Below are 261,963 nucleotides of genomic sequence, written 5' to 3'. Positions count from 1 at the left end.
TGTAGACTGTATTTAATGAACTGTCTCTCATAAATGGGGCCTCAGTTATGTTGCTTCCATGTTAAGAGTTTATCATTGTGGTTGAGAAGGCCTCATCTAGAGTTTGGTTGGTTCTTCCAATAAGTGCTTAAAACAGGGCAGGACATGAGTTCTGTATACAGCGATGGTTTGATTTGATTTGATCCAAAGTGTAATCATCAGGTGAAAATGTTAATGTTGGTTTAACACTGAGAAAACGAGGACATTCCCATCAGCCTCAGCTGTATTTTGTGTTTGGTGGTAATCAGCAAAGGTTAGCATGCTAACACGTTAAACTAAGAGGGTGAACATGGTGAAATAATATTGAAATATTCTAAGTACTAAATATCAGCGTGTAATATTGTTCATTTGACCCAATCTGCATGATGACATTAGCGATTAGCTCAAAGTACTGCTGTGCATAAGGACAGCCTCACAGGGCCACTAGCATGATCCTGCTTAAGGAAAATAGAAATAATCAGTGAGTTTAGTTATTCCAGATCAGTAAAAAGTCTGAAATATTTCAACTCCTCAATTACAGACTTTGCCTGATGAAAGAAAGCTATACTTTATGACCTGCCTCTGAAAATGAGGTCTCGACACTGAGACGTCTTCTGAGGGCAGCATTTGTTGAGGTTGGTCTGACCAGTTATCCAGTAAAAACGAGATCTCTGCATTGCCTCAGAATGCATTAACGCCACTGTTTCCTCTGTGAGCGATGCTTTCATCTCTGATAGATAACAACAGAAAGACAGGCCTCTCTTGGACAGGAAGCTTCTCCCTTTAAATTCATGCACAGCAACACACGTGCACACTCACACGTCCATGTCCACGCCTGTGGACAGGACTCTTCAGTCTGCAGTAATGATGTTGCATATGCAGAGGCTAAAGGTCAGCCTTCGTCCTTTGTCTCTGCTGCAGGACATGTCCATGTTTACCACTGCACGTGAAGCCGACAGTCGCCGGCTCCGCACAGCCTAACTTCTCTGTTCATTGTTGTGTCTGTTTTACCATACTAAACCAAATTTGTTTTGTTCTGACTTAACAGATGGTGCCATTCTGAGAAAAGTAACATAAATGTATGTGGACTCGCCTGAGACAAAAACTGAAAGCAGGGTCAGTGAGCTTGACTTTCTGGAGGGGCTCTAAATTTTCCCTCGGGCCATTTTATTCTAAGGATGAAATCAGAACAACTTTCTAAAGCTCTCAGCAACACTCAGCTTATAGAAGTGTCTATTTTTATTTAAGAAAAACTCCCAAAGCAGCTTAATAGGAACAGCCTCCCGCTGCCCTGTGGTAATAGATGTTCTCTTCTCAAACGCTCTTGGAATTTCATGGCCACATGCTGTGCAGGTTGAAGAACTTTTAGCAGGTGTGACTGTGGAGAGATTATTGCATTGTGAAGCCGATTTGCTGCCTATAGATGGGATGAGGATTAGAATATTATCTGAAGTTGATCATTTGTTGTTATTACCTAAAGCTTTTGCTGCCAGGTTAACTGAAGTGATTTCTAACTTGTACTGAGCAGATACTGAGCAGTAAGTCTGTTACAACAAAACATGAAGAGTTTCACTCTTTACCCTCCTAAATAAAAATAGTTAAAGGTTCTGTCTTGTCCTGATATTATAAAAAGTGACTTATTTAAACCAAAATGTCAGCTGGAACCTTCTTATTCAAAGGTCGGTGTTTACAACCAAGCACAATGCAGTGACTCAGTGCTGTGACCTTATAATGGTATGTTATCTGTGACAGCAAATGATAAGAATGTAGTAGAGAGCTGGCTGCTTTGGCACCGAGTTTGTAATTGTCCTGCTAGTTCACTTGAGATAATTAGCTGTGGGGAAGTGGAGTGTCTCGTCCCTTTCAGACCTGTTTGTTGATCAAAGGCGTTTGTCGGGCTCACTAATCCTCTGACTGGCCTGAGAGGAACAGCAGCATCAGAGTGCAGAGTGGCAACTGACACACACAAGGACTTTAAACGACAGCAAGCTCGGAGGCGTCGCTTGAGCTCGTGTCTTAAGATTTCTCTTGTAAATCAGACAACTTATCAAGCTGTGCTCTTTTAGCTTTCTGACTTCCCTGCCCTGTCTGCAGTTCTCAGTACCAAACCAACTGCTTCCTATTTAAGGTGCACATTTCTAAAGAGGGGTGACTAAATCCAACAATGATTCTAAAAAACTTGGCACAGAATAAGCATACATTTGGCTTGACAGACAGTACTGAAACACTTACATGGGATACTGCCAGCCTCATCATTTTTAGTGCTCTGGGGAAGCAGCAGCAACCTGTAAACACAGCATTGACATGTTATCACCTTACACACTTTATATGGTGAATGCGTTAGCAAACAGAGTCCTGTCTACACATCACGGAGCCACGCGAGCATTCATTTGGACCAGCTGACAAATCCAAGTCCAAAATTTCCTTTTTAGCTCTGAACACACTCAACCCGCAAAAATGTAATCAGCGATCTTTTATTAACGCTGACAAGAGCAACGTGTTTCCCTCAATGCTTCATCAGGCTCATGAAAATGCAACAGGCCAAAGGCTTAAGTACACACACAGTTTGTGCAGTGATAAGCATGCAGGCGTGCTAAATAAGCCTCACCGTCTCTCAGAATCAATATTAGTGCAAGACGTCACCACAGACAACATGCCAAACACGCACTGGATCTGTTTTTTAGAAACAGTTAATATATAAATATATTGTTCATCTCATAGTTATCAGAACCTCCAGCCTGGTAATACATACTGTGTGCAAAGCTCTTTTTTGACCAACTCTGGTTTGGTTGAAATAAATTCTTAATTTGCTGAATCAAGAGGGCGGACATCAGAGAAGTGTGTGTATTTTCACATCAACCTCGGTGAACATTTTCAACAGATATTGTGACCAGAAAGACAACATATTTAATGTTGGACTTTAACAGATTTTCCAGTAATGAAATGGCAATAATTATCAGCAGACACTCAGTGCAGCCATGGCGGCAGTGCTGCTTTTTTCCACAATCGAACATTAATCCTTACAATCGAATGTCTGGATTTTTGTTACAGTTCAAATATTTGATTATATTTGTTGACAGTCCTTGCAGAGATGAGAGCAGCTGCAGGGTGGGGTGATTTCAGTGATAAAAACGTCATGACTGGTGCAGCATTTCTTGAGACAGCCATCAATTGTATTTTAGAATGATGGTTAAAAATGACCTTTTATCTAAATAGAGGAGGTGGTGGGCACTGTTTCTCCTTTTGTTCTCTCCTGCAATTCAAATTCAAATTCTGAAGACATAAATCCTCGACACAGTACAATAGCCAGTGTCTACACTGAAGCTTTTTGCACTGCTTTGGTCTCTGTCTTAATTCATCACCTTCCTCCTTTTGTGCTTTCAGCAGAGGCTCTTGAGCCGACAACTTAAATGGGTCTTATGAAGGACAACAAATAGCATTTAAAATGGCAGCCTCAGTCACCGGGGAGTTTCGCTCCATCTCTGCCCTTAAAGCCATTTGGGAAATTAACTGAGCAGCCAGACTTTCCTAAGAACACCCCGTGGACAGCAGGGAGGAAGTTAAAGGCTTCTGTATTTCCAGTGACACCCGTCTCTGACAAATATATGTTGTTATTATTATTATTATAACTTTGGATGTTTTGGGTCAGTTTTAAAAGGCTGTCTTAGATTGATTGGCATGATTAAAAGTGGGGGTGGGAAAAAGGGCTGATCTGGCCCACGAAGCAATTTCTAAATACAAAAAAGCAACTCAGGAGTACAGAAAAATCCTCTGAACAGTAATTTCTTTTTTCTTTTTCTTTTTAAAGAGTAAAAAAAAAAAAAAAAAACAGGTCATTCCACGTGGTTCCTGAACACATCTTGCCCATAGCGGTTAATGATGTCATGACAATGCATCAGGCCGGCTGTCAAGAAAACATAAGTATCATAGATGTGGAGAGAAAAAAAGCAGCTCAAAAATACAAATGAAAAAAATCCCTAGACAGCAATTACTTTTTATTCTGCAGTAAAAGGAAATAACAGAAAATAGCAGATTAACCTGTCCTTCCAGGTGGTCCCTGAGCCCAACATGCACTTGGAGGTTATGTGTCATTGATCACATACATCACAGTGACTGTGAAGAAAAGTAGATGAGGAGCATATTTGATTTTTTTTTTTTTTTTGCTGAAAAACAAGCCAGTGTGTCTACGTTAGTCTGCAGGGATGCAGTGATGGAAAGTCGAATCTTGAGCATCATTACAGCTCAAAAGATGCTAAACTGGATAAGCGGCAGGGACAGATGTGCTTGGATAAAGGCACAAATCAGCTGAGTTTGGGTACCCAGTAAGCAAGCAAGCAGGCAGGCAGGCAGGCAGGCAGGCAGGCAGGCAGGCAGGCAGGCAGGCAGACAGGCAGGCAGGCAGGCAGGCAGGCAGGCAGGCAGGCAGGCAGGCAGGCAGGCAGGCAGGCAGGCAGGCAGGCAGGCAGGCAGGCAGGCAGGCAGGCAGGCAGGCAGACAGACAGACAGACAGATAGTTTTATACAGGCAAGTTTTGTAGTGAGCGAGCTAATAAGTAAGGAGCTGAAACCTGATTTAGAAGGAGAATCTGTAAAGGATGGCCTTGTTGCCGCTGTGGAGCTGCCAGCACCAGACAAAATAAAATCGAGTGTCTCTTTGGAATAATTCTTAGAGATGAAGGTAAAACATGATGTGTGCCAAGCATCTGTGTGCTTGGGCCTTCATGGTGGACATTACCAAGTACCTCTCAGTGCTGAACCTCAAGCTCCAGCAGCTTTTCAGCTCTCTGCTTTCAAATGTGAAATCATCTGAAGCTAAATTAAATCTGCTTAAGACTGACTGGCCTGAACCTGGAAAACCAGCTGCGAGTATCATCATCATCATCATCACTACCATCTGACATCAGACAACTCACCGAAGAGAAGCAGTTCCAGCCATCGCATTGGAGGTTAGTGTGATTAGGTGCTCAATAATTTAGTATGTTCCTCAAAGGATGTTATAAAAATTGAAATGGCTCTTGATAGGAAAAAAGGTTCCCCACTCCTGATTTAAAGTGTCAGGTTCCCTTGAGGCTAAAGCTTTGCTCTGTGAAGCAAAAGATTAATTTTTGTGACTGGATTTTAAAATATAAATTAGTACCCGCACAATTAGACCTGACAAAGAGTCCATTTGCACTTAACCACTTCATGCACCCTGGACAGATCTTAAAAAAGTTAAGTGTAAATTCATCCGAGAAGCATCTAAGACTGATGCCAACCCAGAGCTGTTTGATTGGAGCCAGATGTTGAAAAGGTGTGAGTGCATCCCTGAAGTTAGACTGAAATTAGTCGTAGTTGTGTCTCATTAAGGTCCAGCAATTTCTACACATACGATCAAACACGAGGCACTTTTATTCATGTGTCTGTGTTATGGATCGTGGTTTGCTAACTTTTGCTTTGTTTCAGGGAATCACTGCAATTTAACAGTTTCCCCTCAGGGTGTGGATTTATTACTGAAAGTTGATGGTGATGTTTTTCTGCTGCTTTATGGCTTCATAAATCATGAGTATTATTTACAGACATTTTCATAGACAACTGAAGAGAAAATGTGTGGAGATAATGATGCTTCTGTGCTCTTTTCTCTGACGCAGAATTGGACTTAAGATGCAGTGAATGGGATCTAAAGCCCGGAGAAATCACAGATACACAGACACAGCGTCAGCTAGCTAATGAGGCCTGTTCGTGAATGACAGAGCTAAACCTGTGGACTGGCAGTGAGTCCTTCCAAGCTGCATCAGCGTCATGTCAGGGCCAGCATCTGGCAGCAGAAACGCCGCTCAGCTCTGTGGCACAGCTGCACTAATTGTTTTGTCAGCCAGGATTCCCAGCAAAGTAAATTGAATCTGGGTGTCAGAAATGTTCCTGTTGCGCTTCTAGCAAGGCAGTTAAACAAGAGCACTAAGACATGGTAATTTAGAAGTCGGCCTTTCTGTGACTGGATGGTTTTTAAAATCCATGCTCTGGGAGGACTTCAGCAACAAGCTGCTGCTGCTGCATTATTTTATCTAATCTTTATGTAAAAACAAGATGAGTATTGGATAAAAATATGGCACCAGCATATCTTCTTAAAAAATATATAGACCACAAATACCCTTTAATACACTTAATGGTCAGCTCGATTTTAGAACAAATGCTTGCTGGAATTTCAGTACGCTGCTATTTACAAGAAGCTACCCCACAACACATGTCAGCCATGGAGGCTATAATACCCCAGTCCTATAACACAGACAGCTCAAAACAGTGAAATTTCACTCTTTCGTCACAATAAATCAGATCGTCTCTGTTGTGAAAATCTGACTGTTTAATGTTCAGTATAGGCTACCTACACAGAGAGCTCTGCTGGAGACTTGTGTGGGAGGAAATACGTTCTGATGATGTTGATGTAGAGGTCAAAAAAGACCATACGTTACATAATGCCCCTCCAGGTCAAAGTATATTAAATTAAAAAGGCTGGAAACTTGTTTTTCATGCCTGGGTGTGTTTGGTCTAAACTTCACACCAGCGTGCACATTAAACATTGTGGTGTAATGAAATTGTCTCAGCCGTTGGAGCGGTGTTCAAACTCCATATCTGCCAAAGCACACAAGGGAGATCATTAAAAGTGAGAAGAGATGGAGTCCCATTGGCCAGCCATCTCACCAAACTGTGAGAGCGTTTATTAGTTCGGCACAGCAGCCCTATCTCTGTTTATTGCTCTGTCTAAACATGAATGTCAGTAACAGAACTCTCAGTGGCCTGAGCTGCCATTTTTTTCATGCCGTGGCTGGTGAGAAAGGCGCCTCAGTGCGGGATTACGCAGACTAATGAATTTGCTTATTAACTGGTATTTCAACAACATGTCTGTTCCCAGAAATGTGAGCACATTTAAGATCATAGTAGGTTCATGGAGGAGAATGAAAAACAAAGACAGCGTGTGGATATGGCATCGTTAAAAATGTCTGATTCACACGCTGCTCGGCCAATATCATGTGAAGGTAACATTCAATGAAACTTTCCTCACTCTTGATGACTGCAGCCACCTGAGTTCGGTCCACTGATTTGAGCCCCCTGAGCTTGAGTCACAGCTCGCCTTCTGGAGTGAATGCACTGAGAGAGTGGAAGTTGACCTTTGAGTCATTCAAATCATTTACAGGTGTCGACTCTTTGCAGGACGAGCAGCCGTCTGTGCTGCTAATGTCTAAATCACAAAGCTCAAACCAGAGCTTCAGACCAAATCATCCTGTATTAACTCTATTCAGCTGTGCAGCCGCTAGGAAGACCTTGCAGTCTGCTGACCTGACTGAAAGGAACGGAGGCCTGGTGGTACTGTTCAAAGTCAGAACTCACTTAATATCGCTGTGAATGTCTTCACAAAAAAGGTCACTTTAACCCTGCATGGAAATAAAAACATCCCACACTGTATTATGATCGAGCCTACACTGCCTGTCTGCTTGTTTCAGGAATCGTTGACACATTCTCATGCTTATTTACACTGTAATATTCAAGATGCAGGGTTTGTGTTTGTGGTTGCATAATTGCACAGTATGATATGAAAAATTCTCTGTCTCAGACATAATTCTTAGCCGGTTACAGACCTCTAAATCACTGCTCAAATCTCAGATTGTTCAATGTTTGAAAGAGGTCTGGTGTGCTCACTGATGGCTGTTTCAGGTCAACAAATAAGATCTTAACAGGTAGGATTAAGAAAAGGGACGCCGTCTGCCTCTGTAGCTAGCTAAAGTAGTGACAGAAAAATACCATCAAGTGTGGATGAGATCAGTGTGATCGACTCATAAGAACAGGAATTAAATGGACGTATTTCAGATTTCTTATTTGGACTAGCCTTAGAAGTCTCCCTTAGGAGAAATTTGTCTTAGGCTTTCACGACACAGAGTCAACGCAGCTTCATACATACATACATGCACAAAAGCAGTGCATTGCAAAACAAAATATGTTTTCTCGCAATTCAGAATGAAATGTGTCTCATGTTTCTATTATTGATTTATTTATGATTTCTGGGTACATTAACATTTTAACACACCTTATCATATAGCATGGGGTCACCAGCAGGACTCTGGTTCCCTGCTGCACACACTGGAGAAGACTGATGGGCATCGTGAATCTGAGGACACAGGGGAAAAAAATCAAACACAATTAAGTCCTGAATGTGGATCAATGAAGTCTGTGCGGGGTCCCGTGAGCACTACTATTGTTTGCCAGTGTGCTCTTCTGTATCCAGAGTCAGGATGATAATGTTGCTAGCAATTATAATGACGTTGTCAAATAGTGTAAAGACTGCTGAAAGGATTGTTCCCCTGTCTATGCTCATATTGATCTTGTTGTTAAAGTGGGCACTTCATAGGACCATTGTTTTGGTTATGTCGGATGATAAATATCCACCATAAGGTATATATTGTACTTTATAATGGCTGTTCACATTCGGGTCTACACAGATTTTCATCAACACAGATGAATTTTATCCTCTGGATGTATTTTGTGTTCCAAAACACCCTGCCAGCAGATATATGTGGTGTTCGATTCCAGTAGCCTGTTTTCCGTTCTTGGATCTGGTTCCCGCTTAGCAGAATCCTTCGTTTCAGTGAAGCTCTGACCCAAACAAATCTCTTATCTAACCTTTTATCTCTCCTCGCTGGTTCTTAGTGGCAAAAAAGCAATAAAGACAACATCCAGGCGTCTCATCATTAGCAGGCGCTGATCGTCACTTAGGCCAATGAAAATGACAAACATCACTGCTGTTAGATTATATCAGCTGAAACTAAAGGACTTCATGTTTTCTAAGAGCTAAAAAGAAACTTTCTGTTTGCCCTCTGCAGCTGCTTTGGTTCTGTTTTTTAGGAGTTCAGAGTTACTTGCAGATGTTGACAGCTAAGCCTAAATAGGGATTTGAAAGGAAGATGGATAAATGGATTCAATACCTAATTTGCATACCTATATTATTAAACAGTGACTACACTATACAAAATATTGACTTCCCACCATTAAAGCGCCGTGCCTACCAGAAACAAGTGATTATTTAAAGGAACATTTCTGCAAACTGTCTTAATTTACTTTACAAATAAATAAACTAGGATTCCAAGATCCATCATACAACACAAGTTTTTAATGTTGTCATCTGGTAATGTGCAAGTTGTGACACTGAAACAGTTCAGGAGTTTAGAGATGTTTAATCATATTTATTGTTAATTTATTAAAATGTATTTATGTAGCACATTTCACACACAGTAATGTGCCCACCCACCAACAGAAACATACCCACCCACACGTGCCCAAAGAGAGAGAGACACCAGTTAGACAGGTCTTAAGATAAGATAAGATAAGATAAGATAAGATAAGATAAGATAAGATAAGATAAGATAAGATAAGATAAAATAAGATAAGATAAGATAAGATAAGATAAGATAAGATAAGATAAGATAAGATAAGATAAGATAAGATAAGATAAGATATACCTTTATTAGTCCCACAGTGGGGAAATTTCAGGTATTTCAGGTTAAGCTTGCTTTTAAAAGACACAGTTGTGGTACATGTTTTATCGTCAGGCAGTTTGCTCCAAAGAATGGGCCCGTAGTAACTGAATGCACCTTCACCATCATGGGTTCATTTAGGAGACCAGTGTCTGATGGTCTGGGGGTTCTGGAGGGTTTGGAAGCAGCCAGAAGGCCAGAGATTGCTGAGCAGCAATATTTTGAAATCAATTCTGTATTTTATCAGACGCCAGTGATGTGACGTAAGTATAAGAGTAATACGTCCGGTTTGTCTTGTCCCTGTGAGCGCTGTGGCTGCAGCATTTTGAACAAGCTGGAGCGTCCCACATCCTCCAAGAAGGGCATTAAGGTAATCTAGCCTAGTGGAGATGAATGCACGAACCAGTTTTTCAGCATCCGACTGAGAGAGGACAGTTTTCACTTTGGAAATATTTTTTAGGTGGTAAAATTTGGTTTTACTTGAAATGGAGCTTGTGAAGTTGAGTTTCAAATTCAGGATAACACCTAGATTTCTAACCTGCTCACGGGGTTTCAGAGACAGCGAGGTCAGCTCGGAGCGGCCTCTGACCTCCGTCGCCTACAGCAAGAATCTCCTTGTTGTCATTGCTGAACTGCAGAAAGTTTTGGGTCATCCAGTGTCTTCATCGCTGACACGGTTCAAAAGGTTGTTTTAGCCAAACATCTGATGATTATATGAATAGTAAATACCCTTTTTTGCATACTCCCACATCACAGCAGTATTATTGGTCACAGTAATTTCACACCACAGGTTTACACAGCAGTGTATTACTGGGGGCTTTTGGTGCTCCCCTGGATCAAAGGGCAATCGACATTAAACAAGTTTCTGAAATTAGGCCAGCTTGACATTGTTGGCAGGTTGTCACCAAAGGTCAAGCTATTCCTTTCTTAAATGTGAAGCAGGGAACAATTGACAGGTATTAACATATTAATAATGTGCCGTTCTGCATATAAATAGGCCCGGTGGATTGTTAAATTCTCTCCCCAGCTAAAGGTCAGTCACAGTGCAACTTGTCCGGGTAACATGAAACAAAAAGAATAACAGATACTGAATAATTGCAATGCTTCGACATCCTGTGAAGTTTTTTACTCTAATATTGTAGTAGATTTCCAAAGTGCATCAAGAGTACTTGGTGAAATAGTGTGGTATGCTATAGAATTTTTTAAAGAATTGCTTATTATGCTCAGATATACTCTTGCATAACATTCAAGCGATCCCAAGTGTTGTTTCTTTGCATGCCTGTGGCACATTCGTTGGTCTGAGTGGTTCTTCATGCCTCGCTTCCATGGAAGCTGAAGCATGAAATAAATTTTACATGAGCTGAAGCTAATCCGTGGCAGGCTGATTAGGTGCTAAAAAGGGAGTAATTCACCAGATAATGAATACAGCTCGATAAAAATGTTCTGCAAATGTCAATGATGACGCATAATCCCTCAATAATTGTCACTTTTTGTTCCCTTTTTCACCCCATGGCTTTCAAGGCTCCTCCCTGTCATTCAGAAAAAACTAAACATGCTAAATGATGCCAGTTATGTAGATACAAATATGTGTGAGAAACACGTTTATTGTTCAACAAACAGCCTTTAGACATCAGCAGCAATCTCCCAACAATCAGTCTCCTCACAATCCGTGCAGCCATGCAGTTGCAGGTTTCAACTCACAAACAGCTTAACACCTGTCCTTCAGAGTAAGGAAGCAGTTTGAGCATTTCCCACTTTCTCGTGCTAGTTCTCCTTTCTCTACCAGAAATAATGAAGAAACAGAGACAGGGTGTCGCAACATATAGTCCTCTGAACAAAAAGCCTGGGTACCGAACTTCAATACTTTTATGGCAGCGACCAAGTTGCTTTGATACTAACAAGTATTGAAAAATGCATTAGCATTTAGTACCAAATGATTACACCTGAGGAGTATTTCTTATCAGGGTCAGTGGGCTAATGAGCATGCAGCATGCTTGTTATTCACATTGAGTAAAGTCTGCAGAGTAAAAACATTTTCTCTGTAACATGTAGTTTTCTTTTTATCAAAATTGATTTTTTTTTTTTTTTTTTTTTTTAAATTAGTATCAAAAAAGGAATTAATTAGTATCAAAAAAGTCCTGGTTCCTGTCATGTCTTCAGCTGTCTCTGTCACAATAAAGGCAAAAAGCCCCCAAAACAATCTTTTTTTAAAAAAAAGTACTGGTTCAGGAATGAGCATTGAGGTCAAGATATTTGGCATTGAATATTCTTGAACGATGCCAGGCCCGACTGAACAAAGAGGGATTGCTAGCATCATAAAAGAAAGGGACAAAGAGGAGAAAAGCTCAGCTGGGAGAAGGAGGTTCTCAGGCTGGCTGAGAAGAGGTTCAGGTTGCACTCTATTATCTTTCCAAACACACTTGGACACACACTCTCATCCAAGCTGCAGTGATGGTGCCCATTGTCTGCTGGAGGCGAGGCGCTCTGCTGACATTATGACAGCAGCTATTGTGTGCCAGTACCAAGATGGGCACTTTATAATGGACTGGCAAAGCAGCAGCAGCCTGTGGCTTCGCAGGGCTGTCGGCGCGCTCCGTCAGCATGCCTGGCAGGACAGATGTGACATTTAGCTTGCCACTGGTCCCTCCTTAGAGCTGGAAGACGAGATAATGACACGGCTCAATCTCCTAGCTGGAGAGGTGCACCGTGCATCCAGTGTCACACATGACCTTTAACACTTCCGTCACAACATTTGTCACTCTCATTTATCACACACTAACCTTGATGAATTCCCCTGCGCTCCTGTGACCACAATCCCTCATCTCACTGCTGAAACCTGGAATCAATATTGAAATGCCAGCATCTGCATTGTTGTCTGTATCTGTGCTCCAGGATTGTGATGCAGGCTGCACACGATGAGTGGAATTTTAATCAGCGGTTCATAATTAAGCAAGGAATACCACAACAAAGGCAGACAAGGTGTTTTCACCGAGAATGAGAGAGAAGGCGAAAACATCCTCAGATATTCTTCAGTGTGGTACATCTGCAGCTACATGTTAAAAATGACTGAATGTAATAAGTGCTTGTCGCTCTGGTTGTTATGTCAGTTAACTGACATGAGTCATTTAATGAGGAAATTAGTGGCCTAATTCACTTAATTTAGACTTTATGATGAAGCGATATGGCGGTTTAAACTGGCTGTCCATTTAAGTGCAGGTGTTCGTGCTGCTGTGCACCACAATGTGGATTTTGTATATGGTTACATCACCGCTGATCTATCAGATCTATCTATCAAGTCAACATTAAATCGTATCGTAAGGATCCCACAGTTTGTACCACTAGTGACTTTGAAACAGACTATGTTGCTACTTGATGTTACTTTCACTGTGTGCGGCAAAAGATGTTGTGGCCCACTTCATTTGTTTTTCACGGTAAACGATGCCTCGTGCCCCCTCAGTCATCAGTTGGAGCCTGCCCAGATCAGAGAGCCAGGAGATGAGTAGCAGGTTCTCCATATGAGATGTGTGCTGGCTTGGCAGGCAGTGAAAGACAGAGAGGAGGTGGAGGGGTGGTGGTGGTGGTGGTGGTGGAGAGGGTTATACACAAAATAGCGGAACAAAGTTTAGTTGGTGAGGCAGAGAAGGAGCTCTAGAAGCCATGGGGCGGCTTTGAATCAGATTCAAGCTGTGCTATCAGAGAAGTCAAGCAGCTCATTATTACATGAAGTGCATATTAAAGGGGGATTATAGACGTGAAAGTGAGCTCAAATGCTAATCCTCTTCAACAGGTGCAGGGGTGTTGATTACAGGAATGCTGTGAGTGGTTCAATGAGTGTTTCCTCACTGCTGCTGCAGATAGTAATGAAAATCTTAATGTGCTTTTTATTTAAATATTCAGTCTTTGAGTGTGATGTGACTGTGATGTGTTTGCACATTGGCTTTGCTATAATATCTATAAACAGATTTCTGCATGTGAATGCCGAATCTGTAGGCAAGGGACAAGATGCAGTGTCCTGGTGTTCCTTGTCTGTTTGCAGTCTGAGTGGTATTGACCAATCACGTTTGAGGAGGCCTTAGTTGCATGCAGGTAAACAGTCCATGTGGAAAGCAAAAGAGGTGGAACACATTGACCAAAATGCAATCAGGGAACCCATCGGCCATTGTCTGTTGATGATTTAGCTTGTTTTCAACTTATCCACATTCATATGCAGATATCTGTTCGTAGAGATTACTCGAAATGTCATCTTCACGTCTGAAGCTGCTCACGGGACTGTAAACAATACACGCAGGAGGAAGTCTTGGCCTGGATCTTCATAAGCCGGATATAATCTGGCAGCACCGGAAGCCTGGAAGCATTGGCTGTTGCCCCTGGAGGCTAAACGGTCTTCAGATGACAGCCAATGAGCTCTGAGATTGAGCTCATTGGCTCAAAACCCCAAAATCTCAGAAACTCCCATCTCAAAAAACAGCTTTTGAGAAAGCAAAAAAAAAAAAAGGACTAGTGCTATATTTACATAGAACAGGAGGAGAACATGTCCATGTTTATTGTGTTAAAAAAAAAAAAAAAAAATACGGTCCAGCTTCTGATGCAGCAGTTTTACAGAGTGAACGCTGAGTCAGTGTGGATGGTTTTCAAATGGATTTTGGCGTCTTTCTGTCCTTTTCTCTGTTTGCTTTATTCGTTCTCATGGGAACATATTCTTTCCGTAGAGATTATGCATCATTATCCTGAGGTGATTATGGCGAACCGCAGGAGAAAAAGGGGAACCTTTCCAACAAAAGGCAGCTGGAGTGCAACAAGGGCAGTCCTCTCCACCCTCTGGTTGTCATGGTAACTTATTAGACACTGGAGGGATGCACACTTCAGTCCTGTTGGCCTTTTTGTTCAATTACATGCTATACTTCACATTCGTATCTGTGTACATTCACACATTTCCAAGGATCTGCGTCTTTTGATATATGCGCCACATCAAGTCCTTCACGCAAAATTAGAGATTTCAGCTCAGCCTGCCCGGCGGCTTCTGCCTTTGGAGGCAGGCATGTAAATAAGGCTTGTATGTCTCAGACAAGCTGTTTCTACATTACCAACGCTGGCATTTTGGCAGGGGCACTTGCAGAGCACAGCAGGACAAATATTGCACAAGCTGCCAGATGGTGGCCTAACTGATGCAGTCACGCCACAGGACGTGCACATGCACAGTACAGTTGTATTTGTCAGGGAGAGTACATGGGAAACTTTTGGGAACAATCATGCTAAGGAGTGCGAATGACTTATGTGTGATGTATCAAAGTTTGATTGTTCTGTAACTGCAACAAAACTACATAAATAAATAAATATCACTCCATTTATGTTATACTGTGCGTTGTTATCATGTTGCTTATGTTTTTTTCCGGTGTAGACGGCAGACGGCGCACCTGAGGCTGATTCCACTGATCTCTCTTGCTATTTAAGCGGCGCGGTGGTGATGCCTCCCACCAGATTGTTCATGCTTCATGCTAGACTTTCCAGCCACTTCCTTGTCGCTTGTTATTATAGTATTGTGGTCTTGTTCCTTGTCGCCTGTGTGCGTATTTCATCTCTGTTTAGTTCGTTAGCCATAGTGGGTTTTCCTAGTTTTTGTTATTCTTGCTGTAGAGTTCATTAGTTCCTACCCGCCTACCACGGAGTAGCAGATTATTTTGTTTAGGGCTGAGTTCAAGAGATTTCATTTGTTGTTTGTTCCCAGTGTTACTTTTGTATTTTTTCATTCTTGAAAATAAACCGTTTGGGCTTAAGCAGCTCCCTTCGTTCCCGTGCTGATTTGTCTGCCTCTTGGGTCCTACAAAAACCTAAGTGATTAGTAAATCATATCAATTTAAATAAAACCCAGCTTTTACCAAGTCTGCTCTGTAAAGTCTACCAGTAGCAGACTGAAGTATCTTCCCCTGTGGTCAGATCAGCTAACAGGAAGCAGTGTCAAGCTATTGACTGAGGCCCAGGTGACGAGAGCCAGGAGCGATGACACAACAGCTTTAACTAATCTATGGGATCACACTGGGAATTTATAGGACTCCCTCTCAACTCTGCCCGCTACTTCATCTTCATCTCACTTTGGACCGCTGGCTAACAGTAGTGTGGTTGCCATGGAAACATGCTCAATTTCTGACTTGGAGAAATAAGACAGAACTGTTTTATCATATGAAATCTCAGATTTAAGGGAAACAATGGGGGGAAAATCTGGATGCTCCTATGAAGGGCAGTTTTCCTCTGTCACACGTCTGAACATGCAGAATCATGGACGGCTCTTTACTGGCAGGAATGTGGAGCGGCTGTAAACGACGTGTGACCTCTGTGAAACGAATGCGTTTCTGAGCAGCGTAACTGTTCTACACTGTATGTTTTAACCACTGACTAATTGCGTCACTGTTTGTTTGCCCGTAGACTCTGTAGTCTGTGCCTGAAAACAGCCACAAGGCACGCTGCCCGGTTATTAGAAATAAAAATATACAAAAATGTTTTTTACAACCAAGAAATTAGGCCCTGCACAGATGGTTCATATTTCCTCTTGCCTTTGAACTCCCACTAAACCTTCAGCTCTTTTTCTCTCTCCTTCCTTTTCTTCCTCTGTCTGAATGGCATCCATTTCCAAACTAGAGATGATTTGCTGTTTGCAGACTGGATAAAATCGCCTCAGCGCACTCAAATCCTCGTTATCCCACATAGTGTTGTTAAAATGTTTGAATGAAACCGAGGCACATTGTCACAGTATGTCTATAAAGCACACTGCAGGCATACTGTCCATTCAGGAGCTGATTAATACTCTCTGTCAGGGAAGTGACGTCACTGCTTTATCTAATGCTGTTATTTTTGACCATTTCCACTTCAGACCAGTCGATACCGCATTTTTCTAAGCTGCCATGTTTTGAGCTTCAGATGTTTTTGTGTTGTTAATGAAGAGAGGAAGCTGTCGTGACAGCTACATTTACAACAGATCTGTTTCAAGTTCACATATAACCCGACCCCAGATTATTAGACTCTTTATTCCTCCTTACAAATATAGCGGACGGTAAATTGACTGCATTTATACAGCACTTTTCAAAGCACTTAACACATCCATCATGTAAATTGGGGTTTCGTATATTGCTCAAGGGCGCCTCAAAATGCAGACTGGAGGAGCTGGGGATCAAACCAACAACCTTCTAATTAGTAGATGATCACTCTACACACCCCCTGAGCCACAGTGATCTGAGAAATGTGTAGCTGGTGTGGGAGCAATGGGATCATGGTGATGGGTGGGTGTAGTAGCACCATGAGTGGCAGCGTGTCCACAGCGAACGTGAAGACTGCTGCCAGTGAAAGCTGAGCCAGGCTGTCTGTCTGCTGTAAGATGCTAATCTCTCCTGGAGCAGAGCCATTAGTGATTAAAAGTCATGGCAGGAAGAGCTTTTAACCATTACAGACTTTAATGTCGAAAAGTCCTGCAGTACATGACCAAAAGACAGCCAGCTTCCAGTTTATTAGGTACACGGAGCTAAAACTAACAGTAGTGCAATAAATCCAACCTCTGTGAAGGTTATAATGTTCATTTTTTTGTTGAAACAGAGATGTTGATTCAACTTTATGATCATTTTGGATGACGTTGTTGGCGCTGCTGAACTGCACTGCTTTATAAAAAGAGGTGTTTCTGTTATTTGGCCTAGCCTCATTGATATAGATGAGTTGCACAGAATAGTAAAGCACTTGTCAGACATTAACACAATAATCTGATCACGAGTCTAAAGAGAGACGAGAATAAGAAGAATTCCTTAAATAACAATCAGGTGTGATGCAGAAACAACCAGTTTATGGGACGCAGTGCCTGCATCCTGTGGCATCCAGTGTAAATGATGAATTAGCAGCTATTTTGAATTTTTCAAGCAAAACTGCCAAACATTTGGTGGTTTCAGATTTTTCGGAGAAAGCATTGCTTTTCTTGCTTTTACAGTATTTTTTGGCTGTTGGTCAGACAAAACAAGACATTTAATGACATCACCTTGTGCTGTAGGATACTTGTGATGGGTATTTTTCACTGTGTTCTGATGTTTTATAGACTACAGTTAGAGAAACTAATTGTCAGATAAGTGGATCAAGAAAACAGTCCGCCCTGTTTTGGGAAATGTGGGCCTGAGCTCGGGAACTCAGGGCAGTGCACTTCCAGCTTTAGTTTGAGAATCCGGCTGAGAGACTGCTTTAAAACAGCAATTGTAAAGCAAATCGTATAACTTCAACCTAAATATAATCATTTACAACACTCTACGTAAGAATAGCTAGTCAAGAAGGAATAATAAGAAACGAACAGAAAGAAGAAAATGATTGGTTCAAACAGGCTTTCAGATCAAATCACATGTAAGCTTCTCTGCCTTCACCCAAATGTTCATGACAGCTGCCTGAGATCTTCTATTAGAAACATCGTGGCGCAGGTGTCTGCCTCCTCTCGGATTCATCCTGGTAATAATCTCTCTGACTTGCTGCTATTTCCAGGCTAATTGATGTCTGAAAAGCAAACCCATCCAGGTCCAAGAATAGATCTGACTCCCACCCACTCATCTCACAAGGAATCCAAAGTGGCATTTGTCCAGCGCTGCTGCTCTCCTGTCGGCGCGGGTACAATGTACGGCGACAGCATAGTACACTTCAATGAGTCACCAACAGCGAAGGTCCCCGGTGTGTTCAGCAACATGAAAAAACCAACACATGTTGTCAACAATTTTGTGCAATTGTCCAGATTCTGTGATTGCAAAAGAAGCATAACAATTTGAAGTTGTTTTCGACAGAAGCACATCAGAGACAAAACTTTGCCTCACGCTGTGAAAATGTTTTTGAGACTACAATCGACAGGAAGTTTGAGAGGATGTCTGTCTCCACGAGGGCTTTCTCTGTGAAAGCAGATGAAAGAGAGGGGAGGGGGCAAAGGTGGGCGGGATAACAAGTGGCGGTCCTGACCCTGCCTCCTGGCACTTTGGACTGTGTTCCCATTATACCCTCACCGACTAGTCACACACCAACCTCAGCCTCCACCCCTTGTCAGCCTCTGACCCCCTTTCTTTCCCATCTGCACCAGAAGCAACAATGGTCAAAAAAGGAGCACTCAAATTACAGACTTGTGCAGCTTAAAATAGCCATCAACTGTGTGTGTGTGTGTGCGTGTGTGTGTGTGTGTGAGTGAGGAGGGAGAGCGGCTGAACCCGTTTTTGCGTCAGCCGTGCCATGGCAACCAGGCTTTGCTGTTGAGTGTCTCCCCTTCTTCTTCAAAGGTACCTTTTCATTAACATCAAAGAAAACTGTCCACACCAATACGACTAACAGCATCCTGTTTGTCTCGTGCTACGTAATAACTGAGCGTCCTAACATACAGATTGAAGAAGTAAAGGTGTGAATGTACAGCACACAAGGGACAGCAGAGACTGACTCAAGTGTTACATTCAGGCTTTATTTGTTCCGGCTCACCCCTCTTCTCTTCCTCTACATGTACAACGTGCATATTGCCTCTATTTATAAACCGCTGTGTGTCAGTTATTACAGACGAGAGCTAATTGAGGTCGCATGAAATTGAAATTAAAGCAGACTGTTGCAGCGGCAAAGCAGAGAGGCGAACGTGGTGCTTTTAATTATGACAAAACCACGAGGAGCATTACTTTAAAATGGTAATGTGCTAACAGAATGTAATTTTCTGTCTCATGCTGGATTTCTGCAGATGCACTTCTGCTTCATCAGCCTGGCGAGACGCTCAGTGTGTTGCTGCACATCTGTCGGTTATTTTCTGATGGATGTTTGTCTGCCATCAGAGGCATACTTAGACTTGATTTGTTGCACAGTGCACCAAGACAAGCCCACTGGATCCCATTCTTAATCTGCCGTCTCTGTATGTTAAACCTGCAAGAACCGATTGTTTTGGCCACTTGGGTGCAACATAACATTGACATTTCATCTTTCAAGTAGATATGGCGAACTTGTTAGCAAACGGCTGCCTACACACCAAGCAGATACGGAGCAATATTAGTATTCATGTGGAGTTCTCTCTCTGGCCATCTTATGAATTTACGTGCAATATTTTCTCCTCTTTTAGCTCTGTTTTGTTTCCAACAGCTCCTGAGGGAACATACGTGGTGCTTCGTAAGGTATTGAACACTATTTGAGCAGTGAAAGGGAACCCGAACAATAAGTTTCAGGCTCTAAAATCAGCAGATTTGGGTGGTACTTCATGGTGTCATCGCTCCTAACGACCCCTTTCACATTACTTTTTTTTTTTTGATTCACTGTTTTTGTGAAAAAATCAATTACAGCTGCTGGAAAGGAACTTTTGTTCATGTTTGTTTCTCTTTGTAGGATGTGATTTACAGCCGGAGACTTTGGAGTATCCCCAGCTGACCCTCTCCCAACTCACCATGGAGAGAGTGTTCAGACCCAACTGTGGAGATTTGTTGCAGAGCCGGCGCTGTGCCCAGAGGTAAGCTCAAGTCTGTGTGCATCGTTGGCACTGCTCAGCCTCCTGCACAAGCTCTGGTTCCCTGACATTCCTCAGACCCAGCTTGAGAGGGGGACCCTGTCGTCAATCATCTGTCCTCTTTTGGCCACTTCATTAGAGACTCATTTCTCATGTGGCCTCTTGCCTGGGTCCAATTTGACATGGGAGATGCAACCAGTTGCTTCTGACCCCAGGAACAAAACTTCCAAGGTCATGGAGACATGGAGACCCCTGTGTTATGACAAAGTTTCTGATTCCCAAAGTGGATTTGGTTTCTTATGGCCTCAAGCTCATAAACTAAACGCTGGATTAGATTTAATACCATACTTGAAATTCTTAGGTTAGAGACTTTGATTCTAATAAAATAAAGTAAAGCCCTTGTCTAAATTTAGACTTTTCTCATCCCCACAGTTCTGCCAAACCAGAGTAAGTCAATGAACACTCCACCAAACTCTCAGCACAGTTGGCACAATTTCATCCATACTCTGAAATCATTCTTCTTGATCCATGTGGAGGCAGCTGCTGGATTCGATCCATCCACTCTGCAGCTCCCATTTACTTCTGTTGATATCACTCTTGATTTCACTCGGTTAATCATCATCCGTCCATTCAAGTCAGGCAGAATGATTTTAGTGAGGTTCACTGAAATGTGCTGGATTTCTCAGAAAATGATTAAATGATGATTGGGACGGTGGAGAGAAAATTACACTGAGTAGGCCGGTGCACCATATGGCAGCAGCGATATTGGCCACCTCAACAAGCCTAATGGACAGCACTTGAGACTGCGCAATTTACTGCTACAAAAGAAGGGTGTTTTTCACTGAGTAAAATGCTTTTAAATTGAATAAGTTTGGATTTGTGAATTTCCACCTGGCTGCTTGTAATCTGCGAAGCCGAAGGCAGCTGCCTGTCTTTACCTGGATGCTGTCAACATTCATCTGCCTTCAGCCTTTCAGTGAGCAGTCAAATTGCACTCGTTTTCTTCCACCATTCAGGTGCATCTGTGCATGTGTGTGCTGTGTGTTTACCCATCAGTACATCCAGGAATTGGGGCAGCAGCCAAGTCTTCCTACTGATAAGTAAATGTTGTTATTGTTCTTTTAAAAATCTAAATTTGTAATGGTTTTAAATGAATACTCACAAGGAAGTAAAGTTAAAAATGTGGCCCTTATTCAAATTAAATACATACATAAACAATATTTGCACTGGAACTACATACAGTAAACAATGAAGTAACATTGACATTGCATCAAAAAATAAAATTACTACTCAAAACATTAAATCAATTAGAACAATTTACTGATTCATCTTTAGCTGCTTCATAAAACCTTTTGGTGTAGATTCTTGATGTAAAGCAACTGTTCCAGTGAGACCCAGTGTCTTGAATTTATTGACCAGCAGTCCTTAAATAATAATCAGCCATCAAAATATATGACTGATATGTCCATTTGTCGCTCTAACCCACGAAAGCGACGGTCAACATTAGCTAACAACGAGAAGCTGCTGGCAGAATGTTTGATTCTCTGCTTTTTGCTAAGAAGAAAGGTAGAGAGATAACACATTGTTGGAGTTGAGAAAATCTGTATATTTTTGCCAACCTCTGTGTTTGAACTCAGAGTCACTCACACTAGTGCAGCCAAATCATTTTTCACACTCACACACTCTAAATGTCTCTCACATATGCAGTGAAAAGCTGCAGTGCAGAGCCAGCTGCCATAAAGGAGCCGCAACACGAGCAGGCTGAGGTGGATAAAACACAGCAGAGTGCAGAAATGAAAGGATCTGATTGGCTTTATTTTAGCTGACGCCAAACATTAAAACCGCGGATGGGCCCTGATGCCGAACCTCCGTGTCGGCTCAGGACATGTTAACACCAAAAAGCATTATTTGATGTTTCAGCTGATCAGTATGCTGTTCGAATCCTGACATCTTGGTAATGAAAGGTTAAACTGAAAGAACAGAAGAACCTGAAAAGCACTGAGCGTTGTCAGCAGGCAGTGGATGCTGCTCCGCATGCAGGCAACTTCCAAGCGTTCGGTCACAGCGTGTGTGTAGTGTCTGTCTTGTGTCATGTTGAGGTAATGTTTTGTGATTCATGACAAATCAAATGGAAATCACCTTGTCTGCTTTTTCCAAGGCTTTAGAGAGGGCAAGAGTCTGTCTCTGTCTGTCTCTCTCTTCTTCTTCCCACCCGTCTCAACGGGACGCACACACACACAGAAAGCCAAAACACAGACCCTGAGGTGCATTAAGTCTGAGGAATTGACAGATGGAATCAAACAGTGGGAACAGATGAAAGACAAGGCACAATATGTCTGTTCGTGCATGTGCGTGTGTCTGTGCGCGTGTGCGCGATCAAAGCTAATCTCGTCTTTCCTCAAGGCGATCCCAAAAAACAGTGTCACTGTTCGCTCAGCAGAGGTTTGAGTGTGAATACATTGCTATGATTAGATTTGCAGTATTCTTCAGATCCCAGTGAAACGAAAACACAAGCACAATGCACAGCGCTCCCAATCCAAAATAGAAAAGGATGTATCTCAAGCTCAGAGTGATCAGTATGTCAAGTCATCAATATGATGAACAGGAGGACGGTACAGAAAAGTCAAACACCTTCACAAGCCAGATTTTGGCAAGCCGTGTCATAAAACCATAATTCCTGCCTCATCTGAGGAGTCTTGCTGGAAGTCTTGGGGTTGTGAAATTTCATAATCTCACAGCGTTCACAAAGCATTTCGGGCATATATAATGAACAGAATAATATATTTGCAAATCAGATTCTGGTTTATCACCCTCTCAGCCGTGTAGAGTAATCTCAGGATGACCTGTGGGTGATTGAGGGCTGAGGTTGAGGACTTCTGAGGTCTGTGGTGTTCACATAAATGATAATTCAAATATTATCATACCACAAAATGGCAGAAAAAAAAGATGATTGATATTGGCTGAGATTTTACACAGGGTTTATATCAAGTCTCCGTTTCGCAATAAATGACGTGTTGCAGGTCTGCTGGGGGCTGTGAGGTCTGTGCTGCTAGTAAATCTCTCGCCCATCTGTCTTCCTCATTGGGGGTCTCAGAAATGCTGGATTCTTGGCCGTAATTTAGGGCGATTCTCTGAAAAGCAGTAAAGTGAAGGAAAGACATAGATTAGCAGTATGTGACCAGCATACGAGAGGATTTTACCACAGGATTGCTGGAAAGGGCCGTGCAACATCTGTTATTGCACTAAAATCTGTTCTAAGTGCAAAGTGTTCACTTTTTGCAGTAACTCTCTTTGTTATGTTGAATTATCATCACGCCGTTTGCACACCCTTGAATTGCTTTTCCTTGTACTCTGTGTTCCCTGGTCTTTCTTGTGAGCTATTATAATTATATTGTTGGTTTCACAAATGATGTTGGAGTTGATGATTCATTCTTGGATGATTTGACAGCTTTGTCTTGGGTAGCCAAACCCAAACACTGGATGGAATAACAAAGGGTTTATACATATGAGAGGAGCCTGCTTCTTTTTACTGCAGGATTTTAGGCCGACTACCAAGGACACCATTTTAAAGTAATCCAGGAAATGAGCTGGCAGGACAAATGTAGGGAGTCAGCGCAGGTCCTCAGCACGTTTTTCCTTCTATCCAGTGGTAGTTAATGTTTTTTGTGATAGTGTATTGATCCCACAGAATGAAATCCCCTTGTTTTTTTGTTTCTCTCCTCTGGGAGAGAGAGACTCTGGACTGGTCAGAGTTTAGTGTGTTCCAGTACTTATTTACTGCACTTTACAGATATAAGTAGTAAGAGTAAATCTTCTTACTGTAAGTCAATGAAACACATTTATAAACATAAAACTATAAAAAATAAATAAAATACTATAAACCTGCCCAAAAGAAAAAAAATTAACTCAAATCTTTCAGTCACGCCACACAAGTCTTCCTCAGCAGACGGAGTTTATACCACAACAACAGTGGAAAATAACAAGGTATTTTATTCAAGTACTGTACTTTTTACTACAGTTTTGAGGTACTTTCAACTATTTTCTGTCCACTACATTTAGGAAGCAAGCATTTTGGTTTTTACTTTACAATTATATTTATTTTATAATTGTATTGTAGACTTTGAAAACATGTTCCTCATAAAATATGACACATCAGATTAAACTTCACTGTTTATTTATTGTTTATTTAAAAAGCTCCACCTCTGCGAGCTTCAATATTAAAATACTGCTTATGTGTTAAGATGCACGATAAAATATTATAACATTTAGAAAGGCTCTTTTACTTTTCATACATACATTTTAAAGGGCATTTATAGAAGACTATGTACTTTTAGTATTTAGAATATTTAGAGTGCAGTATTTTTACATTATGTGGTATTTTTACCTCATTCAAATCATCTGCGTACGTCCTCCACCACCGTGCCAAGGTCACTTTGCCACAGGCAGAAAGAGAAACTCAGTTCAGCCTATAGATCATATACAAGTTTCACCAGTGAGAATTAAGTGGTAATGTAGCATGAAGTGCTGTTGCTATGGTTACCTGCAGTTTAATATACCCCATGCACTGAATTAGAGCAAGTGGTTAAACTGCTGACTGAAACTATGTTTGAGGGTTTCCTGTTACACAGTTTGGAGAGACACCTGCCATCCAAACTAAACACACATTTTCTGCAGCTGATGCACATTTTTTAAGAAGAATAAGTGCTTTCCATTTTATTAATTCGGCTAAAAGGAGTGATTTGAGATTGTGACGGCGTGCCTGTGTAAATGTTTGACGGGTTTCAACTTATCAGAAACTGTAATTGGACAGTAATTACATGAGCTTATATTTCAATAATTCAAGGTCCTGTCAGATTCAGCATTACATGACCTTCCATGAGTCAGCCAGCAAATGATATGTGACTCTAATCGGGCTGCGTACGATTGTCAGTCAGGCGGGAGAAGACCTGACGTTGATACACACACACACATATACACACACACACACACACACACACACACACACACACACACACACACACACACACACACACACACACACACACACACACACAGGCTCATCATGTACACAACACGCATCTGTTCATACAGACCAGCAGAGATTAGATATACATACAGATGTACAGTGTGCACGCTTGAAACAAGTCAATAGGACAGAGAAGGTCCACTGAATCAATAGCTATGAATTATTCTGATTCTGATAATTATTCTGATATCTGATAGTTTTGCTGTTCGCTGCTGCTGTTCACCACACACACTTCAAGCTATCAAGTTGCACTCACCTCCAGTCCCTGCAGCTGCTTCCTGTATACCAGATAACTACATGTCACTGTAATGGGATATTATTTTTAAGGGCAACGTCACACACTCATAGCATTCTTATAGTATAAAGCTTTTTTTCTGAAAATTAGGAAAGCAGAGCAAGGAGTGTATGTTCATAGACAAGCCTGAGCAATTCCAGCAACTTTCTACTGCTCTGCCAATCCACTTTTTACCTTGTATAAATAGAGCAGAACCATCTTTCAACAACCAGAACGTACAACAATTTATCTAATTGGGGGGAAAGACCTGGGTTTCAGATTTACTGGATCAAGTTTAAAACCAAATATTCTTAAGCAAGTTTTCCATCAGTGTGTCTGCATTTCTTAGCCTCTCCTAACTCACGTTTCAGTGCATGAGCAGAGAGTTCTTGCCATGCTGTCACACACACTGAGGTCAGAGGTCAGCTCATCAGTCATGAGGAGCGTGCTCCAAAGAGCCCCACTCACACTCTCAGGTCGTCCTGATTTTATGCAGCTAGAGACACACACACACACACACACACACACACACACACACAAGGGCGCTCTTGAATGCGACTCAATTGCTGTCTAACGACCTTCTGCAATCACTCATATGCTGATTGGCTCTTATGCTCTTAAGCAATTAAAGTGCTGATCATTATTCCATCTCTAATCCATCCTTTCTGAACTCTTCCACAGATGTCGACTCCTTGGTTGTCTGCTCTCATAATGTAACTCGTACTGAGCTGTAGATTGTTTATTTTAGTATCTATTTGGTATCTAATTGTCTTACAGCTTAGTTTGAGCAGCATCTCGCACGCAGTTTACAGTGGCACACTTACCAAAGTTAAGCAATTTGGTCATTTTTGAAACAATGACAATCATTCTGATTTAACTCAGAAGAAGTAAACAAAAGCAGATTTCTCATTGCTAGCTGAGGGCTGTGCATTGTGTCAGCTGTTTTGACAGCTGTTGCTAGCAGATTTTATCAGCTGTAGCTAGCTAGTGTAAGCTGTTGCCAACAATAAAGATGTTACTTGTGCCAATGGAAAATGTAATGTTGTCTAAGGCAGGTTTCAGTTGCTCGAGCGTAAACTTCCCCAGGACACAGCTTCAAATGTTTCTCAATACTCTGACGCAGTAGCATTTGGAGTGTTTCAGTCCTGAACAGGTGTTTGTCTAAAGTAACCTGTAACCCCATAGACTAATGTTGTTAGCCTTTATCCACTATTGGAAATAACGCTAGGTTTTCTCCTATAGGCTTGTAAGCTACTTAGCCGGACATGCTAGCATTTGTAGCATACGTTAGAGGCGATAAACAGAGAGGCAACTCTTGTGTTTTTGTTTTTGTAAAGCCTTAAAAAAAGACAACACCCTCCAAACTCTTTAAATGAAGAGAGTTGTTTCCACTAAAGTCACACACACGCTTCAGCATACAGAGAAATCCAAAGCTCGACAGGCCCGATGAGCCTGGTGATGATTGCTATGCTATGATTGGGGGTTTAGCACATGGACAATACACAGAACATTTTGAATCATGATATTATTTGTACAAATGTCAAATATATGATGCTCACAGCTTCACAAATAGGATGGTATGCTGCTTTTCTCACCACTCCCTTGGAAGGCTTCACAGTGTAATGAAGTTGGTGACAATGTTGTGTTTAAAAGTTACTGTTTTCTATAAATCTGTCCAGGAAAGACCGCAGTGTGGTGACAGTGTTGTGGTTACGGAGGAAGTTTTAGAGTCAATCACCACAACAACAGTGCATCATGTGGCCCTGACCCAGAGCGATTATATACTGACTCGTGTTTAGTTCCTCTGGGTCAGTACTTCTCTAAAAGCCTCAAACATAAACATCATATAAATAGTCATTTGCAGTGCTGACAGTTTTTGTGAGGCCTTCCTGTCGAAGGCTTTGTGGAGGGCTTCCCTTAAAGCCTCATTGGACGTTAATGTGTCAGTGAACTAAATACAGCAACTACAGCAGTTACTTTTATGGAAATCAAAATAGGGCTCTGAGAGTGTAAAACTTTCACTATTTCCAGAAACAGGTATGCAGTTGTTGGTGTATAATTTATTTAGCCCTTTAGTAAATACTACCTGAGGTTTTCAGGGAATTTTAAGTTATCATGTTTGTATAGACTTCAGGTGTATTTCAGTAAATTGCAACTCGTGTTCAGGGCTGTCTAAGCATGATTAGTGGTGGTAGCCTTTTTAGCCATATTAGTGGAATGGCTCCATGGACAAGGATGGTGGTCTGTTGGTCCACCAAAATTTCACTTTGACCAGCACTTTGACTAAATACATGCAAAAAGAAATTACTTTTCCATCAGCCTCACCTGTACTTTCTGTTTAGTGCTAATTAGGAAATGTTAGCATGCTAAACGAAGATGGTGAACATGGTGAAAAATATACCTGCTATCATCATATTAGCATTATGTTCAAAGCACTGCAGTGCCTTTACAGAGTAGGTATTTTGTGGGTCTAGGTGTAAATACATCATGCATGATGGACTTGTCAGTTAGCATTCAGTTAATGATTTTTGAACAAAAAAAGTTGTTGTTTTTTGTGTTTGCCATATAACTGTTTCACACATATTCCATTTAGTTTTATCTGTAGACAGCTGTTATGGTTGTTACTTTTTTAAAATAAATTTGTTCAGTGATTAGTTACCATTGCTTTTAACTCTTGGGTCACTGGATTGGTTTTTGTTCCAGCTGCACACAACTCCCTCACAAAGTGCTTCTGTGAAAAAGCTGTCTCATTGTGGTATTTTTTAGGACTGTGGCAGTTATTATAGGCAATTAAATTCTGAGTAAGATGGTGTTCAGCTACTGAACAGGGTGGCCACAACTTAAAACTGTAAAAACATGTTTATTTCAATTTATACTGAAGCCTATATGGGAAGTCTGAAAAGCACTGAGGCTTAGAGCTGATGAGATAGAGCAAGGTTGGAAAAGCTTAATTGGATTTCTTGGAAGTGGACAAAAAATGTTCAGGTCAGGAGGTCAGTTCGTGTCTTTGCCCTCCACACTCCTTTCAGAAAGCCCCTTTCAGACGTGGAAAACATAACACTGAAGGCTTCATCTGCCTGTGAAAGTGATGGCAACTTGGAGCTCTTGTTTGAGTCCTATTTGCTCACAAGCTCTGTGTAACACGCTTTGTGAATTAATTAATTCATCCACACAGTTGGGTTGAAAAAACATAGGAAAAACACAGTTTGTCAGATTGTTATTGTAACACAGATTTTGTGCATGAGAGATAATTATTGATTGATGGTTTACTCAACAAAAGGCAGACTATCAAGGCAGAGACCACTTTAATTTCATTTCCAGGGATCTAAAAGTAAAAATGACTCTAAATGACAAGAGAAAATCATATTAGGAGACATGAATGAGCATGATGAGATCCTCATTGCTGCCACTCACAGCTGAACTTGGCAGTGCACCATCTGTGTCTGCTCCAGAATGCCTCTCTGTGGTCAAAATCTGATAAAGGAGGTCAATTCGTCAAATGTTAGACCTATTTTCCCTCTCAGAGAGCACACCGGGTCGACAAGTCAGAGAGCTGTGAATCACTGCCTGAGACGCAAGGAGCCAGACTTCCAGGTGTGTTAGATTTGACTCGGTCAGACATAACAAAAGCCTCTTGCCACAAAGATTTGCAGCTTAATGTTGCTGTTAAACATTTTTGCGTTAATGCCAGAATGAGTTGTATTCCAACAGATTGTCTTGGATGGTCTCTCCCACACTGCTTCTCTGCTTTTAATTTGTAGCACCACATTTCTGAAGCTATCAGTAGGGTTGGCATGGCAAAGAAGCCTGAGCTATGAAAAGCTTATTAGAGGTGAAGCAGAAAGTTCTTGAAGTACTACTCTGTGTAAAAGACGGCGGCACCTGAATGAGTTTGACTTTATTTCCTTTCTTAAACCTTTGAGTTTAAAAAAAGAAAAAAAAAAGAAAAACACACAAGCTAAAAAAGCACATAAAAACTAAGCAGTTTGTTACAGTAAGCTTTGAAGGGAGCACACGGTTGCTTTTCTTAAGTGATCTTTGCTTTGATGAGTGACCATTCACGTGGCTTCTTTGAAGTTTTTATCTTTATTGGTGGCAGCAGAAGGTACTGTCAGTTACTAATAATATGTCTGAACTTAAACACTACCCTTTTCTTTTTATGCGCTAATTCTTTCCATTTATCTCCCTTTTTGTCCCATTCTTTGTTATTGCATGACTATTATCATCGAGTTAAAACTTGTCACAGGAACCTTAAAAGCTGCTAATTTACATCCCTGCTGCTCACAAGTCATACGACAGTCGCTGCCATTTTTACAGCCTGTCCTGAAGCACTGTTCTACTTTATTAGCAATGCTGCAAAGAAGAAAAGACCACAAAATCTCAGCGCTGAGAATCCCTGCATAGCTTTCTCACTCATTATCATGCACCAAATCAACAGTGAAGGCATCAATCACAGTGTAAGACACGGTTCCTCTTGAGGTGAAAAGCTATTAAACTTTGCAGCAAAAAACAACTTAATCTCAGGGGAGGACTGTTGTAATAATGAATCATCTTTATTCACCAAATGTAAAAGTAATTCTAGAGCTTTACGACAGCGTGTCGGCCATGATGGCGATCACGACCATGACGAGAGAAGCTTTATTTTGTTTTAGCCAAAAGTGGGCTGTCACATGAGGGGCATGGCAGATATTCAGGTAAATTCATTGTGAAAGCTTTTCCACAAAACCTCATACAAAATTTACATGGCTTTCCAGTTTCATCAGTCTCTATCACTTTGACTGACACTGGCTCTCTCCACTGAGGCATCAGAGTGAAGTATCATGATAGGTGACGGCGCTCTGAGGCTTTCTTGTTTCCACGCCGGCGAGGATGAAAAGAGCAGATATGCTATTGACAGCTGGTAAATATTATGGAGCTGTTCTGTGTCTTCTGACTTTACTCTTGGCCTCTTCATGTTTTGAATATGTTGTAGCAGAAAGATTCGAAGAGCTCTGCTCCAAAATGAAGGACTGTCCCCAGATGGCTGCTGGCACTGCTGGAAGACACATCATGATTTAGGAGGGAACTTTAATGCATTTACAAATTAAGAGTATTTTCACATAAAAGTGGCTGTTTTGAGGACAAAGTCATTTGGGTTGTTTACATTTTGTGGGATTTTGTCCTTTAGAAATGATATCTATATACCTCTTTTAATTAAATCCCCTCGTGCAGCACTTGGTCGATGTCCAAACCTGTGTCACCTCTGTAACTCTGGCACATTACAGACCATTTAGAGGGAACTTTTCTCTGATGTTTCTCAATCAAGATCCATAAAGTTAATACTTTACAAATAAGGACAAAGAAAATTTGTCATGGACACTCATTTTATTTTACTTCATCTTGGGTCTAGTCTGTAAAAGCCTGATAATCAGTGTATTTAGTGTACATTCTTTACTCTAATGAATATAAAAATATATAATTTTGTCGTTTCGAAGTCCAGCATTTGTCTGTGAAGTCAAGTATTTTATTCAGTATCTTGGCTGCAGCTTATTTTCATTATCAATTAATCTGTTGATTATTTTTACAATTAATTGATTAATCATTTAGCATTTAAAATGTCAGACAGTTGTGAAAAATACCCATTCCTCTGAGCCCAAGTGCAGTTTTTTTGTTCATAATCCAAAGATATTCAGTTTACAGTGATATAAAACAGAGAAAGGCAGCAAATCTTCACATTTGTGAACAAGTCACGAGTGAATGATGTTTTTACTGGAAAAAAGGACATTTTTCAGTTGACTGGCTAATGTGTTCATCAGCTAATTGTTTCCATCCTATCAAGTATCCTTCTTTCCCTAATGAACAATATCCCATTTCTAAATGGCACTCAGCTTGAAGTACGCTCGCAGACATGGTGCTTAGATGAAGAGGAACAGTGAATGTCGTTGTTGTTTTGACAGTACAAATGTCAGTAATTGTACGATGATGGTGAAATGATGGTGGAATAGGAAAAGTAACACCATAGCTGACCTGAGTCTTTGGCAACATGATGACAGTAACAAAAGTTTGAAGTTTGGACAGGGTGACTCTGAGAGAGCAAAGCTATTTCAGTGTGATGCCAAGACGGATTTGTCACTTCACATGCAGTCGATGTACGACTGATTCAGAGAAAACAAAACACAGCAGAGGTATGACTCAAAACCTGTCAGAGAGCCTTCCCACTTCTTCTGCAGAGCAAAGTAGAAAAAGCTCAAAGCAGGAAAAGTTGACTTAGATATTTTTATCCTGACTCCAACAGAATCTCATAAAGTCCATCCACCAAACAATCTGATCTAAAAACGCCATTTAAAGTTTATATTCTGTAACAATGAAAGCTAATTTTGATGTGTGTAAATACGCATATAATCTCACTTTTTAATTCCCTCCAGACGTTGATTCTGGTGAGAAATGGAGCTGCTCAGCTCAGAAAAAGAGTAGTCAACGAGAAAAAAGCCATAAAAGCTATCGCCTGCTCAGCAGCATATTAGTGTGTTCACAGGGTTTGTTTGTTTTTGGAGGAGGGGAAAATGATTATCCTAATATTTTTCAGATGGCTGAGCAGTTTATGATTGAATCTTGTAATTGCTGATGTTAAGTGACACCCCATTGCTTTCAAGATGGGATTTACAGCTTCTCAACAAGCAACACTACCTTCGAGGCAATTAGGAGGACACACTTCCCTGAATGAGGGAAAGCATGCGGACAGCCACTCGTCAGGGGATTGGCTAACAGAGAGCTGGTGCTGTTTCTGTACCAGCGTTGGGCTGAGCGATATGCAAAGAAAATATTGCGTTTGAGAGATGAGTGACAATTTTAGTGGGTATGGTTATGCATTTTAGTTTTATAAAAAAAAAATTAAAAAAAAAAGATGTAGAGAATATGATGTTTTAGGCCAGTGCATTCCTATAGCACCATCATGCTTCATTTATAATGCATGTTGTGGCACATTTTACCTTTATCCAAAAATTACAGTACCTGCAGTTTCGATATTGCACATACTTTGATGTACTGTTCAGCACCACCACGTGATGATCACATGAAAGGGTGGAGGTGGGGTGACCATACCGCCTCTCCCTAATGGAGGCTCACTATTCAGGCTTATACTTCACCAACAGCAATAAACTGTAACAGGTAGCAGCTCATTCTGGGAATTAAATGGCAAAATTAACTTTTCTTCCTCCTTTCTGACCTTTTGAATTAAGCCAAAGCAAAAGCAAAAACTGCACCTAAATGTCCAAAAGCAGCATTTGGTGATTGGTCAAGTCATTAGAGAGCAGCAAGATGCAAGATGCACGTTTCTATTAGCAGCATCCATCTCAAGACCAGGGGATGAGCAATGACTTGCAGGGATTTGCACAATTCCCCACGCCTCCTCTGACCTCTATCTAGTGCGCTTAAGCAGGGCCCCTGAGAAAAGCTTGACAACAACATTCACTCACTTTATTGTCATGGGACTGTACAGCATCAGCTGCAGGACACTAATTCATAGCTGGGCTACATTTTGCATAAGAACCGAAATTCATTTTAAAACCATCACTATAATGGAAGGTAAGCCAGCTCCAGAGGGCTGTGCTGCAGGGGGAAAGTGGTGTCAGACAGGAAAAAGAAAAAAAAATTCCGGACAAGCCTTTTCATTTCATTGCACTTGGACCATATAATACAAAGCTAAGCCGAAATCTCATTTTTTGAAGATTGAGAGTCACATCTGTATCAAATAGCCTGCAGGTTTAATGGTGGACCGTGTAAGCCGATCCTCTACATTTATGGAGCCTCCTAAAAAGATTCAAAGAAATCTCCCGGAGCTTGAAGAGGAGGAAAGGCCACGCTAGACAGAATAATTTCTATCATCTGAGTCTCACAGCGGAGGGAGGGACATTTAAGAGAAACAGAGAGGGGAACCAGAAACGATCATTCTGATTCCATCTGTTAGGAGGTACAGGTATGACAGAGGTGAGGAACACCTCCGTGCCCACAGCCATGTGCATTATTAATGAGCCCTGCTGTGTGGAAGACAATTCAAGCAAGGAGCTTATCATGAATACAACCTGCAACCCAGCAAGGCCACTGACACACTCTCCAGCCCATAGAGAGGGCACACACCTGGATGCAAAACTCTCACCTTTGTCTCTACTGGAAAACATGACTGATGGATTTACAGTATGAAAGACATCACTATACTCAGTGTGTGCTGTACAGTCATCTGAGGCATTATGTTGTGCTACCAGCTAACAATCCACACAGCTTCCCTGCTTTGCATTCATTTATGATGACCTCATTTCCTGAGTACATTTCAAGCCACTCAATATTTCATAAGAGTTGTAAGGAAAATGTGTAATATTTACTATCTGGCATTGTGGGCTAGCGATTCACATAAAAACAGAAATTCTGGCAAGAATTGCATCAGAGCTTTTCTGTGACAAATAATTATATCTTTTTATGGTTTCATTATGGGCTCGTGCTTATTTTCACCTTCGTCGCTTTCAGTTCACATGCAGTACAAATGCAGTATGGTTTTAAAAACGGATTCAGGCAGGCGATTGTTGGTGGTCACACGGGGAGAACAGCACAAAAGACAGCATGTGGATGATTGTGTTGGGTTGGAAATGACTAGCTATGAGTAGTTTCAGTTATTTCCTCCAAACACTCACAAGACCATATGCAGACACACGAACACACGCTCTGAGGATACATTAAATCGCTCCTGTGCATACCTCCTGCTGGCTGAACATCATACAGCCCAATCCCCAAACAGCCTGCCTGAGGCCTCCCTGTCAGCTCATCCTCCCTTTCACAGAAACTGTCCCCTATCACAGCTCCCTCCGCCTGCTGCATGTGGCCACGTGTCCTAGAGCATCACCCGCCGGTCGGGACGCCACAACACCCACAGTGCTCCATGGGATCACTTCTCGCTTGTGAGGTCAGCGGGCGAACGCGCAGCGCGGAGATGACATGCCCATATGTTCATACCCCTCATTTCCCCGCAGCACAGAGATTCTCCATCACTTCATTTGTGGTGTGACTGAGGATTTCTGTCACTTTGCCCGTCGTGTGAGTGTCTGTGTGTGTGTGATTCATGACATTCTGACACTTTATCAACATAATTGAGGAAGCTGTCAGGTTGGCCCCTGAATCACCTTCCACTGATGTGCATGACCCAATTGATCCACTGCTTCACGTGCATATTGACCCAAGTATGCACCGTACTCAGGGGAGACACTTAGGCTCTCTGGCTGCCATGTCACATCAGGAATCAGCAGAGCAGAGAAGAAAGGCAGAGTATCACAGATACGCCGTGTTCCATACACACAGGCTGTGATGACACTTGCAAGACCAAGTCACCAGTGACGATCCTTGTTTGTCTTTACGCCTGTAAATGCTACAAAACCAACAGTCCCCACTTGTTTTCTGTTCAGTGACTTAAGTTTTCAGTTGAGTTTAAGCAATACTTTGGATGGTTTTAATTTAATTCTGTCCCACTGAAAGCACTGAAAGCTGGGAGGTGGCCGTAAGGAGCGACAATTCCCAGAGTGTCCTTGAGCAAGCCAATCTGGCAAACTCAATCAAGCTGCAATGGGGATTTTCTTAATCAGTTAATCTGTTATTTTAATTAATTGGTTTATTGTTTAGTCTCTAATTTGTCAGAACATAGTGAAAAATGCAAATTACATCACGTCTCTTAATTTGTTCTGTCAGATAACTCGTCAAAACTACAAGCTGTTCAATTTGGTGCTGCGACATACATCCAACCAACCGTCCAGTCCTAACCAAGCAACGAACACTAGCCAACCATCGAATCATTCAATTTTCTGGAAATATTTTGTTGTATTAAAAAAGGGCCCTTCAATTAACCTTGTGATCACTTTCTCTATTAATTGACTAATTGTGCTCAACCCCCACACTCGTTTCATTTTCCTTCCGTGGAGCAAATACCCAGAGCAGAGCAGTATGAGATGGTGTTTGTGTGAGACATGTTGCATGAATGCATGTTATTTTTCCCCATGTGTGCAAACCGTGCAGTCTTCTCCTTATACAGTGTTCATACAAACACATTTGTATTCCTCATGCTTGTAAACTGCAGGTGTTTCTCGACCTCTGTTTGTTTGTTTGTATGTCTGCAGTGTTTATCCAAAATTAAACTGCAGCATAGCCGGGGGGTGGTTAACCTCTGGACAGGCAGTGTTGGGAGAGAAGAGATTATCCGAACTGTCACCAGGATGTTAATAAATTAAGAGACAGGAAGGGAGAGCGAGACTGTGTTTGCAATAGAGAGAGAGAGAAAGAGAGAGCAGGGGAGAGAGGGTGGATTAAAAAAAGCATAAAAAGCAGGGTGATTTCACTCATAAGGGAAGTTGAGCGGAGAACTAACAGGAAGTCTTTTTCCCTCAAGAGGAAACCAAGTCTTGTTACTGTAAAAGCAACTGACCTTGTGGCTTCTGTCGGGAAGGAATGCATTCAGAGGAGACAGACAGGGAGATAAACAGGAGCTCATACAGTATAGAGGATCACCCTCCAGTGCATCCACACAAGCTCTCTCTCCCTCCCTCTCTCACTTTCTCTCTCACTCGCCCACTTACTCAGTATCGTTTCATCTCTCCCTCTCTTTCACACACACTCTCAGTCGCCGTGCACTGACGGATGGGGATACACTGCCAAGGAGGACTTGGGGGCGAGAAGAGTGTGTTTCTTTTCTTCTCTGGTCTCTTTTCTTTCTCTTCCGCCTGGCTTCCCTCACAAGCTGTTAATACCAGCCCCGGTCCCGAGGATGAGGAGGATCTATTTGTGAGGAAGGCGCAACAAAGGAAGAGGAAACAAGGAGCAACAGGGTGGTAAATTCTGCAAGCGGGAGTGGGCGAAAAAGAGCTTCTCTTTTTCTACAGGCTCGAGCAAGGTTGGTGAAGAAAGCTGCTTATCATTAAAACAAACACTGCCTGCTGTTATTGTTTTACCCTCTGCTCTTTACTTTGTTATCTTTAACAAGACATTTCCTATTCAGAGCGTTCCATATTCATGTGCTTCCCATCCCTTAGTGTCTATTAAGGCTCAAATTAAATGTCCTCACAGAGCTGTTTTCTAAATTGAACAGTGTCTCTCTCAGAATTAAAAGTCCCCTCGTTACATTTTAGAGAGATTTCTTTTTCGTACAGTAAGCCTTCAGCTTGGTTACTGAAGTTTCATTCTAGGTCACACAACTGTGTAATTTCCCAAAGGTATACAGTATGGTTCTCAGGTGGAGTCTCTCCTTTGGCGAGGAAGCAGTGAGTGAGCTGCAGCAAAAGGCGAGGACAGCTCGCTCTCATCGGCGCTTCTCAGCCGTCACTTTACACAGGAGGCAATTAAGCGAGATTGACAGCCAACGCTGCCGGTAACTTGGAAACAGGCGTGTGGGAGACGAATGGTGGCACATGATAGGATTTAGGGGAAAGAGGAGCAGAGGAGGAAGGAGATTCCCTTTGTTCACTGACACAAAAGCCTGCTCCTCTGTGAAAAACCCTGCTCTCGCCCGTGTGTCTGCGAGAAAACTGGCCCAGGGGCAGCAGTTGAGAGCTTTTATGATTTTGCATGACAGTGAACATTGTTCGAGTGTGTGTACTGCAAGCGCATGTGCACTGAAAGGTGTGTTTGTGTGCGGCTGCATGTGTGTTCATGCACGCGCAAGGATGACACGTCTCTGATGAATATTGGAGGTAGCGAGTCTCCAAGGTGAGCCCTCGTGTTTAATCGCCACAAGTGGAAGAAATTCACACCTTAAACAAGTCAGACAATGGAAGAATAGGAAAATTTAATAAAACCAACCTGGATGAACCATTGCGCAATTTCTGTAATGAACGGTTGAACAGTTGTGTAATTTACACATAAATGAGCTCCCCAAGGACTCTGCCTTTGTTCGGGCTGTATTTATTAACAGTATACGATCGAAAAATGTCCTTGAAACCTGTAAAGACCTACTCACTATTTTTCACAAAGGCTTCTCACAGCCATTTTTCAGCACGGATAAGATAAGTGTGCTAGGAGACGCTGGGGTTGGCCTCTGGCTCCTGGTAACAAAGGCCTCTGACGCAGGCTGGAGAACGGTGAAGTTTTTTAAAGACTCACTGATGGGGTGGGGATGGAGGGGCAGTTGGGTTAAAAATGCATTCAAGAACAGGACCGGGAACAGAGAGTTCTTAGTGTAAACACAGGTGGAGGCACGCGGGACAATGACTATGAACTGTGTGTGTTTTGACACGAATGGAGAGATATTGCATAAGGCTAAGCCTGACTGCCCATTCATTACAGTGACAGCGGAGTGTTGGTCCACGTTCAGCAGGATGTGTTTATACAGGTTGCTTTTAACAAAGGGTCGCCCAGCAGCAGATCAGTGAGCTGACCTTCCTCGCTTTGTATGTGTCTGGGTTGTATGTGTTTTTGTCACATGATCACCTCCACAGGAGTGACAGAACATGATAGAGGTCGGGACAGCTGGGCCTGGCCATCAGTCATCAGCAGAGGACTGTTTCCTGTGTCACCTTGTCTCAGGCACACACACACAGTCACAGAGCTGCCTCACAGGGACAGCTTTAGTGAGTCCATCAGTGGCTCGCTGACTTTCCCAACTAGAAGGAGTCATTGACATTGAGAGGATATTAATGTCTGCTTGCTGCACACGTTAACTTGCATGTACACTATTCACTCTCACACCCCCCCAATCATATGCACACACATAATCACACTCCCACCAGGGGAGGTGGAGCAGGGAAAGGCATCGTGACCGGTGGCTTGGCAGACGCCCTCAAGGTGAACACTTTGAGTGAGGGGCATTTCAAATTCAGAACAGATGATCAAACTGGTGTCAAAACTGCAAAGTAGCTGGCGGCACCAGATGCAGACAGTCTTTTGGCAGAGGAAGAGTTTTTGGTGCCTGAATCTCAAATATAAAAGTCAGAGGCGTGGAGCTGAAATTAATACAACTGCGGTATCGTCATCTCATGGACGGTGGGTCTTATCACGGTCCAGATGAGGCAAGAAAACTCGCGGCTATACCGAGCAGCGCTTTCTGCTCGGCTATCATCACTGCACAACTAATCCACTCATATATCTGCACGTATCAGAGTGCAGACAGAGCAGGTTATTTAGGAGTGAGCACAAACTGGAACTGTGTTTTCGTGGGGGACTGAAGTGTGTCCTCTGTTTATCACAAACGGGAGCCAATTTTTGACTGGCAACTGAACATTTTGTCAGCAAAGTAACTGCATATACCTAAATGTCTCCAATGTATACACTAACTATACATCCTAATAAATCCATAAGAAAGAATAGAAATCTACCAGAACCTATTTAACAGCTTTTTACCAGTCAGTTTAATTATGCATCTGTTATTTCTTACTCAGTAATAACTCTTGTATAAACCTCTTTTTGCCTCACACCCATTGAGAAATCTAAAACAGACGCATGTAGTCGGAGTCTGCACACAAAAATAAAAAGTGCCCATAAAAACTCCTCAAAGGGCAAAAAGCAGCTCTGGTTTAGTGTGTCACCTCTGCTCTACCTCTTAATGGCCACAAGGGGCAGACAGGCTAGTTTGTTTGAGTCAGAAATTGTGGATTTGGTCGTCTCCCTTCCCTCCGACACTTTGCAAAGCTTGTTTTGTTTAGACTTTTACTGCTGTTCTGACCTGCAGTTCGTTATCGTATCACTAGGGCTGCAATGCATGATAACTTTCATTATCGATGAACTTGTTATTATTATTTTCTCCATTAAATACATTTTTTAATTCAAAACATTAAAAAAGGGTGGAAAATGTCGATAACAAATTTCTATTGTTGGTTTGGTTCAGTCAACAGTCATAAACCTAAAGATATTTAGTTATCCAACATATATAAGAGAGAAAACCTACAAATCAAAACATTTTAGAAAACATTTTAGAAGGTGGGACAAACAAATGTTTGATATTTTTAATTAATAAATGCCAGTCAATGAGGTGATTCATACACTTTAAGATGGCATATGGCATTTAGTTGAGTTTGAGCACATTTATTAATTAATTAAAGACTGTGGAGCACCTCGGTAGCCGAATGGTAACAGCACATGGCCACACGGTGCGACCATGTTGCCGGATTGATTGCAGCTGGTGACCTTTGTAGCATGTCACAGGTTCCTGTCTGCCTCTTCATCTGCCATCTGCCAAATTAAGTTACTGTGATATGAAGAGATTTCTTCCATTAAGAGTCTGGATTGTGTTTTGACTGCAGCGCAACCACACTGCAGCTAAACTAAGACTCACCTCAAACCACCTGGTTCAGGTGGACTTGGGTACAGTGTCTGTGAGCTGAGTTCATAACATGTAAAAATCTTTATGCTCCAAAATTCTGAATAAACTGCCAGTAAAGACACTGAAACATTTCTTCTGATGCTCATTGAAGTTTTGCACGCTCTTTGGAGTATTATCCTTTTGCTGTATTTTAAAACAGATCACACAGTTCTGAGAAATCAGCTGAAAAGCTAAAAGCAAAGCACAGAGATACCTCTGTTTGCACATCTGAACAGGACCGAGGCTTTTATCTGACTTGGTGAGTGCTCATCCCAGATTTATAGTGCACAAAAAACACACTGAAAAGTTACCAACTGATTAATAACAGCAACAGCAGCAATGGCAGCCAAATAATTACATTCTCCAAACCAAAATAAACAGCAGCATGTAGTCACTCAGTGTGCGCAGAAATGTCTTGTTTTCCAATCTGCAGTGCAGAAAACTGAATCCATTTTCATTTGGTCTGTCTGTCATCATGACATCTCTCTCCTGAGGGTTCACACTGAGTTCCCCTGCCCTGGGCTTGGCTCTGCGTGTGTGTACAGTGTGTGTGTTTTTTATGTGTGTGCGTTAATTAGCATTCATCACAGAATTAGAAAGATGGTAAGGGTGTGTACAGTATGCACATGTTTACAGCTATATGCTTGACAATATGTGTGTGCATGTTAGTGTATGCATGTCCATATTTATGTGTGTGTGTGTGTGTGTGTGTGTGTGTGTGTGTGTGTGTGTGTGTGTGTGTGTGTGTGTGTGTGTGTGTGTGTGTGTGAGCGAGGAAGAGAGAAAGAGAGAGAGGCTGATAGAAGCAGGTTCCTTGATGAAGCGTTGACGGGTTGCCTTTGATGCTGGCTTCCCCTCCATATCAGATTTCCACCGAACAGATGATAACCTAGCAGAGCGAATCTCTCACACACACACACACACACACACACACACACACACACACACACACACACACACACACACACACAGAGTCACTATTCATCAGCTGTAAGCGCTTGCTCTCCCTCCAAGTGGCCCCCATGTACTTCAATGATGTAACCATTAGACGCCAGAGGCAGAAAGGCAGCTAGCACTTTGTCCCATTATACTGTCAATGCTAATAAGAGTCGCCTGCTCCACATGGTAACTCTATGCATCCTGACCCCTTCGAGCGTACTGTAACACTTCTGTTCTCTACGGTCACACAAGTCAAAACACAAACAAACCGGCACTTTATGCTCTCTGCTTCTGCAGCTGATAAAGTAGCCCATAAAATGTTTCCATTACATCTAAATGCCAGTATATCAAGGTGCATTCATTGTGTTGCGTTTTTTTTTTGTTTTTCCTCGGGGGGGGGGGGTTATTAGCATCAAGAAGGCATTTCCTCCTTTTGTTTGAAATTTGAGGCTAAAGGAATAATCAAATAACAAAGAAGCTGTTAAAATTCAAGCACAGGTTCACCCAGTGGCTGTTTGGAATATTAATGCGTCGTTTGCTCTGTGTGTGTGTGTGTCTGGTCAACACAAACAGCAAGAAAAATTGCATCGATTGAGACTCCTCTGAGGCCCTTGTAGTATTGACCCAGCTGAAACAGTTAAATCACGCATGACTGATTATTCACAAGAGGGAAAAAATGAATACTTAAGGGAAATCAGAAGTTGGGCAAATATGTACTGGAGTGGACCCATTATGCAAATTAGTATTTATGCTTATTGTTCATTTCCATGCATGAATATTAAGCTTTATATCTGTATACTGTTCCCTTTCGATATAATCAGTTCCACAATAGTTCTCAAAAACCTTAATTGAGGGACGAAGGTCAGGGGTCTCATCTCGAGGGTGATTTTGAAAAACAGAAAACACTCAGAGAATAAACATATTATTGACTTATTGACATTTAGATCTTCATGCATGACCCTGCTCTTTCTCACTGACAACACCCAATTCTCATTATTCGGTGTACTAGAGTCTGACCTGTGACCAGAGCAGCTATTCACGCCGCCTCCGCTTTGACTTTTGTTAACCTCCACTTAACTTGTTCCACTAGATCACCTCATAGATCAGTGTTATGTGTGACTTGCAATGAGTGGATACTTGTAATTATCATTATCATGCTCATTTGTTCGTCAGAGTATAAATATAAATATAAAGCTTTGTTGTAACTAATGTAACTAATTGGCTATGTTTAATGTACATGACAGTAGTTTCACCTTCATAAAAATCACATGACTGTAACAAGTAATATGGCCTGCTGCTCATGGTGACAATATACTGAACTTTTGTACACATACTTTACATTTTTATTTACTTATTTACTTTTATTTACAGCTATTTCTCCTCACTTAGAGAGTTTTACCAGAAGGCATAGGTGCTTCATCTCACAAGTATGATATGTATATAGCATAGTACTGTATGTTGGGACATTGAAGAAGATATCTCATGTATTTAATGTCAATCTAGTGTTTAAGTAAAATCACAACAAAATCCATACACCTCTTAATGTTATGCTCCCAACAACTTCCATATAAAGCTATACATCTGACTGACCTCCCTCACTAAGGTGTTGCAGGGAGGGAGCAAGCAGATGTGAGAGACCGCAGAGGAGTGGATGAAGGGTTAAATGTCGATGTCAGACTCTGGCTGTTGATTACAGAGCCGGAGGTGCAGCAGAGCCTCTGTCACTTTAGCTCAGCCCGGAAATGTAGCGCAAAAAGCTTTTATCACCAGATAAAAGAAGCATGTCGAGGTAACGGCTTAAATGCATCTACAGGGTCAACAAGATGTGGCAGGTGAGAGGACTGAAGGCACAGCTGAACACGCAACCCCTGGATGAGCATTTAAGATGCTTCCTTTATTCTTGTAATAACTTGATTTCCTTATTTCATGTCAAACTCAGACATCATCAGATTTGTGTGATTGGCAGTTTTCCTGGATGGAACATCAACAAAAAATGCTTTCTGAGCATGGAAATAGCCTAGATTGTCAGGAACAATATAGCCTAACAGCAAAGTATTCCCAGCAAGTTATTGGCCTACTCCTTAACTCCTGACATATCTGGATCTTTAGCAGCTAAAAGCTCCACTGTGTTCCCCACCTAGTTACTAATTGTGTCTGTCTGCTGAGCAGGTAGTGTACAGTGGTTTTTGCAGTGTTTTCACTGGAAACAACTGCCTGCTGCAGCGAGGCAACTATGTTATAGTGGTGAGTGCGAATCAAAACAGTAAAACTGCAGGCCTGACAGCTAAATGATGAGCTGAAAGCCGTTACGAAGCTCTGTAAATCCGAGGGGAGCAGCAGATTTGGGCGATAATATAATATGATCGACATTGTTATTTAAAAAATATCTTTTATGCTGCTTTAAGAGTGGAAGCTCGTATTTGACAACTCAAACTGTGAGATACTGTTGAAAGCTCAAAGAACAGGTCAGTAGACACTTTTAGGCATATTCACATTATGTCTTGACAGCCTTTTACTGCTTTAAACCCTGTGTCTGTTCATCAGTTCTTGTTTTTCTTGTAAAAGCTTAAACAATACATCCTCCTCTGAAAGGGTCTAATGGCATAAGTACAGATTCAGCACAGTACAGAAGTAGTCATAAGCAAATCTCTGGTGTGTGTTTTCCTCACTCAAAACAATCTTTTCACTGGTGATAGACCTCACCATTAACACAGAATACACCATGTTTGTGGTTGCATAAATATGGATAAAAGCTGCGAGTGTCTGTGGGAGATTGGAGCTTTTGTTTCCTAAATGAGATACCGCATCAGAAAATCCACACCACAGGATACGTAAACTCCACTGCTGTGCGCGTGTGTGTGTGTGTGTGTGTGTGTGTGTGTGTGTGTGTGTGTGTGAACATTTGTCTATACTGCAGCACCAAACATATATGTGCTCACTATGCTGAGAAATTCACTACTATCCGAGGGTCATTATGGACTCAAAAGGCTGTCATTTTTGATTCACCATGTAATATAATGGCTCACTATAATCCCTCCATTTGATAATGGCTAATAATTTAAATAGACACGATAATCACAACCACATATTATCAGTGAATAACAGCAGGTAACTCTGCTATTGTTCATTCCACAGTCACAGAAAGAAAAGCTCAATAGAATTTTTCTTAGTAGAGACTTCAGAGCATTTAGCACAAAGTTAGAATATTAGAGCTTAGAGTTGAACTCACTGGCATTCAGGGAGCATCTAAGGACATAATAGGAAGTTATTATTCACAGACAATCAGCCAAACTTATGCAAGCCGAGGTGACTTCACTCTCTGTGGGTCAAAAGCAGGACAGCCTCATTAATGAGGTGCAATCCCAGTCCGATGGCCAGTCAACCAACACTTCCAATAATGATTGCTGGAATGGCCCACAAACGGTTCCTTGCATTTTAAGGTTTTTCTAACAGGCCATATAAACTGGCTGCCAAAACACCATTAGCATTTGGATGTGGAGCAGTGTGGAGTATTATCCGTTCTCATCTGAGGTATTCTTGGCAGTACAGTGTGAGCCTGACCGCCGCCCTCTGTGACCTCTGTGACCTCTGAGACCTCAAGGTGTACAAGAGCTCTCCAGGTCTCTGCAGTGTATCTGTGGCTATTTCTAGGCTAAGTTGCAAGAGGTCTGGTCAGAAGTGTTAAACATCTTAAAACAGGGTATTGTTCAGCAGGGTTATCTGAGGGTAAACTCGCACCCTTCTCTGCGTTCAGTGTGCTACTTTTGGATCTGACACACTCGTAAAAGTCAGTGCAGAGTAGGATTTTTCCCCTCAACTTTATGTCTAGTGATGTTTTCAGGCAGTGTCGGTAACACAATACTTGTAAAGGAACAGGGTTTCCAATGACACACGTGAAAGGTTACATCTTATAGGTGCAGTTTTTTTTTTTTATGTTTACATATGATCAGATCGTAGTTGAATGTCTGTGTCTGTACAGATCTTATTTCATATATAATTGCAGGCGAGTTGTCCTTTGTTGGAGGGTTTGCTTGCTGCTATTCCATTCTTTCTTGCCCAGGTAAAATGTGGCAAAATTTTTCATCATGTCTTAAGCAATCATTTGCCAATATGAAAAAATTAAACAGCGAATGCCTTATATAAATAAAAATTTTGGAATAATGAGGAGAAGGAATTCTTATAGTACATTTCCGTGCAAGACAAAGTGTGTAACTATAAATCAGATGAATATTTCTCCTATTTCAGGCTTGTTTATTGCTGATTTATTCAAATTAAATACAGTGAGATAATAGTTGGATCACTCAGAATATTATATTTTTGAGAGCCAGCTGGTGTAATGTTGCCTTACGACCATGGTGGTGTGTGTAAACCTAGAATATTAATGCAGGCCATAGGGGATCCAACAAAGATTATCAAGCTGCTGTGTTTCAGCTGCAGTTCTGTCATGCATTACTGTCCCATGTCATGATTTTTTCTTTCTTCATTTTTGAAATTCCCACTGGGCCGTTTGTCTGCGGGTGAAATCTATTTTAAATCCAGGGTCAGGCGTACGATGATGGGGAACATTTCCAAGAGAAACCAACTGAGCCCAGAGTGGGGTGTTAAAGCAAAACCAAACAAACAATGCTGGCTTGTGTCTGGGAGATACTGTCATGTCTGTCTACATCACAGACACCAAATAGTCCACAGGATATGTCTCCCAAACCCCAGAGCCAAAACAAGTCCAGTTATTTGGCATGAGTCACAGTCCCACTACCAAAGAAGACAGAATGTGAGTGCCAAAGTGCTGATGTGTCGACAGATGAGGCCTCTGCGTAGCCTGCAGGCAGCTCAAACCTTGATGGAGCTGCAAGTGTTGGGAGCTGCTGTGGAACAATTCCTGGAAGGCTTTCTGTTGCCTTGAAAGTGACTTAACTGTGAGAGCTAATGTATCTCTGTGACACTTAGCAGTCAAACCCAACAACACCCAATCCTCTGAGCCACTTGATCAAAGCAGAACTCTGAAGTTGCAGAGATGCTGCTCAGGGACTGCAAACTCGAAACAGAAAAGAGCTGCAAGTAAAGCTTTTTTTCCATTATCAATTAATCTGTGGGTTACTTTTTGGATTAATTGATGAGTGGTTTAGTCTATGAGATGTCAGAAAACTGTTTCAAAAGCCCATTGCCAAGTGAAATCTTCAGATTGCTTGTTCTTTTTGACTAGCAGCCTAACAACTAAACATATTTGGAAACATCTAGAACAGTTAAAGTAAATGACCTTGTGGTCAAGAGTCAACTTTGAGTCTCAATTTCTATGTCAACATGGGAGAGAAGTGCTTACCTGAAAATCTATCACAGTGGTTCCCATCCTTGTTTTTTGCTTGTGTACCCTTCATTTGAAGCAACTGTGCCCCCTTGTCACATTATTTTCAAAGGAGGCCAAAGAGGCAAAACTACAGAGTAGGTCACAAAAAAACAAGTAAAAATTTGAAAGGTACAAGTAAAGTCTGGAGAACTAAAATAAATAGTGTACCAGATTTTATTACCTCTGTCAAGGAGATTATGTTTTCGGTTCCGTTTGTTTGTATACTGATTTGGTTTTATGTCCGTTAACAGGATTACAGAAACACTGCTGGCCTGATTTTATGTTGGAAGGGTGTAACATTGGCCAAGGAAGACCCTGTTAAACTTTGTAGCAGATCCAAATAACGGGACAGAAACACAAATTATTTTTCACTTTTTTTGACATTGCGAGACTGGACATTTGACCCTGTAAGTGACAAACATCTTAAAATCCACTAAGTGGAAGTAAATTTCAATGAAACAGCAAATTGTAGAAATACGCTGTCTCCATAGTCCACATTCACAGGTACCAGTAATCCTCTGGGTTGTTCAGACTTCATACAGAAAGCAGTCGTTGTGGAGCACTCATGGACGGTGGTTTCATGGGAGAACCAGCACAACTGTAACACTGCCACAATGGTAACAACACTTTTTTCTCAAACTAAGATGTGGCTATGGAAACATAAATAAACAAATATCATGCAACTAATTATACTCTTACTCACATCCAAATGTGAAAGTCTAGTAGTTTTGGAAATAAACAGTGGTAGGGCTGGCAGGCTATTGGCCTTGGCAGAGGTCCGCGCTCTCGGAGAGCGCTTCTAGTTTCTTGTTTTATACCCTGGAAATGATCTTGTGAACCCTTGTGTGGGTACAACCCTTTGGTCGGGAAGCATTGATCTCCAATGCCGTCAAAGGAGGGCAAAGTTAATGTGCTGAGGAAAGTCATGTGACGCATTTGAAGTTCTACAATGGCTACTAAATGGACCTTGTGGTGAGACTGTTTTAGCAACTGAACATATTAAATTTACAATGATATTAATCAAAGAAAAACAGCAAATCTTTACATTGAGTAAATCATTGATTAATTTCACTAATTAAATAATCAAAAGAATAGTTTCAGTGTAAGTCAAAAGAGGTGGGTGCTAAGCACTTAAGCTTCTTTCTCTTTTGTCTAATCAAGCTTTTATCAATAACCATAAGAATCCAGTCTCTCACAAAGGCACATGTGGCATCAAGAGAGCTGGATTCATTCACACAGCATCACATGGAAACACATCTTTGTAGATCTGCATCATATTAAAAATGTTCATCCCCCAACTGACTCTTAGACCTTGATTGTATAATGAATTCAACTTATTAGACTCCAGTAGCTGTCTCATTAGCCGCCTCTCTCTCGCTGCATGCATATATTTACTGCCAAGCAAAAATTACTGAAGAAAGAATTACCCCGTTAAATTCTCATTTGGTCAAGAATAGACTTTCTCCTGTCAGCTACTGGGTGATACTAATCACTGCCGAGTTTTCACGTGTTACAATTACCCTTGTCACGGTTTCTCTGTGTGATTAAAACTTAAAGAAAGGTATTTGATTTCTTTTCTTGTCACCTCCTTAGCGTTAATATCAGTTGCTTATTCAAGTTGAAATGAGGCTGGAGCAGTGTAACGAGATGAAATGAGCAATGCTCAGATCTGCTTGGAGCCTCTGCTGGGGTGCTTCATTTCCAGATGGATGCTGCTGATATTGCCCTCTGCAGTAATATCAACTAAAAGCCTTACTTCAGTAGATTGTTTTTAACAATGTGATGCTGTGCTGCCATTTAAACCGGGTATTACCAAAGCTATCAATATATATAAAACAGACAATTATCTTTATTGTATTCCAATATGCCTTTGTGATCCAAACTGATGATGAATTAAGGGTGTGAGACAAAGTGAATAGGAGGCAGAATGGTTTCCATCAACATGACAGCACTCAGCAGGTAGAGCTTGAAGCACGTTAAGTTTGATTATCGCCTTTCTCTCATCTTCTCCTTGTGTGAGGCTAACAAACCATTCCCAAGTCAAAAACAGAAACAGACCACCCATGCAGGAAGGTGGCTGCACTGCACAATAGCTGAGTCTAATATGTTTCCATATTGGAAACGCAACAAGCTCTATGGCAACCCTGCTGTGTTATTCTCCCTTGGGTTTTTTTTTTATAGACTGGCTGTATTCATTTCCTGCACACTACATTGTGGATGCTAATTATTAATGAATTAATATGTTACATTCTTCCTCATATCTTCTGTGATGTAAACGTCTCCTGAGTGACATCGCGCCACCAGACCAAAACACATCGCTGTCTCTGGATTTTATTTAGAATATTTGTTCAGGAAAATTTATTCAGGTGACTGATCACATAAACCAAAGCCGAACCTCCATTCATCAGTCAAATTTATGTTGCCTTCTGCAGGTCTGAGCTCTCAGTGATACAACACTAATGAATACACAGTTATTACTCTGACAGTGCTTCATCAGTCTGTAATGGAAAGATGCCCGCACTGTGCCTCCTCTGTAAGTCACAGGAAAAGAGAAAATACAGGTTTCATCTTGACTTTTTTATGGGGAGCTGTGTAATATGTTACCTGAATCATGTATTGAGATTTGTCTTGTTTTTACTTTCCTTGAGTAACATTTTGTGTATCTATAATTTTGACGATTTAGAACATTTAAAATACCTGAAAAGGTGGACCTGTGAATCAGCCTTTCCTTTTATCTTGACCCACCAGCTTTTGTTATAAAATCAGACACATTGCAAAGCTTCAGTAAAAGTTTTCAGGGCAACAAAACAGACTTTGACGTTCACGGGATAGTGTTTCCTTCTTTCTTGTCAGTTTAAATACAGCAAATCAAATTTAAATCTGCATCATTCAGCCCAACATTAAATCTGGTCAGAGCCTGAGGTTATGGCTGGCACTGAAGGCTTGTAAAGGTCTCCACATAAAGCAAACTCATTATGAGAGTGGTTTATTTACTGGCTCTTAACAGTACATAATATTCCAGTGATATTTACAGTAAGTTAAACTGTTTTTTGACCTAAAGTCAACTTCTTTGGTGAATTCTTATCAGTTCCAGCTGTAGACAAACATGATCCTGTCGGTGCTGGTCACTGGTGGTGTAGGGAAAATCCTGATTCATTAAGACATTTTGCAGAATTCATTCTGTCAGCTTCTGCTCTTCTCTTTTAATTTCAATCCTCAGTCCAGGTTTAGTTTCCCATATGTGTGCATGATTTATATTTGTCTGCATACATAAGTGTTATTCCTGGGACAGACTGGCAACCTGCCAGCCAGGTATGTAGAAGTTTCACTATGTGGAATGAGTATTGGTTGGTATTGGGTTGGTCCTCAGTATGGGCAGATAGGTATCAAAAATGTATTGGGAGAGAAAAACTGTTTCAGCTTAGTATATCCCCTTCAGTAGGTAGCCTGCCTTCACCCAGTGCTAGCTGGAACAGGTTTCAGACCCAGCTGTGCTGAACAGGAAAAGCATAGAAAATGATTGGAAAGCTGTTAATATTTCTAAATTTTAATTTCATGCAGTTCACCATTTTTTTATGTTGCAATGAAAGCTGTTGGCGGTGGCCCCTCTGAAGGTGTGGCCTGACTGTCTTCACATTTGGTCTTGTGATATCCACAACTCCACCTGTAGTTCTTATGTTGTGCTACACCAGCCATCCTCTTCACTGACTCAGGCTGCCCTCTTTACTCATTGACAATTGCACTACACACAACTCCACACAAGTCCTCTGCGCCAGTGATGATCATGAGATCATCACTCCAAGTCTGCCATCATAGGCCCATACTCTAATGGATTGCTGAGGGGCTTCTGAGTGAAGCGCTAATGTCATCAAAAGTGAATGAAACCCAATTTATTATGATGGCAGTCAAAGGGAGCATCAATTAGGCACAGGGCTTGTTGCAGCAGAATACTGATCAGTATTTGGATGCAAGCCCATCAGCAGACCCAGATAAGAGATGCAGTCGCTCATCCTCCATGTAAAGTCTCATATCTAAACTGTACTTCACTCCAAATGCTGTGTTTTAGGATGATTTATAACACATGTTTACATGGATGCAGGGCCAGCTTGAACAGCGAGTGCATTTGTGTGTTCTGATGAAAACACATATCTAATAACACTGCACAGAGGATGCATAAATATCCAACTACCATCCAGAGGAGAAAAAAGGCTATGTGAGTACTCATTGCGACAGGCTAAAAAGTTAAGGTGTCGAGAGAGATATCTGCAGTGTCGAGTTCATGCCTTTACAAACTTGAAAGCTTCTCGGATAAAAGACATACCAGTCCAAAATAAATAAATAATGATTTTTAGAAAGCGTATTAACGTGTCGCAGACTTTGAAGTTAATGTTTGAACAAAAATAAGAGTTGAATGTTCATGAGATAGGGCCAGGGTATCGCTGTGTGTAATCTCCAAATAGCTCGGAATCTTCCACTGCACTTTCCCTCATCAAACCTCTGACAGATTGGGGTCTCCCGCTGTGTTGTGATGAAAAGTGTGCTGCTACATTCACAGTGGTTGCTGCAGTAATTGGTCACTTAATATCTCCTCCTTCTCTCAGGCAACAACAGTGAATAACATGGAGACAAATAAACGAGCTCTGTGTGCTTTTGGTTACCCAAGAAGTCTCTTAATTTTTTAGATATTTCCTCTCATAACAGCCTTTACGTTTACTCTGAGAGTCCTAAGACTGGGTTGTCATGGCCCTTATGTATATTTTAGTGTGATCTCAGACATAAACAGCAAGTAGCTAGACCCTCCATCTGTGTTGCATGCCTGTTCAGCTGGGCGGTATGTTCTATTTTCAGTCCCAGGGAGCTATGCACTATATACTATGCTGTGTGTGCCTGTGTGCATGCACGCCTGTGTATTTACAGTACATGTTCTGCTTCACTACCATCAGGCTCATTACACAAACCCTTCACTTCTTTGCAAACAAGCCCAGTGCTGTGATGAAGTGAACCTTGCCCTTTTATTGCCTGTGCAGCTCAGGGAGTATTGTGACAATGATGTGATACCATGTGAAAAAACTTAGAAGACAATATAATGTATATAATGCCCTTGTTCAAGACAGAGTCCGTTTATAGGGGGGTTTGAGAGGATGGGAATCCCTCACCGTACTGCACGTTGTCATCTGGCAGTACACTGAAGCTCTCACCAGGAGTAAAAAGATGGGAAAAAAGCATATAAAACGCCACTCTAACAAGCCTCCTGGGACAATAGCTGCCTGCTTTCTGAGGAGGGAACAGCTTGTCTGATCTAAAATGCTTTAAAAGACTCCAACAGAAACAGCCTGCGGTGCTCCACGTACATATTCTGTCAGTGTCCACGTGGTCCTCAGCAACAGCTTTGTATATTGTTTTGGTCATGTGCAACCAAACATGGCAACAAGTAGGAGCTGGAACAGGTAGAATGACAGTAGCTAACACAGTAACTGACAGGGATCCAGGTTCTTAAAGGTGTTTACACAAGTTTAGTTTCCTACAGTACATCTGTTTATCCACGGAGGCTCAGGCACATGTTTTTTTCAGTAGTGCTTGATGTCACACTCGTGGCTACATACCATATTTATAAGTAACTAGAGGCTGCATCTCACCCAGAGTGAAGGCGAATATGTATATTTGTAGGGTTGTTGTTCGGGTAGTCTGAAAATGTCTTCTGCGTCCTCTCAGTTTAAAGGAACAGGGTTCAAAATGGGTTCAGTTCTAATCTGTTCAAAGTCACATTGTATTGCAGCAGGTCTAAGGTCTGCATTGTGTTTCTTGACATGAGGCAGAGCACCATGATCTGTCAACTGCTGAGAAAAATAATAAAGCATCCTAAAGTCAGCAGTAATTATTCTTGGGCTTGGTCGGATCAGCTTGTGTGTCCCTTGAAGGTTGGTAATCTTTTTAAAGTAAAATGCATTTATGTATGTTGGGTTTAGGTGGGTTTCCTATGAATGCACTTTGGATTGGATCTTACATTTTGGACCTGGGAAAACCTCTAATTCGGAGGTCTGCGCCACCCAACTTTCACAACTTTCTGAAACTGACCAGCCATCTGCCATGCCTGCTTTCTGCATGGATTAACCAGGTGAGCACAGGTGTGGAAGCTGTGAAAATTGTCAAGGGCTTCTTTCTCCACACCCTACATGAACAAACTCTTTTTTTGGCAACAATCAAGGCAGTGTTCTTTCAAATAGGGTTGCAGCATTCTGAATTAATCTACAGGTTGTGTTCTAAATTAAATGTTTGTTCTATAAAACATCAAAAAAAGGTGGAAAGTGCCATCATTATAAGGTGACTTATACTGTCTAACCAACAGTCCAAACCTGAAAAATATTCATGTCTGCACTGTGAAAAATATTGTTTTGGTCTTTTGCACCGATGTAAGATCAAAACAAAACAGCAGTGAATTCTCACATCTGAGAACCTTTAACCATAAAATGTTTGGTATTTTTACTTGAAAAATGATTAATTGATTAATGAAAGAGGTGATTTACTAATTTATTTTATTTTTTAATCAATCAATTCTTCATTCTTTAAGGGATCCCCATTAGTTTCCACATAGTAGTCAATAGTCTTTCTGGGGGGTCCTCATTAAAGCAACAACAAAAAATACAAATTACAATTGCCCTAATCAGTTAATCAACTAACTGTTGCAACTTTACTTATAAAGATTAGATTGCAACCAAAATTGTGATCAAGTTCTGAACAACATTCGTCAAACAAACATGTCCCAGACTTCACAGCTGGTGGTGAACACACAGCGGGAATGTGGCGACCTGTGTGCAAGCCGTAAACACAATGCTTTTTCTATGATGTAGCTCTCTGCTGGTCTCTTTATCATTTCCTCCTCACTATGACGACCACATTACCACCTCAGCTTCAAAGGCTGCTGAGCTATAAAAGTAGGTACAACTTGGCTTTTCTGACCAGATGAACGACGTATTGTCTGAACCTTTTCCTGAGAAAGTATATGGTTTTAGGCTGTGGTCCTCTGCACTCTTGGCCTTAACCTTCTGATTGTGTGTTCATGTGAAACAAAGTGGTGACAGTTAAAACGAAAAGACAAACAGTAGACGTTGTGATGCAACATTAAACTGGATGGGATCCACCATTGCATTCTTTTTCATCACTGATGGCCTTCTATACACCCTTGTTGTTGCTCCTTATATGTGGTTTCTATCGTGCTGTCAGCTGCAGTCAGCTTCTCAATAATTCAAGACTGGAGATTTGTATACTTTCCGTGCAGCTTCTACAAAGAGGATGTTTAACTTTCTTTGCACAAACTTGAAGCTGAAGCCCTTGGTGTTTGTGAGGGGTCATTTCCAAGACAGATTATGGTACTTTGGTTGAAAATGAATTTATGTCATAAATATGGGAGGTGTAGATTTTCTGGTCTTGAGGAGAAAATACATTTTCCAAACCATTTTAACAACCTATTTGGTAGAACACTTGTGTGGACAGCAAGCTTTGGTGTCTTCCACATCAACCTCCCTTAAACTTTAACATTATTATGCATATTTTCAGCTCATGCTGCTTTCCTCTATCATATGTGGCTTAATGCTGATAAGAGCTTCAAAGTCACATTCAACTGCCAGGTGTTTCTCACATCAACTCTGTAAAACTGCCAAATGCAAATGGTTCCTTGACAGACTTTGTAATAAATTACCATAAATATCACCTTTAACTAATTCAGGGGAAGGGACAGTTTATATAATTTCCTCTGGTATTATTAAAGGAATCAACTTGCCAAAAAATAGAGACAATCATGGCTTAGCAGAATGTGCCACCACCATATTAATCTGACCTAGTATCAGTGGACGATGCCTGTGATGCAGCTTAGAATAGTAACTGTACAGTGGTACTAAGGTGGAAGAAGAAGAATTCATGAACTCCCACGATGCATCATTTACAAGCAAACTGCTCTTCAGCAGTTCTGCAATCACAACTCTGTACACTGTGCTGAAGGAGCAAGTTCTGCGTAATTCATTAAATATTTGGTAAAAACAACACTTTCTCTAACACCATACTTTTAGTGCACTTGTAGCATTTTTCTTGACTAGCAAGCATGGTTATGTAATCACAAATCTATTGCAAGCAGATCTGAGTTCTTAGTGGGACAAACTGATAAATTAGATGGATTTCAGATCAAAACACTCAGCAAAGAAAAATATTTATTATGTGTACTGAGCTCTTTCTTTAACATTTTGCTGTTATAACATATCACAACACATTATGTGTTCTCATAAGAAAGTGCAGTCAAAGGGCAGAATTAGTGCATAATAAGGGCTGCAACTAACCCTAACACTTAAGTTTATGAGTCTGTAATTTTGGATTAAAAAAAAAAAAAAGTATAGAACGCTTTCCCTTTAATTAATGCCTAATTGCATTCTAAAAAAATATGGAACAGGAAATTAAAATGCTATTCACGGTTATCTTTATTGTCAATTATTCTTGTGAGCATTTTCTCATTTAACCAAGTAATTGTCCGGTCTCTGTCTGTAATACCTGTATCACCAACACTTGTCCTGTCAAAAGCAGAAAAACTGTTATCTCTGTTGGTATTTCTGCAAGAATAGAACAAATTAGAGTCCCCATCTGGCTAGAGTGCAGATTCAATTAATATTAATGTCCAAGTCTATATGTAAACCTGAGGACCAATTTCAGAAGTCATCATGGGTGCTTGCCACTAGACAAGCTGTCCACACAGTAGGGCGGCAATTCCAGAAATCCAAATCAAATATCTTAATCTTTTCTCTCTCTGCGTGTCTCTTTCCCATCAGGAGTCCTGACTCCCGGCAGCGGCAGCAGCCATGTGAGAGGAGCTGTCAACAAGCAGAGGATGCCAATGTCCAGCTAAAGCAGAGCAGCCCCCCTCCTCCCCTCCCTCCTGCTCCCTCCCTTCCTCCCACATGAGGACGAGAAGATGACTATCACCAGCCGGCAGTCCTTCAATGTCCTGACGGTCATCTTCCTCCTGCTGTCCACCGCAGGTCTGTAAAGTTGACTGTGTTCTTATCAGTGAGTCTGCCTGCCTGGCCCTCAAAAGTTCAATTTTTTTTTTTAAATTACAGGAGCCACTAGACACTCATATAAGAGTTTCAGGGTGTGCTCATAATAGGCATGCAAGGAACAGTTTCTATAAACTCTGGATGCTCCAAAATGAGGGTCTCTACTGAGTGAGTTCTTTACTGAGTGAGCCACCAGTGCCATGAAGCAAATACAGGAAACAACCCCAAAAGACACAGTTTTCTGGATAGAAGTTGGCATCTAGTGGCCAGAAGTTAAATCAGAGACACAACAAGGGACAATTGCCAAAAAAAAAGTCTACCTTGAACCGTAGGGCGCTCTCTAAATGAGGCCATGCAGTATAAAACTGCAAAGAGAGCACATTACAACCCCTAAGGGTACAAAGAGAAGAACTCCCACACCTCTGAGATATGGAATATATATTATGCACAAGGGAAAAGATGCCAACTCTGTTTAAAAAAAATGACAAAATAGGGCAAGTTTTGGAGGGAGAAGTCATTTAGAGTAAAAGTTAAATCCAAAATAATCAGCAGAGTGAATGTGCATGAAAGATGGTATCAACTTTTAAATTTGAACACATAAACAAAAAAAGGATTCGGCGCCAGAGACAGGGTGGAATCCCTTGATTTCCACCATTTTGGCAGTCAGGAAGACTGAGTTATAGAATAAGTTAAAACTTTCCACACAGATTAACTGCAGCTTTTCTTTGAGGGCATTTCACAGATTTTTCAGGAATTTATTACTCAGAATGACTCAGTTTGGTTTTTTTTTTCTCAGAAATAATGAGAAGAACTGTTACTGTGATGAACACTGCAGACTTTAAAACTAAATCAACTGACTGATACAATAAAATGACTGGACAGCTTGCCTGCAAACTTAAAAAGTGGATTTATTTTTATAAAAATGTATTATATTCTCAGTAACTGACCTTAAATTTACTTGTAAAATTGTTGAAATTAATCGCCCTATCACAGACAGGTGATACTGACAGTAGGGCTGCATCTAACAACTATTTAAAATCAATTAATCTTCCATTTTTTTAAATTAATATAGCAATTCTTTGTGTATAAAAATAGAAAATTTGCCATTAAAATTGGCATAAACCTTTCCAGACATTGTGGTGATCTTGTCAAATTTGTTTTATTTGACCAACAATCCAAAACCCAAAATTCAATTAACAATAATAGAATAATAGAAAAAAAAACACATATTCATCCATCCATCCATCCATCCATCCATTTTCTATACCGCCTATCCCTTTTGGGGTTGTGGGGGGGCTGGAGCCTATCCCAGCTGTCAACGGGCGAGAGGCGGGGTACACCCTGGACCGGTCATATTCATAGATGAAAAGCTAAAAAGCAGTGCGTGTTTGGCATTTTTGACTTGATAAATGATTGGCACATTGCCAAATTTGTTGATGTTCTAGAAGTTGATGGCATGCAGTATGGTGGTATGCATTGTTGGGACTGTTTTCATATTTAGCTCTTTTCTCAGGTATTAATGAAACCAAAAGGGTCAAGCATACTTATCTTAAGATAAGGGAATTTGAAATGCATTTAACAGCTTATGTAAACTCCAAAAGAATGAGTCACTTTAGTCAATATCACTAATTGAAATACAATTACAACAACGTCAACGTTTTGTCCAAAGACAACAAACTGAGAGCGTGATTGTAGCCATAAATAAACAATATGTGTGAGCACTGACTGATGTTCAGATGTTGCTCGTTGTTGGGGGACTGGGAGAGAGCCACAGCAGTTTTCAGACCGCAGGTTGTAAACATACTGCAATGCAAGAGCCAAGCTGTTAACTGTATCCTAAATTTCAAGAGGTGTTAATGCAATTAAGCAGGTGGGCTTGTTTATAACTGTATGGTTTCCAGAAGCAGCTGTTGTTCATTTGAGAAGCCAGAGCGCTTCTCTTTCCAAACCTTTAAGTCTTGCATCGTTACAGGACTTTATGGTCCTCTTCCGATGGGGAGGGCGTGCGTTTCCTTATTGCCAGTTCATGTACAACTGTTGACCCATTGAGTACGTGGATTTATGCGTTATAAATAACACAAGTTGACTGCAGAACAGTTTCACTGATTCGCCAAATTGTGCAGTTGATGCAAAGGTCAAATGAAGAGTTTTCTCTCGCTGCAGAAACCGCTCTTGACTTCTAATCCTACTGCCCTTCAGTACCGCTTCATTTTATTCCCTCTTCTCCTAGAATTAGGGTTGTCGAAAGAAAGATGGCTGGCCACACCAAGCTCATTATAACCTGAAAGAGCTCTCTCCTTTCAAATGCTGATCTGTCCCTGCCTGAGATTACTGAAAGACTTCTATCACCCCGCAACATAAGTGGACCTTGAACTAAACCACAGCAACACTTTTACTAACAACAGTGCCAGATTTTCAGGCTCCACTGATGAAAGGACACACGCAAGACAAAGACATATCCGTTACAATAAGATGAATCTGCTTACACTTCACATGAAGTTGTATAATATCTGCTTAGACTGAGAGTGATCAAGTAAAAAAGAAAATCACAGAGGTTCATTTATTACAGAATCAGCAAATGACGCACATGGCTGATATCATTGCCTGATTGGGCAGGTTATGAGCTCTATACATTATTTTATTTTACCAGTTCAGGACTAATAATCTGAGAGCTAAGATACAACTATATCAGAATTTATAGTAATGATAGCAGCTCAGTCCTGTTATGTTTGTTTTGGGGATGTTCACACTCCAGCAACTCCAGCCAAACTTGCGTTAGATACCACTATATTTGCCAAATTCATGGCTTATTCCTCACATCCTCAGATCTAAATCTAACCACAGCAACATTTTACTAAGCCTATTTTTTATTATTTCTTATTTTCAATACCATGCTGTTGGGCGAAGTGACTCTACACTGAAATACACAAACAATGCTGCTCCCTTGTATACATTACATGTATGAACAGCTGGTCAAGATGCTGATGTTCTGCCTGAGATGTAGCTTTAGCCTCAGTCTTTTAGCATTGTATCAGGTACGCATCCATCAAGTACATATTTAAGGCCCATTTACGGGGTTCTCTTTTATAATGTGTCACATGGAAATTAAATCTGGAGTTTAAGCATTAGCATTAGCTTATATCAGCTAGCTACACATGCAGGGTGAGAATGGAAAGCTTGGCAGGCATAGCAACAGTAACCAAGGAGGGCAGTTTTGTGAAAGGTCAGTTTCAGTAAAGAAATGCCAAAGATACATTTATGGTAATTCAGAAACAGTTTCAGCATTACACACACTGCCCATCACAGAGAGCAGACTAGTTTATTTTTCAAATGCTAAATGTCTACATACATTTATTGGTCACAATTCTGACTGCCAATATTTATGGGTATTTTAGGATGCTGATGTGTTAGTCTAAGTTCTTATTTTAGGTTGTTCTTATTTCTAAGCAACTTATAAGGTCTGATTCTAGGAAAATTGGACCATTAATTCTTAGTCTTTTATGAGTAATGGAAAGTGAAAGGATGCTACAAGGCTGACACTGATTAGTTATGAAGGAGGTGCACGGGTGGATATGTCCTGGTTCATTGTGATGTGCATTAAGTATCACCTGCCCTGTAATCTGACACTCGCTATATCAAGTTCACTTCTCTGACAGACTGGTAATTTGTTATGATCAGGTGGTGTCTCAGCTCCTGACGAAGTACATTCCTGTGATATCCTTTTCAAGCAAAAGTTTATTGGTTTGCCAGATTTTATAACAAAAACAACAATGTTTCCCCTTGTGGCAGCAACGATGCACAGATTTATCTTCTCCTGAGGCTGCAGGGACTTGAATGCACAGCTACAGATGAATGCAAATAAGGCAGACTACTATTTGTACCACATATCTTTGCAGTGCTCGACAATAAACTCTATGACTCTGTCAGCCTGTGTGACTTCAGCTGCCAAAAAAGAAACAGGAGAATTTTTAGGGTCATTTAAGCCTGATGAACAGATAAAGAGACTGGTGCAGCCCTGCCTCATTCATTTGAGTTCAGTTCATGTAGTAATGTGGAAAGAAAAAGAAATATTCCAAACTTTAATCTCTCTGTGTAACTCTTTATTCTGACATCAACAAAAGACACCATCTAGGGATTCAAATCCAATTCTGACAAAACAAATTCTACATCTGGTCTGAAGAGCATATTTGGTGTTTCTATTAAGTTGCAGCGACACCCTTATGTTTACATAATGACCTAAAAACTTAGATGCACTTCACTTTATGCCTGTTGTTTGGGTTATTATGCTCCTTCAAGAATAAAGGGAACAGAGTTTTTGCCATCAGGGCCTGTATGCCTAATGTGATGTCTCCTACCTGATTATTATTGCTGCTTCACAGTTTTCTGTTCCTTGTCCTACACCATTATTATTACACACACTCTCTCCAATCATGTCTTTTTGGAGGCCTCCAAAGAAAACAAACTTTGCAGATTGCTTGCTGCATGTTGAAAAGTGTTTGTGTGAGAGCTGCTTTCTGTCAACAATTCTACAATACTGTTTCCAAAAACAATTGGATGCTGTGCAAAACACAAATGACACAGAATGTGTTAATTTGCTAATCCTTTTTGACATATACTCATTGGATAACAGTACAAAGACAAAATATTTAATGTTTCGGTTCATCAACTTCACTGAGTTTTGTAAATATATGCCTATTCTGAATTTGATGCAGCAAGATGTTTCACAAAGAGCAACTAAAGACTGGGAAAGATGTGGAACACTCCATAAACACCTGTTTGGATCATTCCACAGGTAAACAGGTTGATTGGTAACAGGTGATAGTATCATGATTGGGTGTGAAAGGGAGATCCTGGAAAGGCTCAGTCGTTCACAAGAGAGGATGGAGCGAGGTTCACCACTTTGTGAACACATGATTGAATAAAGGATGTCACTACATGGGCTCAGGAACACTTTGTAAAACTGTTGTCCTAAACACAGTTTGTTTGCAATGATTGCTTTCTGTTTTTATTCACATTTTACACAGCATCTCAACATTTTTGAAATGGGGGATGTAATAAGGGGTTGTCATTTTTCAGAGTAGGGAGAAACGCAAACTCTGCTCAGAGAGTCCTTCTTGTTTCCTGTGGTACTAAAATGCTTCCTTCCTGAAAATTTCTGCATAACTTTATCTCAAAATCTTTATCTTTCCCAAAATTGCAGCCCTCTCTGCTCATTACCGAGTTTGTGAACCCTACTCCGACCACAAGGGGCGTTACCACTTTGGCTTTCACTGCCCACGCCTGTCGGACAACAAGACGTACATGTTCTGTTGCCACCACAACAACACCGCCTTCAAATACTGCTGCAACGAGACTGAGTTCCAGATGGTCATGCAGATCAACCTCACCACCACCTCAGATGGTTATGCACACAAGTAAGTAAGACTATAAAAACAGCCTGCTATTTGACCCCTTTACACTGCATCTGCCTTTGCCAAAAGCATGCAAAAAAGCCATCATCAATAAGAAAGCATCATTTATATGCAAGGTATGTGGTCCATTGGTACTGTTTCAGCAGACGGTTTTCAGGTTAAAGACAGAACTGCAGTCTCAATATAAAATTGAAATGGCATTACAGTCTCAATATATGTGTGTGTGTATTTTTTGCATAGATAGATAGATAGATAGATAGATAGATAGATAGATAGATAGATAGATAGATAGATAGATAGATAGATAGATAGATAGATAGCACAGTTGTATGACACCACATGTGAAAATATAGACTACACTGACGGGTAAGACCAGCATGCAAACAAAATTATAATGAAGAAATTCAGATTCTGGTAAGCTTGAACAACGTCCAATACTTTTTTCTTGAACCAGCTGCAGTAATTAGGCCTATATTTTAATATCCAACAGTAATTACATCCTTATTTTACTCAGTATGACTAGATGCGGGGATAACATGCACCCCCACTGAGGATAAAATGAATGACTAGAGGGGAGGATATCAAAAGCAGACATGGCGAAATCTCCCCCATCTCCCCCCGCAAATTGCAACTAGGTTAAGGCATTCCTTCTGGCCATAGACTTAAAGGATATACAACACAAAGTACGTGTTAGTTCAAACCTGACTTTGTGAAAAAGGGGCCGTCATACACTGTCATTTCACTCAGACCTCAAAAGCCCTCAGAGAGTCCATATCTCTGCCAAGGCTGCCAATTCTGAATTCAGTACTTAAACAACAGAGCATATTCAAAAATTTTCACTCTACATCTGGATTTGGGTCAAACATACATGATGATGGACAGTGGGTCTTGTTGATTATGGAGAAAAAACTAAATCCATGGAATCCACAGGGACAGTAGGCCCTTTGCCTGACCCTCTGCTTTAAATAACTGGAAAAAGACAAGGCCTGGTGAGAAGTAGGGATGCGCCAATTACATTTTTTTTTGCTACTGATCTGATCAAAATCCTTTAATAATGAATGCCACGGTTGGATAAGTCCAATCCATTTTTTTTCTATACTTTATTTTTTCCCATATAATACTGCTGCTCACAGCATACTTTAAGTGCCTTAACATTAAAAAGTAACTGCTCCCAGTTTAATAAGTCTGCTTGCCTTGCCAGCTAGTGATGACTACATGCTTTTTTGCACGCTGTGTGAGAAAATTCTGACTTTGCACAAGGATGAATTGTTTTCTGATTAAATTAACCTTGAAATTAGCAATGCAGGCCTGCAAGTAATCGTTTTCATGATCGATTAATCTGGTGATTTTTTTAATTAATTGTTGTGTTACACCGGTCACAATAAACTGGACCCCGACGCAGACGCAGAGACAAAAGGGTTTGCAAAAAAGTAACAAAGTTTATTAATTCAACTGAAACACAAAGACTATGGAGTAGGCCGGCTCTCTGACAGCACGATGAGGCAACCAAGGTGCTGTGAAAGAAACAAGAGAGGAAAAAACCAGGTTAACAAAGTAAGAAAGGAAATCTCTTACGTGCAGCGAAAGAGAAAGTCTCGAGGAATGATCTCACAAAGAATACCAAACAGCTAGGAAGCTCTACCAAAACGTGTCAGAATAATCTGGCACTGGAGTAGTGAAAATGCCGGGTTTTTATGGAGAAGATGAATGAATGGGAGTCAGGTGTGCCTCATCAACTGCCAGAGAGCCAGGACCAGCCACGCCCCCTTGCCACACACATGCACTGCAGAGAGGGGAGAACAGAAAGAGGGAGGGAGAACAACAAAACAACAACCCAGAACCCAAAACACAACAGAACCTAACATGTTGGGCTATAACATACCCATCACAACTTCTCAGAGCCAGATGCAACACTAAAAATGGTTTATTTGTTCCCAAAATATTCAGTTTACAATCAATATATAATATATGACAAAGAAAAGCAGCTAATCTTCACATTTGTGAGGCTCAAACTGGAGAATGTTAGCATTATCCACAATTTTTTTTTTTTTTTTGAAAATGATCGATCATCAAAACAGTAATTATTTTTCTGGAGTTTGACTAACTAATTCAAATCTAAAGTAATAATATGAATAATAATAATATAATAACAAGAAGTATATTTACTTCTATGCCTCTGTATAGGCATAATGAGCCCAAAATGTAAAGTGTTATATTAATGGCCATGGCATTGTGCTGTCCTTGGCAGAACTTTCCACCAAATTAAATTAAAATCTGCGATGTGGTTTTTTTTTTTTTCTTTAAATACTAACACAAACAGGACAAAAGCGTAACCTCCTCGACTTGGCAGAGGTAATTAGGGAAAAACTAAATCTTGAGTAGAGTTTTCTGGGAGCAGCTATGGTGGAACAAACAGTCTCAGAGGTGACATTTTCTCAGATCAGATGAAAACAGCCGGTTACAGTCTGCTTGCTCACAAGCGTTTCGCTCCCCTGACAGCATCGCACTCATTGACACAGTTTGCCTCTAACTTGGAGGGTTCGCTGACATTGATCCACACCCACAGAGGCATTGAAAACCACCACAGAGAAGAGCAGATGCTGAAAGCAGTTGTGTTTATGAGTGTCACGCCTCCACATGATCCCTCACAAAGCAGGTGTTAAGTGCTGGCTATTCTATCAAGTACCACTATGGTATCCTAATACATATCACGTAGGAATGATACTTTGGGGTATCATTGATAGTAAACCACACTACACTACATTACACTACACTACACTACACTACACACACTGCACATGATATAACAGTATAGTTTCACAGAGGACACAAACACCTGAAGACACTTATTTCTTTGCAGGATAAGCCGATTTAAGCCGAGTGAAGGACAGAAAAATGAGCGTCTTGTTCTGTGGGAGCGCTTGGTGGGAGGTTTGGGTGACAAAACCGCAGCTCTCTTGTACTAATGCCCTCCCAGCATGCCTGTCTTGGACAGTTCACACTGCCCTGCAGCAGGTCATGATATTTCATTTTCGTGTCAGATGGCGTGTTGGGCCATTCTTTCATCCTGGCTCACTGGGCCATGGGACTGCAGGCTTGATATTTACCACTGGCCAAGCGAATTTAACCAGCCATAATTCTGCTCTCTACTCACACTGCATGGTGAAAATGGTATTATAGAGATTTACTGCAGTTCAAGGTAAAACCAAAGGCGTTTCTCCACCGAGGGTTTAAGAGCAGCTGAAATGCTGCAGAATTGAAGTGGATTCAGAGTGGAAACGTCATCTGAGAATAAAAATTTGAAAACACAACACCGAAAGCTACACACCTTTGACAGATAATCAATTGAATCTGCTTTCCCTCTCTGAGGAAGCTGTGTTAAATATTGAATAACATTTGTTTTCACTGTGTGGTCATGATGGATGCCTCCAAGGACTGTGCACATACTGTAGTGTGCTTAACCTCAAGTTGACTCAAATACAGAAAGCCTGCTGCACCCTCAAATTACCTTAGTAGACATTCAAACTAAATTATAGGTAAACGTCTCCGACATAGAGGTGAGGAAAGGTAAATGCAGTTAAGTATACATTTAGATTTGAGTGCAGCGGTGGCATTCGTGTGCCTTAGTGCTCATTTGAGGTGCTCTGATGTTCACTGTGAAGCCATTTATTCAGATAAATATCCTCAAGGCCACATCATTTTCAGACACAAGTGGATTTCCTTGATTAACTGAAGCACTTGGACATCACTTTTTTTTTGGCTTAAATCCATGCAGCCAAACAAACTGCAGTGTTGCAAGTGTGTCGGAGTGACATAAAAGATGGGTTTCCCATCAAAATAAATCTCTATTTCGAAGTAATATCCTGTGTCAGCTCTGTCTCTCAGAGTTTTTGTTCTGTCTAATCGAAGTGTCCTAATAGGACTGAATCACTTTCAATTTGTGTCATATTTCCCAATTGAATGTCCTCAGGCTGCCATCACAGACATCACACCCAGATATTTATTTCCCTGTTTGGCAAATACTGCTTCTCAAAATTCTGAGGAAGCTATTTCTGCACATTTACCTTGATGTGCTTTATGGATGTGGGTGGACTGAAAGAAAGTTCAAATGTTCCCCACTTAAATCCAGTTGGATCATGTAACACAGAACACAGAAAATTTATGAGAGGTGAAAACTAGGAGCACAGATTTTTGGAGGCACTACAGAGAAGCCAATATGAGATGGATTAAAAAGTCTCTTGTGCTAATGAAATTCTTTGTCCAATTTGAGAAGCAGTATTTAAGAAGCAGCAAATGGAACAGATGGAGGGTTTTTTTTTAATATATTTAACTAGTTTTTATCAAGGGAGGATTTGAAGATCATCTTGGTCTTGCCACATGGATGAACAGCAAACATTCACACCTGGCAGCTCTATCATAGTTTTGGGATTTAAGGGCCCAGCTTAAGGGTGACTGGATGGTATTGCTGCGCATGTGAGGAGTGTTTATCATCATCTTTCCCAGACTGTGCTAATACTCCCAGTCTGTCTCTCCCGCAGTAATTATACAGCCCTGGTCGGCGTGTGGATCTACGGCTTCTTTGTCATGGTGCTGCTGGCGCTGGACTTTCTCTACTACTCAGCCATAAACTACGAGCTGTGCCGCGTCTACCTGGAGAAATGGGGTCTGGGAGGACGCTGGCTGAAGAAGGCTCGGAGTCAGTGGAACAGGTCCATGCCAGAGGAGAGCGAAGCCCAGGCTCAAGCCCAACCCATGGTCTCCAGCCACTACCAGCCCAGACACAGCCTCAGAGGGGAGAGCCACAGCCCCACGCTCCTGCCCTACAACACGTCCACCGCATGGTGAGTCACTGTCTGTCACATGATGACTGCCTGCACTTTGGTATGCATGTGTACTTTACAGGTGCAAAAATCAGCAAATAGTGAACTAAGATTTGCATTACAAACCCCTTGGGTAATCACAGCTGGTGTCTTCATGGTAGAGTTGGCAACGTGCAAATAATAATTTATAAATAACAGACAGGTAGCTGGGAAAGACTGTTGGGATTTGGTGTAGATCAGATCATTAAACTATCTGATAATACAGCAATGTTTTGGATGATTATAGTTAAGTCTGTTTTATTTAGAAACCCTAAAACCACACATTTTTCTCAGAGGGCTTTACAATCTGAACACAAGACATGCGCTAACCTTATACCCTCAATTCAGACATGGAGAAACTCCAGATAAAACCTCAGGAGGAGCAATGGAGGTGGGATTCCTTTTCTAGGACCAACAGACATGCAATAGATGCCATATGTGCACAGCAGACAAGAAGCAGAATTACAGTATGGACAAATTTAAGATTAAATGAAGTATATAAGATACATAGGGTTTAATACTGAGCAAATAATAAGTGTGTTAAGGTGTTTTGGTTTTTTTGTTTTCTCTGCCACCTAACAAACCATGTGACCAATCTAGCAATTTCAAATGCACACACAGTCAGGTGCAGACCAGTGTGAGCTTCAGTGCAAGTCTATTAGCAAAGAAGCCACTGAAGTCTCTTTTAGAGCACTGAGACAGACATTAAGAAAAACTGGATATATTTGCGCAGGTGTGTGCAGCCGTTGCATCCCAATTGGATGCTTGTTGAATGAGAGTCTGACACTGAGCAGTGGCTCACTTGTTCCTTGGTGGCAGACCATTAAATTAGCAAGAATAAGAATGACCAATCACCAATATATTCACCCAATGGCCCAACCGTAGTGACTACTACAAATATGATTTGTTCCACTTTGGTAAGCATATTACAGTGCAGAGACCCTTGTTGTTATTTGGAAAAGCAATGAGTCTAATAGATGCTTACAAAGAAATTCAAGGAAAGGGATTTCAGAGATTCTTCATTTCTTTTTTGAGTGTGTCTCGTTTTCTTTGTACTCTGTGTTTTGTTAGGCAGAGAGAAACATGGCAGGGAAACTGAATATCTTGCAGGACAAATTAGAGCATTTCTAGCATACTTTTCCCAAGCCAACAGGGAGGAAGCTGAAACATCAGGCTCCCCTTTTACTAGAATTCCTTATTAAGAGTGCAGTGCACACACAAACACACTCGCACATGATTGCTGCCTACCAATGGTCTCGCTAACTCTGCTTGTTTCAAAATCAGAGGAACTAAGTGGTTAAGAAGTCATTTCAGTATATGGTTTGCCTCTGACTAAGGAATACAGTATTTATCAATATTTTAAGAATTCTGCCCTTCTACCCACTAATGGATAATTTTCTGCAAAGCATCTGATCTGTATTTGTCTTTCATCTCAAAATAACTGCACACTGTCTCAAAATCAACTTCCTTTTAAAAAGAGAATTTTGGTTTTAAGTCTGACCAGCTCATTAGGGAGCTGTTATTATTAATGAATAGAAAAGAACTGAATAATGTGAAAGCTTTGCTCCTCGCCAGGGGCCCCCAACTCATATTTAACGTGAATGATTCAACTCTGAGTCACATTAGAAACCTTTCATGGAGTTTCTGTGGCAAAACACCATCTGGTGTCCTTTCAGTTTATCTTTTTATTACCATTGAGAGCAGTCATGGGAGTCTCAAGGTGTGCTGGGCTGCATGTGACTATTATTAAAACATACGAGATGATTTACGATGCCAGGAGTGATCTACAACACACAGCAGCCACAGGGAACTTTTCTTTTTTTGTCAGGCATTGTTCATACTTTGATAATACAGCTGCACAATCAGAGCACAGTGTGAACAAACCTAGATTTTTGCGCAGTCCATTTTTCATTCAGTTCTCTGTCTCAGACACTGTACACCCTATCTGTCTGACTGGGGCTCAGAGTCTCTTCCTAGGGGTAGACATCTCTCTTGGGTCATGATAATTTAATGTGGGCAGAGGTTTGACAAATGGCTTTGAAAAGCAGTGTGGACTGCGTGAGCCATAGATAGGAGGAGCTGGGATGCTGCAAAGGGATCCTGGGGCTGCTCTGCTGGTGGAAACGTGGTTAACTTAGACTGGATATATCCATGGAGGCTCCTCATTAGACATGAAGTCAGTTCAGTATGATAGGATTCATCAATCCCAGACTTATGAGGCTGACCTGTTCTGGTAACTCTCCAGCTTGAAGCCAGTGAATGTCTATAAAAAGGTGTTTGAAAGTACAACAAAACGCTCCTTGATAAAGTGGGCTTCGAAAACAAGAGCACACTAAGTTAATGGTAATTCATGCTGATGATGACTGATGGGAACTGCTTCAGGATGCCTACACAGAAGTGTGGGATAATCATATCTTTTTTTAGAAAAAGTGTAACCACTTTGTAATAGACAGGACAGCATTTACATAGCTAAGAATATAATCATTCACATCAGTTAAACAAAAGTGACAGATGCTGGTAGCTAAATTCAGTCACAAGGCGTTTCTGGGGCAAAATTAGAATAGCCTGTTTGCAGTTTCACACCATGGAGAACTGTAATGCTTGGTGTTAAGCAACCACAATGGCTGATTCTGCATGTATATCACAGATGATGCTGCCCCCACAGTGCGTCATCAGATGGCCTATGGCTTATTTGCGGGGGTACAGATCTTTATCCCCAGAGAGGATGCAGGGTAAATGGCTCAGAAAACTGGGTCCACATAGTTGAACATCTGTGGGCCAACTGTAAACAAACAGAGATGGGGTCAAGGCACAACTGGCACAGCAGCTTCTAAAAACAACCCAGTCGCACAGCCTCTTAGGAATCCAGCACAAATGGTTACCAGTGCAGCAGAGCAATCCCGTCAGCAAGTCGCTGTATCAAATAATTTTTCCCCATGTACAGATCTATTTCTTAAGAGGAAGTGCAGCTTCACGTTCAGCATGTGGGAATACTGTTTACCATACCGCTACGTGAACGTGCCAGTATATAGTGCTGCAGATCTGCTGGGGGTTCAGTGTGGGTGGACTGGGAAACTGTTATTACTTTTCTCTCGATGGATACCCTTTATTAAAATCTCCTATTCATGTATTCAGACCAGTTTGAGCAAATAAAAGAAACTTAACTGGTGTCATTCTTTGCCAAATGGTGTGCCATCCAGCTGAGAGAAAAACAACAGGTCTGTCAGGCTACGTAGATAATATAGTTTATCTTCACTTAATAGGAAGAATGCATTGTTTCTTTATGAGCAGGGAATTGACAGCAGATGGGAGTTTATTTGCAGGGTAATGTCGCACTTAACGGCAGCAACAACCCAGTCATTTGCACATATCTGAAGGTCAGTCTTTTTCTGTAATAGCACATCAGTGCTGGGAATGTTTAATCCCTGCAGTCACTGCTGCTAGTTTGACTGATCTACACAGGCCCATAAACAAGGTGTAAGGTCAGAAAATAAAGACCTCCAGATAAAGGTACCTCAGAGGGCGCCTCTGCTTTGAAAGATTATAGAGTAGCACAGCTAATGTGGAAAAACTGAAAAAAAAAAAAAAAAACTATATCCTTATTTTTGTTTAAGAGGAAAATAAGCTGACAAATGTAGGATTACAATTTGGTTTAAGGCTTATTTTTAGTAGATTTATTGTCACAACAACCAATTAACTACTGCTGCTACCCCATCACTACAGCTTTAATAGGGCAGCTGCACAGAACACACATCTAACCAAACTAAGTCAGTCAAGACACCTGAACGCCACATGCTGCAATTGAGAGAACATTAAAAAAAGTTTGGAAGTGAGCTAACGGGTTAAAACAGATCTGGCACTGAAAGTGGCAGAGCAAAGGCAAATTTGAAACTCAATTCCAGATCACTGTGTGTTGTATGAATAAAATTACTGTAACAGTTATACAACATGTTAATGAATTAACTTTAATTGTGTTGGCAGGTGGATTTTGTTACCTTTAGGCAAAGTCAAGCTAGCAGTTTCCGCCTGTTTGTGGTCTTCAAGCCAAAATAAACTAATGATTGATATTTCCTCAAATGTCAAACTATTCCTTTGAATAACATGCACTTTAAAATGTATTCAAATAAACACATTTGCAACATGACAGGAAGTCATGTTTCTATTCTCTACTGCTGCGCTAAACTATCATATTGCCACCAGGGAGAGAAAAACATTTTGGTATCAAAAATCCAAGCAAGGCTTTCATGCAACCCTTAAACGGCAATAAACTGAGCTGTTCCTGCTCTATCACCATTAAGTGGTCAGCAACATGATCGGTTGTCTGCTCATGGCTATTAGAACATAAAAAGTTTGGCCTGGATCCCAGTTTGTGCTAACCTCCTTGGCCCAGAAGTCCACCTCTAGCAATTAGCGGCACTGGGAGCAGCAGCATCATCTGGATATCTTAACACCAGAAGGAAAATTTAATGGAGCTGGCAGTGAAAATCTCCTATACTATCACTTATTTTACATTCCTTTTGTAGTGCGCCCACTCCGACACTCTACCCGTTCAGAACTGCAAGATACCTGATCTGGGGCTGTCATTTCAGTCTGGCTGTACTGCATATTTTAAATACATTTGGTTTTTCTTTAGTCAGCGCTGATCAAAACTTACTGCGCAAAAATAGCTGTGCAGTCAAGATAAAAATTAAGCCGTTACTTTGCTCATGTTTGGTGGGAGAAATGAGATGTTGGGCAACATCAAATGGCACCACAGCATATCAACCGAACACGTCAAAGAGTCTCTTGGTGATTCATAAATCACTTGGCACCAAGTTACAGCAGCTCCTCCTGCCAGTAACCACCCACTCACTCAAGGCTGGGAGCTTATTGGGCCAGCTGAGAGGAGCCATGGATAGAGCAGTCTATGTGAGGGGGCATCTGTCACCACATTCAGCATATACCTGACTCACCAACAATCGTAACACTGACTCTTACAGTCAGACCTCGATGACTCAGCATTATCGCCCAGTCTAGTAAATGGAGTCTCCATCACTCACTCAGCATGTGTGCTACATCACTTTAGTCACAGGTAACCATCTCTAACACCAACACTTAAACATCTGCCAGTCTGTCTGCTGGGGAAATGACACTCAGCTACACTCTGCTCTACTCAGGAAGCTAAAACAGCATCTCTGTTTTTTCCGAGCGTGATCAAAGCCTAACTGTGACTCCTGCATATTCACATCCATCTTTGAACTCACTGGTTGGCGTCTGAGGTAATAATAGAATTGTACATTATGAAATTATTCCTGGCCTGTCTGTCCACAGAGCGGCATGCCAAGACCTTGTCCAATTAAAGCAACACTCTCCATGTGGTGTGAGTTAATTAACATCATAGATGCTACAAAGGCAGCCAGGAACAGAGTTCTGCTGCAGGCAAACGGGAATGAGCTGGAGAAAAGGTTTAGCTCTTTGCAAGTTGTAGAAGGACTTTTGGCATTGCCATGAGCAAGTGGGGTAGCTGCATTTTTTATTTTTGGGCTGTGTTTGTGATCTTTTATTAGATCTGTTGTCACCCATTTACTTTGCATTTTAGTCATTTTCTCTAGAGTGCATTAGAACAACCTTCAAGTCCTAAAAGCATTAATGAGCACAAGCATCAATTTCATGTCACCCTGTTGATAAATATTCCTGTGTCCTTACAAGAATTCAAGGTAAATCAATAAGGTAAGGAGGTGGAAACTTTTATTTTCCCATTAAAAATGTAGTTACATTAGTCTGGGCAGCAGAAATCGGTGCAGTGGATGTGATTCATAGAAGTGGGGTGGGCTGAAAGTCTTTACAAGAATTACAGACTTGTAAAATATTCCTTTAAATCTGATTGCCTTTTGAAAAGCAAAGCTGCCCTGTTTTATTAGTCTTTGTGTTTTCGGGCCTTGAGCTGGTTTTCAAGCCAATATGTTGCTATATAAAGATCAATGTGGACCATTAAGCACACACATTGCGATCTGAGACTATTTCCAGCCATGCAGCTAAAAGCCAGGTTGTTCAATAGGATCCCGGAGATGTTTTCCAAACAACTTGTGGCCATTCAGTGGAATTTGAACTATCATGTTAAGGGATGGTCGCACAAAAGTAGGAGATGGGTCTATCGTTCAAAGATATAGTCCTTGAGGTTGGAGGTGAATGGTTTCCTTGATCTTTCTCCATACATCCACTGATTCTCAGAAGATGATCTTTGACCTCTTCCCACAATGACTGGTTTTGGCCACTGTAGAGATTTTCACAGGCCCACTTGGGTTTGAGGAACCAAGACCTGACCCAGAATATAGTCCAAGTTATATTTAGTCGAATCAGGCTGGGTAGGGAGTAGTTTTACTAGAAGAAGAAGAAGAAGAAGTAGAAGAAGAAGAAGAAGAAGAAGAAGAAGAAGAAGAAGAAGAAGAAGAAGACAATCTTTATTAGTCACATTAACACACAACATGCAGAGTTAGGGAGGGAAACTGCACACGCCATGCTTCTTGTGAAATTCTTCTCCGCATTTGACCCATCCTTGGTCCGTCCTTCCACCGCGGCAGACCAGGAGTGGTGGGCTGCCAACTGACCGGTGCCTAGGGACCCAGTTTCTTTTGTCACCATTGGTCAGGTGGTAATCTTCCCGGGTCTCTGGCCTTTGCAAATGGGTATTAGCCCACTCAGCTTTAACCAAATGGGATGCAATATTCAAAGCTGGAGAAAATCAGTTGCCTATAGTAAACTTTTATGCTATTAATAATTAATAACTGTAACTACTATCTTCTGTCTACTGCACAGTTGGCTACATAATGTCTTACTGTGAAAGGTGAGGTGAAAATAGGACTTTTAACATGAATTCTTAAGAATACTATTATTATAATGCTGCTGTTCTTGAAACATTTCAGACTGGAGAGGACCTCTAATTTACAGGCAGGTGGTGGTGGATGCTTCCTGTGTTCATTCAATCTCTTGTCTAACTGGGCAACTCCATCCTCTGAGAGATGTGGTTGAAAGCTTCAACGAGAAACAAGAATGTGGACCTTGTTATGAGAATATTTTGTCAAGAATTTACATTCATATTCAATTTCTGTATTTCTTTTTGGGCAGAATGATGCTGCGAGTGGACAGACTGAAGAGTAGCAACACCTTGTTTCCTTACGTGGTACAGAGGAGATGCCCCACAGATGCCCCTCTCTGGACCACAGACACAAACACCAGTGGTGGGCTAGCCATACTTTAGTAGTTAGAAGAGACTACTGCCCCTTTCTAATGAGCACAAAACACCCATGGACTGACAGGCGCAGGCTGAAATGGCATTTAGAAACCAAGCTGAACAAAGGCTGCAAGAAACACAGAGGACTGTACTGCTGCTGCCACAACAGAGAAGCAACAGACACATTTGGCTGCTCACAGGTGTTCAGTGACCCCTTGAAATGGCTGCAAAGGCCTGAAATATCCCTGACAAATCTGAGCTGAACTGGACAAACTGTACTCGCAAGTCAGGAGGCTTGCCTGTTTTTAAAAAAAGCTCATCTTTCTAGATATAAAATGTTTATTACACTGCTGTGTCAGTTTGTGTTCAGTAGCAGTTAGACACAGTTGTGGGTTATCTATTTGGTGATTTATTTATGTGAACTAGTCAGAGAAATATATGAGTGGTTAACATTCGGAACATGTAACAGCTTAGGTTGATGCTGAGCATCTTACTTAGAGTAGAATGTTTTTGTTACTTACTGAAAGCAGACACAAAAATGTCTGCAGCCATGTTGAGAAACAATATCTTGTATGGAATTTCTTAGGTCTCCTTTCCGCAAAACAAGTGATTTCTCTACATTGTAACGTGTCAGACGAGGACACACCGGCGCACAGCTAAACTGCTGTAGATCTAAAGGTTTTGCATTAGGTCATCAAGATTTCTCTTTGCTTTAGTGATGATGAGGAAAGGGATCTTGACTCTCAAGTTATTCACCCAAAACATTAATGATGATCAGGGATGCTTTCACAACAGCAAAAGAGCTTTATGCTATGTTAAACACAACCTTAACCCTTGGCTATGAGCCCACAAGCCCATGTAATACCATTAGTTATGAACTTGGTGGGAGGCAGTTGCCTGGGTAACCTCATCCACAGACTTGTTTGCCCTTCCTCATTACCGGAGATGCCTGAAAAACAGCTCCATTAGCAATATGATGCAAATGAATATCCATTTGGTTCCTTTATAAGGAGCACTCTACATCCCACATTGGTAACAGACAATTGTAAGCGATTAGCCATAATAAAAAAATGTAAAAACCCATTAAAACCCCCTTCACTGTCAGCAATAATGTACAGTTGCTTGATCAGAAGGATGTCACGGTAAGTTAAAGTCAGAGATGGCAGCCAAATGAGCACTGGGTAAGCACTGAGGTGCATCATAGAGGTTTCAGCTCGGTTTACATTTAATAAGAAGGTGAAGTCGATTAAATGTGTTTCTGGATATGAACTCATATCAAAAAGGTCTCCAATCATTTCTATGTCAGCTTTGTGAAGAGAAAAAACAATTATCACTTTTCAAAAGAAAATCTTTTACTGTAACTACTGATTACTTTCATTACTGATTAATCTGCCAGTTACTTTTGCAATTAGTCAATTAATCATTTGGTCTATAAAATGTCAGAAAATAGTGATAATTGCTTAGTCTAATTTCCGACAGCCCGAGATCATGTCATTTTCAGCTTACTGTCATATATGACAAAGAAAAAGCATAAAATCCTTACATTTGGTTCCAGTGAAATCTTGAAAATTACTAAAACATTTAATTATCAAATTACAATCATCTAGGGCTGCAACTGAAGATCCATTTCATTATTGATTGATCTGCCACCTATTTTCTCAGTTAATGTATGAATCGTTTTGTCTGTGAAGTGTCAGGGAGGAGAGAAAATGCCCTTGGTGATGTCTTCAGATTATCTGTTTTGTCTAAACATCAGTCCAAAATCCAAAGATATTTCATTTGAGAGGCATTTATTCAGCATTTTTGCTTGGAAAATGACAGGCAAAAACAACAAACAATAAACTGCTAAACATAATTTTCTGTCATGAACTAACACATACATTAACTAATCATTTCAGATCTATAGTCATCACATGTTAAGGAAAAGTTATTACTTCGTGCCCAAACTTGAATTAACTACTGAGATAAAATCTGTGTAATCCATAAAATGCTGTCCTTTCTATCTGAGAACAAATGAAGCAGCTGTTGGCGCCAGACTGCATGTGAGCGACAGCGTGTGAAGACCAGGTGGACAGACAGTAGATACAGTAGGAGAGGGGGTATCTACTCAATCTTCCATCTGCAGCTGGTAATCTGGCAGCTGCTGAGCCTGTTTGTGTACAGAATCTCTGGTCTGGGCACACATTGCAATGTCCTCGCAGAAAGCTTACACAAGATAGCATCTGACTCGACACAAAAAAAGTGCAGACAGAAACGAGGCAGCCATGACACTCGGGTCTTGCCATCATGTTTACCCTCTCTATTTCATCAAGGTTGAGTCGACCCGCTGAGCAGAACTCTGGGCAACTGCTGTAAGTGGGACCTTATCAGCAATAATATTCACATTTGCTGAGTTGTGAGAGCAAATTAATTCCCATTCCAATGCTTAAAGTTTAATTGCATGTGCGCCCCAGCAGGCTCGTGCCATCCTTTCAGGGGTAGAGGAACAGGATGTGTCCAAGGGAATAATTGGCCCAGAGACAAGCAGTGGTTCTAAATTACACTCTCTTACTCTCCCTGTAGCTGCCTTCATATTCCCAGAGAGTGAACAGCAGCAGCAAACAGGGAGAAGTTTTTAAACAGCTGCAGCAGCAGCAGCAGCACAAAGGGGATTTAATTAGTCACCAATGCTGGATAAGTAAGAAAAATCTGTTTGAGAACATGCCTCTTTTCAGGGCGCCATGTTGTGTGGTCTGACCCGTAATAAGGCAAAGGAGGTCTGCTCTTATCACCATTAAAGTAATAATCACTCTGGGGGGGTCATTTTGCCTCTGACAAGCAGTAGCAGGGTCACAAATAGATTCCTTCAAGATACATATAGGAGGAATCTTTCCCCCATTTCTTAAAATGTTACAACTTGGTTTTGTGATGTTTTCTGTTTTGTTAAAAAAACAGTCTTGACTCTGGCCCGATGTGATGTGGTACTGTAAATTGTATCAGCTCAACTCTCTTCCCAAATAAAGAACAAAACATAAAAAAAAAAGAAAAAAGGATGGGAAGAAGGGAGCACACATCTGTTTCAGTCTCTCCAGGTTGTCATGTTAACAGTTGCCTTACAGTTGAATCCCACCTGTACACAGAAGCTTTGTAGTGGTTGATACCTCACTTTTTGGGTGTGGTGGTGAAGATAATGTGCACCACGTTCTGTCTATGTATTTACTACTAGATAGAATGTACAGTACCGTTTTCAGTTGGATTGTTATTGCACTTGTTGACTTTGTATTGTCACGACAGGGAGAAATAAAGTTTTATCTTTTCCAGTGTGTTTAAATCCCTGTGTCAAGTGCTCTTTGGAAGACAAAAAAGGAAAAAAGGCGGCTAGAAAGAGATAACCATTTAATTTTCATCCTTTACCTCCACATCAATGAAAACAATTTTATTTATTTGACTTCATGTTGTCTTTTCCCCAGCTCCTTTGTTTTGAGTATCAGCACACATTCAATCATTTATCTATTTTCTATTTTCCTCACCACTTTTCCAGTTTTTCTGATGATGTCCAGAGCATATGTGTGTTTATAACATCATTTGACTTTGATAAACCCTGTCCCCTTAGTTAGTGTTGCTACACCAATGCACATGTGCACATGCACATAATGGCTACATACATGACAGGATGCTAAAAGCCGGAGGCCATAGCCATATGTTCCAGGCAGAAAATCATCATCCTCACCAGTGGATCCACGTAGAAGAAAAACGCACTGGACTACACATTTTTTGGGGCAGGGTAAAGATAATTAACCATAATATTTATTGTATGATGAAGATAAATGTGCAATAAAGCTATTACTTATATAACAATATGTTTGGCAAACATAATGGTGGTATAAAAGGTTGGGAAACTGGTTGGCTGGGGTTCATTAGAGGTTAAAGAAAAAAAATCTTTAATGTTATTGATGTATTCAGTTGTTTGGTTGTTTTTTTTTAACTCAACCTTTTCCTGTCTTTTGTCATTTTAAGGGCTCCATAAGCTTCTGAATGCACTGTGTGTGTCTGTTTTCTCTTTAAATGTCAATCAATACACCATGAGGTGATTCATCCAGCCTCAAAGCAGTGACCCTCTCAAGCTGGCTGAGCCACATCCAAAGCTTCATAACATGGAAACATCATTAAAACTAGAAGCTGATGGCAAAAAACAGACAGTGACAGGCCGTGTCAGACCTCAACACCTCGCTTCAAATCATGGACCAGCTGCTGCTCACTTCAGTCAACCAACCAAGAAGTTTGTTACCACGTTGTCAAGGTCCCTTTGAGCTTCCCTAATAAGCTCTGTCTTATACTTTTACCCAATTCTCATCCACCTCTGTCGATCATCCTGTCCAGGTTCTGCTCATCAAACTGCTTCCTCGCTCTACCATTTCTCCTCCATTTACTCCGAGTCTTACAGTATGCCCATAACCAACGCTCTTCTCATCTCTGCGTATTAAACCAATTGCAGCCATCCATCACCATTTAAAAACCATTGTCTACATTTCCACATCCTGCTGTTATTGAGAAGTCTGAAATACATCCTGCCAACATTTATCTATTAAAACTCCATTAGGCCTGGTCTCTCCAATGCCCTGCGTACTCAGGCCGGATCTTCTGTGGCACCGACTTCGCATTAAGATCCATCTGAAAATGTTGATGTTTCATGACGTCAAGTTGAACTAGCCATACTGAGTGTTCAAATAACACTGCCATGGTGGACCACACCTAACTGATGCTGAGAAACATAAGTGCAAAATAGGAAAACACGAGACGGATGAATACCTATGTATATGACAAATAAACCTTTGAATTCATGTAAAATTTTAATATGTTCTTTGGCTTTTGGTCGTTTAAAGTCAAGCCATGTCAACTTGTAACCTTTTCTCACATATATGATATGAGTAAGTAATTAACACAAAGATAAGTGAAAAATTAACAGAATTTGTGGAGCAGAAATAAGCTTTTGTTGTTTGTTTGATTTGCTATCTTGTTAACCATCTTGCAGCCTCTCAGACTGATTCAGCAACCTCCATGAGGGTCAAAAACCTGAGGCTGTGAAAGCACTGCTGTGAATCTTAGAAAATATAATAAATACTATCTGATTGAATTATACTGTATGCAAGTTTACTTCCATATAATTTATTGTTCAATATGTTTTTTAATTCATATTTATTAGTGTTATATTAGTTAACGTTCTGACTGCAGTCATTGATGATTATTGCTGTGCAAAATGGGTTTTGTAGTTAAATTGAATTTAGAGTTCAGTCAGCTATCTTGCATGGAACAGATTTATTATGTAAATACAAATTGTCCACAAAGTTAATATTTGGTTTTGTTCTCATCACTCCCCACAATCCTTCACCAAGCCCAATACGACAGAGAGATCAAGTTTGACAACAACAAACTGAATTCCCCCCAAACTGCAGGGGATGCACCATCCAGTAAATTGAGCTGGACAAAGCTAAACACCACAACCCACATGATTTATATCAGCAAGCGAAGAGTCATCATTTATGTGGCAGGTAATTATCAAGCATATTAAACTCGGTAAAATATAATGCTTCAAGCATACGTAGCACTGATAAGCAGCAAATGGCCATACTGTGTAAGCCATTCAATTCAATTCAATTTTATTTGTATAGCGCCAAATCACAACAGAAGTTGTCTCAGGACACTTTCCATATAGAGCTGGTACAGACCAAGCTCTTTTATCTACAAAGAAACCAACAATTCCCCCATGAGCAAGCACTTGGCGACAGTGGCGAGGAAAAACTTCCTTTTAACAGGCAGAAACCTCGAGCAGAACCAGACTCTGGGTGGGCGGCCATCTGCCTCGACCGGTTGGGTGAGAGAGGAAGAGCAAGAGAGAGAGAGTGAGACAGACAGACAGACAGACAGACAGACAGACAGACAGACAGACAGAAAGAAAAGCAGTCAGAGAGAGAGAGAGAGAGAGACAGAGACAGAGACAGAGAGACAGACATGCAGTCACAGTAACAGTGACAGTGGATGTAATAACAGCAGTAGCAGTTGCAGTGGATGTCAGGCAGGGCCAAGGCAGGAGACGCAGCTGAAATCCACAATCCAGATTCAGCCACTGTCCATGGGAACCTGCAAGACGACAAAGCACAGAGACTCCGGGGAAGGAGCTAAGTTAGTAAGACGCCGTGGTAGGACATGAGAGCGTGCGGATGGAGAGGGACAGAAGGACGGAGGAGCTCGGTGTATCTTTGGATGTCCCCCAACAGTCTAATCCTATAGCAGCATAACTAGGGGCTGGTCCAGGACCAGCCTGAGCCAGCCCTAACTATAAGCTTTATCAAAAAGGAAAGTTTTAAGCCTACTCTTAAATGTAGAGACAGTGTCTGCCTCCCGGACAAAGACTGGAAGATGGTTCCACAGGAGAGGAGCTTGATAGCTAAATGCTCTGACTCCTGTTCTGCTTTTTGAGACTTTAGGAACCATAAGTAGACCTGCATTCTGGGAACGCAGTGTTCGAGTAGGGCAATAAGGTACTATGAGCTCTTTAAGATAAGAAGGTGCCTGGCCACTTATGGCTTTGTAAGTAAGGAGGAGAATTTTAAACTCTATTCTAAACTTTACAGGGAGCCAGTGCAAAGTGGCGAGTATTGGAGAAATATGATCTCGCTTCCTGGTTTTTGTCAGAACACGTGCTGCAGCGTTCTGGAGCAACTGGAGAATATTCAGCAGCGAATTTGGGCAGCCTGATAGTAAAGAATTGCAATAATCCAGCCTGGAAGTTACGAATGCATGGACTAGTTTTTCTGCATCATTTTGAGACAAAATATGCCTGATTTTTGCGATATTACGTAGGTGAAAAAAGGCAGTCCTTGAAATTTGTTTTACATGGGAGTGAAAGGACATGTCTTGGTCAAAGATAACTCCCAGATTCTTTACAGTGGTGCTGGAGGCCAGCGCAATGCCATCCATAACTGCTATGTCATCAGAAAGTGACCTTCTAAGATGTTTAGGGCCTACTACTATAACTTCAGTTTTGTCCGAGTTTAGCATCAGAAAATTGCAGGTCATCCAGGTCTTTATGTCATGAAGACATGCTTGTAGTCTAGTTAACTGACTGGTTTCTTCCGGTTTCATTGATAAATATAGCTGGGTATCATCTGCATAGCAATGAAAATTTATTGAGTGCTTCCTGATAATCTTACCTAAAGGAAGCATATATAAGGTGAATAGAATTGGTCCAAGCACAGAACCCTGCGGAACTCCATAGCTGACTTTAGTGAGCACAGAGGAGTCGTCATTAACGCGTACAAACTGAGAGCGATCTGACAAGTAGGATTTAAACCAGCTTAGCGCAGTCCCCTTAATGCCAATGAAATGTTCCAGTGTCTGCAATAGGATGCCATGGTCAATGGTGTCAAATGCAGCACTAAGATCCAGTAAGACTAGTACAGAGACAAATCCTTTATCAGATGCAATTAGAAGGTCATTTGTAACTTTAACCAGTGCTGTCTCTGTGCTATGATGCACTCTAAATCCTGACTGGAAATCCTCGAATAAACTATTATTGTTTAGAAAGTCGCACAGCTGATTGGCAACTGCTTTCTCAAGAGTTTTTGAGAGAAAGGGAAGGTTGGATATCGGTCTATAGTTGGCTAAAACCCCTGGATCAAGAGTAGGCTTTTTCAGTAGCGGTTTTATCACAGCTACTTTAAAGGACTGTGGTACGTAGCCTGTTGATAAAGAGAGATTGATCATGTCTAAAACTGAAGAGTCAATTAGAGGTAATACTTCTTTAAACAGCTTAGTCGGGATAGGATCTAAAATACAGGTAGATGATTTTGATGATGAAATTATTGAAATTAGTTGGTGAAGGTCAACAGGAGTAAAACAGTCTAAAACTGCGACAGACTGAGTAACAGTTTCTACGATTTCTGCGTTTGAAGACAAAACAGTACCTGTTAACGGCAGGAGTCGATGAATTCTGTCTCTAATAGTTAGAATTTTGTCATTAAAGAAGCTCATGAAGTCATTACTGTTCAGAGCTAAAGGAATACATGGTTCACAAGAATTATGGCTCTCTGTCAGCCTGGCTACAGTGCTGAAGAGAAACCTGGGATTGTTCTTATTTTCCTCTATTAGTGCAGAGTAATAGGCTGCCCTGGCACTGCGGAGGGCTTTCCTGTATATTTTAAGACTGTCTTGCCAGGCGGACCGAAATTCTTCCAATTTGGTAGAACGCCATTTCCTTTCTATTTTCCGTGAAGTTTGCTTTAATTTGCGGGTTTGAGGAGTATACCATGGAGCTAACCTCCTATGTTTAATTTTCTTCTTTTTTAGGGGAGCAACAGAGTCAAGTGTCATACGCAACGATCCTGTAGCACTATCAACCAGGAAGTCAATCTGGGAGGGACTAACGTTAGCATAAGACTCCTCAGTTGTATTGAGACATGGCATTGAATTAAATACTGATGGGATCATATCCTTAAATTTAGCTACAGCACTATCAGACAGGAGTCTGGTATAAGAATTTTTGCCTACTGGCTGGTAGTCTGGTAATATGAATTCGAAAGTTATTAAATGATGGTCTGATAAAAGAGGATTCTGTGAGGAGACTATTAAGTCTTCGATTTCAATGCCATATGTCAGAACAAGGTCGAGGGTGTGGTTAAAACAGTGAGTCGGTTCATGTACATTCTGGCGGAAGCCAACTGAGTCTAATACTGAGATAAACGCAGTGCTAAGGCTGTCATTATCAACGTCGACATGTACATTAAAGTCACCTACAATAATTACTTTATCTGCTTCAAGAACTAAGCTTGATAGAAACTCCGAGAACTCAGCTATAAATTCGGAGTAAGGACCAGGAGAGCGGTATACTACAACAAATAAAAGTGGCTGCACTGTTTTCCATTTCTCATGAGAAAGAGTGAGAACAAGGCTTTCAAATGAGTTGTAGTCGAGTTTAGGTTTAGGGTTGATCAAAAGGCTTGAGTCAAAAATGGCTGCAACTCCACCTCCTCTGCCGCTGCCTCGAGGAATGTGAGTATTAATATGGCTCGGAGGAGTAGCTTCATTTAGGCTCACATACTCTTCAGGACACAGCCAGGTTTCAGTCAGACAAAATAAATCAATATTATGGTCTGATATTAACTCATTTACTAGAACAGCTTTAGAGGACAAAGATCTGATGTTAAGGAGTCCACATTTAATTCATTTAATAGGTTGTTCTAATTTTAATTAGATTCTTATGTTTAACTCCTCTTCTCTGTACTTTTGGTTTACTTAGTTTACGTGGTCGGGGGGCAGACACAGTCTCTATGGAGTGTTGGGTGGGTAACTGCTCTAATGGAGGCGCAGAGAAGCGTGTAGGACTGCAGCTCTGCCTCCTGGTCTCAACTCTGAGTTGTCAGGGGTTAGGTTCATAAATAAAATCGGTCAGATTTCTAGAGATGAGAGCTGCTCCCTCCAAAGTGGGATGGATGCCATCTCTCCTAATCAGACCAGGTCTTCCCCAGAAAGTCTGCCAATTATCAATGAAGCCCACACCGTTTGCTGGACACCACCTCGACAGCCAGCGATTAAACGATGACATGCGGCTAAACATATCATCACTGGTCAGATTTGGCAGGGGTCCAGAGAAAACTACGGAGTCCGACATCGTTTTAGCATATGTACACACCGATTCCACATTAATTTTAGTGACCTCCGATTGGCGTAACCGGGTGTCATTACCGCCGACGTGAATAACAATCTTACGGTATTTACGCTTATCCTTAGCCAGCAGTTTCAAATTTGATTCGACGTCGCCCGCTCTGGCCCCCGGCAGGCATTTGACTATGGTCGCTGGTGTCGCTAACTTCACATTTCTCAAAATGGAGCTGCCAATAATCAGAGTTGGTTTCTCAGCGGGTGTGTCGCCGAGTGGGGAGAACCTGTTAGAGACATGAAGCGGTTGGTAGTGACCCGTGGGCTTCAGCTTGGGACTATGCTTCCTTCGAATAGTCACCCAGCCTCCCTGGTTTCCCGGCTGCTCGGGAGCTGTCGAGGGACGGCTAGCCAGAGCTGCACTTGGTCGGTCCGCACCGACTACGGGGGCCTGGCTAACTATAGCTAATGGTTTTGTTTCCATGGTGCGGAGCCGAGCTTCCAATTCACTAAGCCTCGCCTCCAACTCACCAAATAAACTACATTTATTACACGTACCAGTATCACTAAAGGAGGCAGAGGAGTAGCTAAACATGTGACACACCAAGCAGGAGAGAGCTGGAGAGGGACAGAGAGAAGCCATCGCTAGCTGCTAGGCTAAGTTGGTATAGCTAGCAGAGCAGACAAGCGCGTAGACAAATAAAATTGACGGTCGCTAAATAAACAGACTTATGGGTGCTTGAGCAGAACTAATGTTACTCTAGAGTGCGGATAAAAGGCCGCTGTAACAAAACACAGAGCAAATTACACTCAGAGGAACAAGAGCGACAAACGCACACTACTCGTAAGGCAGCAACCAGAAACAGGAAGTGAGACGATACGCTTACCTCAGCACGTCAGCACGTACTCCACCATGGGTGCAGCTGCAGTATAGACACTATGAAGCAGGAGCTCAGCAGTTAAGATGCAATTGATATGTTGATATGCAGAACAGTAAAGCAAGCTGTCACACAAACCCACCGCTCTGAGTTCACATATGTCTCTAATGCTCAGATGAACATGAAATGTGTGGAAAAAATGCGACTTACGCCATACTGAGCTCCCTATAAAGCCAATATAGAAATATTTATGTGATTAGGCTGTGTGCAGTCCTGTTTACATGCTTAAAGCCAATATACAATATTATTTTCTTCAACAAATGTGACTTGCAATCCCTCTAAGCGACAGCAACAGACAATGGGGGTAACACGCAGAAAACCAATTCAGCCCCGGAGGTTCCCAACAGTGTTCATACTTCACCACTGTGTAAATCAATGGCATGAAAGCATCACAATGCAAGAGCAAATCATCAACCATAAGTAAACTAATGTCACTGTCATACATTTAAAGAAGTTAATTTACATTTAATAACAATGCCAACACTGTAAATAAATCGACAAAAGCATAGAAGTAGGAAACAGACAGCAAATGCACATCAAGCAGATCTGAGGGAAAGATAAAAGAGCCGGTCTCATGGCTTATTGATAACTTCAGTCGTACAAACACAAACTCAACAGAGCCAACGCATCATCTTACAATATTCATGTCAGCTCAGGCTGCAAGCTAATACAAGCTTACCTCTGTGAAGTGAAGCAATGACCTTGGCAACAACACCTGGCGACAAGATGGCGATGAACGCCGACTTCCGGTTGAACATGGCGTTTAGAGGGACCAGTTGTCTCTTAAGGGCAAATGGACAACAGTAGTTGTCAAACACTGCCGTCCCACAGCAGTTGGGAGAGCATAAACATTTTGTAGTCCACAAAACCGTCCGAAAATGACACGATAATATGCGAAGGAATGCTACATTAGCATTAAATGTGCTTACAGTTAGCTAACGGCTGTTAGCTAAACGAGCAACGGAAAAGAGAGGGCGGGGCAATGACGGTTTAAAAAGACCGCCATATTGTGAAGGGTACGTTTGATATACTGTCAAGTGCAGCCAGGAGAGTATGCCACCTATCAGAGCAGTGTTCAGCAGCACTGTGTTTGCCTGAGGATCAGCTATTTGTTTACACCGGTAAGATTTCTGCCTCACTGGCGATGTTTTCATACACCGCTTATCGGTCTTACAAAGGAGAAGACTTCAAGGTCTGGTTACCGCCCCACCGACGTCACCGTGCAGGGCACAGCCACTTCCTGAACCGTTCAATGGGACTGTGTCAGTGAACGGACTAATAACGACAGGAACCCGTCTCAAACCATTGGATATTGCTATGAAATTATAACACAATCCAATACATTTTGAAACTCATCCTGTTTGCAAGTCATTTTTATTAATTCTGTTTTAATCTCACAATGACATTTTCTCAATCAGTATTTTCTTTCATAACGCCATCAAGTCTTGGTCAATCAGGACAAAGAGGGCAGAGCCAGCTAGAAACAAACAAGCTGTTTCCTCGTTTAGACCAACATTTATTTCTAAATGAATCAAGAAATTAAACTAGCTAAATTTGTGTGTTATGCCACAAATAACAAAAAACGGCTGATTGCAATGATTGCTGCATTGGCTCCTGTGTTGCATCAGTATAGCATTTGGATCAATGTCTGTTTTCAGTGTGTGTCTCTCCTCCTGTTTGATGAGATGCTCAATACTGCACCTTGCAAGTGGATGAGGTTTTATCTCCCAGACTATTTCCATTATCTTCTGTCTCCAGCATCAAATGAGAGGGTTGAGATTAGGACAAACTCTAAAAACTATAAAAACTGATTGTGTTAGAAGCTTCATCTTAATCATCCATTCCTATTCCTCTGAAACCACAAATTCTCCAGTTACATTATGAAAATACTGGCTGTGTACAGTGGATAGTCGAACAATTATTCGTTCAATTGCACAACTTATTCAGCAAATTAAAAGACATGCAATGATGTTTCTGTGATGTTGTGAGTTGTGTAAGATAAGAACTCCATTACCCAGCATGCCACAGTAGTGAGGAGCATGCGCAGGAGCCCCGCCGGGTGGGGAGTGGTATGTAGCCATGCATGTTGCACTGGACTATGTTTTTGTGCAAAGCTAAGTAAATATCTTAAGACCAGCTATCACGCCTCATTTGCAAGACAACACAGTTTCAGTGTTTTTTTTGTTGAACAAAGTTCCTTGATTTGTCTCTCATTTCTGCTTCTTTTCTGTGTGGATTTTGTGTGATCTCTGTATCTCCACATCTCTTACAACGACGGCCATGTTTGGTATCAGCTGCTAATGCCCAGGCTCTCTATAAATACTGAAGATGGGTCAAATACAGAGGACAAGTTTCCCCCAGGAGGATTGGTAGTTTGTAGCATAAAAAATGAGGGTAAACAGAACTTTGTTTAAATCACTCTTCATTTTTGCCTCCTTGGTCACAGCAGCAAGGAGGAGGTGAGGATATTCAGTATAATTTATGTACAGCAAAATAATGAGCTCACTCTTGGGAGAAAATAATGGGCTGTGGGTTTTCTGGTTCAGTGTACTATTTTATTTATTTATTTATTTATTTTTCTTTCTTTTTTAATGGTAGAACCTTGTGATTTCTCTCAGTGATCATGAATTAAATGGCCAAAATGATATGACTCAGAAATATTTCAGGATATCTTTACATTCGGGATCTTCAGTGGAAATCAGAGACTGTTTAGAAGGGACTGTTAAGAAGGAGATTGACCTCACATGGTGACTCCTGATATAGTTCAGTTCAAGCTTTTGAAACCATAAATTCCCACTTTTCTTCCAAATGCACTCACAAAACCACAAGAGATCTTGTATTTTTTGAAATGACTGATTTCTCTCCTGCAGTTTTCATATGCACCTCCTCCAGTGCCTCCTGCTGTACAATGAGTGTATTTGAAACATAATGATTGTTGAGTGTACCGGCACACACTAAATGTCTGTTATTCTTTAAAACTGATGCAAGACCCATTATGAACAGAAAAACTGTGAAGTATTCTGATATTGTAGATGTATTTCACCAGCACTCTGAACAGTCCTGTAACTATATGGGTTGCAGGTCTCTAAAGGTCCCTCTGGTTGACCTTTGAACTGTTTATCAGCCACTGACCCTTGATTGAGCTTTTCTAGTTCGTCACTGTGTTCATTCTGAAAACAAAGACAGACAGCTACTTGTTAATATTGTCTGCCTCATCAGTTAAGGAATGCACATTGTACAAGGCGATCACTTTGAACATATCTCAGATGAGCTGTTTGGCTTAATTACAACAGTAGTGTTTAATCCCTTGATCTTTTAACATACCAGCCCATGATACTGTCACCTCTGTGATAACTGATTTAAACAAATATGTATGTATATAATACAGCAGCTGCCGCTCTGTTAGCTCTGCTCTCCTTTTCCTGCACAGAGAGATGCATCTGTTCAGTGTGACAAGGGAGGCAGACATCACTCCTGTCTCTTGTCAACATTTTAGATGGACTCCTGTGGGTTTCTATGAGACAACATTTATGAGACAACATTTGCTTTCTCTGAAAAAGCCAGTCGGTTCATGAGAAATCCTATGGTGTGGTCATTCCAGGCAATAAAATATACTCACAGTCTGCTCAAAAATTGTCTTAAGTGATTTCTAAAATATTCTCAGCCCTTGCTTAATAGGTAATATACATGATTTATTCCGATGCAGTAACTGTCTTAAAATGTTGAGGAGTTGGTGGTGCTGTGGTGTCCTAATGGAAGTGGAAGAAGAAGGTGTTGTCATTGAAGCAGAACACATTTAATCCCTCAAACGTTTATCCTGAAATTTATCCTTGTTTGTTCTGATGGATTAGACACTGATGACAGACTAAGCCGTGACCCTTTTGCTGATATGCACACAGTGGCTAAAAGACATTAATCTCTCTTGACTTTCACTCATGTTGTTGTGTGTGTCCCAAAGATAATTGCAAATGCATGTCAGAGGCACACAGATGTTCGCACATACTGTCTATGTGTGTGATTCATCCAGCTGGTTTCACTGGTCTGATAGTGTTCACATCCTGATCTTGATTGATTCAGGGTATGACACTTAAAGGCACAAATATTCACAGTATTAAGAAACACAAGATAAAATCAAATTTACAGAATGTGGGAATATTTTAAAAGATATTTATCCTATGAGGAAAGCAGATAAACGGCAACTATATTCTTGATATACAGACGAACAGATACAGAAAGCTCAGTGTCTGCACAAACACTTCACTTCCTTTCAGGCAGGACATTTACATCAAGGTTTTAACCATTTATTGGAACAGTAATACACATTTTATGTTCTCAAACAAATCCAAGTACAATTGATACAGACTGTCCCTGAGCTCAAAACCTTCACATACAGCTTAATTTGAAGCTCAACATTGGTGCATGCAGAAAGACTGACTGCCAAATGTTTATATGGACCATCCAACATGTGACTATGAAATGACCATAGAGTTTGTCTTCGAGAAGTCTTTTGTCCTTCATAAAGTAATGTTCAATTTAATTTTTAGCAAACAAATCTGGTTTACAATCACTCAGGATGAGGAGTTTAAGGGCTGTAAATTGGAAAAGAGAAGCCACTTTAATTTCATAATACTTAAACTGTCTGCCGAAACAGCCAATTTATACAATGAACAAGAGCAACACACACCTCAATGTCTCTTTCTATCTCCGTCTATCTATGCAGTCACTGTGTTTCCATCTGACTGCCAAGCAAATCTTATGCAAACTTTCTGAAATGTCAGGGAAAATAAAATGTGAATGTAGAGTATTTTCCATCAGCTTGGTGGAAAGGAATAAAATGGCCTCATGAATGTCAATAAACACATCTGCAAGAAAACTGGAGAGAGCGAGAGGTACGACAGTGGTTGTCATTACTGTTTAGCGTTCCCCAAATTTCAGACTTTAACCCCAGACAAAAACAAGGAAACTCACTGTGCAGTTTTCTAATGCACAGACTATATCCACAAAACTAGAGCAGGGAGGCAGCAGAGGTGGAGATATGATGATTTAAGGAACTTGCTGATTAAAAAAGTCATTAATGGTTAGCATAAATTTCTTTTCAGTGAAGAAATGATACTTATTTGCAATACAGAGAGTAAATAAGTGGCTTTTTCCAATTCTAGTACACTTGTTTTTAATTCAACACATAATTTGCAAAAAACACTTTGATGGAATCATATCTATTGTCTGTCTCTCATCCTTTACGGCTCCCTCCATCGCTGCCTGCTGCACCCTCTCTACGTGTGTGACATTCAGTTGTGAACAATCAATGGCATAAAAAGCCACAATTTTTTCAGAGAAGTGACATTGCATTCACAGACTAGAAACAGGGGAGGTCACAGGCTGTCAGCAGGAGCACGAGGAAGAAGCAGGGAGAGAAATTCACATTGTTTACTGTGGCAGTCAAGGATGATGGTTTTCTATAAAAGCGCCTTGTTCCAGCAGCGTCAGACTGAAAAGGAAATATAGTGAGGGAGAGAGAGGAAGGAGATGGAGGAAAAAAACAGCACATTACCAGGAAATAACACACTAACATTCACACCTCGTACATTTTGACTGAATGTAACAGTAGTTTTAAGGGTCAGTACTTCCTCAGAAGTGCTCAGTTGGTGATTGGTTAGCTGTGCTGAGAAGGAGCCAGGATGTCGACTCTCTAGCTCTCTTTCTTTGTTCTTTACCAACTATTTCTGTCACTTTTCATGTGAACAAGCGAGTGCAAGACTTTGAATGTCTTTCAGGAGAGACTGAAAATGTGCGCCTCAGTTATCCCCAGCTGTAAACAACATCTCCCCCTCTATGACTTCAGGCTTTTCACCCAGCCTTCAAGCATGGCTGTTCAGAATGGGTACAAACATTTTTGATTTTCTACATTGTGTGACCCAGCGCTGATTGAGTCAGCCTTATTGTCTGCACGTTGTCAACAAGGTTTAAACAGACCATGAAGGCATACTTGGCGGCTGGTCAGAGCAGAAAGTGGCACAGCTAAAGAAAAATGTATTCAGGAATATGCACTATGAGACCAGTTTGACACAGGGCCCCTATAAAAGGCAGGGCCACAAAATAAGACACACTAATAACCTGTTTAAGATATGGCAGCAAATAACAAATGGCTTTATTTATAGAGCGCTTTACAGTTTACATCTCATTCACACACACATCAATCTATGCAAGGTAAAACGCAAGGCACTGGTCTGAGCATTGGCAGCAATCTGGGGTTCTGTGTCTCACCTAAGGACATTTTGACACAAGGAAAGGAGGAGCTGCGGATTGAACCGACAACCCTGTGATTAGTGGACAGCCTGCTCTCCCTCCCAATCTACAGCTGATGGTTTTGTTCAGGTGAAAATACAAAAACAATTTTGCATTTAGTCAAATTACCTAATACTAGTTGACATGATGGAAACCTGGAGCTTTTTCCTGGTTTGGTGGCCTTGTGTTCACCTGTCCTCACAAAATAGGTGGTGTTTGAGGCTTGGTGACACAGTGACTATTTGCAGGGCTAATTGGTGAGCTAACCAATAACATGCTTGCTATCTGCTATCATACTGTGGCTTTCCTGCCACAACAGGGTTTAATTTTCACTTATCTTTTACCAGCATTTTAGTTTTTATGGTATCAACTGACAGTGAACTGTGCCTCTTTTTTGGAGAATTTTAGTCTCTGTTAGGTCAGGGTCAGTCATCTCAGTCAAATTGGATGGTGCAACACAGCTCATATCAGCCTTCTTTATATTGGTTCTCGCTCCCACAGATGTAGCAGATGACGTGTGACTTTACTTAAGCTTCTTGCACTTGCTTTGATTAGCTTCAGAGCATCATCAAAATGTCTAAAAACAGTCGACTGCATCCTTTAGATCATTACATGTAGAGCATTAGCAACAGTTTAGAGACAGAGGAAATCACATGCTGACCATACACTGTATTGTATTTCTGGTTGTCTGGTTGAGTTCCTCTTCGTCTCTCATTTCCCTTTGTGCTTCTTGAAGAGAGCGTACAGGACCTTCAAGGTGGCAGCGACGTCCTGAGAGACAATATCTGTCACATAATCCACAGGAGACATTTAGTGAGTGTTTATAATGGACCATCAGCATCCACCAAGTCACTGAGGCAGTGAAAACATGAGAAAGCTTTTACCGACATTGGCTAATAACTATTCTCACAATCCATCCTAACAGGTCATAGATCAGGAGGACAAAAAAAACAAAAAAACAATATTAGATGGAAATTTAATCAATGCGTCCTTGGTGAGACAAGATAGCAACAAAATGGCTCTCTGTTGTGAGATGCACTTACTGAATGAATGTGACATAAAGATCGACTCCACCGCTGGCTAACCTAATTAATGCGCGCAGCACACTCTGGTTTTAGACCTTGAGTGCTGAGATTCCTCATTCCATCGCAGCAATTATGCCGGTAATTAAAAAGACACTAAAAATGAATTAGATTAGCCACTTGCTCCTGGCTTAGATTAATTGTGCTGGTCCTTACATTAACAGTTATCGTGTTGAGGATTTACTTCACAATTACTGGCTATATGGCTGGCGGGCGATACTGTGGGGAAGTTTTAGTGATTGTGAAAGGGAGAGTCAAGCTAAGTAAGAATAAAGGGCATTTTGTCAATAATGGATCTGGAGGGAAGTGAAGTAGATCCATATGATTGATTCACATTGAGATTAGTCGGCAAATCGATGACTCAGTCGCTGTATTTCACTCTTATCTTTTTTGATTGATTTACTCCACATGGCCAAAAGTGGACACCCAAACATGACACCCATATGTGATTTTTGAACATCTCATTCCCAGACTGCAGGCCTTAATATGCTGCCATAACAGCCTTCTGAGACCCTTTGATTTTTGGAACCCGGCAGCAGGGATTTGCTCCCATTCAGAGATGTATTATTGCATCTGGGCACTGATGCTAGGCGATAAAGCCTGGTACAAAGTCAGCTTTGCAGTGTATTCAAAATGTGCTGGGGTCAGATCTCTGTGCAAGTTTGGCAAGTTTTTCCACAACAAACCAGAAAACATTTCTTTATGGACCTCGCTTTGTGCACTGGGGAGCAGTCATGTGTAAAATCTCATCTGTCCGTTTCTTTGTACAGAACCCTCACTTCACTCTATTATAGTTATTTAAATGCATTTTACATTTCTCTGCAGAGCATTTTGGTTAAATGTGTTTTCTTTGAATTTGCTATATAAATTAAATGACCCGAAACAGTTAATAGGTTTGTTACCACAATGATGGAAGCACATTTTAACAGATTATTCTTCTAACATTCTTATATATACTATCATTGTAGCCTGTAGCACTAAAAGCTAGGTTCACATATAAAAATACTCACATGCTCATATGACGCACACTCAAACAGATTTTGCTTGCTGTAATCACTCCTGCTATTCAAACTGGCCATTAAAAGATAATTTCCAAATCTGAATTAAACGCAAATGATGATGGTAAAAATCCACCATCCTCATTCTGCACAAACATATATTCATTATTGTGGGGGCTCGGCAGAGTTAGACAGATCAGGTGGATATCTTCCAAAGCTGGACGGTGTTTCCTGTTGAGCTGTGGTGGGAGGACGATGACACAGAGGAAATTTCACACTAGAAAGAAAGAAACTCTCCAACATACCTATTCGATTTGACTGACTTAGATGGTGAAAGACTCATATGAAATTTAGTAAAATGTGTGTTTGGGTTTTTTTTGCAAGAACAAGGACTGTGGATTTTGTTCTCTATTACTTATGATTCTCAGCAAGAAAGTGTCTTTTAATTGACAATATGAATAGAAGGGAAGATGACAGCAAATCTGTTTCATTGGTCATATGCGTACATGGGCATTTGAGCCAAGGAAGAAAAAAATGTGGATCTATATCAAAGAGTTTTCTTCACTGAAACAAAGCAGCAGTGAACCCACATACTTGTAGATCAGTTGTATGCATGCAAAAAATACAACACATCACTTTATCTTATAAATAAATGTACATTACTCTCTGCTTACATTATTAAACCAAGGAGAAGGCAGAATTTCCAAAAACTTTACATACTGTACATAAAATCTAAACAGGAGAACCTGTAATAATGTAATGCTCATACTGTTGGATCAAAGCTCAAACTCGTTTATGCCACAAATCATGAGCATGTGATTTTACAGTTGGATATCTGATAAGCAGCAGCTGCAAGTTAAAACTGGCAAACAGAAAATTTCAGTGTACAGATAGAATCAGAATACTTCTGGGATCTATCTGATAACCACTATACAGTAGCAGTACTCATGAATACAGATGACATATCTTCCTCCAGACACACACCCACACACATATATACACACACACACACACACACACACACACACACACACACACACACACACACACACACACACAGATACTTGTACTTCTATACTTGTGAAGACCCTTATTGACGTCATCAATCAAGCTCCTTACCCTTACCTTAACCATCACAACTAAATGTCTAAGACCAACTATGACCCTAATCCTAATCTAAACCTAATCCTCAAAATCAGTCCAAACCCTTAAACAACCATTTGAAGTTGTGAGGAGCATCCACAATGTCCTCACTTTCCAACAATGTCCTCACTCTGTGGTTAAAAACTTCTGGTCCTCACTATGTATGTGTACAAGTACACACGCACAGTAGTATATAGAGCCATAGCGGTGAGGTTAAACCCCTGTGTCTATCAGTGGACACCAGAGTGACATTGTCCCCTTGAGACGTCTCCCTCACTGCTCCTCTCTAAATGAATGATGATGACCTCAGACTGAGCCAATCATCTGCAGTGATACTCACCGAGGCACGAGCCGCACTCATTCATATTCTGAAAGCAATTCCATCTTTCCCTCCAAAACACTGTCAAGTCCACACTCCACCGAGCAGTGGAGATTAACTCAAACTACCAGAGCGATCCCCCTCCTCGCCTCACATACAAACAGGTTTTGGCATTTTTCTGTCATACAGATAAATGCTCTTGATAGAAGATATCATCTGAATTAGTTTGACAGTGCTGTCTTGGTGCTCCAGGGTTTTTCTCTCTGTTGCAATTATTTTACTCCATCTGCTTTTGCTTTTTCATCGTCCGTGCCTGGCATTTTAATTTGAGTCAAATGTGTTGTCAGCAAAGCAGAGTGTGTATTGTGTGAACGGTGTGTTATTTCCTCACCTTGTGGATCAACACTGGACATTTGAAGGCCTGTGTCATTAAGGAGGTCCAAGGCCAAGGTCACATTATGAAGCTAAAGGTCAAAGAAATGATGTTACTTATAACCTACACAGTTTCTGATGGAATGACCCCACCATTAACACCAGTGTTAGCTGTGGGCTAACATTAGCCTTGTTTCTAGAGGAGTCTCACTTGTTTCAGGAATGTCAAGATGTTAAACAAAGACAAGTAAATTATGCCAAACATATGAAGCAACTGTTGTCTGTTATGAGAAAAAAGTTAAAGAAACAAAAATCTGAAATATGATGTCACAAAGAGGTGATAAGAGGCTGCAGTGTCATTATTCACAAAGCATTGAGAAATAATTCTTTAAGAGCTATAGTTAAACTTGTGGGAAATGTGTTTATTCTCTTTAATTGCCAAAAGTTTGGCTTCATGAAAAGATTGATACCACTTTCAGTACCATGAAGCGAGAACAAATGGGCAATTAGCTTAGCCTAGGATTAAAACAGGAAGCAGCACTAAATTCAAGTAGATAATCCCAAAATAAATCATACATTTCTATGCCACTGTGTGTGTCAGGATTAAACAAACAAGATAAATGATTTTACTTTTGGTTTCCTCATTAATTTTATCAAGTAAAATTTGGGACATTGGATTTTCAACTGAATGTCCTGAAATGTACACACACGTCACACAGTAGCCTACTAAAACATAGAAGAAACTTTTACAGCTTTACAGCTACAGATGATGAGTTTTAATATATATATATGTTTTTAATATATTGGTAATTAAATGGGAAAGAACTGGGTGACACCCAAATTTATCTGAATATCCTAATCGACCATAACGTATTTTGGATCACAGCTAATATATAATGTGTTTATCACCAGAAGCGTTTTAGTTTTTAAGGTATCAAAAAAATCTAATATGGAGTATCACAGTGTAAGTTATTCATGAACTCATCACATCTGTGATAAAAGAGTCATAACTTTTTCATAGACTCATCCTATTGCTTCAAGTAAAGTGAGATCAAAGATATCATTAGAAGTGAACCATGACACAGGAGAAATTATGCATCTACTTTTATTATTATGGGAAATGTAAAATATTAATTTAATCACATAATATAATGTAATACGCATGATTTTGGATCAGTTTTCAGTACCGTAGCTCAATATCTACTGTGCTCTTGTGGGAAATTACATTCACTCAAATTAGAAATGAAGTGCATTAGGATTTTAATATTTTTTAATTACAAGAATACATGCATATGAACACTTTTTCAAAATATCAATCAAACATAACATTTTTGATTTAAATGTAAATGTATTTTATCTTTTGACCAGATGATTTTTAAGACATAGATATGTTGCAAATGAAACTCAAATTCACCTGTGAGCATGTACAGGCAGAATAATGATGATGATGGTGATGAAGTCATACCAGTTAAGTTAAGTGTTGTGTGTGTCTCTGTCTAGCATTAACACATCACCTCTCTGAGGTGAGGACTTCCCTCTCTAATGTGTCAGGAATCCATATTGAATCCATACTGTACCATCTCAGAGGGATTGACGGGGGTCAGGTTGAAGTCGTGGAGTGGGATGAAGAAACCTTCCAGCTGTCCAATCAGCAGCAGTAGAATCACACCATCTGCAAACTAGACAGAAAACACACTGTCACTGGAGTCCATCCAAGGAAGGTGATATGATCTCAGAGGAAGTAATCAATTGGTCTTTTTTTTTTCCTGGGAGAGTCTGTCAGCGCTCCAAAACTGTGTTCAGCTGTTGTTTATTTACCTGTTTGTCCATATCAGCCACCTGCAGACCCATGGTTGACATATTCTGGTTGACAAAATGTAAGATAGCCTGAAAATGAAAAACAAGAATGAGGATAAACAGCTTGGAATTCAAGTTAGTCGTATTCAGCTGACATATTAAGGTAACAAACATGTTTCATTCTTCATCCAAACCTTATAACGTCTGACGGCATAAAAATATCTGAGAATCTGAGAAACAAATTTCTCGTTTGATCTCTACTAAATTCATGCACGCAGTCAACATGCTGATATGTTGGTTTTGAGTATATTAAAAAAATGACGGGCTGCACGGTGGCGCAGCAGGTAGTGCGCGTGCCTCACGGCAAGAAGGTTGCAGATTCGATTCCTGGGTCGGGCCTTTCTGTGTGAAGTTTGCATGTTCTTCCCGTGCATGCGTGGGTTCTCTCCGGGCACTCCGGCTTCCTCCCACAGACCAAAAACATGCTCATTAGGTGGATTGGTGACTCTAAATTGCCCCTAGGTGTGAGTGTGAATGGTGTGTGTATGCGCCCTACGACCGGTCCAGGGTGTACCCCGCCTCTCGCCCGTCTCCCCTGCGACCCCGAAAGGGATAAGCGGCATAGAAAATGGATGGATGGATGGAAAAAAATGACACTTATTTCCTCTCTTAACACCACCTTTGCTGTCTCACTTGTCTCACTTTGCTGTCAGTGGCGATGAGAGAGTTAACTTCTTGCACTACCTCAGCACATCTCCTCCTCTCCTTGTTATACCTTCTTCACTGTGTTGACCTTGTGAGCCTCAAGCTTGAGCAGTTGCTCGATGGGATCTTCCCCTGGGGAGACCAGACAGCCAGAAAAGAGCGTTAAAGTCATTGTAGGCTGTAATGCTGTTTCGATGACATTCAAGATGTCAAGTCAGCTCAACCTCCAACCACTCTTTACTCACTTTCAGTATTGCTGAGGGAGTCTGAGCCTGCATCTCTGTCGAAAAAGCCCCCAGAAATTATGAGATGAACGCTGTGTTTTTCTCACATCCACTGAATCAGACAGGACAGAAATCTGCTCACCTGGCCTCTGTCAGGACCTCCGTCTGTACATCTGATTTGATTCCACTTTTAGTGACCTGGATGGAAATCAGAGCGAACCAAAATTGAGCAGCAATTCCACATGGTGTGTTTAAGACAGATTTGGAACTGAAAAAGTGCAAAAGCTCAAGATGAAACTCACTTCCACAACTACAACTTGAACCTCTACGTTCAGTGGCAAATCCAGTTCAGGCTGGAAACATCTCACCATGGCAACCAGCAGATGAATAGTGGCCAGAAGGTCTTTGTTGTGGATGACTGACAGGCGAGCAGCAGAGAACAAAACAGACAAAAACACAGATATGACAGAACTCACTACCTCCCAGTACGGAAGCCAAGAAAGCCGGAAAAGGATCCGAATCATATAAACAAACAACACATAAATGCAATTTAACTACGGTTGAATACTTCAAGGTTTGCATGAAATCATGAAATCAAACCCTATTCATATTATTTTAAGTGCTATTATAGTCCCTTTATGTATTATACATTCTGTAGTTGGAGTTATGTCGCAGTAGTTCTGCAGTAGCAGAGTATGGAGAGGTCAAAACTATATACATATATATATAGTACATCCTACATCCCTGTACACAAGGGATTCGCAGGAAAAGATGCAACATGTAATTACTGGTCACTCTCCTGCAGCCTGATCAGAGCTGTAATAGGTTATTAAGTCCAAAATCTCTTGCTGCTGCTGTTTCACATTAAAAGCATCCAACTGATGAAACATGGGGTGGCTTTCATAGCGGAGCTGTCGCAGAAACCACAATGTATTGGTAACCTGCGGTTGTGTGAAAAATGCCTGCTGTCATGTGAAAAGGCAGATTATTGCCCTCTGTGCTATCAGGTTAGGTGCTTTCAGTCATGATTCATGAGGGAAAAGTTCAGATGACGGACTGGAAACTCTGAACACTTGAACTTCTCAGGCAGGCGTTCAGTTGCTTACAAAATTCATTATTGTGGCCTTCCTTTGCTTCCTTGACACAGTACCAGGAACAAAAAAGACCCACTGCCAGCTGATTAAAACCCCATGATGTCAGTAAATTTTATCTCCACCAAATCCCTCACAGCTGGTGGAAGCTAACATGGCACCCATGAGCTAGCACCAGATCCTGTTGTAATCCAAAGTCGTTGCCAGAACAGAACATTTGTTGACTTGTTGCTTCACTCTTGAAGCCCAGTCAGCTGCATGACTCACGTTTGACGCTCCACTTGATCCGGCTGCTGTCCTGCAGGCCCAGTCTCTTATCCAACTCCTCCAGGATCACTTCCAGCTTGTGGATCTGAGCGGTGCTGGTCAGCACAATCTCCTCCACAGGCAAGTGCACACCAGCCAACCTGGCTGAAGAAATCAGGAAATTGTAATCTGTAAGGCCAGTTTTACTGGCAAGGACTTTGTTTTGGATATTAGAAATGACAGCTTTTATGTGAATAATAAGGGAAAACATTTGCTAATTTTCATCTTCAAATCTAAATAACTGTACAATCATACAAACGTGTATTAACTCACACAGCAGGTGGTGAAGCACCAGTCCATCGTACAGATCCTCCTCCAGATTCTGAACCACTATGTGCTCCGGTTTCAAAGTGCTATTGATCCAATAAACCAGTACCTACCAAGACACAATTCATTGCACAGCCAGATACATCAAACACTTTCATTTTCTTGCATACATTTTTCTGTTGCCAATGTGCCAAATGAAAAACAGCGTGAAATCTCGTTTTTGTAAATTCCTTCCATCAATTTTCAGAGATAATATGATCCTGAAATGATGACAAATTCAAATTACTCCCCCAAAATAACCAATATTAAATTTATTTGTCCTCCCAGCTCAAGGCTACATATGGGACATGTCAGGCTTATTGAGTTATTTATTCATTCACTGCCACTTGCACGAAGCACTTGCGCTGCCATCTTTTCCAATGAAACATGTTTAAAAGTCGGATCCAGCAGATTCCTGCTGACTCCTCGTCATGACTCTGATCTGTCCCTCATCACCTCTGATAATTATGATCATTAAAATTTCACTGATCCTTCCACCTCTCTACCTGCATCAGACATTATTCATGCTCTTCAGCGCACACATAAATGCAGGCTCTGTAATGTATTCCTGTGTAACATTTATCTCCAGCCCACTCAAGACACACAGAAAGTCTTGGATCTGTGGTAGTCCAGTGATGATGATGAGTCCACTGATGTTACAGTGTTGAAGAGAGACAGAGATTTAGATAAAGGTGTGTACACAGATAACAAGAATTGATCTCTTACCTCCTTTAGCTTCTCAAGTTTGGGGTCTTTTAAAGATGTTGGCTGAATGATTTTCTGCTTCTTTCCTGTGTGAATACATATACAAAGTGCAGTGGTTAGATAGTTTATTTATTCTTATTCTACATGATAGAATTTTTCTGACTGACTGTTTTCTCATCATTTCTAACACTTTGAATATTTTATTTATCTAAATGCAACGCCCCTGAGTTTGCATCTTACAGTACAGAGGTGGAAAAAGTATTTCTACTTATGTTAAAGTAGCAATACCACTCTGTATAATACTGTTAGCAATATTCAAGATTTCATTTAACAAAAATAGTATTAACAAGTGAAAATTTACTTATTAAAGAATTAAAACAAAAGGTTTGTTTTATGCAGAATTTCAGAGAGTTGTATTATTATATACAGTATATCATATTGTTTTGATGCTATACACATAAGCAGCATTTTAATGCTACAGGTGGTGGAAGTGGAGCACATTTTACAAATTTATATACTGTTGGGTAGTTTAATCTAATGCACAGTGTCATATTTTAGAAAAAAGTACAATATTCCCCTGAAATGTAGAAGTAATAAGCAGCATAAAATTTAAATACTTGCAGATGTACCGCTGCACATATACTTTACATTTTTGTTGACCATTTTTGAAGGCATGCCCTACATGTATTTCTGGATCTATTTTCCTGCTGTTCCAGGCAGCAAGTGGTTTCTGCTCCTTTCCATACATTAGAAAATCAATTAGTAGAGCCCTAAAACTTGCATGAGCTGTGTAATAATTCACAACAAACATGAAATCTGCATTTTTTTTTGTCAATCCTACATTACTGTGATGTGACTGTGATTTGCGACTATTACTGCTATGACCAATGTTTCTGTATTTACGGATCAGATGATTATGTGAATGATGTCACCTATAGTGACAAACCCACAGAGAATTATCACCCAGCTCTGCAGTACAGACAGATTCAGCATCTTTCAACTCGTTGTGTTAGTTTTATGGTCAGATAAAGCTAACACAACGAGCTGAAAAAGAAAATGCTCTCATAAACCCATCAAATAGCAGACTAACCAGGTGAACATAACGAGTGAGCATTTAGCAGTTTGAGAGTTTAGTAGCATCCCTCAGGAGGTGATGGAGACCAAAGACAGGGCTAAAAGAGAGTGAATATTGAACTTATGTTCATCAGGGAGCCAGAAACACAAATATAAATGAATGCTGATGTTGCTCTGTGAAAGGCCATCAGTTCTTGCAGGTTTAAGGTTTGATTGTTTGATTTAGATTGATTTGAAACATCTCCACTGCTTTACCTTATAACGATAATGTTCGAGAAAACTCAAAAATTAATGATGCAGAATTAATGTTCATTGTGAGGAACTGCAGAACTCAAGTCTGCTAATAGATTTTCCTGCTGAATGAAATGAAAGGAAGCAGATGGCTGCTCTGAGGTAGAAAGAAAGGTGTTTAAATTTCTGAAATACAACAAAATCATTAACTGTGCACTAAAGGGTTTGTAATTGGTGGCAAATAACCTAAAACAAACAACACTACAGGTAAGGTCCTTTAAAAGAAATGTCCACAGGCTGATTTGAGACCTCAGAAGTTTTAATCAACCAAATCAAGTAGGCAACTCCAAAAATAGTCATTTTAATATTAGATATTAGTACTAAAATAATACAAATACTAAAACATAAATGTTCCGTACAAATCATGACTGACTGAGACTGATTGATTTAATAGGTGGGTAACTGAAACTTATGACAGGTTATTTAGCAGTTAACTGAGGGTACACATACCCTGAAAAGACTCAGTGTCCACAGTCTCTTCTTCTCTGTGACACTCAAAGACACCAGCCTCCATCGCTTCTCCTCAAGGCGAGATATTCTCCACTTGTCAACAAAACCTGCAGAAGACTCAGCTGTGAGAAGAAGCACTTAAATACAAACCACAGAGGACTGAAGAAACACTTTGTCTATCAACATCTTTGGCAGCAAGTCTCTCTCAGCAGGGGCTCTGTGATCATATTGCTCAAGTGTCAACTGCTGCAGGGGAGTTACGGACCAGCCGTGGACGATGCTGATTGCACTGCCAGGCAGCTACTGTTGTGTGAAAATCTACTTCCAAACTTCTGCTTTTCAGCTACAAAGACAAACAGTTCAACTACAAATGCATCTCTAGATTTGGATGTAAGGGATTTTTTATGAATGTGGGTGTTACAAAGTTTCTAAAAACACAGAGGAGCGCAGAACTGAACTGGTCAAAAACTTGTCAAAGTAAAAAAAGGAAGATATTGAGTTTCCTCACTTCCTTTTCTCATTTTCAGTGGCACCTCGAGCATTCAGATCAAGCATTGTAAATCCCCACAAATCTGCAGGGCGGCACGTCTCCCTCTGAACATTTTGAACCATATGGTCTGAGACAAAGCACAGCAAACAGCAACACAGTCTGACAAAACAGACGTGACCTGGAGAGTGTCACACACTCGCTTCCTGGAACTGGAGAAGAGAAAAGCCTCAGTGAGCAACTTTTCTTTCCCTGTGTGTTTTATGAGTGTGTGGCTTCCTTTTCCTGGGGTTGACAGTAACTTTCAAACAAGGTCATAAACAAAAAAGTGTTTTTGAATGAGCCTACCTTCAGCACCCTGTGAGCAACTCCACAGAATCGGGTGACTTCAGCTGAATTGAGTTCCTTCACTGATGTCAACTCCTGTCAAAACAGCGATACAAGAGGTGGAGGGCTGTACTCGATCTAAACAGAGCTTCCTATGAATTCTATCAACGCAGATGGTCTGACTGCACCCAATTTGAAACTGCTTTAAAAGAAAATAACATGTCACCGGGTCGACGAGGAAGATGAGCACACATGAGAGGATGTGACAGAGAAGAAGGTAGCACTTCCTCTTTTTATTTCTGGCTTTGTGCAGTGTTTTCAGACGAGGGCGTTTATGTCCTGTTTCACAACCCGCATTCGAGACCTTATTAATAAGTATGTGTCGAGAGAGAAGACAGGGACTCTTGACTCCTGGGTACAAATATATTGTTTGGAAAACCAGACTTCAGGAGGGCCGAGACAAACGTGACACTCAGAGGCCTGAATCACTCAGTCTCGACTCACACATCTCCATCTGCGACCGGCTGGATCAATTTACTGTCATCTGGTCTCCAGCTTTCTCCGTTCTCCAACAAATGCACCAAAAGAGAAGCAAAAGAAAGAGATACAGACAACAAAACAGCAAGCTCTGTATGTGCATCGGCCTTGTTGAAGAAAAGAGAAAGGACCACCCATCAGCCAGACGAAGGGGCAATTTCGGGGATGTGGAAGGTTACCATAGCAACAAAGGAATGAGACAGGAAAATAAAGGCCTAAAATAAACCCATAATTCCTTTAGATAAACCCAAATTGCAGGAATTGGCTGTTTCAAAGCCAATCTAGCTCAAAAGCCAAAGCAAATCTAACCTATCAGGCAAGTAAGAGATAAAATGAAATTCTCATTCTGTTTGATTCCATTCATTTATTCCTTGATTGGCAAGATAAAAAAACGCACAGCGGTGAGCCATTCAGCGTGAGCACAGGTTAGATCGACTCATCCACTCTCAATAATTCAGCGTGGCTCGAAAATGGATGAGTAGTCGTTCACTGTACATCTTAGCAGGTCTCCAGGTGGCACCGCAGGCCCAGCTCTGCTTCAGGAGAGCACTGAGAGGACCAGGCCTCCAAGGACACTCGACTGAAAGGCAGGTCAATATGAGGATCCTCTGACTGAGCTCTCCTGGGATGGCAAGAGCACGCTGCACTTAAGGCAGAAGGTAACAACATTGGCTTTTAAATATGGCTTGAGATGTGGTCTGCATAGTTCAGTGTAAACGAGAACCATTCACAGTTCCTTCAGCTGTAAAAGCGATTATATAGTATGACTAAACAAAGCATTTTCAGATACTATATAATATGTCATATATAAGACAGCACTTTCAAGTTTCTTAAAGGAATAGTTATACCATTTTGAGAAATATGCTTAGGGCCTTGTTGCTTTCTTGTCGAGAGTTACATGAGACCATTGATACCATCCAAGTATCTGTACATTAAATATGAAGATACAGTGAGCTGCTGGTTAGCATAAAGATGGAAACAGGAGTTAAGACCAGAATTTGACTTTCTGACATAAGTTTTAGTATACACAAAAATGATGCCATGGAAATACATAATTTCTGTAAAAATGCCTTTTTTAAATTTGCAGAAGCTCCAACCAACTAGACAGCCAAAGAGAGAAGCTATCATCTGAAAGCTAGCTGGTGAGACAGCCACTGCTAGCTTTAGCTAAAGCTAAAACTAAAATCACTTATTTTTTTATGCCTTGCAATTATCGATTTTTTAAAAAAAAATCTATTTTGATGAACTGACATCTTGGTAATTTAGTTTGTTTTCCATGTAACTAAATGAAGCAGCAGCTAAATCCAGACATGGTGGAGCTAAAAAGCCCAGATAAACTCTTGCTAACAGTGGTAGCCTAGCAGAGTAGCAGTAACTGCCATCTCAGCTTCTAACTCCTGTGATGTTCATGGAAAAGTATTAAGCTGTATCTAAGTTTTTGAAGTATTAAAAGTTTTACACTTCACATACAACAACATATGATGTGTTAAGTGACCATGACCTTGAGTGGTGTCGATAAGGGGATGCTGTTACCTTTGAGCAGAGCCAGACTAGAAGCTTCCACCTGTTTCCATCCTTTATGCTAACATGAGCTAACCAGCTGCTGGCTCCAACGTTAGCTTAATTTTTAGCATACAAACACAAATTACTGATTTCTTAGCGAGAACGTGAGTCAGCATGTTTCCAATAATGTTGAACTATTCTTTAAATTTGTACACAAAGCATTTTTAGATACTGTACTAAATAATATTCTGTATTTTTTCTTCAATAGTCTATTATTTGAGGGAAGGATGAGTTTGACACACGTTTTCCAGTTTTAACATTATGCCCTCACACATTTTTCCCGTGGTGACAGTGTATTCAAATGCAGGCTAAAGGTTGCAGGGTTTCCCTGGCTGCAGTTAACATTCGAGGCAGGAATAAATAAATACTGACATTTGGGGAAGATTAAATACTAACATTCAGAGCCATTTTCAGGCTACTCCCTATGGGTCTTTTTAAGTCCCACATAATGATGACTCTCAATCCCAGTTGGTCTCCTCCACTGTCCTGACTGTAATGTATAATGTCAGCGCAGGCACAGGGCAGTGTTCAAATCAGGGGGTGAAGCAGGAAAAGTTCACTCAGAGTTCTTGTAGTTGGTGAACAAGTTGTAGAGGACTCTGAGGGTGGACTTGAGGTTCAGGTTGACAACATCTGGAAAACAAAATTGAGACAGCAGAGATCATTACAGTTTGCCACACTTTTGGGAAGTATAAGGAAGAAACATTAGACCATGGCCGTGTACAAAAACTAATGTTGTAAGAGATAAATTGCATTCTGGGAACACTTAAGCACAAAATAAATGGGCCATGCTACCATAAAATCATATTCACAATGCAAAGGAGCTTCTTCTATGATTGCAGTTGGACTACTTTCCTTCAAAAGGTTATTTGTAATTTTGGAAATGAAAGAGAGCTTAAAATAGCTCCCAAAGAATGTACAAATGATTATCATATGATGTACTACTTCTTACCAGAGGAGATTCAAAGGCTGGGAAATACTGTGTCCTCTTTGTCAGTAACATGGTGTACTACAGAAGTGCTTATTTGCTTGTTGTTATTTCTAATCAGAACTAGGTCTTTGTGATTTAAGCACTGCCATCTAAAATAGGATTTCTTAAGCTCCTTATCATCTGCATAGCCCTGTTTGCTTGGGTGACACTGCAGATATCATTAACAGCTATAAGATCTCTACTTCCATGCAGATGTGCGCAAAACTTAGCAAAGTTTATGCTAATCAGAGCACATATGCTGCAGTAGGAGCGCAGTTATGCAGCTATGAAGATAACAGATAATATCCTATTTCTGCAAAAATTGTGAGAAGTGACTGCAAGTAGTTTTTTAAAGGGAAAGAAATGTTTTCTTTTTGGCTTCATCAGAAAAATGCTTGAAGAATGGAAAAACATTTGCATTAACACAGCGTGGAGAGAAGCAATATTTACACACTTATATTAGTTCAAAATTCAAATATCTATAAATGACATAAACAATCGTGCAGTAAACTGCTTTGGTGTCATCTCCAGGGGCTGTGCACATTGCAAGTATAAAGAAAATGGAGACATACAGAAAAATAGGCTAATTTAAAGAGCAATGTAGGCTGAAGAAAATAGGCATAAGCAAAAGTTTACACAATGCATTACATAGTGAATATAAGCAGCGTAAGTAATTAAAAGTTAAATAAATAATGAAATATGGAGAAATATGGGGCAAGAATGTGGAACAAAATGTAAATGTGGCCACTGCATAGGATAAAAATAGAAGGGCAACATGGGATGTAATGTAAAGTAACTGAGAATTCTGTAAGTACACTATGCAGTTAAATGGTCTTAAACATATTTTGCTCAGATGTTTCAACAGATATTTATGGCTCTAACTCTTGGATGTGCAGTGATTGATTTTAAATTACACACCAAACAAATAATAATATGGTTCTTTTAATATTATATTGTGTGAATTAATGAGACCAAGCAGCACCTGATATTAAGATGAATGCTTCAGTGGAGAAATATACTGATTACGGTTTAAGTACAGGATCAGTATCAGCTCACACACTGAAAGCTATTTCCAAATTTTCTGTAATAGCATTTCTATCTCTAAAGGGGGTACGAAGAGTATAATGGGTTGATAACATGCAAGTCTCTGTGACAAACAGAGACAACAACAAGTTGAAGCCAGTATGCCGTAAATAGATTTACGGCTGGTTTATTCAAACTGGACAAGGAAGTGTAGCTCAAGGCTGAGTGAACTAAGCAACAGTCATCCAGTATTAAGAGTTAAAGGGTGGGGCAAGGTTTCCATCTGCTGGACAACCTTTACAATGACTCCAACCATTCAACACGTTTTTAAATGGTTCTCTATCAGTGTAGGAGACTCATAATCTCCTCCAAGCCTCCATAAAAGCTCCTCCAGGAAATTCACATTTTATGTCTTTTATCTGGCCTGAGAATAATGTGATATTTCTGTAATGCGTGTCGATAAAATACCTTCTGGTCTGGCTTTGGGTTTCTTCAGGCCTCCATCCTGCATCAGCTCGAAAGCAAACGCCACATTGTGAACCTGAGGGGACAGCACAAAGAGAGTCGAAGCACTGACAAAAAAAATCATCCTCACAGATTTCACTTTTTGAGGCTGTAATCACCTTCTGTTCAAAGCTCTCGGGGGTGAGGAAGAAGTTGTACAGAGGGACAAAGTAGTCTTCTAGCAGCCCCATCAGCAAAACCAGGTACACTCCATCAGCAAACTGCACACAAACATACAGTCTGCATGAAGATGTTCAGCACATCCAGTGTTAAAACTCCATAAGTAGATCAGACTGGATTATATGATAATTTTAATAAGTGACTGGATTACAAGTCTGAAGGCCAACATGAAGCATCTCTTACCTGAGACTCCAGCTCAGTGACTTCGAGGTTCAGCTTGTTCAAGTGTTTGTTCACGAAGGTGATGAGAGACTGGGAACAGGATCAATGAATCATTAATCACTTTTGCAGTACAATTACATTAGCATTATATTATCCTTTGTCATGCGAAGAAAAGGTCTCTAATACCGTTTTTACTACGTTGAGCTTGTCAGGTGCATGGTCCAACAAAGTGTCAAACGCATCCCTTTCTGTTGTAAAAAAGAATGAATTCAAAGGTTATGAATACTTAAAGGAATCATTTGACAGTTTGGGAAATGTCAAAGGTGTCAAAAATATAAAAAGCTCAAAATAAATATATCCTCTACAGCCAGCAGATGGTTATTGTAGCTTAGCATAACGACTGGGAGCAGGAGAAAACAGCTAACATGGCTCTGCCCAAAGGTAAAAATCCACCTACCAGCACCTCTAAAGCTCAAGAATTATCACGCTATACCTTGTTTGTTTAATTCAACAAAAATAGTTAGTTTAGTTAGTTTCACATGCAGTTTTTTCACCAGACTATTTCTTGGCCGGGAGCAACAACATCCTCTTTGCTGCCTGATAACATCACCTGAACAACAACTATAAAACCGCAGGTTCATTTTCACACTTCAGTCTTTGTCCAAATTAAACAAACGTATAACATGTTAATTAGAGATCTTTAGAGGTGGCAGAAGTCAGATCCTGCAACCTTTGGACAGTACTAATGCCAATGCTAACCATCTCCTGGCTGCAGCGTCATATTTGACGGACGAGAGCAGTGTAAGACTTCTCATCTAATTCTCAGCAAGAAAGCAAACAGCCCGTTTCCCAACATGTAGTACTATTTCTTATGACGGATAAATTAAGAAAAACAAAATTAAAGGGACATTTCCACAATACTGTCACATGACATGTGGCTGGCACTCACCAAATCTTCCCATCATCATTCTGAAAAGCAAAAAAAGACAAATTAAAAGACTGTTCTTGTGCGATAATAAACATTGTTATTACTTTGCATGATGAAATGTATATGACAAGAGGACGAATTTTAACGAAAGTTATTAAGGAAATCAGCTCGTACTCTGTGGTGCTCGTCAGCTCCTTGGTGACAAGAGCGGTCTGCAGGATGCCCTCTCGTTTCTGTATTAGACATTTCATTTGTGACTTAACAAACACTTCTTTGTTTCACTCTGAGGTATCTGCATCCATCCCTATGGCATTAAATATAATGATGATGAATGCCAACCCCGTGTGAGCACTTTACCTTGACCACCACCACTTGTACAGAAACATGCTCAGGCAGCCTGATGGGGGCCTGGAAGTGCATAGCGAGTGCCACCAGCAGATAGACAATAGCCACCAGGTTCTTTGAATGGATGGCTGAAACAGAAATCACACGAGACGACGGTCAGCCCTTTCACACTGCAAACTAACACAATGACAAGCAGTTTTCTAAGGATGAAGGTAACGGTTGGTGCCTTGTTCACAGACAAAAGAAAAATTAAAAAGCTGCAAATGCGCAGTTAATGAGGCGTGAAATCATTTAACTCTCTCAAGCTCCTCAAATGTCTGTACAGGATTAAATACTTTCTATTTGCAATGCAAATTATCTTCTTAAGGGGCATCCCACCAAGAGTTGCTTTGCAGGTAGGCTCCAGCATTTTTGAAGCTTGACACATGTTAAGGACTAAGGATTTCTCAGCCTCTCTTGCTTTAGTTTACATCATTCTTTTTTTGATCACTTCAGTCGATGCTAAACTCACAGTCCACGCTCCACTCAATGGTCCAGCCGTGAGGCCTCAGAAGTTCATTGACGGCCTCCAAAACTGTCTGAAGCTTCTGCTTCTGGCCGATCTCTGACTGGGTCACCTCGGCCACATTCAGCTTGCTGCCTGACAACTTTTCTGTCAACGACAGCAGAGATGAGACACAAGATATCAGCTCAGACTTTCCATACACAGACTAGAACCATGAGTAGTGGTACACAGTATCATGCAGCAGTATTGTGTTGTACTGAACAGGTGTATTGGAGCAACCAAGCAATGTCTGAATTAGGAGGCCTGATTCATGTAAATGGCCTAAAAAAAAAAATACAGTAAAGAGAAGAATTTACATAAAAGACAAAAGTTAGAAAAGTGCTTCAAACCAAAAAGTACACAGCAAAATTTTTTTATCATGTTTGCGTCAATGTGGGCTTCATTCATAAGAAAACAAAGACATAATGATCTTGGAAATAAACAAAGACAGCGGCTGCAGACAACAAAGATGACTGGCAAAGAGAGACTTCTCTACTGTGAGCAACAGCAAGAAAGAGGATTTAGGAAGCTTATCTCAAGCATGGCTTCAAATATTAAAGAGAAAAGAAGAAGAAAACGGCAACACCGATAATAAAAGGAAATCTAAAACGGGCACTGATGCAATAAAAGACTGAGATTGCATGAGGTGCAAAAGCAATAAAGGAGCGCGAGAAGTGAAAAAGGCTTTAACAGAAATGAAGAAATCACACATCACTGAACAAACTGTCTCCTGCTGTGTCTTTTAAATGTTGTTCATGACAATTCTGCAACATATGCAAGCGTCACCGCTATTGTGTACTGGCTGGCTTTTGTAAATGAATATGCATGCTCTTATTAGAGAGTGTTTTCACAGAGGAGAAGAAACCATGTGCAGATACGAATGTGAGGAGCAGATGAAGGAGTTTTTCCTTTGATTACACAAAAAATACATGAGAATTTAAAAATCTATATGCAAGAAGATGATGAAAGAAATGCAATGCAGCACAAGAAATAAACTGCCTAACAAACTAAAAACTAAATCCCATCAATCACAGCAAGCACCATATTGTATAAATTTGGTTTTGCAGTGACATTACTCGTGTTCACTTTTATCTAAAGTAGATGCATGGAAACGTTAGCAGTTGTTAGCATGTCTGAAAAGCCAAGTTTCACTCTGCTGTAACAAACAACAGACACAGGGGGGAACCCTTCACAGTCCAAAGACTCTCAGGCTTCACTAAACACAGCAGCAGCCTGGTGAGTACACATTTATTACACTGGAGAAAACAATTGCAGGCCAAGAATAAGCATTCAGACATGACGCTGAATGAGGTGAACATTTATGGACCTGAGGGCTTGTAATTTCAGACTTTTCATTAAAATGAAAATGAAAGAAATGTTGAATTGAGTGAATGGTTTTTACTCATAGTCATCATCAAAGCATGTTTTAATGCTAATTTGAGAAAATACTTTGGTCATTTTAAGCAAGATACTATTACTGCTACTGCTCACGTCTACTGAAACACATCTACTGACTACTAAAACTCTGTCAAGCATCAAACTCACAATATGAAATATGAAAAACATCTGCTAGAGCCACAGATTGTCCATCCATCCATTTTATCCCTTTCGGGGTCACGGGGAGCCGGAGCCTGGCCCAGCTCGGCTGTCAATGGGCGGGAGGCGGGGTACACCCTGGACCGGTACATACACACAACCATTCACACTCACACACACACCTAGGGGCAATTTAGAGTCACCAATCAACCTAATGAGCATGTTTTTGGTCTGTGGGAGGAAGCCGGAGTGCCCGGAGAGAACCCACGCATGCATGGGAAGAACATGCAAACTTCACACAGAAAGGCCCAACCCGGGAATCGAACCGGCGACCTTCCTGTGAGGTACGCGCACTACCTGCTGCGCCACCGTGCAGCCCACCACAGATTGTAAATTGCTTTATATTTTCTGAATGGATGGTGTTCTGGTATAAATGTTGTTTCATATTGTGAGTTTGAAGCCAGCCAATAAACTTTATGTGGCAGAGTACATGAATGCAGTACTTTCTAATTCTACTAATGCTGTAGATTTTCACACCAGTGCATGGCAAGTTAAAGGCGTAAAGATGCTATATGGATGAATATGTTGTGAGAGTTGTGATGCCTAAGAAACCAGTTTCTCACCAAATAACTTCTGGAGAACTTGTCCGTCATAACAGTCCTCCTCCAGGTCTTTGACTATGATCCTCTCCTCCTCCAGCTCACTGTTGATCCAGTCAATCAGGACCTGGACACACATCAGAATACAGTGAAACCTACAAACAAATTGTTTTCTTCATATGCTTTACTGTTCTGGGAAGATGGGATGTCTGTGCTCAAAATGTGATGCCAAACTACCTTGAGAAGATCTTTAAATTTAAGGTTTTCCCGCGATGTTGGGTCCAACATGATCCTCTCGGCATTTTCCTCTAATGGAGATAATGTGAGAGACATCAAGACAGTCAGCGGACATGTGAGTGGATGTTCATGACACTCAAATTTCCTCTGGAAACAGGCATTTTCCTTTATCCCACATAAATACAAATCTACACACACACGCGCGCGCGCGCACGCACGCACGCACGCACGCACGCACGCACGCACGCACGCACGCACACACACACACACACACACACACACACACACACACACAATGTTTCTGTCACCCTCATGTCAACAGTGATTCACATGGTAACTGAAGACAAAGGCGTCTCCACTCCACCCACTTTCATTTCCTGCTCCTCCACTGTCAAAATCCCCGTTAGTCAACATGTGTCAACATATTCATAGTGTGACCTCAGTAACCTCTGACAGTGAGCTAATGTGAACTACGTGTTAAGACGCTGAAAATACTGGAAATGCAAGTGCAGTATCAAAAATACTGCAGCCTCCAGTCAGGAAATGTATACACATGCTTTACATTCAGGTAATAATAGTGTTTTAACATAAGAGATGCAGCCTCAACAGCCAAAGAAGTATTCAGATTGTCTACTCAAAGTACTGGCCCAACAATGTAAACGTACTCTATTTGAAGTAAAAGTCATGCATTTAAAGCAAAAGTAACAATGCCTGAAAGTATCAAAAGTAAAAGTGTCCATTCTGCAGAAAAATGGCCTGTGACTGGCATATTACTACATGTTACATAACAGAGATTTATCAGCGCGTAAGCACTATTTTACTGTTGGAGCTGCTCGAGGCGGAGCTAGTTTTAACTACTTTATGCACACTGAGGTAGTAAAGGCCCTTCTGATGGGTAACAACGTAAATCTGAGGGGCCATGAGATGATTAACGGCGCAGGAAAGAAGGAAAAACTACATTTCGCTGCAGAACTCTGTACAAATCTGAATGAATAATTTTACCTCTCTGAGCCTCAAACAATGATTTAAATGTAACTAAGAAGTTCAGGGGAAATGTCTGTAGGCTAGAACTGCTATCAACAATATGGGCCAGTGGCGCAATGGATAACGCGTCTGACTACGGATCAGAAGATTCTAAGTTCGACTCCTGGCTGGCTCAAAGCTTTTAGTTGCCCAGCTAGGTAGAGCATGAGACTCTTAATCTCAGGGTCGTGGGTTCGAGCTCCACATTGGGCGCAGGCTTTTGGTGGCATGGTGGTAACACTGTCGCCTCACAGCTAGAAGGTCCCGGGTTCGATTCCAGCTGTGGGCGCAGGGTGGGCGTGTCCTCCACCATGCCTTCGGTGCCTGCTGCTCGAGGAATGGAGCCTTTCTGTGTGGAGTTTGCATGTTCTCCCCGTGTTCACCTGGGATATCCTTGATAAAGTATCCTTGATAAATATACCAAGAAGATCACCACCTGACCAATGGTGACGAAAGGAACTGGGTCCCCGGGCGCTGCTGTCAGCTGGCAGCCCACCGCTCCTGGTCTGCCGCGGAGGAAGACTTACCAGGATGGGCAAATGCGGAGAAATAATTTCACTAAGCATGGTGTGTGTGCAGTCTCCCTCCTGTAACATGTGTGCTGTGATCAATAAAGTAAATCTTAACCTTAAACTCATCGAGATCTGAAATGTGACAAGGAGCCACACACCACAGATACTTTCTTGTCAGAGGTCACTCACCAAATAGCGTGGAAAACACTGGTTTAATGTTTAAGACTGCATTGTATTTTGAAAGCTAGTAAATAAAGCTGTCAAGTGCATGTAGGAGAATAAAAAGCGCAATATTTCCCTTTGAAATGCAGCAGAGTACAAGTATAAAGTAGCAGAAAATGGAAATACTCAAGTACAAGCACCTCAAAACTGTACGTAGGTACCATGCTTGAGTAAGTGTACTGAGTTACATTCTGTGTAGTTTCAGTTCTAAAGACGTTCTTTACATGGCAGATATGTGTTTCTGTGTGTCCATACCCAGCAGTGTGTCCTCTGGGTGGATGTCCGTCCCTGTGGGAAGCATGGGAGCATTGATGGCATTCTTCCCCTCCTCATGGAGATCACTCACTGACAAGACAACAACAACAACACATAAAACTCAAAAAACAGGCGCAACAAATTCAATGAAACACACGAACAGAAACATTTACTGTATTTGTATTCTCTGAGTAAAGAGACGGAGACAGAGAGAAAAGACGAAGAAAGCTTGTCAGTGTCACTGGTAACAGTATTAGTGTACCACCACCACAAATTCCCCTTGTGGGAAAAGTGTGGTGTGAGTTTGTTGTCAACTTGTAGACCCCGATCCTGCTCTCCAGACACGACTTCATCTCAGCACTGCTCGTCTGTGTCTAGCGTCAGGAACAGTCAGAGCCAAACGAAATGGAATTTACAGACGTTTCACGGGACTCCAACTCTGCAGACAGTTTAACCACAATATTAACAGGAAACTTTCTTTTAACAGGCCGGGGAGTACCACTACATACGTGCAACAAAGCTGTAAAAAGCCTATTGTGGCTTCAGAGGGAACTGCTTGAATAAATTATGTCACTGAAGTCAGTTTGAAAATGAGTGAGGAAGCAGTGAGTTCACCAAACCTCTGCAGCCCACTCCTGATCTCTGCTCGAGGCTGGTGGCTCCAGGCTACATTAGCCACAGCTAGCGTAACACACCTGAGCCTCTCAGTGAACTGTTTGCGGCCTGGTTGCATTGTGGGAGATATAGGCGTCAGGTTTTGACTGAAAAAGATATCTCTGGTTCTGAGTTCTACACTTATTTAAGTGTAATCTTAAATCTGTGTTCAACTATTTTAAAATCATTTTAACACTGATTTCTCTTTCAATGTTTTATTTAAATATATATCTTAATTTGTTGTATTTTTCCTTGTTTTATTGCAAATGTCTTTGCCTCATTTTATGCATGGCTTGTGCTACAGAAGTAGTTTATAATCAAAAATGATAATAACACTTTTAATTATCTGTTTTTCTCGAGGTGCAAAACAGTCAGAAATGGCATCAAAGGATTATGCAGTACATTTAATGATCTTAATGGACTCAAAAAGCCAAACAGGACAACTCAAATACTATGAATAATTGCTCAGATGATCATTCATGCCAAACACACAGTAGAACAATCTGTCAGTGTGTATATGATTATAATGTACCATATTGTGCTAACAGGACATTCTGAACTGAGCACGAGCCATCACACGTCTGTCACTTCCTAAATTCTTCTCCAGCCAGTAGGCTCTTTCCTTTCCACTGCATTACAGGGCAGCAGCGCCCATCCACGGCTTGTTCAAGAATCGTGTAATCCGAGCATGAATCTTTCCAGTGGAAACATGCAACGTACTCAAAATATGGTTAGGATGAGAATTTAGTCTGACACTGGGGACCTTAAAGTTGATTAAAAGTGACAAGACACACACTAACACACACACATTGACACACACGCTTCAGATAAAATCCATTTCTGCTGAGATGCTCTCACATCTGACTGGAGAGACACTCCAGGGATTTACAGGCTTTCTTCCCCTAATGGCCACGCTGCTTTTATCATCCTGCAACAGGCTAGACCACAATCAATGGTCTCAAATCTATCATTTCATTGACTTTGCTATTTATAAAACCTGCAGGGAGAAACAGAAACATGGCTGCACTTTCAGCTCTTTTTCAAATTAAAAGCATGTAAAATCTATTTTTATAAGTGAGAATATCGTGAAAGAAAGTGTACTCAGTGTGTTTATGTACAATCTGGACAAAATCTTTACTTCAAAGCATTGCAAAGAGAGGATATACAGAATTACCCCTTGAGGAGGGGTCCCCACAGGTTTCCTATCTGATTCAGCCTCCTCATAAGAGCTGAACACCAACTCAAGCCCTGAATCTCACGACAGATCAGCAGTTTGCTTTGTAATTACAGAGCCGGCTCGCTGTATTTCATCATAATTGTTCTGCTTCCTCCCTCGGTCTCCATCTGACTGCATTACTGCTGCTCTGCACTGAGGCAGACAGAGCTTCACACAGTCAAGTGACAGACGTGGGTGAAAATGGTCAAATTATACAAGATAATTAATTCACTACAGCAGATTTTCAGCAGAGTGATGCATGGAGATAAAAACACTTTCACTCGCTTGTCCAGAAATATAACAGCAACCCTCAACAAGAAACGCAGTCGAGCCTATAATGTTAAGTGCCCGTTAACATTGATAAGCAGGACTTACATCTCGGTGACCTCTTATGACAGCCAACACAACACATTGCTGGATATGAAGCTACAGTGCACAAAGGTAACAGGTCCTGCTTCCCCATTTCCACTTCCAAGTTCCTCAAAACCCAACATTAAAACCAAATTACCTTGTTTCTTCCTCTTGGTCCCACACAGTAGCCCCGCCATGTCCCCTTTATAAACCTCAGAATTCTCCCCTGATGGCAGCGAAGGTAGAAAATACAGGAGTGCGTGTGTGTGTGTGGGTGTGTGTGTGTGTGTGTGAATCGCAGTGCTTGGGGCTGAGCAGCAGCAGGATCGGCATCACGTGTTTATTTCTGTCACAGCCCTCCACCCCACCTCTGCGGTCCAGTTACAGGGGACGCCGAGGGCTGTGTGTGTGTGATTTCATGGACAGGGAGGAGACACCAGAGTGGACCTAAATGCACCAAAGACACCTCTGGGCTGTCAAGCAGTGGACACAGGACAGGCTTCACTGCCCTATCACAGGTACAGTGTCGACTGGACACCTTTTAATTCAATATGCATATCAAGGCATGCAGCGTGGTACAAAAAGAGGATTTTCTCACATGAACAATGTTTTTCTTCTTATAATATGTTGTAATTTCACATGCATGTATGGGGGGCCTTTAATATGACTGCTGCAGCAGAAAATCAATCAAGCACCAGCTGTATTCCTGTTAACTGAATTACACTAATTGAATACAAAGCAAAGCCTGCAGTCGAGGACATTTATCTTACGCCGGCTCCTTTGCGCAAATTCATGTAATAAACCTCCTCAGTGTCACTGAAACCGTTATGGGAAAGGACAAAAAGACCAGTCAGCAGCAACGTGTGGTGAGATTTCTTTTGCTTTACAGACATAAATGTTCTGAGTGCAATCAGTCAGCATCTTAAACAGCAGATTGAAACCGACCTTGTAGTGTGGTTCCGCTGCTCCCGACAGGGGGAGGAGGTTCATGGTGACACAGAGGGGGGAGATATAAATAATGCAGCAGTATGGAGAAGACCGACTGGACTTTAAATATAGCTTTGGTTATTTACACCAGTGCAGGCAGCAGTGAGTCACAGCAGGCAGGAGATGATGGTGTCGCTGAGTTTGTTCCCCAGGGGGCCTTCAGCCGATATTAAGCATCACAGCTGGAGCTCTTTCACTTGTTACACCTGATATTCTCCAAAATAAAACTCTCCTACTGCTGCTTCTCTGTGCCACTGCATGACAATCTGCTGCTCTGCACATTAACATCTCTTCCTGTTAAAGCTTTTTTGGGTGTTTTCTTATCAAGGCTCAATGGATCGAGGGAGCCGAATGCTGTAAACTCATCCAAGACAAAGTTTATAATGATATTTATGTTTGAGAGTAAAGATAAATCTGCCAGTATGTTGTTGTTTTTTTTTTACATAAACTATTAACTGATGGGTTATTTTAAGTTGGAAATTAAACGTTTCAAGGCAAAACTGTGCTGTAATTTCTACTTAAACGATCAACATATCACCACAACATACATGATTTAGCTAAAATCGTCACTATAACGTCACCAAACAATGGGGCTCGCTGCTGCTATAATATAAATAAAATTAACTTGACTTAACTCAACAGTTCATAAAAGGTTACTTGCATAATTGCCTGAAACAAATGCACTTCTGTGCCTTTTTGGAGTACTCTAACATGTTAAAAATACCAGTGAATCTCCTGGATAATGGCTACTAATAACATAATAACTGTTAAATCCATATAATTTACCATCAATTTGGATGTTTTTCTCATTTGTACAGTATTTGCACAAAGAGAGCAGCTGTATATAAATGTATGTTGTATTTGGTAATGTTGGTTTACTTATTTTGGGTGTATGCATATTAAAATGCAAAGTAATGCATAATGCATCTCTACAGCAATAATGAACCTTGGATAGAAAAACAGATGACTTACTGTTATCAGCATCCATCCTAAAACCTGTCTCAGCAGGATTCTGTATGTTCAGACTGTAAACGCTTTAAGCACACTAGGATAATACAGTGAGGATGTGACACAAGACTCTCAGTCCTTAAAAAGCAAACGTTTGCCTTCCCTGCTGACAGAGAGCTGAACCTTGTCAGAGAAACGCAGACTTCCTTTCAGTTTATCAGGACATACAGGAGTCCTGAACATACAGGCTGTCAAAACTGGTCTGCAATCGTAGGAATCTGTGTAAGAAAAAGCTCCATTATGTCCTGTTGAATGGCCTTAAGCAACACTTTCCATCCCTTTTCTGATACAGAGAGGTTTAACTGCTTAATCCTGTGCTGAAACATGTACCTGTGGTTGCTTGGGAGCGTCCACACAATTAAAGAAAGCCTAAGTCTCTTTCTTAAAGGAGCAATCCAATTATTCTCTTAACCATTATTCAGCAGCTGTGGGGCAACTTTTCCAGCGGGGACTCGTCTCTCTTGGGTGTTCCCCTTGAAGAGTATAAAGCACCACACCCAAATCTAACAGACACAGCAGCAGCAGCAGCAGCAGCAGCAGCAGCAGTAGCATGTGAGGCCACACGCTGTGCATCCATTAGCAAGATTAAACCTTACTTTCCTCCTGTTATACTGATTTCTAATTCTAAAATCACCAAGAGCGTCTAGCTTTAAAAGATCACCGGGGCTTTAATCCAATTTGACCACACAGAGGCACTCAAACAGCAGCTCTGTGGCCATGTGGGATTCCCAGAATGCAGCACCTGCAGCACTGACTTTAGGCCACTTGTTGGCCAAATGACTACATTTTAGGTAAGCTGGATGTTGGAGGTCAGAGTTATTATGAGGGATTTGTTGAATTTAGGGCTGCAAGCCATTGTTTTGTCTGTGATACTGAGGGAAAAAAGCCTGTAAGTCACATTTTTAAATGGCTTGTTTAGACCAGCCAACCGTCCAGAAACCAAATGCATTCAATTAACTGTAACAGTGAGAAATAAAAGCAGCAAATCATCATACTTGACAAGGTGAAACTGAAAAGTGTGGTGTTTTTGCTTGAAAAAAAAGGAAGTACAAGTAGTCATTTCAGCTGCAGCTGAAGTGCTGATTGGTTTGAAATACAACATATCCTAACTCTACATATTAAATTAAGGGTCTCTCTCTCTCATGCTCCCATTTGTATCACAACCTCACATCTCTGAGACATCTGGGTCATAATCATCATTTTGTGAAGGGTCTTTAATTCTGTACCAGCTTGTATTATCTTCATCACTGCTTTCAGTGAAGCTCGGAGCACAAGATTAAGCAGGAAGCCAATTACTCTCATTACCTCGTTACAGCACGACTCCTCCTCTCAGTCCTCCTCTCAGTTATCTTCTAATTAACTCACTGGGCCGAGCTGTCTGCAGGGTTTTCTGTTTAACCCCTTACGTGCCTTCAGTGTTAGAAAACTCACCTGTGGATGCAAGTTTCTTTTTCTCTTAATCATTAAGTCCATAGAAAATAGTGTGGACCAGAGACTGAGGTGACAAACTGTTTTTTCCTTTTTTTTCTTTTTTTGTCTAAAATGCAAATTTATTTAATTCATTATGATTGGAAAGATGCCATTTTTGTTACACAAACAGACCCTATTAATATTATTAATAGTTGACAAAAACGGTTGCCAGTTATTTTTTTTTGTCAATCAACTATGAAGATGTCTTGCGCATCATTTAATGCACATTTCCACCCCAAAACTACTCATTTTTAGCAGATTTTAAACTGTTAAAACCCTGAGATGTTTGGGATTTAATGAGGCTCCTAAAACAATTAATATGTCTGTGTCCTCCTGCTGGTGGACCTCCTTTAATGGAGATTCCAAACACATGGCTGTGAGCTCACACACACACACACACACACACACACACACACACACACACACACACACACACACACACACACACACACACACTGAGGCGTTAAACCTTGCAGCTGTCTGTCTTACCACACACTGACTGGCCTGTGGGAGGGCAGAAAATAGTTTGGTCAACAACTGGAAAACTGGGACAATAACTTACAGTCTATTTTGATTTCCAAACTAGGGTGAGGCCAGAAATCCTCTTACACATTTATCTTCATAACCTTGCATTCCTGTCACCGGTCACTGGCTGTTCTGTCTATTTCTGTTTATTACCTCATGTTAAAGGCCTGTGGAGTCGCTCAGAGGCTTTGTCTCAGCTCTGACACATCAAAACTACACAAGAGCTCAAAATATGACTGAATCTATAATTACACATTAACTGAACCAGATTAGATTATTTTACCTGGGAAAGACACAACAGGGACAAACCTTGCGCCGGTGAGACCCTGTAAATGTCTGTCCGGATGCTGTGAATCATGTGTGCAGCTCATGATTAAACGATGTCCCAGAGGAGAATATTTTCACAGCACATCATGTGATTGCAGCACCATGGACAGAAACCCAACTAACAGCACACAGACGCATTTTCTAATGTCAGCACGTGCAGGCAAACACAAAAGTGACCCACCTTCTTTAGCCTTCTTCTTCCTCACCAGGGTTCCTCCTAATTTCCCCAGGAAAGACTCGTCCTTTCTCATTTTTGCGGACTGCGCGGTGGCAGAGGACATCTCTCGGCAGACGTGATGTGTTTACGTGTCTCTGTCTTATGTCTGTTGGTAATGTCACTCCTTCCTGTGATGCATTCAGACACCGGCGCGCGATCGAATCACAGCGAAAAGACGCCAAACTAACACATTCAGAGGCAGACAGCAGCTGAATGAAGAAGCACTGGCTGGGCATCAACACAAGAGAATGACTCACATGTGAGGAGAAGCGTCATCTGCTTTAATGTTTACTGACGGCGCGTCTCACAGCGTCCCCTGACGGCAGGAAGAGGAACAGGGTTTACAAGGTCAGGGCAATGAAACCCCACTAAAAAACACAGTAATGTCCCGAAGCTAATGCAATGGTTTTATTGATTTACTGTTACATTATTGTTACTATTGTTTCTATTTTTACAGTAGTTTATATGCACATATGTGTATATTTTTTAAAATTATGTTTTTCTTTTGTGATCTGTGAACGGCTGCTGCAATGTTGTAATTTACCTTTGGAAATCAATAAAGTAAATTTAAAATAAAGTAAATCTATCCATCTGTCTGTCTGTCTCTGACAATAAATAAATATCTGGTGGAGAGAAATTAAACTCAAAGATTCAAAGAAATGAAGATCATGAGATGCACTTCAAAATCCTCCAAAAGCTTGATTAGATGTTACAGTACTACACTGTAAAAATACTTGAATACAAGTAAAAATCCTGCATTCAAAGCATCATCAGAAAGTGTACTTAAAGTATCAAAAGTAAAGTTATGCAGAATGATCAGTGAGTGTTTTTAATCATTATTAATGGTGCGTTATCGTGTAAGCAGTACTTTATGCAGTCGTTTATTCTTCAACAGTACAGCTTCATTTATACTCTGATCTTGTGTTTTGTGTGTAATCTTACTATGGCTGTGAAGTTAATGTAGTGGACTAAAAAGCACATTTCCCTCTGGGATGTGGTGGAGTAGAAGGATAAGGTAGAACAGCAGCACTGAAGTTATACTGACATTAAAACTGTACTTGAGGAGAGTACCTGAGTAAATGATCCACCACCGGATTCACTTCCACTCGTACTGTCCACAAAGGTCAAGAATCAACATCCACCTTAGATCTTATTTTTATTTTATCTTATTTCTTTATATATTTACAAAAATCACTGAAGTCAATGAGCTGAAAGAGTAAGTATGTTGTCTTTGTTCTGTTTTCACCTCAGTACATGTCAAAGCAAATGATCACATTCTGTTTTATTTGTGTTTTTCACGGTGTTCCAACTTTTTTTTGAATTGGGATTTTCTATCATCTGTTATTAAGAAATTAGCAGCAGTAATAAATTAGAAAATATTAACTTTCCACAATATCAATTCACAAAGAAATAAGGGTTAATGTTATCAGTGTTATCAAAAATACAATTTATTTTAGGGCACAATCTATTTGAGAAATTCTCTGTTTGGACAAAATAACCTAAAGATTTTACAAAATTTTATCAAGACTATGATTTGTGATTACTTCATTAAAAAAACAGCAGCTTCAGCTTCAGCGCTCATCGCCTCCTCCAGTTCCTGGTGCTGTTAACAGGAGACAGAAATTCTAATTAATATAGCACTATAGTTATCATTATATGTAGTGTTCTCTTGCGATGCTGCTGTTGTGAATTCACCTGTGGTCCGCAGTAGCTTCCAGTCTGCCTGCAGTCTGAGCCTCAGCCTCTCCAGCGCCTCCACGTCCTCTGGCAGAGGAGCACGGAGCTGCCCCAGAGAGGGGGCAGCATCCCCGAGGAGAGAGGAAGCTGTGGGGGCAACACATGCCTTCTCACCTTCCTGAAATGACAAAAATACTGATTACATGCTGCCATTTCAACCTCCCCAAAAACCTGGGAGCCCCTACCTTCATACCTGCATGAGTACCAGTGTGTGTCCCTGTGCCAGCGCCTGCAGCAGCCCTGTTAGCTGCTGCCACACACTCTCACACAGCCCACTATCTGGCATCCGAACCAGCAGAACCAGACTGGGGTCATACTCGTATCCTAGAGGCAGAAGGAGGCCCAACACAGCCTGCATGAACCCTGACACGTCACTGCAGCCCTGAGGGAGGACAAACACGCACACTCAGGGTGTGTTCATTTAATACACAGCACATAAAACACTCATAACATTCATAGGAGCTGCAAACCTCAATGTTATCTCAGCATTATTTCAATGTTACAATATTTACTGATATATTGTCAAAAAATCAAGTTTGTGTTCACTACATTAAATCAAATGGTTAAATTGTGTTTTAGTAGCCAAAAAAGGAAATATCCTGAATCTAAAACATATTTTTAACAGAGGTGTTTAAGATCTTGTGCATATATCACTTATTATCTTGATATGAGAACTCTGTCATAATACAATCTCAAATAAAGACAGTGACATAGTATGCAGAGAAATGATGAACTGTCAAATCCTCTGAATTGTTATTTTTACTGCTGTAACACTCAGTACCTTCTTCAGACACACAGGAATGGAATATTTGCACTTCTGTTTCTCCGACTCCTTGCTGCTGAACTGCACCACGAGTGTTTTCCTAAAGATGAAAAGCTTTCTGTCACCGTGTTGTTCAAACTGCTGCAGACAAACATCTCAGGTCATCAGCACAAAAGGGACACAAGCTTCATCACAAAGCCTAAATCCAGGCAGTGCAAAAGATAATCACCCGTCCTCTGTGTCGGGACTCGGGACGCCCACGTCTCCAACACACACGACCAAAAGCCTGCATGTGGAGAAAGCAGCGTCAGATCAGACTGTACGCCTGACAGAGTTAACTTCAGTGCTCAGTCCACATCACTTCACTGTCTCTTATATCAAACCATACAGTCACTGCACATCTGGATTAGATCCACATTGCTATACCGTCTGCTGAGAGCAGCTGCAGCGTGCTGGACAGCACACATCATTGCCATGGAGACGTCCCGGACCAGCGCCAAGCCACTGCAGATCTGAGAGGCAGTAATTAAGTGCAATGACATCAGCTTGCAGCTCATGCAGGCAGGTCAGCAAAGCAAACGCTGTACTTAGAAGCAGATCACACCACAGCACTCAAAAAGACAAGTCAAGGCAACTTTATTTATATAACCTAATGACACAAATCACAATTTGCCTGAAGGGGATTTAAGATCTGTAGATCAGTCAACACCTCCTGTCTTTAGACCCCAATTTTACTGAGGAAAAACTCTCCAAAATAACCCTTTTAACAGGGAAAAAAATGGAGGAAACCTCAGGAAGAGCAACAGGAGAGGGATCACTCCCCCAGGATTGACAGACAAGCAAGATGTCGTGTGTACAGAATTGATTCACACCAGAAAATCATAGTTTATACAACTATGATGGCAAAACATAAAAGGATTTGTCAGTGTACCTCATTCTTCTCCATTTTCTCTATGAGGGCAATAAGGCTGGAGAGGGTTGTGAGAGCAGCGCCGTCATCTGCATCTTTGAGGAAATTCTCCCTTAATGTTGAAAAAAAAACAAGACATTTTTGTATGATGTGAGTGATGAAATCATGATTACAAGTATTCTGAATGTCAAACTCTGTTACTCTAGTGATGACTCAGAGATGACCAGAAATAATGTGAACTGAAATGAATGACGACCAGCCACAGCTCCATACCTGAGTTTGCTGACGATGCCCGCATCGGGATCCTCTGATGAACTGAAGCGCTCACATCCGTCCGGGCAGGCCACGCCATCAGGGAGGACGACAGCAGTGCGGATAGGAGGAGTGACACGTTTGGGAGGCTCTGGCCAAACCTGCTCCTTCACACTCTTTCCCTCTTCTCCCTTCTCTGACCTTTCTTCCTCTTCTGCCAATTTAATGCGCTTTGTGCTGATCTCAGAGGTGGGTAGCTCAGCTGCAGAGAGCAGTGATGAAATATTTTGTTAATTAATATAAAAGGTAAAGGATTTTAAAACAATAAAAAGTCGACACGAAGATGAAGTTTGAAAACAAAAACAAATCTGAGGCTGCAGAGTTAGAAAGAGCTCAGACCTCTGCAGCCCGCTCCTCATCTCTGCTTGAGGCTCCAGTAGCAGCTACTAGCATAAAACACAGGCTGAACTGAGGTAGAGATGCATTGTGGGTAATGTAGGCACCATGTTTTGACATGTAAGAAAATGTGTGGAATAAAAGAAGACAGGATCTCTGGTGTTGCTGCATTGCTTTGATCCTTTCCTTTTTTAAACTGTCCATCATGAGTCAAAGGAGCGCAGTGTGCAGTGCAGCGCAGTCTCTTTTAAGGAACAGCTCAAACACAGTGACCGGCATGTTATACCTGCATGTTTGAGGCAGGACCAATACTTCTTATGAGCTGCCCGGACACAGTGAAGGGACTCAAGTGCACTGAAAAGACAAGAAATAAAAATAAATTGAACACAGATAAAAGACACACATGATGAATGTCTGACACATGAATCTGACGGGCGGTGAGACAGACCTTTCACAGGGACTGTCGAGGTTTGCAGGCGGGGGCGCAGGATCTCCGAGTAAAGTGTGAACTGTTTGACACACAGACTGGGGGAGGGAAGTCAGGTTGTACCCTCCCTGGAAAAAATCCAAACAATAAAACCTTTTACAACCCAACGGTCCTTCAACATGATGACAGCAGTATGTAGAACTCTCACACACAGCGCGTACTATGAAAAGCAACACATATAACACATATCTATTGACAGATGAGACACTTGTGTTTTAAGAAAATAATTCAATGAGTAGAATAAACAGACAACAACAGAACAGATGGAGTGAGTGATGGCCTGACCTCCAGCACAGCACACACTTTCCCTCCTGCGAGGTTCATCAGCAGGTGAGTGAGGTGGGCAAAGACGTCTGGGCTGGCACACATTTCACCCTGAAAGCAAAGATACTATAAGTGGATTTACACATTTTAAGTGTCATAAAGGTAGAATTTTTGGCATGGTTGTTGCATTGTACAGGTGTCCATAATAAAGTGACCACAGAGTGTAAACCCAGCACACACAAAAAGGATACAGACAGAAATCTGCAGCGATACTGCGACTGCATTTCAAGCTTTATCACAGTGATTTACATTCGATACCTCTGGGTCACCGATGGCTGAGTCAAAGCCTGCACACACCAGGACCAGGTCTGGGCAAAACTGTGACAAAGAAAGAATCTCAGATAAAAAATCTCCAACAAGTTGTTTTCTGCAAAGTGTGACTTTTCCAAAATGGCTGACCTCGTATGTGACTGGCAGGAGGACGTGACAGAAGACTGAGAGATAGTCACTGTTCTTCATTCCCACCTGAAATATTATGACGGAACTTCCAGTCAGGACAATGAATCAGTGCCAAACACGATATTCAATAATGGATTTTATGTTTTACAGCGTGACCACAAAACACACAGGAACATTTTCTGCTTTCAGCTTCAAAACTTGGTAAACCTGCCTGTTTGCTGCTCTGTGAACAGTGTTTCTGTGGCTCCTCACCTTGTTCCACGGTACATTGACATTGAATCCTGCTCCTTTGTCTTTGCCGACACTGTCGTAGTCTGATTCTTGAAGATGAGGCCAGAATTTCTGGTGCTCATAGCGGTGCCACGAGAAGTAGAGCACGCTGGGAAAAAAAGTGTAGAATTTAATATGCAAGAGGACAACATCCACGTAAACAAATCAGGATCCCTCCATGAGGAAAGTCTCACCTTGGATCCTCCTCAAAACAGTACTGCACCCCTTGACCATGATGTACATCCCAGTCAACTATCAACACCCTGAAGACACATAATGATGGAAATATTTTGCAGCTTTTAGAGAATTAAACTTTCTTTCACAGTTGCAAAGACACACAAAAAAATCTAAAGTCACGCTACCTCTCAAGCCCATATTTTTGCTTTGCATATCGAGCTGCTATGGCCACATTATTGAACACACAGAATCCATTGGCAGCACTGCGCATACTGTGGTGTCCTGGAGGTCTGTCAACAATGACAGACAAGAGATGTACATGTCATGATTTTAGCAATTTATTAACCATTTAGTATCTACAGAGAATACAGCAATGCCTTACAACTTCTCAATCAGTCTGACAAGCAGATAAAACGATTAGTTTTTAGTTTAGAATGATATAAATTTAAGGATTTATGAAGCTGTGAACAATTGTTCGGTGTTTAGTTTGGGATTCCCTAAATGCTATTTTATTTTCTTCCAAAACATTTTTTAATTCATTAACAGCCTCACCTGACCAGAGCCATGCCATTCCTCACCTTCCCCGTCATAACACTGTCCACTAGTTGCAGTGCGGCCCCTGCAGCCAGCTTGGCGCAGTGATAGATGTTCTAGGAGAGGAAGTGAGTAAGACGCATGGTTAGCAGGAGTGAAACTGACCTGTTTTTAATCACCACAACCTGAGAATCATCCCTTTAACCACCTTAATGAATAAATGTCACCCTGGAACTCAGCTGGTCAGAATATCAAGTGTAGGACTAACTGGGTGGAAGTAGACATCCCCATATTGCAGGGTAAACTCCTTCAGATCCTCCAGGGTCATATAGGGGGTCCTCTTCACTGCCTCCAAGTATTCCTCACTGTTGGGAACAGCAAAGTAAGTGAAGCTGAGTGGTTTTAGGTATTTATTTCAGCCTCATGCAGAAGTTAAAAAATTAACTGAGCCAGGTGGTTGACATCAGGACTGACCTGTGAACCAGCAGAATGTCTGCATCAGTCGCCTCGCGGACAGGTACAGAGACACAGCGATCAGCCAGACCGGTCTCCATCAGAGCTTCATGACTCACTGTCAGACGCTCGGGTACCTCGATCTTACATACAGGGCTGGAGTCAGAAAAAAATAAATTTAATAAATAAAGAAAGTTTTTAAAGGATTTTTATTTAGTGCACAAACTGCCTTAAACCAGACAATAGCGATGAGAATGAAGTCAAGCAAGAAGTAGTGTAACAAAGCAGTAAAATATGAAGTGGTCAATCAAAGTAAACATACTTTAATAAAGGAAAATAAGACACACAAAATAAAGCAATACAACAAAAAATATATATATATAAAAAAAGACATTGCTGAGAAAATAATGATTTAAAGAGTGAATGCAATAACTTCAATATGAGGAAAATAACTCAGTAATTAGAGGGCACAGGAATACAGAAGTTAGCTTGGAGCTAACATTGCCGGTGGTCCTCGCTAAGCGACCCGGCTAGCTACAACAAACCGTAACATCATTTCCGACCACTTCAACAACTTAACGATATCAACTTCCGACAGACTGCGTTACATAATCTGAGTAAATATTTACTAGTTTAAATTATCAAATATTTAACCACTAATACTGGTTGGTCTCCCTAAGATACAGACGGACAGCGACGTTAAAGTAAATTAACTAATCTTATAGCGGCTACCCGAGATTGTAGGAACTTTGACTTGTAAATTACTGACACATCAATCTATGAGCACAGAATAATAAGAATAGGTGATGTAGCTACAATTACCCAGCCTTAAGACACAGACACTTGATATTCAAGCGACGTTGAGCGATATTCACTCATGCTATTTTGATTAGCTAACATTAGCTTTATGCACCAAAATGTGTGGCTAAAATATCTGTTGCAGTTGACTTACTCAACCCAGAGTAGTTTGTATTTGGTCATCTCCTCGTCATATATCAGTGCTGTTCCCATCTTCATTATTTCTGTGCAGCTGCCGTTCTTTTCTCTAAGCGACTGCTTCTGGTGTAAACGGTGCAAGTAGCAGATAAATTAGTTAACAGACAACCGATAAGTCAGCTGCTGTAGTCAAACGAGTGCACAACAAACAGACAGCGCAGGTACACAGAGCGGTATGAGTCAAACGTCTTCTTTCAGTTTTCTGGAGGTTGTCAAACAGTTTAAAGGCGCATTAGCGCCCCCTTCTGGATGGAGTCCGGTCACTTCTACAGAAGAGACCTCAGAGAGAAAACATATGGGCTTACAGCTCTGTTTTGCGAGGAGTGCCATTAATATTACTATTTTTCCTTTAAAATAAAATGAGCAATGGTGTTGTTATTTATAAATGGCTAAAATACCAGATATGACTCCAAGTATGAGTCATTTTTATACTAAAGATAATGACTACATATAAGAATATCTTAATTGAGCAATGTTAATTACCCAACACACACAAATCTTATAATCTTTCATCATTTTTACTACTATTTTGTACATAGACTAAGACTGTTTATGCTACCTATGCCTTGGGTTATCTTTTAACTTTTCCATGTACAGTTTACACTTTATACTATTTTAATTTAATAATATTCTTACAGTTAAAGCTGAACTTAAGTGGTTTGCTGAATACCACTAAGAGCTATTCCTGTTCATTTCAGCCAGCACGTTCACATAGGCATATTCATAGATGTGTTATTTTCTTTAACAATTAAAAGACAAATGTGAGTTTACATGATCCTTATTTTAATAGAAAAACAACATCAGGAACGAAAAACTGCAACACAAAATCAATAAACAGCTGAGAAGACTGTATATAACTGGTACAAAATATAGAAACAGATCAGATAACATGAGAACTTTTGGTCTGGCAAGACACCATTTCTGGGCTCAGCAATCTTTCTGGAAGCAGTGGCATCTTTCCTGTGGGAAATATGTTAATTGGAAGTGGGAAGTTATGTCTATGAACTCATGAATGTTCATTTGACAAAGATGTCCATTTAAACAAATATTGACATCTGACACAGTTTCTTCAAGAGTCTGAAAAACGTATCATCACATGGGTGAAGAACCCTGATTCACGGGGCCTCAGAAATCATCCCCTCCTCTCCCTCCTCTGTCCTATCTGCTGTTTCCTCTTGTGTTCTTGTGGGAAAAGCAGAGCTCCTTTCCTCTCTTTCTTCCTCTCCTTCATCCTTCTGTCCCTCTGTTTGCTCTCCTCCTCCTCCTCTCCTGCTTGTCCTGCACAACATGAGAAGAGCTCCTCTGCACCTTTTTCTGAAAGATGGGTCGCAGGCGGCGTACAGGAGAGGGTTCAGGCAGGAGTTGAGGTAAGCTAAACAGGTGACGTATGGCTGAGCAGCCAGTAAAAGCTGATCTAAAGAGCAGGAGTATGGGATGAAACCAAACTCCAGCAGCAGGGAAACAGTCTTATTAACATGCAGAGGCAGCCAGCACAGGAAGAAAGCCATCACTAAAGTGACAATGACCCTGAGGAGCCTCCTCTGGCGCCTGCGGTCTGGACGAGGGCCCCGTCCAAAATGTCTGCTGAGGAGCTGGGCCAGTGAGCAGTAGCAGACCAGCAAGATGACAAGAGGAAGCAGGAAGCCAATTAGAGTTGATTTAAGACTCAAGGCAGCCGCCCACCACATTTCTGCCCTCTCTCGATCTGTCTCCTCCAGCCCTGCTCCAATCAGCATGGAGTAATCCATCTGGCAGGAGAGGAACACTGGCCCAGAATCAGTAGGATGAGCTGGCTCTAGCTGCCAATCATCCTCAGATTCAGGGTCCACCTCCACCTCCTTGACAGAGCGCAGCAGCAGACCAGGGAGCGCCAGCACCCCCGCCAGCACCCACACCCCGCCAAGTATCCACAGAGCCCTGCTGGGGCAGCTCTGTGGGGCGTGGTGGCTGGAGTGCCTGCGCCCAGTCAGAACCCAGTACCGCTCCACGCTGAGCATGCTCAGGCTGAACACGCTGGCATACATGTTGAGGGCAGTGAGGAAGCTGCTCATTTGGCAGAGGGGTTGCCCAAAAGGCCAGTGGTAGCCCATCGCCGTGTAGACCGCCCACAGAGGGAGGGTGACGAGGAAGCAGAGGTCGGCTAATGCTAAGCTGGCTATCAGAGAGTCCGTGAGTGAGCGAGAGGGACGAGGGATGGAGGGAGGATAAGAGGAGGAGGTGGATGATGAGTGAGAGGAGGGTCTGCAGCTTTGTCCTGAGGAATATCCACAGTTTTCCTTGTCCTTTGGAGGAAATGACCCCTGGTGAAACCTACCAGCACCGTTAATGTTCTGCTGACTGGTTCTGAAAGCGCAACAGAGCTTTCCCATTCCAGTTCTGCCTCCAGTCCTCGTCCCCCTCCCCTCAGCTCGGTCCAGGTAGGCCCACAGCACCAGGCTGTTGCCAAGGCAACCAACCAGGAAGGCCAGCAGGTACACGGAGGGGATGATGGAGAAGGAGGGAGACCAGTCACTGTAGTCGCAGTGGAAGAGGGGAAAGGGAGAAGGGGAGGGAGAGGTGAGGAAGTCTGCTTCTGCCATCTGTGCATCCATCCTTTTGGTTTCTATATAAAATCACTTGCCATTAAAAAAGCAGGAGGTTTCAGCACTTGGTGAAGTTTGGTCAAGAAGCAAAAAGTCCAAATTCTTGCACCGGTGATTCAGACAGAAGATTCAGTGCTCAAATTCCAGAGGTGGATTAGTCCTGTCTTCACTTTCTCTTCCTCTTCAATATCTGCTGACTTGGACGGTCTGAAAATTCAATGAAACACAATGAGATTCTTCAACCAGCACAAATATTGTAAATACTGCACACGCACAGCTTGGAAGTTTAGCGACACACATCTTACTTTGGGAATTCAATCCAGGGGTTTTGGACCAATCTACACAGGAATGTTATAAACATTCAACAAACAACTACCAAATGTCATCAGTGTGTGTAAATTGTGTCTGTTGTGAATTTCAGTGTTTTTCTTCTTGCTCACATTACATGTCTTCTCTTGAGCAAAGGTGTTAAAAAAGTCTTTCTGCTCTCCATCAGACTTAAGACTTAAGATCACTTAAAGCCTTTATGAGCATTTAAATTCAAGAGTTTCATTCCAATCAATAGCATGCACGTCCAGAGAGACGTGTATAAGCTCTGAATCAAAAAGCAGAAACAGCTTCTCTCACTGAATTGAATTCATGCTGCATATTTGGAGCACTGCCTTTATCAAACTGCATGTTCTGCACGCAAATGCTGGATTTCAGCTGTCCCAAATGAGGACCTTGCAATGAGAGGAATGCTGATGAGGAACACAACAGACACTTACCTCAGGCTACTTCATCAGCTTGGACAAAATCCTTTCTGAGATGCTGATAATAATAGAATCCAGCCACTGTCTCATCCTGTCTTCTCTCATTTCACTTAGTCTCTGTGTTCCTCTGTCAGTCTCTACATCTGTACTGTGCCCGCTGAGGAAGGTGTACCCTCCTCTTGAGTCTGAATATATAGCAATGTCCTTCGTACAAACACACACACACATACACACACCCAGGACCCTCATTTCTCTGTTTCTCAAAACAGACCACCCCAGCAGAGAGTTACGAGACCTGCAAACACCCCCCCCAATACAAACAAACACACCTCCCGAGAGACACAATAACACCACGCATCTTCCCCCACAAACACACACAAACCCGAGACACGCAAACAGACCCCCCACCCCCCCACCCCAGTCCTCTATAGGCTGCTCATATTCTCTATGCGCGGACACAAACACCTTCAAATGCACATACAGCACACAAACGAACTAGTTCTCTGTGTCTCACATGTTCAAACAAACAGTGTGTACAGTGGTCAAATGTAACAACCCACACAGAGGACAAACCACAAGTAACAGCCCTCACATTCATAGACAGACTCCTTATCCATTATTCTGCATAAACAGCACCTGGTGTAACAAAAAGGACAATACTGACCGTTTCCAGCTGAAGGTAGGTCCTCACCCTCAGCTGTGTTACCTCTTATCATCCATAAGGAGGTTCCCGGCTTGCGCTTATGTGTTGCATAGTGTAAATACTGCCTACTGTTGTGAGATACTGTTAAAGCAAACTTTTGCTTTAAGAGAGGATTTTACCATGCATGCCAACCAAAATATTCACTTATATCAAAGTGGGCATGCAAAAAAATATCATATCTCATCAGTAATGCTTACAGCCATTGCAGCAGTATGCTATCACAACTGTACTCATTTTAAGCACTTTTAGGCTAAAAGGTTATGTCCTTTACTCTGGATAGATGTTTGCAGTGTTACCACTGATACGTGGACAATGAGTGGAATATAAACCGACTTACTGACCGGTCTAATCAACCACAGCATATGCTTTTAGAATTCTTAAATTCTTATCATAATACATTATGTTTCTCATGACTAAAGTGGCAGCTGGACAACAAAAGTGACGCCCAGCAGTTTCCCTGTAAATGGTCAGTTTACGTAGGTGGAGGCTATGTTTGGAGTCTCCGCTGACTTCTGGTTTACAGTCATAGAGCAGTTTTGTCCTCAGCAGCAGCTCCTTATAAGCCAAATTCAAAGCAAATGTTGAACATTTATAGTGTCATGCTGCTATTGCAAGGTGGGTGTAGTCTACATCACCTTGACCCCACCTTCAGACACGCTCAGAGAGGAGTTTTTGGGACATTTAAGCTTCTCCTTTTGTTTTTAAGTACTGTTTCCATGATATCTAAGCCTTACATAGGATGGATAGATGGACAGACACTGTAGGTCAGCACGGGGTTACACTGTAAACGGTGAAGATGCTCCAATAGTAAACAGGAAGTGTTTGTGTCCACAGGGTCAGAGGTCACGCTCCCATCAACCTGTTGTTATGGAAACAGATGTTTCCAAAGGCATTCCACAGTCTTTTCTCTCATGACTGCATGGTGGTGAGCGCGCACACACACACACACACACACACACACACACACACACACACACACACACACACACACACACACACACACAGAGGTTTAGAAAGAAGAAAGGCAGAGTAAATAGAACCATTTCATTGAGAAGAAACGTGTAGGCTGAGCATCACAGTGGGAAACAACAGGAGGAAGGATGTGCTGCAGCGTAACAAAACAGTGTTGGACCGACAGAAGACATCAAGCTGAATGACAGCAAAGACTTTGAAAGTCTAAAGATAAAAAATCATCTGCAAATGGCTGGTACTGATAAGATCTTGGGCAGAATTACAGTAATGGTATCAACAGCAGCCTTTAAATCCATGCATCACATCATGCTTCCTAATACCTGAGAGAACTGTTGAGGCGGGCTCCATCATCAAAGGCCATTTAGAGGTGAGATCCACATCTCCTGGAAATCTTTGCATCCAAAAGCTCTCTGCAGTTAGACAGTTCAACAAGGGAACAAACATATTCTACAGAACACTCAACAGGCAGCGTTTGACATACTATGTGTGTTTGAGTGAAATGCATCAACAGCTATTGACTGGATTGTCATGATACTTGGCACCCACATGTTCCCCTCCAGATGAACCCTTTGGTGCTATCATCTGTACAACTTGTTTATGACCAAATGACCAAACTAATGACACTGCCATCAGACACAGCTGTACTTTGTGTTTAGTGCTAATTAGCAAATGTTTGCATGCTAACAAGGTAAGCTTAGAGGGTGAACATGTTAAACAAAACCAGCAGGTTAGCATGGTCAGTGTGAGCATGTGAGCATGATGTTAGCGTTTAACTAAAAGCACTGCTGTGTTGTGCTTGAGCACAGTCTCACAGAGCAGCTAGCATGGCTCTACACTCTCAGTCTTTCAATATACAGTATGCAGCAAGGACTCTGGACAGCAGTATCAAAACTCAGTGGATTGTCTTTGAAATAAAATTAAAAAGCTTCTGCAGAGAGGCTTAGTTGTTCCTGTGGCTTACAGACACCCACTGCCTGTATCTTAATTAGCATGAACAGATTGACTATGTGAAATGTCTTAGACAGGATTGCTTAATTTGATAAACGCCAGCTACCAGACAGTTGTTGTCTCTCTGTATATGTTTGCTCAAAGGCCAGACAGACTTCGTTTAAGACTCTCCTAAGTCACAGTATGCCTATAAAGAGCTTGTGGCACAGATGGGAAATGTAACTGCTGTGTTCATCTGACATGAGTGCAATGAGGCCTGAGTGAAGGATCTGAAATATTGAACATATTAAATGACTCTAATGGCCTTAATATTGCTCTCTCTGAGTGCTTGGCTGTGCCTGTGATCACCACTGGTGCTGGTTAATGGCTGGTCAAACATGGCAATGCCTTGGCTACTTGTAAAGAGACAAAGATAAGAATTTGCATAACAGGCCTGAGATGGCACGAAGCACAGAAGAGGCACACAGTAGAGCAGTGTTTCAAAGGGATTAAATGCTCGGTGGGGACATACTGCACGTTTTCGTCATGACTGTCTACAGAACAGATCAAATGCTCATCTATCTTCTGATCATTGTGATGGCTGGAGCAGAGGTGCAGGAAAAACTCTCACCTGAGTGTAAACAGTTCCTGTACATGGGCACGCTGCCTCGAGGGCTCGAGGACCAGCCGTTCAAAAAGATCTGCCAGTTCTACGAGGGCAGCCCACGGTTTGTCACGCTGTATGATACCTTCAGCCACATCCCTGTTTATTCTGCGTACACCTTCAAGCGCTCGGACGGCTCCAAGAAGGTTGATGTGCCCTGGATGTATGAGCCGCAGGTAAGGGCTGATATTGGATTTACTGTCTTTTCCTCCCAGGATGCACAAATATTATTTTCTAGTGTTTCAGGGAAAGACTTTGGAAATATCCTTTGGTAATCAGTCTTAATCTCGTCTGTATCCTGACAGCTCTCCACAGTGTCTGAATCCAGAGAGATGGAGCCGTTCCCCTCAGAAAACGTTCATAACAGTTTTGAGGATGCTCAGGCCGTGCTTGACGACTACTCTGACAGTGTCATCTTTGAACGTGGTCAGCTGAATCCAGATGAGCACCAGGCCCACCCTGATGACAAAGCCTCCACCTACACTCTGACAAACGTGGTCCCTCAGGTCCGAGAGTTCAACATCGGTGCCTGGAAAAACCACGAGCACACCATCCGCAAGCGGCTCAACAACTACTGTCGGGGCACCGCCTATGTGGTCACCGGGGTCACCACCTCGGGGCACACAATCCGCCGCCACAACATCAACCGCCTGGGCATCCCCACCTACCTCTGGTCAGCCTACTGTTGCGTTAATTTTGACCATAATGCACCATACTCGGAGCGCTCAAAGTTTCCTGCGTTTGCAGCTCATGGGCTCAACGACAGGGACGATAATAAGGTCCAAGAGATGACGGTGCAGCAGCTGGAGGACTTCCTGAAGAGGGTAACTTATGTTGGCAGCTCTTTCCAGATCTTCTATGACAACTGTGTGTCTCCTAAAAGTGCTAATAGTGCCCTGCACCTGCCTTGAAACAGCAGAGATGATCCTGCAGATTTAGCATAGATTAATAGTCAAACCAGTGAAGAATAATTTCATTAAAAATTTCTTAGTTCTACATTTTGCACTTTCCCTGGGTAAATAAAACTTATTGCCCTACATTTGATTTTCATTATCCAGTTTAGTTTTGCTTATAATTTCTCTGTGGCAGCTTGTTTTCAGATTAAAATCCTTTTTCACATGTAAGAGAAAGAAGCAAATAGACAACCGTCATCGCTCTTACCCTGATTTTTGTTCTAATTGAAGCAATCTTTACTAATTTTACCCAGTGTTTATAATAAAATAATCCCAGGTCCACTCACTGGCTTGTCTGAGCTCCAATCACTTAAGATGTGTAAGTGCGATTGGAAACTTTTAAAAGCTTTTGCTTTGACCTTTGACCTTAGAGTTTGTTACAAAAAACTGTACCTGAAGGTCAAGATTGATCCTCCATGTAAACATCTGTCAGAGTTAAAAAAAAAAAAAAATCTGCCATGTAACTAAAATGAAATTAAAAACTTAACAAACTTTCCACACATTATTCTATATTCCAATAATATTACATAAAAAACTCTTCATTTGGTTTACTTCAAGGTGCATTACAAGCTTTCCATGTGCATAAACTCTCCATGAAACCCAAAGCCTACACGGTTGTACTCCTCATTCACTTTATCAGATGTTAACGTGCTCTCTTAATGACGGGGAGCTATGACGGCTTCTGTGGGTCTTTGTTCAGCACAGTCAGATTAGACCAGCAGTTTTACATTTTCACACACACACAACCTCTGGACTGTAGCACGACTACATGCTCCTCTTATGAAAAGACACACAGACAAATGCAGGACAAACTGTTAATATCCAGATACAGACTTTTCATTTGGAAGTTCACTTGTCAGGAATGTGTTTCCCAGCAGATCAGAATAGAAAACCTTAATAACGGGTTCAGCGGGTTTATTTGTGCAGCTTTATGAGTTAAAGCTGGTCCCATTTCTCTGTTGTGAATTTTAGTGGAAAACCCTTTTGTTTACATTTGGATCTCAAACTGTGAACTCTATATCAAGCTTAAATAAAGTGGGATTGAAAATAAATCTTTCTCACAGTACCTTTTTTTTGACTTTGTTCATTTTTATTATTCGTCAGAATCTGGTAAGATCTTTTTGGCTGTGCTTTGGTACAGCAGGTCAGTATCAAACCATAAAAAACAGTTAAATAATCCAAAACTAGGAGGGCAGACATAGCCCCAGGGAGAATGATGTGATTTGTAAGCGCATTTAGTTTGAGAGGGTAGCTGCATCCTGCCAGCTGGCATATGCCACAGTGCCAGATGGTCAGCCTGTTTTGACCAGCAGCAGACTGATGAAGAGCCCAAAATACATTTTACATCCTTAATTGGAAGGTCACTTTACTGTGATGGCCAGTAGAGGGAGACAGTGTTTATGTGATCTTAGCCACATAGCTTAGCACATAGCAACGTAGCTTGACATCTTCAGCTCTTACTGTTCTGAGTGACATAAAAGTGGAAGAAGGCTTCATCGGATCATTGAACAATGTCTAAAATCCCAGAAAACAGCAGGATATTGACAGCACTCGCTCTTAAAACAGACAAAAGATAGACAGCACTATAAACTCCTGATATTTTTAATTTTTCTTTTCAAGAGTTTTTTCAATCCACACATTCAGCTTGAGGTTAAGAAAAAAAAAAAAAACATTTCTATACAAAGCATGCTAGGTACCCTGTGCAGCAGGGATTCATGTGTATGACACCCTGAAAGAACAAGGTTCACTGGCAAAATGTGCTGAATCATTGCAGCACAGAAACACTCTACAGCAAGTAAAAACACTTAAAAAAAAGAAAAGAAAGTCGAATGACGTTGCTCTTTGTACTTCAAAGAAAATGCCTTCGGGTTCACACAGAACCCAATCGGTCTCATTCACACACAGTAATACATTTAAAAACACTCACAACAGTAAGTAACCACAGTAGACAGGTGCTTTGCAGCCTGCAGTCCAGTTGATGCCAGAATGTGTTTCGGGCTCAGTTGAACCAGGTGGTGTTGAGCTGTGTCTGTTTCTTGATGCTCGTGTCCAACTTGAGGACCTCTCTGATGGCCATGGTAGCATAGGTTGAGGGAGGCAGTGAGAACTCCATCCGCAGAGCCCGAAACTTCCCCTCTGTCGGTGAGAAACATCAGAAGGGCGTCAACCAAACCCTGTCATCTTATATTTGATATTTGTTTAGGCACTGCAGCATTCGTGCATCTCATCTCTATATATCTTATATACTACTAAGTGGCTTTAAGCCTCTGCTACATTCATCAAGACGGGAAAATGGACAGATGTGATACAGGCCAGCTCCTGTATCTGCGTGTTTTGTTTCCTTTTTTTATCTATCATACAAATAATTTCAATCACCCCCTCGTGACTGTAAGCCTCCGCCAACTTTGTCTTTGAAGGAATTTAACAGGAGGTATAAAAATGAGGACTGATGGAGAGCTTCATCACATGGTGCAACGACCACGCTTCAAATATGGACGTTGCTGCAAAGAAGCTACAGACTGTAAAACGTGGACGCTTTACACACATCTTCAACTCTGCAGCATAGAAGATCTATACAATCAGAACAGTTTCAAGTTGGACACCAAGATTAGTGTCACCGATTCAGTATCTGACCAAATGTGAAATATGGTCACAATCTGTCACGATCATTGTGATGTTACAGCGGAGCTGACTTTTGACCTTTTGGATTTAAAATGTCATCATTTCAGCATTTTATCCCGTGAGACATTTGTGTGAACTTTTGTCATAATTAGCACAAGAATTCTTGAGTGATGGCCAAAAGTGAGTGTTGTGAGGTCACAGTGACCTTTGATCCCTGCTGCAGCACAGACTTTGCACAGTTTTTCTCTTCACCCTCTTTGTGGAAACATATTCTGAGCAGCTCTTGCGTTACTCTGTATCTTCTGCATGTGTAAATGAGCAACTGTTTGCTCACACATTTCCCATGTCAGCTTTATAAGGTGATGATGAAATGTCTTGTTGCTCAGCGACATGAAAGCAAAAGTTATGAATTCAGTTTGTTATGTTTTAACAATGTAACAACTGTGCCTACATTAAATCCAGCATTGCTGCAATGACATCAAAGTCCAATCCAATATATTTAATTGGGTTCAGAAAATTGTCATAACCAAATCACAGAAGAAAGCTGGTGTTTAGTTTCTCCACAGTGTATTGGGCTAAAACGACCCTAAAATGAGCTTACCTTTATTAAAGACAGGAGCGGGTTTGTTCTCCAGTTTCTCATAATCACTATGCACCAGTGAGATCCTGGGGTCATCATAATGAATCACCTCCCTGCATAATGACAGACCACAGCGCACCAGATTAGAGGCGGTTAGACAAAGTTCAATATTACAGACGAATTCAATATGGCGGGTATCACACCATGTTCAGAAATGATAAACTAGTTTTTAATTTGCTGCTAACCAGCTGACATCACTGGGTCTGATGATGATTCGTCGGTAGGCTCCAGCCAGGGAGTAGTCCTTCACTTTGTGTCTCATGTTGTCGATGTCGAGCCCGTCAGCAGAGAGCAGCTCTCTGTAGCCTTTACCCACTGACAGAAAGACACAAGCATGACAAGTAGCCACATGCTAAGAGCAACTGATGTTATTTTCATATCCACTGGTGTCACAACCACAGCCACCTTTTAATGTAACATGCAAATAAACAAACTCTAAAATCACACAGAGCGACTTCTTACCGTGATGAGAGGGGTAGATGACATCAAACCCAGGAAGTGGCATCACGACATCATGGATGGAGCATGTCTCTGCTTCCTCAGCAGACAGCACATGTGCTGCAGCTTCACATCAGAGGCGACATCAGTAAATTGGTTTGTGTTCAAATAATACAAAATGATATGTTGGAAAGTTGTTCTTTCTTCTGTAGAGACTGGAAATGCTTTGATAGTTTGACATTTTGGCAAATACTCTCATTTGCTTTCTTGCCGAGTGTTTGGTGAAAAGATACCACGTGCATGTCTGCATATGAACTATGAGGCTACATCCAGCAGACAGTTAGCTTAGCTTAGCATAAAGACTGTAAAGAGCAGCTAGCCTGGCTCTGTCCACAGGTAACAAAATCCATCTACCAGCACCTCCAAAGCTCAGTTCTTGTGCGATCATGTGTGTTTATCCCTAAAGCATTAAACCCAAAAATGTATGGTGTTTTTTTTTCCATGTAAGAGAGCAACTAAGCCTTGTTCTCAAAATGTCAAACTATTCCTTAAATATTTAACAGTAGCCAGCTGAAAAAAAAAAAAAGAAAAAAAGGTGAATTACTAACTTCCTCTGAGCACCAGGTCCCCCTCCACGGCCTTCAGGCCGAAGGCTTCGATTCTGCGGCTCACCATGGTGTTCCACACCACGCTCTGATAGCTGTGGATGTACATCAGACGGTTGTTACGAGGGATCTGAAAAAAGGACAAACAACACTCATCAGAGAAAGGACGAGCTTTAAATAAGCTCATTGTGAACATGATGTTCATCCATGGAGACTAGCATCCTGCTTTAAATTCATACCATTTACACACATCTACACCTGGCTATGCAAGTCAGTCAGTTTGGTTATAAAAGCGTGTTGACTGGCTGCATTACTAAGTTCTGTATGTCAACCTGTCTGTCATTTCCAAAAAACCAACCAGTCCAAAAGCAGTGACGATGTTCTTCTTGCCATACATGGACAGGCCTCGCAGCAGCTGGCCCTCCACACAGCGTTTGTTGGGCAGCTTTTTCAGGGCTGCCTCCGGGTCCTGAGTCTTCGCCCACTCCTCTCTGCAGCGTACCAGGAATTCCTTCTCCGCTGAGGAAAGCAGTGAAGGAGGAAGGCTTGAAACACTTTTTAAACCAGTTTACAGATAGAAGAAAATACTGCGGTGAAAAAAAACTTTTCTTACCTCCAGGACGAGGCTTCAGAATTAAATCCACCACCTCATTCCAGTTGTTTTTCAAGATAGCCCTGCGCCCAAACAAAAGGAGCAAACAACATTTGAGTTCACCGTCCTGCCCAGTCCTGGTTTATACCATCCTGTCACAATCTGCCCTTACCTGCCAACTTGTTGTGTCGGCACAGCTGTGGTGCCAAAGCGCTGCATGCCATAGTAGTTAATGAAACCTGTTTGTTTGAGGGATGTCAAGGCCTGATGGACCTGCTCGTCTGTCCCTGAGATGTTCCTGATGTACAAACACGTCAACAAATCAAACAATGAGATAACACTGGTATAGTGGCACAGTATACCCCAACAATTTCAAGAGGAAATTTGACATTAGAAGCAAAACATTTAAAAACACAATACAGAAAATCGAATTTAAACAAGATCCGCTGATGACGACTGCGCAATCTTGGAAATCAGACATCAGCTATCATGACCAAATTGGGCTTAAACTGTTCTTTACACCATGTAGTCAGTTCCTGGCCTACGAGGACCCTCTCTGCATTAACACAAAAACTCCAAGCACAGCACCTTGTTGGTTACAGGTAAACAGCATCCACAACAAAGCACAGGAGTGGGGAATAATGTGTACTAACAGGTAAGTAAAACTTCTACATAAACAAGATCTGCTGACCTGATGACCACAGTGAAGTGGTTTCCCTGCAGCTCCCCCAGCTTTAGCGGGTGGTTTTTGTAGCAGAAGTTTCCCAGCTTGAGGTTCATGAGGCACTTGTTGAGGTGAGCCAACCTCTCTGCTGTGATCCTGAGAGGACAGGAAAAGGTTTCTTTAATTACCGATCCTGTGCAAAGAGTTACAGCAGAGTTACAGCAGAGATCATCTGCTCAGTGACAGCTGAAAAACCTTCAGCGCTCACAGGGAGCAACATGTACGCCTATTTACAGTCATCCACAGACAATTTGAAAATGAATGTGCACTGATTAACCTCACGATTCACTTAAAGCAGCACACACTCACTTGAGCACTGCAATCTCCTGCACGGTGATAGCTCTCTTGTCCTTGGTTCCCATGTAGGAAAACATGTTGGGTCTAAGCCTGGAGAGACATGCATTATTGTACACATGCAGGTCCTGAACAACAATCTCATTTCACTGGGCAAATAGACTGTCTGTTATATGGTGTGTCTGTTACTTTACATTATGATCACTACATTCAGACCTGAGGAACTTTGATAGCACATTGATAGCATCCATGGTGTCCTTGTTCTCCTTGTACAAAACAAAGTGGCAGAAACTGCCACGGTTTTTGGGCCAGAAGTGTTTCCTTGGAGCTTTTATGGACACAGAAAAAAAAGGCTTGTCAGAAAGTCACATATTCAAAAAATACAAATCACTTCAATCCCATCTACAGCAAAACAGATTTTATATTTTGACATGGTCCCTGGCTTTTAGTAAAGCTAACTCTGATATCAATATTTAGTCCCTGCAGTGCAAGAGAGAATGGAAATAGGTTTGAAATATAATTACAAAACCAAAAAGCATTTGAACGACATCTAGTAACCGACACCTAACTCCTTGTGGGTTTTAGCCCCTTCCTCTGTGCTGTGTGGAGAAGAGGTTCTTACCTGCAGTTGTTTTGACCTCTATCCACCAGAGAAGAGCAAAAGGAGGATAGAATAATGTTACTAAGAAAGAGATGTTGAAGGAATGTGGGACGAGTTGTTGAGGGGAGATTTCATGCACGGGTCTGAGTGTGCAGTGTGAGATTCACATGATTTATGCAACAAGGGTGCTTGGTCTTCTCAAGGCACCTTGAGACTGAATCTCTGCTTTCCTTACTGTCTTTTCAAGCGCTCATTCTGACCACACTAAGTCCAAATCTGCATCAGAGCATTCCACTAAATAATAAGGTCAGCCCAGAACCAAAAAGCTGCTCGTTTAAAGACCACTATGAGTTAAGATCTGAGCAGAATCATGCAGGTGTCTCAATCATGCACATGCACAGGTGAATGCAAAACGTTTTACTGCTCTACAATTCAGCTACAGCCACATGCATTGCAGCAGATAAGCTGAAGATAGACATAAAAAAGGACATGCAATAAATCCTTCATTTAGCTAATCTATTTCTCATGAAATCTGTCTAGACAGTTAAGGGCTGACACCTGGCTCTGCTTCCCCTCCACATACCTGCTAGAGCTTTCTTCCCAGCAACATGGTAGGCCACTATGAACTTGTGTCCATCCCGCTCTTCTGTCTTTGTCTCCAGACCAGGAAACTGAGTCTTTATGGCTTTGTGGACGAGTGTACGCTTCTCTTTTGTATCATCCACCACCTGCAGATGTTAAGAGAAGAGCAAGGAAATTAAACAAAAGGGTTGAAAGTGATGTCACAACGTGATCCAGGAAGTGTAAACTCACTTCAATAGAGACGTTGTCCTCTTTATTCCGAAGGAGCTGCAGCTCCCCAAGCTGCTTCGTCTGCTCTTCAGTCAGCACATAAGATTCCTCTGGCGGTTGTGGAGCCGCTGGGACTTCCTAACATGGAGGAAACACACACACAAAAAAAATTAGAAAGCATTATCTGACCAGATCCAGCACTGTAAAAACCCAGGATGTGCTCCCCATCAGCATGCATACAAGTTAATATGTATAATGAATTAGAGACTTGCGATACAATATCTTACCTCTGCAGCCTCTGCAGGGATAGACAGGTCATCTAAATGCACTATCTTGCCTTGCTTGTTAATTTCATGTACGACGAAATCTGAATATCTGTGAACAAACCACGAGGAGTCATCTTTTAAACAATCCACACTGAATCACGAATCACTCAATAAACTATCGACTGACTGTGGAGAGCGAACCTTTCCTTCAAGATCCCTGAGAAGCCCTCATGGTCGCTGACATACTTCAGGATGCCCACATCCAACTCAGTGAGGCCATGCTTCATCATATCAGCAAAGGTCTCACCGTCCTCCTCTCCATCACCTGCTTCGTCCTCAGGCTCGTCCTCCTCGTCTCGGTGGGGAGGGCCTCCATTCTTGTGATCGTCCTCAACTCTTGGTTTCTTTGACGGCGCGTCCTCCTCGTCATCCTCTGTACAGCCTCTTTTTTCTCCGACCTGGACGGGGACAAGCTCTGACTCCGCCATCAGAGCCAAGCTGTGACAACAGGAACATATTTAACATATTTAATATCTACTGTGTTCGTAGTATGATGTTGCTCTGTCACAAGGACTCCTGCATCCCCCAAGGACCACGATGTAAATTAGGTCACGTCACACTTAACATTTTGTAGCTGTGATTTTAATGGTCTCCATCCCATATAATCCAATAAACTAGGGACTAAAACCCAGGACAGCTCGTCTTCAGGTGGATCAACTCTGACCTTCTGCATAACTCTGAATCACTGGAGCAGCCATGTGAAGTTAACGCTGTGAGATGTGAGATCGGAACTAAATCTCCTTTCACACAGCACCAACAATGACATTTTAACACAGCTGTATTTGAATCCTATGCAGTAATCAAAAACTGTTGCAATGAAGTCAAGTCAAAATACAGCTTCTAACACTGTACTGCAGAGTTTGCATGAGTGACGACTACAAAGTGAGCATTAATGGCCTAGCAAACGATGCTACTGACTCACTGTTTGTGGAGCCGGAGACAGTTGTGGACACACTTCTCGTCCTCCAGCTGCCAAACACTCGCAGACTTGTAAGCAGACCCGAGCTTGACGCAGACACAAAAACACACAAAGATGATATTGTTGACCGCTCAAAAGTTAGCAAAGCCGCTCGCGCACTGGCACTGTCGCGTAAGTTTGTAACGCTAGCTAACATCGCCGGCTAACGCAAACGCTGCTAGCAGCAGAGCTAAGCTGAAGCGCGGGTGTTAATTATTCGAAAAACGTTGCTGTTTTGAGCCAAAACTCCACGTTTACTTACCTGCCTCTGATGATATTCAGAATAGTGCGGAGAGCGTCGAACACCAACTTACTCACACGTGTATGTGTCTGTCTATGTGTATGAGTAGTTCCGGAAACAGATCCTATCCTGAACCCGCCCACTGCGAATGTTTGGTTAAGGATCTGTCAATCATGGAGTCTGCTCGCTTGTGTCTCGCTGGCTTGGCTCGAAGACTTTCTATCTTGGAAAATAAGATACATAGCCTACATACAAGATGAACTACATTATTTAAAGACAACGACTTCTGGGTTAGACAGCCTACCTACTGCAGCCTATGCTGTGAAGTAAAAGTGGAGTAGAAAGTACAATGTTCCCTTCTTGGGTTTACACTCAGGACCAATATCTACTTCATTATCTTGGTCCACTAGATTTTCAGTAATTATTAAATAACCATTAATAGAACTCAACAGAATAGTAGATTATTTCTGCACCAATGGAGTCCATGTAGGATATCTGTAGTATCTGGAGTACAAAGGGATTAAGACAACATGCTTCAAAGCCTGGTTCCAGTGACAGACATGTTATGTCTGGTCTCGGTGTGAGATTCTCCACCAGGGTCCACCAGGAAGCATCCACCTGCCTGCAGCACATACTCTACACAGTTAAGGTCATGGGCTGACATTTCCCAAACATGCAGCACTAAAATAAAAAGTGTAGCAGGAAGATGATTTTATTCTATCTCCCACTTCCTGTCCTTTGCCTCTCTCACACTGCTGCATCACAGCACCAGTAGTGTGGATTTATAAGAGGATATTTGCATGCTTGTGTCTATTATGGGTAAGTATAAATACTCAAAGCAGTACTAGACGACCAGTATAAGTTCTGCTATGGACTGATATGTTATTGCAAACTTTACAGTGTTGTGATGTGAACACATTCTTCTAATCCTGAGTGATCAGCCCCCTGGTGACCCATCCTTGAAGATAAAAAGGCAGTAAAAATGCCCCTTGGATGCCTATGTGGTAATAAAAAATGATTAAGTGCCCTCTGAGGTACCAGTCCATTGGATAAAAAGACCTCTCAGGTTTCTTTCCACTGGAGAAAATACATAGAGCGCTTTTAGGCTGCTGCTTCAATAGCAAGAAACATAAGCTGTTGCATTCACAGTTTTCAGTATGATTTAAATGCTTTTTAAGCATGTCCGCACGCTGCACAGTCAGACACTCATTAGTCTTTCATTGTGAAAAGGCACCGCTGGGATTCGAACCCAGGATCTCCTGTTTACTAGACAGGCGCTTTAACCAACTAAGCCACGGCGCCGCCACATTACGTTTATGGTACGTTTTTCAGTAGCCGATGACGACTATGGTGACTTCATAGCGGCCCTAACAGTCCTCAGAGGAAGAATTGACAAACTATTTAGAAATGCAGTATCACACAGTAAAAATACCCTGCAACACTGCATTCAAGCTTCAAAAGTGAATGTACTCAGTAAGGTGCAGAATGGAGACTCCTACTATATCATCTGAGTATTGTTGGTGTAACGTTACTACGATTTTTTTTTTTTTTTTTTAATTATTGCAAAAACAGGAATAAAACACAACTTAAATGGAACCAAGCCTTCTTATTGCCTATGTCTTCTTTTCCTGACACATGAAGTTTTGTTTTTTAAACATGTAAAAGGTTGGGGATTATCATTATTGTACTTGTAGTCACAGCAATATGAAAAAGAAATATTTTGCAAGGACTTCAGACTTTCAAGGGAGCTTTTCTGTATGTGGTCTTAACAGATATTATCATCCACAAACACACATTTTTCAAGTAAATCCAGTTCTCCCTTGTCTGTGGGAGAGCTGCATAAACACCACAGCACCAGGAGCAGTGGGGCCTGGACTAATAACTCCACATTATTTATGACTTAAATGTGCCATTCCTCATGCTAACCAAGAGTAATGGAGCCTTTGTGCAACATGAAATACAAGATAAAATTGTAATGGTGTCCAAACAGAGACTGCAATGTTGCATTACGGCTCTAAAATCTAAGTTAAAAGTTTAACAAACCTTGATGAAATGGTATAAAGCAGAGAGTAGGCTGCAGACGGCAATACAAAAAACACACAGCTACCACTATGAATAGTAAAGAAGCAGCATCCTGGCCTGCGTACAAGTTTCTGTACCGTCACATGTTGTGTTGATGTGTAAGGAGGAGTATATTAGATACACTGCTAAACTGCAGAATCTCAATTTTGCTCATTGTTAATGCATTTTTGGTGAATTTATGCCTTTATGGGAGAATCAGCAGTAGAAAGATGAGAGGAAACCGGCAGAGAGAGATGGGGAGTAACATGGAGCAAAGGCCCCTGTCTGGTCTCCTGCCAGGCATGCTCCTGGTCAGCAAGCTGAACCCCGAGGCCACCAGGGTACCCCACCCTTTTCATTTTTGGTCATTTTAATCAGTGTCAAAACTGATATGAGTCCCCTGACAGTGCTCATCCTGTGGCTACATCCAAACAAGAAGATGAAGTGCAGTGATGGAAGAAATCTTCTTTACTTTACTTTATGTTACCATTGAGTATTTTTATGAAAAATACTTTTTTTTCTGAAGTCAAAGTACTTGAGTTTCATTTGCAAAATGTTGCTAAAGTATAAAAAAAATAAAAGTACACAGAATGTTATTTTACATTATTTGGTTATTTAGTTTAGTGAAGTTTAATGGCATAGAAGTACAACATAGTTTAGTACAAATACCTGAAAATGTACTTATGTTGGACAGAGTACTTGGGAAAATGTATTTAATTACTAGTACTGGATTTCTCACACTTAAGATCTAATTTTAATGCTCATTAAGTATATAGTGTCCCCAGGTTTTTATGGGTAATTAAGAACAAATATTGCATGACTATGCAATGTGTTGTTAATAGCATGACTATTAACAACACGTTATCAATAAAGATGTTTAAAATACAAATACATTAATCATACTTAAGTCAAAGTTGCAGAGAGAAGGTGCTCAGTCAATTTCCATCACAATGAAGAAGTGAAACTTCACACATGTTAAGTGACAAATATGATATATATGTACACGTTTTAATACATATTTTTCGATTGTTACAGTCTTTGCATTTTGTACTCTTCCACTACACATACCTGGACCAAAGAGCCACCAACGACACAGATTTTGCTGTTAAACTTTACATTTTAGGTAAAAATATGTATTTGTCCACGCAGGGGCTGCGCGCGACTCCCGAGTCAAACGACAGAGGGAGCGCGTGTCATTTTCAGTTGTAGGTTAACTTGTGTGTGTGTGTGTGTGTGTGTGTGTGTGTGTGTGTGTGTGTGTGTGTGTGTGTGTGTGTGTGTGTGTGTGTGTGCTTGAGAGAGCGAGAGGAAGAGAGAATCCGGCTGCTGCCGTCGAGCCGCCGCTCCCGCTGCCAGGGGAAGAGGAGGAAACATGAGCTCCAGGAAAGGTGCGTATCCTTCAGCCTCTAACTTGGCGATGTCGCCGCACCTTGGGTTGTATTTAATGTGTGAAAGTGGCGGAAGTTGCGTGCGTAGATAGGCTACCGGGGCATGCTAAACGACGCTAAATGACCCGTGCCAGCCAGCTTCAGACCCTGATGATGTGTTTGTTCTTTCTCCCCGTCCCCTCTCCACCCTTCCCCGGACTTGGACGTCGGTCATGCCCGCGGATAAACGTAACCTCGCCCCGACAGTGATGGCCATCCAGGCCAGAAAGAGGAGGCCGAAGGGGAAGAAAGACAGGACGGGTCACAATCGGAGGTAAGCGGGTCGGCGGTGGCTGATGACTGCGCGACGTGGTGAGAGTGAGAGCGGACGTGTGGTGTTTGTTTGCCGGGGTTCGGCTTGTTGGCAGCAGGCTCCTCTCCGTGTGACGCCGGCGCTGCAGCCGATGCGTTGGTGGTATGGACTGTGCGCACATATGGCAAAAGGCGTGTATTTTCATCCGGCAGACGCGCCGCTGTGCAGGGTGGGAAGTTTCCATTAGCATTAGAGGACTCAGACGATGGTCTCCCCACGGGTCTCCACTTGTCTCCCTGACGACTGTTTCCAGCAACATTTGCATCCACAGTCACAGTTCTTCAGCTTTAGTTACACCTCATTCAGCCTCTCGTAGGTTCCTGCCCTGATGGCCTTATGATTGATTTTTGGGCTGGGGAGTTGCCAGAGGAGGTTTGACAGATGTGACACCTCCTTTGCTTGGCCCTTTTGCTGTAGTGATGGCAGTGCCAGACGCATAAGGAGTAAAACGCCTGCTTTTAGCGCCTCGCCTATTTGAGAATCCCTCACATGATGTTTGATTATGTAACTTTTCTTGCATTTGTCAGAGCATGGTTTAATGGTGTGCACCTGCGGTTTTGATAGGCAGTCTCTCAGGGGAGGTGCACGGGTTATTCAGCGTGTTTTCCCCGGCTGGAGCGGTTGCAGCGGGCTGTCGTGTGCGCAGCGCAGTGGCTCTATAAAGTGCATGCGAATTGGAGTGGAGAGAATGGGGGCTTACTTCATGCACGATGCTATTGGAGCAACGTCACCGACAGCCCAGGAAGGCATCAATTAGGTGATACCAACGGTGCGACCACCCCAGGGGGCTGTTCGAATGTGCTGGAATTCCCCAACACCTGCACACTGAAACATATGTACAAAATAAAGTCCATTCATGAACCAGTCAGTTCAATATTCTGTCTCAAAACATGAAGACATAATGTCAGCGGTGAGTTCATTCCACGTGCTGGATTTTTTTTCCAGCAGCAGCTGTCTTGTCAATAAAAAATGAATCCAGTGTTCGCCCTTAGATTGGTGCCATGTTGTGGAAGTGGTCTTTCCGTCTGCCCAGTGTATGCTGGGATATATGCAGTAGGGCTTAATGCTGGTAAGGATTAAGCAGGCAGACAGAATGAATGAATCTAACAAAATGATTCAGGATTATTCTTAAAGATATTCACTTGGAGTAGGCCTTAGATAATTAGTTTTGTTAATGCCTAATCTGGTGATTATTAACTTGATAACAGATTCATGATTTGGTTTAGAAAATTTCAGAAAATAGTGAGACATGCCTTAGTGCCTTGATGTCTTAAATAGCTCTTTTTGGCAGATCAACCAGTGAAAAATCCACTAAGTCTGCGTTTTTCTGTCATGCAAAACAAGGAAAAGCCTCAAACTCTCACTTGTCAAGCTGAAACCGTGGTGTCGCCGCTTAATTGTCCATCAATCGACTAATTGTCTCAGCTCTACAATGAAGCAGCTTGCGTAAGGTCATACTCTGGCAGCTCTTTTCATGTGTTCAGAATAATGACACTCAGCATTTGATTGAACATCTTGGTGGACTGAATTAAAACTGCACCACAGACACTGAAATGGAGATGGATGAACAGTGAGAATCAGCGTAGCATTCATTTACAGTTTGGACGAGGTCTAGTTCATAGCTTTCAGCCACATCTCACGGCCTTCATTAGTGGATGGAGTTGACTATGTGGTCCCCATTGGCTGATGGAGGCCCACGAGATACGGCTGAGAGCTTGGAAAAATTTCCAATAAGTGCACCTTATTTGCCAAGCTGTTCTTTCAGCTTTACATATGATTTCTATCTTAATTAGCATAATTCATGCTAGTTGATGCTGCTTACACAGATGTATGATTTGTATGTGTGCCACAAGGGTCCATAGCATCAGTGAACAGCAGGCAAACTGTATTTCACACATTGAAATTATGTAAATATGATTCTGCCGTCTGTAGTTGCAGCTTTTATTTAAAGCCTCTTCATTAGGTGAATCCAAATCCTAGATAAGCGTAGGGACATGTATGTGTAACCATTGCATCTCAGTTTATGGAATATGGTGATGATTTTACCCTCGATTAGACTGAAACATGTTTGACAGGATGAAGTGATGAGGCTTGGTAACATACTGTACAATGCCTTCAGGGGTGTTTGGAAAGAAACGGCACATGAAAGACCGCTCACTGGTGTCCATGGAGGTTAAATTCTAGGATTTATTATCCTGGTGAATGTCAAAAGACGAAAGCATCTTAGTTTCTGTCTTGCTGTCTCTGTCTCTTGATCTTGGTCCTTCTCATAGACATTCATCCATTCATTCATTCATCCATCCATCCACCCCTGTTTTGAGACACTTATCCTGGTCAGGGTCACAGTGGCATCAGAGCAAACAGACACACCCAGTCACACACACACACACACACACACACACACACACACACACACACACACACACACACACACACACACACACACACACACACACACACACGCTTACTCTCTCTCTCTGACAGTTGACTTCTCTCACACACACATCCTCTTCTTAAGGTTGTGATCTGCTTTGATCCAGAGTCATGCCTCACCTCTGCTGAAGGGCTTCACAAGCTTTGTCTTCAGAAGCCACAACACACACACACACACACACACACACACACACACACACACACACACACACGCACATGCACACAGATACACATCTCCACCAAAAGTTGGCTTTCACATTCAGAGCAGCGTGTACTCGGGGAATAAAGGTCCAGTCAGCGTCACTTGACTTTGATCTCTTGTGATTCCTGCTTCCCATGTTTGAACTCATTCACTCAGTCACGCAAACACACACACATACACATAAATGCATGCACACACACAAAAATTCCACACTTTAAGAAGGGCCCACCTTTCCTCAACCACCCCCAGGTGACATGTGACCTGCCCTCGCTCAGTGTGGCCGACAAACACACATGCTAACACACACAGGGGAGGAGAGATTTAACTAAAGCGTAGAGGACAGGTCATGGTATCTTGCTGAGGAGCACACAGAAGGGTTTGTGTGCGTGATATCGGTGATTACGTATGTGTGTAAATCCATTGTCCTTATATCAGCATCACACAGCGTAGCCTCACAGGTGTTTTTAGTTATTCCTCTTTCAATACTCTCTACTCTGGGTGGCATTTGGCAGAGTCATGCTGGGCACTCACATGCTGTGAGTGCTAATAAGAAGACTTAAGGTGTGTGTTGTCCTGCTCTGACAGTTGCAACAAAACTATATATTGTTGTGTGTTTTTTATTGGGTGCATTTTATGCCTTTATTACGGAGTTTTTAGTAGAAAACATGTCAGGAAATGCAACAAAGAGGACATTGCAATTCATGGTCAGTACCTTAAACTGCTAGGCCACCAGCTTAGAGGCAACAAAACAAACTGACAGTCCCAGTGTGTGCACACCCAAACACTTCTAAGAATAGATCTTGTCAGCCAAAGTGTGACAAAATGTCTGGTGGAGGTGCACCGAAGGTTTGTAGAGCCTTTTGACTGCAAAGCAATTTTTGGAACAGCGTTTCATTTCCAAATATACACGTAATGTATTCATATGGCATTTTTTTGTTTAAGAGCCAGACTGTGATCTGAGTGCCTCTGAGCACAGAAGTGGTGATTTTGCTCTGTGCTTTACAGAGATCAGTTAGCCACAGTATTGACAACCATTTGATGGATACGTGTGACATTTGCTACAGATATTCAAGGTCACTGCAGGATCGATTCTGCTGACTGTGGGGATCCCCTGACCTCAATCTCTGGTTTACGACCAAATACCTGTCTGTCTTTAGTCTGGTTAAATTGATCTCTGGTTCGTTTTTCTCTGTAGTGGGATTTGTTAGTGCTGGTGTGAACACAGTAATCACAGTCCTGGCTTGCAGTGCTGAATTTTGGCTTCTGTGGATTTTTCTCAATGTGAAATGAAACTGATCCAAGGAGAAAACCCACCAACTCATCAACGGAGCAGAGCAAATGAACTATAGGTGTAAAAACGCCCCTAATGTCATTCTCATCAGCTTCTGCTACGGCAGTGTTTCTCAATTCCCTCGTCCACCACACCTGATTCAAATGATTGGCTCATCATCAAGCTCTGCATTGGCCTAATGAGGAGCTGATCATTTGAATCAGGTGTGTTGGAGGAGGAAACATCTAAAACATGCAGGGCAGGGGGGCCTGAGGACCAGAATTGAGAAACACTGTATGGTATGCTTTGTGTTTGGTGGTAATTAGCAAATGCTAGCATGCAAACAGGCTAAACTATGATGGCAAACCAGGTGAAAAATACAAACAAATAAATATGAACATGGTAGTTTAGTGCATTTATTGATTCATTGGCCATAGAGAATAGTAAAATTGAAGTGTAGTGATATGAACCTGTATCAGGGTATTATCAAATTGTTGTGGATTTTACAAAAACTTCAATTTCTTGTTGATTTTTTTTTTGTAAATTTAACAAAAGACACCACTATAATGATTAGATAAGGCAACGCGAGCAGTCTTTGCAGATGCACTCTAGCGTTAGCAAAGTGGCAGTTGTTTATTTATTGAATATTTTATTCAGGGACAGTGGATGTGTCATGTTTTATTTGTCACACAGCATCTCAGACACCATCGATCAGATTAAGAAATGATGTGACGTGTTTGTTGCTGATTCACGCAGCGGGAAACAGTGTCGTTTGCGAGGGGAACACATGCTCGGTGTCGTCTTGATGTTTCAGATCATCGCACAGGCTGCAGATCAGTCACGTGTTGGAGTGCATCTGTGTAAATTGCTGAGCAGAGCATGTTTGGTAGCATGAAACAGAGCTGTGGGTCTTGCACCTACAAGTCTGGTCTTCAAAGCCTCTTTCCTGCTTTTATAACTTCGGCTCAATGTGCTGACCAAACACGATGTACCAGGCTGGAGCGATGCCAGCGCAACTCAAAGACACCAGTTGTGATTTGTAAGCGCAGTTGTGTTGGTATTTTTTGTCTGCTAAAATAACACAGTATTGACAGTGTGTGTGTGTGTGTGTGTGTGTGTGTGTGTGTGTGTGTGTGTGTGTGTGCAGGTATAGATATGCAGGGCCTGTAGGAGGAGTAGTAGGAGATGCTTTGAACTTGGTTGTGGCCCAAAAGAAAAGTTCATAGCAAGTTCGCTTTGATGCACCATTTCTTCTCATCGTCCAACTCTTGCTCTTTCTGTCCTTTGAAGTTCAGGCTTGAGCATCGTAACCTGATCTTATCTCCTTATGTCATCAACACATTTTGTGTCTTGCTGATCTGATGACTGGTATTGTGCAATGTGTGTGTGTGTGTGTGTGTGTGTGTGTGTGTGTGTGTGTGTGTGTGTGTGTGTGTGTGTGTGTGTGTGTGTGTGTGTGTGTTTGTGAGTCAATCTGTGCGTGTGTGAGAAAGAGATACAGTACTTAATAGGAAATGCTGCAGGCTTACTGGAGGCTACTCCAAACCTGTTCTAATCATATGATTGTAACATAGTAACCTAGTAAAGCTTCCATTCTTACAGCACCCCTCTACAGCTACTGATTATTGTCATTATCGATCAATCTGTTGATTAGTTTATTGATTTACTGTTATTTTACTTATAAAATGTCAGAAAGTACTGAAAAAATGTCCATGATTAAAGGCCAAGGTGACCTCTTCAGGTCAGTCCAAAATTGGAAGATATTTAGTTTAACATCACTTCAGAAAATCTTTGCACTTGAGAGGGTACAGCTGGGTAATGTTTGGCATCTTAGCTTCAGGCATTTTTATTTGAGGTATGCACCATTACTTGTTAATGCTATGTGTTAATGTGAAAGTCAGTGGGTCTGTAGATACTCCGGTCAGGTCCATTATGTTTACAGCGTTACACATTTCAAAGGATGTTGCCTTTTGCATAACATAGAGGACAGGAGAAAGGAATGGGGAAAAACAGTAATTCATGGAGAGTAGCAAGAAATTAAAAATTGCATGTTGAAACCTGCTTAAAGTTCTATGAAAGCAATATCCTCTTAAAACAGAAGGGAACCAAACTGGCTGATTTATCCTATAGCAGAGGCTTTGGACATGTTTGATTTTCTCTTATGAACTGCAGTATATCCCGTAAGTAGTCCAATAATGATCTCCACCATTTGTTTTTCGTAGGAATAGTTTATCTAATACCAACAAAAACAGGAGTGCTTAACAAGTTACTGCAGGAGCCACACACTTTCATTTATTTTTCTCACTTTATCACTTCCCTTTTATTGAATTTAGGTGTTCACTTAAAATAAACGGACCATCATGCCATTTGTTGTGCATGCTGCCATGGAAACACTGGCTGCAGACCAGTATAGACCAGTAGCAACAATAACAGATTGAGTCCTAGTCACAACAACAATGCAGTTTGTTTGGAGGTGTGGCAGAGTTCAGTTGGCATCTGTGTAGTAACCACAAAATAATGAATCTTCTGTACTTGGGCCTTTTAAAATGGTAGCTAATAGTACACACACACGCACGCACACACGCACGCACGCACACACGCACACACACACACACACACACACACACACACACACACATATATATATATATGTGTGTGTGTGTGTGTGTGTGTGTGTGTGTGTGTGTGTGTGTGTGTGTGTGCGTGTGCATTAAGGACACAATTGCAAGGAGGGACAGAGAGAGAGAGAGAGATTTATTTATTATACGTGCTCTGCTCGTTCTGGGGAGAATACACACCTTGTCTGTTTTTGAGTGAAGCTGCATCAAGCTGCACAGAGCAGGTCAAGCCAGACAGGAAGTCAGACACAGGAAGGGCACAGAGAACCTGGTTGGTTTCAAAATAAAACACCCTGTGCACACTCCTGATCATATACAACAGTAAATACAATTAAAACAGACAAAAAACATGCCCATTTAACTACGTAGCCTTCTTAAGTACGAAGTACCCCAGCAGTCTAGCCTATAGCAGCATATCTAGGGGCCGGTCCAAGTCAAGCTTGAGCCAGCCCTAACTGTAAGCTCTATCAAAAAGCAAAGTTTCAGGCCTCCTCTTAAACACAGAGAGGATGTCTGCTTCCCGGGTCCAGCTCCCATCTTTGCAGCCCTTTCACTGACCCTTGACCTGTCACATGTTCTCCATCACTGCAAATGCATGTCCTGGTGTGTGTCTGCTTTTCATACGAGACGAGGACAGCTCACAGCAAGTTTCAGTGGCTGAGGCTTTGATGTGAGCTTCCTCCTCCATTAAAATAAACAAATCATCAGATCAACAGATCAGAATACCAAAAAATGCTGGGGTTGTGAGTGTGAAAGTGATATAAAGCGACACCAGTATAATAACATTCATTAGTCATAACTTTCCCAGGCAGAGCACGAGTGAGTCTAAATGCTAATACTCTTCTTGAGATATATATCTGTCAGCAGTGCCTGGCCTAGCACCATAGACCTTTCTGCATGAAATGAGCTGACTCTAACCTGACTAATGTTCCCGCACATTGCTCTGTAAACTGCATTGATTTTCGGCGGGGGGTTTTGCCCAGGCTGTGCATAGGCTTTGACTGAAGATGAGAGCAGGCAGCCGACTGGAACCCAGCGCAGAGGCGAGACAGGGTCTGTCCACTGGTATCGTCAGACAGAAAACTGAAGCTGGAGTCTGTCGAGACTGAAAGAACTTGTCAATGTTTCTACTTTTAAGAATGAATAAACGGAGGCAGGTGCATGATAAATACCACAGATAGATGACTTTTGGGTTTGACAACATACAGATGTCTACAAAATAACCATCACTTAAAACACATATGCACATGCATGGCTGTATAACATTAACACACAGGTTCTGTCTTGCTCCCTTGTGTTCATAGATTATTGTATTTTTAAAATATTTTATGCCTTCATCGTGATATAGATAAAGTGGAGAGCGATGACAGGAAACAAAGGAGAGACACTCAGAGGTCTGTGGTTCATGACATGGCATCTTAACCTCCTCTCCATATTTAAGTGGACTTACACCGCTCTCATGTCTGTCTGTGAGTATGAGGCTACAGCCAGCAGCTGGTTAGCTTAGCGTAGCATAAAGACTGGATACAAGGGAACAGCTAGCCTAGCTCTGTCTGAAGGTAACAAAATCCCCCCCCCACCACCTCTATGGCTCACCACCGGCACACCCTGTGAAACCATAATTTGATGCGAGTGTGTTATTGATCTTCTCATCTAAATCTTGGCAATAAGTGTATTTCCTAAAATGTTGGACTATTGCTTTAAGGCAGTTTTTAGGATTGGTGGCCAAATATTTATTTCTGTTTCTGTCTGTTTCTTGTAGTGTGTAAGATAAATGATCATTTGTCGATCAGAGAGCGGTAAGCAAAAGGTTCCCTGTTAGTGAATTGAACTGATTCCCCTGGGAGCTCAGGCGTCAAGCTTCTTTCGCTGCAGATGAACTCCAGTGGCCTTGTGATTTACTGTTGGCCAGATGTCCTAGTTTAAGGAGTAAGCCGTGGTGGGTTGATCTTATCACTAGTATAGAATAGTATAGTATAGATGTGAGGAAGAGCTCAGAGAGTCTATCATTGGCAGGCAGATTTGTACTGCTCAGTAGTGCTTCCTTCATCAATACTGCAGCCCGGCTGGATGGAGCTGATGGCGGGTGCTGAGAGACGAGCATGTGAGCTGCATGTAGAGAGAAAGACAGAGGGAGTGAGGCGGACGAGACGGGGGAGAGAGAAACGGTGAGAGGCGCGCTGAAAGCTCGAGAGGTGGAGCGAAAGATAAAGAGAGAGAACAGTGGAGAACTGAGAGGGTGAGAAAGAGGGTTTGCATGCGTGAGCATGTGTCTGGCCAACAAATAGCAACAGGAAAGCCTGGGATGGAGAGAGCGAGTTAGGAAAGTGGAGAGAGGGAATTAGAGGATGCCACAGGGCAGCTGAAGGCAGGAAACGAGGGTTTGTAAAAACTGCTGCGTTGCACAGATGGAGAAAGCACATAGATCGCTGAATGGCAGTGCAGAAGCAGAGTGGAGAGCTCAAATATGACCCATGCAGACTGTTACTGGTCTGTGTTTGGCTACCTATCCACAGTCAGAGCCTCAGCCTTTGAAATGCATCTTTACAAGTCAGACCTGCAAGGCAACAATTTAGAAGCCGCCCGACGCAGGGCAGGGAGCGCAGAAAGAGTCGTGTGTGTTTTGTCAGTTTGTTGTCGAGGCCGTGGAGGAGCCATCCACACCCACCACCTGTCATGCCAGTATTGTGAGATGAAAGTAATTTTCTGTCAGCCTGCAGTGCTCGACTTTTTAGTCACATCTGAGCAGAATTAATTACATGCTGCCCGTTAAATATCGTGATGAACTATTCAGTTTTGATTGCTCCTGTTTAGCCACCTGGGGGCAGCACAACAAACTCTTATCACAGCATATATGCTTATCATGTAAAGCCGACAGAGCTAACTTGTTAGCAGTGAGTGGTCTTTGTACACATCCAGCTGATGTGGACATGTCGTGTTTCTGGTTTTTGTCTCCACTGACTCTGAGGGAAATGATTTACTCCTTAGCTGCTAAATGCTTCGCTGTGTGTGCCGTCTAGTCGCTAACTTTGTCCGCCTGCCATTTGATGCTAGTTACTGTAGGTAGCGTGTCTTGGGTTATGAAAATTGTTTTTACTACATCTGCCTGCTGCTGCTGCTGGAAAATGGGCCTGAAGTGATGAGAGCAGTGAGCCTGAACCATAACAGTTAAGCTGCAGACTGCAATCTAAAACTGTTTGCTTATGTAGAGCTGCATGGAGCAGCAGAGTCGACAGATCAATCTGTGTGGGTTCTTCACCACAATCGACGCCTTTCATAATATACAGTCTTTAATCAGAACTAAAGCTGTTAATGCAGCAGCATAAACAATGTATTTTGATGATGTTTGTATATCTTTAACCTATACATCTGATAATATGAAAAACATTTCTGGACAGGTGTCTCAATTTACAAGAAATCCTAATTGTTGTCTGATTTTCTTTATCTATAAATCCTACAGTCTGAAATAAGATTTATGGACATAGACTCATGCTGTCTGAGAGATCGGCCGTGCCTCTCTCAGATCGTTCATTGTTATATACTGGGTTGTAATCTGATAGTAGCTGCCTCCTCTGCGGTGTCTGAGTGGGAATGACTTCCTCCCTGGTGACCACAGTGCCAGTATTATTGCTGGCTGACTGGCTAATTGAATGTACTGTAGAAGTAGGCCACTCCAGTAGGTGTTGAAGAAGGAACTCCTGAAGAGAAGCTCCCAACTTAAGCTCACCTTTCCTCTAGCCTTTAGTTCCTGAGGTGTGCTGGTTTTGTGAGCCACCAGGTTGCCTCTGGACACTTAACAGGGCTAAAGTAGAGTGGTTTTTCTCTTTAAGCTCTGACAGCCCGACAACACTTATCAAGCTCTTTAAATCTACTTGTCTAGTGACTTGTTTCAGGGACATGCAGGGTGGATTTTTCCGTTGGGTTTAACTACCCTTTTCAAAGTAGATATTTGTCAGACTCGAGGAGTTTGAGCTCGTTAAGGATTTTTCTGCTTTCCCAGGACGTTTGCCAGGAAAGCACAAGATCCTTGCAAATCTACAGAGTCGATCAGACTGAATGAGGAGACAGAGCAAGGGTGAATGAAAAAGAGGGATTTCCATGTTCAGACTGTCAGAGTGTGTGTGGTCCAAATAGGATTTGTCCAACGAGGGACAAGAAGCAAGTATTTGTTCCTCTCATGTAATGCTTCTGAAGGGCGGTTCACTTCTGCAGTCGCAGGCCAGTGGGTCATCACGGAAGGAGGAAAGGAAGACATTATTAGGGCATGTAATTCTGTGAGGGCAGGAGCTTTTCACAGTCGGGGAGGCTGAAGGCCACACAGTCCACCCTCCACTGCCACCTTCTGGCCAGTTGGGAAGGAGAAACAGGCATCATCGTGTTGAATTTCTGATGTCAAATCTTCTGTTTTACTGCACTCTTTCTCTGGATAGAGTGTGTGAGGTTCATGCTTGCAAATAGACAGAACATCAGCTTTAAGAGTGGCACCTCTCAATGTAAAGTCCTTTATGATAAACCTCTATTCTGCTAATAATCTGTTTTTAGCTCAGGCCTGAGACACGCGAGACAAATGACTGGACATTTCTGCAGCTATATTTTATTTTTTTTTTTACATTTTCACACTAATGTAGAGGACAGAAACGGAGGTGTCCCTGGCAGCTTCGTCTCCTCTTTCTTCAGCATGTTGTGCCGCCTTTTGAGTGTCTCCATCTAAAAGTGTTATGCAGTTTTATTGGGATGCAAAGCCAGCGCACATAGTCTGACACCACCCAAACACAGTTTCCCCTCGAGTTAAGTCTTATTAGCTGTAGTTACTGTATGACAGAATTGTACTTATTTTAACACATGTGGATGTTGCAGCACACTCTATGGCTTTGGAAGTGCATAATCTCTCAAATTTTATGGCGTTCACTCACCTCGTAAGTGTAGTCACACTGAAAATAAGTGATTTTTGTCCCCTGAAATACATGCAGATGAGGTGGAAAGACTTTCTTCAGTCCCAAATTGTGTCTGCAGACCTTACTCTCAGGTTGCATATGGCCTCCTGCAATCTCCACAAATTAGATCTGGCAGCGTGTTTGTGCCCGACAGCCGAATCCCCGGGGCAGAAAAGGTCAGCAGATTGACTGCTGCTAGCTTATCGCTGCAAACGCACGGTGATATTTGAAGCAGCTCAACAATTTTTTATCAACTTCTCCTCGCTCTCATCTAGATCTGGCAGATGGGCAGTAAAAGTGACACTTTTTAGATCGTTTTTAGCGACTAAATCCAACTCATGCTGTACAAGTGAGGAGGGCGGACATGGGAAGTGAGCAGGGACATGTCCAGTGGACATTACACCCTCGCTGTCTGGTCATGTTTGCGTATTCTTGCCGCCATCGTCAATATCTGGATACACCCTGTGAGCCAGTACAAAGTGTGATGCTGCAGATCACTCAATGTCCATTTAAAAAATAATCCAGCTTCTGCTTCTCCGTGCTCGTTTAATAGCTTTTGCACAAAGTGAACTCCTACCACCATTGATTTAACATAATTGCCCCCTTTAGAAATAGGAAAATTTAAACACCAACCCAAAGCCCCACGGAGAAAGCAGACACAGTTTCAGTCAAAAGAAACGACTGAAAACCTACGATGATGAGATACCAAGATGCTGCTCGTGTCGTCAGTGCGGTTTAATGGATCAGAGTGCAATGCGTTTCAACATTTCCCCCATTTGCTCACCAGTAATCACAAATAATATGATGGGTGCAGCCACAGGTACAACAGAGCACAATCAATACTCATTCGTACAGTATTGGATTGCTCGTGTCGGCTGTAATCACTGCTTCTCATGCTTGCAATCTCGCCACAAGGTATTTGTTTGCCTCAGTATCTCCACAGCACACTAACCCAGATCTCTGGAGAGTGTGTGTGTACTCTGTGTGTATGTGTGTGTCCTTCACAGTCCGTGCATCAGCTCCGTTCTATCAAGGCTTGCTGCTGCCATTGTAAACATTGAGTAATTGGCCAAGCTGAGCAGTCTGGTCTCCTCGTTTAGCCCTGTCTTAAAAAACTGGCTGGAATTTGTTGTTAGATTTAGAAGCATCTGTGTGCATGACTCAGATGTAGTCACGAATAAAAAAAGGTGGGTAAACTTCCAGTTGGTCAAAGGAAGCAAACCAAACAATGTCTTATGGATAAGAAATGTATTTATAATAAAATCCTTAATTTTTTAACCCTTTCCTCAGTTTGATTGCACTTGTAAGGATGCATTTTGTGGATAAAATCAGAAACGGCCTACTTAGCGCGTCGCCCTTATTTCATTTAAATGTCAAAACAAAAATTTGTGTTAATTTTAGATGAAGCGGTGCTGTAGTAAAGGGTTTGTTCAGTGTTACATGCAGTGTTTCCAGTGAAACATGATGAGTTCTCTGAGGCAGCAACAGGACATCAGTCCTTTGTAAGTCAGCAGTCAGTATGTCAGTAAGCCAGTCCACCAATTTGGTCCCGACTGAACGAATTGCCATGAAATTTGGTTCAGACATTCCCCAGGAAGGAGTGTAATAACTTTGTTTGTCCTCTGGCTTTTCTTATCGCACCATCATCAGGTCAGACTTTGTCCAATGCAAAACTTATGACATCAGCCTTGGCTGTTGTGTGTCATGCTAATTGGCAGTGCTAATATGCTTACATCTGCTTTTAAAGCGTCTTAAATGTTTGATAACCAGAAGCCTCAAGGACCATTTTCACATGTCTGATGTTAAATTAAACTTCTGTATTAAAGGACTCTAGTTTAATGCAGCTTGGGTCTTATTGTCATAGCCAACCTCGTTCCATGTTCTGGAGTGTGTTTTTTCCAGTTGCGAGGCACATTTTTCCAGACTTTATTTGTCTTTTGGCTGCCTTTTCGGTGTGACTGCTGCTTAACCCTCGATTTGAAGGTTGAACTTGAAGGCTGTAATCTCACATTTAGTCTCATGCAGACATTTAACTACCAGTCTCAGGCTATTTCAGTCGCATTACAGCAGTACCTCTGCTAAGTGAATTATCACATTCGTTGTGTTGACATAACGCTGACTGGTGACCACATGCCTGCCTTCTCTCTCTCTCTCTCTCTCTCTCTCTCTCTCGTGCTGCAGGGCTCTAATCACAATACTGAAGAAACGCTAGGCGCTCATTGTTGTGCGCCCCCTCAGATTGCGGCCCACGCTCTTTTCTCTGCTCACCATGCTTAATGACAGTTGGGAAAAAACACCTTGTTAATTTTCTGTGTTTTTTTGTTTGGCCTCTTAAAGTGCTGCTCTTTACTTTCCCCTGGTGCCCCGTACCCCTTTATGAATGCCCTGCATTAACAGTGCGTTGTGTGCTGGATGGAGTCTTAGGGCTGTAATTCTTATTTTGTCCAGTAGAGGGTAGCCACGTCTCAGGTTTTTGTCTTGTGGTGAAAGGATGCTTTGTAGGTCGACTTCTTCTCCCCTCCTGTTTTTGTCATGCTGGAAATGATTGAACACTCCAGCTTTGACCTTATGGTTGCCTCTTGAAATCAATCATTTTCAGAGTCTGTGTTCCTTCCATGATGAATGCAAGGCCTGCTGTTTTATGTGAGTCAGTCAAATACCCCATTTCACACTTTTATTTCTTCTGTTCTATTTTCACTTCAGTAAAAATAATATTTGGAGAAAGCCAAGCTGATTTGGTGCTTAGGCACTTTGAGCTGCAATTCCTGTATGAAAGCTGCTATACAAACAATATTTATTATTATTATTATTGTTATTGGTTAGACAGATCTGTTAGCAGAAGGTCAAAGGTCACTGACTCCATTAGAGCAATCGCCACATGTGACGTGTGAATAAGTTGAAATAAAATTGCCTGTCAAAATACTCCTTCAGAGGCAACCCTGAAATATGATTTATGAGCTGCCAACTCAAGCTTTAACTATGTTTAGTATTTATTTTAAAATGATTTATTGATCCATAGAATTAATCACATACATGCATGCAAGCACTGTTAGAGTTGCACATAAATTAAAATCACATTCATAGTTATTTAATAGTGACATTTAAGGTGTACTGCTGACCATCAATAAGCTCTCTGTTGATTTATACACTATTAGCAATATTAATCAGTAATGTTAGTCGTGCTGTAGAGTGAAAACGACCTAAACTCAAAGAACTCATTTTTATGTGCTGATTGTGTCGACGTGCAAGAAAATTAAAGGATATCTCCAAAATAAAAGACCCGAAATGAACAAAATTGGAGAAACAATTCATTTGCGATTAGTTGATTAATTGATGAACTGCTCAAAACAAATTTAATTTCCAACCGCTTTGATGATCGCTGGTTACATCCTCTAAAATATGAAGGTTTGCTGCTTGTTTTTGTTGTGCATTGAACAAAAGGAAATATTGATTGAGAAAACACTCGTCAGATTCATCAATAATGAAAATAATCGTTAGTAATTCCAAACATTCCACAATTGTCTTGTAGACTAAATTTTGTAGTTCTATTGCAGTTTGAGACAACTTCAGAGGGATGTGTGCTTCATGAGTAAAATGGCAGCCTTAACTTCCTTTAAAGGCTTCACTTCAGTCCGTACTCACGTGCTCTTGGTGGACCTGTCCAGTCGTCCACCATTGTGGCGCAAGGGCCTTAAAAAACATGAAGTTGGCCATTTTGTCGGTGATCTTGATGTTAAACATTGCCCACCCCCATGTGTGATAGAATCCATTCAAACATGTCAGCCTGGTGAAGCAGCAGAGGTCAGAGTGCAGGAAGAGAGGGTGGAGGTCACCCGTTCATCAATTAAACACACACCACTTAGCTAATGAGCTCTCAACCGTGTTCTCACACACACACACACACACACGCACGCACGCACGCACACACACACACACACACACACACACACACACACACACACACACACACACACACACACACACAGGACCAGGTGGAGCTATTACTGGGTAAATCTCACTGTTTTTTAGGTATTAGCTTTGGATAAACTGCATGTACCCCCTCCCTTCCCTTCTCTCTCCTTCTCCTCACCCACTTACTGCACACACACCAACGTACACACTTTAACTTGCAGAGCGCACACATTCAAACATACTGCTGCAGACTGCGTTCCCCAGAGTAATGAGGCACAGAAAGTGCAAGCTGCTTACCTGCATAGGTCTGGATGAATTACGAGCACTCGACACTGACCAGTAACGGTGCTGTGCTGTGCTGTGTGTGTGTGTGTGTGTGTGTGTGTGTGTGTGTGTGTGTGTGTGTGTGTGTGGGAGAGCTTATACCCTTTTCCACTGGAAGGAAAGTAGAGTGACGGGACATGACTAAGAGGAAAAGACTGGAATGGTTCAAGGCAAGACTGCAGCCAATGATTATTCAACATGTGTGGTATTAAGACTTTTTAACAACAGAACTCTGTGTGACATATCACAGCAGGAAACGCTCAGGTGTGATTCATAACTTTATCAATGGCAGCACTGCGCTGACGTGAGCCGGCCCTCAAGATCCTGGTGCAGAGCGCTGCAGGAACGGACGGAGGAACTGGAAAGGAGTTTGCATTGTTGCTCTTCCACCTCTCTAATCTTAAAGTCAAATGGTTTTGAAAGAGTTTTTTTTTTTTTTATAAAGTAAATAAAGTCTGTGGCTAACACAAGCTTAAGAGATTTTCACGTTCTGTTCTGCGACGTAAAATCCACCAGTAAATACCCCACTTGGGAATCTTGAAGCTTTTATGTGTCTTAAAAAAGGCAGTTGCTAAATGAAAAGTGGCTAAATGAGATTACAGAGGCTGTCAAGGGCATTAAAATGTCATCATGCCAGAAAGGGAGTCCGCCTCGACAGCCTCGCTGTCTTTACGCTCAAACTTTTCAACTCGTAGATTTACGTGATTTTTTACTTCTTGTGAAGTAGTTTTACTTCTTCCATTTATGCTTCAAAAATCCTAAAAGTTCTGTTCACTGGTGAAGATTATCTTGCTGGACAAAACGTGTAAGTATCTTACATTTTTTTGTTTTCCACAGACCTTATTTTGCACGTTAATCCAAATCCAATAGAAAAATCCCACTGGCTTTTTGTGGAGGGAACCAGGGCGATGCTAACTCCCAGGTTGGCCTACAAAAATACATCATCACTGTTGTGCCGGCTGCACCACTGTCATCTTGTAACTAAGCGCATGATCCAATAACGACTGCAGATATTTCATACGTGCAGACTAACCTTTGTAGAACTGGTTTGTGCACCTTTTAAATGGAGTGAACTGCAAAATGCCCTCAAGCCAGATGTCTTTTCACTCCTGAGCTTTATTACTTAATGTCTTTTATGACTCTTGTAATTGTTTTTATTAAATCTATTTGTCACTTGATTGTCTGGCTTCAGACGTCGTGTCCTCTCGTGCTGGTTGTCCGGCTGTGATTGTTTCTCATTCTCTGGCCTCTTTTAAAAAAGAGATCTTGAGCTCAGTGAGGCTTCTTGATTGAACAAACTTAAATAGAAAAGAGCCATCATTTCCATTATTTATCTAGCTGGGCTTTTCCTGCGACAACAACTCCACCGTTCTTCTGCGAAAAGGCCTGAAGGCTCTGGATGAATGGCCACAATGTTCAGTTCTCTGTGAGGTTGGAGCCATTGTAAAAAATGCATTGCAGGCTAGCTGTGGAAGCCAGCCGTGTGTCCCTGGCCCTTTTAAACACAAGAGTCTCTCACATCTCTGCCGTCCATCCCATGTGACACCTGATGCCACATGAGTGATTTTCTTAAACTTGACTAATCTCATCCAAAGCAGCTGAAGACATTATACCACTGTTTACACACAGTGAGTACCCTTTAGGATTTAAAAAAATGTAAAAACTATTCTTATTTTTCTCCTTGATAACAGTTTTTTCCTGTCAGTTCTGCAGCTTGTGAAGGAAAAGATATTTGCTGGTGAAGGTGAAAATAGTAATGCATTGTCGCACCAATTCTGAAAATGTATGTTTATGTATGCCCACTTTAATGCTTCTACGCTCACATGAACAGTGTGCTTTTGCATTTTAAGAGCATTATGCATTGAGCCTCTGCAACACAATCCCCCTGACTTTTTACTTTTGCTTCCTGTGTGTGTTTGTATGTGTGTGTGTGTGTGTGTGTGTGTGTGTGTGTGTGTGTGTGTGTGTGTGTACATTTACATCATGCATCCACAGACTGTCATGCAGTCTGAATTGTCCCATGGGTGAATTTGTTCCATATGGAAATCTCTAGCAAAGAAAATGAGCTGCTCTAAGGCAGACCTGAGGCTATCAGTATGTCAATCAGTCTGGACACTGACTGCTGTACACACACACACACACACACACACACACACACACACACACACACACACACACACACACACACACACACAAAATTTAAAATTCTAAATAAGCCACTTCTTTTGCATGTATTGTGTACTTGTGCGTCTTCCCACATGGGGGCAGTGTTTTCCCTGCAGACAGTAAGAACAAGGCTGCTGACACAAAGAGCACCGTCACTGTGAAAGTAGCAGCATCTTACTCAACACACACACACACACACGGGGGGTCCGTCGTGGATGCATTTGTCTACTTGTCTGTATGATTGTGCTTCGCTGTGACTTCTGTCTGTGCCTTCACTTGTGTGTTTGAGCGTACAGTTTGTCCATGAGCAATTTGCAGTGGGACCCAGTGTGTGTTTGTGTGTGTGTATGTGTGTGTGTGTGTGTGCATGCATAAACCCCTTCTCTCTCCCCAGCATCCACCAGGCAGTGAGGAGAAGTAGGCCGCTTAAAGATAGCTCCCGGCAGCCTCAATACCGGCTCCCAAAATATATCTGCTCATGAGAGTCATCATCTCTCTCCCTCCCCCTTTCTCATTCTTCTTTTGCTCCTTCTCCTTATGAAAATGGAACGAGAATCAGCCTCTGAATTTGCAAATTGAAAGCCTCGGTGAATACCCCGAGGCATGGATGTGTGTGTGCGCAACTGTAAGCATGTGCCTGTTTCCTTCATGTGAATGAGCTTTTCCATTTTGGGGGCCTCTTCTGTGTCACTTGGTAGTTATCCTCATAGAAAGGTGACATCAGGATCGTACCACAGCGTCCGTAAAAATCAGGGGGGTTTATCGAGGAGCTTTGTCACATAGGACGGCCCCTTTGCTCTGCCGCTGGAGAAATGAGGACTGAAGCACTTCTCACTGTCAAAAAATATTAAATTTAGAAGTATATCAGCATAATAGCAAAGCGGCAAATGCTCACACTGGACATGCAGCCAGGTATCAGTATTTATTAACAAGTTTTTAAATGATGCATTGATTATTCAATTCGTAAAATTTGTTCCCTGAAGCAGCTAAAAGATGAATTGACCTTTGGCACTGATGCTTTCTCTATTTAATTGACTTTTGAGTTGCTCTCCTCTCACCTGTTTCCTCACACAACCCAATAACATCCAGGTCAGATGAAGTGGTGCTCATGGATGTAAATGCATTACACCCAGTCTGTGCTGGGCTACACTCTGGCCCCCTCCCCCACCCCCGTGACCCTGAAAAAACTGCGTACAGAAAATAGATGAAAAAAAATGTGGAGTTCACCCTCTGATATCAGCTCAATATTTTTCTCATTGTCTGGATGCGCTGAGACCCAGTGTGTACTTTATACCCCCCATTGGCCCACATCCACAGAGAATGAGGACAATAGTTTGGCTCAGAGACATGTGTGCCTAATGTAGTCCTTTTATGTGGGAAAGTGGAACTGTACCGAGATAGGAGAGAAATGGGATCATTGTGTTCCTGTTTTCCTTCTGCCTCTCTCTCCTTCAGTGTTTGCACTGTTACCATGAATATGTATTTATTGGACATTTTAACAGTGAACTTGCAGCAGCTGATGCAAAATTGGTAGCTTTCATACATCCTTATAAGGCAGGGCAATTGTATTGTGATGGTAAGAGCTTGGAACAGTGTCATGAAATTCTGTTGTTCACAATAATGATTTCAACCAAAACCTAATTTAAAAATATCAAAATGAGTAATTGAGATTTTTGTATACATGTGTAAAGAGTTTTATCTGATGCATAACAGTGGAACAGTAGTATTTTATAGAAAGGCTTGCACTATACAGATAATTCTATGTTTATGTTTATCGCACTATTCTAAAATTGCTGATGTAATATCATCCATATTCTGGAAATTCAATTTAGAAACATTTTACAGATTAAATAAGTAAACAAAACTGAGTTACTAGTCTACAGCCACTAATGCCAGCATGCTAACATGCTCATAGTGACAATGCTAACATGCTAATCTTTAGCAGCTATTTGATGGTTGCCATCTTTGTAAAGCATACGAAGTACAGCTGAGGCGGATGATCATAAACCGAAGTATTAGATGGTTAAAATTTTGACCTGATGGTGGCGCCATATGAAAAGAGTAATTATCAGTTAACAGTTCATCCTCTGGTGGACATGAATACATGTATGATCTCACATGGCAATCCACCCAATAGTTTTCAAGATGTTTCATGAAAAAACAAAAAATGTCAACCTCATGGTGGTGCCAGAGGAAAAGTCAGAGATCACCAAAGTCTATAGCGTGCATTCATCAGCCGCTATGAATGTCTGTAGTAAATTTCATGGCAGGCCATCCAGTCGTTGTTGAGATATTTCAATCTGGACCGAAGTGGTGAACCGACCAACTGTCTGACAAACCAACCCTGCCATCCATAGATCAATGTGACTGGTGACGGCCAATTATCAGATAACACTGTTTTTGGTTTATCCAGCAAATTAAATCGCTGACAGAACAAGATACTTCATCACACTCATGGAAAATCCCACGAATCTGACATTGCCGTAAAGCAGCTGTGATTATTAATGTGCAGCATTGCCTGCAATGACCTAAAACACAGAGATATTAAAGGGGTAGCTGCCTGCTAAAAACCCTGTTGTCTCAGCACATATCGCCTCATCTTACCTCCTCCTATTGATCCACATACCTTTACTGTTTGAATCTATCATTATGAGTCAACAAATCATTAGCATAATCACTGAAGTATTTCTGAGGCAGAACCTGTAGATGCTGCACACACTTGCACTGTATGTGATCCCTCTGTGCACCCCCTGGATGACCAGTCAGTCACATTAACCTCAGGATGCCCCTTCAACCCCCCGCTCTGCATTTTCACAGGCACATACACATATATATAGATGCGCACATTCATGCACCCACACACTAATATTGAGGTCAGATTGAGAGATAGACCCCCCATCATGGCAACACCCTCTGGCTACCTCTCTGTGAGCAGCTCACTCATGTAGAAGCTGACCCATCTGCCCAGAGAGAGGGCGAGAAAATAGACGGACGGGGATGGAGGCAGGAAAGGATGACACAAACACACACACACACACACACACACACACACACATAAACAGTGTCCAACATCCAAAAAAGACAGAGGTGGAAATGGGGTTTAGAGAAAAGAAGGGGAGGATGCGAGATAGAGAGGAGAAGGGGAGGGGGGCAAGGCAGATCTGTGCAGCGTTGCCCTGAGATACAGGATGTCGTAACAAGGCAATTGGGGGAGAGAGAGAGAGAGAGAGAGAGAGAGAGAGAGAGAGAGAGAGACTAATTCAGAGGGGAAAGGGGGGAGGGAGAGTGCACCTCAAGGAGAAACGCATTCATTTTCCTGTTGCTGTGGCGGGCCAACACCCCTCTGCCTGTGCACCAAGTGGAACATTCCAGCTCGCTCTGGGCTCTGTTGTTGTGCAGAGCTGCAGAAGGCCTGATAGAGCCAGCTAGACAGAGAGAGAGAGAGAGAGAGAGAGAGAGAGAGAGAGAGAGGGAAGGGAGGGAGACATAGACAGAGCTAGACACACACACTGTGGATCGAGAGCCTGTGCATTCATTTCATCACCCGGTTCAACCAGCGGCAGCAGAGAGGAAGGAGACAAAGGCAAGAGAAGGACCAAAAGGAGCTTCAGTGACAGCAGGGAAAGTGAGAGAGAGGCAAGGTGAAAGAGGAGAAGGAAAGAAGGAAGGAAGGAAAGGGTGGGAGGAAGGAGACTGGGGCATGAGGAGGGGCGCCTGACTGACATTGCTGCTCTCGCTATCAGCTCAACACACACACTCCGACGCAGGCAGACACACACATTGGGCCAGATTGCGCACTGCACAGTTGCTGCTCTTTTTTGTTTTATCCTTTGCTGGAGCCTCGTCCTCCATCCTTTCTTCTCCTCCAATCGAGAGGACAAGAGAGACAGAGAGAGGAGGAAGAGGAGGAGGGAAAAGGACAAGGAGGAGGAGAAGGAGGAGGAGGAGGAGGAGGGGAGGCAGTAACCCTCTCCTCTCCAGACACCCGGCAGAGAGAGATAGGGAGAGAAGAGTAAAAAAAAAAAGACAGACAGCATCTTTCTGTTCTATTTCGCCGTCTCCCGTGGTCCCTCGGCCAGCGAGCGGCTAACAGGCACCGCTCATGTCCGTGAACTCGGAGAAATCCTCGTCCCCCGAAAGGTAACACCTCCTTCCCTCTCTCCTTGTCTGTCATTTCATCCTCATACGTCTGCGTGCATGTCCTTCTTTCTCTCTGTTATTTTGCATTCTTCCTCACTCCCAACCCCCTCAGCTCCTCCACCGTGTGCGTCCTCTCTCTTTCTCTTTCTCTTTCTGTCTCTGTGTCCTAAGCTGGTTTCTTCTATTGTCTGGGTCACAGCAGTCTGACTGTAGCGAGGAGCGGAAAAAAAAACGCATTAGTTCATTGTTGCATGGTGCTGCAACGTTTCAGTTGGCTGCTAAAACAGAGCATCCTTACACACACATGCAGCATACACAGTACACACATCCTCTTAAAACATAATCCACACACCTCTGCACAGATACACACTGGAGCTGCTGCTGCCTTCTGAGGCTGAAACATCTATGACAACAATAACAAGAACACACACACACACACACACACACACACACACACACACACACACACACACACACACACACCAACACACACACCAACACAGACATACTGTCTCTTTATGGCACTGGAGCTCACAGCTTACACAGCAAGAGTGTCAACACACGTCAACATTAGCACAGCCAGCACCAGCAGCGGCGGCGGCGGCAGAAGGGGTGGCGGCAGCGCATCTCAGCAGCGATGCAAGACAACAGCTCGCCACATGACGCACCTCAGTGCATAGCATTACTGAACAATGAAGGCCACACAACTTCTATACAGCACACACAGGCAGGTTTAGCACATTTTGAGCAGCTGGAAGGAGTTCAGTGCGTCATAGATTTACATGTTGTGAAAGCATCCAATAACGGTCTGAAGCACGAATAACAAAGTCACAAGGCATTGTCTGTCACCGCGGCTAATTGAATATACATACGAAAACACACATCAGCATCATTTCAAATTGTCCTGATGGGATAGTTCACAATGACACACATGTATAGACTAGCCATGATTCAGAAACCATACCACCATTGTTATTCAATGGAGATTAATGGCCTCTTTAGTCATTTGCGTCTTTATGTCCAATTAGACCCTCCCATGCAGACTTACAAGATCAAAGTGAGCACTGTGGTATTGCTTACAGGGTTGCTTAGATGACCCTTACTTAGAAAATCTCTGTTGTTGTACTTGCTAATAGTTCTGGGAGTCACTTCAGTTGTAACAGAGTCAATTCAGGAAGCATAGTCTTTAAAAAAAAGAAGACGAGGAGATGTTTGAGAACAAAGGTGCTGTTGTTGGTAGTCTCCATCTCTGTTTTGAGCAGCGGATCTAAGCGTGAATCGGTCAAAGTCGTGACGTGTGTCCGAGCCTCTTTACCGCATGCATAAGAACCCGTATCCATTCAGATCTATGTGGACCAAGCCCACATTCCTCTTTCGGTGTGTAAATGCGGAAAGAGCTCGATTTGACGGGTGCTGGAGGGTGAGGAGCAGGCAGACTGGATGACTCAGGTAGCCACTGATGCTGTGCCAAGTACGATCAGGCAGAGCCGCTGCCATCCACACAGCCCAGCGCCAGGCCCCAGACTGGCACACTCAAACACGGCGCAGTGGGCACACAGATAGGCAGAAGTAAATGGGCACTAACAATATCAGGCATTATTACATGGGTAGTTGGGCACAGAGGAGAGCAGCGTTACTTTGGCAGTTTGAATGGACGTGAAGTGAGGTTTAATTTGGAGGAACAGGCCGTGGCAGTGAACACAGATTCGTACTGTAGAAAGGCATCTATGGGTGAGTGCATAGGTGGAAATGAGCATACGGACTTATATTTATAGCATCTAGACAAGCAAAATTGAGTTCCTGACCTTAGACACACGCACACACACACATAAATATAGAGTATCATCTGGCAGCCCTGGCGTGGTGAGATTTGTGGATTTCATCACTCGGTTAGTTTTTCTCTTCCTCTATTGTTTGGGTCACAGTCGTCTGCCTGTAATTAAAAATAATGCAACAGTCCCTTGTTGCATGGCGGGTCACAACAAAGAGCTACACGCGTATACACACACACACACACGCACACACACTGCTGCCCTCTTTAACGGCTGCAGCATCTCATATGACAACAGCAACAATGCAGTGCCACGGCCTGTTTTCTCCATCTCAGGTTGACCAGTCTGGGAGTAGCTTAGCAGAGGTGTTAGTATAATTAGTCATGAGGTTTTATCTCTTCATCTCTCTGAATTAATTCATAAATACCTAATAACGCTATCAGTTATTGTCCTCAGGAGTGGGCTAGCTGCTAATACCTCTGTGCTCAAAGCTGTATTTGAATGCCACAAGCTGAGCTGTGCACAGAGGATCAGAGAGGAATCTGCAGCTCTGTGAGTGTTACATGAACAGCTGGGATGCCTTTTGGGCTGGATGCTTGCAGATACCAAACACAGCAGTTCTTTCTTTCAGTGCATCGTTCTTCTTTTCATTTGCATAAGTTGGCAGCTCAAGAAAGAGATTGATTGAAGAATATGTTGGAGAGATCAGACTTATTGAGATGCAAGTAGAGTAAAGCATTCCACCGTCCACAGAAACATGTAAAGACAATGATATATGGAATTCTGCATTATTTGTTGATTAATGAAATAGCAAATCAGAAAAGGATTCATCACTTGTTTGTTCATAAATTGTAGTCATCTATCAAGCAAAATGGCAAATGTTTGCTGCTTTGATCACTGTAAATATAACACACGTGCTTACTTTCAGGCGTTTCATAATTGATCAGTGGAAAATGGATGGATGGATTGAGAATGTGTTACAATTATTTGCATCCCCAATACAGATAATGGCAGCAAGAACTCATTTGGAAGTTGGACCTATACTTTTATTTGTTGTTTTTATTTGCATGTGTGGACTGTAGTGATTCCTGTGTTTTGGGACATATCAGCACAATTTTTCTGTCTACAGCACCATCTGGGCCCCAGGCGTCTCTCTCTCTCTCTCTCTCTCTCTCTCTCTCTCTCTCTCTCTCACACACACACACACACACACACACACACACACACACACACACACACACACACACACACACACACACGCACTCTCACAGATCTGAAGTGATTCATTTGGGATGTGCAGTAACATGTTTATCTACAATACGGCAGAATGGATTGGATGGCTTGTGTATGTTAAACCAAAAGGATGGATGGAGCTGGGGCTGAAAAGAGCAAGAGGCTGCACTGTGACAAATTTCTCTTGGAGCTCCAGCATTAAGAAGACGATCCCTGTTGTGTAACTTGGCACTTGAGGCATGGCGGAGATGGAGATGGATGGAGCACAAGGAGTGTGTGTGCGTGCGCGTATAAGGATATGTATGTGTTTTGACATCCTCGGTGCGTGTGAGCGGCTTAAAGCTTCTTTCTGTGGGGTGACGGCACGTCAGTTTAGGTCAGAACCAATACCGTTGGGTGGAGGGCTTATGTCCTTTGAAGAGACTTTCTGTAAGGATTAAACAAAAGTTGCACAAATAAACACCCAAAGGTCAGGAGTTTATTGCTTGCAGCTGTAGAGAGACATGTTGGGTCAACCTCACCTTCAGTCTGTGTGTATTCTCAGGTGTGTGTTTGAATAAGTGTAGAGCTTAGGTGAGCTGTTGAAAATGTGACGTCAAACATGACAGGTGGGTCCATTGTTTTAAATTAGCATGTAATCCATATACATGACCTGAGCGTTGGTGTGTGTGTGGTTCTGTGGGTGTGAGTGCGCGTCTGTACCATGTAAGTGTGACTGGATGATGCATGGTTTTTACTGTGATTACTGAAGCTGCCACTCTTCACGGGCGCAGAGAAGGAAGGAGGAGAAGGATAGAAGCGGGGGAGGAGTTGAGATAGGTGAGAGGGAAAGGTGGGAGGTAAAATGAGAAATGTAATAAATAAATGTTGTCTCCCATGATCTGATGTTAGATACAAGAGGTCAGAAGCAGCAGCACACACACACACACACACACACACACACACACACACACACACACACGAACGCACACCTGGAGATGTTTTCCATCTTATCTCCTCCTCATCCACTAGACACTGATTAAAACACAGGTTCCAGGTACATCCAAATATCCTCCCTTTTATCTCCTTATATGACTATTATAGCTCTGTGACACTAAAGATAATTTTGAGTTATTTTCTTGATTAATCTGTCAGCAAAATGATAAAAAATGCCATCTTAAGTTTCGGGTCATGTCTTCAAATTGCTTGTTTCGTCTGACGAACAGGTTCAGAACCCAAAGATCTCCAGTTTAGAGCTGTGACAGCGAGCAGATTAACCAATCAGTTGAGTGAAAGAAAGATAATCTGCAGCTATTTTGATGACTGATGATCATTTCAGTCTCGTTCTTACTCCTCAAATGTGAGGATGTGTTGCTTTTGTTTGGGTTTTGCACTATTGAGAGGACAATACAAACAAGATATGGCTTTGGGCTCTGGGAAATTGTGATGAGCGGGGGGACATTTTCTAGACTCAATTACTTGATGATGAGAAATAATCCACAATTTAGTGGATAATGAAAATGATTGCTAGTTGCAGCCCTAATTCAGTTTACCATCTTGGAAGACTAGCAATTCAGTAAACATTCAAGTTTGAGATGCTACAACCAGGATTTTTTTTTTGCATTTGCTTTAATTGAAAAATAACTTTTCTGTCCCATTACTAATCAATTCATTGAATAATTTTCTAAGCTTTAAAAGTAAACCAAGTCTGTCTACTAGAAAAAGCCAGCAGAGCTGAAAAGATTAAACTTCAGCAAAAGATAAACAGAAGCCGGAAAGTGTAGTGCACATAGAGCAGCCAAGGAGGCTGTCTGAAGTACTGGAATGTGTCCAATCGGTCAGTGAGCCAGACCGATGCAGCAGAAAACATCCAGCTATGGAGGAATGGGCGATGGCAGTCATCACATTCACACACTGTATGTAGCCTCGACTGGCCTATATGGCCTCCACCATCTTCTCTGGTCCGACCCACATCGCTACAGACACACGCAGGGTGCGCAAACACACACATACACACTCGAGTGGCCCCTGCCAGGCAGCGACATGACAATAGCTAATGAAGCGTGGCAGGGAGCTAGCTAGCAAACTAGCCAGCCTGTCTGCCTGTCTGCCTTCCTGGCCTCCATTATCCCCACCAGCCCCCGTCTTATGTCTGCAAAGAAACAAGTGATTGCCTCTACTTTCTCTCCTGCCACCTCTTTTTTCTTTTATTTGGCCTCCAGTCTCCATTTGGGACAGATGGAGAAGGACGTATGTTCCCGCATGCTACAGTATCTGCCATAGCCCTCAGAGGCCTTTTAGAGATGTAGCAATGGTAAATACGTACACCTCTGGGTGGATATGTTGTCAAAACTGGTTTGAAATATTCAAGGCTTTCAAACACGTCTAACCTGACTGCATAGCACAACTTTGTCCACGTCTCCCTGCAGAATAACACTGGGAATTTCCACCCTGCTCAGTTAAATCCTATGTGGTTAATCAGTAACAGGAATCACTGAGTCAAACATATAGCAGCCATGAACAAGACACCTCACGACTAGTGTGTCTAATGCGATCGCCATGGCGATACCCCCAGGGAGAAGGTCATGTGATCCGGACCCAGGCACCTGATCTGCAGTGAGTGCCTCGGCAGGGTATTGGCAACTGTAGTAAAGGGTCAAAGGTCACACTGTGGCATTAGTAGATGCACTGTAGATCAGAATGGATGAAAAATCTATACACTGAAGGGTGATAGTGACTGTGGAGAATATCCAGAATTTCTGTAATTTAACAGTCCCATATCATATGAAAATACTCCCCACTGAAAAAGAAATCTATTGATTGCATGTCACAGAACATGAGAATTTATTGGAGTTCTGTATTTATTCTAACTAAATGCTAACATCAGCATGCTAACATGCTCACACTGTCAATGCTAACATGCTGATGTTAAGCACATATCCATCCAACCTTCTTAGTTTAGCATCTTAGCATGCTAACATTTGCTAATTACCACAAAACAGCTGAGGCTGAAGGGAATGTTGTTAGAGTTGCAGATATCAAACTGAAATTTTGACCTGATGGTGGCGCTAGATGAAAAACCAGGCGATCGTCAAGTCAGTAGGATTCATCCTCCAGGCAACATGAATGTCTGTAAAACATTTCATGACAGTCCATCCATGTTTACGCATTTCAGTCTGGACCAAAGTGGTGGATGGACAGACTGACATGGCCATCATGTCACTAGCATGGCTGAGGCAAAAAAAAGTGAACATTTCGTTCATAGAAGCATTGCCAGCACAACATCTGAGGAACCCCTTTTTACTTATATTTATCTTTTTCAGTGTGCAGGCAATGACGTCTGATACAAGCCTGTTTGGCTACATGCGTTGACCCTACTACAAGTCTAGTTCATGAAAAGCCTGGATTCTAGAGCACAAACCCTTTCACATTAGTTGCCTTGACCGCAAATATAATGACACACTTCTCCATCGCTCGCTCTGAAAATACTCAGCTGCTTTGGCAAAAGCTTTAAGCAAGTTTCCACTAAAATGTTGCTTTGTAGAAAAAAGTAGGCATGAGCGCTTGTCATGTTATCAGGCCCAGTGTTCTGCTGCTCTTGCCTTCATGTTTTTGTGTCCAGTGTTCCCAGAGCCTTCTGACGCACTGTGTTTACATATACAACATTCCAGTCTTTCCTTTGCTGTTCCCCACGTCAGATCACTCAGTCCCATTTCTATCTCTTCATCTCTTCACTATCTCCTTCTGTTTTCTTCTCCTTCTGCCCTTATCCTCTCTGCTTATCTCGCCTTTTTTTTCTTTTAACTTCCATATCTCCCTCTGTCATCTGGTGTTGGTTCCATTCTGGAGGGTTTCAGTTTCTCTTTTGGAACAGGATCTCATGTAACAGCAGTCTTATAACTAGCGGCGGCACTGGTCCTGTTCATTGTTGTTGTGACTGTTGCTGGGAGGTCATTGTAGCAGGGCTGTCAAATGCATCTTGATAAAAATGTGCACCACATGTTCCATCTGTGCAACATCAAAACTGGAACTAACTAAGATGAAGAATGCTGTCTTTCTTTTAATCCAGTATGAATTTATAAATTGGTTGGCTGCACCAGTTTTCCTTTGCTGTACATACGTCCTATTTGGTAACAGCAACAGTCTTACTCTGGCTCTGTAAAGTGGCTTGTTTGCATTTTTAGGGCGTTGCTATGTTGGGTAATGTTAATTTTAATAGTAATTAGAATTAGAAGATCACTGCCATTAAAACGGAACTTGTTACGTTACAGTATTGTCGACTGTGAAAAGTAACTAGTTAGAGTGCTGTTGCATTACACCTTCGTGAGTCCTTGTGCATGTTAGTTATATTGTCTACCTTTGAATGTACTGACTCTACATCATTGCATAGCCAAGTCAACTGGCCATTACCTGCAACTCTGATCGCTGATAACAGGAATAACATAACATAATATCCCCTTTATGGCTCTAACACTGATTGTTAGCCTTCGACTGCGCTGGAGGAAATTGTTAGTTTTGATAAGCAATTCTAAGAATGCTAATAATAGAAAGTATTCCCATTATGCAAAAGGAGCCTGTTGAAGAAAAAAAATGGAGGAAAACGTTCTCCTTTAGTTGCCCTCTCTTGCCCTGTGATGCCTTTAGCTGCAGTGTGGATAGTTAGCATGCAGCTAGGGCCTTTCTCTCTCATTATTTTACAGCTATCTGCCATCAGCGTATTAGCCTTTCTGGAGTCGGCTTTGCTGCTACGACACTGTGTAAATTATATTCAGCAGAAACGGGGAAATGGAGGAAGGGTGAGAGAAGGGGGAGAGGGAGAAAATATTTTGGGGAGGAGAGGAGCAGAGAAACGTGGTACAAGGATAGCCCTAGGAGAGAGAGGAACTGATTGAGAGGTGGATGATAGAGCCGAAAGAAGAATGCTAGAGAGAGAAAGACCGAGAGACGTAGAGAGCAGAGAACGGGAAAGGACAGCAGAAACCTCAGGAGAGAGCTGATGCAGACGGCTGGGAAGCCTCGGATAGACAAAGATAAAAAGCAGAGGGGGGAAGGAGAGGAGAGGAGGGAAGATGGAGGGAGAAGATAGATGGTTCTCTGCAGACTTGCGCAGTGTGTTGGGTAATGCTAGGTCACCGGGGGACTAATTTCTACCGATGCTGCAGCAGTGAAGCAGTGGAATGATAATGGCCTGTTTGTGTTTGTGGGGAGACGTGTCTGTTTGCGTGGCTTTGCATATGCATGTATGTGAAGAGATAACACGTTTGCATTGGAAGGTGCCACTTTTTGTCTCCTTTTGTCTCCTCCTACAGTCACACACAAACACATAACCCCTCTCATCAACGCCTTATGCCCTGTAGGGCTGAGTCACTCGTCTGCTGCATAACTGAGAACAATATTCATCTGTTGTGTCTGAGAACACTGTTCGACTGTTCTGCCTCTTCCTGCAGCACGGTTACGGGTGTGTTGTGTTGTTTGCGTCGGCTTTCTGCATCAGCCCTGAGTAGGTGGGGTTTCTTGAGCTCTGGACCTGGGAAACTCTTCCAAATTGTCAACATGCCAGCTCTGCACGCTCAGCTCACGTCCAGGCCTCTAGTTTAAACTGGCTGAAATGTCCGGTAACGCCACGCTGGTGTGTGTCTGCCTGTTGCTGCTGCCATGCACAGCCTGGCTGGGTGTGGCGATCCTGATCTGGGTGTGTTCTGAATACTTCTGTAATTTAGAGAGACTCATTGGCACAGGCCCTGTGATATTATACTGGCAAATATGAGAGAAAAACATACCAAAGCGGCCACAAGAACTCATGTTATTATGTAACTAATTAAGACTGAAATAAATGTGGACAAAATCACAAGGAGTGGAAATTATTTGTTCATCGTCAAAAAATTATTCAGCTCTGTTGATAATTGACTAATTGTTTGATCATTTTTATTTGCAAAAATTCCAAAAACAGACTGGTTCGAGCTTCAAACGTGAATAGTTTCTGGGTTTCTATCATTGTAGTTCAGCCTTCATTGTCCTGCTTGGAAAATGTGGCTTTCAACTTGGCAAAAACAGACACCAGAGCGGACTCATCCTTCAGTAAACATCAAAAAGGAGGCTTCGTGACTTGGAGTACTTGCTTTTTATCTCACTCTATATTTTCTAACTTCCTGTGTTTGTTGTTATGCACCAAAATACACCAAAAATAGTTATGTAAAAACCTTCTTGGCAATAAACCAATTCTGACTCTGATATAGCTCAAACGAAAAGAAATTTCATTTTGAAATGTAATTCTGTGACAGTTAATTAAGTGAAACAAAGAATTTGATGTAAACATGGGCCCTGGGAAATTCACATTTTCCAAATTTTGCATTTTATACACTAAATCAATTAATCGCACAAATGTACTGCGGATCAATCACAATAAAAATGATAATTAGATGCAGCCCTATGCAATACTGATGATGTGAAATACCAGAGGAATGTTTTACAATATTATAGCAACGTTAGAATTTAGGTTATTCAGCACACGTAGTACAAAAGACACTAAGTATTTAACTAAACCATGTCAGATACTGCAGGTCCCACAGGGATATTGCAGAAACCTTATACAGGTCCTGAAATAATAAAGTGAGCAAGTGCTCTAATTCCCCCCCAAAACTTATTGATAGCATTTCACAACTACTGCTGCTTTCATTTCTCATGCAGGCCGTCTGAATTCATCATCCTGTTGCCTTGTCCTGTGACATATATTCAGCATAATCAATAAGGAATTTCACCTTTTAGCCTGTTCTTTTTATGCACACAGAATTGGAATAGGTTAATTAAGCCACTTAACAGAATAACATAATAAAATTACGGCTGAAGTTTTGCACGTACAGTTGTGTTAACCACCGCTTCCTCTCTTCATACCACGTGACCTGATGAGGGTCACAAATAGCTGCCATGTGATTTTTCTCACCTGGGAGCAAACACCGTATTTTTAATCATCTCCACTGATTATGACTAGCTTTGCACATAACACAGCTCGTCTTTTGGGCAGCTCTCACCCCCGTCACACACCATGGGACCCCAGTTCCACTCTGCACATAAAGCTTTGACTCCTTGCAGTGGATGTCATTTCAGTGTGTTCAGAGTGTATTTTAGGGAACGGCTTTGTTTTAATGGTCTTAGATGGAGAGGTGCTAATGTGTAGTGGGTGCTGCATTTCTGAGCCCTATGTGAGATATTGTGTGTGCGTGTGCTCTTAAGTGTAAATAGATGCTCACATACTATGTTGTAGTTTGTGTGTGCATTCGTGCCTACACACCCAAAACTCAAGCGGTCATTGAGAGGGATCCTTCGCAGGTGGGTGTCACAGTTCCACGTGACTTCTGCTGGAATTCAAGGCTGGGTTCGACTCGTCCCTCCTCTGCTGTATCTGTGAATCTGCAGCTGAGAGCGGGAGCTGCTGCGTTGTCCGTCCATCCGTCTGTCTGTCTGTCTGTCCCTCTCTATGGAGTTAAACCCGAGTCTGACCACTAAGAAGAAATGGGGACTGGCTTTGTGTGTGCTTCGCCTGCGCCACAGGGCCCTCCGAAACAGGTAGAGGGGGAAGGAATAAGAAAGAAATAGTGTTGAAGGGGTCCTGGATTGACAAGACTAATGGGCAAGGTTCGAGACAGGGTGTGACTTCTCATTTCAGCTGGTAAAGCTAAGTCTCCAGACTATGGCGTGTGGTTTGTCTTAACATCTTATTTAACGAGGTATCCCTCATGTCGTCCTCTGCTAGGCTCATGCAGGGGAGCAAAGAATGAGCCAGCGAAGCAAAGGGGGGACTGCACTGAGGGGACTAACAGGATAAATGCTGTTTTTTGTCTCTGCACTGGTCCAAAAATGTCCATAAATGCAAAATGGTTCAAGTTTGGCCTCTCAGGCTACCCTTCTTTATTGTTGCAGGTTGTTGGGATGGAGCCTCAAAGAAATACCTGCAGACATTACTCAAAAAAGCGTCTTACTTCTAATTGTATTTTTTGTAATTATTTTGTTATTTTTTTGGCGTTTTCTGGGTAGGATTTGCATTTGTCTCATTGTCAAGACCAAAGGGCCTTTTTTTTCTGAATAGTTTAAGTGTTTTTTTGAGGAAGTGTTTTCGAGCTTCAACAATTAGTTGATTAATTGATTAGTCAACTGGCATAGAATTAGCTCCAATGTGAGGATATGCTCTGTATGTATTCAGCAAGATTTGTCTTGGTTGTGATCCATTTACAATTTCTAATGTCTTTGTTGTTTTGTGCCAAATTAATGTATGAAAAGGCAACATTAGGAAAGCTGTTATTCGAGCATATTGTATGCGTGGTTTTCACATAAAATCTTTTCGGGGCAGATCAAAGGATGTGCTCTGGGAGTTTCTTGTCAGAAAGAGCTTTTTTGAAATAAAAAGGAGTCCTAACCAGTTCTCGCACTCCTCTCAAGTTAATGTTTTTCCAGCACTGAAGCTTTTCTTGTTGTTGTTGTTGTTGTGGAGGACGCACGTGACTGAGGCCACAGCTCGCGGTTTAAATCCAGCCAAACCATGTTTCTATTTGTATTCCTGCAGCTGAATAAGCTGCAGACAGCAAACAGGCTTGGGTATGTCACAGCAGAGATGGTGCAGTGATTGCTGCTAACTCTAAGACGTCCTTCTTTGTATTGATGTCATGAGCTGAATCTCAGGAGCACATCTATCTCTGAAACACATCAATACAGCAGTTCAAATTAAGCAACCTTGATTTTTGCCCTTCTATGTGCATTTTGCAGGGAATAAGCTAAAAATGAAGAGGAATTTAATCCAGTGGAAACCTCTGCAATTTTGCTGTTCTGTGGAAATTACAGTGATTGTGGTTCTGGAGGCAAACATGGAAAAATGCTTTCCACATTAAAGCATGAAAACGAGCTCTCCATTTTGGCTTTTCCTTAGATTGACAGGCCTATATTATATCTTATTGTAGTTCTGGGGTGCGGTTATGTATATGGATCTCATTAATGGTGACATTCCCTTTGATTGGCAGTGATTAATATAAATCATTTGAGGCCTGCTTCAGAAAACTAATAATGTTATGTTGCTTTTCAGGAGGGTTACTGTGAGCTCGAGATGGGGTCTTTGCTATCAATAAAGCCCCTTGGGAGTGGTGAGCGGGCTGCAGCAGCAGTGCTAACAATTAACCGTCTCAAACCAGCAATTACACGATTCTTCTTTGTTGCTTCTAATGACTTGGGCAGATTTAAAGATCTTTTTAGGAAAGAAATTTCCATCTCAGCAAGGTATTTGCAGGGTTTGGATCACCGTGGATTACAGTCAGCGTTAAGTTCAGTCAGTTAATAATACACAGGGTTAAATGTTGCTTTTTTTGCCATAATCCAAGTAATGCATTTCTGTGACATTTGCAGAAAAAGATATAGAATGACCCATGATCGTGACAATAGAGGACTTTTGCTACCTCACTGTAGATCTGAAAAAAGTGCAGCTTTTTTCTTTCTTCTTTATGCCAAGCTAATTATATTAGTCTCTCTTCTGAATTTGGCATTAATTTTGAGGAAAACAACGTAACAGGACTGCTGACATTGACACTGACGTAGCTTGAGACAGAAATTCAAAGAAGTTCTCTTGTAAACTCTAAACAGATGCAGGTGTAATTGATAACATTAACAGGAGCTCCACTCCATTTGGGATCCTAGTGAGCAGAAAACTTTCATTAATGTTATGAATTACAACTGTGCTTCCCTGAAACAACCTCAAACTTGCAAAAAATAAATGTACTAACCTTTCTTAATACACTGCGGCACTGTACTTTCCTCCATATGTCTTCTCATTCTTTTGTTTGTCGTAATTAAATTAGTGCATGTTAGTGCAATTAGTGCAGTTGTGGAACGCTCCAAAAACACCTGTTTGGATCATTCCACAGGTAAACAGGCTCATTAGTAACAGGTGATAGTATCATGATTAAGGGGCATCCTGGAAAGACTCGTTCACAAGCAAGCATGGAGCGAGGTTCACCACTTTGTGAACACATGGTTGGATAAAGGATGTTACTACATGGGCTCAGGAACACTTTGTAAAACTGCTAGTAAACACAAATTGTTTGTAAATGACTGCATTCTGTGTTTATTTAGATTTTATACAGTGTCCAACATTTTTGGAATGGGTTTGGAAACACATTATTAGAGTATGTCACTGTGTATTTATGTGTTGACAGCACGTTTGAAAGTGACATACATGCAAAAGACTTCTTGTGATGCTTTCGCTTGCTGTAAGTTAGTGTGGGCGGATGTCACCTCCACAATAACAGGCAGGCTTTGTGGCTGGCTGACGTCATTGGAATGTATAAATACAGAATGCAGTGAATGTGTGCACAATAGAGAGCAGAGTGCAGAGTGTAAAGTGCACCGCACAATGAAAGATAGAGCAGATACCCATCGGCTCTGTGTGTAAGAACTGCTGTTAGATGTTTCGAGACTGAGCAGAATAAACCATGAACCATAGGCTAATGGATTTTTGTACAACAGAGCACAGAAAACACACATGACACACACTCAAACACACAAATATGAACATGAATGTGACTTTCTTAGTGTGCATGTGTTTTTTTTTGTGTGTTTGGGGATGTGGGTATTGGTCTTTGTGTGTTGGAGATAGAAATGTGCTTGTTCTACTGGGTCTGCAGCTATGTCACTTGACTTCCACTGCCTCAAGGCGTTGTGTGTGTGTGTGTTTTGTGAACACATGCGCACATATGCCACCCCACCAGCCATGCAGAGCACTGTTCCTGTTTTCCAATGCAAATTTTATTCCAAGTCAACTGGTTTTATCACAAGGGTTTTCCATGCAGTCACAGATGAGTGTCTGCCTGCTGCAAGTTTATTTTAGTGCACTGACATCTCTATATTTGAGCATTCTATAGGGGATTGAATGGATTTTGCTCATTAGCCTTTGTTGCCTGTCATCTTTAAGTGTGTTTGCGTTTGTGCCTGTATGCATACACGTACGCTGTGCGTCATATATTTACTGTAGCGTTCAGTTGTTGCAGTGTAGCGTGTGGTCTTGTATCCATCGGCTGCCTGTGGGGAATCAGTCGATTCAGCCTCTATAGATTGGTGTGGCCTGAACCCTGCGGCACAAAAGCAGACTATTTATGTTTTTCTGTGTCTATTAATTAGAAGCCGCTTGCTTTGCACAGGCCCCATGTTTTACAGAATCAGTCTCTTGTGATGTCAGTGTTACTGGTCTTGTCACTGAGACGTTCCTTCCATGCGATGGATCTTGGTCCTCGGTGGCTATTGAAGGGGACCCCTCACATTTTAGTTGCTCACGTATTCTAAACAGTTCCAGGAAGAATGCTGAAAATGCAGACACACCAGAGGGAGGGAAAACAAAAACCACTCTCAGGTGTTAAGCTATAAAAATATTACTCGATGGAAAGTTTGGGATTTTGATTTAAAGTCAATACAACCCCTGAATCTTAAAATAGTACAAGATTTTTCCTTCTTCACTAACAGGAGTGCGGCTCAGCAGCATTGCACTTAGGGCTGCCCACAAATAGCTGGAAACTATTTTGAGAGTGTTTGCCCCTAAAAAAACGTATTCAGTGTGTTTTTACAGTAGAATTGCATGAGTGAGTGTCCAGGTTCACTTTGATAGACATTTAAGACTGATATGACTCCTGCCAGCTTACCTGCACATGCCTGAAAGGGGAATTCCATCTGCTTGCAAACATTTGAAAGAGTGCATTACCCTATTTCTGGAAGGCTGTATCTTGTTTCACCTTATTTTAGTGTTTACTCACAATCTGCTTGAATCTGCTCACCTTGCTTTTCCCTTCAGTGCTCTTTTCCCAATACACGCATGCATGTGTTTTTATCACTTGTGGGGACATTACATAGACTTACATTCATTTCCTGGAGCCTTACCCTAACCTTAACCATAACCACTATTTGCCTATTCCTAACCCTGTACCTAATCTAATCTAACCCGTAACCCTATCCTCAGTCTGCACCCTAAAATTTAATCATTTACATTAAGGGGACCTGCATTTTTGTCCCCATAAGGCAGGTGAGTGATAAATACCTGGTCACACACGCACACACGCACGCACGCAACGCACGCAGCGCACGCCGATACCTGTTGTCTCTACTGCACACACACTGGCTTGTCCTGCCTCTCTCTGTTTCTTTCTTTCTGTAAGTGTCTGCTCTGCTGACTTTCTTCAGCCATATGTTTTATAAAGTCTGAAAAACAAAACCTCCATGATTCTGTTTTCACAGCAGCAGATGCTGCATGTGGAAGAGTTGATGTTAATAACGTAACCAAAACCAGCGTGAAAAAATCGGCACCAACCAGGTGCATTTACAAGCATAAGTAGGGCTGCGTTAAACAGGAGAGGCCGGACCACAATCAGTGCATTTACAAGGGGGACAAAATACCAGACAGCGTCTCTCTCTCGCTCTCCCTGCATTTGTTTGCATCACATGTGCAATTGCCAGCAGCCCCTTCTTGTGAAAGCGGAATGAACAGGTAGAAAAGGGAGATTGTCCACGAGTTAATCGATTGCAAATGCTGTCGTTCACATGGGTAAAAAACATAAAAACAAAAAAGGCTAAGAAGGGTCACCAAACATACTTAGTATACTTGGCCTGCTGAATTATAGTCTGTGTGGGAGACACTGCTACATTAGCCACGACTAGCATACAAACGACTATATCTCTGGTTCTGCTGCATCGATTTGTTTTTTCTTTTCAGCCGTCCATTGCGAGTCCATCAGTGTTATAGGAATGCAAAGCTACATCAGTGTACTCTTTTAAATGTCCAAGGGTTGATATTGTTTTGGCCTCTTGCCTCGTTGCTTTGTCTTCATCACAGTGTTTGCTGGTGAAGATCCCTCTGAAGCAAAAACAGAAGTTCAAGATAATGGCAGCAGCCACATTTCATATTCACAGTGAACCGTGTACTGTATGGGAATCGAGCATTGCACCTTGTGAAAATACCATTGAACTGATGGCTGGTGGTATGGAACAGGATCCCGCAGAACCGTAATGTGCAGCTAGAGGTTATGTGGGGGCAGCGCAGCCGGAGACAGCCGGCTGCGTCCTGAAAATAGCGGTGAGATCTCAGTTCTCCACACAGACAGATACTCTGGAGGAGAGGAGAGAATGAGTCAGCTGTCCTGCCGACACGGGCCAAGACGAGGAGACGGAGAGAATGAAAGATTAACGATGAATCAATCAGCGTTAGAGACGCCACCATCGGAATGGCTAAGCAGAGCTGAAGGACACCCGCGGTCTGAAACCCACGCCTTAACATCGAGAGTGGAGGATGATGCTCCTGTTGCTAAGGAATACCTGTTACCTTGGTGATAACGAGACATGTTTAAGGATGAGTCATCAAGTTTGGAGCGGTCAGCTGTTCTGTATGGCTTCTCGGTGTTCGGAGATGTGTTAGCAACGTTGTGTGACTTTCTTTGTCATTAACAGCAGGATACGTTACTGATGTCAAGCCTCTGAAGGCATGTGGACTTAATTATTCAATCCAGTTATTCAAAAAGCAGAAAGCTGCGATTCATATTTCCTTTGTCTTGTTCATAGGATTGCTGCGTAAAATAAATGTAATTAAGTTTCAAAGAAGATGTGACAATAGGTTCAAGATGCATGGGAATAATGTGTTTTTGTAATTATGTGTTGCACAGCTGCATGTAGTCTGGCCGGACTTTAGCAGGAAGAACAAACACAATGGACACAACTTTTGAAAATGTTAAAAAAGGCACTCATAGTTGTTAAAAAAGTCCCTGTAGTAACTCTCTCTCATTCTTTTCACTGATCTTTTCAAGAAAAAAAAAATCCTCATACTTTTCTTCTTTCTCACTCTCAGTAGATATGTGTCATTAAATGGGGCAACCACTGTGAGACCGAGATTCCTCACAAGTGAACAGGAATAGATAAGGGATTGAGGAATTCTTTTAACTGGTTCAGCTGCTCATTTGTTTCAGATGGAGGACTCGCCCCACAAGCAGCAAAAACAGGCCAAAAATATGTATGGACTGGAATCAGAAGAAAATGAGACGGATTGTGCAGACTTTTGAGATATCACAACCTCTCTTCTACAACACTAGAGACTGATCATATTCTGTCTTTAAGATTTACTCATGTGATGGAAATTAACATGAGAAAAACATATTAACTATGCGGATCATTTCATTTTCATCTTCTGTGCCATAAACCTCCATATTTGTTAAAAAAAAAAAAAAAACAAGTAACAAGTGCCACATGTTTGCACCAAGTGACGTGTTTTTCATTTTAATGAACATGGCCAATTCCACACGCCACCCTGCTGCTGTAAATACTGATAAGGGACCAGATCACAGCTGGAAGTAGTCCCTGGCAAAAACACTATTTACTCCTGTTTGGGTAAAGTCTGAGAGAAACAGGGCCTGGAAAATTATTTACCCTTTAAAAATGAAAGCATTGAGTATATTCATGACCCATCTTAAAATTTTTAGGACTTGTCAGTGCAGCTCTAGTGTTGATGCTGATGTTGATGTCGACTGCAAACAATTAATAGTCATGATGACGCTGGATTCTTGTAGCTGTGGACATGGAGCTCAATTTCTCAGAGAATGAATTCTTGTTTTGAAGGAAATGTAGAAGTTGTTTTACCTCTACACTCTTACACACTGTCACGTCAGCAGTTTACAGCAACAAAGCTGTTCAGGCACGATTACACAGTGTGTTATGATGAGGAATGTAGTGGTAGGAAAATTGCTCTACCATTGGTGAAGAATCCACTCTTCAGTAGTGTCTCAGATTCCATCTCCTCCCTGTGGATTCTGTCAAATAACTCATTTTACACCTGTTTATTTGTTCAGTACGCTCCACATCCCTCCAGCACAACGTAACATTTCCTCTGCAGTTACGATGAGCTTCTGCAGACTGCATGACACGGCTGGTCTTCAGGTGTGAATGATCAGCAGCTTGGACATTGCTCTCTGCTGACTAACAACAAGACAACCGTTTCTAGCAGGCTTGTGTTGAACTAATCATGGTGTACATAAATACTTGTATGTGGGAAGAGAAATGCCTTCTTTAGCAGTTCTTTTGTGAGCTAATTTGCTAATTGTGTGCTAAAAGTAAACCATGCAGGCTGAGAAAAATGTGCTGGGCTGTTGTAAGTCTAACACTGGAACCTCAGATGCCATTTTGGGGCGTGAGAGTTAAGACTGAAAACGGGCAGCGCCTGTGTTCAGATCCATGCACATCACACTTACACTTGGGTTAGGGTGTAAGAAGCAGCTTGGGCATGTCCACACACATAACAAGGCACATTCTGCAATTATTTACTTCCACAGTGCAGGGTTATAGGCTGAAAGGCTCCTGTCTCAACCTGTGCCATACAATCACATGTGCTGGAACAGCGCTACCAGTTTCAAAGCAGAAATTAAATTATATATTAATTTAACTTAAATCTGAACTGAATATCCTATTTTAAACATGCGTCACTGCGCGACTGTTGCCTTTAGAAGCTCAGCCACTTTTATATGACCGTAGGAACCTTAAAACACACAGGGCATTCCTCGCGGCTCATATTTGCTGCTCCCACACGGCTTCATGATGAGGTGGTCACACACATGCACATGTACGCACTTGTCAAGCTGAACCAGTACTGTGATCCTGATAATCAGCACAGCTTTTCCATTACACCCACCTTAAGTTCGTGTTGGGTTCATTTTGAAGTGACTGGTATGCCTGCAATGAGAAAAATGACAGACAGACAGAGTCAAACCTTTATGATACTGTGGAACATGTGCACAAAAATGAAAGGCACCAGGCTCAGAAATGCAGAGTTTACCGAATATGATATAGCTTTTTCGTGTTGTTTGTGGTCTTTATTGCAGCTATTTAAAATGGTTGAAATAAGCTTTTAAAAGTTATGCAAAAAAATTGATGTGATTTTAAAAACTACCACTTGCGGTACAAATGTGTAGGTGATTGTGGCTTTTCTCACCACTTTTAGTGAATTAGGCACGGTTAATTGTTCAGCGTTCAAAAGATGTAACAAGCATCTTCTGAGAACACATGCAAGAGGTAAAGCAAAATTATATAGTTTCAAAAAAGCATAAAAAGCCTGATGAAGTTCATCTTCATGGAAGGATTTTTTCTTATCTCCCAGGCTTTCTGTAAGTAAATTTAAATATTTCATGTGTGGACAGCCAGCTGAATTCTTGTGCATCATCCATTTTCACCAAATAAATTTCTGTTTTTATCTTATTATCCAAAGTGTCGCTCACAGGTGCAGAAGTATTTGCTTAAAACATAGAAACTGGATCCAAATCGGTGTAAACAGTGGAAAAAGTAGCATTAAAAGTGCAGTAGCTGCTGGGCACAGGCGAGGTAGAAGCTCGCCCTTTGGATGAAGAGCAAATTGATGCTCCTAGTGTGCAAATTAGTGCCAATAAGTGGAGGAAACTGATTAGAAGACATTTAACCAGGAGGACGGAACTAATCATAGCTGATTGGTTGGCATGAAACCCTGCATGCTGTTCAACCTCAGTGGCTCATTTAAGAATGGCTAGTTGAAAATACTGATTGCAGTGGTTCAGTTTCCAATCATTAAAAACCTGATCTGAAATGATAAAGAAAAGTGCAAATGGCTTGTTTTGTCTAGAGGCTATTAAACAAGGACTCGGTGTTGGAGATGATCCCGTGAAGCACTACAGCACTGGTCAAGCAGAATGTCTGTGGACTTTGGCAGCCATATCAGCCTCTGGGGTGAAGACCGGCATGGCACAGTGCCACGAGTGAAAGAATGAATTAATGCAGTATTTGGAATACAGTCTGTCATTGAGTTGCTCTCTGGATCGCTGTGGTGAGTTTGCATCTTTAAAAAAAAAACAGAATGTGACATCTCACCTTTACACAAACAACAACAGGGGAAAAAATCATGTTGTTACATAAAGGCTGCTCTGTATGTTTGCAGGTAATGCCCTCGCCGTTCTGCCGCTCAGAGATGAGCTTGTTGTCAGCCTCCTGTTTGTTACTGCCTGTGTTTTCCACTTGCTCAGCACTAATGCTTTCTCCACCTCCACCTGTTTTTCAGTGTAATTTAAGGTGGAATGGTTAGCAGTATGTCTCGCTGTGGATCGATCAGTGTTGATAAAAGCACACACCCACGTGTGGTCTCTGTGTTAGGTTGTATAAAGGTTTTGTGCATCAAATGCGTGGAGAAGTCTTACTTTGGCGCTCTTTGTTTTGTATATTTTCCTCCCTGATTTGATCTTTTATGCATTTCGTCTCTCTTTTGTTCTCTGCTTGTGTCTTGGTTTTGTTCTGACTGGCCTTTCTGCTCGTCAGCGTACAGTAAACTGTTCTCTTTCTCCCTTCCTCTGTCTCTGCTTGTGTTTGTCTACCTGTGTTTGTCTGTGTACTGTATTTGTCTCTCTGTCTTCTGTATGTCTCTTACCTGTCTCTCTATATCATTCTCTTTGTTTTTGCCTCCATATTTTCTCTTCCTGTGTCTGTATCTATACTCCTCTCTCTCTATATCTGACCTCCTGTTTCTTTCTTATTTCTGTCGTCCTCCCTGAGTTCCTTCCTCTACGTTATCTCTCTTCATCTCTACCATTTTTCTTTCTGTTTTCTGTCTCTTCACCCGATCAATTCGTCTTCATTCGGTCACCGTCCTTCCTTCCTCTGCCTGTCTGTCTTTCGGGCTGTGGCGTCTTCGCCATCTTAATGTTTTTGCTGCTCGGCTCGGGTCCACAAAGTTATGTGGGGCTAAGTGTTCACACAGCCAATGGCAAGATGAGCTGTATAAAAGCACAGAGCTAATAGATGTGATGTATGACTCTGTACGTGACTGCTTTGGTAAGGAAGCAGCATCCCACCGCAAGGACACAGCCCTGTGCTGCATGTGTGTGTGTGTGTGTGTGTGTGTGTGTGTGTGTGTGTGTGTGTGTGTGTGTGTGTGTGTGTGTGTGTGTCAGTTGTAAAATAGCAATGAAACCTCAATGCCAAGTTATCTTCTGTCCTTCGCTGCTGCATTGGAAGAATCATTGCTTTTGTAGATGTGTGTGTGCGTGTGTGCTTCAGCCTTGCCACCACGTTAACACTTTGTGTCTCAGATACCCCCCTCCACCCCTCGCTCTGCAGTTGCCATGGCAACGTACCAAGAGGCTCCATCATGTGTCTGCGCCTGTGACCGCAATTTTATAAGAGCTCACAAGCCCTGGCTTTGTGTGTTTATGTTTTTATATACTTTCTGTCTTCATTTTGATCATGTTGCCGGTGCTGCGAGGTGACGCGGAATGAACAGTGTTTGTCGAGCTCTCTCAGGCCCAGCTTTGGTCTCACAGAGACATCACTGAAGCATCGAGCTGTCTTAAAGTGAAGATTCGATTGAGTCACGATAAGGTTGATTGAAAATGTCAGCTAGTGAATGTGAGAGCTATATTCTCACCCCTGAGCACATCACACATTGTTTTGATATAACAGGCTTGTGACAGGAGAGCTCATCTGACAGAAACAGAATGAGATGTGGAAATGTCCCTCAATCAAAGCAACTCTATTCTCCAGTCACAGTAAATGATGTGTGCGAGCGGCGAGTTCACTTCATTATCTATTAGTCTGATAAACAAAATAACTCACAAAATGGCAAGAAAGGAAATATTCTTACCTCTTTTTTCATTATTACACAGGAAAATTAAAAGGAACACCTTCTGAAGTCAAGTTAAACAAGCTTAATTGCCTTTTTAACTCCTCACAAAACACACTTCATTCAAACTCAACCAAATCTTCTTTCCTAGTCTTTCTACTGTTCCAACATCCAGCTCTCATTTGGTCCAAATAAAGCCTTAATTCACAGAGTTACATGTGAAAATGTTCTTGCTCTACATGCTGTTTATCCCCTTCTACTGTCACTGGCCTCTTTGTGCTCCTGGGTTAGCTCGCAGAAGAAGAAGAAACAAAAAAAATGGGCTCAGCCAATCGCTAATAGCTGTTGTATTTGTCCAATCGTCCAACTGTACTTGACCCTTTGGAACATGTCTGCAGGTTGCATATGCTTAGGATAAGGTCAGCCAAAGCGTGACTTTTCTGTTTTATTTCAGTAATTTTCAGAGGCTGTGAGAGGTGAAATTATCAGCAAGAAAAAAGGAACATCTGAAAAGTGAATGTAATTTGGCAAAACATCAATGACCCCTCAGATTGAGTTTGCAGCCGCTTGGCTTGGGAACCACTGCTCTAAAGCACATACAAACAGTTGTGACCACTGGGATAATAAGACCAAAATAGATTACACATGAGATTTTGTTGGACTGCCATGGAGTATTATCATAGCAAGCTAAAAAAAGCACCATGGTTTGCCGTGTCCTGACACAAGCAGCACAGCGGCAGGTTGCCGTGGAGGTTTGGTGGGATCGGCCAAAAACAGAAACGTTACAGGCGTGTTCCCAAAATCTCCGCAAATAGCCACGTGTGCCATGGCAGCATCCAAAAGCAAAACACCGAACCCCCCGCCTGATCAATCATTGTAAGTCACCCCGGATAAGAGTGCCAGCGAAGGCCTGGAGGAAGAGGAGGCCTGAGCTCTGCAGCCTATTTGTGCTTCCCCTCTCATGGGCTCAGTTCCATTTTAGACAAGCAAAAGGAAGTGGAGGAAGGCTGGTAACTGAAAGGACTGACCATGAACATGAGCCCTAAAACTGTCTGATCAACTCTATCTGTCATTATATTCTGTCATTTGTCATCGTCTCACTTCTTGAATACCTCAAACAACACTTTTTTTTTCATGCACTGCATTTCTCCAAGTTGCTTTTTTTGTCTGATTTTGGACGGTGTCCATTTTTTCTGCTTATTCTTGTCTGAGGTGAGGGGTGGGTGTTGACTGTCTCGGCTCCAGACAACATCAGCCCATGAACCACATGCAACTACGTTTTGGCCTGGATTATAATTCTGTATTACTGTTTATAGTCACTCCATTTAATTACATTATAGCAAATGTATCATACTGACATCTTAATTTCTAATCCTCATATATTGAAATCTGTCGTTGCATTAGCTTGCAATTAATTCTTTAGACTATCTAAATAATTTTTTTCCTTTAAAAGCAATAGTTAAAAAGCAGTTGAAGACACAGTTTTTGAATACTTTTCCAACGACTACAGGGAAAGCTGGAGTAATATCAGCTGTGTTTGGGTTTGACTCGACAGAAGCGGTTGTAGATGCATCAGGCTTTTGTATGTTTTTGCAGGCTCTTAAGCGCTGCACTTTTTACTCATGAATTGTTGATTCTATTGTGTCGGAAATGTAGAACAGGGTTTGTTGTACACCAAAAAAAGTCCTCCGTTACCTAAACTAATAGTTATTTATTCAAGCATGTGCTGCAACTGGGCTCCGTCTTCTTGCAGAAAATGCTTGAATACATATAACTTAGCTGTGTTTTATTGGTGTGCAGCAAGCCCCTTCTTCATTTTTTTTCTGTGTTATATTGCTGTGGACTTCTGATGTTTTTATTGTATTACAAAATTAAAAAATGTCCGCGATCTGCTGACGTCCTTTCTGTCAGTTTCTGTAGTTGCTGCCTCATTCTTTATCTGTTCAGCAACACTGACTGTTGATGCTGTTGACGGTCATGCCAGGCGTAGCTCTGCTTTCATTTATTCCAAACGCAGACATGCAACGTGTCACTTCCTGAGCTTTCCTGGTCCTCTGCAGTGAAGGCCTGTCTGACACAATGTGTTCAGAACAGCGACTATAAAAGCTTTCATGAACTTAGTCCTGGATGAATCACTGTTGAATGCTGGCAATCATCAACAAGTTATTTTTTTGATGTTAGTCATCTGCACTTAAAGCTCAGTCTACAGTTGCACTCGCTGTGAGTCACGGCGAGAAATTCAAATAGAATGTCGAGGTGAAATGGCCGAGGCTGTGAGGTTGATTTCCAGTAAAAACTTACCTGATAGGTTACCTGACGTCCATGCCACTCTTGTGTTCGCAGGCCTGAGACCCAGCAGAAAGCCCCGCTGAGTGCACCCCCTCCCCCACCGCCCCCTCCGCCTCCCCCTGAGCCGGCAGGGCCCCCGGAGCCGGAGGAGGAGATCCTGGGCTCCGACGATGAGGAGCAGGAGGACCCCGCAGACTACTGCAAAGGTCAGACAGACCCACAAACGCTGCAGTCATCTGTCCCAGGCCGCCCGTTACTTCCACTCTCTCCATCTGTCGTACACAGCTCAACAATGGCTTCCCTGTCTCCTCTTCCCGCTTCTGTCTGCATCTCTTTTCTCCCTCCGCCCTCGTGCAGTTTGCAGCGCTGTCATTCTAGCCATCAGTGTGACACGCGTGATAGTTGTGTCTCCAGCGTTTCAAGGTTGTTTGGTTGCTGCTAGAAAGGAGCGGCAGGCGGCTCAGGATGCCAAAGGCTGTGCTGTCTGCTAAGAGGTTCATTTTCATTAACCAGCTCTGGATCAAAATACTACACCTGTTCTGTAAAGACTGTAGAGCATACGCTTCACTTGTCATTCAGTATCTGTCAGAAAAACTAGTGCAGCCTGTTTTAAAGTGTGCGTATTTGGCTGTTACCATTCTAAATATACCACAAAGTCTTGAATCATAAGCCATAATGCATCATGAAGTCTTTTTTTTTTTTTTTTTTCCAGATGGCTTGTGTCTTGTTTTGGAGAAAAACTCTTGATTTCTGTGTGGTTGTTTTGGAAGAAGCACAGACGAACTGTCAGATCTCACTTCGGTGAGATGAAAGACTGAAAAAAAAGAGGACAGATCACATCTCTGTTGTGTGTTTTGGCTTCTTTTCAGTCTTTCTGTTAAAAACAAGTGATTCTCCTCATGAAGCTGTTTATGTGTGAGCTCTTCGGAACTTAAAAAACCCAATAATCTATGTTTACCTTGTTGAAAGAGTTACACGTATAGATTATTATTCCTGTTATTATTATTGTTATTATAGTGAGCAGTAGTAGCTGTAGTATTTGTAGTGTTCTGTGTGCATTTTGTGGCCTGCCCACCCTTCCAGTGTCTCTGCGCTGTTTCACTTAAAATTCACATTTTACACAAGTTTATGTTCAATAAAATACACCTACAACAAATGTAACCCTGGCAAGCGAGACCACTCTCTCGCCAGCTGGTGGTGTCACTGCAGCAAGAACAAAGAGGATTTTGATGTCTCATTTAGGAAAACATATTCAGCTCCGGGTTGAAGCATTACAAACAATTACAGACTAATTTTTTGTTTCACCTCTTAACAAGCGGCCCCTTTTTGTACACAAGCCCAAAAGTGATGCATAAAATGAAACGGTTATTGCTCTTGAACCTCTTTGATTACAGTCATGATCCTGGTCTCTCCTGAAATGGAACATTCTGGAGCATGCTGTCATAGAGTCACCGTATTTACCAGTGCACATACAACGTTTAGATGTTTTTTTCTTGCATGTTGCTTGTATGTGCATGCTGTTTTATATTGCACTCTGGTTGCAAGATAAGCAACTTGGTGCTTTTGAACAATGTTTAATTTGTTCATCTGAACTATTTTCATGTTTCTGACTCTCCAGGACAAAACTGTCAGCAGGCAAAACACATGCACAGATTTGCATACAGTACATTCTTATCTGGGAGAGGCCTTTAAGTGTACAGTGCTGTATTATTTGTATTTATTCAAGACAACTCATATTTGCTCAAGACTAAACAATGTGTGCTATTCCCTCGGGCAGCAACTCACAGTTATTTTTATCATCGATGAATCTATCAGTTCATTAATGAGTCAGTTCATGTTGCTTATTAAATGTCATCAGAATTTGTTAAAAATCCAAAGTTCACTATCATTCAGGAATAAGAAGAGCAACAAATCTTCACATTTTAGAAGCAGATTATGTTGTTTGTTTCCTTTTGTTCAGCGAATCACTTCAGCTCTCGTGTTCATGGCTATCTTTTGCTCGAGTGTTCTGAGGTCTGAAATGCAGCCTTTAAGGAGGAATTTATTCGTGGTAGCTTCACTTGATGCTGCCTGCCGCTGCAAATGTTTGTGCTTTACTTTCCCCTGCTTCTCCTTTTTTTATTAATCCACAACGCTTCTCTCCTGTCTCATTTTCTGTCTGTTTGACCTCCCTCCCTCGCTGCTGCTCTCCCTCCACTTCCTACTCACTAATGGATTTCATGTCATTGCCTGGTTAACAGGCGCCTGTAACCTTCATCTCCCTCTCTTTATCTCTCTCAGGAGGGTACCATCCGGTGAAGATCGGGGATTTGTTCAACGGGAGGTACCATGTGATCAGGAAGTTGGGATGGGGCCACTTCTCCACCGTATGGCTATGCTGGGACATACAGTGAGTCACACACACACACACACACACACACACACACACACACACACACACACACACACACACACACACACACACACACACACACACACACACACACAGGCATGTTTCCATTACACAGACTTAGATTCATTAACGTTAACCCGAACCCTAACCCCAGTCTGCACCCTAAAATGTAATGATTTCAGATGTGGGGACTTGCTTTTTGTCCCCTTAAGGAAGACAAGTCTCCATAATGTGACTGTAAACAGATTTATGTCCTTAGGCTCATGCATATAGACTCACAGGATACATGCACACACATACCACAGACATGACATGACCCAGAAAACACAAGTTCATACACACACATCCACACAAAGCCTTGCAGTCCTTCACTTCACCTTGCTCTCACACACACATGTACATACAGTAAACCACACACACCACACATGCACCTGTTGACAGGATCTGGCGCATCACCTCTACGACGGTTGCAACCGACACCACCCCACCACCCAGCCATCCATTTGCGCTATAGTGTTGTTTCTGTGTTCACGTGGCAACCTGGGTGGATGGATGACGGTATCATCAACCCCGTGTCACCTTTCACTGACTCTCACACACAATCTCATTTACTCGTGTCAGGTGTTAATTATACTAATGGTGGTCGTAAAGTAGTGAGCGCGCAGTCACCGTCCTTGACAAATATGGCAAGGGTGTCAGTGACCGTCGGTTATATTCAGAGTGTCGGTGTTAAGAGTCGTGTTGTCTTCTCTGTTTCAACTGTTGCAACTGTTCCAACATTCATAATTTACACATGAATTCACATCAGAGCAATGCCTGAATCAGAAGCTCTCTTCGGAGTTTCAGCTCATTGTTCAGTCGTCTGGCTCACAGCTTTACGTTTTGGTTCAGTCTCACGGCTCTCATACAGTAGTGTCGTTTTGGGCCACAGCAAGCAGCTGTTTTCACTAAAAAGCTTAAACAACCCACAGTTAGCGACTAGCTGGTGAGCATAATGGAGCCTTTAGCAGTTAAGAGCCACATATTTCCCTCAGGAGACGGTAGAGACCAAAACCAGAGCTAAAAGACAGCAAATGTTCAGTTGCGTATCCATATTTAATCAGTGGCCAGAGACACAACTCCAAATGACTGCTCATGTCACTCTGCGTCTGCTGCATATGTAAATAAGCAACTGTTTGAAAAGTTCATCGTATCTGCATAAAAATTGATGATAATGTCAGTGTGTTCGCGGCTTGTTTTCTGTTATTGCAGGTTTTAATGATTTTGGTAGATTTCCATTTGCATTACTTCCCACATACTTTTTATGCATTGTTTGTATTGTGTTATAATAGCTGCTCCTGGTGCCTGCAACAGTCTGCTAATAAAGGTAAAAGAGTAAACAAATAAGCTACAGCCTGTCTAAAACCATTAGTAACAGTGAAAAGCAGCAAATCATCACATTTATGAAGCAGAACCAGGTTATTTTGTCATTTCTGATAACTGACGTGAACAAATAATTGCTGCTGATCATCAATTCTAAACTCATCATTGCAGTACTGGTTGTATTTTTTGACAGTGTCATAAAGTAAGAAGCACAGCAGGGGATGCACCGATCTGATACGCTGGATTGTATCTGACAGATGTGACCGATCTGCATTCAACACAGTTTCTTCATTAATGTCATTCTAAAATTCATTGTTTTAGCAGTTACATTCATTGAGTCACCGAGCGCCCTGCTGACTCATCGCTGACTCAGAATAATTAAAAAATGCTCAACCCTAAAAATAAGGATGGTATTTGAATGTCACCACTTTGCTGTTTTGTTTTGTACTGTAAATATTAATGTCTTGTTAAAGGTGTCCACGAGGGGTTGGCCTCGAGATGGCAGGACTCTCAGATAAAATCCATTCATTTATTCGTTATTGTTGAGAAATGATATGATTATCTCCTTGTCTTACCTTAACTAAGATGAACCTTAATGAGTTCCAAGATGAAACAGCACAGGTATTATACACAGGAGGTACTTGATATCAGCAGATACCTTGAGTGTAGGTTTCAGACTGAGGGAGAGAAGAAGTCATATTGATGGATCCCTACAACACACAACACAGCATGCATGTGTAAATACGGGCTATGAGGAGGCTAAAAAAGTGTGTTTTTGGTGTATTATCAGTTTACTCCTCCCTCACATATATGGGAAATGATACGATATGTTTGTCAAAGGTTCAGTTGCTCTTTGAAAGGGAGGCTCAGACACCACCTGATAGCTGAAAACACCTGGTGAATTAAGCACAGTTGTGCAGCAGGTTCGAATTTTGATTGACTTCTACTGTTAGCATTACTGTTCTGTTCTAAGATGCTCCATAGCCACATTTGCATTTCCAGTGTGGGCAGTGTGAACGATGGCTGAGCAAAGGTGTAATAAAGGCATGGTGAGGGACATTTTACATCTTTGACATTAATCAGTGCTCCTGGCCCATCGGTGTGTGTGCGTCAGTATGAACTGAAATGACAGCATTCATGTGTGTCTTTACAGAGTGAAGAACTTTGTGGCGATGAAGGTGGTGAAGAGCGCCCAGCATTACACGGAGACTGCCCTGGATGAGATCAAACTGCTGCGATGTGTGAGAATCTGATTAGTTTGACATTCAAGTGTTTGGCAATCGTATTCGTTTCATCCTTCTTTGTCCTTTTGTTTCTTCTTTTGTTACTTATTTATCCCTCTGCTCCATTTTTCCCTTTACCCCCCCCCCCCCCCCCATTTCTCTGTTAACAAGAAACACTGAAGATACTCTGGTCATTCATCTTGCATGGTGGCTTCAGAGGACAGTCATCTTTGAATCAATTTTTCAGCATCTCTGTCTCCCACATCCATCTCCCTTGATCTCTTCCTGTCCTCACCTCTCTAGTCCTCATCCCACTCTTCTTCTCTCTTTCCTTTACCATTCTTCCTCTTATCCATTAGCCTGTTTCCTTCAGTAGTCTTTGTTTTTATCCACTGTCTGTCCTTCATCTTCTGTTCCTCCTTCCTGTCACGTTTGCTTCATCTCATTCTCGTCTTGTCCTGCAGGTGAGAGAGAGCGACCCTAGCGACCCCAACAAGGACATGGTGGTTCAGCTGATAGATGACTTCAAGATCTCTGGAGTCAACGGCATACGTATCCCTATCACAGTGCGTGCGTGCGTCCGTGCATGCGTGCGTGTGTGTTTGTGAGTGACAGAGATATGATAATGTGAATCTTTGACTCTCCATCCCAGATGTGTGTATGGTGTTTGAGGTGCTAGGTCACCACCTGCTGAAGTGGATTATTAAATCCAACTACCAAGGTCTGCCGCTGCCATGTGTCAAGAGCATTATCAGACAGGTAAGGACACACATGCATGCGCACATACACACACACACACACACACACACACACACACACACACACACACACACACACACACACACACACACCTGTCCAGCTTTTCACTGAATTCATCTGCAAGTGAGAATTTTTTCCTGAGACATACAAAAGCTTAGGTATGTCATATGGCAAAGTTTACAATTTCAGCTTCAGTGGTGCTTCTGATTCTGTCAAGTCAAGCATGTTAGACAGTGAGACAGTGTCCCTCTCTCTCCTGACCACCATCTGGACATAGACACACTTGTCTATGTCTGCCTCTTTCATAACATTATACTGTATGGGTCTTTTGATCTTTTCTAAAGCTCTGGAAATCAGGAACTGTGAAGCATGTATTGTAGTACTGACACTTATAGTACATCTATCTATCAGGAGGAGGAGGTGGTTAAGGAAACATCACAACTTGTTCAGTTTCTATGTCCAAATACTGCTTGAAAGACTACAAAAGACTGACTCAGAGAAAGACAGAATAAACTGGATGAAGAACTATAATGCATAAAGAGCAAGAGACAGAGTCAGGCAGCAAAATTCATACCAAATACTCAGGCTTACTCATACAGCGCATGCTATTGTGCACTTCACACTTCACACTTCAGTGCCACTGCCATCCTTAGACGGCTTTCAGGCATTTTCCCCCCAGCCACCTGATGAGCATGTGAAGTTGTTGAGCCATTTCAGCCGCTGCCAGCCCGCCGCCTCTCGAAGGCCGAAGATGAGCAGAAAACGAGACTGTTCCCCGCTTCAATCTCAAAGCCTCTGGACAGAAACAAATGAGAGAAACTGTGAAACAAAAACATCAACAGCCTCTCCTCTGCGCCCTCAGAGAATGCAGAGCATTAGAAGAATGGCTAATTTGGCTCTGAGGATGAAAGGGAGAGAGATAGAGAAGGAGAGATGAACTGGCCAAGAGGCTTCGACTGCATTCTTTTGAGTGTGTGCGCGCCTGAACAGCGAGTGTGAGCATGTTTTTCAGTAATAAAATCTGTGTCTGTTTATCTGAATGTGTTTGTAGGTCCTTCAGGGTCTGGACTACCTCCACACCAAATGTAAAATCATCCACACGGATATCAAGCCAGAAAACATCTTGATGTGCGTGGACGACGCCTTTGTTCGGCGTATGGCCATGGAGGCAACCGAATGGCAGAAAGCTGGGGCCCCCCCACCGTCTGGATCAGCAGGTAGATGCAATAAAACTCACACTGTGTGTTTTAAAGGAAATAGTTCAACATTTTGGGAGGTCTGAGAGTTAGATGAGAACATCAGTAACCCTCTCCAACAGGAAAACATGGTCACATCGGCAGAGGCAATGCGAGATGTACTTAAAAAAAAGTGTGTATGTGTGTCTTGTAAATAGAGGCATCAGAGAGTGTATGTAAGAGCGAAAGTATATCTGTATGCAGCGTGTAGATGTAAATGTATGCTGCAAATGCTCGTATCTGTCTGTTTCATATGAAGCTACTGCTAGCAGTCAGTCAGCTTAGGATAAAGACTGGAAACAGGGGAAGCAGCTAGCCAGGAAGTCCCTGCGCTTGGTCAAGAAATAGTCAAGCGCATAACCTTATGTAAAATCCCAACTTTTACTCTTATTCTTACAAATTAAACAAACAAGATATAACATTTAAATTAATGAGCTTAAGAAGTGCAGGTTTTGTTCCCTTCAGAGAGAGTCTGGCTAACTGTTTCCCCTTTATGTCCAGTCTTTTTGCTAAGCTAAGCTAACTGGCTGTAGCTTCTTATTTAGCAAACAGACATGAGAGTGGTCGGTCTTCTTCACTAACTCTAAGCAAGAAAGCCAATAATAATATTTATTGTTTTGGATTTGTTTCCTTTTTCCTTGAACTGTACTACCAAATTAGCATTTACTGTACTTGAAAGTGAAAGAAAAAACAAAGCAAACCTGAACTTTTTGCCATAATACCTATCTGGCAGCAGTATACAGTAGCTCCACAAAAACCCAGCATGCAGTGAAGTCTGTTGGTTTAGTGTTTTATTACTTATTTCTTCATCAAAATTTTGATTTTAAGTAAAATGGGAAGCTTACAGTCCATGTTGTAGGGTAACAGCTTATATTCCTGATTTGAAAATGGTATTAATACAGGAGTAAATGCAAATATACCATGAATCATCAATAATGTAATCATTTTTTCCCTGTAAATGATGGTGTTTAATATTAAAGTGCTCAGTACAGAAGAGGATTCACACAAAAGCCTTTTTGTACCTCCTCAGTTTCTCGCTTTTTTTTGTGCCACGCAGAGACATTTCTTGCTCTTTCATCTCCTGTCACCAAGTTCCTCCACTGAAAAAAAAACCAACTTCTAGAAAAACCGCCTTGACAAACTCGACATGAACCCTGTCCTCCTCGTGAACCCCCCACGAGCTGTCAATTGCTTGCATCAGCCAAAGGAGACGTTTTGAGCCTCGGGGTAACCAATTATACTGCTTACATTTCTAAGCAATTAAAGTCAGGAACTAAACCATCAAGTGTCAAAACTGGCGGTCTCTGTGGTGACAGAATCAGGAGAGACAAAATAAATAAGATGTTTAATTGTCATTAACATAAGCGAATGGGCTTTATCAAAAAATATTTGACTTACTTCTGCTGGATTGAAGCTATAGCACAAAAATGGCAACATTCTTTGGATTTTTTGTGTTTTATTGAGATTTATTGTGGTTTTTCATTTGCAGGTATGTGTGGACTTATTATTTTTTGTATACATTTTTACTGTACCTCTCTCCAGGTTTACTATTCAAATTTTGATTGGTGTCAGATGATTCAGTTGAGCGAATGCTGTGCTATATAAGAGCCTCAGACAAGAGAAGGGAAAAACATTAATGTTATGGATCTGGGACTAGCGAATAAGGCTGTGGGAGTGTGAAACATCCTTTTCTCCATTTGTTTGTAATCCTCTCGCTTCATCTACAGATTCTGTATGTATCAGATCCACAAAGGCAGCCTAATGATTTCCCTTTCCAGACGAGTAGCAGTATTGAACGTAGCGTGAACTCGACAGATAGATGGCGGTGACACTTTGAAACCTCTGATTGTTGTTGTTTTTCTTTCTGTTTGTCAGTTAGCACAGCCCCTCAGCTCAAACCGGTGAGTACAACAGATGTGAGTATGAAATGAGAGGAATGCACACACACACACAAACATAAACACGCACACACACATGAAGTCAGAAACAAAGTACATACAGCCTCTCACACTGTTCAATGTGATCTTTATGATAGCTAGTTTATTTGTAGTTTTTTTAAGCTGCTTTCTGAGCTCCAAGCCCTTTAATTGTTCAGGAATACTGTACGAGTTGCAGTAAAATTAGAAATTGGTTTCTTTGCGTGTCCCTGCCAGAGAAACCTAATGAAAATAAACTATTTGTTGACATACTGTAACTGTCCGGTGATCATTCGTGTCCAAAATGTCAACTTTTCATATGTTTGTGATCTCTTTATAACATGAAATATTTCTGAGAAAATGAGCAACAATCATCCTCAGACATAATTTATTAGGAGTTTATCACTCCAAAGCTCTACTAATCTGTGTCATCAGGACCGTGTGGATGTGGGTTGATCAGATTTGATTGACAGCTGTAACAAGAGCCTCACAACTCTCAGGAGAGTGACTCAAATGTTGCTAAATCCTGATTGGTGCACCTTTTTACAGCTAAGTCCTGCCCACTCCTGCTCTTAAAATAACCAAAATTGCTCTAAATCTGGCAGAAAATTGTGTGTTTGGAGTATGAAGGTGGTTTTCAAGGCTTTTAAGAAGTAGGAGAATTTAATTAACCTATAAATGAACACATGATCCTTCGTTTCAGCTGCTAAAAAAATAAAAATCACAACATTTTGAGACCGATATAGTGGACATGATAGTGGACATCACTTATAAATCATAACCCACCATCCAAATACATATCCAGACTTTTCACTCCTTGAATACCTCCTATTCATTTGTGCTTTTGCCTCCCCCGTGACTCTCCCTCCTCCTCTCTTGTCCTGTTTTTGTGACCCAGGTGGGGAAGATCTCCAAGAACAAGAAGAAGAAGCTGAAGAAAAAACAGAAGCGGCAGGCGGAGCTGCTGGAGAGACGGATGCTTGAGATCGAAGCCCTGGAGAGAGAAGCCGAGAAGAAGGAGGAGAGAGCCAGAGAAGGGGGAGAGAAAGGGGAGTGTGAACACAACCTGTCCTCGCCGCTGCAGCAGCCGCCGCCGCCGCCACAGCTGGGCCCCAGCATGGCCCTGGGAGAGAGTGACGAGGATGACGAGGATGAGGAGGATGGGGAGGAGGAGGAGGAGGAGGGAGGAGAGAGGCCCATCAGGTTGACTAATCATACATGTGAGTGATTTTTCCCCAGGTTGAGTGACGAGGGTTACACAGATACAGATACAGAATAAATACGCTTAATGTGGTAAACAGAGCATGAAACACGTGATCTGATCATTGACAAATATGTATTTCAGACCAGTCCTGGTGGTCCAGGTGTTTTCACATTCAGTCTTTGTCTTCACTGAGTGCTTCCATCTCTTATTTGTTCAGCAAAACTGAGCTTAATTGCCATTTTCCTTCATTTTTAACTGAAACAAATTGGCATTTCCATCTGGCTTTCAGGCTAGCCTCGTGAAATGTAAAAAAATAACATATTCTCTGTTGGAGTCTGAAAATGTTGGTATTGGTGTCAGCTTCAAAAAGCTTATCCTGTCTTGTCTCCTTGTAGGAATCCAAGCGTATTTGCATTCATTTAAAGTCGCCAGTTTGTTATTTTTAGTTTGTTTAACATACTTGAAGCTGAGGCATTCATTATTGATTTAAACAGCACGGTGCAGTCCTCTCTTTCTTTAAGGGAAATGCACTGTGAAGGAAGCACCATATTTAGGTTATCTTGCAGTTTTTACTGCATTCAGGTCGCAAGCATCTGGAGAGCTGATTTGAAAGCAAAGCTGGCTTTTACAGATCTGCAGCATGAGGGCGTGTGAGTATCTGCATGCAGGTTTGTGCGCTCTGTCTGTGAATGAATAGGAGGTGGATTGGCTCCAACTAGTCGGCCCACGCTAGTCCCACTGTGTATGGAGGCTAGGCTGATTCACAAAAAAAAATCAGTCTTTCGCCGTCTCCCTCCTCCACCCTCTGTCTCACCACCCTTCCCTCTCCTTCATTCTCCTATTCTCTCTTTTGCCTCCTTCCCGATCTTTATTCTCCTTTCATGCTGTTTTCCTCACTGCCTACACTGCCTTTGATTATATCTCCTTCCCACCCACTTCCTCTTTTGACTGTTTTTCTTGTCCTCTGTCCATGTTAGGCGCAGCGCCTCCCCAGGAGCAGAGCGAGGCACCCCGCATCACTGATGACGACCCCGATGAGGAGGTGGAAGAGGAGGAGGAGGAAGAGGAAGAGGAGGAGGAGGAGGAGGAAGAGGAGGAGGAGGAAGACCCCACGTCTGCTGTTGAAAAAGATACCCCCGTTCCCCCCGCCACAGAAGAAGGTAATGGAGATGCAACACAGGCAGAGGGAGAGGACGAGGAGGTGGAGGAGGAGGAGGAGGAGGAGGGATTAAAAGGAGAAGATGGTGAGAATGAGGAAGAGGAGGTGGAGGAGAAGGTAGAGGAGGAAGAGGAGGAGGAAGAGAAAGAGATTGAAAAAGAGAAGAATGAGACAGAGGAGCCAAAGAGTGAGAGCAAAACGGAGGAGGAGGCAGCGGTAGAGGAAGAGGAGTCAAAGGAGCAAGAGGGGGAGGAGGATGAGGACGAGGAGGAGGATGAGGACGAGGAAGACGAGGATGACGACACGACCACGGAGCTCCTCACGGACACCACCTCCCCCCCCATCAAACCCCACAACAACAAAAGCTACTCGGCCAAAACCAACGGTCACGTTTTGTTGGGATCTGAGGGACTGAAACCGAACCCTGGCACCCCTCCACCTCCCTCGCCCACCCCCGAGCCGCTCCTCTGCCCCCTGGTGGAGTCCGAGCTCAGCTACACGGACAGGGACAACTCTCTCAGCTCTGGATACGAGATGTATAATGGTGAGCTGGCCGAACCGGGCCTGACCAACGGCTCCAGCGACCGAGATCGGCTCATGATGCCCCTCTTCCCCGACCTGCCCCTGGATCCAGTGCCGGGAAACCCCATTTCTGTTGGGATGGCAGACCTTGGAGCAGGCCCGTCACCCAACAGCCCCACCGCTGACCGCAGTCGCACTGTGTCTTCCTCGAGCACAGGAGACACACCCAAAGGTAAGACATGGTTGCTGGACATCCACTGATTTACATCCACAAAAAGATTATTTTCACACATAAATGCTGATTTACTAACTCAAAAAATCCATTATGGAGCCCCAAAGTGTTCAGTATGACAAGCTGTATGTTTTTTACGTTTTCCCCAAAGTGACATGAGTGCCATCCAGCAGCTGCTCCACTGACTCTTAGTCCTCTGCTGTTTTATTTCTATTCCAGCTAAACTCCCTCTCAGCTCATTTAACCCTCACGCTGTAACGCTGATCTCAACACCTATATTTTTCACACCCTGTATCCCTTTCTATTCTGACCCGTCATGCTCCTTCAGCTGCTCTGCCGTCTGAACTTAAGCCAGCAGTGCTGTTCAGCTCCCAGCTGTTCGTGAAGTAATACGGTCCACTTTCAAGCCTTTATGTGTAGCTCAGCATCAGCAGCCCTCTCTGTCGCTGTCTCACTCCATCATTCTTACCTTATCTCTCCACTTCTTTCTTCTTTCTTTCATTCCCTGTGTGGTTTTGGTCTGTGCCTTTGATGCAGGCTACCAGCGTCGCCATTGCTAACACTGTTCAGATCCTCTGTTTATGTCCTTTTCCCTCCTCCTCTTAGCATTAGTTGATTGGATGTCCAAATTTACTCACAAACACATATCAGACACATTGTAAATCACTGAGAACCTATTCATCCTTTTTCCAGTGATGTTGGATACACAAATAAGCCTTGCAGGAAGCTCTTTAGCTGAGACCGACTATTCCTGTCGGTGTCCAGTTACACTGTATGCTTACTAACAGTTAATCCTTCCAGCCAATCAGAATTGAGTGGCTCATCAGTGGTATAAGAGGTAAATAATCACTTGAATAAATTGTGTTTATATGAACATATCTTTCAGGAAATTAATTCAAATATAACAGCTTATTATAAGAATACGACTAATAATGAAAATAACATTTTGTACTAATGGGTTGAATTTTAAGAATTTCTTTATCACAAGTATGTCACACATAATTAGTTCATTTATGTTCTTATTCATGGGATGATGTATATCATAATATCTTTTTTATTTAGAATGCTGAACACTTTGGGGCTTCATAATCCATGATGAAAAATGTGTTTTAAGATATGGAAAGGATATGCAATAAGCTCACAATATAAAGTGGATACTGCCTGTCAGTACGTTTCATCTGTACTAATCAGATTTCTTACATATTAAATCAACAGATTATTTAATGCTGCCTGATTTATGCTTCCTTCTTGCCAAGGTCTCGACTGAAAAGGAAATTTTAATCTACATGTAAATGAGAATTTCACTTGGATAAATAAAGGAAAGGAAAACAGAATCATAATTAGAGTTAATTTAGATCTTAGGTGAGGTAACGGATCAGCAGAATATGAATAACCATCACTGTGTTTTGATTCTTTATCTTATGTAATACAGTAGCTAACTGGTAACATAATCCAGTTGCTCATTATTATGTTTTAGTCTCCAGATATCGCCTCTGTGTCTTATTAATGAGTCACCACCAGCATCACTCATCCACCCACAGTGTTCAGTTTATTATCAACAATTTGGACTTTCCAGTTCTAGGGTCAGTTCTAGGGTCACATCTCCCAAAACCAGGGATTCTTAAAGTCCACACCTGGACCGAACAGCAAGTCAACCTGGACCCAGTCCATATCGTAACTGGCGGCCTGCGGGTCACCCATCTGACCTGCAGAATGTTAATGAATTCAGAAAATGGGCAAATCTAATGTTACTCACCAGTAGAAAAGGTCCAGTCTGCCCGGAGAGTGACTGTTGATTGGCTTGCAAACCACTGGCAACGAGCCTAAAAGTCCATAATTCATAATTCACCCACTCTACTGACAGTCACAGAGAATCACAAAGCTTATTTAGTCAATGCAAGAGGCGTCACTTGGGTTTCTTTTTGTTGGCCAACTGTTGTATTGAGCCTCTAGGAGAGTGTTATTGTTTGCTTTCTGGGATCCTGAAGAGGAGTGTTTGGTTCAGATAAGGCCTAATTCAATGTCAATTAAACTTTGGGTTCTGTACTGAAAAAAGTGCGTAATTTTCAGTTCACCCATTCTAACATAAACCCACATCACAAATCAAATCACAAAGATTGTCTGTTAGACGCAAGAGGCGTCACTTGGGTTCATTTTCATTGTCCAACTGTTTTATTGAGTCCCATAAAAGGAGTGTTTAGTTGAGATAAGGACTTGTTCATTGGTAGCTGAACTGTGGATTTTATATGGAACACTGAAGTCTTTTCTAGTTCAGTATCTAGTTTTCATTGTGGATTTTACATGTTTTTCAGGTGTCTATTCACACTGATATAGACTCATAAAATACCATTACTAAAGAAAAAAAAGGAGTTGAGGACCCCTGCCACACCTCGTGTTATGAGTTGATCACAGTACATTATGAAGTGGAACGTTTTCTATTTTGAAATACGTTTTCTGTCGATCAATAAGTTGTTGCTGGCGTTGAAAATACGGTGTTGCTGGAGATCATTCACAGCGGTCCTCTCCCCAGATGAATGTGGTCTTAATGTCATGGCGACGTTAACTGCTGGAGACAGTGTTGTGTGTTGTTGCAGGGGGTTTCCAGATAAATTGATACAGAATGAGTCAGTGTAATTGTAAGAACATGTTTGAGTCAGAAATAAATATGGACTAACCGTCGGAGGCTTGTCTCATTTTCATGCTGGACCAATCACGAGAGATGTGATGTTTATGAAATGACTTATGGCCAATTGCTTTGAATAAAAGTCAGATGCAGACCTTTGAGTGATAAGAGCTCTTGTCTTAAGTTAAATTAAAATTTTAAACAAAAGTTACCTTAATTGCAAACACCACATAAAGTCTGTTTTCCAGCTAAATCAAAGCCTAAATGAATTAATTTAGGACCAACTTTCTTGTATTTGGATTCCTTGCTAAACATCTGAAGACTCTAAAGTAAATGTCTGTCGGTGCACTGGAGTGAGTGAACTCCTCATCTCTACTTCCACTTTGTGTTAACGCTCTTCTTCCTCACTTCATCCCCTCCCAGTCAGGGCCAGAGCTGCAGATCTCCTCATCAACCCTCTAGACCCGCGCAACGCTGAGTTCATACGAGTCAAAATCGCTGATCTTGGAAATGCCTGCTGGGTGGTAAGACACAGTATCTTGGCTTTAATATGACTGGATTTGAACATTTTGATGAACTGCAGGTCTTCCTCAGGCAAATAGTCACAGGGAGCAATGACAGATAGGTATGGAATAATGACCAATGGCATCTAATCACATTCATGGGTGTCAAGATACCCTTTTTTAAGGAAAATATAAAAATAAATTAATCTAAACAGATGCACAAATGTACAGTAATTTAAAAGTGCTTTGCACAAACTTCCAATCATTTGCTCACAAAATATGCGATAAAATAATCAAACATTCATTTAGTTACTTAGGAGTAAAGTTGGAGCACTTTAACACTGCTCATGAAATTAAAAGAAGCTGTGAATCCCATGTGCGGCCTCTCTCTGGATTGCAGTTTTATTGTTTTGTTTTTTCTACCCAGCACTTTTCCCACTGAGATTTTTGTGGATGGACACACAGCTTCTCGAACTTCCTCTGAATTATTAACCAAAACGTACACGTGGTGAGAACAGCACCATTAGAGACTGAGCTCTGGGGGGGGTGGTTGCTGTGGGTCTCACAGTCTCTGAGATTCAGATATTTTAAAGAGTGTTGGGCAAGCTACTGGTGTAGAGAGCTAAGCTACCGGTTACTCTGCATTGCCTCCAGAGAAATGTCAAAAATAGTTTCACCACATTGAAGCAAACTTCACTTGCTATGTCAGTGATCAATAAAGCTGTCAGTCAAACTGCTAATTAAACAATAAGCTGTGCTGTTTGCTCTCGCTGCTCCAAAACAAACAAGCATGTGCTCCACATCATAACAAAAAGCAGGTGATGAGAGCGTGTGCATGTTCATCTGTGTTTTTGTGTGTGTGTGTGTGTGTGTGTGTGTGTGTGTGTGTGTGTGTGCGTGCGCACCTGTGCTTCATTGGGTATGCTCAGTTTAGTCTCGGGTGCATTTGCTGGACAAACTGTTAACTCAAAATTGAATAACTCCACTCAAACAGCTGCAGAGAAAGAATAGAGATCCCGACTCCCTCTGGATCAGTTCCTCTCTGTCCTCGTTCTCTGTCATATTTCCATCAAGGAAACTCAAGCTGGCGTGTCTGTATTCCCCTGCAGCAGAAACGTTGTAGGCATGAGTCCAAAGATTGGTCCGTGATGTCACGTCATATGGAAGTGCATCTGTCGGCTGCACATGCACGTCAGCGTATGGCGTTGGAGTCACTTACTGATCCTTAGCAGTTTTATTTCAGGCTGAGTTTGAGCTTCAGAAATGCTTTGGAAAAAGCTCAGCTACCGAACAGCTACTTCATTCAGGAAACAGCGACGCTACTGAGAAATGTAGTGTAACCTAGTAATGCTGCTACTTGTAGCACCACCTCTGCCCAGCACTGATATTAAAGCTCTCCTTTAATCTTCCTGTAAGGAAGAAGACGAGGAAGAGGAGAGGTATAACAATAACTAGAGAGTTCCACGACAGTATGTTGTGTTTACAGCTGCCTGTCAGGATCAGCTTGTAGACTGGTCTTAGATAGGAAGTTAAGTTCATTTGGATTTTTTTTTCTCAGCTTGTGCTTCAGATGCTTTGCATAAGGTTACATTTTCAAAGACAAAAGGTGAATGGGATTTAATCAGGCAATTAATTAAAAAAAAACACAAAAACAAACTCAGGGAAGTTGTTTTATTGACGATTGGTAATGCTGTATATTTGTATACTAAGAAATATTACAAACTTACAGTAATTAATTTTCATTTTCATCTTCTCTTCTCTTCTCTTCTCTTCTCTTCTCTTCTCTTCTCTTCTCTTCTCTTCTCTTCTCTTCTCTTCTCTTCTCTTCTCTTCTCTTCTCTGTACAGCACAAGCACTTTACAGAGGACATCCAGACGAGACAGTACCGTTCCATTGAAGTCCTGATAGGAGCTGGTTACAGCACCCCTGCAGACATCTGGAGTACTGCCTGCATGGTGAGAACACATACATATATATATTTATATATACTCTTACTGTACATTACATACATACACATACTTCCTTTTAAATTATGCACACTCAGTATAGACTCACGTACTGATCTCCTGCAGGCTTTTGAGCTGGCTACTGGAGATTACTTGTTTGAGCCCCACTCTGGAGAGGACTACTCCCGTGATGAGGGTGAGTATTTAAATCTCAGTGACGTGCACACACAAATGTAATCTCCAAAAATAGAAGCATAAAAACACTTGTCATTTGAAAGTATTCCACATGGGAGTTATTGCTGAATACTGTCTGTCGAGACTGTAGGCTTGATCTGCTGTGTATTCTAGTGATACAGAATGTTCACTGTACAACAGAAAAACAAAAGCAAAGTGTCTTTTTTTCATATGAAAATGTGTGTTTGCGCGCTGTTTGGCCTCCGTTGTTCAGATGCATTGCTGCTGATGGTTCTACCACTGCAAATACAGCGATGACAATCATGACATTCCCTTAACTTTTTTATTTTCTTAAGCGTTATTTTTTAACGCTTAATGTAGACACTGAATTCAGATTGCAAATAAGAAAATACTAACCAAATAAATTTGCATATTTTGTTCATGTTATTTTCAGGTGTGTTCATCAAAACTGGCACTATTGTTTCCAGAACCCAAAAAGTTTGGACACTGTAAAATGTGAATAAAAACAGAATGCAGTCATTTGCAAACAAACTCTGTTTACCAACAACAGTTTCACAAAGTGTTCCTGAGCCCATGCAGTGACATCCTTTATCCAGTCATGTGTTCACAAAGTGGTGAACCTGAGTGGTGAACGACTGAGCCTTTCCAGGATGCTCCTTTCATACCCAATCATGATGCTATCACCTGTTACCAATCAGCCTGTTTACCTGTGGAATGATCCAAACAGCTGTTTTTGTTGCTCCTGTCCAAACTTGTTTGAAACATGTTGCTGCATCAAATTCAGAATAAGCAGATATTTACAAAAATCAATGAAGCTGATGAAGTAAAACATTAAATCTATTGTTTTTTTTGCTGTTTTCAGTTGTCAAAAATGGTTAGCAAATGATCACATTTAGTTTTATTTATGTTTTACACGGCATTCCAGCTTTTTTATGGAATCAGGGTTGTAACAATGCATCTGAGCAACAGACAAAAACTGTGTTCTGAATACTAGTTGTATTGTAAACTGATAAAAAAAAGGCCTAAAGTGAGCTTAGTTTAAACTATAGCCATCCCTCTCCCCAAATCCCCCTATCCACTGTCAACTGTAAATCCTGTCCTTTAATTCTGCTGCTATGCCTCCACTCATCTTCACCCCACGGGACAAACCTGAATTGTTCAAACATTATAGATACACAGAGCATGGTAACAGTAACTTCAGCATAAGAGCTAGTTGCTGTGTCCTGTGAGTATATGTGCATCTTATTGAGGTCACATTTACTCTATCAAGCTATACGGTCCCTGTATTTGCATGTCGACTACAGTCATGAACTTCTTACTCAACGTCTCACAAAGAACAGCGCATTCTCGAACTGTGCACCCTCACCTCAATCTTTGATCTCCTCGTCTCCTCTGATCTTTCATCTTTACGGCTCATTGTGTCATTTTCCTCGTTGCATGTGACACGCAGTTGACCTCATTTTGCATGTTTTGCACAGGCGACAAGCCACTGTCAGTTTTATCATGACATCCGGGTTTGCGGAGAGACGCCTCTGATCTCCCGCCATTGAGGCCAAATTGAAAATCTAGCTTGGGGTTCTAGTTCACTCAGTTCTGCTTCTGAATGCATGTCACTTTTATTCCAAGGTTGATCATTTCATTTCATCATCCCTGCTGTGGAGGCACAGCTCACTAACACAGGTTTTTCTCCTTTACTGTCTGTGACTGTCTCTTTTTTCCTTCCTTTCCCTTTTTCTCCTCCCTTGCCCCTCTGTGATCTTTTCTGCCTGTCACTTCCTGTCCCTGTTTTCTATTTCCTTACCCACAATCCATCCTCTGTACAATTTCTTTACATTTTACTTTCACCTGTCCTTCTCTTTCAATTAATTCTCCACTTCCTTCTCTATACCTTTTTTCTTTTTGACATCCTTCTTCCTTTTTCCTCCCCCCCTCCTCCTTCCCTCCCTCCCGCCTCCCTCTCTCCTCCATAGACCACATAGCCCACATCATAGAGCTGCTGGGCTGTATTCCGAGGCACTTTGCACTCTCTGGAAAATATTCCCGGGAGTTCTTCAACCGAAGAGGTAGCGCTGGCCAGAGAGCTGGTGGGACTGGGACACACTCAGATGCCTTAAACAGACAAAAGTGGACACCAGCAGACAGTCCCCCATATAAACTTGAAACTGAGGTTTTCAGGGAAACGATTGGATGTATGCATTCAAAAATGTCTTCTAAAATCCTCACCACTTCAAGGTGATGCAGTAGTGAGCGTGTCCACGCTGTTCTCCAAGGCAGCAGTGTGTGTCAGTCCCATTTAGCCACTCGTGTTGATGTGTGTGTGTGTGTGTGCATGCTGTAATGCTGAACCGTGCCTGTTCCCTCTGTGATGTATGTGGTGGTGGGCAGACCACATCGCTCTGATCATGGAGCTCCTTGGGAAGGTCCCACGCAAAGTGGTCGCTGCCGGGAAGTACAGCCGAGAGTTTTTCTCCAAGAAAGGTAAACGACACCGTGGTTGGATGTTGGCTAGGTGGAGTCTAGGCCTGTCGTAGGGGTAGCTGTAGCCTGTGAGGAACTGCGTAGAGTTTACACCACCTCAGTAGTCTGAATTAAGTCAGTGGATATAGTTTTGGGTAAGTTGTCAATCACTGCATGAATGAATGATTAATTACAGGGCTGGGCGATAATTTATCACCGTAGTTCATTGATTTTCTTTAGCTTTGTGTCACCATAGTACGATCATATTGTATTTGAGTTTCAGACCAAAGGAGGAACTACTGCAAAAAGGCTTTCAGTATCAGCATCTTAATAGAGGCGCATTTATAAACTCTGAGAAACCGCAAAGTCAAACAGATCATTGCTTAGAATATGTATTTCATTTGCATTTTCCATCTTGTCAGATCAGAAAATCTATTCTTAATATGCATTACTGATCTCAACTTTATCGCCCATCCCTGCTGAATTGACATTCAAATACTCTGTTGTGATTGTCTGAATAATCTGTCACTGGAAGGCACCAAAATGGTCTATGTATGTCACTCAGAAGAATATTTTATTCGAAATAATCAATTAATATAGACTTCAGCAAGACTTCAGTCAGATGTTGCAGCAGTGGCAGTGAAGTCATCCTCCCAGCCTGTAAACATAACAGCAAGGCTTTAAGTGTGTCATACACCTCACTGACTCTGCTCGTCTGTGAGCCTGGTAAGTGTGTTTGGTACAGCTGATAACCCTTGCACTCTCTCATTTATTCTCTTTTTTCTTTCCCCCGATCTCCTTCCCTTTCTGCTCATATATTCTTCATAATGTGTCATGAGACCTGAATATTCAGCCTTTGATGTTGTCTCTATCTGAGGTCTGAGCCTGCACTTGATGTCTCAATGTTCTCCCTTTTATCTCTTGGCGCTCTGTTAATCTGGTCTGACTTTCTCGCTCTGTCTCTCTGGGCTTCGCCTGTCTGCCATGCTGCCTTGGACCGCGTTGCAGAACCTTGTTTCCTTCATGCACGCTCTACTTTTAAGAGAGTGCAGACCCAAAGATTATAAACATACAGCAATTTGTGACCAGCAGTGTCTCCGTTAACGCAAAACAAGCTGTAAAGATTTATGCTGCTGATCAGTCTCTTGTAAAGTCTGAGGCAAGTCTTGATAAATGGCTTCCTCTTCTCCATCTTGTGCCCTCCAATCACTGTATAGGAAACTTACCATGGCAGCCATGGTTTGAACATCATGAATCATTCTCTCATAGTTTTTCCTCCTATGTCAGTCTTGTACTCCCAGCCAATCATTTTCCTCCTCTCTTTAATAATGAACACCTTCCTCTCCTTGTCTGTTTCCATTACATCGCCACTTCTCTGCCTCCTTCCATCCCACCTCTTGCCGTCTGTCCTTGTGGTTTTCAGCCAAGACGCTGAAGCCTTTTCGCTCCATGGTTACCGCACCTCACTGATTAACACACGTTCCAGCAGAGAAGGTGAACTAATCGGTGAAATCAGCTGCTGTAGTGTTTGTGTGGAGCCTGCAGAGTCACAGCCTGCTGTGGCCTCTTGTTAAAGGGTCAGTTCACCCAAAAAGGCGTAAGGAAGTGGAATCTAGCCATGCAGATAGGTTTTGGTTACACTTTGTGTGTGCAAAACTTGTGGAAATAGCAACATCTTTTTATAAAAAAACATCCCAGTCACTCTAAATTAGGGGTTGATGGATTGATACCCAAAGGATACATACTACTGACTCTAAGTCTTGTTTTGAGTATCTTTACTACCTTCAGTAGGACTCATACTGAGAGAAAAGGATCTGTTTTATGTAAGATGTTCTCTATGCTGTTGTACTGTGCATATACATTATACAACAGCATGTGCATATGTGCATGTAAAGCAAGCACTGTTTTAGTTCAGAGAAAAGACATTTTCTATGTCTTCTTCTTAAGTGATTGACAAAAAAACGTAAAAAGAAATGCATAATGTTTGGTTAATCAGAACGTAGGTGATGAAAATACAGTCAGTGTTCTATTACTGAGGCGTTCACTTGATACTCATGGCACATGGCTGTCCCTCACATCAGCTACTTTTAATGCTACAAAAATATTGGTGCTGATACCTGTAATTCTGGCTGTGGCATTATTTGAAATTGGATCGGAACAAAGAATTTGTGGTATCTCCCACCCCTACTGTGAACCATCTGCACACTCCACCGTGAGCAGTTTTCATTGGAGCTACGTTCTATAAAAGAAATAGTCCCTGTGAACACAGCTCACTGTGTGCTCTGTGGATTATGCTGGAAAACAAGGATGACGCTGTTTCTGGAAAAAGATGTTTTTCAAATTCAAATAGATTTTGTTCGACTCTGCTGCTCAGGAGTGGAGGCAGAAGTATCAGGGATCAATGCACAAATAAAAATAAAATAAAAGTATCAAGCAAATAGAGAAACACAGACTATCTGCATGGCTAGATATCTCCAGACTTAAATGATAAAAGTGGTGTTATTCTACATTTTTTCTTATTTCAACAAACGCCACGAAAAACAACAATGCATTGATATGTCTCAATACTTTCTAACTTCCCTACCCGGCAGCCCTGAGCCCATTCAATCCTACTGATGATCTAAATTTTTAAAAATGGTTCTTTCCTAAAACAGATGGGCATTACAGAGTAAATAGTTGATTTGTTGAGGACCATTTTCCGCCATTTATTAATACACATGGTAGCTTGGTATTTATGCGGAATGTCTCATAATAAACCACAGTGCCCACGTTCATTATAATGAAGGAAAATGTCTGCCAGCACAGCGGTGTGGCTCACTGATGTGTTTTTGATGACAGCAGTGAAGCTCCATAGCACGAAGGAATTAGCTACACAGACAATATGGCATTTGTTGAAAATGAAAAGAAGCTGAATATCACCAGACTGATCCTTTAAGTAAGAAAATCTGTTGTCATTTGGGTGAACGAACACTTTAAACTTTGCCGCTGTCTTTTCTCCCCACGTTCTCCTGTGCTGTCACTGAGTCTGCTCCCTGTCGCCCCCTGCAGGTGAGCTGCGGCACATCACCAAGCTGAAGCCGTGGTCCTTGTTTGACGTGCTGGTGGAGAAGTACGGCTGGGCGCACGAAGACGCCGGCCACTTCACCCACTTCCTTCTGCCCATGCTGGAGATGGTGCCTGAGAAGAGGGCCTCGGCTGGCGAATGCCTCAACCACCCCTGGATCAACTCGTAGCCACAATCTCTGATCAGACGCCCTCCTCCCCTCGTCCCCCTACAGTTAGCCCAAACGTCTCCCCCTGTGGCAACACGTGGAACGACAGCATGGAGAGAAGCTGGAGACAAACTGAGTTGGAGTAGAAAGACTTTTTCTTTCCTGCCCGAGCCCACACATCCATTACATGCTTATCTGAGTAGGCTTTAGTCCCACACAAGCACCTCATCTTTTCCCAAATGGAATGTAAAGACAAGGTTATGGAGATAACATGACATAGTAGCTGTGTCTTCCAAGACAAGAAGAATCAGATAGCTTGAAGACGGATGCTGCTCACGCCGTAAATGGGAAAAGTCACACTCTGCCTGAAAGAGATGCGCTTTCTTCTTCTCTTCTGCTGTCAAGATGTCAGTCGGTCTCCTCCATCCAATCGCCTCCTGATTCTCAGTTTGAACTTGTTCGGATCCAGTTGTGGGCCACTGACAGCTGCTGATCTCCTTGATGACGTGAAAGAAAAGTCAACAGGAAGCCCCATCGCAGTGCCGACGCCCCAGAGCTCCATCTGCCATGACCTTTACATCGCCAGGGCCTCAAAGACGGACAAGTGTGTGTGTTTTCATGGGTGAGAATGAGCTCATGTGCCTGTGCTCAAGATCCCTTTGCACAGACCCCCCCTTTCTCTTTCCAGCCCGGTTGCCCCACCTTCCCTCCCCCACCATGGAAGAAACCCCCACATCAGACTAAACGTTTACACCCCGATTTCTTCCACCAATCCAATCCCAAAAAGCCCGTCTTACCTTTTTTTTGCGAGACAAACAGGTAAGACGGGCCCCCATGCTCTTACCGGGGGCAACCTCAGAGAACTGGAGGGCAGCCAGTCCTCCAGGGGCCACACTGACAGTTGCCACTCTGACAGAGACAGAAAAAAGTGCGGGATGAGCATAAAAACAAAAATACAATCAATTTAAGACGGAGGAGGACTGCTTGGTCTTTAAAGACTATTTTTAAAATGCATGGAGGGACTGATGGATCAGCATGAGCGGGTATGACAAACGGACGATGAGCGTGTTATTTTATTTGTGCATTTCTCTGGTTTCTTTCCTGTTTCATCACCTCTCTTGGACATTCTGTTAGAAGGAATTACATTAGGATATTTTGGTGCCCCTCTGAGGGAAAGAACTACATTACAACCCCTTCCTCTCCAGCTTTTGACATTCCTAAATCTCGGTCCATCATTCCTGACTTTAATTCCCAAGAACGATTGTGTTGAGTCCTGCTGCAGCACGTTTACCTGATCCGATTGGTACTATTCCCTTTTTTTTCCCCTATAGAGGAACCTTTTGATCCCTGAGCTTCTCCAGAAAGGGGATGGTCACGTGGAGGTTGCACTTGTCTTTGTAGATGTCCTTCAGGGATTTGAAATCTTTGTACATAGAACTGAGATGTTGCAACGCAGATGAGCGACCGTGGACAAAGTTTCAACACACAAGCATCATTCCAAAAAGTTGTTGGCATATCTTGACTTCCTCTGATACAGTTGAGAGGGGTGGGTCGCATTAGCTCCAGCCCTGGAGGAATGTTCAGACTGAACTGTGCCACCTGGTGGCTGAATGAGAGTACTGCATTGCCACACACTGCTGCTGCTCTCAGTGCCAACGCTCCAAGACGTTCCACTATATCTCTCCACTTAATCTCTATTTCTCTGTCACACACACACACACACACACACACACACACACACACACAAACAAACAAACACACGCACACACAGACACACACACAGAAAAAACTCGCATCATCACAATTAGTCCAGTTGCCTATTTTTCGCAATAAATGAAAAAAGATGAGTATAAGTAAATGGTGAGATATTTTTAAAAACTATTTAATTCATTAAAAAAAAGAGGAAAAAAAAGAAAACAACTTTTCTCTGGTTGTTGTGACCGTGACAGAATCTTGTCTTATAATGAGGTGATTGTGTTTGTCTATTAGAGATGTTTTTATTTCTTTTGTCATTATTAATTATTAATTATTATTATTGAAAGTTTTTTTACACAGTTGTCACCTCTCCCCTCCCTCCTTACTTGAACAGTGCTGCTCTGTCTGGGCTCTTGATGGTGATTAAAAAAAAAAAAAAAAAAAGAAAATCAACAGTTTTGCAATAAAGGGTACGTGATGAGTTTTTTTGCACCAAAACCTCCTGCTCTCACTCTTTCAGCCATGCTGACTGTTCTTCCTGATGACATTGACAGAATCGCGTCTCTTGTCTGTGTTTTTCATCGACAGATTTAATAAAATTGTAAATTAATGGATCCCGTGCCCTTGATGTAGTGAGTTGTCTGCTTTGAAGCTGCGTCAGTCACCCTCACTAAAAGGGTCAGAAGACTTATGACTGGTCACGAGAGGCAACAAAGGAAGGAAAGATCAATTAGCATAGATTCCCTTTTTATTGATATGTATAATTCATACAAGTGTTCCCACTATTATAATGGAAAGTTAAAAGACATGGGTCAGCTTCACATTGTCAACATAGTCTATAAGAACAAATGTTACAGTACGTTGTGATTCACACCAAAGCAGATCTGTCCATTAGACAACATTATCTAAGATGCAATAAAAGATGGAGTGATAAAAGACATCCTGAGATCAATATTAGTCATTAGAAAGTAAAAAATATGCTTTAAAGTATCAACTAGGGATTTTCTTTTCTATCTTAAATCACTACAAATGGTCTCTGATGCCATCTGTGTGTGTCTGCCGACATGTCTGACTCCATCAGCGTTCAATAAACAAGTGGTGCCTCATGTAAACACACGTGCTCTTGCTCATTAGACTCGCTTAGAGGTGCCTCGAAGTGGATTTCGGTGGGAGGAATTTTTGCACTACAACCAGACAGTAGATGATACAATCCAAGAGTAACAGTGATGAAAGTGGACTGTAAAACTCAATGAGGTATTTATGGCATCAGCACTGCTAAAATGTCATGATGGGACAGTGGTCTTGTGATTCACAGTGGAATCTTGCATTAAGTAAGCTTGAAGACCACCCATCACATGTGCTGTATCTATGGATGTACTGTATATAGAGCTTGGTAGCTGTGTGTGCATTGTGCAGGTATCTGTGTGTGTGTGATCCATTGCGTTTGAGCTCTGTGTGTGTGTGTGTGTGTGTGTGTGTGTGTGTGCGTGTGTGCGTGCGTGCGTGCGTGCGTGCGTGCGTGCGTGCGTGCGTGCGTGCGCGCGCGTGCGTCAGAGCTGTGAGGCACAGTTCTTTAGCAGCAGAGGTTTGGCCAAATCCAAGATGTCCAAGTTCGGATCGAGTGACCTGCCCAAGCCCTCCAGCACCATGATGGCAAACACGACGGAGGCGAAATTACTCTCCAGCTTCACCTAGAAAAACCATCAGTAACAACATCAGTAAGTCATGGCATCATGGTGTTCTTTTGGTCTGTTGGTGGTTCAAACCATCAAGTTTAGCACAAACCTGGGCTTAAAAAAGCAGGGTTGGTACTTTAAGAGCTCAACAATCTGCTTTTTATCACATCATGATTGTTTCAGTGGCTTTTGTCGTCTTTTAATAAACGTTTATTCTTTTAACCAGGAGGCTTCATACTTGTCCACAACACATTCAAAGACCTTCAAGTACAACTTTTTAAATGATTTCATAACTTCCTCAGGTCATATGTAATTCTTAATCCTGTTTTTTCTTTTTTTTTTTATTTGAAAGGTATTAATCAGTGACCTCTGCAAAGCAGCAGCCTCACGAGCTAGACCTCCAAAACAGCAACAGCAAAACTTAAACTACAAAGAGTCTTGTTTAGATGAGTGAATGAACATATCCTGATATTGTACCTTGTGTTTGATGAGTAGACCAAAGACTCTGGAGAGCAGGTCACCCACTTGGATCTATAAACACATTAAAAAGCCCAGTCAACAAAGCACACCAGTCTGTCATTTCTTAAAGTAACTCATCACTCTGACCAGCCAATAACTTACTTTGAACAGTCACATATCTTCTGCTGGTGGATTGTTACTTACCAAAATGACTATTTTTAGTTCCATATATGTGTTTATAGCCAAAGCCAATTTCCAACACCAGTCCCTTGATGGGCCTTGACAGTTCAAGCAATCAGAAAAATGTTAGAATTTTGACTCGAGGAGAAACTGTCAGCGTTACACTCGTGGTTTGGTTAATTTTCCTCTTTGAACCAAACCTCCTGTTAGCCTTTATAAACCATTTATAAGCTAACTCACTAGAGACCAGACTTTACAAAGCAGCGTAAACCGCAAAGAGAAGAGAGCACTGCACTGAGGCAAATTTGTCTAATTTCCAAATATGTTTTCATTCTACACAGGGACAATGAAAACAAGGCAGCAAGCAAACAGAGCTTATTAAATTATAATAGAGCACTGAAGAAGCCCACAATACAAGCCAGAACCAGAATAAAATGGATATCAAAGCATGCTGTATTATTGTAATAATCACAGAACGATGGCAAAATTCAATTTCTGTTCTAATGTCCTCTGCGGCTGAACATAGCCACATAATAACCATGACCATCATGGCAGCCATCATTATGCAGACCTGCGTCAACAACACTATTCAGACACGATGAGAAGGCACAAATCAAGTACCTTTCCCAGAGAGACGGGGTTGCTGAGGGCATGGTCCACCAGCTGGGCCATCTCCTTCTTAAACTGCGGCACGTCTTTGCACTCATTGGCCCGAGCATGATGAAGGATCAGCTCTGCCACTCGGTCACCCTGAAGACAGAGAATCAAAACCACAGTGACAGTCAGTCCAAGCGGGAGGTTTTCTCTCACCTACAGATTGCATTCCTTTCATGTTCGCTATTTTTTTCTGTCTAAGAAGCATTTTTAAAGAGTTTGAGGAAGAGCGGAATCATTGATAATTTCTAAATGTGCAAAACAAGTTTCTCATGTTCTGCTACATTTGTATAAAATGGCAAATGTCTAAATATTCATATTTCCTGATTTCCACACAGATTTAGCCCTGAATTTCCTGATATGGAAAAGACCTAAGCATAAAAAGGATTCATCATATTCAGAAGGTAAATAGCCCAGGAGCATGCCTTTTCATCAAAATCACTTACAGACACACTAACAGCAAACTGTATTTCAGTCAGTGGGTTTGGTGCATGTTAGCCTACAACTCGATAGATCCAACGTTAAAACTATTCATACGTCGAAGCAATCTCAACCATTCAAAAAAAAAAATCACTCTTCCATAAACTCCTCAGTGAAACTAACACTGAAATTTTGGATGCTAATTAAGACACTGCTTGAATCCCAGTCCGCACACAATGTGCAGTCCTTTTCATCCACTTGGCTATCATACTGCCACAGTTCAGCATGCATGTAGGCCTTCCTTCATTACCCGACGCAGCACCACAGCCGTGAAGACCGCCTTCAAGTTGGCAAGATCGTGGTCACTGAGCTGGGCTACGATGCCGGCGTCCAGCAGCACCAGCTGGAGAGGACACGGGTCTGGCCTGACGCTGACCACCACTGTGTCCCACAAGTCAGTGAGGGTGGTCTTACCATGGGCCTCCCCTGAGATACCAGTACTGTCAGTGTCACCAGGAAGAGGCCCACAACTCTGGACCAGAATGTTCCCGGGGTGGAGATCCCCGTGCACAAAGTTGTCCAAAAAAACCTGGAATACATGACAGAAATATGAAGATGAAGATAAATATAATGTGACATCATCACATCTTCTTTTATGCACATAAACAAGAGCAGAGACGGACAGAAACATTCACAAACATGGAATGAGATACGTCAAGATCCCCAGCAGGTGACGTAACTCACCATCTTCAGCATTGTGTCTAGTCCCATCCTGGCTATTCTCTGCTTCACCTTCAGAGGAACGTCGGAGCTCAGGTAGTTGGATATAGGCTGACTCTCCTGAACAAAGAGGTTGAATTCAAGCTGAACAATGTTGGCCCTGTCCATGAGGATATGAATTCAACCCGAATAACTCCATATTGCCTCAAAATCACAGGCGCTGTGTCAAATAGGTGGAAATTTTATAAAGACAGTCATTCATTTGTGACAGAAATGTGTGTTTGGAGCTCAATCTACTGCTCAATCATTCAGTCAGTGCTTTCCACACAGTTTAAACCTTCTGTACTCACTTCAAATGTCTCCACTAAAATTGTCCTGGTGACAAACGGTCGTAACGGAGTTGGGAACTTGACATAATCCACATCGCGGAAATTGTTCCGGAAACGCTCGATGTTCTTGGCCTCAAAACGGAGATCAATCTGAAAAAAACAAAACAAAACAAAACAAAAAAACTCAGTCAGATAACTGAAATAATAAAACTCTTCCAGCTTCTTTTTTGCGAGGTTGCTTCTTTTCATCTTATACTCTGGCCTCTATACAAGACATTGTTGATCTAACAGATAAGTCGACTACAAAGTCAAACAACTTCTGAAATGATTTAAGTGTGACAGTCTGAGAGTTCCTACCTGTTTGGTCATGAGCTTCTCAAACTCCTCAACTACCTCACACAGACTGAGCCACTTGAATCCGGGCAGGAAGTGCAGGAGCCAACTGCCTGCTTTCATCAGCAGTAGGTCCATTTCCACCTGCCTCCTGATGCCTGGATGGATCACCTGTAATACACCAGAAACCATTTCTAAACACCTGCTAGCTTGATTGTGCACACTGATGAATGCGTGATACTGTATTTTTCCGTCTACGTGATGCACCATCCTGCAACATGAACAAACTATTCTTTCGCACTCACCTTGATAGCCACAGGTATCAGATGCCCCGTCTCTGCACTGCTCTTTGGGTCATTCCTCTCCTCATAGCCTTCCTCCTCCCTCCTCCCCTTCCACAGCTGCCACAGGGAGCTGGCCACTCCTCCCAGACCAGGGATCTCCCAAGCTTCTAGCAAGTCCTCTTTCTCCATCTCCTCCACCAGCGACTGGAAGGCCGGGTCCTCCACCTGGTCCGCGTTCGCCCAGCCTCTGTACACCTGGGCCACGCATCCCGAACCCACCGGCTCTTTGCTCTCAAACTTCAAAACCCTACTCCAGCCCTCTCCGAAAGCCCTCCGAAGACACAGCTTGGTGTGGGCCCAAGAGTGGGGGCGTACCTTGACGTGGAGCCTGGAGAAGCGTTCACAGAACTCCTGAGGGAAGATGTCCCGCCTGGTGCTGGCCCACTGACCCAGCTTGATATAAGTGGGCCCAGATGTTTCAGTCACCCACAGGAGAGCATCCAGCCAGCAGGACGCACAGCGAGAGGACATCAGAGCCAAGGGGGAGAGGAGGAGAAGGGGGCCAAATTTGAGGAGCAGCACCAATGCACGAAAGGTGAGGCGAAGGAAAAACACAATTTTGTGCACTTGGACTTTGGCTAGAGACTTTCTGTCAGCGGTTCGGGATGGAAGAATAGCTTCCTGGCATTTGGCTGCACAGGATGATGCATTCACTGCACCCCAACATAGCAATGTAACCTTGGGTATCTGGGTTAAGATCTGGCGTCTTTTAACAAAATATGTCCGGGAGTTCTGGATGAGTCTGGTTCTGGTAACGGAGCCGGCTCTCTGTACAGTGTACCTCAGGCTGAGGAGGACTGCTCTTGCTCCAAAGGCCAACATGGTCATCATGCCAAATGGCTGCTAGCTCAGCCACATGTACTATGTATCTGTACCAAACACCCTTCCAAACAAAAATAAATAAAGAATCTTTCCAAACTCGGAATAATCTGTGGCATTCACGTAAACATCCACAAATTTATGGCGGGGATTACAGGTAAACTGTAGGGAGGTAAACTGGATTAATGCTACATTAAACTAGCTACAAGAATATGTACCTTCTTTATCACAAATTCAAGGCGTTAGTGTAGTTTCATGTCAACAGGAGGACACAAGATTGATTCTTCCATCTCTCGCCAAATGAGATATCCCATGGTTCAACGGGCGTTCCTGTAGCAGCCAAAGATATCATCCATTTCCATTGTAAATAGACCCGCTATGGAAACATAAGCGAAGACGGCCGGTTTACATCCGGGTATGACGTATCACCGACCATGTCACGTGGCTTCGTCTTAAAGGCGCGCGGCCATGAGAAAAATTAAACGGGAAAAACTTTTGAAAGCTGGTTGTAAAATAATGCAAAACGTGTTTGCGTGTTCGTCTGTGCGTTTCTAGCTTGTACGTGGAGGTGTTTATCACTCTTCTTTCGGTGTTGCTGTACAAAAATAAATAGAGAAATAGTTAAATCAAAAGTGTTAACCAGTTTTCTCAACTTAACTGGATGAAAAGAACTGCCGGAGCTCGTGCCATTTGGATTCACGGTATGTTATACATTAATTACAACTAAAACGAAAAGACGTACTTAATAAAGTGTACCTTTTTTCCAAATAAATGCCAACACGTCAATTGCCCTACAGATGGCGACATATTACACATTATCCTGAGTGCTCGTTCCGTTTATCTTCCTCTCCTCTTCCTTTTGCCTCCTATCAGAAGGAAGCGAGGAACTAAAGGGAGGAAAGAAGGATGCAGAGGTGAGCATGATAAGGGAGGCAGCTGTTCGCTTTTTGACCTTTTCCATAGCAGGCATTTAGACTTACAACAGGAAGAAAGTCACAGGTGGAGCTGCTAACGTTAGCTTTGTTCCATTAAGTGTCTGAGGAAGTCTTTGCAGTGAGCCACCATGTAGAATATCATGACCCAGTCCTCTAAATGGAATACAGCCTTCATTAACGTTATTAAAATCTGTTTCCTACAAAGGTCTTTTTATGTAAAAAATCCTGCTTCATCACAGTTAAAATGTAACTACCACAGAAGTTTATACTCCTACACGTAAGGTTTTTGTTTGTTTGTTTGTTTTTGTATTTCAATTTGGAAGAGCAGACCTCTGCGGCTTAGTAAGCAACCAAACATTTCTTATATATCATTTGTCAAAACAGAAGAGTATAATAAAAAAAAAGTTAATTAATTCAATTATTTTTTCTGTCCATTTCAGGTCTGACAGGTGCAACAAAACTGAGACAACTAAGAAATGTGGGGAATAAGGACATACAGTACATCACCTGTAAGTTTGCATGACCTTTCATGAAAGTTGTAAAGAGTTTGCAATAAGGCTCTGGGCATTAATGGACATGGCACTGAAAAGTAATTCCTGATAGGATACTCTGTGTTTTCCTCCAAAGTTCCTGGCTTAAGAGCTGCTGCATTTATCATTATGCAGCATTGGTATGGCTGGCAAATCTGTTTCTGGGTCATAAAGGAAAGGAGTAGGCAGGGAACAAAACACACCCTGGGTTTGATTTCAGTGTCATTTCATCTGCTTCATCCAGAGGTCCCACAAACAGCCTGCTATGCACCATCAAGGACTGAGAACTTGTCCCAGCCATGTTCCCAGTCACGGTGTGAGTCCCCTGGACAGTGGACTCAGTACGCTCCCAGGATCCCAGCTGTAGGCCTGATAGAGGACTCGGCAACACAATAAGGTGGGATAAACGCCGAACAGATGTTACTAGCCCCCACCTCCCACCCTGTTCCCCCCACAGCTATTGATGGACAAGCCAGGCTTTTTGGATCTCTCTTGCATTTCAAAGGCGAGGTCAGGGTTTGGGCTCAGAGGTCAGCAGGATAGTTGCTCTGCTGAGGTGATGCTGTTTTATGAAGGCTGCTCGGTGACATGACTGCAGGAATGCAGCTGAGGCTTCTGTACGTGCATTTGTATAGAAATACTGCTAGTACTGTAGTACATCTGAAGGATGGAATGCAATCAGGGCAACTCTTAAATAACCACATACAGTTATACATCTGTCAATGTTCTTCTGCTTGTGTGTGCAATTGTGTATCTGCGTACAGTACATTTACACAATTACTGCTCTTACTTGCGATTCTGAGGTACTTGTACAGTAGTTGAGTATTTCCAGTTGATGCTATACTTGCTTTACAGATTCATGTTTTACATACAAAACATATGTCCAGCTTTTAGAATATGATGTTATAGATTAAAAATATCAAACAGTGTATAAAGTAGTTACTATAATAACAAAGATACTCTACAACATTTAAATCCTGCTTACATGTTACGATCCAAATAATCCTATAATAATATAACTCTAAAATTCTGCATAATAAGTACCTTACATTCTTTTATCTGATAATACTAAAGTACATATACTGAAGTCAAATGTGTAGGACTTACTTGTGGAGTGTTTTCACAAATCTGTTATTGTTACTCTCGCTGACGTTAGTTAACCACAGGTATCTCCGCACATATCGGACGTGCATATTATACAATGTTTAACTCCATAGTTCCCAAAACTCCACTTGAAGTTCCTGTTTAAAGCTAAAAGAAAAGCGAAATGAAACATTTTCCAGAGCAGCATCAAGTTTCATGAACAAACTCATAATCCAATGTTACTTTCCGAGAACAAACACTTATTGTAAAGTTTAGAAGAAGCAAGTGACAAAGTTGATTAGGAGGTTTTTGCTTAATTGAACAATTGTTTAAGTAGTTGCTGATTAATACTCTGTTGATCAACTCATCGATTAATGGACTAATCACTCCATCTCTGTATCCATCTTTACATCAAATAGGAAATAAGTGCAGCATTTTCAGTATGAAGATTGAAGGCTTTGAAAACTGTTTCTCCGACCTTTATAATAATGGACTTGCCAAAGAGAGCCTGTGGGGTTGAACAGGTTAATTATTAATCACACTGGTCATCAGTATGCCAGCCTTGTTTCCTGCTCTCTCACTCTTCTTTTCCACTCTTTCCACCGGACCATTGAGTGACTCTGCAGCCCTGGGCCTGATGGTGAGCTGGACTCCCCAGTTTGTATTCTCTCACTGAGCAGAGGTCAGCAGTAATCAACACAAACACTGCCAAACCATTTTCTGTCTGAGAACACTTATTCTCACCGCACACAGCATTCAGCACATACTACTTGTGCCTCGACACTGCTTGTAGCTGTTGTTGTTGTTGCTGCTGTTGACTGGCACATGTGAACCAGTAAACAAAATCTTGCAGAGATAAAATAGATGAACATGTTGTCCACTCATTTAGAGAGAAGAGTGGCCCTTGGGCTTCTTTAATATCCTCCCAGAGGAGGTCTTTATTTATGTATTCGGTTGTGCTCAGCTTTGCCCCTTCCTGCTCCATTCCTCTTTTTTTTTTTCTTTTTTTTTTGAGCAGGACACTTGGTTTCCCCAGCAACCAGGGCTCCAATCGCCCAGCCAGCTGCAGATTAGTTCAGCGGTGGGGGGTTTAGGTGGGTGGGAGGGGATGTGGAGGGGGGGTGATGATGGAAAATGGAGAGGGAGGAGAGAGAGAAGGAGGGAGGGGGGTGGCATGAGGGAAGGAGGGGTGGGAAAAGTTTGAGAAGGGGAGAGAGAAAGAGAAGGAGCCAGCCTCATTGAGAGATAGGAGCCCAAGTGAGTGAGTGTGTTTGAGGGCTGAGAGAGGAGAAAGAAGCTGTAAACATTTTAACCCGGAGGCTGGACGGGAGGAGGGATCTCCCTGACTTTGTGCCTCTTTCAAACTTTCTGTGCGCTTGGAACTGCACTCTGTGTCTTCCTCTGTGTGTGTATATGTGGGAGGTACAGGCAGGGGCTATGCAAAGTGAGAGAAGTCGGAGGCAGGGGTAGGGGCGTACAAGCCGTGGAAGAGAGAGAGGGGGAAGAAGGCAAAGTACTCTGAAGGGAAGGAACCATGCAAGTGGATGCTGTCTTCTGCGGGGTCAGGTTACGCAAAATGAGAAACTACTCCAAGAGCACTTCATCAGGGCTCACCCAGCTCAGAGAGGTAATGTGAAGAGTTAATGAGTGTGTCTCTGCGTGTGTTTGCATGTTTTTTTCTTTTACTTTTTAAAACAATCCTCTCAAAAACAAAGCTGAATGAGCACATAGTGATTGAGTTGATAGAACTTTTGATCATTCGAAAGTGATGAATTGACTGACCCAAAGTGATCTGTTCAGTCTGAAAATCATTTATATTATATATTTGAAGGATCCACCTTCATGCATGTGCATTCACATAGCCTTCCCATATATTCTCTGCAGTTTAAATGTACTGTACATGCTCGCGCGTGACCTGGAAAGCGCCAGCATGCATGTGTGCGTCCATGCACAGAACATACGTATGTGCTCTTAAAAGCAGTATGGATGGTAAATGTTAGGATGTGGTTTTGTCTGTGTTTATTTGAGATGTATTTCTTTCTGGACTGCTGTGGCTCCAGTTAAAGTTTTGCCTGTGTGTCTTTAAGTAGCCAGTTTCAAACTGTCTGCACCAAGTCCATTACTGCTGCCCACAAGAGGCTCGTCTGAAGCTCTCTGAAGTGTCTGAGCACACGTGAGCACACACATGCACATCCACTCAATGGCTGTCAGCTCTCATCTGCTTATTAAATGAAAACAAAGTGTAGATAAATGGTTCGGTGACCGTTTGGATAGCAGTCAGAGTGCGTACCCAAACCATCACATTCCAAACCGGCTTGCTGAGGGGGAGAGAGAGAAAAGAGGAGAGGATGAGTGAGATGAGCATTCTTCACTGTGAACAAAGCCACCTCTTCATGCTGCGTCCCGGTGCCTCTGTGGTTGTGAGGAGGCAGGGAGGGGTGGAAACCTCCCTTAGGAGGACAGAGGAGTTCAGGTGGCTCCAAAACACCGTCTTCTCAAGGTTTAAGAGGAACAAATTGTTTGTAAATTTTGCAAAGCATTACTGAAACTGTGCAGTTGGGTCTGAAAGTTTTTACATTGTGCCAGTGGTCATACACAGGTACAGTGAGTGGATAAATAGGATGTAAACTATAGATAAACTGGACAATTAGCAAAGTACAGCAGTCAACAGTACTTTTTCAACAGATGCATGAATGAAACAGGAGCAGCCACTTAATAACAAAGACACCACAAAAATATAACAAGCTGACTCCGGTGACTTACTGTTTAAATGTGGCTTACTGTAAGAAGTCGATATGCTCCAGGAGAAATAAAAAGGATAGTGATTCAAATCTTCACATAAGCCAAACACCATGTGGAGTTTTCACTGTAAACAAACACAATTTTGTTTATTTTTCTCAGCAGAATACCCCATTAAGACCTAACAAACATCTTGAATGGATTTTCTACCTCATAAAACATTCGTAGCTTTTTTTTTTTTTAATCTTTGGGAATATTGTGCAACCAGTTTCTTCTTCCCTTAAGTGCTGTATTGTTGATTTACTGTGGAATTGCAGGAAACAGAGACATCATTTACAGTACTCTTCTTGACCCTTTTCTTAATATACATGTCTAGTTTTCAGGTAAACACCTGTTTTATTTATCAATGGGCATGTTAATGTACAGGCCTGACTAGCAACTGATGTGATGTTTTCCAGCTGAGCTACAAGTGTCCACATCATTACTGCCCTCTGCAACCAGAGGAAATGTACAAAATGTTGTGCATTTGGTAGTGGCATGCATGTACAACATAGAACTTGTGATACAAACAATATAGAGACCTTTTCATCAAAATATTGCCCTACAGTGCTACTAGTGGTCAAAATCCATCCATCTGTGTGTCTGTGTATTATGACTAACCATATCACTCCATGTGAGATAGCACATACTTTGTTGCATGTCATACCACAGTGCAGCAAAAATGTCTGCCGCGTCCTATAAGTACTGACCCTGACAAGATGGTTATCAATCAGCCAACGTAATCCATCTCAGAAGCTTCCTCAGGCCTTTTAGTTCAGCCTACTGGGCAATCATTAAACCCAAGAGCAAGATCTGTTGAATGTGCAGCACTGGAACATTTGATCAAATAACCTTGATTGTAACAACAGCTGAACTGCTCTTTGATTTGGGACAACTTTCTTTACTGCCTCTTAAATATTGGCATATATGAACAGCTTCAGCAGGTCAATAGGAGTTTTACTGACCACATATCAACATTCCTCTGCTCTCCTGTTTCTGTCCGTCCTGAGGTTGTATTTACTCAACTGGGTAAGGTTGAGAGTTTATTGAATTCAGACTGGCTGACTCTGGGGTCCTGTGAAGAGAAGGTTTATGGAGTTGGAGATAAAGAGACAGGGACTGTCTGTCTGCCAGTCAGCAAGGTTGTAATAAGTGGGCTGCAGTCTTGTAAAGGGGCTCTGCTATGGAGCCATTGTGTGTGCTTGTGTGTGTGTGTGTCTGTTACCAGTGTTGCTATCACACAAACAGTGGTCTGTCAGATTGGGTCAGTTGTTTACATTCGGAGTCAGGGGCAGAGGCTAACTGTCTGCATGACTGCTGTGCAAAACAATGTGCGCTGTGGTGGAAAAGAGGGTTTTTGTGACCTTGTATTCATCACTCACAATATTCAAACTGTCAGTGCCTCAGTCTTCCTCTCTGAGTGATTCACTTCAAACTACTTCTCATTTTCTCTAATTGCTTATTTTCCTCTGTTTCTTTTCTCTCTTTCACACCAAAATAGTGACACACTCATATCCATGGCATTCCCGCTCCGTATTTTCACTCTCTGAGTCATGACTTTTTTGCACACACACACTCACATAAACACACTTTGACATATCAACACATGCAACACGTGAGGTCTTAGATCTACCCGGCAGAGATTGAGGGATTTTTTTAGTAGTATGCATGCTTTGTAAGGGAAAAAAAGAGAGACAGAAAACTGAAACACCAGATGTTCAGTGCCGTGACAAGGCTGTCATCTCTCACAACTGAGTCAGCTTGTTACTTTTTTCTTGGACGCATGCTGAAGTGGAGAAACTGGTCTTGATGATTGGTATGAGTCACTGGAGTGCAAATTCATCCAGGAAAACAGTCTTTAACTTCACTTTGATGGTATGGGTTCAGTTTACCAGAAAGTTAACTATTGCCTATGCCTGTTTCCCATACAGACACGTTTTAGATTCACTTTCTGCGAACATGTACAGCAGGAGTGTGGCTCTGTATTTGTGTTTCTGGGCACATTTATGAGTATGTGCGTGTAGCTTCCATGTGTTCGTGCACAGAAGTCTATATACATTTTTCTGTGTCATGTAAAAACATGATAACCTTTGGTGATTTGACCTGGTTTAACTTCAGTTGATTGCATTTTCCTCAGTGGGTTGATAATGAATTGTATGTGCATTTTTGCTTGGAGTGTGTGTGTATGTGTGTGTGTGTGTGTGTGTGTGTGTGTGTGTGTGTGTGTGTGTGTGTGTGTGTGTGTGTGTGTGTGTTGGCGGATGCAGTCCATGACATCTGTCTTCTCTATTCTTTTCTGCTCAGAGAAGTGACAGCAGGCCTTTAGGAGGTTACAGCCTGCCCACCCCTCCTCTTACAGGAACTGGCTTTTGACAGGCACTCTGCAGGGCGGCCTGCAACTTAAAGACCCCACCGGGCCAATCTCCTGCTGTCGCTGAGCCTCTGTTGTTGCCACGGTGACATGCTCTCCGAAAGAATGTGTCCTGTGGTGATGGAGAAAGAATCCCCCTTGTTTCAAAGATATGGTTGGGGGGGTATTGTCTGTGATGTTGGTAGATGGCCATGGGTTTAGTCACGATCAAAAACAACCCCCTCCACATACACATACACAGATGCATGGATAATGCATACCATTTTAGACACCCCTATCCTTTTCAGAGTCAAACCAACACACAAACATACATGCATGGCTAATGCATACCATCACACTGGATACTGGAGGCATTTATCCAGTTGACAGCTGGCCATCGTTTTTTCATTAGATGCACCCTTAACCCTGACACACATATATATGCACACAGTCTTTCTCTCACAGCCTGTCGCTTGCAAGCTGTTGCTCTGTCTGGCAGTTTCTCTAAGCTAAGTGTCTTGTCATCGGACCATGGCTTGAGAGAAAATAGTTTGCTGTGACTCTAATTGGGACATTCAACAGGACACGGCAGGCTGAATCCTGGTCCTGCTGCGTTGTTTACACAGACTGTAGAATGTAACACTCGAGCAGAGTTCGGTCTGGAAAGAGGGGCAAGGACAGAGGCAACAACAGTTTGGTGGCAGGGGGTTAGATGTGGGCTGGGAGAATCATCACAACAAACCAGTGCTGATGACATGCAGATGAAGAGCACGCAAAATCCCAGCGCTTCCAGCTTTTTTTGGCTTTGCAGCTCATGCCCGCTGGCAGCATGTAGCGGTGGCATAGGCCGAACGCACACAAGCACATGCAGGAAAACAGGCACAAACATGGAAATATAGACCAGAACACGCACAGACACATGATTCAAACACATGCCCACACATACTGAAAATCCACTGACATAGTGTACTTGCATGTAAACATGCATTTACCATTTGCTTAACATCCCCAGCTTGGAAAAACAACTTGTATGTGAAGAGGGCTGCTGTCTGGGTTGGAATGTGTCCATCTGGGTTCATAGTGTGACTCTAATGTGGCTGTACAGCTCACTGATTTAGGTTTGGGTTGCTATGTTATAATGGGCATTCCAAGCAAAATGGAAAAGTTACTGCATGCTATATTATTCTGGTTATGTGCAGCGTGTCTGTAAGAGAAAATACCTTCAAATCATTTAAGGAGTTCCAGTCTGCTTCTTTTCTTCTATTCTGTTTTCCACTCATCTTCTCTTCTTCTTTCTGTTGCAGCCATAGCTGAGAATGAGAGGAATTTTGTTTACCTATCAATTTAGGGATAGACTCTATAATGAGAATTAAAACAATGTCTGGAGGTTCATCCAAGTGTAATAACTTAATGAGCAGATACTCCAGACACACGGCAGACACAGAGGAGCTTTGATCATACCAAATCATATCTAAACACTGGCTTGTTAAAATCTAGACCTGGGAAAGTAGTAGTTATCTCTTTGTCTGTCTCCAGCGTAATGATGGTTACAATAATCTCATCCTTTATCATACTGCTATATAGTGTCAAGTTGTTTCTTCTGAGCCTACTGTCAATTTTTAGTTCTGTATAGATGTCTAGTTTGGACATCTGGAGTAAACATTACATTAAAAAACTAAATGCGTAAATCATTTGTCTCCTTTTTATATTGCTCATTATTTCTGATACAACACAGCAATAATCTATAAATTTGATACTAATTGAAAAAAAAGATCTCTAGATTAAATTTACAATAACTGTTAGTTGTTGGTTAAAATGTTGAACACCACATGAATGTACAACAGCGACAGACATTAAATAGAGTTACAGTTTAAGGATACAAAAAACAAACAAATGAGAAGCAGCTGCGCACATGACCTGCTCACTCATTGCTCCTCAAGCATGCTGCAGTTGCCCTGAGTTAGTGTTTGGTAACTGCCTAAAATTCAAACCTCAAAGCATATTTGCCATGCGTTGAGTACAATTTGTCCTGAGGTTCCTGAGGAGATGACACTGGAAACGCACACCCTTAGATCAGTTTAGTTTGGCTTGCTTCAGCACTGCTAAACACCCCTCTTCATTTCACTCAGTTTTTTGTCCGCTGGCGGTCTTGGCCCAGGCTCACAGTTGTCGGTCACGGGGTGTGTGGAGGTCAGCAACGTCGGCTCTGACTCTGACTCTGGAGTTTACAGTCCGGAAGAGCACTTTCCCAAGCTCTCGCCTTGCCCGGCTCCCTTGGGGATTGGCGGGTGAATTATAAAAATCTGTTTCTGCGCAGGCACGCAGGGGGAGCAGGGATGGGACCGGGGAGCTCTGGTGGGAATTCTCAAGCGGAACCCTTAAAATGTGAGAGGGGAAAAAACAGGAAGGAGAAGGAGAAGGAGAGGATTTTGGCGTTGGAGCTCAGCTCAGAGACTGTGGCTTGGAGGAGAAATTTGATCTGGAGCCCAGAGAATAATGTTAGTGTGCAGCAGAGGCCAGGTTATTGTTGACAGGATCTGTAGGTCCACTCAATACTGCACATTCACTGTGGCTGAGCCTGTTACAGACAGGAAAGGTTTTATCATTAGGCTTCCCACATTGTGTGTCAGCACAATGTAATATCAGATAGCTGTAAATACTGCTCAGTGCAGGGAGTCTTTTTTTCCCGGGAATGATTGTGTACTCAGTGACAAATCCTGTAAAATCCAGGCCCTTTGGGTGTTTTTAGGAGCAGACAGGCATTATCTGAGGTGTAAGACATGCCATGTCTGTCTCCTCCTCTTTAAAGGCATGGTGAAGCAGAGTAGAGCTGTGGTTGTAGATGACAGGAGCTGTGTATGTCTATCACCTGGTGTATTACCTGTGGCTGTTTATAAATTACCTCATCCACTGAAATTTATCACTGCCTGCCAAACAGCAAGGCTCCGTGCCAGGAAGAGCTCCGTGGATTCTTTTGTTTGGCAAGATTTCCTGTCAATGGCCTTACTTACCCTGTCAGTGATGATTTATGCTTGCTGCAACCACAGTGCTCCAACCACAGGTGCATCTACACCAAGGTCTTGTTTCACATTGCCGGATGAGCCCATGATGTGCGCTACTTTGTCTTTGGAAGGAAGAGAACTGAATGCAGAAATATTTTAAGGAATTGCAGAGATGAATAGATGGAAATGTATCTTTTACTTAAAGTCGAACCAGCTCAGTGAGGCCATTAGCCACAGCAGTGCTATGAGGTAAATGGTAAGGTCAGCATGCCAGAATGCTCACAATGAAAATGCAAATGCTAATGGTACAGCAGCCATGTTGTTCATATGTTCACCGTCTTAGTAGCATGCAAGCAGTTTCTAATTAGCATTAACGTGCAAGAGGCAGAAAGGGAAGTGAATGGCATGATTCACCAAAGTAATCAGAATGCAGCATTCAGGAACAAAAAATCTAAACAAAATTTGGTACTAATCCATCAAGTAGATGTTCTCACATGTGAACTCTGACAACATCTGGGGAATCAGGTCCAGACGCTGTTCAATGTTGCCTTTTCACACATTTAGCACAGAATAGGAGATTGTCCATGACCCGTTCTCATCTACTAGAAATGCTCTGTTTGGTTCAGACAAGGGGTGGCATCTGCATGGGTAGAGTGCACAGGAGGAAGAGGATAATGGCTGTTTTTGCATTAATATCAATACCACATGTACTTGGACGTATTCACAGTATCAGCAAAGAGTCGAAAGCAATATACAGGCAAGCAGAAAAGAGACAGTTTCCCTTTGTGTAACGTCACCTGTGTCATCAACTAAGCCAACTGATTCAGACATTTGTGTTCACACATACAGCTCCTCTGGGTAATGTCTGGATCACTAAAGTCAATAGAATATTTCCTCAAGGAAAGATTGAATCTGTAGAAATTTTCAGAGCAATCCAGTTGTCGAGATATTTTAGTCAGGACCAAAGTGGTGTATAGACCCAGCGACCCCGTCGCACAGCTTGCCAGTTATTGTGTAAAGTTGTGGTGACTGTCAGATTGTCTGTTTTGGAAAGTTACAATTGTCCCCCCCCCCAACGATTCCACAGTTGAAAATGTGGTTTCAGATGCTGTTAGACGATCCAACCAGAGCATTCGAGGCGTACTGAGGCCTTTGCCATCACAGAATCTTACAATGTTGGCCGTAGCTGGAGTTAGTGTTTCAGCTGCAAATGTACCAAAAGTGGATTTTGGGATTTGACAGAGGCAGTGTTAGATGGGGTTGTGTAGGCCAAAGTGAAAGCTGTTTGAGAGTGGGCTCTGAGATGAGTTGGCATGGCCGTTGGTCTGTGGAGCCAGCAAAGTAATTGGGAGCAGACAAGAGATGAGTCAGGAGCTCTGCTGATGGGAGCTTTCTATCTGTGGAGAGGAGGGGCTGACATGTCTGTGGGAGGGAGGTGGAGGACAGATGCTCTGACTGCAAGGAGTAACATGACACCCTCTCCCAGATGGGGGGATAGAAAGAGACTTGTTTGCTCTGCCTCCAAGACAGAATTATCCTCCCCTCCACTTCTTTTTCTCTTCTCATTGGGATGATTGTCTTTTTCTCAGGTTGAGATGCTTCCCTTCTTCCTGGGCTGTTAAGGCATCTTTGTCTTTGATGGTGATATGTAAACACCAAGGTTGAGATGGAAAAATTCATTTATAATCCAGTTTTCCACCAGGTCCGTCCCAGTTGAAAAAAAATAACAACTCCAATGCACTTTAAAGTTTCAACAAAACTTTTTCAGTTATCTGCTGAATTTTCACTTTTTATCTGACCAACAATGTCAAAGTCTCCAAACGTCTATTTCCGGATGGGCTTATCACGTTGAAGACTTCAGTGCATCATTAGCCTGCAAGCTGCACCATTTGCAGTCAGTGGAATGTGGAATGGAAGCCACAAACTCCAGAAGGAAAATCAGACCTTCCCCATTAAAAGCCTGTGGTTTAACTGTTACGGGATGGTCATTTGTAAACTCTGACAGGTGGAGCGAGTGAGAAGGACTTTTAGAAGGATTTTGCTGAGTTTGTGTGAAGCTTTCCTTCCGCTTGCTGCCATTTTGACCTTGTGGTAGTCAGAGCTGTCCCATTTATCAACACTGAACTCAAGTTCTCACTGTACGGGGTGAATTCTGCAATTCTGCAAAAGTCTGATGACTTCATTTGAGGAGACATGGGAGACCGGTCTCACTCCCACTTCCTGTAAGACACATAACACTTCCTGTTTGTGAAACACAAACAAGAAAATAACTATTCATTTCATGCATTAGATGCCTCCTAAATAGTGTCACATTTTGTCCCTTGGTTGTGCCTGTGTACCATAATTACATCTATCGTGGCTTCTCTGTGGTCCCAATTATAATTAAGGTTTGTTTATACATTTTCTGAGGTAATATTTTGGCCCGTTCTTCCAGCTCTCAGGGGGATAGACTGTAGACACCCAAGCCGTCAGGAGTCTCAGTTATAAACATCAACCACAATAACAAGAAATGTGGCGTTAGAAATGCAACAATGGAGACTTGTGTTATATTTAGAGTGGATTGATAAGCAACAAACATGCAGAGAGAAATTAATTGTTTGTGGTATCCCCTGTCAGTTCCTGTCTGGTTCTGCGGCTAACCCAGTTTCAATACTGTCTCGCGGCCATCCTCTCATAACAATGGAGGGAGCAGGGGGAGAAGTGGAGGGGCAAGAGGACACAGCACAGCAGGGCAGGAGGTCTGTCAGTAGGTTTGGACAGGACACTGGGCAGCAGGATGGCTAGTACGTGCACCCTGTGTGTGTGTCTGTGTGTGTGTGCTTGACTTTTGCCTCTAAAGGCCAAATGCTGATAGGCATCTTTACCACTGTCTATCATACAGCACATCTCTGTGGTCTGTGGTTGGATACGGAAAGATAATGAAAGCCAGTTAATTGAAAAGTAATCTGTGTGATCGAGAAAACAGAGCGATGAAGATGAGAGAGAGGTAAACATGACACGCAGCAACGGATTCGATGACTGTGCAACCTCGAGGCTTGTAACGTGCTGTCATTCGCATGCATGTGCAGATACACACATAGATACAGGCACACAGTCACAGAGTTGGCCTGTTTGGCTCATGTCCAAGGCCATGCTATGAAATCAGCTTGGGAAAGCAGCAGGGGCCCTGAACAGGACACAGAGACAGAAACAGAGAGCAAAAAAGAGAGAGGGAGACTGCCGAGCCCAGATAAAATTCCTTTGTTTATTTGCCCGACCCTCTCCTTCCCTCCCCCTCTCCATACATCCCTTCCTTCACTATCAGTCCTTCCTTTTCTACTTCTCCAGGAACCCGCAAACCCCTGTCAAAGCCTACCAGGTCAAGGCAGCGTGTCAGTCATTGTGAAATCCCCATATGGCTCAAACCGAGCAGTTCATGTCAGATCTGGCAACCCTGCAGTGCTTGAGACAAATTGGCCGTTCATGAATAATCTGTGCTCCAGATCTGCAGAAGGTAAGACGTGGTACAGCTCACTATGAAAGAGAACGAGAGGCTGAGGATTAAAAACCTCTTCGTCCTTCCCTCCTATCCTTCGCTCCCTCCTCCATCATAGTTTTGTCCCGGCAGTGGGAACGAAAGAGAGAGGCTGAAAGGGAGAAATAAAAGAGTGAAGGACGGGGAGGAAAAAAGCGGCCAAGTTTGCCAGAAAGAGCTGGCTAAATGTGCAGTGGTGCGTTAAATTGATTGCAGGCAAGGCTTTGGCACACGCTGCAGTGAGCCACATCTTGAAGGGGATAGGGTCCTCAACTCAGCGTGGGCGCACAAAGAAAAAGAAGAAAATAAATCATAATTTTTTCTTTGCAGTATATAATTCCCATTTTGAGCTATCGTGTTCTCTCCTTGTCCCAGTTTTACGTCAAACCTCACTCATGAGGATGGCAAGTGGTTTATGGGCTGCCTCATTTTGCTTATTTTGTTTGACTCTATGTCCTGATAACTGTGAAATGCAGCGTGGGCTGTGAGCGACTTTGCCCTTTTTAGGTATTTTGAAATGACAGAGAAGAGGAGAACAGTTTTGGGAAGAACAAGCAAGGGATGGTGATGTCATGGTGTTGGCTGTTTCTGCAGGGCTGGACAGAGAGAGAGAGGGACAGAGGGATAGAGGGGAGGATGAAATCTTTATGAGAAGCAGCTGTTGGGGAGAGGCAGGCAGGCTGGCCTCCAGAGCACTGAAGCTGCAGCCAGGCCACAGCTCGCTGACAACAACTCAGAGGCCTGATTAAGCTAGCTACGAAACACTGACAGCACCACCTGCATACAGTGTGATAAAGCTAATTCAACTCCAACAGCAAAACATAGCCTGGTTATCTCAGAGTTAATGCTTATAGATAATATTTGGTGCTTAACAACCACAAAGAGCTCAACAACCCGAAAAGGTCGACTTACAATGGGTCAATATTTCCTACACTTTCATTGCATTGCACTGTGAAGAGTGTTCATTTTACAATAGGATTCACACAAGTCTTAATAACAGAGCTGGTCTAAGCCAACTCGTAAGTGACACAGCATGAGGAACAGCTCATCGAAAAGCTGGTGTGTGCAAGTGTGTGTGTTTGTCATCAAGTTGTCATTGAGTGAGTCTCGGCTGATTCTTTGATCCACTGCTGTGAATGCAGCACACAGCAGTTCAGGATGAGAAAAACCAGTTACTCCAAGAGTTGTTAATGAGATGAATGTGTGGGCTGCTGAGTCAACTGTGTGCTGGCTAACGTACTGTATACAAAAGTGCCACGTCTTTGTGAATCAGGGATTCATTCACGCTAAGACAAGACCAAGGTCACATTTGTTTATGCACGGTGCCAGATTGGAGTTTGGAGTCATCTACGAACCCTTGGTCTGTGAGCCAATGGGAAAAGAGTATAGGATCTGACAGTTACGCTAATCATAATCATCCAAATGGCTCTCTAGACGGAAATAACTGATTCCAAATATTTCAACTTGTCTCAATCTTTTCTATTCTATCTCAGCAATTTGCCGTTTTTTTTTTTTATATTCTATCAAGCTTTTGTGTTTTTGCTGTCGTTTTTTCTTTCACTTTGATGGTTACAAATGAATTCAACACTATACCTGCCATCCAAGAAAGAGTGAACATGTGTGTCATTATTTAAAATTTTCGTCATTCAGATCCCCATTATGATTGCTGGTCTACCTTTGTCTGTACAAAACAACAACGATGAAGAAACAACAATCAGAGCCACATAGTGTCAACAAAAGCACAATACTGTACATGTGAACCAACGTGAAACTGCAGACAGTAGCAAATGACAGTGAAAACAAAAACAAAACGGTCACACATCCACTGCGCTAAACAATAAACAAAAACAAACAAAAAGCTTCCAAAAACAGCAACAACAAAACAACATCTAGGTGCGTCAGTGACTTTTTAACGAGGATCTGTTTTAAATCTGTCCAATGTTGGCTGGGAGCGTATTCCAGCGACTAGAACCTCTGTGACGAACAGTTCTCACCATGCATTTGATTCGTAGACTGGATGACCAGTACTCACTTGATGCTCATATGCCCAGCAAAGCACAGCATGGGCTAAAGTGTCCGAAAATGCAGCTCTTAGACGTCCTTAAATCGTCACCGCAGAAATCATTTTGATACAGGTATTGCATGGTCTCTGTAGTGCAACCCTCGAGTCAGACTCTGCAAAGTTTCCCCCACTTGTGGTAAAAATACCAAAGCTGTCTCTGGACAGTCTCATACTTGCTCACACACATAAACTCCCCTTGATCCCCACTGTCCATTTTCCACTCTACTGTACATTTTTAGAATAGGTGGGTCTAGTAGATAACTGAGATCCTATTTATTACAGCAAGACAACACCATGCTTCAGCCATTAAGCCCAAACAAACAACAACATCACTCTCTCAGTAGAATAAGTGCATGTTTAGAAGAATCCGTCCATGGCCAGATAGCCAGTGTCCATCCGCTGATGGAAATCTCCTGCAGGGTTTGTTATGTAACTGATGCTTGGCTCTGATGCCCTGCCTCTGACCCTGACTGCTGCTATCTGTCTAGTAAAGGCTTTAAGGCGTTGAGGATTGTGTGCTGTTCACTGAACACTGATCCTTTTGCATCTGAGGCCAGGACAGGAGGTTGTCCTTTATGAAATATATCTGTGTAATGGTTTTTATCTGAAGGTCATTAGATAAATAGCCTCAAATCAACAATACCGTCAACAGCTGATTCTGGCGAGAGACTGCGCAGGACTTCTCAAAATTTACAGGTATATCAGATATCTCTGAAATGTCATGAGTTATTTTGATTGGAACACACTTTCCGCTCCCATCTTCTCCACCCAGCGGTCGTCCACACAGCTGCTGATGAACAATACCACTTCCTCTGCTGCAGCGTCCATAGCCCGTCACACCTCGCAGCGCTAAGGCTGATGGGGGCAGTTTCCCGTGATGTTTTTATTGGCCTCAACAGATGGCTTCCCTCAGCCTCTGCATTGTTATGGCGGCCATCTTGCTCTGGGGGTCAGGGTTAACAATAGTTGCCAGTAGCTGTGGGAGACAAAAGCCTGAGCGCCTCTCAAAAGAAGTTTCCTTAGTAACCGTGTGCTGTAAAACTGGCAATGCTGTCAAATTTACTACTTTTACGAGATGCAAAGACACTGCTTGTCAGGTTCAGGCGAGTGCTGGGAAGCACTGTCTTGCATGAGTCAAGTTTGGGATATGTTCAAGCCCAGTAAGTTAGAATTGTGTGAAAATACGAAATTACCATTTAAGGCACGAGAATCTCCGCTGAACAGTACTTTCTGTTTTGGCCTTGGGGCTACAAATAATGAAGTGGGACAGCCTAAAAGCCTACACTGTTTTCAGAGTGCAACAGTATACTTGTATTATTCTTTGCAATATCAACTTTCCTCTTTCGTTTTGACAACCCCTGTCTCCCCAGCCCCCCTCTCCGATTTGCTCCCTCTTCATATCTTCCATCTTTACTCCCCCCCTGTGATATGCAACACCCTTCCCAACCCAGAAAAAAAATGAAACTGCAAAACTAGGAGGCTCTATACATTCTTTCTAATCCTCCTCGACCACCCCCCTCTCCATGCAGGATTTCTGTTCTTCATTTCTGCGTTGGGTTTTAGTAAGGAGAAAAGAATCAGGAGGGGGAGGAAGGAAAAAAATTGGTTGATGTTTCCCCTCAAACATGTGACCTCTGCTCAGCTCACAGCTGAAAATAATTTGGGCCTACAGGCCGGTGGATGGCTGACGCAAACCCTCCTCCTCCTCTCTCTGGGGGGCTAGGGCTTGGGCTGTTGGGGGGCTAAAGGCAAAGCAATGGTGGGCTGTAAGTTGAACTGTGAGCAAAGCTAAAAGGTGACATATTGTACTTTAAGTCTACTTCTTGTGAGACGAGACTGCAACTTTTGCACATTGTCCATTTGTTCTTTCATTCTGGAATGAAAAAAAGAAGAAGCCCAGAATCATTCCAAAACACTGGACCCAGAGGGCCAATCATGTTGTTAGCTCAGGGAAGAGTTCAGCTATTTGGCTGCAGTTATTTTTTTTATGTAATCTACCGAAACTGTTGCTGTTTTTCTGACTTATGTCGATGCCAGTTGGGACAACAATTTGAGGAATTTGGCTGAATTAGGCTCACATTCCCCACATAGTTAGGGGACAAGGGATAGAAGTGTCAGAGTTACCTAATGCAGGTTTATTGGGAGAGGATTGGACGGGGGTTTGGGCCAGGCAGCGCTCAGGAAATGTTTAACGGCCTACGGATACCATAAAGTATCCCGGCACATCTGGTTGAAGTCACACATGCACACACATCCATAAGTTGGTCTGGAGTATGTGCACTCTGGCAGGATGTGTTTATCTATGTTCAGTGTGTTTTTATATGAGGTTTCATGTGTGAATATGCAGCTGAGTTGCAAAGCATGTATAGTGTCTCTCTTTACTAAAGAACAAATGTGTGAATACCTGCCAACAGGAGTTAGCCCTGACCTTTCCTCCTCTCTTATGTTAACCACATCTGTGCAGGCAGAGGCTGGGCCCTTCTGCCCCACGCCAGCCCTCTACCAGCTTTTATGGACCAAGTCATGAGCGCTGTGCAACAGTGGCTCTAATTCAATGTTACATACGGATGGTCTTGCAAGCTCCAACAGGATCTGGTTTCATTATACTCTGACAAATGGACCAAGTAATAATTTCAAACTGGCCAAGCATGTCCCCTCACACTCGCCTTGGCACTACTTGTATGTAATAAAGAACAGAGGGAAATGTGTAGCGTCAGAAGACACTCGGCACATTAAGGAAGTTATTTTCTGGAATGAAAGGAGAGTTTGCGGAGAGGATCTGAAGCGCAAAAAGAAAATGTGTGTGCAGCACAAATGGAAATACTCCAGAAATCTGTTCTGGAAAGTGCAAAAAGACAAAACACTGAGTGATACCCTGAAAAAGTTGAAGCGAGTGCCCTACTCTGGCTTCCAGCTGCCACAGATATTTTCCTAATGGAGGCTTATCCTATTACAATGTGGACTTTTTAGTATGTTCCATAAGTTTTCCATAATGCCACATGGGTGCTGGAATCCAGTGTGTGTTTATGCCTGTTTGGCTAGCCACTGTTAGAGCTTTGTTTTCAGCCATATCCTCTAATCACTAATCAAGCAGGGATTGCCATTTTTGGGGGGATGCCATGCAACCTGTGAGGTCCGCTTCTCGGCAGCTTGGTTCAGAAATGAGTTTCGCTACCCACAGAAATGAGAGGTTTGAGCTATAGTTTACATTCACACACCAGAGTTTGAAAACGTTCCCTGAGGGAGTGCTGGGGAAGCAGCTCTTCTTTTGACCTAACTCTCATTTGTCAGTCTGTATGTCCGCCTATTTTTGTGTATCATCTTAACGAAAAAAGAAAAACACACACAAGATGGAATATTTTCAACTGTCTAAATATATTTTCTGGAACCGTTTGAAATGTTTTTCTTTGCAACTTCATGATCTATAAGCTGAAATATAGGTCTGCTTTGCTTTTGCAAACTTCTACCATCCACACAATGCACTCAAACCCATTATACAAATGCATTCTTCTGACTGACTGTGTCTCTCTCTGTGCAGGATGCCAGCTGCTAGCACCATGACTGGTGGGAGGGCCCTGCTGCTCTGTACAAACACTGACAACTGTATCTACCAATCGGTCAACGGGTAGGTGTCTCAAAAGCCAAATTAAATCAGTGTCTCGTAATAAATACATTATCATGTCTGTGCTACAGCATATATTGTACTATGGTGATGCTCAAAGCCTCCTTCGAAAAGGTAGCCACCATCTAGTGTAGATCTATTTTCAAACATCATCTGCCATATTAACTGATTATTTCAATAAAAAACAAGACTGTAATTCACCTACTGCTCACACCAGTGGCTGGTTGGTATTGCTCATGTTTCTCATGTTAAGATTCACCATGCTGCTGCTTTCTGTTGCCCAGTTTTGCCTGTTTGTACTGGAGGAGGAGTAACAGCTCCTCCTGTCTTTGTGCTATAAACAACCTGTCATTGTTCCAGACAGCTACCCAGCTATATCATATGAAATCAGATTAGCTAGTGCAGCTCAGAGGTCAGTAGAGACAGACAATCCATTTGGTTATACTGTGTTGTGTTTATAATAAAAGGGCAAGGTTATTACTATTTATCGGTCCTGTTCATTTTATATCTACAGCAGATGCTTAACTCAATTTTGAGCATTAGCGAACCTTGAATGAAAAGAGCTCTTTTTGCACCTAGGTGAAGAGGTTGAACATTTTGTAGCACAGGCCACAGAATTGTAGCATAGAGAATAAAACATCTGTTACCATCTCTAAAAACAACCACTAGCAGCACAGCTCATCACTGGTCTGATATTATGCTCATTTATTATCATCAAGCTGATTTATTTTGGGTGTCTATATGCTTTAATGTTCAAAGAACACATTTTTTTTCTCATACTGTCCATTGCTTTAAGTGAATACAATGTCTGGCATTTGTTACGAACCGCTTGAAAATGGGCTTACCTGTACTAATTTGTACCTTAGGAATTGTGGGAATTTAGTGTTGGCTGTATGGACTCTATGCACACGATAGACTACAACTATCAAGTAAAATGATTCATCAAGCACACAACCCCTGACCTCACACAAACAAGCGGCTCTGGCAATGTCCACATCAATACGCTTTCGGAAGCCTTGTTAAACAAAAACGATCTCCCTCCAGATGAGCGTTTTATTACCGTTTCAGGCTGCAGTAAACTCTGGTGAATCCTCAAGTTTATGTAAGGACAATATTAAATCAATGGAGTATACTTTTAAGAATATGCCAGAACCGGCTGAGTGCCATTTAGCCAAAAACATCCTGTCAGACATGAAGGTGAAACCATAGCTTAACCCGATTTGATCTGACCCTTAAACTTTACACAGAGATTCTTCAGTGGGGAACAATACTTTTCAGACCCTCCTACTGCTGCGTGACTTGAAAAAAAACAAAGCTATGAGCCTATACAACAGTCTCTCTGCCATCTTATACTGTACCGCTACACATCTGCTGTGACATGCTGCCTTTGTCTTAAATGCATTTTTCCCATAACCATCATAAATTTCTGTGTTGCTCCTAAACAAGCTGGAGGCAGCCCTTTCTATTAGGGTCAGCCATAAAACAATAGCAGGGCCAGAGATGCAGAGCTGGGCAGATTTGGCCATCTGGCATCTGGATACTGTTACTGCCCCCCTGCTGCCACTGTCTAATGCCTCTGTGACCATTCTCTACAGTCCCTTCTGTCATCCTTGCAATATTCATTAGTGCTATTTAGATTATAATGAAGGGATTTTGGTTTGTGCCAGTAAGAGGGATTGTCTAGTCTAAGATTTAAATGGCTGTTGTTTTGAGGGTTAGTGTTGCTCAAAAGCTTCATACATTTCTCTTGGGGAATTGTCAAAACTTGACACCATTCAAAGAAGTTAGTTGCGCCTCTCTTTTATTTCTTCTTGCCCAGTTCAGACCCTTTCTCCTATCTGCTGATCCTGTGTTAGCTCAGCTGGTCAGAAATGCTATTGTGCCCTTGTACCCCCTTCCCTCCTTCCGCCCTCAATGACCCTCATCTCCATGCTCCACCCATCCTTGGCTGCGGGTGATAGACAAGCTTTCCTTACTGCCCACTTTTTATATCTGTCTCTCAATCTCTCTTTCTCTTTTCATCAGAAACAAGTGGGTTTTTTTTTAGATGGGAAAATACATTCATTTCCTTCTCTGTCCGCTCCACTTTCTCTATAACTCTATAACTTCTCTCGACCCCCCTGCCTACTTCTGTTCTCCTTTACTTGGCTTTTCTGTTTGACCTAGTTTTTCCCCTCTGTTGCTTCATGCTTAATAAAAACTGCTGTTTAAACCAAGGGATACGAAAGGAGAACGGGGGGTGGGGGGGCAAACTAATAAAGCCCAGAGCAAGATAATTATTTGGTTTCCTCATGGTCATAGTTACAACATCAAGTTTTTTCTTGTCTTTAAAGGTCTCAGAGGAAACTTCAATCAGTAATTTCCCCCTGAGATTTCCTCTGGATTGCATGACTGTTGGTTTTCACATCCAGTAATGTCATCAGCAAGGCCACATTTCCTCTGTTTGTTAGAAATTCAATCATTTGATGAATGGTCTTTGAGCTAAAACTGAGTTTTGAAGGTCCGAAGTAGAAGAGAAAAGATGCACGTCTACACTTCGGCCGCTCTCTTCTGTGTATACTTTCATCTCCTCTCCAGAAATAGCTGTGTGTGTGTAGCTTGTAAACTTTGACCCCCAAACCCAGAGTTCAAACAGTCATGACCCAGTAATCTTCCAGGAGTGACTCACAACTGAAACAGAGGCACCAAACAGACGTCTGAGCTCCTTTAACAAGAATTCTTGTTTACCCCATAAAACAAAGGTCTATTTGGACGTAATTGTAATTGCTCACATTGCTTGGACAGTTTTAAGAGATATGGGCAGCACGATGCTTTGCCATGTACGCTGAAAGCAGCAACTGACATTTTTATGAAAATAATTGCGCTATAAATTGTTAGAGTTGACAGTGCAATGTAGTTTCTCCCTCTGTTTATCTGATTTAAATTACACAGTGCGCATCTGCTGGATCACTGGCTCAGTGGTTAGCAATGTCCCTTTATGAAGAGAAGACTCTATGTTTCGCCTCTTTGTTTGGGTTTAATTTTGATCCCTCCCCAAAGTCCACCTTGTGACTGACAGGTGACCTTCTAGCCTGTTAATCGTGAAATATGTCTCTTACTGCACTTACTGCAAGATGAGCCATTTAAGAAAGCTTCCAATATCTTATTTTAGGATGATCAAATTATACATTTTCAAACCAATTCTAAATAATAATGTCAAGCGTCATTTGCGCTTGACTATTAAAAGTGTTTGGTCTATTTGTCTATTATATTAATGTGTGTCAATTTATTTTTTAGCTAGGCCTAACAAATTAACTCCTTAAGATGAAGTAAAACACAACTAATCTAGTTTCAGGCATATATATATCTTAAATATATCATGTTTCGGCTATTCCATCAATTCTTTTTTATTAGTTATAAGGTCAGAAAGCATTTTCAGAAGGGGCTGATTTATATGCTACTTTCAAGAAATCAAGTACTTTTTGCTTCTCTCTTTGGAAGGTTTTTTTGCGTAATACTGGCAATTTTGGTCAAAGGCATATTTAATTTCTTAAGTCTAATATATATCTAATATACATTGACTTGACATACAGTCCCATGTGTTTGCATGCTTTTCCTTTTGTGCTGTGTTGCCTCTGTATAAGTAGCTTCTTTTAAGCCCATGTGGACTGGAAACAGGTTACATAAATTTTTCTGTGTATGGGTCTTTTCCAGGCTCCAGTGCTGTGGCTTGAAGGTTGGGGAGGCTCAGTCGTCTGTGGTGCCCCAGCGCCAAGAGGTGTGCGGGTCACCGGGGGACAGAGACAGGAAGGACGCTGCTGTGTCCACCAAGCGTCCCCTCTCTCCCTTACTCAGCCTGAGCGACAGCCCGGGTCCTCCTGACACCATGCTTGCTCACAGGAGAGCCTCCACCACCACCGACACTCGGACTCCTAGCATGGAGAATGGGCTGTGTGGCAAGCTGAACCACAACAAGAGCCCAGCGGGAGCCAAGACGGCCAGCATCCGTGATAAGATCTCCCAGTGGGAAGGCAAAAAGGAGCCTGCCCCACTAACTTCTACAGGGACATGTCCACTGAGCACGACACAGAAGGAAGTTGAGACAGTGAGGAAAAAGGAATCCAAAGCTTCAGAGGTCCAAAGGACAGATAGCAAGAGATTTGTCAGCTGGGACAGACAAGACTCAGGGAAGGAGAATCTTGGAAAGCTGGGCGATTCAAGACCTAAATCCCCAGAGGGTCCAACGAACAAGGACAGGGAAGTGATCCTGGAAAGGGGATTTCGGGCTTCCAAGCCAACAGAACAACCCCAAGACAAGAAAAGTGTTTTAACTCATGTTAAGAAATTGGAGAAGGCAACAAAGGAGGTTCCTACTAGACCTTCACTGGCATTTCCAGGCAATTACTTCTGCCCTCCTTCAAAGGAGGAGCTTGAGGAAACAGAAAAGAGGGCAAACGAGCCCATTTTTGGGACTTTTGATGTGGCACGGCCTGGCGGGTCACGGAGGAGGCGGGACGGGGATCCAGAGAACGTATACAGTGAGCCAGGTGCTCCATCTATAAACCCTCTACCTAAACCTCAGAGAACCTTCCAGCATCACACCCCCCCCACTACACCAACTTCAGGGCCTGGTTCGGGGAAGGGAAGGAGGAACTTGCCCCCTTTGCCCTCCATTCCACCTCCACCTTTACCCACATGCCCACCACCTGGAGTATGCAGGAGACCCTGGACTGACAAACCCCGGGACAGCAGTAACAGGTATGAGAAGAAGCAGATAGCTTACCTTTGTTACCTTAAGTTACCTATGTTCAAACAAAAGTCTGGAACCACGCTAGTCGCTCTGTGAAGCTTTACTTTGGCACAGCTGTGCTTTGAGCTTAATGCGAATGTCATGATGCTTGCATGTTCATAATGACAATGGCAGGTATGATGTTAACCATGCCCAACATCGTGTCTTTTTAATTGTGTAAGAGGGCTAACATGTGCTTAATTAGTGGTAAACACAAAACACAGCTGAGGCTGATGTTGATGGCAATAGTTTTGCAGGTATGTGGTCATAAACCTCAGTGGTGAACAAATTCAAATTCAAAATTGACCTGATGATGGCGCTACAGGAAAAGTCGGGCGACCACCAAAGTTATTACCTGAGTGTTGGTAAAGATTTCATGGCAATACATTCAATAGCTGTAATAGACATTTCACCAAAAATCACAAATGTCAACCTCATTGTAGTGCTAGAGGTAAAGTGAGAGGCTCACCAAAGTTAGTGGGGATAGTCCTGTGGAGACCATGGATTTCTGTGCCAAATTTCAAACCAATCCCTCTGATATTTGTTGAGATATTTCCAACCAGCCAACAGTTTGATATGTTTATATAAATCACCCAATCAAGTTGTCTTGTCATGTTTTCTTGTCTTAACTCTGAATTCCTAAAAAATATATTGTTTAAAGTGCTCTTGTGGAATCAAAATAACCATTGTTTCCTCTAAACCTTCCCCCACCATCACCAACTGAACACTGAGGTGAACAACATCTCCCACATCTGCTGTAAATAAAAACCACCGCTGACATCATCCTGTTTCTAAATATCCCAGAGAATGAGCTCATTGGTTGGATGTGAGGAATGTACACACCAGCTCAACTCATTCCTCTTTCCAAAACTTTACTGGAAGTGGAGAACAACATGCATAGTGGTGTGAGTCATGTCAAAGAGGCCACTTGCTTTTTCAAGAATTTTAGCCTTGACAGTAAAAATGATTCTACAAGGCCTTTGGCTGTCACAACTGAGCTGTCAGACATTCATTTTGAAGAGCTGGAACTTGTAAGTGTAGAATCCAGAATCCAAATCACTTATTCTGCCAAAACCAATTAACAAGTTGGAACAAGTTGGAATTTTCAAGAGTCCTGAAGTAGTCCTCTTATTCAGATGGTTACAATCAAACAAACAACGCTCTGCAGGGAAACCCAAAAATGTGAACTCTGCAGTATTGGACTACACCTCTTCTTCACTTTCTCGAGCGGTCTGAATTCTTGTTTGGAGCTTGGCTTGGATCTATTACATTCCATACCATATGTGGAGGCCTCACTCTGCTCAAGTGTGCTGTGTCAAGCCCTTTGTTTAGCCAGGCTGTCTCTCTGTGAGTGTCGGTTGCAGTGTGCATTTTTGTGCTTGATGTCCAAATACACTGAGTTGGCAGTTTATAAGACGCATGTAGCTTCATCAAATGCTGTGCAACGGCTCTGCAAAAGAAAATGGACAAAGAGAGTATACAATGTTCCATGGTCATTTACTTTGCTTAACTTTCTTATAAATCAGGGACATTGCACCATAGTTGATATCATTATGATGTGCACATGCCAGATTTAGACAAAGGTCTAGTTTTCATGTGCAGTTCTTACAGTAGGAAACTTAATATTAAAGTTAGATACAATCTGACAAAATGAGGAAATAAAGGCAGACAGCGTTTAACATCTTTTCAGAAAGGTAGGATTCACTGTTGCATCGTATTGCAATGGATATAGCAAGCTGTACCTAATAAAGTGGCAACTTAGTTTAATTGTATGTATCTGCATGCATGTGGGGACACATGAAACCAGGGATATTTGCGTGCACTTCATTCTGCTGGGCTTTAATCTTAGGCAGTGATGAAACACAGATGTGGTCATTCAGATGTGGCAACTAGCAAATGGCATCGTCAGTTTCCCCGCTTGGCATATCAAACATCTTTTAAAGACATCAACGTAAGCACATGGTCCCTCTAAGACATCAGTCAAAAATCCTTCCTTCCTCTTCTTTTGTATTTGGCGTGCAACTCTCCTAAGTCTTTGTAATGCTCTGTCCACCAGGAAGTCCTATGAATTTGAGGATCTCCTCCAGTCTTCTACAGACAGCTGCAGGGTGGACTGGTACGCTCAGTCCAGACTGGGCCTAACACGCACTTTATCAGAAGAGAATGTCTACGAGGACATAATAGGTAAACAATGCTTATAACACTTATTTTCCCTCAACCGAGTGGAATCTGCCACGAACTGCTGCATCAAAATCAAGAAATTGCTGTTATGTTTCTATTTACCAAAAGTGAAAAACATTGTCAAATAATGTACTGAATGTTGTCCTATTCTCTATACCCTTCATACACTGGCTGACCTTTCAGTTTCATTTCTCATATCAGTGTGAGTCATAGAGTTCAGTAACAGAGGTGATGAGGAGGCCAAGCTGTCTTTACCCTGTTTTTTCTGCTCCAGTTTTAATTTAGAGCCACGCTGCTTCAATTTTATTAAAAATTATACGTAGAAACCTGACCTGCGTTCCTGCCTTATTGTCTGCCGTGTTATGCCAACCCCACCTCGAGCCTGTTTAATTTCAGAACGTACAATAGTGGCGTTGTGTGAGGTCGTAGCTGAGGTTGGCTACTGTGATTGTCAGTGCGGCAGGGGGCATGTGAATGGCTTAGAGCCACGGCACATTACTGGCAATCGCTTCAATGTGTCTTTGGTTTTCCTGCCAGAGACTGGTGTATAATGAGAGCTGCTCGCTTGCAACAATCAAATTAAGTTTAATTATATTTGAGTGATGCCACAGCTTAGTTTGGATTCTTTTATAGTTTCCTTCTCTCATGCAGTAGTATTGTTTTTTAAAAAGCTCAGACATTGTTCACAAAACACTCAGCAGTGTCCCATGGGTAAAGTAACTCTGACCCGGCATAGCTGTCTACTCCGAAAGCAGCTCAGGGAGGCAGAGATGGTGTGTGAGCAGTTGTGGTGTCCTCGCAGTCTTGTCATCAACCTCCACATGCAAACCAGGTTCTCATGAACACACATTAAAAACACAATCCACATGTCTGATAGTGTTTTCAGATTGAGAGGAAAGCAACTGTCACCGCTATGTGCACTCGAACGCATGCCTTGACGACCGATGCAAACTTGCATGTGCGCAGCTGACAGAACACACAAACACACCGCAGAGATTAGTGTGACGTTCCCATCAGCCAGCAATGTGGAAAACAGTACACTGATCCCTTGTTTTCCTCAGAGGCAGAAGGAGCGGGGAACTGAACGTCCCCCTTTATCCTGCGACTCCTACAGGTCACATCTGGTGGATGGATTGATAGAGCAGAGGAGGGATGCAGAGAGACAGAGACAAAGACAGAAGGAGGCACAGGTTTTGGAAAATGACTCCTCCTCACTCCTTATCTGCAGGGGAGGACTGGTGGCTAGAGTTACACTTAGCATTAACTGTGCAAGCATCTTATCACCGTGAAATATGAGCTGGGTGAGCACACTGCTACCTCTGGTAGCTCTCTGCACATCTGGAGTACGAATCGTCTGGCAAAACAAACATGACTGATATGGAAAGAGTACTTTATCTGCTCTTTGGAAAGCCTCTGTGAGGCTGTTGTGTTATCCAGGTGACATTCATTTCTTAGTTTTGAGAAGAAATTGTATTTTTTCTTCTGAAGATCCTCCATCCAAGGAGAACCCCTATGAAGATATTGAGCTGGAGAGAAGTTGTTTGGGAAGCAAATGTGTTTCACCTGCCTCCTCATCTCCTGTCCCTGACACGCCAACTAAGGTACCTGATGACTGATGCATTCTTAGAAAAACAAAGTAGATTTATAGGAAGCAACCCTGCACTAAGATCACCTTCTGATGTGTCTGTTTTGCTCCATCTACGCCCCCTCCAGCTCTCCTCCAAGCCTGGCTTCTTCAGACAGAATTCAGAGCGGCGAAGCTTCAAGCTCCTGGAACTACGCAAGACCAGCAGGGACACTGGCATCTCCTCTCCCTCCCGCATCAGCCCCCCCTCCACGCCCAGCAGCCCAGATGACACCCCCTGCCTCTCTGGAGACCCATACAATCGCAGACGGAGGAAAATCCCCAAGGTATGAGAGTCTGAGAGGCCTCTGACAAAGCTCCTGCTGCTCTGGCTGTGATTTATGGCAGAATGTACCGCTCAGGGAGGTGTGGAGCTGGTCCACTCATGCTGCTGTCTGGGGATGAGTAAGGCAGGGGAAACTTTTCTGATGGATATTTCCTGTGAAAAGTGTGCCTAGAAGAAGGCCTCCCAGATTCTGTATTGAAATGATCTGGTTCTGTAGGAACCTGGCAAATGTTGTTTATTGGTTTAAGAAGTTAAAGATGGACATTTCTTTCCCTTTACCTCCTGCAGATGGTGCTGAAAATCAATGGTATCTTTGAGGCACGGAGAGGGAAGAAACGCATGAAGAGGGTGTCTCAGTCTACAGAGTCCAGCTCAGGGAGAGGTGAGAAAATATCATGCCCACCTCTGCAGTCCCTCCGTTAAAGGCCGTGTTTTTGTTTGTGGCTGTCTGCTAGTTACCAAATACTTTTTTAGATTGATTTCAGTAAAAGTTAGTGGAAAGTTGATATATGGGCCAACGAACAAGTGATTACTTTCTGGTTTGAAATCAGATCCAGGTTCAGATCCTGCTCTGGATCCAGTAATTCTTTTAAAAGCTTTCCTAACATTGCAAAGCCATTTTCTCAAACATTGTCACAGTTCTGAACACTGTCTGTACACTTGGAAAAAGGTTTCTAAAATATTGATTCATATATTCTGCTATTTTAGCATCATTACCATCAACACTGCAGACACCTTTCATCAGGTTACCTTTCCTAAAACTCTCAGTTTGAGCAGGAAGACTTTACAGGTCGAATGAATAATACCTCATCACATGTATTCACTTAGTTTTATGGCCAAAGTTACATTGTGGGGTCAGCTGAGACTGGCCCGTGTTTGAGAGGACTGGGTGGTGTTGTGTGGTAGTTGCTGGAATGAAAGAAATGAGAGCGAATTCCATGTGCTTTAAGTTTCCTGTTATTGTTACTTGCAGTCTCCTCATGCTCTGTTTTTCTTCTTCTGTCTTTCTCCTCTTTAATTTAGTGACAGATGAGAACAGCGAGTCAGAAAGCGACACAGAGGAGAAACTAAAAGGTGAGAATGGAAATATACATACTTACACATACAGGAGCTACACAGGGGATGCCTGACACTATGAAATAGCTTTGTATCTGGACCATTTCATTAGTTACAAATTAGCACAATTTCTTGTCTTTTTTTTTCTCTTCATTGTTCCACTGTACAGCTAACATCAAAGACACGCACAGATGAAACAGCAGATTGCCTTTCATGGCGGCCTCACAGTGACTCTCTGTGCATGCATATGTATGTATGCATGCATAACATGGATTCACTTGCATGAAATGTTTTTCTCTGTCTCTCAGCTCACAGCCAGCGGCTGGTGTCAGTCCAGTCCATGCTGAGGCAGACGGGGCGGTACCGGACCTTGGAGAGGGATCTGATGGAGCTGCAGGAGAGGAAACTCTTTGAGTATTTCATAGTTGTTGCACTCCATAAGACCAAGGCTGGAGTCCCGTACCTGCCAGAAGTCACACAACAGTTCCCTCTCAAGGTGAAAGGGGATGCAGATGTTACTGAAGTACTTTATTCCACAATGAAACACATCAAGACTTACCATTATCTTATTGAGACCTTTAAAACTTGTCACCGAAACAGTGACCTTGCAGTTTTGTCATGATGAGCATCAGGAAGATGTTGACACAACTGTAAAATCCTGTTTATGTTATGGCAATAGAAAAAGGTGTGCTTTAAGTGGTTCTTTTTGTGGTTCATTATTTCTTCTTTTCAGTTTGCAGATGTCTCCGTTCCATAAAGCAACAGAATCTTAAATCTTTTGTGGTGCTAAACATACAGTATTCTTTTTCACATTTTTCCTCTTTTATTCCTCCAGCTTGAGAGGAGCTTTAAGTTCATGCGGGAGGCTGAGGACCAGCTGAAGGTCATCCCTCAGTTCTGTTTCCCTGACGCCAAGGACTGGGCGCCTGTCGACAACTTCCCCAGGTCAGTCCTAGTCCGACTGCTGCCGCAGCACTTAAGACACAGAAAAAGTGAAACAGAACAGGGACAGCGGAATTTCCCGGCAGAGTGGTAATAGCTCATCTGTTTTCCTCACTAATGATTACTTGTCAGAGAAGACGCTGAAAGCCCAAAATAGAAATGACCTTGTTGCTTGTAAAGATGACTGGTCTTTCTTTAACGATAACGAAGTGACAGATGATTACAGGGAGAGAAGATGGATTTAGCACCTTACACCTGGTTTGTTATTACAAAATCACCTCTCTTTCATTGCTGTTTAAAATTGGCCATATCACCTAATACCTCCTAGTTTAGCCTCTCAACGTCTGCATTGTTCTGAGAAGTGATGATGTTTTGACCTGATGGTGATGGCTAATCATTACCTCGAGGCAAATGTTCAGTGGGTGAGGGGCCATCAAACACACACCTGCATTGAACTGGCTGACATACTCTTTGTTGTCGAGAAGGTCCTCAGCGGCAGATGAATGCCTGTCAGGTAGAGCTTAGGAGGTTTTTGTGAGGATATTTGCAGAGTAAGAATGTTGTGATGGTCTTCCTTCTCAAGTACAAAGTCATACTTTTGTTTGCCAAAATGCAAAGTTCGGTCCACAAAAGTGTTTCCTGTTTCAACAACTATCTTTTCTGTGTGATTTTAACAGCTTTAAATGTTTAATTTTTTCTCTTTTTATCCCCAGTGAAACATTCTCATTTGTCCTGACTGGTGAGGATGGAAGCAGGAGGTTTGGCTACTGTCGGCGATTACTGGTATGCTGCCCCTTGTCACTAGCTTCTCCTCATATCATATTAACATAGACAACCCTTCATGATACACTAGCTCATCTGATTTCCTCTGCTCCTTTTACCCTTTAATTTTGTTGTACTGACATGCAAATTATTTTCAACCTATTTCTTTGGTAAAATTCTTAAATTCTTTTTCTGAATGTACCTTTTAAGTCTCTGTGAAACAAAGGCTTTGCTCTGCTCCACTGCTCTAATCCTGCGGTTGTACTGAGCAGTCTTGTGACACTCCAGTGTTTTGAAGCTGTCTTTTTCTTGCTGGCTGTTCACAGCCCAGTGGTAAAGGCCGAAGGCTCCCTGAGGTCTACTGCATCGTCAGCCGTCTGGGCTGCTTTGACCTCTTCTCCAAGGTAGATATAGTGAACTAAACACACATGCACAAAGTTCATGTAAATGTGTGTGTTGCATCAAATTGAATTGCACATCACACCGAATTGCTTGTGTTACACAAACACATACATACAACCCCACCCTCACTAAAAGAGTGCAGAGCTGTACCACCCTTGGTGCCCACACAGCCCCACCCTCCCTCCGCCCCCTCTACTTTCCCACACAGCCTCGTACTCCTGGCTCCAGTACAGAGACACATGAAGTGCAGCTGATGTGGTTAGTGCAGTGGAAAAGGCTCCCTGCATTGAGCCTTAGCTGTATATGCATGTGGACTTGTGTACTTAAATATCTCTGCAGTGTACATACGCTATTGCTAAAACTGTAGGGAGACAGACAAGAAGAGTAAATACAATATATCTGCTGTTATTTATGAATATATGCATTTGTTTCATCTGTATCAGATCAGCTACACAACAGTTTAACACTATACAGATGTGCTGGTATGCGTGTAGAAGGGTACACATGATGTATTCAGGCTGTTAGCCATTTGTTATGTTGACTCCTGACAATGTTTGGCTCTCTCCACTGCATCATGACAACATTAAGTAAGTTTGTGATGATAATAGCCCCCGTTGTTGACAAAATATAAGAATTCTCAGTGCAGATTCTCAGTTTGCTTGAATAACCTCACTCTTGATTCACTCATGATCCCTCTTGAATCTGACACACGCCTGCATTCAGCCATTCACACACACATTCGCACAGTGGTGGTTAGGCCACCTGCTCATTATGAGCATTGATTTGCAACACTGCTTACAATGGCCTAATACACCCCCTGTGATGTAAAAGGATGGGTACCATGGTATAAATGCCAGTTGATTAAGTTACATCATATCCACTATTTTTCATCATATGACCCAACTTCAAGATAGAAATATTCTACCGTAATTAAAAGAGACGTTATTAATTAAAGATCTGATGCCCCACACGTATCCAACGTATATCTACAGTATACTCATAAATACTTGTGATTGCTAGTATTCAAAGCCTTACAAAGCCTTCTTCCCTATGCTTTCCAGATCTTGGATGAAGTGGAAAAGAGGAGGGCCATCTCTCCTGCTCTGGTGCAGCCTTTTATGAGAGGAATAATGGAAGCTCCCTTCCCTGCTCCAGGGAGGACCATCACTGTCAAAAACTTCCTACCTGGCTCTGGGACAGAGGTGAGATGATGGTGGTGTTGCTGTGGGAAACAGCATTTGAACCAGCGCTGGTTTATGTGTATATGTGCAGTGTGTATAATGCTATTTAATGTTTTTTTCCTCTTTCTTTCCTACAGGTGATAGAGCTGTGTAGGCCGTCAGATTCTCGTCTGGAGCATGTGGACTTCGAATGCCTCTTCTCCTCCTTGAGTCTACGTCTCCTTCTCCGAGTGTTTGCCTCTCTGCTTCTGGAGCGCAGGGTCATCTTCACCGCCGACAAACTCAGGTTGGCTCCACCAACATGTTGTTACAGAGCACGGTGGTTAGTCCGCTCTCCGGACCTTAAGATCATGAGTTCATTCAATGCAAAATGCATCGATCCTGGGGTGGGTGGAGTCACTGCGGTATTTTTATTCATCTGTTTGATTAATCTGCCGTGATCAGATTATTAGAGGAAGGGTTACGATGCTGAAGAGACCAAGAGGAAAGAGTTATGACAGAGAGACAAACAGTCTTAGGAAAAGAAGATCCTGACCGAGTGTGAGAGGAAGGAATGCTGTTGTGTTATACAGTCGCCTGGGGAACAATCACTTCTTCTCTGGAAAACTGTCATGGATGCCAGATAGAAGGAGTTCGGCTTGAGAGCATGACTCCAGAGCTAACACGTGTGCACTATGACGTCATCACACCCACGCAGTCCCCTTAAAACCTTTAACTGTTTTGTGGTCCACCTGGTTCAACATGCGGACTCAGCAGAATCAGTCGCTGTCCTGATTTTTTGTCCAGCTTCCCTTTTTGCCCGCGTAAGAAGTCACATAAGAAGCATTTCTCATAAGCAGATCAAGTTGTTGCACACTCTCCACTGTGGAGTGGAAACTTGGCCTCATCAATCAATGTTTTAATGAATTAACTGTGAGCAGATGCACACCCGGGAGAGATTAAGTTAACAGCGTGGGGTGAGTGTGTTGCTGCTGCTGCATACTTTTTATAAGTGTTACATCACTCTCCTGTCAGAGATGCTTTTTAACATTCCTCTTAGAGTAACAGCAAGTGTGTTGCACCAACAGGAATGAACTTTTAGCATTATGATCCAAATTAAGAAATGCGTGGCAGCAGAGGTTAAGTTCTTGATGAGTTAAGTGGCGCCATCTTGTGGTAGAAGCAAGAGTTGTGTTGTAGACTGTTAAAGGAAAACCCGTCACAGGAACCAGCTTTTGGGGACATGCTTTGCTTTATGGGAGATATTTGAGGCATATTTGTATTTCTGTGTATAGCAGGAGAATTAACACCTGAATGGTACAGGTATATTATGTAACAATACAGAGGTATGGGATAACATAATGATGCAAAGACAGATAAATAATGATATTATTATTTAGATTAAAGGTGCATTCTTGACCTTGCAAACGATGTTATTTCCAAGGTCAATTTGATCTCCTTAAACAAAGGTTTTTCCAGCATACTGTTATCTCATCCAAAAAAGTTACCAGCTAGTTATTCATTATGAGCATTACCTTTTCCTTTCTCTCTCCGCAGCACATTGTCTCAGTGTTGTCATGCAGTCGTGGCTCTGCTCTACCCCTTCACCTGGCAGCATACATACATCCCTGTGCTCCCACCCTCCATGTTAGATATTGTCTGCACCCCTACGCCCTTTATCGTGGGCCTGCTCTCCAGCTCCCTGCCTCGGCTCAAAGAGCTGCCCATAGAGGAGGTAAGACAGGTTTGCGATGTACTGCCTCTGGTGCCCTTGGCTTAGGGCCTTTCTTCGACACTGAACAATAGCTCCAGGAAATGACACCACTCTCCCTCTGCTCTTCCCTCAGGTCCTGGTGGTCGACCTCGGCAACAGCCGCTTCCTACGACAGGTACAAACCATGGACAAATACTGTAAAGAGAACAGAGAAACTCCATTGCACGTGTTGTAACTCTGCCAGATGTTATGTGAGTACAGCAAGTTAATTCACTGCAGTGCATTGACGGTACGTCTGTGTCTTCCCTGCACAGCTGGATGATGAGGACTCCATCCTTCCACACAAGCTGCAGGCAGCTCTCGAGCATGTGCTGGACAAGAGGAGGGAGCTGGCCTGCGAGAAAGGAGATCTGACCAATGGTGACTCAATTTCTACAGTGTTTCGTCTGTTCAGACGTACTGTATTTATACATTTATGTTTCACCAGAAACAGAGCTTTAATCTTTTCTATTTAACTTCTTTTCCCTCATTTTCTTCCCTGCACCTCCACCCAGACTCCAGCTCCCTCAGCACGGTGGTGTCGGAGGCCTTTGTGCGTTTCTTCGTGGAGATGGTGGGTCACTACTCCCTCTTCATGGGTGGAACAGAGCGGGAAGATGAGTCTGTGTCCTCCCCCACCTTGCCCAGCCCCTCTTCTTCCTCCTCCTCTTCATCCTTTCAGCGTGAGGCCTTTCGCAAAGCGGTCACTTCCAAGAGCTTGAGAAGGTTCTTGGAGGTGTTCATGGAGACCCAGATGTTCACCGGCTTCATCCAGGAGAGGGATCTGCGCAGGCAGGGCCTCAGAGGTGCTGGGATTTGATTACCTGTCATGGTGTTACAGTACGGTTTATCAACTGAAAGCTTGACTGCACAGTCTTCCTCAGCAGATGAAGAGTGGAACTGTAGATGTTCCAACAGTCAGTACACAGAGAATTTTCGTTTTGAAAAAGTTACGTTTACATTACAAAGATTACGTTACAAAGATTGTTAAAGTATTTTAAATCATCTCTGAGCATGTGCATCCTTGTGTACATGCATGAGATAAATAAAACAGGGATCCTCTTATAGAACAGCTCCATAGCAATACCAGTATCATGTCAGTCCATGCAAACATACTCCTGTTACTCATATATCAGCACTGTGAGAATTTTCTTAAAATTCAGTCTATTTATTCCAGTTTTTTTAGCATTTTTTTTTTAAATCCAGAGGTAGTAAAGAGTCTCTGCAACTTGAAATATCTGTTGCGTTCTTTTATTTCCAGGCCTATTTGAGGTGAGAGCACAAGAGTATCTGGACTCGCTGCCCGGGAGCGAGCAACGAGGAGTCAACAAGTTCCTCAAGGGTCTAGGTGAGATTTATTGTGTAACCTCAATCAATGGATCAATCAGTCGCATAAGCAACTGGAACAGCTGCTAGTTCAGTCAGAGACACTTGAGTCAAAGATTTGACCATCTCAACCAGTCCAAGCAGTGACAAGGAATCTGCAGAGTCCCCATTAATAAACACATGCATGAACATCAGTCCCAGCTTAATCTACAATATAAAATACATGATAAGAAGGAGTTCAAGGTGGTGGAGCAGGCTGCAGCAACAAATGGTGTTGAGCATAAACAGCAGAGAAACAGTGATAAGTGACAGGTTATGATGTCCACACTGTACTGCATATCAGCCAATACAAGTGAGACTTCAGCGCTCTGCTTGAACTAATGATGCTTCATTCTGTATGTTTCTCTTTAATGTGTTTCCCATCTGTTGCTTTTCAGGAAACAAGATGAAATTCCTTTCCAAGAAATGATGTTTGCAGTCAGGATGTAATCTGTGAAAGGAGGAAAAAGCAAGAAGAGGAAAAGAAGAGGAAGACGCGCTCCCTGATGTGGACGGTGTGGAGACGGAGATGTGTCTTTAGGTCAGAAAGCACAAGAAGACTCTTAAAGTGGACTGGACTCATGAGGGAATCTGGGGAAAGTTGGGGTTTAGCTCCTGGCTTCATTCCATGAGTGTTGTGAAGGGTTTACTCAGCTTGGACCAAAACTCCCCTCCAACACCATAAATCAGCAGCATCAAGTCAGGCTTCTGCCCAGGTTTTGATGTTTTTACAGATTACAGTCAATCCCTGCTGTGTATTACTGTATAGCACAGCACAGTGTAAATGTTTTTAGGAACAGTGTTCTCCCTTTTTCACTGTACTCCATTGATAAACCTGTGAGGAGGAGGAGGTCCCCAAAGGCCCCGTTTTGTACAATACTTTCCGATACATTCCAAGTATTTTCTATAGAAGCTTTTATAAATGCAATAGTACAACTTCTTCATCAACAGGAGGCTTTTAAGTTAATTTATATTCTTTTTAGACAAACTTAATCTCCTTTTTTATTTCCCTCAAATGAGTGCAAAGAAATCTCCTGTAGTTTGTAATAGGCTTTATTTAACAGAGTCTAGACCAGACTGTTTGTAGACCACTTTGGGTTGTTGGGTAAATTTACCACTGTTTTAAGTACATGAAGTTTTATTGGAAAAGGAGTGAGCACCAAAAGGAAATCAATGTGAATGCATCTCTCACTTGGGTTTGAGTAAAAGGCTTTTATGGACTCCATGTTGAAGATGTGTGTCTTAGGTCAATCAGTATATGTGTTTCACAACAGCAACTAGGTTTGCTTTTAAAAGTGATTGAGAATACAATGAAACTTATAAAAATAAAGTGATTTGAGTTGTCGAATTAGAGCAATGACGCATTTTTTTCACACATTATATATTCCAGTATTTTCTCCACCAGTAACACTAATTTACAGTGAGTAACTTCTGCTGTTGCGGCTGAGCTGCAGTGTGTTTACAGTGTTTACACTCCGTGTTTTACTACTGTGAACAGACTCAGTGATGTTTGCTAACATTAGCTAACTACTCCTAATTACTCCTATGAGCTACTGGTTCTACCAGATCAGGTAAGGCCGCAGCAGTAAAACCTCTGAGCAAACTGAATTGAACAAAGGTGTGTTTGATTGCTTTTGAATTCCAGTTTTCAGCTGCAAGTGGAGGATGTATAAAGCTCAAAAACACTGGATCCTACACTTCCCATGATGCAGCTCAACCACATCTGATGTGGTTCTTTCGTCAGCAAACTCAAGACAAACCCTAGTCATGCCTGCTGAGTACTTGATCCTCTGAGTGTGGCCCTGAGCAAGTTGCTGACGTGAGTCCTATCCAGCTCCAGGGGGCGCTGTCAACACATCCTGGAATCAAACACATTTTGCATAAAGGGGAATAAGAATAATGTTTTAGTACATGGTTGGTTTTACTTACATGTGAATTTCAAATATCAAACACGTTTGCATGAATAGTCATGCATGATATGAGACACCTAAAACATCACTGATGCAGCCAATTTGTTATAATGCATACATAATTAATGAAAAGGAGATAACCTGTGCTTTAATTAAGCATATTACAAATACACCGCTGAAGTACCTGCACCATGAAGACAAAGAAAGACTCCAAGCAACTCAGTCAAGGGATAGCTGAAATGCACAAGTCAGTGAATGTCCACTGGAGGACAGTTAAACCAGTCATTAAGAAATGGAAAGGAGGCTGGAGCAGGCTGCTCTGGACTGCACAGACTTTTAGCAGCCAGGTAATTGAACTTGTTCCTGAGCAGGAAGCGTCTGCAGCTGAGCACAACTACTGATTTCACCACTGCTGAATATGAAAAGCATATTTTAGTGGATAAACATGGTGTACTTGCAAGATGATTATACAGTCAGTCCAACAACCAGCAGAGAGGTGGCACAATGTGCAGTGGCGTTGCTAGGGTCATTTGGGACTCCAAGCAAGAAATCCCTGGGGCCCCCACCCCACCCATACACACCACAAAAATTTGTTTTTTGCACACATAAATGCACAATTTCTGGGACATTTGAGATGAATACTGAAAAAATAGATTAGTGGTTCTCAAAGTGAGGTCCAGGGATGAACAGAGGTCCCTGAAAGCCCAG

At 42.1% G+C, this 261,963-nt stretch overlaps 10 protein-coding genes and 2 non-coding genes across 25 annotated transcripts; 5 read left to right on the top strand and 7 right to left on the bottom strand.

The window, feature by feature from the left end:
* Positions 1–35,851: 35,851 nt before the first annotated feature.
* shisal1b (shisa like 1b) lies at positions 35,852–75,692 on the top strand. 2 transcript variants are annotated; one of them, XM_070972193.1, is made up of 5 exons: positions 35,856–36,182; positions 54,675–54,884; positions 60,103–60,316; positions 64,852–65,154; positions 72,277–75,692. In XM_070972193.1, coding segments are annotated over exons 2-5 (585 nt in total). In that variant the 5' UTR covers positions 35,856–36,182; positions 54,675–54,817; the 3' UTR covers positions 72,278–75,692. The 2 variants fall into 2 exon arrangements, with proteins under 2 accessions (XP_070828293.1, XP_070828294.1); XM_070972192.1 differs by lacking the exon at positions 72,277–75,692 and having other exon boundaries at positions 35,852–36,182; positions 64,852–65,158.
* Positions 75,693–89,073: 13,381 nt separating this feature from the next.
* On the bottom strand, positions 89,074–101,095 carry parvg (parvin, gamma). Of its 2 annotated transcripts, XM_070972281.1 has the most exons (13): positions 100,937–101,095; positions 100,102–100,208; positions 98,308–98,372; positions 97,549–97,651; positions 97,237–97,380; positions 96,181–96,296; positions 96,021–96,076; positions 95,900–95,934; positions 95,725–95,786; positions 94,971–95,039; positions 94,730–94,831; positions 93,172–93,244; positions 89,074–90,023 (listed from the first exon to the last, which is right to left on the bottom strand). In XM_070972281.1, the coding sequence occupies exons 2-13, from the start codon at positions 100,163–100,165 to the stop codon at positions 89,950–89,952; spliced, it is 963 nt and encodes a 320-aa protein (XP_070828382.1). In that variant the 5' UTR covers positions 100,166–100,208; positions 100,937–101,095; the 3' UTR covers positions 89,074–89,949. The 2 variants fall into 2 exon arrangements, with proteins under 2 accessions (XP_070828382.1, XP_070828383.1); XM_070972282.1 differs by lacking the exon at positions 100,937–101,095 and having other exon boundaries at positions 100,102–100,263.
* A 2,044-nt stretch (positions 101,096–103,139) lies between these two features.
* Positions 103,140–119,118, bottom strand: parvb (parvin, beta). 2 transcript variants are annotated; one of them, XM_070973050.1, is made up of 13 exons: positions 118,775–119,118; positions 112,056–112,145; positions 110,044–110,114; positions 109,831–109,933; positions 107,639–107,779; positions 107,140–107,255; positions 106,957–107,015; positions 106,804–106,823; positions 106,041–106,102; positions 105,876–105,944; positions 105,632–105,733; positions 105,477–105,549; positions 103,140–103,648 (listed from the first exon to the last, which is right to left on the bottom strand). In XM_070973050.1, exons 1-13 carry the CDS (start codon positions 118,872–118,874, stop codon positions 103,572–103,574), a joined length of 1,083 nt encoding a protein of 360 aa, XP_070829151.1. In that variant the 5' UTR covers positions 118,875–119,118; the 3' UTR covers positions 103,140–103,571. The 2 variants fall into 2 exon arrangements, with proteins under 2 accessions (XP_070829151.1, XP_070829152.1); XM_070973051.1 differs by lacking the exon at positions 118,775–119,118 and adding an exon at positions 116,236–116,288.
* On the top strand, positions 111,130–111,202 carry trnar-acg (transfer RNA arginine (anticodon ACG)). Its single transcript has one exon. It is a non-coding gene; the product is annotated as a tRNA-Arg (tRNA).
* Positions 119,119–119,206: 88 nt separating the features above from the next.
* Positions 119,207–126,697, bottom strand: hdac10 (histone deacetylase 10). 2 transcript variants are annotated; one of them, XM_070972173.1, is made up of 20 exons: positions 126,465–126,697; positions 125,534–125,668; positions 125,328–125,424; positions 125,078–125,175; positions 124,711–124,815; positions 124,543–124,611; positions 124,331–124,457; positions 124,079–124,144; positions 123,938–123,997; positions 123,641–123,730; positions 123,317–123,423; positions 123,155–123,222; positions 122,494–122,734; positions 122,242–122,332; positions 121,737–121,822; positions 121,540–121,596; positions 121,329–121,410; positions 120,741–120,929; positions 120,506–120,665; positions 119,207–120,413 (listed from the first exon to the last, which is right to left on the bottom strand). In XM_070972173.1, the coding sequence occupies exons 1-20, from the start codon at positions 126,527–126,529 to the stop codon at positions 120,382–120,384; spliced, it is 2,025 nt and encodes a 674-aa protein (XP_070828274.1). In that variant the 5' UTR covers positions 126,530–126,697; the 3' UTR covers positions 119,207–120,381. The 2 variants fall into 2 exon arrangements, with proteins under 2 accessions (XP_070828274.1, XP_070828273.1); XM_070972172.1 differs by having other exon boundaries at positions 120,351–120,665; positions 126,465–126,690.
* A 926-nt stretch (positions 126,698–127,623) lies between these two features.
* On the bottom strand, positions 127,624–129,087 carry aplnr2 (apelin receptor 2). Its single transcript, XM_070971874.1, has one exon. The coding sequence runs from the start codon at positions 129,085–129,087 to the stop codon at positions 127,624–127,626; it is 1,464 nt and encodes a 487-aa protein (XP_070827975.1).
* Positions 129,088–132,990: 3,903 nt separating this feature from the next.
* LOC139337328 (endonuclease domain-containing 1 protein-like) lies at positions 132,991–134,019 on the top strand. Its single transcript, XM_070971873.1, has 2 exons — positions 132,991–133,284; positions 133,414–134,019. The coding sequence occupies exons 1-2, from the start codon at positions 132,991–132,993 to the stop codon at positions 134,017–134,019; spliced, it is 900 nt and encodes a 299-aa protein (XP_070827974.1).
* A 1,118-nt stretch (positions 134,020–135,137) lies between these two features.
* Positions 135,138–143,031, bottom strand: pus7 (pseudouridine synthase 7). 5 transcript variants are annotated; one of them, XM_070973149.1, is made up of 18 exons: positions 142,916–143,031; positions 142,618–142,700; positions 141,837–142,133; positions 141,657–141,744; positions 141,391–141,507; positions 141,161–141,305; positions 140,599–140,616; positions 140,193–140,304; positions 139,992–140,069; positions 139,650–139,778; positions 139,131–139,256; positions 138,980–139,041; positions 138,725–138,885; positions 138,370–138,496; positions 137,786–137,887; positions 137,509–137,638; positions 137,285–137,376; positions 135,138–136,197 (listed from the first exon to the last, which is right to left on the bottom strand). In XM_070973149.1, exons 3-18 carry the CDS (start codon positions 142,121–142,123, stop codon positions 136,061–136,063), a joined length of 1,911 nt encoding a protein of 636 aa, XP_070829250.1. In that variant the 5' UTR covers positions 142,124–142,133; positions 142,618–142,700; positions 142,916–143,031; the 3' UTR covers positions 135,138–136,060. The 5 variants fall into 5 exon arrangements, with proteins under 5 accessions (XP_070829250.1, XP_070829254.1, XP_070829252.1 ...); XM_070973153.1 differs by lacking the exon at positions 140,599–140,616 and having other exon boundaries at positions 135,648–136,197; XM_070973151.1 differs by lacking the exon at positions 142,618–142,700 and having other exon boundaries at positions 135,648–136,197; positions 142,916–143,025.
* A 1,091-nt stretch (positions 143,032–144,122) lies between these two features.
* trnat-agu (transfer RNA threonine (anticodon AGU)) lies at positions 144,123–144,196 on the bottom strand. The gene has a single exon. It is a non-coding gene; the product is annotated as a tRNA-Thr (tRNA).
* Positions 144,197–146,200: 2,004 nt separating this feature from the next.
* Positions 146,201–217,302, top strand: srpk2 (SRSF protein kinase 2). 6 transcript variants are annotated; one of them, XM_070972189.1, is made up of 16 exons: positions 146,201–146,343; positions 146,590–146,656; positions 192,656–192,807; positions 194,882–194,990; positions 197,509–197,596; positions 198,043–198,130; positions 198,231–198,337; positions 199,389–199,554; positions 201,448–201,473; positions 202,387–202,708; positions 203,670–204,605; positions 207,652–207,752; positions 209,579–209,686; positions 209,804–209,873; positions 212,258–212,350; positions 215,378–217,302. In XM_070972189.1, the coding sequence occupies exons 1-16, from the start codon at positions 146,328–146,330 to the stop codon at positions 215,560–215,562; spliced, it is 2,634 nt and encodes an 877-aa protein (XP_070828290.1). In that variant the 5' UTR covers positions 146,201–146,327; the 3' UTR covers positions 215,563–217,302. The 6 variants fall into 6 exon arrangements, with proteins under 6 accessions (XP_070828290.1, XP_070828287.1, XP_070828286.1 ...); XM_070972186.1 differs by lacking the exon at positions 212,258–212,350 and adding an exon at positions 211,843–211,935; XM_070972185.1 differs by having other exon boundaries at positions 146,233–146,343; positions 201,448–201,488.
* Positions 217,303–218,346: 1,044 nt separating this feature from the next.
* adck2 (aarF domain containing kinase 2) lies at positions 218,347–223,589 on the bottom strand. Its single transcript, XM_070972191.1, has 8 exons — positions 222,313–223,589; positions 222,032–222,178; positions 221,696–221,824; positions 221,370–221,465; positions 220,936–221,214; positions 220,173–220,301; positions 219,390–219,443; positions 218,347–218,927 (listed from the first exon to the last, which is right to left on the bottom strand). Exons 1-8 carry the CDS (start codon positions 223,180–223,182, stop codon positions 218,787–218,789), a joined length of 1,845 nt encoding a protein of 614 aa, XP_070828292.1. The 5' UTR covers positions 223,183–223,589; the 3' UTR covers positions 218,347–218,786.
* Positions 223,590–226,949: 3,360 nt separating this feature from the next.
* On the top strand, positions 226,950–260,698 carry LOC139337551 (DENN domain-containing protein 2A). Its single transcript, XM_070972183.1, has 20 exons — positions 226,950–227,345; positions 242,963–243,049; positions 246,740–247,783; positions 249,871–249,998; positions 251,484–251,596; positions 251,709–251,906; positions 252,194–252,287; positions 252,929–252,979; positions 253,270–253,457; positions 253,797–253,906; positions 254,617–254,686; positions 254,992–255,069; positions 256,129–256,269; positions 256,386–256,534; positions 257,785–257,962; positions 258,075–258,116; positions 258,256–258,361; positions 258,496–258,786; positions 259,242–259,328; positions 259,744–260,698. Exons 2-20 carry the CDS (start codon positions 242,964–242,966, stop codon positions 259,773–259,775), a joined length of 3,186 nt encoding a protein of 1,061 aa, XP_070828284.1. The 5' UTR covers positions 226,950–227,345; position 242,963; the 3' UTR covers positions 259,776–260,698.
* The last annotated feature ends 1,265 nt before the right edge of the window (positions 260,699–261,963 follow it).

The sequence above is a fragment of the Chaetodon trifascialis genome, chromosome 10 (genome assembly GCF_039877785.1).
Source record: "Chaetodon trifascialis isolate fChaTrf1 chromosome 10, fChaTrf1.hap1, whole genome shotgun sequence".
NCBI classification, from domain to species: domain Eukaryota; kingdom Metazoa; phylum Chordata; class Actinopteri; order Chaetodontiformes; family Chaetodontidae; genus Chaetodon; species Chaetodon trifascialis.
This window is presented reverse-complemented; position numbering and strand designations above follow the sequence as displayed.

Bases quoted from the DNA above. Each gene is read 5' to 3' on its own strand.
- LOC139337328 (XM_070971873.1), top strand. From the start codon at position 132,991: ATGACTGTCTACAGAACAGATCAAATGCTCATCTATCTTCTGATCATT. The intron at 133,285-133,413 runs GTAAGGGCTGAT...GTATCCTGACAG, and splicing joins CCTGGATGTATGAGCCGCAG to CTCTCCACAGTGTCTGAATC.
- parvb (XM_070973050.1), bottom strand. From the start codon at position 118,874: ATGTCCTCTGCCACCGCGCAGTCCGCAAAAATGAGAAAGGACGAGTCT. The intron at 109,934-110,043 runs GTAGTTTGGCAT...ATGTGTGTCCAG, and splicing joins AATTTAAAGATCTTCTCAAG to GTCCTGATTGACTGGATCAA. The intron at 107,016-107,139 runs GTAAAGTGCTCA...TGTCTAATACAG, and splicing joins TACAAGTGGTGGTGGTCAAG to AAACGAGAGGGCATCCTGCA.
- LOC139337551 (XM_070972183.1), top strand. From the start codon at position 242,964: ATGCCAGCTGCTAGCACCATGACTGGTGGGAGGGCCCTGCTGCTCTGT. The intron at 258,787-259,241 runs GTGCTGGGATTT...TTTTATTTCCAG, and splicing joins GCGCAGGCAGGGCCTCAGAG to GCCTATTTGAGGTGAGAGCA. The intron at 259,329-259,743 runs GTGAGATTTATT...GTTGCTTTTCAG, and splicing joins CAAGTTCCTCAAGGGTCTAG to GAAACAAGATGAAATTCCTT.
- hdac10 (XM_070972172.1), bottom strand. From the start codon at position 126,529: ATGAAGATGGGAACAGCACTGATATATGACGAGGAGATGACCAAATAC. The intron at 125,669-126,464 runs GTAAGTCAACTG...TTCTGACTCCAG, and splicing joins TACAAACTACTCTGGGTTGA to CCCTGTATGTAAGATCGAGG. The intron at 125,176-125,327 runs GTTAGTCCTACA...TTCCTCTCCTAG, and splicing joins GGGATGTCTACTTCCACCCA to AACATCTATCACTGCGCCAA.
- adck2 (XM_070972191.1), bottom strand. From the start codon at position 223,182: ATGATGACCATGTTGGCCTTTGGAGCAAGAGCAGTCCTCCTCAGCCTG. The intron at 222,179-222,312 runs GTGAGTGCGAAA...GGTGTATTACAG, and splicing joins TGATACCTGTGGCTATCAAG to GTGATCCATCCAGGCATCAG. The intron at 219,444-220,172 runs GTACTTGATTTG...ATGTGTTTATAG, and splicing joins ACCCCGTCTCTCTGGGAAAG to ATCCAAGTGGGTGACCTGCT.
- shisal1b (XM_070972192.1), top strand. From the start codon at position 54,818: ATGACTATCACCAGCCGGCAGTCCTTCAATGTCCTGACGGTCATCTTC. The intron at 54,885-60,102 runs GTCTGTAAAGTT...CCAAAATTGCAG, and splicing joins CCTCCTGCTGTCCACCGCAG to CCCTCTCTGCTCATTACCGA. The intron at 60,317-64,851 runs GTAAGTAAGACT...TCTCTCCCGCAG, and splicing joins TCAGATGGTTATGCACACAA to TAATTATACAGCCCTGGTCG.
- srpk2 (XM_070972185.1), top strand. The intron at 197,597-198,042 runs GTGAGAATCTGA...CTTGTCCTGCAG, and splicing joins AGATCAAACTGCTGCGATGT to GTGAGAGAGAGCGACCCTAG. The intron at 204,606-207,651 runs GTAAGACATGGT...ATCCCCTCCCAG, and splicing joins CACAGGAGACACACCCAAAG to TCAGGGCCAGAGCTGCAGAT.
- parvg (XM_070972281.1), bottom strand. From the start codon at position 100,165: ATGGAGGCTGGTGTCTTTGAGTGTCACAGAGAAGAAGAGACTGTGGAC. The intron at 98,373-100,101 runs GTATGTGTACCC...GTATTCACACAG, and splicing joins GGACACTGAGTCTTTTCAGG to GAAAGAAGCAGAAAATCATT. The intron at 95,040-95,724 runs GTATAACAAGGA...TTTCATTTTCAG, and splicing joins AGGTCAACACAGTGAAGAAG to GCTATCTTACATTTTGTCAA.
- pus7 (XM_070973149.1), bottom strand. From the start codon at position 142,123: ATGGCGGAGTCAGAGCTTGTCCCCGTCCAGGTCGGAGAAAAAAGAGGC. The intron at 138,886-138,979 runs GTAAGAAAAGTT...TGCTTTCCTCAG, and splicing joins TCTGAAGCCTCGTCCTGGAG to CGGAGAAGGAATTCCTGGTA. The intron at 137,639-137,785 runs GTAAGAAGTCGC...TCTTTCTGTCAG, and splicing joins CATCTACCCCTCTCATCACG to TGGGTAAAGGCTACAGAGAG.
- aplnr2 (XM_070971874.1), bottom strand. From the start codon at position 129,087: ATGGCAGAAGCAGACTTCCTCACCTCTCCCTCCCCTTCTCCCTTTCCC.